The 288,358-nt window shown below is 36.2% G+C and overlaps 1 protein-coding gene across 1 annotated transcript; it reads left to right on the forward strand.

Annotated features, from left to right (window-relative positions):
- Window positions 1–10,054: 10,054 nt before the first annotated feature.
- Window positions 10,055–230,187, forward strand: LOC150081544 (solute carrier family 35 member F1-like). Its single transcript, XM_090380242.1, has 7 exons — window positions 10,055–10,112; window positions 82,812–83,005; window positions 123,367–123,526; window positions 193,526–193,682; window positions 194,599–194,654; window positions 203,143–203,297; window positions 229,540–230,187. Exons 1-7 carry the CDS (start codon window positions 10,055–10,057, stop codon window positions 229,888–229,890), a joined length of 1,131 nt encoding a protein of 376 aa, XP_090236368.1. The 3' UTR covers window positions 229,891–230,187.
- Window positions 230,188–288,358: the final 58,171 nt, after the last annotated feature.

Here is a 288,358-nt window from a genome sequence, read left to right on the forward strand (position 1 = left end):
CAAATTTATTTACTAAACTCCTAGCATTGGTGTACACACAAGTATACATGCACCTGTTCTTTTTCTTAGCTACCCTAACACAACCCATGTGTTTACTTGTACCCCAATGATTCCCAGCAGTCTCTGAATTATCCTGCATCTTATTTTCCAGGCTGCGGCTCATTCCAATAGAAGCTCATTCCAATAGAACAGGGACACCTCAATTAAAAAAATGGACATCTGGTCACACTAAGTTATCACAATAATAAAAAATAGAAAAATAAAATTTCTTATACTCCAGGAGGGCCACAAAGTTGTTTATAAAGTACACAATACATGAACTTTACTGTATTTAGGGGGAACAGTAGTACACGTATACTACTGTCCCCCCCCCCTAATTTGACCACTCAGGAATTTCTCGTTTCAAGTACTCTAGATTAATTTCCATTAATATCCATGGATTTTCAGTAATGTCCACGTAAACTATAGATAATTCTGATAACATTAACAAAATTCCTTGGGGTAAGGTTATTACAAAATCGAATCTTTTAATGTACGTTTTAGGTTTTTGTTTTTCTCTGACTACTACTGTGTTCGATAGTGGGCAATGTGACTTAAACAATCATGACTTCCAACTGTGATAATAACTGGAAAAGTTCGTAGTCCAATAATGGATTCTAAGCTGATTATAGTAGTTGACTTTCATTCTTCCTTTGGCGGTATGGTGAAAGTCGAATCTGATCTGATTACAAATCAGAGATTGCTAATACCTGCATTCGTTATTAAGAGTTATAAAACAAAGAAAATACTCGTTTGCATGGTATGCACTTAGAACTGGGAATTACAAAAGATTAAAAAAATGTCACTAGCGAAAAAAAAATATAATAGAACGTCTTTGGAATGTATATTAACAACAATTTAGAAGAATGAGCAAAAAAAAAACCCATATATATATATATATATATATATATATATATAATCGTCGACATAGTTTAAATAGTAATTACTGATAGTAAATGAAGATATAATTTAAATAATGTTTGTAGAATTCATTATAGTTAAATAAATAATGAGAAGCTTTCGCTACGATGAATAATTTGTTTTTTTTAATAAAAGTCGTTAAAAAATGAAGACGTATGTGCTTAATTAAGTAAGAAGATTATCAATTAAAATAACATTTAACTTAGCTGTAGTTCTGCCTGAACAAATACTCAGTTTGGGATGTACAACAGCATAGAACGTCGCCCAAAGTGGTGCAAACTTCAATCCGGGTTTAAGACAAGAGCAACCATAAAAGCAAATGTCCATCCGGATTTCAAGAAGGAAAAAAAAATTACGAAAAGAAAGAAAGATATTGAGAAGTACACCAACTTCCTCTTCAGGGTGGCATCAGCTGTTGTGGAGCCAGTTTTTTTTTTTTTTTCACAAGCATAAGCCTGTTCGCAGTTTGCAGCTAAAATTACCCTATGGTTAGAAAGTGTTCTCATGGTGTATGGATATGCCACTCATGTACAGCCCAGCATAAAAACGATGCGATGGCAATCATAAACTAAGCAAAATGGTCATAAAAACTGATACACGATTCTTTTAAACAAATCTGTCTTTATCTCCCGTTTCTTTATGAATGTTTATCATTTTTTCTCCATCGCCTCATCTCTTTTCGAACCTTTTCTTTCTTTCTTTCTCTCTTTTTCACTACCCAATAATCGCACCCTAGATATGTAATTCGTGACCACATTTTGATTCTCTTTGCGATTCTGTATGGAGATGGTTCGGCTAACCACATTTTACCAGCACGTTTTCCGCCATTTCACGGCGATCCACGTATTGAAGTGGAAATATTTGAGATGGCTACCGAGAAAAAGGGCAGTTTGCAGCTCTGGTGGATGGGGGGACGAAGGAGGGGAAGTCGACGTTTCTTCAGGAGATTCAATCTTTTAGTTATAGGGTGGAGGGGGGAAACGATAAGATTTGCGTCCCAACACTAGCGCCACTTTATAGAGTTACGGGCCGGGGCTATTGATTTTTTACCTCACGGGCTACACTGAAATAGATGCGCTCGGTCCTGAGCGTACTGGAATTGAAATATTTTAATGTCTGCTTTGTCGGGTGGGAAGAGGAGGTGCGGCAATGGATAGACTTGCATGTTTCAAAAGATAAGCCGAGTGTTATAAAAATACCTTGAAAAACAAGACGCGCGCGCTTATGTAATGCATTGGGTTATTGGCTGGCTTTTTCCATCGATGGTGTCTCGATGAACACACAAAGTGTGCGAAGAGGAAACGGGCACGCGGAGAAACTGGAGACAGCCGAACAACACGAATAAACATCGCGAGACATTTAAATGGGAATGCTAAAAAAGAGGATTGGGTTGTGTTTCGGCGAGCCATGAAAGTGACGGAAACATAGATCACAAATTTCCTTCGAAAGTATTGCATCTTTTGGAAGCGCCGAGGAACGACTGCAGCGCACTTTGTGATTTGGAAATTTCTAGAAAGACGTTGGTTATTTTAAATATTGTAACAATAATGTAATATTTTGGAAATATTCATAGTCGTCTTCCCCATCCTCAAAGTCTTAACATGGATGAAGGTTTGCTGCTATTGGCCGTCACCTTAACAAATAAATCCTTACCCGATGTCTTTCCTTCTTGGAGCTACAATGTGATCAATCAAATCTAATAGAACTGATTCCAATGTGTGTGTGATTTCAAACGGTAGACCGCAAATCCTAATGGTTTATTGCCTTGACAAATGCTCTTGGCGACTCTTTAACGCTGTCTTTCTATGCGAGTTGGTTATGTCAGTGGATTAAATCAAACATGCACCAGGTGTTGGTAACAGAAATGACAAATCGCCAACAGAATATCGTTGACAGTCTACTAAATTTGAATTTATTCACATATCATTCACCAAGTTTTCATATAAAAGATCTAGGCGAAATACAAGGAACATTTAAAGATTGGCAAATTCGTGATCATATTAGTTTGGTAAAACAAATAGCAACATTCTTAGGTGTTATTGTTTCAATTTTTTATATTTTTATTATTTCATGAGCTCCACTAATGGAAGACAACGAATTATATTGTCGTATCTGGATGTTGCAAGGAAAAATATTTTTTTATAGTAACCAGTTGATATTAATATATAGTTAATAATATATAGCTAACATTATATATGGTTAATTAATAATAGATCATAGATTTGCAGTCAAATCTTTGTAACTCAACAGTTTTCGTTTTGTCTTGTTTTATTTTTGATATTAAATAACGCAAAATGTGAGTGTAAGGTTTTCTTGGGTTTTTTTCTCAGCGTCTTAGGTACTTGCTAGTCTGAGTACAGATGTATACTATTTGTGTAATAACTGCGGGAAGTGTTAGTAGAACTTCAGAGGATTTAGATTAAAAGCTGGTGTAAGAAATGCACCAGTTATTTATAACTTTGACACACTTTGGTAAGCCTCACATCGACCAAGGAAATGCAAATGACCCGCACAATTTATTACTTGTATATTGTTCAATTTGGTTATCTTGTTTCGTGTTTTAGACGCCATTAAGAGGAAGCTGTAAACATCATTACAAGAATCGAGCAAAGAATGTTCCAATAATGGTTTCCTTTCATGGAAAGCATCGTTATTAGCTAAAAGGTTACAGAGATTACCTCCGTCATCAATTAATGGGGTGCCTCTGTTGGTATTAATTCTTCAAGCAGTGAACAAACTAACTGGCCTCTGTTGTTTCCAATTCTCCTCCACGATTAATGTACTGTCGGCCGACTGCGCGTGCACATAGCTCGGGAATGGGGCAGTCCGCACAGCTGCTTGATTAATTACGTCATCGGGGCAGAAAAGGAATGAAACATTCTCGTGCCGTCATTTCACTTTCGGTGACGTTGCGTATGTTCTTCTCAATACCACACTTAGCAATACCTTCTTCTTTCTCTCTGTTTTATCTATCATTCCTTTGTCCGCTGCTCGCGCGTTTGCCAGCTTACCCATCTACCTAGTTTCTGTTGATTTTTTTTTTCACACTGTTGTTACTTCTGTCCGTTTCTTTCCCTACCCCCAATAGAGGAAGCAGAGAGAAAGAAAAATGGCTTTATGCCTTTTATTGTATCTTCTCATCTCCCGTTCTTGTCTTTGGATGCTAGTTTTTATCTCCTTTGTTTTTTTCTAATTCCTCCATTTTGCACGTGCGAGCCCAACCATTACGTTCGTCAATCCGCAAGTTCTCAGACTTGTCATTAATCCGCGCAGCACTCAATCATCGATCTTCATAGTTGTCTGTGTAATTGCCTGCAAGACGAATAGTGGCCCATTGTCCGTGTGCGCGTGCTACGAGCAGGCCTTATCTTGTTGACCCTTAAAGTGCTGTGTAATGTGATCTAACTAGCCTCTCTCTGCTGGCATGGTAGCGGAAAGTTTGACGGCCATCTCTGTTCTTACTCGGATTACTCTGAAGGATTCCCACAGTAGGAAATTTGTCACTGGGGGTCGCCCAGATACCTTTTCTGAAATCCCTGACATATGATTCCTTTACTTGGATCTCAAGAGTTTAGAAGGAGGATTAAAGTAGAACTGCAGGCGTTTTTGGAGACTGTGAAAAATGACGTCACCGTTTCCAACGCAGGGAGGGAGGTCAAGAGCTTTTGACTAATGGTGGGATGTAGAATGGTGATGCATTAGGAAAGCTACGTAGCAGGAGATTTGAAACTGTTTCGGCTTTATTTTCTTGTCAGGCCAGAGAGTTGCGGTGAAAAATTGGCCCTAAGTTTCGATCGAAAATAAACGGAAAAATTCTTTGTAGCAAACTGAACACCTGTTCGACTAATGCCGCGAAAATTCTGCTTTAATATTCAATGAACATCCGTAAATAAAGCATTTACAAAACTATTTTATTGTGGACATGTTTTTTGTAAGGGACGGCTCCTAGAACGTCTGTTTATCTCTGTCTCGTATCTCTGTGAAGAACAGTACCACTCTAAAATGGTCAGATATGTGAGTAGTGTAGGTTTGTGAGCGTAGTGTATGTATTCTATTGTTATGTTCTGGCCGCTTGGCTACCCAGAAGCATCAGTCATCTGGAGAGATGATTCTGGTATTCGTCCACGCCACTGGAAATTGGGCCAGTCCTAGTAAAGCTTGTGCCCTCTGAATTGGAGACTCTGACTCACCTGATGTTGCCAAAAGGTGGGCCAGATTCCTTTGGGGGACCCATTCCAGTGGAAGAAAAAGAGAGAAAGAGAGAGAGAGAGAGAGAGAAAAATTCCGTGGTGTAAAAAAAAAAAAAAAAAAAAAAAAAAAGAAGCTACACTAATGCAGAGCGCGAAGAAAAAAAAAAGTACCCCACTGCAGAGCACGAAGAGAAAAATAAAATAAAAATACACTAGCGCAAAGGGCGAAGAGAAAAAAAAAATAGAAAAATAAATAAAATAAAAACTTAAGCTTCTGTCTGGAGATCCCTATTCGTAGCCTGTGTTATTCTGTAGCAGGTTTTCCTGCGATTGAATACCTGCGTCGAGAAGTTCTGGAAGGCAGCCAGGTTCTCTGGTGTTTGCAACAATGTCCAGTTGGTTTTCAGTGACAGGGATGGTATTAGTTAGATCTTGCCTCAGGTCCTCGTACAGAGAGCAACAACAACCCAGGAGTCTGCAGTCACGGAGCTGAAGATGTCCAGGGTATAGGTTATGTCCCGCATAATCTTGTAGGTAGGGCTAATCCCCACGGATTGGACCTACCAGGCTCTCTGAGAAAGTCAGACCAGGTCGCCTTCTTCCTCGCTACAATGGCCCTGATGTATTTAATTTTTCTTAGTGGTGTAGTCGCTGTGTAGTCATGCTACTTCTGGGGCTGGCCAGTCACGGTGTCGCTGGTAAAAACGGCGGGCTCGGTGGACGGACCGTCTAAGCAAGGTGAATTCCCGAGTCCACCAGGGGCATACAGGGGCATACAGTGGGATGGAAGACTTTTCTTCCTGGCGGATTTATATAAGAGGCCTTTACGATGACTTGATACAGGATGTTAACTAATTCGTCTGCAGTGCAGACGTTGGATCCTTGAAAGGGAAATATGAGACAATAGATCTTTCGAATGCTTCCCAGTCAACATTTCTGATGGAAAATTTGACAAAGTCCGGAATCCTAGTTTCATTGGTGTTTATGGTTGTAGTTAAGGTTACGGAGAACAGGATAAGTCTGATCGCTAATTGTCCAGTTGGGGATGACTTCCCATTTGGAGACTAAAGGGCTAAGCTTCCTTGTGGAAATGGTGGAGCTGCTGTAAGTTGTATGGTGCTGTAAGACTCCCCAGTGGAGCTGCTGTAAGTTGTATGCTGACTAGGTTGATTGTGGATCGTCAGGTTCCTGCTGATTATGAAGTCCTTAAGCAAGCAGACCCCGGGCGTCGGTAGTCGAAGTAAACCGGAATGGCGACTTTGGGTTGGCATCAGTGGCAATGAGGAGTGATTCGGGGCCGAGGAAGTCCAGGGCGTACTCTAAGAAATTAAGTGAGTCGTTAATGTCTGCTGATGGGGGGGGGGGAAGGCTGTAGAGTGACATCAGGTAGAGAGACTGTTCGGAGTACTTGACTTGTATGAACGTTGCGAACTGGTTGCTGAGCCCTGAATGAATTATTTTATTGTATATTTCCCTACAAAATATTATAGAATGTATTTTCAGGCTTTCCGTGCTACATCTATTGTGTGCACCCTACATACCGCAGGGCTCCTCTCCGATAAAAAGCACGAAAAAGAAATGGAAGGACTACATCACACATTTCTGCTACTCAGAGGATCACTGTAGCCGTTTGCAACACCAGTACAAACAGATATAGATGTTTCTCTGATCACTTTGGTTGTTTTTCCTGGATGAAAAACCAGTGTCGCTGGGTGAGAGGACTGTGAAACCATCACCATCGCCTGATACTAACTAACTCGGCAACGGTGTGAAATGCCCATTAAAATTCCTCCTGTCTTGGCACGATTCGAACTAGGAGTTTTTTACACACAGTGTGATTGAACAGCGATCGTAACTGCCGAGCCACCCTTGCAGGGAGGTCGGCAGTTACTATCCATTATCTTTTTTTTTTTTTTTTTTTTTTTTACCTTTACTCCTGGCATACATTAGCTAATATGTCTCCTGCCCCTTGCCACTAGTTTGGAGAAGTCTGGAAGAAGTTTGATTTTCGTCGACTACTCGAGGAATTTCTGCAAGGAAATTCTTCAATTTCAGTCGAGGCTGCAGTTACACGATGATTAAAGCGGAATAAATAGGATTTTCTTCCAGTTTTTCAACCTGCACAAGACGAAAATTAGCCTGTGAACACACTATTATACATATAAAATAAACAATGGAATATGGGCGACAGGCTCCAGTGCTGTTAAAATAAAAAAATTTTCCGGCAGTTTAGATTTTACGCACCGTTGCTTTTTCGATGTTTGCTTACAGCAAAGGAATAAGTTAGTCATCCTTATTCCTTTGCTGTAAGCAAAGGAATAAGGATGTAAGCAAAGGAATAAGGATTCCAATAGCGAATGTTTTTCTGTCCTGTCTTAAATTTTCTCTTGACACGTTCTGCACCGACACACACGTCACCTCCCTGCTGCCGTCCTATGGTATACCTCCACTGCAGGACAAGTGCTTCGCAAAATAGATGAAATCACCTTCTTTTCGGTAGTAAAGCACTGATTTGAACACCAGGGTTATGCAGCTCTACTTACAGGTAATCTGGTTTCTATAAATTACTTTGTGAGAAAAAGGAATTTCATTCACATTCTATAAAAGGCTTTCAGATATCTGGATACTCGACTCTAATGTTTTGTAGAGCCGTCTATTTTATTTTTTTATTTGTAATCAACATATTTTCTCCGAGAGATGGTGCTGTAGTCGCCCCGAACCTTTTCGTCCTTTGTTTCCTTATTAAGCTTAAACAGTTTAATTTTATCCTTTCAGTAGTTTCGAAATTTCAAGCTAGAAGTAAAAAATAAAACCGAGAAACCACAAAATCAGTGATGAAGAGATAAATAAACAGAGTCGTCTCTGGAATTCTTAATGAAAGTAGAAAGGACGAGTTACTGCTCACAGCTGCCCCGAAAACTGTCTCTTGTGTGTGACTATTGCATCGCGCGCTCTGCTGGAATGTATATTTCAGGTGAAGGATGCGAATGGCTTGTCCACCAGATTTCTAAAGCAGATTCCTCGTTTCCATTCTGGCAGGCTGTTCGGTGCGCGTGCTGTATTTTTATAGAGGAACACTAGAACTCCCGGTATTTTTCTCGGTGACAGGATACCCTCTGTTTCTGGAAATTATGGAAAGACATTTAGCGTTTCATTAGAGAAATGTATCTTTTATTTCTTCGAAGATCGATGGTCCCAAGAAGCGAGTTAAGTGCGTAGTGTCCGAATCGCCTGTTCACTTTAACGAACCGTAGCCGTAACTTACAGTAAATGTCGTCCAGTTGAAAGTGCCCAATTGCATTCTACTTTATAGAGCCACTGTCTTGATACGCTGTAAACAGCACCCGGTTGGACAACCATTTTCTTAGATTGACATTCAGTCTTCTTTTATTTTTAACGAAGCACGGAAATTGTTCACAACAAAATGTAATCTGGTTTATTACGCAATTCTCTGTCTGTCTGTCAGTGACTGTTTTTGTTGGTATTTTTACGTTGCTATATTTGCTTTACATATTGCCTTTGTGTACTCTGTTCTTCTCTTCTTCGTGGTTGTACTTGTGTGTTCATTAACTAGCCACGAAATTTCATCGAACTCAGCAGATTTTTCCCGAACAATGAGTGCAGTTAATCATCTGAAATACCATTAGGTATTTCAGATGATTCTGAAATACCATTTATCTTTATTGATCATTACTTAGGTAGACAAGAAATACACGACAAACAAACATTTATTCGCTAAATAATGGATATTGTTTCAGCAAATACAGTACTGTATTGTTATTACGCCCTCTCAGTCTCTTCGTTTATTTACGCAGCCTCTTGATTTCATTGTCTTAATGCTGTGTTGCCAAAAGTGCATGAAGATAATGAAAGCGTAACTGATCTGTACTAATTTTCTTCTTTTACAACGTTTTCAAATTAAGTACTTGAAAAATTGTAATCTCAGGCGGAAAATTTTGCATCTTACATAGAAATAAACAGACATTTTATACTCCTATGTTTGTCTTCTCATAACGCTGCCTTGATATAACTACTTTAACGATGTTGGAAGTATGTATGTACATATCTCTAACATTGTGTAAGATAGTCTTTAGTCATAGACAATTCTATATTTCTCTGTATACCATTCTATCCAGATGGCTGTATGGAGTGAGACCAAACTTTGCCAATAAATGAATATTGACACAGTTAACAACGTCTATTATAAATGTAGCAATTCATGCGTAATACAAGCCGCTTGTTCTCTTTAATCGATGTTACCAAGGGGTGTGTATTGCATGACCATTCGTGTCAATCACTTTTAAGTACGTGGCTGTGCTCATGGTTCGCATCAGATATAAGAATAGTTGTCACTTCACGATTGGTATCACAAAAGGATGTTGATATATCTGTACTATGATTTGTTTCCTATAACAGCCTTCCAGAAAAATCTGTGCTTTTTCTGGAAGGCTGTTTGTTTAACTTATTAAACGTAAGGATTGTGTTTATTGGATCCATTCTGTTCAGTCATTCCGTTTTAGTTAATAGGCTCCTCAGGGGCAGATACGATCGAGTTTTTCACCTCCTTTCCCTCCATGGATCTCGAATAATGTCCAGATCTGGAGCATCAGTGCTCTTAGTGATCGATAATTTCGGCGAATATTTTAGCTCACTCTCCATGGGATAAAGTTGAGGTTGGAGAACTGGACAGAACCTAGATATAGTAAATGGTTTGCCATCCTGTTCATCAGTCTTATTAGTCAATATTCCAGGCTCATGAAGTGTTGAACTTAGCTGCTCGGAGCAGATGTCCAAATAATTGATGCGTACACGGGAATCGCGACTACACAGGATTGGAGGCACCGAATATCGAGATTTGTAGTCATGGCACCGCCAAGTTCTTGCCTGATACCGCATATCGCAGCATGTACCTTCTGTTTGATATTGTCAGTATATCGTCTGAGCGTCAGTCCCTCATTCCAAGTAAGTCCTAGGATGGTACGGGTGTTTACTTGAACGATAGTTCTTCCCTGTATGTCTGTTTATTATTGTAAATAAATGCTATAAAAATATGTGGGCTATCGGACAACAGTGAGAACAACAAAGTCTCTAGAAGTTACATTGTAGTAGAGAGATGATTTCTACCCAACCTTGTCAAAGATTATTGTAAAAAAGGAAATGTAACATAATTTTATATACCTGATGCCACCGATTGTCCTCTGTAACAATCCATGATTCTTTAAATGAATCCACATGTATATGCTGTTTCTTCGGAACAGGTCGCCCTTGGTTTAATATAATTAAATCCGTAGTATCTTTCTGTAGTAATTATTTCTCCCTCTTTGCTTCATATTTGTACAAAATGAGTGCTATTTTTTAGTGTTAAAGAAACTGTGCTCCCACCTTGTTCGATGTTCCTAATAAATTTTCCAGGCACTGTTAAACTTTGCTTAATATATTACAGCATATCTCTCCGATACACTTCAACAACTTTACCCCATCGACTTTTCCTTTTATAATTACAACATAACTTTCAGACATTAATTACGGAAAATCATCACTGTTTAAAACAGGAGCGTTTTTACCGGTAATTACCGCTATTAAATAAAGCAAAAATTGTTGAAATATATTTTCTTAATAAGAGTTTTGCTGTAAAGTAGCGGAGTACAGTAAGCAAAATTACCAAAAGAAGATATGAAATACGATTAAGTCACGCAAAATAAATATCCTTGCTTATTAATACGCACCATTAAAAATCTAAATAGCAAGAAAAACTTAATGTGGGCATTACCAGAAGCGAGTGCTATCTAGTGTCAGTTCCTTGATGAGGCTTTATTTACTGTGCTAGAGAAGTATGGGCCAGTAAAATAGCAGACTAGCATTTAAAATGCTGCAATTAATAAATATTAATTTAATACTTTAATATTTTATTTAAATAATTCGAGTTTATTCTGTGAAAATTATTAAATACTTCATTTCAAATATTTAAAAACATTCTGTTCAAAATTAATATTGCTTTTGAAGAGCCAATTTATTTTTTTGTATTATTTTAATATTACTTGTTTGTAATGAAAGTACTGCATTTATGTATTTCTAACTTCTACATTGTTTGGACTACTTACTCCTGGCATACCCATTATGTAGTGCCAGTATAAAACTGAATCTAAAAATATATTTAAATATCTGCCACTTTCACCATGTACGGTAATAAATGTACACAGAAGGTTTGTTCGGATTCCCTTAGCTATCGTGTGTAAGATGAAGTTCGTTTCTGTTAGAAAATAAATACTTTCTCTGTTGCCATTCACTGTGGTGAAGCTGAAAGCTTGGGGCTCTCCGGCCGTTTATTGTTGTGTGAATGGTTGCAGAAGACAGTGTAAATTAGAACGCGGAGACAAGTATTGCCACCTTAGAGACGGAACGAACATGAGGATGCTAGAGATGACAGATATATTGGCATTATCGTGGTTGCCCTGGGAATAGGATTGTGTGTGTGTGTGTGTGGTGCACGAGCAAAACTCTTGTACTTTTCTAACTGGATTCGATGGTTGGTACTCCGTCACGATTGGTAAGTGGCCGTTGATTGCCACAAAAGGGAATTAGCACCGGGCGGAAAAATAAACTACTAATCCGTCGCTCGTTCTGATTCGAAAACGATATGGTTCTTTGAAAGAAAATTTCGCCGTTAGACGGCGCTAATGATCCTCTCGAAGTAAACTGGATCCTGAAAACCATTGGAAGTGATTTCTCTAAAGGAGAGAGAGATTAATGGCAGAGTGAGAGAGAATCTGGCAAAATGCCAACGTATTTAATAAACAAAACAAGTGTGAATAGCTCGGACACTATCTGCGGGTCTTAGCGCATTTTCGAAAGCAAATAATGACTTCATCCATCCACGTCATAAAACCAAAACTCATGCATCAAGTCTCTCCGCGATGGATTCGAATTATTGTCACTGGATAAAATCACGTTTTTCTCCGAACACCGAAAGGACTTCAAAGAGGATAAAAAGACTTAATTAGAAGATTAGTGTTGTTCCAACCAACTTCATTCCCGTCAGAGACTTAAAATCAGAAGCTTCACGATCATGTTTATTTACAGTAGCTAACATTACTTTTTTAGTAAGATATTACCTGAAATTAGAATAGTCTATATTTTTCATAGGAAATTGCAAGGATTAAGGTGCCTTTTGATTTAAGAGTGGCGGATTAGATATTTAAATATTTTATATATTAGCCTGAGAGTAAGGTTTTTATCTATGATCTTTTATTGCAACGACTTAATAATATTAATCTAGCCCAACCAATAAAATTCAAGATCCCACACACCTCTTTAGTTTTGGTTGCGTGAGGAAATAAACACTAAGACTATTACTATATATAATACCACTCATATCCACGTGAAATTAATTTCACGTGGTATGTGAGTGGTATTACATATAGTAATAATCTTAATGAATAACAACCACATAACGTCCTTCCCTAACTATATTTCTAATGTAGTTAGGGAAGATATATAGTTAATATTATTATTATTAGCCATATGGTGCAAGGAAGCCTGAGGCTTATGCTGCACCAGCCAAGTTGCTGAGAGAGAGAGAGAGAGAGGAATCACTAAGAAAGAGAAGAATGATGAAATCCAGCTCAGGACCCTGGGTGTGCTAAGCCCATACTCACCAGATATGAGCCCCTAGGGCAATAGAAGTAAAGAATATAGTTAATATAGATATATAGAAGAAATATAGTTAAAATTAGAGAAACAAAAATATAATTAACTTCCAATTAAAGTTCATTTACTAATTTTCTGTATAAAGTGTTCTTTCCCGTGTTTTAAAAAAAAACCTATTTATTTAGAAATAAATTTAAAAATTCCTTGTTAAGTTTGTAGTTTCCTAACTTTCATCACTAAGTTTACTAAATTGAATCACTTAAGTTATCGCTTGAGTAATTATTGTTGTAACTTCAGTTCATTTGATAAGTGCAATATTTCCATCAACTTTCACTTGAATGAATTTGTCTTCCTGCATCTTTGTTTTGTTGGTAAATCGAAATTTGCGAGCTTTCACGTATTTCAGCTTATAAATTTCTATTCAACCACTAGCGTGGATTGACGGCTATTACATAATAAAAAGGGCGCAATCCTTTTCCTTTCTAAATTCAACTTCTCTGTAAATTAATTTTCTGGAGGTTGTTGAAGGGAAAAAAAAAAAGTATATTCTAAGGAGTTTGAGAACAGTATACGAATCTATGCTGTGCCATTAAAGAATGGCAGCCAGAAAGTCTCGATGAAATATGGCTATTTACCTTTATTGCGATCATAAAAGGCTGTTCGATTACTCTGTCTGCTCCAGTATTGAAGGAAGACATTAGGCGTCCAACGGAATGCCGTAATTTACACAACGAAATCGCATTCTATCAGAGATAAAACAGTAGGGATGTTCAAGAAGCACGTGTTTAGAGCAATGATGACTAAGGAGTACAAGCAGATGATAGATCTCTACCCTGTGCGCTAAACGGACTTTATTAAATTTAGGGTCATCGTTACAGGTCTTTTCGAGAGCTGATACAGCAGTTTTTATGAATAAACGACTGAAATTACTGTATTCTGTAATATTCACATTCTTTTGTTCGCTTATTGCTACTTTGTTGTTGTAGTGATGCAGCAAACGAAATAAGTAAAAGATCGGTGAAAAAGAGTCCTCCATTTTGTTCTTCAGATTTTATGCAAAAGTTTGCCTTCCATTATACGGTAAATGTGATTTACATGCCCGCAGAAATTTGTCACTTCAAAAGACCTTGGTTAGGTTTAGCGAAACAGATTTTCCTTCTTTACTGAATATCCTGAAAAAGTCGTTAGAATTTCTTCAAATGGTCAGATTTAGAAACTTCGACAAAAATCGCTACAGTCGCGCCAGCTTATCAGAAAATAGTACCAAACAGGCAGAAAATAAATAAAAATCTTATCTGGTAACTGGCTTGGTGCCATCTTGGTCTATAAACATTGCCCTGAAAATCACACTTAAAGTTTTGATTTATCGAAGACCAGTCTTATTTGATGGAGTCAACGAATTTTAACAATCCATTAAACTTGTAGAGGACATTGCTGCTGTGCCATTTTGATGAACAGTGATTTCATCTCTTCCCCTCTGGAATCCTTTATCAAATAATACTTCTAAGATATCCCTTCCATTTGGTAGTGATTCCTTGTCATGGTAATTGACTGAAATAGTAAAATAAGATTTTCCTTTATCGGATCTCATTGTCGTCTTAAGATTCTCATTTCAGACCCTATAAATTCGCAGGGACAGAAAAGGGGACGGAAAAAAAGACACAATTTGTACCAGGCCAACACAAAAGATATTCCCTCGAGAAACACGGATGTAGACCTACGCACACCGCATCAGATTTGTCAATAAAATATCATCCACCTAACCAGCAAGCTGCACTTCCGCAAAACGCCCTCAGCGGAGCCACCCGGGGATATAAATGTCACACAATAAAATGGAGTCGAAATATACGTCGGCCGGTAGTAAGTGCCTGGCCGAGGTGGGTATTGTTGGAACAGCGAACAACCATCGATGCTGTTGAGTAATGTGATGCTTTGATCTGTGTTTTCTTTTCTGTGTCTGTAATATGAGAACATTGAAATTCTGTAACGGAGTTCAAAGTTTACGAAACACAGAATATGTTTGCATACATTTTGTGCATCTTAGGGTATTATTCGTTCTTGTGTGACTTGGGAGCATTCGTTACCTTAACTCTTTGATTGGTTCTAAATATTTGATTGTTAAAGATTAATTCCTGTATCGAAGGAGATTGATATAATATTTTGCTAGCTTCTTTTATTAAAGATACTCGTGCTAGTTCTTCCTCTGGGTTTTCCTTTCAAGTTGACGTGTTTGAATTATAAATGGTGTACCAAGTTCGAGTCTGAAGTCCCCGGTTGAAAATGAAGAATGCTAAAGATAGGAACATGAGAACATTCGCAGTATTTCATGTGCCGTGATGTCTTTGTGTGACAGGTTACCGAAATTGTGACAGTCAGCCAAGAGAAGTAGTAAGGTGTGTTTTCGCTTGCGTATCACTAGACGACTTTTAAAGGAAGCTCTTGCTCATCATCAATGTGACAAAATCTTGAAATGACATCATGAAACACGGAAACCTACTCTCCTCTCTCTCTCTCTCTCTCTCTCTCTCTCTCTCTCTCTCTCTCTCTCTCTCTCTCTCTCTCTCTCACACACACACACACACACACACACACACACACACACACGTACGTACGTACGTGGCCAGTCAAGACACTATTGAATTCTTCTGACACGCAGATGATTGCAAGAAAAATACTTTAGTATTATTCATGTGAGGTCGAATTTAAGTGCGAAGTATAACAGCGCAAGATATTTGTATATCACACCAGATTGGAACGTATTTGATAATTATTCAAATCTTCTGATGCTCACTGAAGTAAATGGAAGTCGATTCCATTTCGTAAATGGAATCGACTTCCATTTACGAAAATATGCAGATTTATTTCTTTTATGTTATGGATTTCAAAATTATTATTTTAAAAATAACATTATTTGGTAAACATCTCTTCTGATTACAAAACAACATAGAAAGGATTTTCTCAATACTCACATGATTTAAGCACCACTTGGTAAACGAACGAAATATTTAAAATTTTAATAATTTTTGTGTATTCTCCGAGACGCCAAAGCAAGGAAGATTTATAATACGAAAAGAGAATTCCTGGTTATTATAATTGTGGCGTCTTGCGGTCTTGTACCCTTCGCATCTACTCTACTTATATCCACTTTGATCACTTGATCATGATCGACTGTGCAACAAATTTTAAATATGTTTGTTTTCTAGAAACAGCGACTTTTAATATCGCATGACTTCGGTAAGCCTATATTTAAAATACTGTACACTCACGAAAAGATTATTTCTGTATTACAGTTTTATTTTGTTATATTGCTATACATTTTGGTGTTCATCGTCCAACGGCATCCATAATTTGAGCTCATTCTGACAATTCTTGTTGGAGACATTTTTGCCCCTTTGGATATCTTTTCCAACTGCATTAATAGTAGAAATTGACTCCAACTTTTCTGTGATATTTTCTTTTTATTTAAGTCAAAATTATGCAATTCGAAGAAATTTTTTAAAAATATTGACTAACTGACGAATACGTTTTGCATCAACAAATACTATAGTCGCTAATAACCCAAAACATGCTCGTTAAATGTTTAAGGTTACCAAACAGACCATTCCTGTATTAAGCGCAACTTATCTCAGGCCTCTCTTTTTTTTTTTCCCTTTTTCCTTTTTTGATATAAAGGAAATTCATTTTGTTGACAATGTCAAAAATAAGAAAATTAGAAAGGAGTACTCTAATCACATGCCGTGCTCTAATTAAACATTTTTCTTGTATCCCACGTGCATCTTATCGCTGCTCCCTTTCCAAAGAAAATTAGTCATATACTGCATAAAATTGTATTATTTTTTGAATTTATTTGTAGCAGTCGGTGCTGCAAATCCTCAGTCAGAAAGTCTTTGAGAATTTCGAATATAAACAGATTATGTGAGACTGACTGTGAGCTGGATTTTTGTCATTCATTTTTGAATGAAAAAAATTATTCATTTTTGTCAAGTTTTTATTTTCTCTTATAAGCGTAATGCGAACTTAAATATATGCATGTGAGCTTCAAATAAATGCTGATAAATGTTAAAGTATTTTAGTACATTTTTCAGAAATAAAAAAGCTCTTTAAAACATAACTAATAGAATGGCTGTCAATGTTGTTATATTTCTGCTTGCTAAATAAGTAAACAGAATTTCTAATTTTAGACAAACTTGCGGAGTACATCGGATCAAATAAAGGGCAGAGTTGGCTTCTTCTTTTTTTTTTTTTTTTTTTGTATTTACCAGGCTTTAAAGACTGAAACTTTATCAGTTATTCATTAATGTGCTGGCAGGACAAATGTTATTTTGTGTTTATGTCTGAAACGAGTATTCCGTAATTGCACGTTGATGTTTCTTCTCACTTAATAAGTTACAGATTACTTAATATCGAAATATTTCAAAATAGGAGGTGAAATGAGATTATTATGCCATTAACAAACTACTCTATAGTCTTCGTTTCTCATCGTTTTACAGACTTCCGTTCGATTGGCATACTTTGTTTTGCATATCAGTCAAACCGTTCCAGTCAAGTTAGATTAACATTCAAAGGGACGAATCGAGAAGTATAGGAAACACTGCCACCAATGAGCAACCTTCATTTTACTTTATATTCCTCAGTCTAAAGCATACACTTCTCCCTGATAACTTCCTGGCAGTATATGCTAGGGAGTTACCAGCATAATCATTAATTGTAAATTTTCCGCTAGTTTGTTGTTTGTTTGTTTGTTATTTGGTTTTTAGGAGCATTATCAACTAAGGCCATATTGCTCCGGGATATGCAGTGGTCATTCCCTGACCTTTCCGCATCCTCCGTATTTAGTGGGCACGGGCTCGAACCCTGGTCTAATCAAGAAGCGTGTGCTACGCATTGCTGCTCCTTCCCACATGGCTGCGGAGGCGCCTTTCCGCTAGTAATTCATTCGCAGAGAGCATACCTGTTTATGTACTACCTGCATGCACGCTGACATATTAAAGCGGATTAAAAAGTCCAGTATAATGATTATTTGTCTCCAGTTTTGTCGAAAATTCAAACTCTTGGCTCAATATTTGCCACTGATATCAGAGTGTGTAATTCATCAGTTCAGAGATTTGTTTGTTGTTATTAATGTTTGTAGTATTGTAAAGCCTTTATTCGTTGCTCTATTCCTTCTTTCTTCTTTTTTTTTCCACATCGATTTCGTAGATGGTAAGTATTTCGATAAAAAAAAGAACTGTATGGATCTCAAATTACAAGGACTACAACAAAGATTTGCCCTTTATCTCACGAATACAATCTATCATACATGCGCATCTGTTTTTATGCTTGGCAAAAATATCTAACAGAGAAAAGAATGATAAAAATTCACCTCTTTCATCATCAGTTTTTGTCTGTTTTAAAGTAATGGTTGCATTACCCAAGACACCGCAAACATGATGGGGTTTGAATGCCAAATCATACAGGAAATAGCTTTGTGATGGGGTGGCCAACCAATTCCAACGTGTCATCTATTATCAAGACGTGCATCAAGAGTTCATTGGAGAACTTGATAAGTTGATCTACTTAAGAGTTGTTTTAGTGAGGGGGATGAAATTGATGCTTCTCGTTCTAGTCTTTTCTCTTTTGAGTAACTGAATTAAAAAAAAAAAAAAAAAAAACTTAAACGGACCGATTTTTCTTTCAACCCATAACTACCGTCTAAAATATTGAATTAACCAATTAAAATTCTTCTTAAAAAAACGATGTTTGGTATGACGTAATTGTTGTTCTATTTAAAGAAAGAAGTTCACCGTATCTGCCCTTATGTGTGAACTCCCGAAAATCAATATACCGTCATCTGAAAATAGTCAGATCTAAGAATCTTTGCAAAAACTTTCTAAAGCTTCGCCCATTTGAGAGGCTGAAGGTAATTTACCCAAGCATTTGCCCTCGTGTCAGAGGGAAACTCGAAAGTTACTCGGAACGTTTTGAGAATGCTAATGGCGGTGAAGGGCGTTCGCACGATAACATTTTTAACACAGGTGTTCACAACTTGTGGCCATTTGAGACAGAAGCATGCAAGAAACACTGCATAGAAACATTTTAGACAACCCTTCTTCGGCCAGATTGGTTAACATATTTTCTGTACTGGGACATTGATCACGAGAAAGCAAACGAGTTCTTAAATGTATCTGGATATTCTTCCATCCTATGAGTAATTGGTAGAGACAAAATGGCAAGCGAAATTTCGCTAAATACATTAAACACCAACAGAATCATCGCACCAATAAAGAGAGAGACTTTAACGTCACTTCCTGTTTATGTTTTCGATGATTTCCGCGCACTTCCTGCAGTGATATCACAGCTTGTTTCCTCTGCAATTTCATTAAGAACTACTCTGATAACAGTTCCCACATGTGGAAACTCTTAGAGAATACCGTGGATGAAATCCTCTTATTCTCTGTAAGTGACATTTAAAGATCTCCAATGATTCTCCTCCAAGGGGGGGGGGGAAATGAAAGAACATTTGTTTATTAAGATAACAGCATAGCAACAAAAACAGCTTCGTCACAATATACTCACGACGTAAATAAGGAAAATAAATGGCATTTTGTACAATATTATTTATTTTTAAAACATTTTAAATAAACACATGACCACAGCTTCAACATTCTCTATCTTAACTTTAGATAGGCTTTCCTTTAGCAAAGCCACTGACATAAGTTAATTATAGTACTGTTCTCAGTTACTGTAGAATATCTTTCTAAGAAATAAAAAGGTGCCTGAATAAACTTTTGTTTAGTAGCTGTTAGAATTAAGAAATTAAACTTGCCTTCATTATTTATATTTAAAGTATTTAACCGTTCTGTCCCGTTTAGGTAAGTTTTTAAAGCGAATTATCAGTGTTTTCTTTAACGAACTGATAATAACCTAAATTATCAACACTCTCTTTGTTACAGCATGGTTATTTACAAAGCGCGTAGCACTATAGAGTACTGTTATATTACAACATAGTTGTTACAATGTCAACTATTTTTCCCTACCCGTGGCGGATGAACTCACAAATGTTTCCCCAAACAGTAGTAGTCTTTACTTTCCTTTTTCTCCTACCAATAAAGAATTCAAGTGTTCCGGGTATGCTTGGAATTCACAGCTTGAAAGATCCGGTGTTCAAATTCCTGATATAAGTTGATCAACTAAGAGATTTACTACCATGGCAACCGCGATATCCTTCCCAATAACAAAAAATATGTCATTTCTTGTTGGCTGTAAATAGATGGTGGTATACTACACTCACCAAGTGCTGTTTTAAAAAAAATAAACATATCTACAAGCCACTGTAACAATCACTCAGAAGAGGCGGCGTATATCTAGAAGGCACAGTTTACTGCTCAAAGCATCCACGGCGATGAGGCACATGCCAATATCAGAGTTCGCTGTTCTCGCAGTTTGAGCAATGTCATTGCGAAGCTATCAAAATTCACGTGTGCAGATAGTTCTAATCTTGCTAAAGTGATATATTCCGCGTGCAACAAACATTGATTAAAGTGTTCATTAGGACGATATTGGGTTCGCTCAGTTCGGTCAAATGCTAATCGGTCTCGGCTTCTGTTTACATGAGCGATTGTAATAACGTTGAGTGATGGCCAGTTTACTGTCCACGGCACGGATTGTTGTTTCACCTTCTTCCCCTTAAAGTATTTCTTAACCCTTACTTCGCTACGATGGTGCACTATGGCCATAGACGCCCATGTGCTTAAAAATTTTTGAAACAAACAACTTCGCTACGAATTATTTTTAAACAAGCCCTGGTTTTATTGTGCTAATGCAGGAGTGGCGAACCTGTAACACGCGTAAAAAAATTTTGGGCATTCAGAATTCAGTGCCCCAAAAAAAATTTCAAACTTCGAAACAACATCACTCCAGGAATCGACCTTGAGTCGTGACCTGCGCACGCCCGCTCTCTCTGCCAGGTATGTAGCGATGTCCCACCATTCAGTAAATGCAGTGACTTGTTTGAAGTCGTAGTGGTGAGAGATACTGACGAAATTGTATGATTAAATGTCTTGAATATCGCTTTCCGAGGGGCACGCTAGGATAGTTTTTTTTTTAAAAGATTTAGCCACTTTTGGCACGCACGCGAATCGAGTTAAAAAGGTTCGCCACCCCTGTTCTAACGTTTAGTTCCTTTGTTAGGGTGTTACTTGTAATAAAAATGTATGTTAATTAAGGAGAAGATCGTACAGAAAACGGAATCTATTGTAACATAATAGAATACACGCAATTTTAGAAACTGCATACTGACGCCTCATGTCCTTAGATTTCTTGGCGAAAATTCTAAACGACTCAACCACTTGGTCATTTCAAAATTAAATTATACCAAAGAATGTGAAATACAAAGACTCACCGAGTTCATTACATACTAAGATTGATGATAGGACTGGTCCTCTCTTATGTCCAGCTCACGTTGCTTTACTTTAAAAACGCCAGCTTTGATTTCTGATTTTATACCAAGCCATTGGGAGCAGCGCATTGATTTGGCTGACACTACAGCCAAATCAGTCAAGCTCTTGACTAGCAGTTCCCAGTCAGGCTCTACTGCAGACTGAAGGCAACTGATACGTAATAAATTAATAACTCAATGCCATCGTAATACATAGGGATATAAGATTAGAATGCAAGAGTTGAAAAAAGTTGCTCTTTCTCTGCTTCACACATGACGAAAGACAAATTTTAAGTCCGATTACCCGTATGTTTGCATTCATAATAAACAGGTAGTGAGACCTGGTTTACAAAGTACCTGAAAAGACTATTTTTTTAAATTAATGGTATACTATAAGCAGGATAAATCAGGAATATGACGGAGGAATATGCCCTCCAGATCAGCGAGAAAGAGACTCTTGGCTTATTATTCACACTTTTCCATACCGTAATTAGAGAAACGGTGTCGGGAGAGTTGATTCGCCTCTAGTGTCAGAAAGCTTCCATTCTGTCATCGGGGGCTTCAGTGCCTACCCAAGAGAGTAGAAATGCTTCACCTTCGAAGGTTTATCCCAGAAGAATAATTCCCTACGGTGGAAGGACGACACTTTCGCGTTGTCGGCATTCCCTTCGCTCTTTTGAGCGCTCAAGTTCCTTGTGCTGCGCGAATGCACGTTTCAGAGATGGAAATGACATTTTGCGTGAAACGCGTTAATTTATGCTTAGAATGCAAGAGTTGACACCAAAGAGTAGCCTGCCATTGGAGTCTCAGTTCGTCTCCCTTATCCATGTAAGTGAAAGGAGCGTCCATTTCCTCTCCCCTCCCCCCTGCAATTCGCAGCCGTCCCGCTTATTCTCAGGAACCGACTGCTTGTAATGGTGATAGATGACTGGGTCTCGTGTTAGTGGGCCTGCCAAACACGAGCCACAATTAGAGCACTTTGGTACATAATTGTTGAGTTGCTTGTCACGTCCTCATCACGCACCGGCGATCTCAGAGTGCATTTATAAACAAATACCGATGGCAGCGGAGCGTTCACTGTGAGCGAGTCGCCATAGCGAATGATACAGAGATAAACTTTCGGATTGCTTTACCCTTATCTTGTGATTAAACACGTGTGTGTGTGTATTGGAAATCCCCTCCCCGTGATTGAAACGTGTGACTTCCTTATATGCAGCGTAAGCTTTGAAATCCTCGAACAATCACTTGAATATCCACCTCCCCCGGGGATTTATCCTAAAAATGCAATGTTGGTTTACTACAAGAGCCTTTAAGGGACTGTATATATATTGAATATATACAGTCGTATTAAACCGGGGCTATACCTGTATATCCTTTATTGCTCCAAAAACTACTTGTAGTCCTTTTATCTTTCTTACCAACATTTTTTATGAGTTTTATTCGTGGATTGTGCAACATTATGGATGACGACAATAGAGGCCTTACACTGAAAGTTACCATGATTGATTTTTTAAAATATCTGAAATCCCTTTGGTTTTGTGGCAATAAGTTCATTACATTTTCAAAGTTTTACTTTTTGTTTCTGTTTCTTTCGGGAAGACATTTGCACTTGGGCTTATTTCCATTAACTCATGCACGCACGCACGCAGTTTTCCGTTTCTGTGTCAGCATTAATGTAAATGAGCTGGCGATATACCCTTGGTAGAAAGCAGAAACTGTCCAACAATCACTATTATTCAAGTGCTTTGTCTCCTCTCTGCGCGATGACTCGATTTATGGCTTGACATTTTCGCGTGCTGGTTTTCATTGAAAGTACACAGTCTGCCTGGGGATGATTTCACTTTATAACAAAGTGGGTGGTTATCAGATAACATATGTCTCTGAGAATAGTCTTGAATTTCCATATAAACGCCTGCACGAATCTTTATATATTTTATTTATTTTTTCCTTCTGGAATGTGTGTTTATTTTGAAGTCATTACAAAGAAAGGTGCTTAACAGGCAATTTTATTTATCATTGCAAACCTGAATATTTAATCCTGTAAAAGGGATGGAGACTTCTTAAGATAAATCAACTTCTTACAGGTTCTGTAAAAGTATATTTAAGATAACTTCCGATTTGCATAACCTATCTACTTATTCATGCATGTACGCCTAATGAGAGAATACATAATTTCAGTGTCTTTCGTTACCTTTTGAACACCTTAAAATTACAGCTTGGGATTTTCTGTTAGTCTTATCATCTCCTATTCGTATCAGATATTTATGATTGATGGATTTATTTTTATCCTTTTGGTTTATTGGTGTGAACAAAGCGATAACAGAACTATAAAAACACAAAAAAAAAAAAGTTTTTTCAATATTCGCGCCAAAGAAATTTTAAATTGAGAGTGGAAAACACAAGGATAAAACCAAGATATTCGTGTAGTTGTTATATAGACATCTTTCTCCAGTGCATGGAATTGTATCTCTCAGGACAACGAATTAATTAAAGTAGTTGGATAGCAGCTGATGTGATATATTTTTTTTCCAAAAAGGTTTTTGTGTGTGTATCCTTAACTGAAAACGAATACTTTAAGTATTTGCTCTCAAGGCTCCCTGGGATGCTGTTCCAGTATCGGTTAATATATTTGTATATTTTACTTTCATCCAATTAATTGAGAGAAAAAGAAAAATCTGTTATTTAACCATCCGATAATAAAGATCTGACATTCCGATGGCGTGATCGAATACTCCCGACCTCACCAGAATTATTAACAAGCTTTCTTTTGAAAATTGCACGGAACTCGATTGAGATAATCAATTAGGAGGAAGGCACTTAAAAATAAGGCTAATTTATATTCCTGAGCAGCCCTAGACATATTGGCAAGAGACGTACTAATGTAACAGAGTGATTTATTTCTGTGACATTTTAGCGGTCATTTAAGAAAACTCCAGGGTGGTTATTTGGTTCTTTCGCACATGCGCAGTTGGAATTATCTGGGGATTTTTCTGAGTGTAATTAATTCTTTAGCTCATCCCGATAAATTTGACGGAAAACGAACTGCTCTTCACCTCTTGAAGTCACTTGTAATTTACGATAATCCTTGGTTGTTTTTTTTTTTTTTTTTTTTTAATATCCAAAAGAAAAAAAGTGTTCTTTTTTTGCATTTATTTGTAACAATTTAAACTACTTCAATATCTGTATTATACAGTCATAATAAGCTTAACTGCATCCCTTGTTTTCATGAGCAGGATTACTCTAAAGTAAGATATTCCGAGTAAGTCATGATTTCTAAAGGCATCTCCCTTTTTTTCTTTTCTTTTTTTTTAATTGAATTCATCTTGTATTCATCCCTCTTGTTAATTATATGCCCATATCGGTATCGTCTTCCAGTAACGAGCTTAATGCGTCTAATTTGTCTTTCGGTCTGCAGCTTACTGCGATGACTTTAATACCTTTATACGAGTTTAGACAAGAGTGGATCGTTTGATCCATGACATTGTCACGAGCTTAATGCCAGTGCAGAAGCAGTGAGACATTTCTCCAACAGATTCCATAACGCTTGATTGCGTTTTTAATTTTTTTTCTTATATTTATTGTGCATGTTTTATTCCCACTTCGATTATTTTATATGCCACGCCTGGTTTCAAAATAATAAAAATAGACAAAATCACCTCCGCACGTAGCGGTGGCGTTTCTGTAGTATTTGGTGATACTGCTCGTACCATATATGATAATTCTTCCAAGAAAGGTGTGTGTGCATGGGGGACATTGAAACTTTTTCAGTAAGGAATTATTATTATTATTAGCTATATGGTGCAAGGAAGCTTATGCTGCACCAGCAAAAAAAATATTCCTGAGAGAGAGAGAGAAGTAGAAAGGAATCATCAAGAAAGATAAGAATCATGATATTCAGCTCAGGACAAGCCTATACTCAACAGATGTGAGCCCATGGAGTGATTCTCTGGTTTAAAAGTCTTTGGGCAAGACGAACGACTTGTAGATTAAAAATAATAATTTTTCAGGTTCATCCCTTCTAGTCATCAAGAAGAAAAGTATAACCTTTCGCGATTAAAAATTAACCTATCTTAATTTTGTTTATTTTTTCATTTTCGTTCCTGTGAGTCTAAGATGTTTTCATAACTCGCCACCGAATAAACAGTCTTCTTATTTTATCCGAAAGATGGCAGCACACTGTTCATTGTGTTTCTATTCAGCTGAAAATGACACTGTTTTGAGTAAAGCCAAGTTGTGTTAAGCAATCTGCAAATTTATTTACGGTTGTGTTTTATGAATGTTCAGTTGATTGTTATAAACATTTTGCTCTAAGTTATTTTATATATAAAGTTTTACAATTTAGTGATTAATTTTTAAAAACCTTTATTATGAAAACTGCATTAAACCATGTGTTCTATATGCCTAGTCAAAAAAGAGAGAGAGAGAAAAAAAAACAACTGAGTTTTCTGCAGATGAATCAAACATGTTTTGAAGCAAGTTGGCACAAGTTGCCTCAGTCTTATCCTGCAAATAAACAGTCCGGCATGATAGTGATTTCGCTAATGCCTTAATGTTTTATGAACTTAGAAAGCTTGAAATATATTAGCGTTCAAGTGCTTACATTTGAACATAGACACTTTTGGAATCTTTCCTAATATGAAAATTAATTATGATTGGGTTACTAGGTTGCTTCTGCACTGAGGAGTGCCTTGCTGTCCACCGATGAAGGGACAGTAATTTCTGAAACGGCGCACTTATTCTTAGGAGAAAATGCTGGTTATTTTTAGTGTAAAACTAAGGCAACTCGTAATGATTCGTTTCGTGATATGATAAATTTCATGCATTTAAGAAACTTTGCTTTCTTTTTAGCTATACGTGATGTCTTTACAATGTTATCTGCAAAGTATTTACATCATGGAAATTATAATAATTCACTTGAGTAGCATAATCAAATAATTTACCAGTAGTATGAATTTCACTTTTATGTTGACACTACCACTGATGCAGCCCTCGTGGGTAGTACAGTTCGTAGAATCGCCATCCACCCCACACCGGGTGCAAAAGAATTGGATTCGAGTCAATTTTTATGGGCCTTTTTCACAACGTGGCTGAGTTAGTCAGTCTTAGGCGAGTGTAGCATGATTTTTTCTCCCGGAAACTCAGGTTTTTCGTCCAGTAAACAGAAAATCGACCACGCGATTTATATACATTGTATACAGAGCAATATGGCTTTAATTGCTAATGCTCCTAAAACTCAATAACAACAACAACCATTGATGCAGTTATTCTGTTGGGTTATTCTAACTTTTTTAATGGAAATTATAATTTTCATCAAAAAGGTAAAATCTGCAAAAAGCTTTGAGCCAAGAAAATCTTCACAATAACACGTGTTCAGAATAGCGTCATTTATTTATTTTGTAATCATTTTCTGTTTTAAAAATAAATGAATATATATATATTTTAATAAACATTTTCTTTCCTATAACCAAAAATTGTCCCTTTAATACATCATTTTCCTTTTATCCGTGCTTTGAATTACGTGTACCAATTTGTTCTTTGTAATAAAGAACTGTTTAGATTGTTATTTGTTCTTTGTAAATACTGATGAGCCTAACTTAATTACAGCAGAGCCAGTAGTATTTGGCAACTATTGAAATCCAATTAAACATTTCGTTAGTTAAATAAATTAACGAATTAGTTTTATTTTTATTAAAAAAAATGAACGAAGCCTCTTATTATAAACAAACTTTGCACTTTGCATGTATGTACAGACTAATCTGCCCCGTGACAAAGCGCAAATGTTCACAAGAGAGAGATCTTTCCTAAATTTTTGGAATTAGAAAAAAACTAGATGATAGGTTGGAAATATCAGAAACTTCATGATGTATTAGGACTTTTTTTCCAGAAATGAGACCGTGTATTACGTTTAGACGAATAAAAAATGTATTGTAACACGGGATTTTTAAATAAAAGAAATATGTACATTTATGAATCCGGCTAAGCATTCAGAATACCGAGTAATGACGTCATCTCTGTCGAGGTTACCACAGTCTAATTGTTTCTTATTTCCATACTGAGATAACTTTACAATGATATTTTCTTTCCGTGAGTATGCTCGTCGTCCCCATTCTTTTTGGCGACGCCCTAGCGAAGATTAATAACATCCACAAATGTGACAAACTCCGGCATCGATTGTCGCCGGTGTGAAATGATCGGAGTCTATTTGAAGCTCATCAGACAGTCAAGAATGCGTGCAGTCTCTTGTTAAACTGTTTCCACCAAGTGCGGGTTTAAAACTTTAATGCATGTATTCTCATTTTCCTGCTTCTGTACGAAGTTTGCCTCCTTTTAAAAAGACAAGCCAACTTTTATAAAAATCAAAAGAAGCGCTTTGAATAACACCGAGTGGCTCACAGCTCGAACTATAGAGCTGTGTGAGGAATGGATGGTACTCCATTCTGCTTGGCCAGATGTATCTTCATTTGTTACACCCGACACATAGCAGGCAAACAAAGGGACCGCCATATGCACAAAGAATTTAACAAGACTTGAAAAATACTGGGAGCACTAATATAAAGGATGCTTAACATTCGTTTTGTCTTTAGTCATCTGGCAGAGGAACAACTATTGTACCAACCGGTGACGTCAATGAGCAAGCACCACTGGCGACATTTTGACAAGCGCATGCAGACAAACAGACTTTCGCGTCGTTAATAAAGAAAGATATTTAGTTCCAGGCATTCCTTTTCGCTTATACAATACGAAAATAATTGAGGTATTAAAAATATGTATGCATGATAAAATAAACTGTACGGTTAGTACAATTACTACTTCATGCGAGCGCTTTTTCGCCTCACAATTACTTTTGGAGGCAGGTGATTTTTCGCGTCCCCTTTTTTTAATGCAAAATATCGAAAGCGAAATTCCCATTTCACACCAAATGATTATTCTGTTTAATTGCTTGCGATACCGTTACAAAAAAATACATTGGCAAAATAAGCATTCGCGAACATTAGTGCCGCTTAGATTAAGAGCAAAAAAAGAGGGATGTTGAATAAGTGATTTCGGCAGTGCAGAACAACAAATCATTAATAAACAGCCCACACAAAAGTTGTGCAATTTTGCATGACTAATGATATCATTAGTCCGGGATTATTGTGAAGATATTTTGATGGAATGGTAAAATCCTTGAATTGTACAAAACCTTTACATTCTGGCTTACATTTATCTTCTGAATACTCGTATATCGTGCGAAGCACAGTATACCTTCTTGAGAGTCGCCACACCATGAAGGTAGTCATAGGACTTTGTTAATTAAGGTAATGAGAAAACATACGAGTAAAATAATACACGATATCTGGACGCTAATGCAGGCAAGCCCAAATCCAATGATGAAAAGTAAACACCTCAAATTATTCGCATCATTAACTTATCTGGGAAAATGTTTGATTTAGAAAGTTCGAACGATGAAACTCTCCAAACTATAGCAAGTCTATAATATCGTTAATACAATGGGTAAACATTTGAGCTTTCTTCTCATTCGTACGTTATGCATAATGAACGGCCTTTTGTGGCATCATGTCGCTTATCATCTGTTTGGGAAGGTCCGGTTCGAATCTTGTCAACACGCATTCAAACTTTCAGTCGAGACGATAAAACCGCCTATACGAAGTATGTGGTGTGGCTCTTCATTATGTATTCATCTATCTTTGGATCTTTCTGCCTCTCTTACTATAAAACACCTTGCTTTTATTGTTATATAATCTTACGTTGGCAAAATAAGAAGCGCTTTGTAATGCGATTATAAGGTTACAGACTTAAGTAGAGCAAATACAAATAAGATTTTTGAAAGAACATCTTTGTATTGCTAAATTAAGCAGAGGCAGTTAGTTAAAAAACTAATAATTTACTTTTAATTTCTGCTTTCGCACTCAGTTTCTTCCTGTTCGGATACACAAAATGTGCTTTGAGAATAATTACTTGGGAGCCGTGGATTGGTATGCTTAGTCGAGTATTTTTTTCTCTCCCAGAGTTCCTCTAATTCTGCCAATTTTATTCTTTAATTAACAGATTAATTCAAATTTTAAACAAAATCTAACCGTGCCCTCTAATTTTTGTTGTATTCTCATTTTTGTGTTTAAATTCCAGATTAAAGATCTTAAGCGGAATATAGTTTTTTTTTTTTTCCAGACTAATTTCTTCTGTTGATTAATTTTGTACACAATATAATAAGTAATTCCCAATGTGTATGAGAATGGTAAACGTATTGTAATACAAGTTACAATGTGAATGAAATAAGTAAAAAAATTGAACAGAAAATTTATATGAAGAAAAAGGAATCTCAGACAAATGTAATTTCTGGGAATCGATGGTAAAAGGTACAAATTTCAGGAAAGTAAATTGTTACAGAAAATGAAAATATGAAGTTGATTTTTCACTTTAATTCCTTTGATACACTGAAAATAACCAGAGCTTAAAAAATTAAAAATAACTTGAAAATAAAGATACTGTACACTTAATTATATGAAGTTAGGAGGGATAACATCCTTTTAAATGTTTTGCGGTAATCACGATTCCAACTTGAGTAATTAATGCAATGGCCTGATTACTTACAGCAGAACAAAGTTTGCTTTCGCAACGAGTTTCCCTGGTATTGCATTACCTTCGATGATGACATCGCAAAAAAGGTTAATCCGCCACTCATTTAAAAGATGAGAGAATCTACTGTGACAGCCTGTTTTAATTTATGGGTAAAAAAATTTCATCTCTAATAGAGTAGAAAATTTCTGCTCTCCAGAGAGTAGAAATTTTAACTTATAGTTTAACTTCTAGTTAAACTTCAAGTTTAACTAAATTATTAAATCCTGCTGGTCGCAGGCACACATTGAAAGGAGAAGTTAATCTTAACTTCATGCAATTTCACTTTATCTCCCAAATTTGAAGAGAAAAAAACTGAGATGGGAATGAAGAAAATGAATTTTCAAAGACATTCGTCAACCCATACCTTCATAACGTTGCAGTAAAGTTGGCACTAGAGATTCATAATATTCTTGTTTCCTCCTTCCAAATTCATGCACAACTACTTTAAACTATCGCCAAGTTGCTAGTTCGGTATCCCGTGACTTTGTTTGAAATATATCATTGAGGAGTTTTTATTTGAGGCTCAAAGAAAATTCCTTCTTTCAGTTTTACCTCTCTCGAATTGAACAACACTTCCCTTAGGTAGAAGAATCCACTTTCTTCTTTATCCAGAGCCGTAACAAACTTCTTCGTTAATCCAGGCTTTATATGCAAAGATGGAAGAAGAACCTCTTTTGGTTCAACCAGTATTTTATATTATTTCTCCCTGTTGAAATTTTTTTTCTGTTTCCAACTGCTGCTCATTATAGCCCTCGTGGGTAGCACAGTTGGTAGGATCGCCATCCTCTCACAACTGGTGGAAAAGACCCTAGTTCGAGTTCCGTCGATGATGGAAGGAATTTACCGGTCTTTTTTCACAACGTGGTTTAATTAGTCGGTCTCAGGCGAGGGTAGCATGGTTTTTCTCCCAGAAACTCAAGTTCTTCATCCAACAAAACAGAAAGCCGACCACAGAACACATGCAATTTACAGACAATATACATGAAGCAATAAGGCCTTACTTGCCGATGCTCCTAAAACTCCACTACAACAACTGCACATTATAATTTTTTTTTTGTTGCAAGACTGTCCCACAAACAAAACACAACAGTATTTTGTAAAACCTCCCCATACACAATGAGTAATCCAATCGCCTTAATATCACCACAGACATTACAAGAAAAGTCATGGTACTTTATTGCACTCTGGATCTTGCACATACTGTACTTTCACATGTTTCTTTCCAGCCAGTAGCATGTAGTAAAGGAACTGAAGAGAATGCATTTCCATCGTGCAACAGAAGTGCTTTAAATTTAATTTTGAGGCACCAGTGCCCAGTTCGTCCAGAAGACCACTAATACCTTTACCTTGAGAGAAACACATACCGTCTTCCATAGCATAATATTTTGAAAACACTTTGTGACGTGTTTGATGTACTGTAGTTTTATTTCCTGCTTCAAGTAACTTCTATTATTGTAGCCTAGAACCAAGGAGTACTGTTTGCTCTTTAGATCAGTTTAAATCACGAACTAATCTTTCATCTCTTCTTGTTTAATTAAGTGCAGTGCATTTTAATTTTCTGTTTAGTAGTCGAAATCTGTTGAAGTGGACGGTCCAGCAAAGTTCAATGATACGAACTGTAAAGTCGAAGAATTTTGAGCTCTTGGAAAACGGCTAAGTTTTTTGGAAAAAATTTGCCGTGTTTTAGACTTAACATATTGAATTGTGTTCAATAACAATTGAATTATCCTGGTCACGTTCATTAGCTTATTTTTAAATTTAATTAGGGATTTTGCAAGTTACGACTTGATATTCGTAGAGCTTTTGTATCCGTGAATATCGTATCAAGTAATTAGTGCATGGTAGTGGAATTGTAAGGTTTTAACTATGGAAAATAAGTGGCTCGAAGGTTCTAATCACGTAGGTTGGCATATTTTTGGTTTTAGATAAAAAATTTTATTTCTAATAAGGCTATAACTAATTTAAAACTCTACGAACGTAACGCATAGCCTAATATATATGGTAATGTGTCGAATGTCAGTGAAGAAGTGCTACGTACTCTTATTAGTGAAATGTGTGCTTGCCAGCATCACTGGTAATGAGCACAGTTTTCGGTGTGCAAACAGAATCATTGAGGAATGACAGACAAATTTACATTTTAGTACGTAAACTCGATGATAGCTTAATAAGTATGATTGCATTTAGGTAATTGTTTGTTTAGTGTAGTAATCTCAAATTAAATTGAATTTTAATTTAATTTAAACGGAAATTTTGCCTCAGATTAGAGCAACGGGTTCAAGGCAATCATAGCGCTGTGCCTCGGGAGAGAACTGAAGCTCTCTTCAGTTGAAGCGGTTCTCCTACAAATCACGGCCTTACAGCCTGTGCTGTTTGTGCGATGTTTACGGAATTACAACAGGACATAATACAACCAACGGCAAGGGGGATATGTCTTTGTGTGTGTGTGTGTTCAGTGCAAAGAGTATGAGGAAATTTGGCGGGAACTCAGCGTTCTGATGGGCGTTTATGAGAGTTTGAAGAATGGGGTGGATGTCCTCAAAATAATAAAATAGGGAACTATCAATCTCCCAGCTGCCCAACTATATCCCAGAGTTTACTTGTGCATCAGGAAACACAGCGGCAATCTCCAAGGCAGAATGAGTTGGTCCCAAAGGAGGTAGTTATTCTCCGTGACTCTATAGGAAACGAGAAATATATTGTGCAGAATGGATAGGTGGAATAGCACCAGGTTGTCTGCCAGGAACAAAAGTATATGACGTTGTTAGAGCAGATATCATTTTTTAAAGGCACGAAAGGTGATATTGTTGTACACGTTGGCACAAATGATATTTAAGAGTAGGAGATCTGAGGACTTACTTAACAAGTACAGGGCAGTGTTGGGAAAAAGTCGTGAATTAGGATTAAATTTGAAAGTGTCTGCAATTCTTCCCAGGCAGGATAGGAGGAAGTTTATGTTGAGGGCTTTGCCAATCAGTTCAGCCCTGGAGAGACTGTGCAGGGCTAATGGGGTAGAATTTTACTCAGTGAGTCTGTGCTTGTTAACAAGAGATACTGTTTTTACAGCAATGGGATACACTTAAATAGAACGAGTGCAAGGATATTTTCTGACGCTATTGAGGCAGCATTAGGTGGGTCGAAAAACTGCTGGCATCGGGGAATACGCAAATTAATAGATTAACTAGAGCCGTAGTCAGAGGTGAAAATGATTCTTCCACTGCTTCTCTTGGAACATGCAGCCTGGAAAGCAAGGTGTCGGAGATTTTAAGCTCTGCTCTGGGTCATTATGTAACAAATAAACACATGGGCTGTGTTAGGATAACTAAGAGTAAAAACAGGTGCATTCTATGACACACTGAGTAAAATTCTACCTAGGAGTATATAAATAAATTTTAATGAATATAAAGTGCTGATTAATTCATCAAATGCAGACAATGTGGGAATATCAGATACACGGTGGTCATACACGGGATGCAAAATTTTAATATGGAGAGTGCAAAGTGTACAGAAAGGACGTAGTGTTAGAGGCCTTGCGGCACTGGGAGTGTCTGCGTGGCTTCTTTATACACTTGGCGCCTCCGTAGCCAGGTGGGAAGGAGCAGCAGCAGTGCGTTAGCACACGCTTCTTGATTAGACCGGGGTTCGAGCCCGTCACCACCAAATACGGAGGATGCGGAAAGGTCAGGGAATTGACCACCGCATATCCCGGAGCAATATGGCCTTAGTTGCTAATGCTCCTAAAAAAAAACCAAACAAACAGCTTCTTTATATGGTATGTACATGTCTGCAGATGATACAAAAGTTGGCAGGGTGGTTAATGGCATAATCAAGGTAAGCTACTGAAACAAGATTTAAAAAAAATCAGGCAGATAATAGTTGAAGTTTAACATTGACAAAGGCATGTTACTACATGTGGGTAGCAAAAATCCCAGAGTAACGCACAAACTGTGTGATTATTACACTCAGGGTAGTGGAAAATAAAAAAGATAAAAGATCAGGGGGTAATTGTAAAGTCTGATTTGAAGTTCTCTGAGCAGTGCAAACAAACATGCTGTCATGACAGCTCATGGAGTTTTGTTAATAATATACAGGAACTTTGCTAAAAGATTATCCCTTTGTATAAAACAATGGTTAGGCCGCATCATGAGTACTGCATACAGGTCTGCGGTCTCATTTTAGGAACGATGTAGATCTGCTGGAACGGGTGCAGAGAAAGGCAACGAGATTCCCTCCTCAGCATTACTGCCATCTATAGACTGATGCAAACGTCATTATTTGCAGGTAGTCAGTGTCATATGTACTTCCCCAAATTGTAGTAAGATATAATTGTAGTAAGATATGAAATTATTATTGGTAAACACAAAAACCTGTATGCGTAGAAATTTGTAGGTGATATGAAATTTTAGAATTATTTTAAGAATCGACGCATTAATCGACTGCAAATAGCTGATATATTCGTGGAGATAAAAATCACGTTGGCCAGTGTAACCATTATCCCACGTCTGTTTTCAAATTCCACGTCAAATAAACAGATTGTATGACATTAAGATTATCTATCGACTAAGTACTAACACTTCTAAACTTCCCAACATTGCTATACAGTGTTATCTGGATGCTGGCCACATATTGAAAACATCTATAGGAGAAAATTTTAGCAAACGTTGGAATTTGGCATTCTGCAGATCTGTGACGTTACGAAATCAGAGTGATGCCCGTATGGTCTCTTGAACTTTGCCATCTCTCGCTCCCGCCTGGGTATTCATATCGTCCGTAATTGAATTCTGACGACATAACAATGGCTGCAGTCATCTCCATTTATTGTCCGGAATGCATTATTAACTGGCAGATTAAATAGTGGAGAGATGTAATGAATAGCTGATTTGCATGTTTATTGCCCGCTGGGTGTTTTGACTAATTATTAAGAAAGAATACTTTAAGTGATCGGAAACTGTTTTAAGAAACATGCCCGAGCTTTTAAAGAAAACGGTTGCATTTGAATCAGAAATCACTAAAGGACAAAAATATTCATAAAAGTCTGTTTCATTGCCCTTTTTCGGTATGTCGAGCTAATATGTGAAATAGCATTCCAAAGAGAATGCAAATAGCTGTTTCGTAACATTCATTGTAGCAATCGGCTTAATTCCTCACAAATGCTAGCCGTTACAATCGTATGGAGATTCATTTGAGCCATGCCACACTATATTATTGCGCGCTAGCCAGGCGCGTGTCAATCTGAACAAACATTTGTCTTCGAACAATGTTCATTTAAGGCAGTTAGAAGCTGAATGCCTATCAATAGTGTGTACACTACTGAACAAAAGATTAGGAACTCTATTCAGGCAATTTCCGAACGTTATGTTCTAAGTGAACAAACAGGCTTTTCTCTAAAACCGGCCTTTAGTGAGAAAGTATATTAGGCTAAAGTGGAAATGTTTACTGCGGATTATAGCGTTTCCTCCCCGGATAGAAATCACCCGTCTTTTCTTTCTTTTTTCTTTTCTTTTTTTTTTTTTTTTTTTTGAATGAGATGATTGATAGCCGAGGCTATATAACGCCTGCCGAAGCGTGCAGCGTTTCTTGACAATGGACCTCAGTCATCGTTCTTGGTTTTCTTGAAGGATGAAGCCTTGTTTTCTATAGACTTAAAATGCCATTTGTCAGGGAAAGAAGAAAGCAAAGAAGGATGGGAACGACTTTGAGATCAAACATTTCTAGGTGTTCTGCAAAGATTGAAAACAAAAAATTAGATGTTGGAGTATGGGATAACCAGCGGAAGATTTTATTTTAAAATAAAGGCTAGGAATAAAAATATTCAAGAAATTGATCTTCAACCGTTTTGGAGTTTCAACCGTTCGCCATCAGCGAACGGTTGGAACTCCAAAACGGTTGAAGATATCCTTTACTGATGGCGATCAGTAAAGGATACCTCTAGGAAAATACTAACATCTTCAATTGCATAGTAAAGTTGAATCAATGCACTTTGATAATATTCTTATATTATGGGAAAAAAACCGTAGCCACATTGATCTTGCCTGAGAAATCTAGCCAAACTATGATATAATGCTAGACATATTTGAAATCATTAAATTTTAAAAGTTTAGATATTTTAACAGGCAAAAGTTGACTAACGGGAATGCCGGCGTGTAAGAAAATTTCAGTAAAGGAGTGCTGCTTTACTCTGTTTAGTGAAATGTGTGATTGCTGACATCACTCGTAATGAGTGCAGTTGTCGGTGGGCAAACAGTAGCATTGAGGAATGGCTGATGAATTTACATTTTAGTAATCCTTAGTAATCAGAATCTTTAGTAATCATGGCCAATTCAGCAATTGGTAATGATCAGTGTTTCTAGTAAGGAAATAGTTACATGAACGAGATGATCACATTAAATTTATATCTCTGTATTGACAATGATTAATTCCTTGTGCGTAAACAGGATGTGTTGAGCAGCGGCGGCGCCAGAATTTTCTATGGAAGTAGGGCTAAAGTAATTTTTCGGGGAATCATTAAGTTTTTATCATTATGTAGCAGTAAAAAATTCATATTATTTTGATCATAATGGGAGTTATATCCCCATTAGCCTCTATCTTGGACCGCTATTGGGTGGGAAAGATCATAAATTTATGTTTTGATTTATCATAGTAATGCATCTTGAATTAAACCTACCGTATTGGGACTATTTCCCTCGTCCACCGTTTTCCAATGTGTAATAATTTTTAAATGTGTACAAAGGCTAACCTAACGTTGCACGTTAGCCTTTACTGCAGTAAACGTGCAACGGAAAACACTGCAAGTTTACTGCAGTTGTAGTTTAGCCTTATTCCAGACTTTATCTAGCCAATGATAAATCATTTCTGGTTTTTTTTAAGACCAGTGATAGCGATGTCGAATATTGGCGCTTCCAGCTGGTCTGATTTAGTTTTGGCTAGAAATCAGTTAGTCTGTTTTTTTTTTTTTTTTTTTTTTTTTTTTCCGAGCTTTATACGTTACACGTGTATAACAGATTCGTCACTGACAAAATGTTACATCTGTTGCTTTAGCAATGATAATATTAGATCAACTGCTAATATGATACTCTATTGAAAAGCCTAGAGTTAATTAACAGTTGAGGCTGTATAACTTTTTTTCGTTTTGAAAACCAGGTATCGGTCTCTTTGGACTTATAATCATAAAATATTTACATAGATGAGCTCGTAAGCATCCTTTTAAAGCAGAAATCGATATATTTTATCTAAGACAGATTAATCAGAAGACTCATAAACTTTTTTAGAAGGAACAGATGCGAAATCTTACCCGGTTCGTCAACTCCGCAGGAACTCCTTGAATATTTATAGCTCCCCTCCTCCCTCTACAACATTAAACTCTCCCGGCTGTGCACTCTCATCCTGCTACAAAGCAAGGCACGAATCCTTCTCTCCGAAAGCCTATTACAGTACGGAGAATATCGACATAAAAGGTTTGGAATGAGCCCCTTGCTAGTACTTGTTCGTTTCCTTCAGTTAGAAGAAAGAATACAAAGAAATGAAGACATTCTCTTGGCGTACAGACTTAGGTAGGCCTTCATTTTGCAGGGAATGATCGTATTATGTAAGTTACTGAGTCTCTCTGTCTGGAAAACTCCACATCTTCCACCAGATAATCTAATAAAAATAAAACGCCATCCCGATCTGACTACATCATGGGATGCCTCTATTTCTTTACGTTTCCTCTAAAGCACCCTTGTTCATTCAATCTCTCTGGAGACTCTCATTCATTCTTGGTTCTTCCCCCCCCCCCCACTAGCTTCCTTTCCGGGGAGCAGTGCTATGCATCACGCGTGATAACGCCACCCTATACAGCTTGCTGATGTAATTGTGTGTGTAAGACTTCCAGCATAAGAGAAGCCATCTACTCCTTTGCGATGCATTTCAATTTTTTTTTTCTTGGCCATTTCCTGGTTTCTCTCTCTCTCTCTCAATCTAAAGAGGTAAACTGGTAGGCGAAATCCAATTGCTCCGACCTCTCATCGTTGCTGGGTGGGCATTCGCGACTTAAGGATGTAGTCTCTTGTCCATTGTGAAAACCCCTATTTTCTGTTTTTCTCTGACTAGGTAGAGGATGTGAAAACAATGATTGTTTACACATCCTCTTTTACGTCTGCACTCCACTGGATAAGCTAACTAGACTATTATACCAGGAGATTCTTACTGCGTATGCGCTTCCGACCTCCAGTTAGTGTCAGAAAAGATTTATCTTAGCATCGAGGCAACAACAAGAAACATTGGGGAAGGGGAATCTTTTAAGTCCATAGGAAATAACTCACAATTTCAACTGCAGACGCCGGTGTGACCCGCTGCTAATTATCTGCATAGGCAAAGATCCAAGCGTATTGATTGATCATTATAGAGTTCAGCGAACGCACTCTTAAGACAGGCACAAATACCGAGCGAATTAAAAGGAACATACCTGGTCTCAAAGAAGAAATACTTACTGTCACATCTACGCACAAAATATCCCGCCTTCAGCTCGCGAGACTTCACAAACGGCATGCAATTTGTTTGGTTAATCCCAACTTCCTCGGAAACTACGTCTCTGGGTAAGAAGTACTCAAGACTACTTAATGATGCTGTCAGGCGGTGAATCTGGTGTAGAAACGGAAATATTTTCTTGCACACGTGCTGGCAAGCTGTGGAGTAGATCTGTGTACTATCAACATAGGCAACAGAGTTACTTCTTACCGTGGCCTCTCCTGTAGCCAAATTTGATACGAAACAAAGAGGTTAAGTAAGGAGAAAACGGCGAGTCCCGGACGATTATACAGTACCTATCACTGAATTAGTTTCTCGGGCAGTGTTCTTGAGACCTTCAAACCCACAAAACAGAGAAATTTACCTTTAGATCGTAGATTTAAACATTACCATGACACATTCTGGCCCGAATCTCTTTCCATCCGAATCGAAATGCTTTTAAGTAACCACTAATTATATATTATGTTTATATCTTTTCATCTTACTTTGGGATTTCGCCAAGGAAGTTTAGAATAACTGCATTAACTGTGCCTTCAAAATGAACGCACGAAGCGCAAAAAATAAAACGTTCTGATAGGATCAGAGGAGTTTACAAGTAAAGATTTACTATATTTTCGTAGCATGTTACGCTTATATAAATTTAAGATAACACAGAGAAGATTCATTAGGTTAGCTTCATTGCAATATTTCCTTCTGTTAGAGGCATAGTTCGTTTTATGTCTGCAGAACATTTTGTAATCATGCATTATCCGGAATATTTTCTTATATATTTCCCACAGTTTCTCTTAGTCAATAATTTAAGTTTCTTCGCAACTGTATTAATTGTTTTGAATAATATCCAGCGATCTTGTATTTTAAATGTGCGCTCAACCATCCATCCAGTCAGCCTTTTCAGTTTCAAGACACACCAACATAGAAATTGGTATTAGTATTAACAGTGGAAAATGATGCAATAAAACATCAAATACGTGCTCCTCTTTGTTTAAAAAGCCTCTGAAGTCGGGAATTGGATGCATATAAATTCTTCTAGTTACAGACCAATTCGAACGAGAGTGGAAAATAAAAGATTACAAAATCTTTACGATTAAAGCTCATAAAATTAAATAGAATACATTGAATAAAAGCAATTAAAATACCTGGTAAAAGGGCTATAAATGTACATGAAGAAACTAAAAACTTGTTCCTCTTCCTTACAAAGATTGATCAATTTCCGAGAGTTTACAGTATTATAGCAGCTTTCATCCGGATCATTGCTTCAAAATTGGTAGTCTGATTAATATGGCCTAATTCAATAAATAAACATCCCTCGATATGCTTGTTTAATTGGTTCCATACAGACTGGACGTTAAGTGAAAATACTTGTATCGAGGGTTATTTTTCCTCAAACGCAATACTGTACACTGAGTGGACAGTTTATAGTATTGGGATACTTACCTAGTAACGGGTAGGCCCACCTTTCGCTTGGATAAGAGCAGTCACACGACGAGACATTGAGTCCACTAGTTCACGAAAGCGTTCCACAGGTATTTCCATCCATGCCTGCTGCATCGCTGGCCATAATTCCGTCGCATTCCTGGGTGGAGGATCCAAAGCTCGAACGGACCTTTCCACAGCATCCCAAAGATGCTCCACAGGGTTCATGTTCGGTGAACAGGGATGCCATTCCATGGTGGTAAAATCTGCGGAATACTCTTCGAACCATGTTCTAGTCACCACAGCTCTGTGGGGAAGCGCATTGTTCTGTTGGAAGAGTCCATTGCCCTGTGGGTGCACGATAACCATGAAGGGATGCAGATGGTCTGCAAGAATGGAGACGTAACCTGGACCGTTCAGAGATGCGTCTAGACGTACCAGAGGTCCCAACGTGTGCCAGTTAAACACGCCCCAGACCATTACCGACCGTTTACATGACAGGTGTATATAGCTCCGTGCGGTTTCCGCCAGATACGCACCCTCCCGTCCGCTTGAAATAACTGGAAACAGGACTCATCGGACCGAGAGACCCGTCTCCAGTCATCCAAGGTCCGATGCTGATGTTCTTTCGCCTAGTTGAGGCATAGAGTCCTGTGTCGTGGTGTTAGCAATGGGACTCTGGTGGGTCGGTGGCTCCCATAACCTATTGCGGCTAATGATCGCCTGATGGTCTTGGTGGAGATGTTTCTGGAACCTCTCTCGTTGAAGTCGGCGGTGATTTGTGCTACTGCCGCTCTCGGGTTGGCTGAAACAATGCGAGACAGACGTCGACGACCATGTTCATTTACCACTTTTCTCCGTCCACAGCGCTGTCCACAATCAGATGTTATTCCGGAAATGGCATATTCTCGATACACTCTTGATACTCTCGAATGGGGATAGTGCAATTTCTGTACCACCTCCGCGATAGAGTGATCCATGCGTCGGGCACCCACTATCATTCCTCTTTCAAAGTCGGTTAACTCACGACGTTTATCCATACTGACATCGAATTACCGTCTACATGAATGCAGTGATGCAATGTACCTATATACTTGCCAATCGGTGGGTCGTCCGCTAGCGAGAGGGATGACAGCGTCGCTTTGTCCAGCAACCAGGTATCCCATGAATTCTGTCCTTTCAGTGTACATAGGTAATTTGTTCCTGAAGGTCCACAATATCGAGTCATATTTCGATATTATTCTATTTTAAGAATTTTTGGCGCCATAAATACAGTACTATCTATACCCTCATAAAGTACTTCAAAATATAGTATTTCGATCATTAGAAGAATATTTAAAATATTCCAAGAAATAATTGTTTCTTGGAATATTTTAAATTGTAATATTGTAATTACAGACTGACCATATATGTTATCAAAAGTATGTAATTCACCCGAAACATCAAGTACAGTTAAATCATAAGTTGAAATAAAATCTTCATGACATGTACTGGAATTGCATCGATCATCACTGGAATTGCAATGCCACAAGCCAGAGCTGGCAATTTCATCCCTTGTAATCAACACATTTTAGCCTGATATTCTCATAACTGAGTCTAAATAGGCAAGTGCCAAGTCAAAATCCTCATTAGGAGAACAGCAAACAGGCACCAAATAAAAAGGCCTTAAAGTTCGTATATGCACGCATGTCTTACAATCATTGTAACATTAAGATTATTGTTTAAAACTGTTATTGCTGTCTTTGGTTTATTAATCTTTTTATGTATCACCCAGCTTCCAATAGGAAAACCAGGAACTTTATATTGCCCAACTATTAACATTGAATATGGTTCCTGCAGGCAAAGAATGTCAAAATTATTTCCTTGTGTAACCACTCTAAGCTGATCAAGAACAGAGCGAGATATTTGAGCATTCAACTGTAAAACTGTTAACGCATTGCCACCCGTGGGATTATTCACATCCTCATTGTAATTTGAATGAAGTTGATTACTCATTAATTTCACACGCCCTGGCCAAATCTAACGCTCTTTTATACTCTGGACAGGTGGAGTTCCTAACCGAATGGGCAAAAGCTCACCCCCTTCTTTTACAAACACAAAAAGGAGATTTATATTTATTATTACATTCAGAATATACGTGACCACAAGACACTGATTTATGAGAACACAACTGCGAGGAATGTCCAAATCCTGAACATTTGAAACATTTTACTACTACCATTAATTTCCTGTATTTATGAGAATTATAACCTAAAAAGATCATATCACAATTTGTCAGACTACTCATCAATCTTGGAGTCATACTCACGACCCAGTTTAATGACTTCATCTTTTTACTAGTACTGATTCTGAAAGAAACACCGTCTTGAATATCTTTTTCTTCATAAATAACCATAATCCTTGAAATTTTTGTTGTACAAGTCCTTTAAGAACTCTTCCTTAGTTGTTTCCTTAGGAATATCATAAATTAGAATTGAAGGGTTATGTAGTTTCAACTTATGTTTTATGCCCTTAGTTAACAAGGCTTCAGAATTAATCTCTCAAGATCAGAATCCCTCTCTGTTTCAACCAATATGACCTTATTGCGAATAGTTCTCAAATTACGTGTTTTAATGTCACTAAATTCCCGCTTAAGAGTATCAATGACCACATCTTTAACTTCTTGGCTGGAATTTAGTTGAATTCCTTCTTCTAGCCTTAATATCACTGTATGCTGTTATCTACTCTTGATTGTTTACCCTTCCCCCTTACCAATTTTCTTGTCAACACTAGCTTCCAAGTTTATTTTTTTTATTTGCATTTTCACATTATTAACCACCAAATCTGTATTCTGTTGAGAGGACCTAATCTTATTAGCGTACGTATATTGTTCATTGCCTACAAATGTGTGTGAGTGAGTGAGAGAGAGAGAGGAGCGCCTAAGCAACTAAGGTTATGAAGTGTCAGTATATTATGTCTATAAAATGCGTTAATTCTACTTGCGGCTTGCCTATTTGTTGACAAAAATATTCCAGTTTCAATGACAATCACATTCCCGAGACCGACTAACTCGGCCATATTGTGAAAAATATAAAAACATAAAAGTTGTTTTCATCATTCGAACTCAAGCCTTTTCCACACAGTGCAGGAGGACGGTGATTGTAACCACTATGCTACCCACGAGGGCTCCTTTACAGTATGGTGTATATTTCATTATCCTGTCGTCTCCTACTGTTGCGAGCGACGCCCTCTTAGCAGCAGGTGATTCGAGGAAAACAGTTTACACTTTCAATGAAACACGAACCGGATTTATTTATAACTGGTTATGGGAAAATGAGCAAAAAGACGGAAATCGGGGAAACATAAATCGAGGGATATATATATATATATTGTTCTGTATGTTTATTGATCTGTATATTTATCCTATCTTACAGGATAAATCACGCCTTTTAACTCGCTGCCATGAAGCTGCCTGTATCACTTTCCTCGAAGAGCATGCCAATATTGCTCATACTGAGAGTAAATGAGTTTCATTTTGCTTACAAATATAATAATTTCTTATTAGAATGATCCTGTGGAAAAGGCTTGGCTTCAATTTCCGTCTTGACCAGAACAACGTTTGGTATTTTTCATACCCCAACCAAGTTAGTTGGTTTCGGGAGAGGTCTCCACCTTTTTTTCCCCCCAGAAACTTGGAATTTTCCTCACTCAAAGAAGCACACCATCCGAATAATACAGATTCGAATAAGTTTCCAGTTATCATTTCAGCATGTAAATTAAGAGTGGCTTTTCATATTACAACCAGAAGATTTCCTTGTGTTTAATGAGATGCTGGAATTCAACTCAGAAAAATCAGTTTTTTTCAATTTACTTTCAGTTTGTTCCATTGAGTAGAAGCTATGTCTAAAAGAAAACTTCTTTAGTCCTAAGAGGTGTAAATGCAGAACAGAAAGAATATTGGACTAGTTCAACTTATCTTTCTTTTGAAAAGTTATTCAAAGAACTTCCGGTGTGAGGTTTAGTTTCCAAAGGAAAGGAGGATTAAAAAAGAAAAGAAATCGAGGGATTCAATAGAGATAAGATGAAATGGTGCAGATTCATCGGCTTTTTGGCTTCTTGTGTATTTTTCTTTCGCTTTCTTCCCGTGCGACGCTGTTATTCATCGCAATATCACGGCTGAAAAATTTCCAATTGGCGGCTAACCGTGTTCATGATGACAAGCAAGTCCTCACAACGAACTTTGGGCCTAGAAGTTTTTAAAGCTTTCTTCCTAACCAGTCCAGGATTACACCCCCCCCCCCCCCCACGGTTAAAAGTAAACCAGCCGGCACAAGACTTTTCAGTAACAAGATTTTTTAATTGCTGTTAAGAACAGATAATCAACCCTTGGCGAAAAAGAATGTTGGAGCGCAGTATTTTGCTTCTTTTGCTTCTGTTTCAAAAGATCTCGCTCTCCCGGAGGAAGATGTAAGAAGGGGAGAAAAGGGGAAGGAGGATAAGACAGAGCAAAAAGAAAGCTCCATGTGTAGTCGACTCGGCACTGGATCGATCACCAGAGAAACGATGTATTTACGGCAGTTACCTTCAGCGAAGAAATATCCCGAGGGGTCTATGTTATCTGTCATCTCTGATTCCTTTGGCCCCATATGTACTCACCGATGTGTTCTGCACACACGGTTTGAGAGACTGAGGAAGAGAAGTTTTTAGTGGGCGAAGCCACTGTTGTGTACATTATCAGGGCTTGATTACGTTGTGGGGCCTTGCGGAGATGCTGCTCAATCGTGGTGGTTGCTCTATAGAGAAAACAATGAGTGGTTTCTTGCTTCGCTCGTGCTTTATATCCGATTTGAGACCAAGTTTATAGCACTGCTAATCTCCTCACCAGCGTCACTTCATAAGAGGAGGTTGTTGTGACTTTCTCTCGCCGCATGTACGAGATTTCTGCTTCCTCCCTCCTGTTTTCATTTTCTTTCTCTTTACACCTATTTCTCTCTCTCTCTTTCCACTTATGCATAATTCTTTTTCTTCGCTCTTCATTGTTTATCTATCTTTAGATTCACATTTATTTGTACTGTACTATACTGCACCCTAATATGCTAACTTTAAATACATGTAATTGCGCTTTTACAGTGTCATTAGTTCTCCCTTAATTTGCCGTAAGTAAAAATTTATTTCAAAGAACATTATCAAAATACTCAGAATGTGTGTACGAGGGTTGATCAAAAAGTAAGGAAGATATTGTACTTACAGGATTGGTAGTTGAGTCCCTTCAAAATAGGCTCCTTCTTCCTACATGCACTTGTACTGTTCCTGCCAGTGCCTGGAGCACTTGTCAAACTTAATTTTAGATTCCCCAAAAGCTGCTCAATCGTATCAAGTGAGATTATTTCCATATCTTTAGCGAAAGGTCACTAGGAATCATACATTGTGAGTGTGGAGACTGTCTCATTTGTGGATTATTTAGAAAAACCTACTTCAAAGAGCTGGGCGGAAGGGAAAAGTGCTTTGACTGCGACGCTCCTCATTCTCAAATATTTAGTTAATTTCCTGGCTTGTACCATAATAAATACCTACCTACCTCTTCATCCAACTCACGAATAGTCAACTTCTCAATTTTGATATTTTTATTTTGTTTATTTTTTTTGTCGGCTGACCGTCAAGTATTGGAGACTGCTGGTCTAAATGAATCTTCAAGCCACGCAGAATTTCGACTGTACTGTTTCTAAGCTATTTGACTTCTCATCAGTGAGCGGGTGGGGTACCCAGAGGTATAAGGGATGACAACCCAGATGTGACTTATTTACACAAAATGAGAGACTAAAAAAAGTACACCTTTTGGCGTCTCTCATATTGTTTAAATGAGTCATAACTCGGCTGTAACCCCTTATACCTCTGGGTACCTATCCATTCACTTATGAGAAGCCAAATAGTTCAAAAGAGCGCAGTCTGAGTGGTGTTACTCAACTGAAAATAAGTAACAGTAGTCTTTTCTAATGGGGAAGCATTATTTATTTGAAGTATAAGGAGGGCAACTCGTTGTGAAGGATTTCACAATATGATGTTACAATAATGATGCAAATGTGCAAACTTTTGTTTGTCTAAAAATTTTTACTATGTAGTAATGATGCAAATGCACTCTCTGCTTTTAACGTTCTTCTGTTCTAGCCATGATAAATCTTATTTAATGCCATGCATTTTTACTGTATATAGCACTGCCATTTAAAACTCTTTCCCGCAGGATTATATCTCGGTTTATTCCTTATTCCAATAAGGAATAAACCTGGATGTAATCCTACCTTCTTCTTGATTTTTAGTTCTAGTGAAGGGATGATAGCAACTAAATTCTAGGGATCGTTTATTGATGCGGTTTGTTTACATCATAGAAATAGTTTCTGCAGGTGATGTTTGTTTATTTCGTAATTAACTCGAAGTTTTGAAGGTAGGTATGCCGCTCTTTATAATTGTGGCTAGCCCAGTCATCGGCAACCCAAGTACGCGTACAAGTAGGTGACATGTGGGAAGATTTACTGCGGCACGCCAATACTTATTCGGATTTCTTGTTTTGGGTTCATACGCCTGTCCAAATGGAACGCATAAAGATTTTTAAAATTGTAATGAACCAAACATGTCACTCACAGAGATGACTGCTGACTCCTGGTCTAGCTATTTATCGTTCCATTCTCACGCTTGCCCCAAGCTTTTATTTTAATTTATTTATTTTAAATTATATATTGTTCACCAGTTTTTTCTCTGATATAGTAATTGGTGGCTTTTCTGCGTATGTTCAACATGCCATCGATAAATTTCAACAATGATAGCATTATTATTACGTTAATGTTATATTTATTATTATATAATACTTAAGATATGGTTAGATTAATATAGTAAAATCTTTTAAAACTTTTCATCCTTTTTAATAGAATGCGAAAAAATATGTTGAAAGTGCCGAAAAAAGCATGTGCAAAACTTAAGGACCAACACTATTTCTAAAGGTTACAACCACAAAATCAAACGAAACAGCCTGTGGCGATTTGAATAGCTGTTTAGTAGAAAGCTGGTGCACATGCAAAAATTTGAATCGTGATGAGAGGGCTCGCATAAACAGATAAAAGCAGCAGTTCAGCAGTTAAATGCAAATTACCGAATGGTGAGCACGATTGTTACAGACTGTAGATTAGTTTCATACAGTGCTACAGACAACGAAATGGCCAGTAGACATCTGGATGACTTTAACCGGGGTCGAATAATTGGGAAGATCGAAGTGCGAGGAGTGTGGATGCAGAGTTCGGTCGCCCATAGCATCGTCTCACGTGCGTGGTCAGCCTTCAGAACGACAGGTACATCTGTTCGAAGGACCAGTGGTGGTCGTCCACGGAAAAACGCCCAGTGATGACCGTTATATACTCCTACAGGCCAAGAGGGACCGACACCAGCCAGCGGGATCCACTGCAAACTAGCTGCACAGGAACACAGGACGCAGGATATCGCGGTTTACTGTGGCCAGGCGACTCCACAAAGTGGACTGTTTGCCCGACGGCCAGTACGCTGTGTCCCTTTAACACCTGCCCATCGGAGAAACCGTTTACAGTGGTGCATCGAACACAAAGACAGCAGCGCAATGGGGTAAGGTACTCTTTACTGATGAGAGTATATTCAGTCTCAGCAGCGATTCTGGACGTCAGCTAATCTGGCGAGAGGCTAGCACACGGTATCATCTCGCAAACATCACTGAAAGGGATCGATATGGTTGTCGAGGTGTTCTCGTCTGGGGAGGCGTTATCTTGGATGGGCCGACACAACTCCAGATACTGGAAGGCGGTACTGTAACCGGTGCACGCTACTGTACTGAGATAATCCTTCCACATGTGCGTCTGTTCCGAGGTGCCATTGGCCTGTAGTTCGTGTTTATGGATGATAACGCTTTTTCATCTTTCACACCTTATCACATTGCAGCTGTTGATATGCTTTTGGAAAGTGAGGACATTGTTCGTATGGATTAGCCTGCCCGTTCTCAACCCCCTCCCCCGCCGATCTAAATCCCATCGAAAACATATGGGACGCTCTGGGGAGACGCCTAGCAGCACGTCCACACCCACCAGAAAACGTTCACCAGCTGAAGATGGCGCTGACAGAGAAATGGACGATGTTACCGCAAGAACTTATCAACAACATTGTTCTAAGTATGGGCATGCGGTGCAAAGCCTGCATCGACATTAGGGATGGCCATATCTTCTACTGAGGACCACCTCTTCCCTTTGTTCCATCTTTGGCAGTGATGCATCTGTATCATGGCAGCCATTGCTATGTTGCCATTTTTGAATAAAGTCCCTCTGTACCGTTTTGTTTCCGTTGTTGTGTCGGTGTTGTTTCCTTCATCATTTCTGTAGCTCACGAGGTTCCTTTGGTGTGATTTTCCCATATCCAGGCCAATCCTATGAGAAGCTACAGGTGAAAACCTGACTGGTCCTTAAGTTTTGCGCACCAGTGTACATTTTAACGCTCTCTTGCTTATAGTACTCTTTGAAGTTGGTCCTCTGGAAAACGTTGAAACGAAGGTAAACTGTATAGTCTGGGAGGGGGGTAATCTGTATATTTTCAGTATCGGTCATTTATCGCCATACCAAGGCAACTGTTTAGTATAATTATTTTACATCAAATCTCTCTATTTATACAGTGTGTTTCATAATATGTGGGTTGTCGATTCAGGACCTGAAAACAATGAAAATAGTTTATGAATATGTTTGAATTTTAAGAAATGGCTATGGAGTTTTCAGTGGTAAAAAAATAATTAATAATAAATAACAATAAGCAGACACGTGCCTAGTAAAATGGTTATTCATGCTAGATGTGTGTTTCGGTTTCTTATTGTTACCATTGCAAACAATATGTCAGTTTTTAAACTTCAAATATAGTTCCGCAACCGTTCAGAATCGGACACATGTTTATACGAACGTTTTTCCTCGTTTTTTTTTTTTGCTGGTCTTGAATAGACCTTTTAAAGTATGTTCCACATGTTATGAAACATCCTGTATATAAACTTCACCCTCTGACGCTATTGTTGTTAGCATTTAGGCGTGGTTGTTTTAGGCCGCGCTAAATCTGATGGAAAACCATCCCTCTTTCGATGTAGAGAGATGTGTCCTCCGCACAGTCTACTACGACCGATAGAGCCGGGGCAATATACTTGCATGCTACTTAATTGTTCCTTGGCCCCTGTCGTGGAACAGTTAAGCTACGTATAAGCAAATTGTGGACTGTACTTTTTAGTTATTTCCCTACATCGCGATAGTACATTTACAAGGTTTGTAAAAGGCCTTGCATTGGTGCTAAAAACACCAATCTTTAAAATAACTCCAATTCAACACAAATCCGGTTGGCATTGTTAGACATCTCATTTGTTGTTTGACAAACATTCTTTGCGTATAAATATTCTTCCATATGCATACTTGTATACGTGGAAAACACATCAGGCATTGCGACCATATTACAGCCATTCTCCAAATTTCTCCTTCGCTGGGGATCTATTCTTATCGACTGCTTCATTTTTTCGTGCCGAATTCATCGCAATACGATGCGTTCCTCGTACTATGAAGACAGCGCCGCCATCGCATTGCCTCAACATTCCAACGAACCGAACGTATAAATCCTCATGAAACCCTTGGCAGTCGGGTTCCTTTGTTGTACAGTTCCGTAGCCAGTTGGACAGCTTTGGCAGCCCTCTGGGATTTCGGAGTTACACTGGTGTAAAATGTGGACGTTCGGGCCTTACAATTATTCGCAGCCGTTACAAAGTGGGGTTGTCAGGACGCTGTGTGGATGCGTAACCAGCCGATCGTTACCTGAGATGTGTTCGATGTTTCCAATCAATATATGGATCACGGGAGACACTGGATGCGAAGAGGAATGGGGGGTGGAGAAGTGGGAAGTTGATGGCAATGATTTCTTCTCGTCAATTTGTCCGGAGAATGCCGTATATGTCATAGGCATGGACACATCGGATCCAAATTACTGTTACAAACAGGTGTATTTGACGGGCGAGGACCCACCTTCAAAGTAGCATCCATTAGTGAGCTCTGAGCAGGTGTGTGTACGCACACGTACTTACACATACACAGGGATGATCTTTTTTTTTTTTTTTATCTTCCCAAAACAATTTGTTACTATCAGTTTATGTATCTGTCGGCAGGGGGAGCTAATTATGCACTTTTTTTCGTGTGTGTGTGTGTGACTTCATTTTTACTAATGATCTTCAGGCTCATTAAGTGAACAATAGGGGGAGGCATCTATGAGAGGGACATTAAGAGAAATTCTCGGCAGGTAGATAGGGAGATAGAAGCTCGAATGGCAGTGCCTCCAGTGTGGTGTGAATATTAATGAGGTCTCGTGGTACCAGTGATTACAGGGCTCATAATTATCGGGCTTAGCTAATATTCACGTAGGGAAAAAGGGAAATTCTGTGTCCATTACCGGAGGCTGTAGGTTTGTCTACTGATAGCACCACATTTTGTGGAGTTCGCTAAGAATAAGTACTCAGCGAGAGGATTTTTTAGAGCTTTAGTGAAAGGAGCTGAATTGCTGTCGTCACTTCCTTTTGAAGTAAATTAGCAGTGTCTTTAAGTTTTAAACATTCACCTACTACTGAGGGTCTCAGTGTAGAGTCATTTGGCCTTATAGCCTTCTTGCGGCGGGATAGTTTAAAAAAATATCAGCTCCACAGCGACTTTCACTCTAGCTTCCGGTAATGTAAACCGGAAGTAGATGCATTATTTTTAATGCTTCTATCAGTTAGGAATAATTACGCGTATTTTAACCCAATCAGGATTCGAATTTAAATTAGGCTTAATTGTTTATTTATTCATTTTATTTTATTTTATTTTGGTCTGAGTGTGGTCGAGACCTTAGCAGAAGACCAAGTGCTGGTTCAATTGGGCCTTTGCTGGAAAACTATGTAATTATGTAGTGGAAAAAGCACAGATTTGGAAATTCACTCATTCTAATTATGATTATTAATGCCATGCTTCTTCCACTTTCAGTACCTTGTCTTAGACAGAATGAAGTGCAGAAATTCTAATGTCGTACAGCAGAAGAAATTTCATGAGTAAATTAAAGGAAGTATCATTTCAGTGATCAATCAGAATAAACTGAGAACCATTAATAATGCATTTTACAGTGATCCACTAAAACGTTTTAGTGGGATCACTGCTTTTAGCTGGAAAAGCACGTACTTCTCTTTTTTATTTCTTTCGTTTTCAACTTTAAAGATAAACATTTAGAATCAAGTGTCGTCATAAGGTCCAGGTAGTCCAATGAAGCGCACAAGGCACTTTTTGAATATAAAATTGCCGCTGGATTCCGCTATTGCTGTGACGGGAATTTTTCGACTGGGCTTTTTCTACCCAGTCGAATCGGTCGGTCGGCTTCAGGTCATGGTAATAAAGGTCTCCTCTGGTTATCTATTTCTGAGGGATTTGTTTTATTGATTTGTGTTGAGTAAATTCTTGTGTTTCAGGGAGGAAATGGATAAAGAGTCAATCTGTCAGCAAGTTATTTTGAATAGTAACGACTTACATTTGGCAGGAATTTGGCTTTTGATATAAAATTTACATACAATTTGCTGCTATCCCCTATACAAAATATTTACCAACTTAAGCCGAGTTACAGTATCTGAATTGAAGATTTTAAATTATTTTGGAAAAAAAGTAAATATTTTAAAAAGGAAGATTTTACTTTTCCTAAAGTAGAATGCGAATGGCTTGCTGAGTGCCAGCAACAGATATACTTGATATATGGTTTTTTTTTTTTTTTTAAATTTACCTAGTATAAAATGTACACTAACGAATTGAAAGTTTTTGCTGAAGACAAGATTGTGGTATTGACGTAAGGTAAAGAGGATCACCCCAATGCCATTTGCCAAAATATTTCATGAACATTAGTAGCAGTTTTTATATTTTATAATTGTAATTTCTCTTTTTGGTTTCTCTTGGTGGGTGGGTTTGGTGGAGGAAGAGGAAAAGCGTGCTAATCCCGTTATCAATAAATATTCTAGTACTCGCTTCAGGGCACAAAATTCTAAATTGTTTGGCGTCTTCGAGTGACTTCGGTTTCCAACATCCCCCCCCCCCCGCCGCACATTAGTAGGATTTTTCCCTCTACAACAATATGAGAAGTATATTAATACACATCTTACTTTTATTTAATTGATGTTATTGAAATATTTCAATAGATATTGAATGTTTTTTTACCAACCAGCTAATAACTTTCAGGGCTTCCCTGGCCGCAGATAACGGCTTGATTATGCCCTTCGTGGATGTAACAAGATTACGAAAAACATCGTGACAAGTTCCGCCATGCTGCCTGCATTGTGTGTACACAATTACACCACAGTGGTCAGTAGTTGATCTATACATAGATATTAGATAAAAACTTCATCCACAGGTTGTTGTTGTTGGTGTCTGTGAAATTGACGAATCAAGGAATTCGGAATTCTTCCGAATGTCTGTAAACCATATCTCGATACTGTAATGGACTGTCTTGTAGAAAGTTGCCAACGCCATTGACAACAGTAAGCATTTTTTTTTGAACCTTAGCAATGTTCAGATAGTATACAGCTGTCCGACATTGCAGTCGGCGCCTCCGTATCCAGGTGGGCAGGAGCAGCAGTGCGTAGCACACGCTTCTTGATTAGCAATGTTCAGATAGTATACAGCTGTCCGACATTGCAGTCGGCGCCTCCGTAGCCAGGTGGGCAGGAGCAGCAGTGCGTAGCACACGCTTCTTGATTAGACCGGTGTTCGAGCCCGTGACCACCAAATACGGAGGATGCGGAAAGGTCAGGGAATGACCACCGCATATCCCGGAGCAATATGGCCTTAGTTGCTAATGCTCCTAAAAACCAAATAACAACAACATTGCAGTCTAATCAGTCAAGTTGAGTGTCTGCTATTTTGCCCCAAATGTTAGAAGATATGTCATGTTGAACGCAGGGAGTGCTTTTTTCAATCAATTCACTTGTAATGGCTAGTTATCTTACCCTCACATTGCCAATCCGTGTATACCCTCACAGATTAACCTTTAAGATCTGTTTCTTGGAGGAATTAAAGGGTGTCATTTACCCTCCTGGAACTAATAATAATTTTTATTCATATAATTTTAACTGAAAATGTCAATCAAAATAGTCAAACTTTGCTGTGCCTGGTATAATTACAGTTGCCGGTTTCCAGATGCTTCACACTTTAATATATAGTGAATACTGCTTATTTTAACAAAATTAGAAATCTCATACTAATCATCGGACGTACCCTTAGCCATTCTCTCTAGAATTTCGAATTTCTGTGAAAATGATTAAACTATAGTTTTTCATTTTCTGCAAAAATTAATTTTATGCTAATTTGAGATGACATTAAACTATTTAAATTCTGTGAGTAATTTTAACTTTTCGAGTTTCACTTAGATTCCAATACTAATATAAGGAAAAAACTGTTCGAAAAAAGCGAAGGCTTGATGAATGAATTTGACACGAGAGGCCGGGGGGGGGGGGGGGAACGCTGCCATAAGAGATCGTCGTATTCACTTATACTAACATTCCTCAGAGGTGCAACTCTGAATAAATGCAGAGTTAAGATCTGAATATACTTATCAAAAGGGAAAGGTTGGAGCGGTTTGATCTTTAGACCGTAAAGAGACTTCAATCTGATGTCTTCAAAAGATGCGTTACTTGCACGTGGAAAGCTGCAACATTCCATTTCCTTGTCACCTGTTTTGCTCACTAAGATTCTATTATGTTAAATCCCGGGCCGAAGAGTGTTTGTCCTTTGAAGGCGTGAATCAGAGCGGTCATAGTGTTGCAGGCAATAAATCTTATGTCAGCCCACGTAAATGATCTTCCAATGAAGCCTGAATGGAGATGGAAGAAGAAAAAATCTTTTCTTCACTGCAACGGATATTCTAATTTACAGCGCCGAGCTCAAACTCAGATTCTTCGAGGAGTCTATTTTCCCTGTCCCCACAAAGGGAAAAAGCGGTGCTTTGTAAATATGTTAAAAGAAGTAAAGTGACTATGGATGTAAAATAACCGCCTCTAAGAGTAAACACGGATTTCTTTCTTCGTTGCTTTTCAGAAAGGGAACGAGCGATATGCAAATCGATTGTAAGAAAGAAATTGGCAGGTGAAGGAAGCATTAATGACTTAAGAAAAAATGTTTTGCAAATGACAGAATTCATAACAAGGATTTACTTTGAATTTTCATTTCTTTGTCTAACTCTGCAGGTTTGTCTAACTCTGCAGTTTATTAATCTCCCTCCCTCCCTTCTTACTGAGATGGAGATCTCCTGCAGGGTCACTATTTTGTAAAAGCCGATAGTTCGGCATTCAATTTATTCGTAATTCCTTAGAGTGTTAAAGCACTCTGGTCCTGCCCTGTGTTTGATGTTCTTACACAAGTTCTTGTCATTCTATTGATCTTCCAGACTTAAGGTTACACTCCATAGAGTGGCAAGGAGATGCGTGCACTGGCCGACGATGCGGCCACCGATTCGATCCAAGTACATTCACCATACTATTAGTTGTTGTATGCACCGAAAAGCTAACTACCGCCTGGGCTTGTTTATTTAAGTGGAATGCTGCTGTAGAGACGGGGAGGGAGAGTATTTTCTTCCTTCATGGTAGTTCCGTTCTAACCTTCTCATCTTTCATTTTAACGCCTCTTCAATTGTGTTGCCACCTTTGAACTCCGGGGAATCACGTGGTCGTCACGCTCGGGCTTTTGTTCAGATCTTTTGTAAATCTTTCCATGCCCACGAGGGACGATGAATCGGTTTTTCTACAAGGAAAATGGAAACGATTTAAATTGTTTGTTATGAAAATTAGATCTTTGCTACCAGGAGGTTTAAAAGCCAATTTCTAAAGATGTCTTTATTTGCTCCTAAAATGAACTGGTTGCTTCAAAAAATGCCGGTAGATTAGCTGTGGAACACAACTGGAATCCATAGCTCAGAATTAACATTAAAATAACAAATATAGAAATTTGTTTGTTTGTGTCCTCTTCTCTATTGAGAATATCATTCATTTCTTCTCCGTAATCGAGCTCGATTTGATTTCTAGAAATTGTTAAAAGTGGCTTCAAAAAAGCGCACCTTTCCCAGACGAAACGATCGTAATTTATTTACTTTTTATTTTTTCCGGAATCGACAACAAATACCAGTAAATATGACAGTCATAAAAAATTAGGCTTATCCTGTGGGATTCCAAATCAAGATTTAAATATTTTGTGCTTTATAAAAATATTTCTATGAGATAACATTAACGGATAGATCTTCAACATGGCGAATGTGAAAAAAGCAATAATACGTTAAGAAAAGACCCAATTCTCCTGGCAAAACAATTGATTTTATTTTAATAGATTCAGAAAGACTACATACAGTGAACACAAGTCGCTCATTAGGTCGTTTTTTAAATAAGAAATGGAAGGTCACAAAGTGAACATTTGTGGTTATGTTAATGTCCATGCAATGTGTTTACAACTAAACCAATTCCTGAGGCAACAGTGATTGGCACTCGTCTATAGAGTTATTTGAAATTGAGAACACATTACAGCTGTTGTAATTTCCAATTAAAATACTATTTCGTTGAGCATTTGCGTCTTTCTTTTATAGTTAACTGAAATCAGAGATACCGAAGCGTCATTGGCTATCTCATGTCATATGACTTTCGTCTAGGCATCAATAAAAATATTGTATGCATCCTGGTAGGAGTTTTTTCTGCTTCTCTCTGTTGCGAAATTTTCAATTTGCATAAAAAATGTTCCAGACTTTCATGAAATTTAGTTTTCCCACAAGACTTTTCCGAATTTGACGATCAATAGTTTGATTCCAAAGTGCGACTTCTCTTTATTAGCAAGCAATCTAGCCGACAAATCTCCGTGATTGGCTAAAACTTCTCAATTTTCCCCAACAACAGTTCTCGACCCTACTACCATCTGGAGCTAATCATATGGCTGCGCTGAGGTTTCTCTGGCAGAGATGCATACCGCGAGCGACTCTTTTACCCCGCAATATCTTAACCAAATGCAGATGATCCCGTTAACCTGCTAACACTTTCGCATGGGGATGTCTTATCCTGGCAATCGAGACGTTTATGGCTCTTGGTGTCCTTGTCATTAAGCCATCAAGTGGCCCCAAGTTGGATAATAATCTTGATTTATGCGAGCCGCGACAAAAACATGCAGCTGTACTTTTCTCGTTACCATGACAATGCACGTTCCGGTGCAATCAGCATTGGCAGAAAAAGCGAAGTCATATAATGAATTTTTTTCCCACTAGTGTAAGTAAAAGTCTGCAAATTAGACAGCGATCGAAATTTTTACATTAAAAATGCTTAAACTATTTTTAGAAACTTAAGCGGAAAAAAAATAGGCGAGAGGAGATTAAATTTTATACATATAAGAATTTTTCTATAAAATAACGATTTGTTTTTAAATGTGAAGTATTTTTCTTCAGAGTATTGCTATTTTTAAAAATAATTGCCAAAAGGTACAAGAAAATTAACTCGTTCATTAATTAAATGCATTTAATGAAATATTCATTAAGATATTAATGACAAACTTTCGCTTAAAAGGTCTGTCATTGAATAAATTTTATAGAAAAGTTGAGAAAATGGCAAAATGCCAGAACACGAAATTTGTTTTTCAGTCGAATATCGAAACACAAACATCGAGGTCAACTTACGACATGTAATTTACTTTGCCTTTGAAGATTATCACTTGAGATAATCTTATAAAATAAAATATTTATTGACAGTATAATTTTTTTGAGTATTTTTCTTTCTTAATATTTTAAAGGGCACAAACCCTCGCAGATAATGGGAATTACGTCCCTGAAGATTATTTATATTTTGAATCGTAGAGTCTATAAATTGCTTGTAGTTGGTGGCCGGGTTACCTGCGCTTTTTCCTGCTCAGACTGGACTCAAACCCAGGAATTTTACGTTAATTTCTTTAATGCCCATCTTTCTTCTGTTCGATTCTGGAGATGAATTACGTTATCAGATTCATGGGAGTAGCTGCTGCGACTTTAAATAGTCTTAAAAAGCAAGAAGTTAGTGTATTTAAATCTCGGTGGACATACGCAACTTGCTCACGTCTACCAGTTGGCCGTACCGCAAATGGTTCTTGGTGACGACAAATTCATCCGTCTAGTGATGAACTAGCAGTGTAGGTAGCTCCAAGTTTATCAAGCTCTCATTAATTTATTTCATCACTAATTTATTTCATCACAATGTCAATGGATCCAAAACAGTCTTATCTCCTTTAAGCGCTACCATTAATTCCTGAGCTTCTTGGTTTTTGAGTCTACAGAACCAATATGGACTTTCTTTACACCAGAATCTCAGTTTCTGCTTATTCCTTCCCCCGGGAAGATGTGAATGAAACTTGTTATACTCCCTATATCATGGACAATATTTTTCGGTGCTTCACTTCTACGGCTCACTGATTTCTTAGAACTTTTGGAACTACTCCGACGTGCTAGGACCGCCCAAATTGGTGTGTGTGCCAGTTTCTTTAACTAAACTTTCCAACCCCACTACTGGTTGCTGGATCTCTTCTTGATTGAATGTTGTTAAATCTATCTGCCAGTTTTCCCTGAGTCGAACCTTATGTCCACATTGGAGAATAATTTTGACACATACTTGTAATGCCATTGTATAATGAAACGTTATCGTCGTTTCAGGCTTTTAGACATCCTATGTATTATGATACAGATTAGTCACTAATTTCTTTATTAGATTTTATCGTTGTGCCTCTAATTATTAGAAACTCGGCTTTCTGTACGACGAATTAAATGTAACTTATAGATTAATTAAATAGTAATAAATAATTTAATTATTGAAATGTAATGTAATTATACATATAATACAACTTCGGTTGGATCAACTGCTGTACACATGATGTTTAAGTAAATTAAATTAATCTTTATTGTACGTAACGATTACGATACAATATTACCCAATAATATACAATAATACAATACAGTATTACAAAGATTACGATACATGTAATATCACAGCGTTTATCACATGGATAGTAATATAAAATATAGTAAAAGGTAATAACAATGATATTATAATTATTGCAAAATAATAATGATGCTTATTAATAGCAATGATAACATCAAAAGAGCGAAATTGAATCAATAACGTACAATCCATGAACAAATACTATGTGAACCATTTTTTTTTTTTTTTTTTTTTTTGTATGTAAACCTCAAACACGGGAGGTATTAGAACCTACAGTACTTAGTACTGTGCTTGGGTTGGAGGTTGAGAAGGCGAAAGAAGATATTTGTTGACATGGGACTTAAACTTTTGTAGATTGTAATTTTAACGAAATACGTATGAAGGAAGGTTGTTCCAGAAAACGGAAGTTGAATGAATAAACGAGGAAGATGAAAGTTGATTCTGTGAGTTCGAAGTTAGACAGTAAATGGATGCTGGCTGGTGGCGGTACGTGTTCGGACTGTTTTGAAAGAGAGAGCGGGAATTATAGAAGCCAATTTAGAAGAACAGCGCCCATGGAAATATCTGTAGAATAGGCATGCAGCAGAAACAGTACGTCTATGAGACAGCGAGTAGAGAGACTCTGTTAGAGATGAATCATTAATTAACCTAACTGCCCTCTTCTGAATGGAATCAAGAAGCCTGAGAGAGGTTTTGGGGGCACCACCACCCCAGATGTGGGAACAATATTCCATGGCAGGGCGGATTTGCGATTTATACAGAGTGAGCAGCTATTTGGAAGAAAAGTAACGCCGAGAGCAAAAGAGAGAACCAAGTTTTTTAGATGCAGAAGAAGCAATATTTTAAATGTGCTTGTGCCAAGAGAGATTCGAAGTCAGGGTAATCCCCAAAAGAGAGATATCATTTTGCCTAGAAATCGGAGTGTCACTAAAGATAAGCACAGGAGCAAAAGAATCCTTTTTGCGAGATATAAGACAAGACTGAATTTTAGAAGGATTGAAATCAACTAAGTTGTCTTTGCTCCACTGGAGAATTACCTGAAGATCGGCATTTAAGGAATTGGTAGCAGATTTTCGAGAAGTTGAAGCTAATTGAGCAGGACAAGGTTTCTCAAAATGGAAAGTGGAATGCAATGTGCTATCATCGGCAAAACTATGGATACGATTTCCAGTCAATGGAAGAAGGTCATTAATATACAAGAGGAAAAGCGTGGGGGAAAGAACTGAACCTTGGGGGACACCGGCATTAGTGGAGAAGTTAAGAGGACAGAGAGCCATCTACCATCACTCTCAGTGAGCGATCAGAGAGAAAACTGGATAACCAATTACTAAAAACAGTTGGCAAACCATAAGATGGAAGCTTCTTTAGAAGACCTTTATGCCAAACACGATCGAAAGCCTTTGAGATGTCAAGAGCAACTACTTGTGTTTCACCGAACCTTTCCATTGAATTAGTCCATAAATGAGTAACATAAGCCAGAATATCACAAGTGAATCGACACTGACGGAATCCATACTGGCGATCGTTGATCAGACGGAAGTTTTCTAGGTAGTTTAAGATTTGGCGGTTAATTGATTTCTCCATTACTTTAGAAAGAGTAGAAGTAATTGCAATTGGACGATAATTGGATTGGAGGGGGATTTGTCACCCTTTTTAGGAACTGGCTGGTATGAGCAAATTTCCAAGCAGAAGGAAAAACACCTTTGGAATAAGAAAGTGAAAAAAGGCGGCAAAGAATAGGAGTAAGTTCAGGAGCACAGGTTTTGAGAACAAGTGGAGAAATACCATCGGGACGTGGAGCTTTCTTAGCATTAAGATTCGTCAAAATCCTTCTGACATCCTTTTTCCGGAATACCACAGGAGGCATTGAATGGAGCGTGTTGGGAATGGTGGGAGGTGTTTTACCAAGATCATTAATACATGAGCTCGAAGAAAAATGGGATGCTAGCAGGTCAGCTTTATCCTTGGCTGAAGTGACAACAGAATCATCTGGTTTGGACAGAGGTGGGAGCAGAGATGGGCAAAAGTTGCGGCCAATAGCTTTGGCAAGAGACCAGAATGCTCGGCTACCATTAGGGCAAGAAGCAAGTTTTCTACTCTTAGCCTGTTCAAACTCTAGTTTGGACTGATTAATAACTGCTTTACAATTGTTGCGAGCTTTGGTGTAGGCAGAAAATGAAACTGAAGAATTAAAAACAAGCCAATTATGATATGCAACATTCTTCTCTTGAACAGCCTTAGCACATTTATTGGAAAACCAAGATTTAGATAAAGGACGAGATTTTAAAGTGGAGTGTGGGATAGAGGATTCCATTCCTGCAAGAATAATTTCACTGACATGATCTGAGCAAACGTTGACATCAGAAGTTTTGAAACAGTAATCCGACCAAGGAAAAGAAGAAAAGAAGTCTCGCAGGTCATCCCATTTTGCATTCTTGTAATGCCAAAAAAAAAAAAAAACACGAGGTTGGGAATAGCCATGAGATAAAGGTTCCATTGGAGAAGAGACAATCACCAAGTTGTGATCTGAAGTGCCTAAAGGACCTCTCACTTCGACCGTGTACTTAGAATGGTTGTTTGTGAGAAAAAGATCAAGCGTATTGGCTGTATGATTAGGATTGTCCGGTATTCTTGTAGGTAAATGAACAATCAGTGCAAGGTCATTAGTAATTGCAAAAGCCTCAGCATCTCGACCAGCTGGGTCAGTGTCACTAGAAAACGAGAGCCAGCTGGAGTTGTGAACATTAAAATCATCAAGGAAAATTACCTCACTGTTAGGAAAGTTGGACTGGAGAAAGTCAAGTTGCAAAGAGAGGAAGTCAAAGAGCTCCAAGTGATTAGTGGAGTTGGGAGAACGGTAGAGACAACAGATGAATTTTACACAATGAGGTAGAGAGATTTTAAGCCAGAGAAGATGAAAGAAAGGAGATTCCAAATTGCCAAGTCTCTGACAGGGAATATCAGAACGGACATATGCACAAGTACCACCTTTGAGGCGAAAGGAATCGTACAGCGAATAATTTGGGCATCTGAGATGAGCAGTAGTTGAATCAACCGATAACTGAGATTCTGTCAGAAAAAGTACATGGGGTTTGGCAGACTGCAAGTGGAAATGGACATCGTTGAGATTAGAATTGAGACCACGTATATTTGTGAAATGAATTAGGAAATGTTTGGGAGGTTTAGATTTTTTCGCAGATAAGCTTGCTCTATTAGTTTGACAATTCATTGTGTATTCAATAGTAAGAAAAAGTGGGTGGGACATGCTGTATGAAGTAATGAAATTTTTGGATTATGGCGTACACATGGTAAGAATATACCCAGATCCTTGACATAACGTGGCCTCGACAATGCTCCCCGCATACACACTACTCGGACTCCCTCCAGTCACTATCTGACAGAGTAGAGGTAGCAAGATTATACGCTAGCTGATCCGGAAGCCTCCTAGAGAGTTACCAATAGGTTCGGTCCGGTGTACTAACTAGCGGCCGGCCTGCTAACACCGTTTTAGAGCTGTACCTTCGAAATGTAAGAAATATTGGATCTCGCCACGATGTTCATTATAACCTCAAAAGTCATCAATCATACTGCATGATGGAAGAGATAAGGAAGGGTTGACCGGAACTTAGCTCTAGAGACTAAACATAGGTTCCACCACTTCAAGCCTCCAATAAGCAAAGTGGTGGTATTGCACCGGTTGATGAGAGTCATCTACCAGCTGGTACTGTCTGGTAACATAGAGGGGCGGCGTTCCTCCATGTGGTGTGGGCACCACACCTCGACCCCTACTTACGTTGGTTCGCACCTGGGCGGTCACTCACCATGTACTTGTGCATGGAGGTTATACCCAGGATTACTACCAGTCCCACCATCATAAAGGTGCAAGCAGAGGATTTGGCTGTCACAGACCGTCCGGACGTCGCCGAAATTGGGTCCACTTGACTTGAGTGTCACCCGAATATCAGTTCCATCAGCGTTTTAGACTCCCAGGTAGCAAGTACAGCTTGTCTGGCATATCTGAGAGAATGTCTGTGACAACCTCAAGGACCATATATTTAGATTACAGGATTCGTGGTTCACAGAATAGAGTGGCACAGATCGATTTTTTTTTCACAGTTCACAGATAGATTTTTTAAAGTTCGGTTCGTCCCAGTACAGATAGATTTTTTACACTTCAGATTCGTCCCCCTACTGGGTGAGGAGCAGATCAAGTGCTTTTGTTAAGATCCTTCTCTCCCGTACTGCTTGTCACAGGCAAACCGGTAGCTACATATAAGTATTAACTTATATGTAGTTAAATTATAATAAATATGTATAATTTACAATAAAGAAACATAATAATTACTGTGCAGAAATATGTCTTCTTCCATGAATATTTCCATGTGTATTGGTCTGTGCGATCGGTAAGTTTTTAATGGCCATTCTTTGAATGGTCGATCTCCTGCTCCACGATGTACTAACTGTAGCCTCACTTTTCTTTTTTTTTTTTTTTATTTCGAATTATTGCAACACAGACAGCGCCTGGTCTATTTTTCAAATATTAAAATATCTATTTTTAAAATTTCAATCATATGTACACAATTTTTATATAGCATTTACTGAAAATTGACCAAACACATCGGGAAAAAAAAAAAATCTGTAAAATACATCTAAGCATAAAAACCATAATGCACCGCGTAATGTACACGATCCTTCCAAAAGCTTTTACAGTCGCGTTTGGAAAAACACGAGTTTTAATGAACAAATTAATAGGTATATCCCCTCACTTTGGCCCTAATGACAACATTGATCCATAACGGAACATTTTCAACTAGTGCCCTGTTACAGGCAGCAGGAATTTGTATCCCTTCCTCCTTCAGTGAAGTGGCTGGTTCAGTTGTAGAAGAGCAGCGTGTTTTAGTTCATCCCAAAAGTGTTCAGGTCTGTACTCTGGATTGACCTGGCTAATTGTTCGGCTTGGTTTTTCTGAAACTCGGTTTTAAACGTGCTCACCGTGTGGAATGGAAAATTACCGTATTGGAATACAGAGGGGGGGGGCCCATTTATCAGTATCAACAGCGCAGAGTAAGGCTCTGCTTTGTTGGTTTTTAGCACAACAGCCAACTGTAACAATCCAGACAAAGAAAAGCAACCTCACACCATGACCCTGCATCCCCCAAATTTCACTGTGGTTACAGTACAGTACAGTACACTGCCGTAAATGACGTTTCCCAGGCATTCTCCACATCCGGATGCGACCGTCTAATCTGAAGACTGTAGCGTGACTTGTAGCTGCTCCATGGGACCTTTTTCCACTGTTTAGTTATTAGTAGTCCGAGAACAGCGGGAAGGCACAACTGAAACTTGCGTCTAGAATTTGTTCTGCTGCCAAAACCTATGCCGTACGTAGTTACGGACACTCCTGTGGACATCTGGGGCTCCAACGTAACATTTTCCAAGGCCATCACTCGATTCGCTTTTATCACTTTCTTTAGGTATTGGAATTCGTATCTGTCAATTTTTTTTTCCCCCTACCTGGCTGTGTGGGCACTACATTGACTACTGTTAACTTTTCGAGGTTCAAACATGTTGCTGTTGGATCAGTGAAACTTTGGTGATTGGAATCCTGCAATTAAGCCTGTTTGAAACAAACACCGTAAGCAGCTTGCCTCGACTTATTTTGCTTGTTCATGTATCTCTGCTAATACCTGCACACTTTTAAACCTTAAAAAAGCGTTTAAACGTTTTAAACAGAAGTTTTTCTTCAGCCAGCGAGTTGTTTAATTACTGGAATAACTTAAATCTGTGAGTAGTTTGTGGCTTGGGGAAATTCAAAAGTCAGCTGATTAATTATGTGAAAAGGGAAACATATGAGTTGTTTATTTTCTTTTTATATTTTTATAAAATATGTAAACAATATTTCTTATTTATTTTTTTATTTTTATTTAGTTATTTAATTTATTATTTGTTTTGGCCTGGGCATCAAAACCAAAGGTTTTGTTGCCCTGGCTAATACTCACTGATACTAAACCTGTCACTGCTTTGCGTACATCTAGTTGGCATTATTTACTTTGTATGAGGGGGAGTCTGACTACTGCTGGTAGGGTAGTATATATAGACCTTTATATATACGATGAATTTAATCTCTACTATGAACTGGGTGCATATGGGCCTCGGTCCTGGAGGCACGCATAGGATGAAGCTGTCTACTATGAACTTAGTCATGACTTGGTCTATTGATGAATGTGTCTATGACCTTAATACCAGTTGTAATTCCTGAGGGCTCACGTAATTAAAGCAGTAAATATCTAATTAGTGTTATATATTATTCATGGCACCGAACTGGCACTTGACTATATAGGACCTAGGTTTATTTTAACAAAATTCGAATCGATGATTGAAATGGGTTGAGCTTCGAAGGGCAACTCTTATGCAAGCTAGCGAGTGAAGAATTTAGGACAATGTCAAATATTTAATAAACATAAGTGGACGAATTCCAGCCTGTTCCATATCTTGGTTCAGCTAGCTTTCTTCCGTTGGAATATTTTAAGACATTATATTTTTCATTTTGCATATCAAAATTATTATATAAGAAAATTTAGGATAAATGGACGGAGCGAATAATCCAGCTTTTGGAAAAAATATTGTAGATAGCAAATCTATCTTGAGTATACAGTTACGTCGTAGTCATTCGCACCATCATATTTTTGCTTATTTGTTCTTACTTGTGTTAGCAATATTGCTAGTGGAATATATTTTATGCATATTGGCTAAAATAATAAGTTACGTATTGTTAAATCATTCAAAGAATTCAAATAGTGTTATTTTCCTGTTTTATATCGGCCTGGCTTGTTCAGTTTTTTTATAGAGTTTTTAGTCGCATCAGCGACTAAAAATTGGCCTGTTTTCTGGACGAAAAACCCAAGTTTCCAACTGGTCTTTATTTAAATTCTTTTTAAATGCAGAAGTCCAAATGAGGTACTCTTAAAAAGAAACGAGGTTTCACTAAAAGTTATCTCTGTAACTTAGTAATACTTACACGAACGGATTGAATTAATTAATAAAGATTCATGGTTATCTCAGTCTCCCCGTTAAATTCATATGATGATAAATAATTTAACTGCATATCTTTATGAATTTTAAATCCATTTCATTCAGTATGTTGCAGTAAAGTCAGGCAATTCTATCATCTTTTAGCAGCCTTTAACAATGCAATATTTTGTTTCAAAAACGCATCGCAAGCAGAAACAGGATGAGATGGAACATCCAATTTTCACCTTGGTATTCCTGGCAGAGCATTGCAATGACACGAATACACAAAGACTTAAATAAACATAAGAAATAGAGAGAGAGATGTGGCAGTCGCTGTGTCTGGAGCGATAAGCAGCTGTCCGTAAGAAGTTGCTGTGGGCAGAAATGAGAAAGCGAAATACAACGAATGTGACTTGTCTGTCTGGAAAGACAGCAGTAGTTGAGCTCTGTCAGGCATTGAATATAAACGCTGTTTAAACTCCTTAAGGATGTTAGCGATGTATGTACTATTTGGAACACGACCAGCTCGTGAACAGAATCCTACCTCTTACACGTAGGGATTGTTAACTGTCTTGGTGTAGCAGCGTCTAACGTACTTCCAGTACATGTAGGCCACATTCTCAGATCAAATATATTGGCAAAGAATGAAATGAATTGCCTCGAGTCGTGACGCGAAAAAACAGACCTCAGCAAATGTGGACATGGTAGCTTCTTGGGAACGTTTTATTGCTTTGGTGGATTTTTTATCATCACTTAAATATTTAGTTTCTAGTGTAAGTTTTTTTGTCTGTAAATAAGGGGCCCATAGTAACATTGATAGTTAAATTAAATATTAGGGATTAATAGCGTAATTGAATACAAGTTTTTTTTATAAATTTAAATATGAAGGTCGGATATTTCGAAGTCTTAAAGATTTCTTGTCTACATCTTCTTGTCTATACTACATCTTGTCTTACATTGTGTAATCTTGATTCGTTGGGAGAGGTTTCTCGGTGGTAAAACCGAACTATCTCTTCACACGTGTCTACTAAACCACGGAAGCCGATGAGATTGCAGACACTAACACCGTAAATGCATCTCCTATACCCCTAAGCTGACTCCAAAGAAAAGCCCTTAACTCGTTTACTACTGGTTTATGTAATGTTCCAACATACAGAAAATAATTCAGCGTTTTTAATAATATTTAATGTTATATAAATTTGGGTATATACATTTTTATGGAAGAACTGGTATAATCTTTCTCTTTGACCTTGGGACCAAGTAGTAATTTCAACATTCATTGTTTTAATATTACGTTTAAAGCCAACCGATTTTATTTTCTTACCGATCAAAAATCAAATGATAACATTGATATATAATTTTTTAAATAAATATATATATATATATATATATATATATATATATATATATATATATTTGGTTAAACAAATGTTGAACCAACATTTCAAGATATAACGTAAAGGCATATAAATTGAAAAATAATAATATTTAAAGTTAATATATATATATATGTTATAATTTTGATAAATTAACATTTATATTAAAATTTTCTAATCAGACCTATTGGCCTATAATTAGGTCCATCAATTACTATGGCGCTAGCCTTGATAACATGCCATACAGTATAATCTCTTTTGATAATTAGCAATAATTTTAGTATCATTAGTTATTTTATTGTTATTATTTAGGGCTTCTCTTTTTGTTATAGCTAGCCTGTTTTCCACTTTTCTTTCTAATATGCATAGTTTTTTTTTTTTAATATCTATAATTTTCCATATTTTATTATTTATATATATTGATACATTTTTTTAAATTTATGTCTATGCTATATTGGCAAAAAAAAAAAAAAAATGATTCGCTAGGGATGGGAACAAGGTGTATTAGTCCATATGCCATTTGTTTTGCCCTTTTCAGTGGTGTTAACTTAGCTTCAAACAGAGTCTAATACCAGTTACTCTTCCCGTCTCCGTAGGAAAATACTCGTTTATTAGGCACATACCTCTGTCATTAGACGCTGACAATCCTTTGAAACCCTTTAGAAATTAATTCCCTGCATAAGCATGAGACATTCAGTCCCGTTGTAATACAGTGACCCTTTGTGTTACTGTATTGGCAGTACATTAATTGTTAAATTTGACAGGATTGAATCTCTAAGAGGAAGGAGGCCGCTTTCTCTCGCCCAGTATCTCCCGTTCTTCCTCTTACGTTTCTTCAAAGGTGGAAGCAGAAATTTCAATCTACATTGCTGACACGATCTCATTAACCTATAAACCTTAATCTTTTGACCTCCGAACGGACTCCGATAACACGTTAGGGGCGGTTCCACTACGTGGAATACTAGTGTTCATGTCTCGCTGAATTGTATTTGACACTGAATGCTACACGTGAACCTTTTCAATGTACGATATCTTTAGTGGAATTAAAATTCATTGCCTTTCCCATTTCATTTGCATCTTCAGAAAATTACTGTGGACTGTGGTCATCAAACATTTTATCATTAAATTCCACTCTAGAGAAAAGTTGCTAATACCAGTAGATGGCAGCACATGAAACATACCCAATATCGCTTCTATTATGGAGAGGGATATAATTATAGATTCAACTTTTATACGTATGTTTGTGGGTGTTGTATGATACTTTTTTCTGATAACTCGAGACGTTGGTCATAATGAAAGACATTTGAGATTTTAAATAAAACAACAAAAAGGTTCCATTTTTGAAATGACATCCAAGCGATACTGTTTTATTAGATAAATGGAAAAGAATTAATCAGGCTAATAGCACTATCAAACGATTGCATACAAATACGCGACTGGTTATTTTATCTTGAATTTCGTCTGCGAATTAAATTGGGCACGCCACCTGGTGTATGTAATATTGGTTTAAGGTATATAATTCCAGTGTTTGGCTTTCGTTTTGTTAAATCCCTTTAATTTGATGTATTTTAGCTAACATTAATATATTATATTTCATTAATTGATTTTCTCTTTAATGACAAAGGAAGACCACATCTCAGTGGCTCTCTAAGTCCCATTTCCAACTGGCTCTCTGAAAACAGCAGTAATGATGTTGAACCAAAAGTGCAGTGCATGCAAATTAATTGATTACACTTCCACCCAACGCGACAACATTCTGCATTCGGAATATCCGTAGATAACCCATGCACACGTACTCCTGTTGGGAAATGATTTGTAGTTAATATTCCACCGCTTTCACTATAACAGTTGGTTTTACAGCTGCAATCACGCAAATATAGAGGCTGTCTAGTCTTCGCACAGTAATTGTACTACCACTTTGTTGATTGCAGTACCCACTTACGTGATTTATCTTCAGCTTACTTTTACCTGGATGATGTTGTTTCTCTAATCAAGACCGTCTTACAGCAAAACAAGGAGTCCTTGGAATATACACTGTGAAAATGGCCAGTCGGAGGCAAATAAATTATATAAACACAGCAGGCTCTCTATGTTCGATAAGTTTTTTTATTTACCATGAAACCAGAGACGTATGAAGCGAAGTTAGTGTAGCGAGGAAACAGCGAAGGTGAAGGAGAAAAATAGTACTATAAAACAAAAGAAGGTGGTCACTATGGCTTGTGACTGAGGATGGAGTGAGAAAGCCGGTCATAAAGCGCACCGCGTTGGAATCAAGGTCGTAGTCATGTCTTTGTATCGATCGGGTCCTCCAGTGAATGGGGCCAAGTGTGCAGATTGAAGGACTTGGTTTCACTGTGAAACAAGAACACGAAGAGATGGCTATTACCGTAAGATACTGAAGAGGTATGGCCCTTAACAGCCTGGCTACGGGAGCAGATAGAGAGATGCGCGGAAGAATGGGCTGAACTCGACGATGTCGGAAGGGTGCATGTGTGCTACGATCCAAATTAACCAACTCGAACACTGAGTTACTCTAAGAACACGGTAGTTAAGTCTCCTCCATTGTCCTTCGTGTAACTGGACCATGAATCTTTCCTCTCTCCACTAGACATTTATGTTTCCGGTGCGAAAGAAAAAATATCTAGAAATAATGCCGAATCTAGTAAGAATGCAATCACTAAAGAAGCATGTCTAGTCTCCAGCATGGCAAAATTCACTAGTTGTAGTTATTCATACAAAATACAATAAAACGACATGAAACAGATTCAAATAATTTATTATGATTTTTTTAATATTTGGAAGTAAACTGAAAATTTTACTTCCTGTGAAAACCGGAAGTTAACCAATTGGACATAAAAATATGAATTTGGTTTATTATGTGACAGCGGTTGTTTTAGATTTATCGAAAGTAAATAAATTGCACCGTATAAATAAATATTTGCATTTCCGAAACAGAATTAACAATCGAAAACTGAAGTTTTGTTTCCGAATTGCAATTTTTAATATAGATACTCGCTTAAATCAGTTAAATTAAAACTTCTTTGAGCAACCCCTCGACTTCCTTCTTGATATAAATAATAATTCCTCGGAATAAAATGCGAATGTAAACTTACATCGAAGGCCTGGAGAATATGGTATTATTTTTTAAGCTATCCCCTTTGGTAAAATTAATTAAAATCACTACAAAAAAAAAAATACAGGCCGCTAGTAAAGGAAGGATTATTTTGCTACTTATTGAATCTTCGAACCAAGTATAATTTTATTATAGTTTTCTTTATGTACACAGAAGAGACAGTTCGCCTGCTTATAGACAGCTTCGTTCCCGAGAGATTTCCTTTCCTCTTTGACTTCTCATTCATTCTATATTCTGTCATGTTTTCTGTGTAATGAATTTTTGAACGAAGTGGAGTGACTGGATTTCTTTATCCTTTGTGTGGTTGTAATATTGAAAGCAGAAACTGCAAAAACTGAAGGTAAGAGAGAGAGAGAGAGAGAGAGAGAGAGAGAGAGAATCTTGATTTCATATATGAAGTATGTGAACTTATTACATATACATTCCTCTTAAAAATGCTCACTGAGATATGCTCAGTGAGTGACGGATTTATTCAAAATTCAAACCAAAAAGAAGTTATTTTTAAAGCAGAAGCGACATCTTACGCCCAAAATAAGAGGCATCGTTTAATGTGGTGCCTATTTTTATATAAATATTTCATGGATACAAATGAAGTATTATAAACAGTCCGCTAGATATTTAGAAGAGATGAGTTTATTGCTCTTACCATAAACAAGAAGCCATAAATGTTTCGTATTCTCTCTGTTTCTCAAGAAATTTCGGATATAATATGTGGCTACTAAATATAACAAATAAATGAACCTCATTTTTCTATCTACCTGGATGTGTTACGTGATGTCGGACCATCAGCCACTTTAATGACTTTGGCCGCACATAAACTTGTCATTTAACCTATCTGTAAGCGCCTAATTGCGGGGTAATCTTCTCTGCGTATTCCCTAGTCAATTCTCTTACCCCTAATTAATCCCAAAGAGGAACCACCTTAGTGTGTTTTACGACCAAACTCTTAGGCGGGATACAAATCCAACCAACTAATTCAAATAGCTATCACAACCCTTTTGCAAATTGCTGCAGCTCATGCATCAGGTAATTCGTTCCCCCTTTTCCAGGATTAATAAAATCTTAAAATGAAGCCGAGGAACTGAAAGCAGCACGCAATTTTTATGTGTTTCTAGGAGGATTAATGGGTGAAATTTTTATGATTATGCACTGCGCAAGCACAGCTCTAAATGAATTTAAATGTGGAAAAGAAATATTTTTAATATCGCTTTATTTTAACATTTACTGTAGATTTTATCCAGTATGCACATCCAAATAAATAAATTTGTCGTATTTATCTTTTACAGTTCCATACTGTTTTTTTTTTTTTTTTTTTAATTTTTAGTTTTTATTTTGCTTGCCAGTATGTGTACTGGCTGAGTTTTATTTTAAGGAGCATCTTACCGCTATAATTTGTGAGCGGATAATACAATGAATAAAATCAGTCCTCTACTCACTGAGTAGAAAAGGTCCCGATTGGAATCCCATCAATGACGGGGGGAAGAACTTTTTGTAATATTGAATAAACCTGGCTGAGGTAGTTTGTCTCTGGCGTGGATAGAAAGGATTCTAACCACCCCCAGAAACTCAGATTTTTCATCAAGTATAACAGGCAAATCGACTACAAAACACACGCAATTTGTGGACATAATACGCATGAATAGCGAGATCATTCTTGGGTGGCCTTAATGTAACAGTTTTTTTTTTTTTTTTTTTTATCGCTATAATAATCTTAGAAACACGCCATCTTAGAAGTTAGAACAAATACATAAATTAGTCTGTTTGGTAATCATTAAAATTAAGAAAATACTTATACTTTTCATTAGTAACAATTAAGTTAAAGAATCCAAACCATATTTTTAATGACCTTTTACGAAATAATGCAGTTTATTAAAAAAAAAAAAAAAATTATCTGGCAGTTTGTTGTTATGCACTTCCTGTTGAGTAAAGTAAAGCAATGGGATGTTCTGATGGAACTTTACTTTGAGAGCTACTGTGCTTAATTTTATTACCATTTCCCTTGCGTGAATAAATGCTGGAAATTAAGCGGATTAACACGCTAAGAATTAGTTTTGAGAAAAGTAATTTTTAGAAAATATTTAACAAGGAGAGTATTTATCTTTGGCTTTAAAAAAAAATAAAAAAGTTTGATTTGCAAATGCTTGAGATTTTTATTTTTACTTCCTAATTATGCTTAGCTGGCCGCAAATAAAATAAGTTTTTTGTTTTTTTTTTTAAGACACTTCAACATAACTTCATTTGAAATATAGATATTAATCGCTAAGGTAATTTTGCTAAATCTTAAATAAGAAAAGCATGGTCTAAGAAAACAGCAAGAAAAGATGATAAATTGATTTGAATCGTTATAAGTTGTAGATTAGATTTTGGTACACACTTCGAAACAAAAAAAATTGCAACAAAGAAAAAGTAGACTACATCAATAAAGAGTTTTTGATGTTATTTATTTTTGCTGCTAGTAATTATGCTAAGCACTTAAAATTGCGCATCAAAAATGGCAGTCTCTAGATAAAATTTTGAAGAAAGTTAGAAAAATTAATTAACCATCTTTATTTAATTACGTAATTAGCTTGGCAAACACTTTCATTAAACTGCCTTTTCTTTCTGATAATCGACGACACTTCTGACCTCTAGCGGAAAATTTTTCTCGATACTAAATCTGAGATGGGGACTTAAAGGACATCTGAAGTCTACATTACTGAATGTGGATAACATTTGATTTTATAAATTTAGGACAATTATTGAGGGATTCTAATTCTTATGAAATATTGGAACGTGCACCCTTACCAACTGTTTTCTTTCGATCACTTTTTAAGAACTCATATAAACAATAATACACGGAATAGTATTATTATTATTTAAGTATGTTTGTTGAGTAGAAAGCACAATATGAAATCACTAATAAAAAAGAAATGTTTGCCCCTTAATTTAATATTTTTTCGTTATATATTTGGTGCTCACTAGAGGGCACTCTTGCATGACAGGTGGTCCTGTGAATTATGTCGTTCGTATGTAATCTCGTCACGTAACGTTGCGGAGCCACTGTACTAGGAAAGAAGATGCAATATGTCTTGGGCTTCAATTGGATTTTGTTCTTAAGAAGTCCCGTAGAAGTGGCGCATTACGGGGCGGAACAGAGAAGTCATTAACCCGGGCTAGTGTGGAAGTTAGCGGAAAGCCTTCTTCTCGTGCATGTGTGCGTGTGTCGGTACAACAATAGCTCGGCGTTTCACCGCGAAGCGTGCATGTTTGCAGTGATTAGATGTCTGAGAGGTCGGATCGGATTGTCTTCGGTGTGTGTGCGGAAGGAAGATGTAAGAATGCCGATGTTATTTCATTTTCCTGCTTCTTATTAAATTTGCCTCCACAGGAATGATGTTAGTGATCCTCCACTAACAGTGTTTTTGGTAAACATTTCGGTGTACTTAAAGCCACGCGCTGTCACCGAACCTTAACGAGTTCTTCAAACAAACCTAAATCGTGATAACCTTTCGGAATTAAAGGGCATTTTATATATCGTTCTTGTATCCTTTTCTCTGCTATCATAACCTTTAAGCCAAAACAAAGAATATAATTTCCAGTCTGCAAATGAGTTTCGAGTACTAAGTAGCGGAATTATAAAGTCTACCCCCCCCCCCCTGAAGATTGCCGAACTGCACTTAACTTGATCTTTAACTTTCAAACCAAATCACCCGTCGGGTCTACCGATTCCTCATCCTACGTTTTCTAACTTGGCAGTATGATAGTTTCGCCACTGATTGTTTCTCTTCGTTCGATACCCTCGCAGCTGGCACAGTAATTATGATAGCACTGGTACACCGCATGGAACAGGCCTAGGTCTGAATCCAGTCTAGATAGGAACTTTTATAAATAAATAAATAATCTTTATTCCTATCACGGTAGGTTGCCAGGGGTTTATACACTAAATGGATATTTCATTCAAAAATGGTACATGGAGAAACAGTATATAAGTAATAAAGAAAAGAAACAAGAACAAAATAGCATATCCTGTAATGAAAGGAACGTACAGCGATGAATTTATTTACGGAGGGGAGACTTAAAAATCCTATGGAGCGCTGTGGCAAGTGCAAGTTGTCCATCAATAGCTGGAGGTGTTGAAACCAGACGCAAAGAGGGAGGCTGTTAATATATCAATTCACACAGTTATGATGACGAGTCAGCTTGCGGTGAGGAGCACATGACAGCTTATAAGCTGCGTTAGCGGCAAATAGATGAAGATCAGCATCGAGTTCTTGGATTCTGTCAAGCATCTGATTCAGTAGGGAACGGTCTGATAAGGTAAGCTTGTTGGAATGCATAATTAAAGTTGGCGTTGATCTTAGACGTGCGGGATGGACGCGCCATGAACGTATGTCCCATATATTGGGTTCCGATATAATTCTGGTAACCATTTTAGTAGTGCATACTAGTCTTCTGTCTTCAACCAGTTTTGATAGCCTCCTTAGCCCCAGTTTACATGCGACCTTCTATCACACCAAAACCGAGTTAGTCGATGTCGGGTGAAGGTTTCACATTTTTTCTTCCTAGAAATTCAGGATTTTCTTCCTGCTAAACAAGCAGGCAGACAGTAGAATACGCGCAATTTAAAGACACGATATACTGATCCTCCGTTAATGATCCTTATGCGCCTTATGGCCTGAGTTTCTTTGTTTCAAATTCTAAAACAACAAATAAACCCTTTGCTACAACCTTATACACCTCTTGTATAGCTTCCGATAGCTGTCCAATGGAGCACCGGGCTGGTACTAGATACATCCACCATTTCCAGATGAAGGGCACAGGAAAGAACGATCAGAATCCAATTTTAGTCGATTTTAAAATTGATGATTGAGAGGTCGAGTTTAAAATTGATGTACCATTAGATGGAGCTATTGGCTTCATCTAAGGGTACACGAAGAAATATTTATCGGACAATTAATAAAATTGAAGTACCAATCACAATCAGAAATAAAATTCCTAAGATAATTAGTGTGTCGCCCAAGGAACGGTCAGAGTCCATTATTTTTGGAAGCAGTGGATGTCATTCTTTATTCAGAATTACTATAAAGATTAGAAAATTAGAGAGCAGTTAAGCAAACCAGCAGAAGGCATCATCATTTACCGTCATCAGTTGTGTTCTTTCAATATGTCAAGAAGTGGATCAGCCATTTTAATATAAAAATGTCACATCCTTACGCTGCTAATAAAAATATGAAAAGTCATGAAGAAATGGCAATAATTTCGTCACCACTATGAATCTTATTTCTCGTAGTACCCAGAAATTGCAACACACACACACACACACACACCACATTTGTCTAAATGCGTTAAAGAGCTAAAAGATTGCATGATCTTATTTAAAGTCAGAAAAATGTAAGGTTGGTCCAGCATTTAAAACAGTTCTGCTCAAATACCCATAGATGAGAAAAATGTTAATTTAATTGAACATTCGCGGTTAACATTTTTTCTCAATGTTATTAAATTTTTTATAATTTTTTTGTGTAGTTTAAAGGAAAATTTTCTCACATATTTTTTGCCTGTTTGTTAATTTTTTTTTTCATATATGAAAAAAAATTAGAAAAATATTTTTCTAATTTTTTGTCAGTAATTTGAATTAAATAACTACTAAACTACTCCGAACAATCCTTTAATCTAACCTTACTTATCGCTTACACGATTAGTAAGATTAAAGCATAGAGGGTAACTGAGACATGATGAGATTATTGACAGGGAATTTCATTATGTCTATTATAATATGTTTAGGAGATCGATAAACAAAAATATTTCTAATGCACCTTCAAAATTTGCCTTGACGAAATGCGTATATTTAAAAAAAATAAAATTAAATTTGTATACCCTTAAAAATCTACACTTAATTCGGGTAGGCTACGTTTCAAGATTCCGCCGAACACTCTCCTCAGCCTTCTGGTGACTCAACACTAAAAGAAACAAAGTAATCCATGGTAATATAAATACTTACGTCTTGAGAAGAGAACCTGGAACAAGACATAACCATTAAGCTTTGAATTTATCCCTGTTATTTCTGTTTTCAAGTTATAGTGAAGAATGTGTAAGCAGGCTACTTTGTTTCGGGAACTTGTACTTCTACAGATAAACCACATTCAATTTAAAAAAGATTTTTTATATTGTATTGTATTTGGTTTTTAGTAACTGTGCATGTGCTGAGGTTCAGCTGACTGCTGTAGTTCATTCCATTTTAATATAATTCTAATATAAATAAATGGGCGTTTCTACGCATGCGGTTGTTTTAGTTGGGCGAATTACCTATCGATTTTGGCGGAGGGATACATTCGCTGCAATATGATAACATTTACATCGGGATTAAACTAAAATGAATTGAACTATAGGTGGCTGCTTATTTTTTGTGCTCTTAGGGCTAGGGATGAAAATTAAGTGAATATTTTGTTGGAACTATTGCCATACTTTCATTAAATCAGGAATTTATCGCCCTGCTTTTATGAAAATATAATAATTTTCACGTATCCTTCTGTCTATCTACTAGAAATAATTTATTTCAATTTAAATTTAAAAGGTCTGTAACAAAGGCAGGTGATTATTAAAAATCTTTTTGAAATTTCACGTAGAAGTGCAATCCCTCAAAACCCAATAGCCTGTTTACGATTCCTTCATTATAACTTTTCCACTTGCAAACAGGACATCACTTTCATCATACGGGATTTAACTTTTTATAAATTAGTGTAGTTATTTATTTTATTTAATCTTTTTAGTTCGATGTGTAGTGTAGGGTAATTTGAAAACCAGTGCATGTTACTTAGAGGAGCATTTAGTTTGCAAATTTTAATGTCATTAATGACGAATGGATGACACCAGGATGCCAAGTTCCTTCCGTACTAGCCGTGTCGAGGTGGTAGCATGCTTGTTTCTTATCCACAAATATTTCGCAGTTTTTACATGAAAATGAAATGGAAAAACAAATACTGGTTTTATTCTGGGGTGCATTTTTTTATCTGCTGTTTGTAAATGAAGGCATGGGTTCGGAAGGTCTTGCGAAGCGATAGCCGAGTTTTTTTTTTTTTTTTTTTTTATGAAAATCCCAAACACGAAAGGTATCAAAACCTATAGTACTTAGTACTGTGCATGGGTTGAAGGAGAAGTATGGGGAGAGGGGGATGCCGGAAACTTTGCTCTAGAGACTAAACATGGGTTTCACCACTTCAGGCCTCCAATAAGCAAAGTGGCGGTATTTCACCGGTTGATGAAAGTCATCTACCACCTCTCGCCTTTTAGGTTTCATTAATTTGCATGTTACAACGAGTGTTGACCAGATTCAATTCAATGTTTGGAATTTGCTTACACAGTATAATTAAATTACTGAAAAAACATGGTAACCTTAATTTTGTATAGAAGTGTAAATATCTTTATTGCAGGCAGTTATTGGTTACATGATTGCCTGATGCAATAATACCCACAACAGCATATAAATACCCAAGCGTGAACAAGGAGATTTTGCAATACAAGGGCATAGGAAAGTTTAGTCACATGGTACGCTTGGCAAATGGAAAATAAATGAGTTACAGGCATTCACGTCGAGCAAGATACGGGAATTAGCAGGGTGAAGTGGTAGATAAGCGCTTGGGGTCCATAGAGAGTTAGGGTGGTTGCTAGTAAATAGCTGTAGTCACTTTCTGTTTAGCTGGTGGTCAGCCGATGGAAGTGAGGAATAAAGCCGTATCAGCGATGCAGTTAACTCTGTGTTTTGTATACAAAGATTCGTTTTCCCATCAGTACTACCGTTGCTATAATTACGTCTTGTTAACTGAAAACCATGAATAAATGAATGAAATCTCCTTCCTTTCCATTCGAGATTACTTTGTATGAGGAATTTCCTTTTCCAACTAGCATTACGCTGACCAGAAGACATGATTTATACGAAAGTCTCTTCCCAAGATATATTTTCTGTAATCGGGTATCCGGTAATAGAGGCTGTTATTTAATCCAGCGCACAAAATGCGGTTGTTAATCTCTCCAATGCCACTGAAGGCAAACACTACAAATCCCATGGCTGCCGTCCCTTTTTCCTAGGTGTGAATCGAGCAAAGAATATGATAAATCGCCATCAAAAATACGCAGCAAGCGAGCGCCCGAAACAGGAACTAATCAGGAGCTGACATCTTTTGTCAGAGAATGAATTCATCACAGGGCCCATCGGAAAAATACGGGCTATTCGGGAAGCCATAAATATGGAAATTCAAAAGGAACAAGAGAAAGCTAACATTTGCCTGTCCCTAAGCCATAACACACTCACAAAGAGATATATGAAGAAATGGATACGTTGTTACTGGTCGGTATGATAAATATTGTATTTGACTGTTGTTTTGTCTCCTTCTTCAGATTATTTCATTCCGCCTTCTACCAACAGGATGTATGCACTGATAAAAATGAATATTTGTAACCCACACTCTGAAGAAGCGCTGATCGGTAGCAGAAGAATGTTGCTTATAGTTGAGACAAAATTATTTTAAATATCGAGGAAACTGTATCCACTTGTATAAAGTATTACACGCAAAACAGTGGATACAGTTTTATTAAATGGGTTCCTTTTTAAACGAAGATAAATTTAATTATGTTTTAGGCGAAGGTGCCTGAAGCCGGCTGGCACATATATCTCCATACTTCGAACGACAAACTGGCTTTGAAACACGCGTAGTGGTTTACAGATACCGAGATCTTGTGTGATATTTTAGAACAAGGCTAACGCACTTATTATTAATGAGACTGATAATTAAAATGATTACATGTCTCATCCTCCAAAAATAAAACGTTGTTTATCGTGCCCTATTACCCTTTATTTTTTTAAATATGTTTTGCATGTTTTGAAAGTCATACTAAAGCTCATGATTAATCTTGGTTTATCGAATTTTGCAGTTACCATTGGTGAGCGTTGTTGTCAGTGTCTTTGGACACATGCGCATTGTGTTTATAATTTATAAACAAGCTTTCTGTTAGAACAGAGTTATTAACAACAATTTTCTAGAATTTGTACATTATAAAACGGAATACAACTTAGCAATTCATAATAAAACTCCATATATGGAAGAAACTACAAAGGCTGATTTAGACAGAATTCTGGTTAATTAAATGTTTCTGTTATCTCAAAATTTGCATTCATGTTTAAAAGTTATTCTGAGAAACTGTTGGTATATAATGAGTTATAAATATGGAATTTTCAGAACCGATTACAAAAATGATAATTATGATAGCAGTTTAAATTTTTTGTCATGTGACCAGCGTATTAAATATATTTACAACATTTTGTTAGTTAATGCCCTAATACTTTTGGGACCATAGTGTACGTTGATTATAGGTCCATTTTCTATCATTAACAGTTTTGGGTATTTGCCAGTTATACTGTTAAAAATGAAGCCAAAGTTCACGCCTCAAAAGGATTTTATGCATTTAATTTTATAATACGCATGCGTGTTATCAAATTAATTGCATAATATCCTTTTGAGGCATGAATGTTGGTCGCATTTTTAAAATAAACTTGATGTTAAACATGCTATTCAAGACGAATTTGTTTCACTTAGAGAGATAGAAAAATATCTAACTAGACGTGTTTACAAATTCTGAATAAAAATCTAGTAATGTAAACTTAACATTTTTATATTTCGCCACATTTTAACTTTACTTGAAAATGTGGATTTCTCTCGTTATCCAAATTAAAAAAAAAAAAATGTTGTGCCGCTACTTTTGACAAGGCAGTATATATTTTAATTATATATTTAAATAACTGTCTTAATTAAATTATTCACGAGAAGATTAAGATATAAGAGAAAGAAATCCAGAAAGAGATAGACTTCACACTTGTTAGACAGACTTTTATTTTTGCTTTGTTAACGCAGCAATTTTCTTTTCTTTGTTCGTACTTGCCAAGAATGTTCTCCATCTTCCGCAGTAGGATAAAAGTGTCTCATCCATCATACTTCACTGTGTTGCCTCCGTTGACTTTTACTGCTCTGTACATTTGAAAGATCGCTTCCTCGGACCAAAAGATTCATTGACGAACTTTTGGACCACCTGTAATTTTTCTGAGTTCTCCTGTAAGTGAGCCTGTATAGTTCACGTACAGCAAAGAAAATTCGTTACAGATATTGTAGACTCTAGAATTTTTTAAATTTCAGATTCCGTAGGTAAAAAAATTACAAAAAAAAGAGAGAAAAAAACAGAATTGAAAAGGAAAGAAAAAAGAAAGGGGAAGTAATTTAAAACAATTTTCTGAAAACACTCCTAATACGCGTTTGTTATCTCCTGTATTATCTGGGCAATCGTGGTGAATATGATGCTATTAGTGTAGAATTAAGGTACTTTTACTAAGCATTGTTTAAAAGTGGCTTTTTAGAATATTCATCTTGGTTAAGTGAATTATATATCATGAAGCCAAGTAGGGAAAAAAAAAAAAAAAAAAAAAAAAAAAAAACGTAAAATCGGGTCATTTCAGATACGTTGTTGGAATTACTGGCATTCTCGTGTATAAAATCCCTTTAAGCGGAGAACTGGCAAAATCTTTATCTACAAGTCCAAATCGAATCAAGTGGTTTAAAAATGTTTTTTTTTAATATTTTTTTCTCGGTGATTTATAACACCCAATTATCTCCAGCAGTGCCTTAGGTACTTTTGTTCGATGTCTGCAGCCGAATTTTCTGGTACTTCACAAAACTATTGAGTTGGCAGGTGTTTAAGACAAGTAAATGGTTGCCTAAGACCTCCAGGGAACTTCTAAACTAATAAGGAAGGATGAAACCGATTGATGCGCCTTCCCTGGCTATCCCCGTGGATTGGGAAGAAGGAGAAACAGCATTTGCAGGTTCTCTGCTTCGAATATTAATAGGTTACAAGCCCATGTCAGTCAATTGGTTGTTTGATAAATAAATAAAGCTCTCCCACCAGGCGGCGCTGATCGAAAACTGTGGGGATTAACTTTTAGCTTCTAGGTAAATACTTGCCGTTTTGCTCATCCATAAATCATAAGAGTGATGAAGACGGACACCTTTCTATAATGTTTGTCTGCTTACTGGATCTTAACGCTAGAAGCATTCTTTTGCGCTTGCGTCTAAAGCGGGTGCAGGGTATCCTTTTCATATGAGTGCTATACAATGCGCTCCTATATGATTAGGCTGTATTGAGCGTGGATTGTAACATTGGCGGTTTTTTTTTTTCTTTTATTTGTTTTAAGATATGAGAAGCCTAGAATGCAAAAAAGGAAGAGATTTATTCCTTGTGGTCTGCAAATTTATTTGCGGTAATAATACTAGTTATAAACTGAACACTAATTTGTTCTCTGAATACTAAATTCTTGATATTGTCTTTCGCTCTTTCTCAAACTTAGGAAAACTGAAAGAGGCAGTTGGAAGAAATAACGTTTTTGAGTACTCTTACTTCAGTGCCATTGTAACATCATCCATACTTTAGTGTGGAAAAAAAGTATGGTTGCTGCAAATATTTCACTTTTTTTCCCTACACTCTTTCTTGAATCCGTGGTTTAAGAGACGGACGTTTCTTTTCCACTCTTCACAATGTGTATGGAGATATTTTTTTTATTCTCTTGCATCCATGGAATAAAGACAGTTCTCGCTTGCAAGGTAATGGCTTCTCCGTCTGCATCGTGCCGAAGGATTGCGTTTATAGCTCTCGTACTTGCGCCACTTCTCGGTTCAGTTGGTCCCCTCTTTGCCATTGGGAGGAGGGAAAAGTCTGACTTTCAAAATACCAATTTCAAAACGATAGATAGAGAGAAAGAGACAGATATGTATACGCACGAATATCCTGGTGCTCCCTTCACTGTAGCTTGTACCCAAGTCGTTCGTGTGAATTTTAAGCTACTAATAAGTTTTGAAGGTAGTATATGCGAAGTGAAATACGCCGTCTCAGAAGTTTAATGAATTCAGGTTGCACTGATTATTTCTAGAAGCCAACTAGAGTGATTGATTAGCTTTGTACTCTGTCTTCTTAATCGACTTCCTGGAAGACTTAAAAATACCGTTGCCATGGCGACGGAGAAGTCGATGGGTATTTACTGGGGAAGGTGGAAGGATAAGAATTGTATTCAAATGCTGGGATCAGACTGTAATGTTTCATGCATAATTCACTCGTGATAAATCTTTAATAAAAACAGAGGGTTTCGATTATAAATTAAAAAACATTTTTTTTTACTCGTTAAAGTACAGCTTCTGAAATATATTGAGGTTTCTTTACAAGGTATTTTCCAGCTGTCCGTTCTGTTGTTGCTAATTGGGGAAAACACGATATTTAAAATTTAAATTAAAACGGAGAAGGGTGAAAACCGTGTCGGTTCATTCTCACGATTAATGTTTTACTCATGCAAATATCTTCCTAAAATGGATAAATATGAGGATTATTTATAACAGATGGTAAGTTAATGAAGGGAATTAATTTTTTCTTTCACTCTTTAACCGCTTTAAAAAAAGCAAGAAAAGAAACCTGTTGTTTGCCTTGCCTCAAACCAATGCTGCCTTCTGCTTGCCATGTGACCTCTGTTAATGGCCGTTGTTTCTCGAATTATTTTCTCAGTCTGTCTGTTTACATTACGGTACTCATAACCAGTTCTGTAGTCGTAAAATTAGCAGAAGGTATACTCTATGAATATTACGAAAAGCAGAGTATACTGTGCATAATATATATACGGCATATTTATTTGCTTATATATACGGCATATATTTTAATAAATTTGTTTTTTAATTTTCAGTAAATATTTCAATAATATTTTTTTTCAAGTCTTTCAAAAACCAGAAGGTATACGCTATTCACCTAAAAAAAAAAAAAAAAAAAATCCAGAGGGTATACCCTCCGCTACAGCCCTGCGCATAACTACTGTCATAAACATTCATTGTCAATACTTGAACCACTACAAGTGAAGAAATAGTTACGAATATGCATATTTAAAATATTTTAACAATTGCTACTTAGATGACAAACCTGAAGGGACATAAACTTAAATTGAGAAAAGACAGTTATATAATACATGTGCCTTTATCCAGCGGGTAGTTGATTGCTGGAACAAACTTCCATCTGTCATTGTGGAAGTTGATAGCTTAAATAAATTCAAGGAAGAAGCGGACAAACTTTTGGAGCGAATGGATGGGTGAAATGGGAAGTTTAATTAATTAAAATAAGAAAAATAATTGGAAGATTTCGTAAAACTTGCCAAAATGCTTTTTTTTTTTTTTTAATATAACTAAAGTATACCTGAATCTCGTTTTCGCGCTTTGATCGGTTACGGAAAAATGCTTTCTGATCATAGCTTCCCCTCCCTCCACCCCTCATGTCTATCACTGGTCAGGATTCGATGAGCAAACTGCCAAGTCATATTTATATCTAAAATAAATATAATGATTGCCTCCTTGATTCGGAGGAGGCAATCATTATAATTATTGCATTATAATTAAACATAACAATCATTAATTATTGCCTGAATCTTATTGTAGAAAAAGTATCTGTTTACCGAAAGTTTCAATGCAATGACTTAACAGTATACTTTTTCTTTTGCATATTTCCCAAGCTCAGAGCTTCCTCAATTACGTCTTGCTGTGTACGGTTTTTACCACGTGGCTTGCGTGTCGCTCAGGAGACCAGGGCCTTATTCCAGTGTTGAGGGCGCGAGGATGGAAATATTTCCTTCTAGCAGCCGTTGACGTCGAGGCCAATTTTTTGCTTGTTAAAGCCTATCAATTTACAACGTTAACAAGTGTCCAGGTAAGTGCTTTTTGATAACAAAAACAAAAATATAAAAGTGCATTAGCCGCTATGTTTAATATCAGTGTCCATGAACGTAAAACATTATGTCAAATGCTAATAATAAAATAACATATCAGTAAGAGAATCTATACTCATTTACTTTAAGTATAAATTAATTAAATTATTTCTTGTATGCTCGTTTAATTCTAACTAGGTATAGATAAACGCTTACTATTAGAGAATGTCTTTGTTTATGCCAGAATTAGCCATTACCGGTTGTTCATTAACAGTAAAATCAAATATAATTAACAAGAATGAAAAGGGATGTACTTCTTGCAGCCAGTGTTGCCATTTTAGCGGTTTTCCCGCTAGATTTAGCGGAATTGCTTCAGGTTTAGCGGATAAAAATATGAAATAGCGGATAGCGGATTTTTTAGCGGGAAGAGTATAAATGTATTTTATGTATTTTGGCAATGTAACATTTATATTAAGAAATATTAATTTAAGAAATATTAAATTAATTGTTCAATTAATTATTTAATTAACAATAAAAATAATTCATAATTGAAATAGTAGGGATATCATATTTCATAGTTTTTTTTTTTTTATAAAGCGAAGAATCGGTTTTATATTATTCTGGATTTCCCTGAGGAGAACCCCAACAATTTTACGTAGTTACGCTCGCGGTCAAACGACCTGATCATTGGGTCATAGCTTTAAATTGTTGAATCAAATCTAAAAATGTGGAAAAAATTCTAATGACGCCTTTTTTTGAAACAGCGAAGGAATGGCATTGGATAATTTTTCTTCGTCGTATTTGTTTGGCTTCCAAGAAACGCGATCCGAATTACCGACATCTCTTTCAACGTTTCTAATAACCACAGAGCAATAAGTAATAAGAGTAATAAGTAATAATTATTTCTAATAACCACAGTGTAATAATATCTTAGTATAGTCAGTCCTCGTATAGCACGATAGTTGTATTCCTAGAAACCCTCCTGCAATGCAAAATCGTGCGTTTAGTAAATCCACCAGCCGACAAAATCAATTCAAATATTTATACAGTGCCATAAACGATTGTGCAGATCCGAAAAAGATAGTTCATTCGTGTCAAACAAGGTGGTTATCCATTGAAGTTGCTATAACAAGAATTTTAGAACAGTATATTGAATTAAAAGCTCATTTTGAAATAACTCGTTTGACTGACAAATGTTATACTGCAGAACTTCTTTATTCAATGTTCAAAGATGAAAGTAATTTAGCATATCTTTTATTTTAAAACCTATCTTATCTGAAGTACAAAGAGTAAACAAATCTTTTGAATCAAATACTGCCGATCCTACATTATCACTACATGATTCAAACATGCTATTGTCGATGATTGCCAATAAAATGTTTTTATCAAATACACATATTGAAAGGATAGAAGAGGACATTAATAATTATTTAGACCCTAAGCAATATTTAGGTTACCAATTTGAAAGAAAAATAAATGAATTAATAATGAATAAACTTATCACAACGACAACAGATGAAATGGCAATAAGAGAGAGATGCCGTAATTTCTTGATTGATTTGTATCAAAAATTAAAACAACGCCTTCCGGACAACATAAAAGAATTAGAAAAAATGTCATTAATCTCAGTTAAAAATATATTAAAGCAACAAAAAGAACCACTGATAAATTTATTACAAAATTTAAAATTGTCTGAAGTAGAAATTGAAAAAATTGAGCAACAGTATATAAACATTACTCTCGTTCAATGGGAAAACATCAACAAAACAGTGAAGTTTTGGTCAGAAGTTTCGAAATATCGAGATGCAAGCGGTAAAAATCCATTTAAAGAAATTAGCGAATTTGCATTGGGTATTTTAATTTTGCCATTATCCAATGCAGATGTGGAAAGAATATTCAGCAACTTAAATCTAGTAAAAAACAAAACACGCAACAGAATGAGTGTTGGCACGGTTAATGCAATCTTATCAGTACGATATGGGCTCAAAAGAGTTGAAAAGTGTTGTAAAAATTATGTTTTACCTGAAGAAGTGCTTCGCAAAATAGGTACACAAGAAGCATATGATGAGGAGGTATTGAATTTCGAAATTAATTTAGATTTTTAGATATTGATTTTATATTAAAAACAGAAAAATAAATAACTATTTATATATACTATTTGTTTGTTTGTTTTTATTCACTACAAAGTACAAACAAATGAAAATTCAAAAAATTTGGCGGGTCAAGTGCTAAAAATAGCGGATTTTGAGTATGCGGCTAGCGGGAAATATTATTAAGAGTTGGCAACACTGCTTGCAGCAAGAGTCGAAAGACAACAATTTATGTTGTTGGAGTACCCATCGAACGTATTCGGTAACCATGGAAACTGCACGAAAATTTACATCCTTGGAAATTATTGCAAAAAAAAAAAAAAAAGGTCGACTAACAGATCTGTTTTGTTATTTTTAATGCGAAGAACTTCTTCAAGTGCTAGTATAATTAAGTCAAGAAGCGAACTTAAGTTGAGAAACAACTCCTAACTATTAAGTTTCTCCCTTCAAACTCTTCTAGAAGATAATAATCCCTTGCTTATTTTCTTGCTGCCGAGCGTCACATGATTTTATTCATTCAGCAGTAGATATGAAGCTGGCAACTGAAATACGACAGAAAGCATGCGACCCAGCAGCATCTGCTTCGCTAGAGAAATTGAAAATTTGTTTGTTGTGAACCCAATATAGCATCATTACTCGTCGTCTCAGATCCTCTTTCCTCCCCTGCTAGTGCACCGTAAGACGGAAGGAAAAAGGAAGGCCAGATAAAAATCGAAACTGTCCTTATGGAGATGTTCATATTTGCTCTTTCATACAACCATAAATACCGACGGAATATTGATAAAAGTAAGAAAGCAAAGAAGCGAACGAAAGTAGGAGATGACGTCAGAAGGCACGATGGATTTCCAAAGAAGCTGTAGTTATCGCTGGCAAAAAGAAATGTACTTAAGCAAGGACTGCGATATTCTTTAATGATTAGTCAGATTACTTACAGTTCGAAGCTCAGTGAACCTACCCTGAGGCTGTCGGATAAAATCTGAATTTGTTTTATGATTTAAAATTCAGTAAATTGAAAACGAAGTCTAATTCGTTTTCAGTTTACTTGTTTACAGCTACAATCGCAAGGTGGCGCTTCTGGTAGCTGCAAAGGAAACCGATTCGTAAACGCAAATAACCCGAAATCTAGTCTGTTTCAGTAAACCAGCACTATAGAGCCTCTTATGGATATTCGTGATGGAAATATCGAACTTGCAGTAACTGGGCAAAGTTCATTGCCTCCATTACACCCGTTGATTAACACTAGATAGAGGGCGCTTCTCGACTGTAGTGAACGTACAGCTAGTTTCGATGCAAACTTCAACTAGACAAATGGATTGACGTTGACTTGTGCGGAGGAATTAAAGTTTCCTTCCAGACTTTGTACACATTTCCATTTTACAGTCTACGTTTTCTTCTAATGCCGTATTCAAAATCCTTGCAAAGAAGAAATTAACTGTGGAAATAAGCTTCAACGAAAGCGTTCTCTTCCAGTTAACGTGCTGGCTATACATCACGTGTCTCTAGTCGAATAATTAAAGGGGTGGAAAAAATAAATAAAATCCTTCAGTTATAGGTAATGTTCCGTAAAAGGAACCTCTTTCTTCCCTTTGGAAATGACTCAATAGAGACAGGAAGGCGTTTAATTTCTTCACTTAATGTCCCGTGAAAATCCATGCCTTATTGGAAATTCTAGACTTAAAAGAAAAGCAAAGATCATTAAATAACTTCACAGTTTTGTTGTCATTCGTGTTCTTCATGAGGGAGCTTCTTCCAGCAGTTCTTCATATTATCCTTTCTTATTGGAAATCTGTTTTTAGACAGTTGCCTGGCGAATCTTAAGAAAGAAGTGGTGTTGCAGTTCTTCTTTTGCATAATTTTAAGATTTCAGGATTTTCTAATCGAAATTGATAAACTGGACGTTGCAAGTAATGCAGACCTTCACTGAGGAAAAGAAGGGAAAGACGCCAAACTCGATAATCTTATAATTCATTCCTGAACCTGAAAAAAAACTTTCTTTCGGGGAAGGAGAGAGAGGTTAGATGTCTGGGTTTAAGCTGGCTATCTCAGAAATTTAAGGTGTTTACTCAGTTGGGTTTTATAAGAATATTGATGATTTATTGTCATTTGAAAGGAGGACAGAGATATCTTTCGGGGATCCTTCGACATAAATGGCTTTAAAAGTTTATATGTTTATGTGAACACTTAACCATATAGACTTAAATAACTTCATGAAGGGATGCATTATTTCCGTTTCTGTAGAAAATATAGACATTTGACACTTCCAAGTATTTCACAGACCACTTTCGACCACCCTTTTCTCCCCACCCCGTTGCTAAACTGCCTCCTGATATGGCGGTCGTAAAAGTAAGATTTCATCCGTATCACAATAAGTTACAAACGTACGCAGATTGAATCTCTACGGCGAATTATGAAAGTCGATTTGTGCCTGGTTTATGTGTGCCTGTTTCTCAGTAGCGACAATGCAGCTATTTGTATGCTTACGCATTTGCGTAAACCATAGAATGTGTCAAGGTACGATAGCTATCGGATCTTTGGGAAAAGGGGAAGGGATATTCTCTGCACGTTTTGAGCATTAAAATAAAGGAAAAGCATTTTCCCCTTCGTGGCCTGTACGTGAATGAAATTGCCAGCTCCGAACAGTCTGACGTATGTTAGTATGTACTAAGGCTAAAAATTCACTTTGTGTGAAATCCCCAGCGGTTATAATTTGTCTGGTATTGATGCAAAGTGGTGAAAATGAATGGATTCTCTCCATCGCTTAGTTAATTCACTTAGAGAAGTTGCAAAGAAGACGCATTCAATACGGTTGTCATTAAGTGATTCACTTGGAGAAATCCATGATCCTGTAAAAATTGAAACTGGTTCCCCCTTCCGAAGCTATTTTACACGCTATTTAACATATGAACTTCTAAAAAAAATGGCGTATATAAAAACTCATCCACACTAAGACAACATCCTCCGTTTCTGAATGCTGCGGAAGTGTAGACATCATTTGGCTTCAATAACAGAAAAAAAATATATATATATTTGCATCAGAATTCTGGTTCCTTAAATGTGCAAACTGGAAAGCTTGCCTTCTACCCCCAGGACTAGACACCAACACTGGCAAATTCAATAAGGGTCAGCGCCTACCTGCCATTATTAAAAATAAGATCACATCACCGCTTATTTGGGATTCCTTCCAAACGTTAGCCGAAGTACAGCACCATGATGCCGATCTGAATCAGTTTGCTGCAAACAAAAAGTTTTAGCCCCTTCGTTTTTTTTTTTTTTTTTTTTTGTGAGCAACGCAGTTTTGATTATATATAAATTCTTTATTGCTGATAAGTACAGAACATGTACTAGAGACAATAATACTCATCATGACGACATGGCCAGGAGTTTTACATTATAATATTGAGATTAATTGGCAAAACATTTTTTACCATTACATGGAAATTATTAGTTACACAAATTAAACATGTAAAAATGAAATTATAATAATGAAAATATGAGGACTGAACGTCATATGGAGGAAGTTATCCCAGTTCCACCGATGTAATCCACTCGAGGAGCATGTGACGGTATTTGTAGTCGGTAGCCATGTTTTGTAGGTCGACTCCAAGACGGAGCAGTGCCTGAATTTTGGGGAGTGCCTGGGCAGGTAGGAACCGACTACACAGTTTCAGCCGGTTGTATTTGAGGGTTAGTGTGGGCTCTGACCTCAAGGATGGCGGAGGATTGTGCCACTGACAGAAATCCCAGATGTTTGGGGCGTTTATCACTCCTGTGTACATTTTTACTGAGGTCATTAAACGCCTGCTGTCAGTTAACCTCGGAAGCCTGGGTACATTTAGCTGCTCAGCCATGTCAGTTGTTCTCAATTGAGGGGGTCGGCGATGCTTATTTGTGGCCCATTTCAGGGTCCAGTATTCACACGAGAACACCGGTTTTTGAAGAGAGGGCGACGCAGATGCCCAGATCTCAGCTGCATATAAAATAGCCGGATAAACAGTGGCTTGAAGATATCTGGTAGTGGTTGCGGCATCATTGGAATGAAGTAGGTGCTGTTTCGCTCTCCAGCGTAGGGTGTTAAATCGCTTCCGGAGGTATTCCGTGTGAACATTAAATTTCAGCTTCGGATCAAAATAGACACCGAGATCCTTATGGCAGGTAACTACTGGGATGAGAATACCTAAAACTGAAGGTTGAATTATTGTTGGTTGGTGTTTCAATGAGTATATTATTATTGCAGATTTTGAAGGGTTAAGGTTTAATCCAAACATCTTCAAGTAAGTTGAAAGGTCGGTCAAATTCTCTGTGATGGAAGACGTAATTGCCATTGGGTTTGCAGACGGTGGGATTAAGGTCAGAAATTTTATATCGTCGGCATATATTATAGCATCATCACGAAGACGCATGAAAGGAATCAGAATGGCTGAGAAGAGAAGGCCAGACAGGACACCACCTTGTGGGGACTCTTGCATTGATTTTTCTTGTAAAGTGGGTCTTCTTCAAAGTGAGGTGGACACTTCTATTCTTCAATAAGGCGGTGAGGAAAGCTAGTAGGTCTCCATTAATCCTGAAGAAGAATTGGAGAAGACTGAGAAGGGCTGTGACGTCTAGACTGTCAAAAGCAGCTTCAATATCGGCGTACACTATAGCTAATTCAGATTTATTTTCGAAGGCTTGAAGAATTGATATCTGTGCGGCCATGAGGTTTGTTATGGTGAATCTATTTTCGACTGCGAAATGGAACTGTTTCAGCTTCTGTGGCATCAGCTGTTTGCTTAATGCTGGAAGGAGTGCCTTTTCTAGAAGTTTCAGGAGGGTGGAAGAAGTTGAGATTGGTCTGAAATCTTTTAGGCTTGTTGGTGCTTTAACCTTAGGTAGTGGCCTCACAGAGTATTCATTCCATTGAGCAGGGAAAACTCGTGTGGAAAGAACTGAGTTGTAGATTGAGAGTAATGCATCTAGGATATAGGGACTAAGGCATTTAATTATGAAATGAGGTATCTTATCACAGCCTGCGGTACTAGATGGACGCAGGGAGTTAATTGCATATATCAGTTGCTGTCTTGTGATGGAAATTATGGAGAGGTCATCATTACTCCTCTCCTATCCTTGTTTCATCCTACTGAAAGTCCAGAATTCTTCTCCTATAAGAAAAAGATTCTAACCACTCGGAAAGATGTAACAAGCTCCGAACAATAAGGATGTTTTCAAAGTATTGCCACCCGTAAAGAATACGGTAATACTGTAGTTTAAACGTCTAATTATTCAGTGTTATAATTGCATTAAACTCTAAATATAATTACTATCATCATAGTATGATAATCTATTTACCATAGTTTTAAAGTACTGTACACTGTTTTGCATTTCTCATATTGTGGAGTTAATATATATGAGATAAAATAACATTTTATATATGTATTTTATTTTTTTGTGATAACGTAAGCAATAAAAGTCGTATTATGTCTATAATAGTAGTATGTGTGTTCACCGATTTTTATATTTTGTGATTGGCTGGCTGAAAATGCCGGAATAAACCGCAGGTAAGAGCGGCTGACTACAGCTCCAGTTGAAGAGGCCTTTAAAAATTCCCTGTCTCAGAAAAAAATTAGAAATACTTCTGATTTGAAGGGACGGGTTTTTTGTCTGAACCTCGATAAATTAACTGTTTATCGAGTTTAACAAGCAACAAAAATTTCTTCATAATGAAGATCGATGCCATGTTTTGGGCATACGTTTTATACACATCCTCCCTTTTCTTAATATGGATTTCTAAATGCGTTACAATGGCAGAAGCGGTTAATGGTTTACATTGATGAATTGCTTCATAAATCTATTGTACTTGCTCCTGACAATTTATTAATTGCTTTTGGTAATAGAAACTTAAAATGAATAATAAAAGGAAATTAGAAATAATTGGTAATTTGGAATCAATGGAGGCTTGTTATAGAGTTTTTGTACTGGAAATTATTAGATACCTTTAAGTGTCCAGGTTTGGGCAGGAGAAACTGAAGCGTAGAAATGTTTCCTTTTATATTGATTTCGTGATATTTGCTATTTCATTAATTACCGAACTCGGGGTTGTCAAGGTGACGATCATCTAAAAGATATTTCGAAGTACTGCCAGGGTGGATAATAGAATTACAGTTCCGTGACCTCTTCAAATGGTTTTCTCCAAATCGCCAAAAAAAAAAAAAAACTTGTAGCCACAAGCCAGGAACAATTGACTCGTAGTTGGAGTGGACTTGAGAATCCACCACACTCATTGACTGGCGCGTTAATGAAATGAAGAATGCTCTCTTAACTGGTTGACCATAAAACGTGTCGGCTGAGATGCTTGAGATTTTCAGTTGCCTGAACAGAGTGTCCTTCACAGTTCGTTGCATAATGCACTTCACATCGCACGTGATTCATGTGGATAAATCTTTGTCCCACTCGAAATGGTCTTAGTTTCGAAGAAAATCAGCAAAATGGTCTCTTCCTTGTTTCTCGAGAGAGAGAATATTAAGATAGAATGATAAAGTAATTATTAAGCTACTTAACCCTAAATATCATTCCCTTCAGGATTCAATGTTTGTTGCTGCTTTCCTAATATAGATGGCGCTTGTTTACAACAGTACACATAATTACAGATTAATCAAAACAGGATTAACCGAAGTTATTTCAGAGCGTAAATTAACGGCTGCTGATCACGTGATAAAATAGCCGCACAAAGCTTTCCCCGTGCGGAGTTTCGGACAATTTAATAACGCTTGCAATCAGAGATAGCTGTTCGTTTATAAACAATGCATTACGCTGGAAGCCACTGGAATTCTGGGAGGAATTTGTGCTCCTTCCGATGCTATTTACAGACTCTTAAAATCAATGGCAAATTGATCTCTCGCCGTCTCGTTCGTGATTCTTCGAACGTGCGTTTACCCCCATCGAGCGCAACCATCATCGGCTGTTTGTGGAACTTGTTCGCATCCACTTTCTACACCTGGCGAGATCTAAGATTGTTGGAGAAGAGGAATCGTGGAATTACTGTTGGGGAAGTTGGTCGTCTAGATGAAAAAAAAAAAAAAGGAAATACGTTCAACTTTTTCTGTTACCAGAAAAATAATAAAAAAAAGTCTTCCCAATTTACTTCTAACTTAATAAGTACACACAAACTTGTGACATTCGCTATCGTACTGAATCAATACAACATATTGAAGTTCAATTTTAGCCAAGTTTTGGTGTCTTATATTGTCTATAGATACAATTACCTATTGCCATATGTTGTTTGGTTTTTAGGAGCATTAGCAACTAAGGCCATATTGCTCCGGGAATATGCAGTGGTCATTCCCTGACCTTTCCGCATGAAGAAATGTTCGAGCACGGGCTCGAACCCCGGTCTAATCAAGAAGCGTGTGCTACGCACTGCTGCTCCTGCCCACCTGGCTACGGAGGCGCCTACCTATTGCCCTTCAGTCCGTATATGTGTGCTATATGTTTATCTAATGCAGATAGAAAGTACAGACATGCACACGCACTTTCTGTAAATTATATCAAAATCACAAGTACACTTTTCTAATTCCGCACTGGAGATAAAATTTGAGGGTTTGTCTTTCATATACGGTGCGGTCTTACATCTTTTGAAATATTCGCTCCATACAAAATGCCAAACCTCATTGAAGTGTGAGGTCCTATTCTAAGAGTCTAATCTGTATCCAAAGTATTAGCTGCACCAAGGAGCCCAAAACTAGGTAACTCGTGATATTGATACAAAAACCACTACCGACCAGGCAATTCTTGCCTCTGAAAAACTTCGCCATTCCGTGGTGAGCTTAAAATTTTGTATCATTCTGTAAGTTTGACAATTAACTGGATTTGGGTTCCTTAGTGCGTCGACTACTTTATATATTGTGCGATATAGTTAATTTTTTTGTTGTTATTATTATTATTATTTTGTTTGTACAGGTCTATATTGGCGGGCTTGATTTGCATGTTGTGATGGCTGAAAAACCCAGAATAATTCACGGGGGGGGGGACTTTACTCCTTCAGCTTTAAATCAGCGAACTACAATCCTGAATGAAGAGGCCTTTATGAATTCCTCCTGTCTCCCGACGGAGATTCGAACCCAGACCTCTCCAAACGAATGGCAAGTAACGAATACAGTCTATCACTGAAGATGCAATTTTTTTAGAAACAATTACCATAATGAAGGGGTTACTAGGAATCTTAATGGTAGGCCTTTCCTTAGTTTGGTTTGAAACATGCATCCTGTCACTTCACTTTCACAGGGGTTCAGCATGCAACGATTTGCTGATACTCAAATTGCAAAGGTGCTTTATTAATCTGAGGAGTTCATTTTGATGCATGCAGTCCTAATATTTTTCCCCCTATCTAGCTAAGTAATTAATATTTGTGGCAAATTTCTGCCTTCTGTGACAGTATAGTGGTTTCGGCATTTGCCACTTTTTGAAGAGGTCTCGGTTCGAATCCTGTCGGAAACTGGAGGGATTATTAAAAACTTCTTCAATCGGGTCTGCAGTTAGCCGATATCAGGCAGAAGGAGTAAGGTTCCCGCGACTTATTCCAGCAGGTTTTTCATCTTGCACAACATACAAATAATTCGCCCGTTAGGCACAATATGACCTAAGATGTTGCTGCACCGAAAACCAACAACCACCTCGTAAATTTCTGTTACTCTAGGTCTCGCTGTATCTGTATCTAAATATCTCGTAGAGGGTGGGATTTTTCTCTACTAATTGTGTACCATTTCAATTTGAACTAACGGGAGGAATGTGATACAGTATAACTATGTGTTCATCATATGTATTTATTATATACTTCATAAAAAGTAGCGAGTAAGTGATTAGCGATTAGTTTAGGGCCATTATTCGTAATGTTCTAAGAATAGGTGTTTTGGTTATCTCTTCCCATTAATGTGACACTTTTATTCTCATTTGAGATAGCGTCACCAGATCAGAAATACGAGTGTCATGCTTCAAGATAAATGGGCGTCCTTACCCAGTCTTTGAAGGGTGTTTGGATGATTCAAGAACTTAGTAAAGCCTTTCCTATTTTGAAGGCGAGTAAGCAGACCCTTCTTCTGAAACTATATATATATATATATATATATATATATATCGTGGGATTCTGCTTTGGAAATTTGACAACTGGAGTTTAGATCACTACCAAATTCTAACATCCAATGTTCTAGTAATAGGTACTTGCCTCGCGACTAGCGAACGTGGGCAGAAACGTGCGTTTCTGAATCAGACTTGCCTTTGCCGATTCCCCCACCGAAGGATTGAAAACGGTGATAGGTCAAAAAAAAAAAAAAAAAGTGAATTTGCCATCATCCACCAAAGTCCTCATTATATCTTCGAAAATCAAGTAGTAAGTCTTGCTTTCAAGGCGACTTTTGACGTTATCCTCTTAGAAAGTTTCCCCAGCCTTCTGTAATCACGACAGCAGATCACCGTCCGGGGAGATTAGACAAGGAAATGGGTAATTAGGAAGCCCTTTATCGGCAACCATCTGATGTCGTCTCCGTAGCGTTGCCGTGGGACTCCAGCGTGAAAGGCCAATACGAGGAAGCTTTAAGGCATCGCCTTTTAGATTGTCTCTTGTATCCTGGTTGTTCGCAGCCTTAGCAGGGCTCAGCGGTAAATCATATCAGGCCGAATAATGCTGTCGTAGACAGTCACTCATTACCGAAGTTAGGAACTAACCTGCACTTAGACAGACGCCAAGATTTCCCAGATCACGAGCGAATTGTTCGCACATAAACTTTAGCTAATACTTGTGTGCTTCAGGATCTTCGCAAATATTGTACGTTAATGGGATAATTGCAACTGTAAGACGGAACTTAATCTACCAGGAAGGCTAAGTACGGAAATGCAATGTAACTTCTAGAATCAAACCTCAAGAACAATAAACGCTTTATTGGATCAGTAAATAAACGGAGTAACTTCCCGATAAATTGAAAATGCTTCATTAACAACATCTGATTCTTACGTGTTTTTCTCTCTCTCCTTATCTTGTGATATTTTCCTCTTTTTTTTTTCCCCTTTCCATTTTTTCTCCTTTTCTTCCTTCTCTTCTTTTTGGTGAGCAACGCCGTTTTGATTACGTATTTTCCATCCGCTTTTAATCAGGTGCCCCTTAACCCCGTCTTAACGATACCCGTTTCGTAAATGCAGCTACATTGACCTCTATGTTTTTATGTGGGCTGACGAAACCTAATTTGACAAATTGATCTCAAAATCTCCTGGGTTGTCGTCTTAGTAATTCCTTACAGCACAAGTCAAAGAGGGGGGGAAAAGTTCGTTCGCTTTTTTTTTAACTTTAACTTTCAAAGCACGACACCAGGATAACAGATAAAAGTGCTGTTTAACCTCTTTAGGCTGCATGCGTGAATGACACAACTACTATGATAAATGACCATTTCATGACTAAAAAAAAACCCAGTAAGACGAAGAAATACAACAGCACCCCTTCCTCGACCCTACAAACACTAATTCGTAGTGTTCACACAAAAGAGCATGAAACTATAAATATTTCCGGAAGTCTAAATGTAAACTTCCAGCTATATCAAGTTTGTTAATAATTTTTCAGAGCAGAATTTTCCAATTATAATTGATTTTGTCTTTGATAACTCTTCTCACAAACCATCAGATAGCTTTCGTCCAAATGGCACAGCACTTTTACTAAACTCGTAGACTAACGGAATTGTCGTAAAATGACTCTTCGTTTCCGAACTCATAGGTGTCCCTTAACCAAACGAAGATGGATTTTCCATTATCTTGTCTTCTCTTCGTTTTATTCCCATAGCTTCTCCTTCATACCCTTCTGTGTATTTGTCACCGACGTTGCGAGGTTTGCTTTTTTAAGAACTTCCGCCGGCTTCCTGTTTTTCCATAATCTCAACGGATTTCAGCTACATTACAGACATCAATCTGTGTAGAGACCTTGTGTGCTCTACCATTGCGCTTCACTTACACAGACGTACGCCCTGGGGTAACAAAGATCTATCTTTACACCGAAGATGTTTAGTCTGACGATGCTACAAGTGTGCTTTCTATGCATCAGCAGTCTCTGTACTTCGCATATCTGCAACAAGGTCACTTGTCTCCGAAGCCCACGGGCGCCTTGAACTAGTGAAAACGGTTCTTTAAAAGTATTCTTTGCATGTCTCCTACTTAATTTCATTTTTGAAATAATGCAGCGAGATATATTGACTCTTTTGAATTGATAATTTTAATGGTATTTGATTAACAGATTCTCCTTTTGGAATCTCCTTGCTTACACTGTATTAATATTTCATTTAAGTCGCAACAGCTATTTATAAAATTAAATAAGTAATATTTATTGTGACCCATAAAAATACACGCAAATCCCTTCACTGCGAAGGAATACCAGGAATTCCCTGTTTTAGTGCAATTGGTGAAATAAAGATATTAGTGATTTTTAAATTACGATGTACAAATAAACCACGGACACACATACAACCAGTGGTAAAATTACTGCCTATTCATTTTGTCCCTGAATACTAGCTCCTTTCATCATGAAGCAGTTGTTGCATGAAGGACTAACCGAACCGAAAGTTGGGGGGTTAAGTGTATGTTAAACGCTAAATCAACTAAAGCTCTGAGGAATCAGTATATTATTTTTGTAATTCCCTGTATTTTTCGGTTGAATTTTTTTCTAAGGAAAAAAAGATGTGCAACCCTCACCGAAGGTGTGAGTTCAACGAAGGTGTGAATAAAGCCCATGAAAAAATTCCTCCTGTTACTGATGAGATTCAAACATAGCTCTTTTTCACCCATTATGAGAGGACGCGTGATTAAACCACTGTGTCACCTCATGGGCCAACTAAATTGATGCTTGTAGTTATCATGCCATTGTGACTCATAAATAACATTTTAGCATCAAAGGCTACCCCGAAGTCAATATAAATTTGGACATTCCATACGCTGGTTCCACCAAGGGGAAGATTCAATTGTGAAGGGCAGAGTTTCAATGAGAAGACTATTCGTGTGGCCTTTATTGGATTGATGTGGAGATTAAAGCCTGTCAGGTATATGCAGCCTACTTCAAGATCCTTAAAAGTTGTATTTCAGATATTAGAAATCTGTACAGGATTGTCTTCAAGGAGGTGATATTTGGTAGGAGCTTGAAGTCGTCAAAATAAACGACAACATTATATCCTTATGAAATCAGTGGTGCGATTAATGTTGTGTATACCTCAAAGTACGCCTACCTATGGAATGCTTGCTGTGATGGTGCGTAATAGGTTGCAGTTATCGGCATGTAATATAAGCGTCCTCTCATGGAGCGAGTTGTTAGAGGATGTGGTATATGATTATGTAATGTTACTGACGTTGTTGTAAGGGGTATAAGGCAGAAATGGCATAAATGTTGCTTGGATATCAAGATAGGTGATGGTTATCCTCTTTTTTTTTTTCTTTTTTTTTTTTTTTGTTTAAATTCTTGAAGAATGGACACAGTGGTTGCTGCCAAGTTTGTGATGACTGATTTTCTAGAGATTGCATAATGGATATTGACTGGCATCTGTAAGAGAATTTGATTTGTTACAAGCCATTAAGCTTGTAATAAACTTAACTTGTAATAAGGAGATCTTCTCAAATGATTAGGCAGTAATGAATATGCTACGTGGCAATAGAAGAAAAAGAAAATGCCAAAGGAGAGAAATTGAAAAGGGTATATTCAACCAATTTTGTCAAAGAAGGGGTTATCATATCAATTAAGAAACTTCATTTGAGAAGATCTCCTACATATGGAAGGAACTTCATGAGGCAATCAAATTACTAGTGTGTAAATTGGTATAAATTGCAAGAAACAGAGTATCGAAGCTGATTAAAACAATAAATAAACTGAAATTGAATTTAAACGAATGATTGCGCTTGAGAGAATTCTCTCTGCAAATACATTTGGTTTAGAAAACCACTTTAAGATAAGTTTAAAGAAAATTTAAGGAGTACAAACCGTATAGAATAGATATATACTTAAAGAAACATACAAAGTTATACAATGAAATTTGAGATACTCAAATATCCTGAATGAACATTGTGAAGATGTAACCTTGGGAAAGCGGTTATGAAATTACAACAGGGTGCTGAGGTAGACCAGATGTCAGTCTAGTCTTATCTCCGAGGTGTCAAAAAATAGTGGACACTAATTTGAAGGACTTTCAAAGGTATAAAAATATATCTAAGACTAATAATTATTATCTTGGCTAAGGAAAGAATTTACAAAATTCTTTCCTTAGCAATACTAGGATCGTAAACTATAAGCAACTTTAATGTAGAAGAAAGGAATTGGCAGTAAGCATGTCTTTTGTAACAAGTATCGAAAGAAAAAGTTGTAAACGTATTAATTTATTAGATACGTATTAATTAAACTAATAAATTAATAGAGATTTATTAGAATAAGTAGAAAATTGTATAAACAAGAAATTGTACGCATTTATGATCCATCCTTATGGCTGTGCCAGGCTGATTTGTAATAAACAGATAAAAATAAATAAATAGAATTAATGCCTCTTCCAAAATTTTAAAGAAGCTAGATGCACAGAATTGAGCCTGAATTACTCGACTTGAGAAAAAAGTTGCTTTTTGGGAATACGCTGTACCTTCTAACTATTGCATAGTGAATGAAAGAAGTGCAAAAGCCAAGAAACTTATAGTGGAGGTATTTGTAATATGAGTTATGATTTAATTGTGATTCTTATGTAAACTATGCTTGCTTTATTTATACTTCCACGTACTCAAATGATACTATTGCACTGCGTGTACGATACTCGTTAATAATTTTACTGGATAGTCCAGTAAAACTCTAAACAAATATTTTGTTATCTCTAAACAAATGCGAAGTCAAGAAGAGTGGATTGGTATTATAAAGTAACCATTGTTTCTTCGAAGGATTGCGTATGGCTTGAAGCTAAGTGGACAAAGGCGAAGCTTGTATTGTCGAATAGTATAGCCACACAAGCTCTAATTATGTGAATCTATGAGACATAAATCCATGAGACAGTACTTTGAGAATAAGAGTTTATTCGATGGAATCTAAAGTATTCCTAATTGAATTTACATTTTAAAATATCACCTTATTGATGGGTGATATTTCATTGAACCTTGGCCTTACTGGAGAAGGCCTTTGGTGGCAGAAATCGGGGGTTGTGAGCCAGCTGTCAAAAATTTTGACTGTGACTGTAGGTGGCTCACCACATATGGCGAACTGACTTGGTTTTATTTTTGTGTTTTACACCTGGGCCTTATTGTAAGTTTCTTTTGGCCTTCTAGTATTATAAAATGTGTCATTATTGTTATGTTTTTTAAATTTTTAAGAGGTCACATCACTTATATCGTATTTGATATTAGTACAAAGCAATGTTACCTTTAAAAACTGGTTCTTAAAATTTACAGTAACTATTTTAATTCTGAAACTCCTGCAATGAACAGAAAGAACGATAATAAATAACGCATGCTCTCGAAATGGCACAGAAAGAAAAAAAAAAGAAAGAAAAAAAAACGTAAAATGCATCGAAGGGAAACATTTACACAATTCCTGAAGGAGTTATAATGCAAAATTTGGAACTCCCAATTGAACAATGCTTCAAGTACCTAATAAAGAGGACCACAGAACACATTACAGAAAGAGAAACACGCAGAGCCATAAATTAACATTGGAGGAAAACAGAACACTAGGGGTATGCAAATAAGAATCCAAACATTAACCCGGAGACTACGAAGAAGATAAAAACAGACACAAACAGTTCTAAGCAATCAAAACACTACTAGGAATGCAAATTTTCCAAGAAACTTCCTAGAAAGAAATATGGTATTGTTTTTTCCCCTCGTAAAATATTTCGGTAGGAAATTTTGGAAATTTATTTACTATGTTATTAAAAGTATTGGAATACTTACGAATTGAGCACATTTTACGAAATTTGTTAAATTATACAAATGTTGTATACTTCCAGTGAAGTTATCATCTCAAATTTGCGCATAATGTTGCGTAAATCCATTAGAAGAGACTGAAGGGTAGTGCTTTAAGTCGACACTGTCATATGATTTGTAGTATTTCCGTGATGCAAATGATTACTCTTTAGACATCTGAGAACTTCTGATCTTCTTTGAACTTTGATTATGAGAATTGTGAAAATTTGAAATTGTTAGGGCGATATTTCGTAATCGTGACCGTGATTATGATCAGATTTCAGTGCATTGTAAATCAACTATAAGCCCAAAATGTAAGTAATATTATCTTGGCTTTATGATAATTTTGAAATTTATGGATTGCGGACTATTATTTAGCTAGTATAACTGATTTTAAAATAAAGCATACAGGTTACACTGAAATTACAACTGGATAGAAGGTTAGCTTTGTATTTCTGGAAGCCATAGCCCATGTCTATCAAACAAAAGCTGCTTCATTTCTATTAAGTCAGCATTTCAATAGAAGGCCTCTCTCAGCTATGATTCTATTCTAACGGATAGAAATAAGAGTTCTCGTAATCACAATATGGTGGGCCAAGGTTTTACTAACAGTTTTATACTTAATATTAGGTTGTAAAACCTTTCGTGATCTTAAAAATACAAGTATTTATATGCTTTCTAGCAGAGAGAGATTAACTAGTTTAAGGTTCTCTCTCTCAATATAACTTTCCACATGTTTAATGAAAACTGAACTGCCCGGCCCCATAAATACCCATCCTTTCTTCTGGCCTCTAATATTAAGTTTGATGTGCTCTTTCAGGAAAGTTTCAAGCACGAGCCGTAATATTAGCTCGCGCCTAGCTTGCTGATAAGTCTAAGAAAACACAGCCCTCGACTAAATGAGAAATACACCAGTAACTCACGGATGTAATGTAATTACTTGCAAATTAAATATCCAAAGGCGCTTTGTAAGCAGACCACCTGAATTTAAGTAATTCAAAGATTTATTTTGGCTCAGATGGTGTTGCAAAAATACACTAAGGCACGCGTTTTAAAATGCCTATGTTGTGTTACAATCTCGGATGTGGTTATGTTGTTTAGTTTATATCATTTCCTGCTGAATTTAATTAACGGTAACTCGAAAATTCTATTTTCCGTACACACAGAGGTCTGGAAGAGATCACGATTGTGGTTTAGCTGAGAGAAGAATTGTTCAGTAAGACAACTACTAATAATTTTAAAATACTGAATTAGGAAATTATTTGCTTTAATAAATACAAGTTCGACAGAACAGTATTTTATGACTTAGCAACAGTTGTTTGTGATATGTGATAAAGGGATGGAAGAAATCTTGTAACTTAAATCTTAATGTTTTATATTGTTTTTACACAATGTATTCGTTATTGCTTATATCGTAGAACATTATAGACATTCGACTGGAATATTAAAAAGAAAACCATGTTGCCGACGGCTGCTGGAACTTCATAACACCATTTGTATAACGTCAATAAACCACGCTTCAGGCTCATATTAGCGGTTACAGATAGATTGCTGAAATGCTCCCACAGATATCCTCTGAATGAATATGGGTATAGAAAATTAGTTAGGCGAAGAACTAAAAGATAATGAGAAATATTCGTGTTCATTTTTTCCTCTGTTAATGACTTCTGTATAAATCCATGTTCCGCTGTTATTTAAATATTGCGTTTTTCATAATAGATGTTTGGTGGACTGCTTCTTTCATGGGTTTTGGCAGCCATCAGAGTTTCAACTGCCTACGCAATGGTCTTATCGCTCACGCCAGAACAATCTTTGTCTTCACAACGAGTTTCCCTGGTATTGCACTGCTTTCAAACAAATTGTAGAGTCAAAATTGCCATTTATTTAAGTAAGGAAACTGGCAGCCTGTTTCAGGACTTACTAGTCTCTCATCAAAATGAAAAAAATAAATTAGTTATTAGCGTAACAGTAACAGACTAGTATGAAGTCTTTAAAATCACCTTCATCACGTGTTACTGGATCCTCTATTTGGGCGTGACCAAATCTTTAAAGCACGTGATAGACTGAAATAGTTCTCTAATGACCGAGAGTCTAAGCTTCGCTTTGTGAAATGGCTGAACAATAAAAAATGGTCCATTTTCTTAGCACTTCAATAACTGTGATGTTCCAGAAGTGAGTGCACTTTCGCAGCACATATTACATACACGTAGCTACTTGAAGTTAATTTTTTTCTTAATACGTTCTGCAGCGACTGTTTTTTTTAATATTCTTTTCAGCTTTCTTGTGAAAAGAATCAGCGGAAGAATATCTGAGAACTGGAAAAGTACGGGTAAAGCTTTCGTAGTAAGAGGAACCTTATTTAAAAAATATATATTCTGTTTATGAGGATTATTTGCATTTAGAGTATCAGGAAGTATAATAATTAGCAACTTATAATGGAATGTTCAAATGGGATGTAATGCAGCAAGCAATTAAAATTTTTTTAAAAAAATTGCAGAACTAGTAGTACTTTGCAAAGTGATTTGGATTTAATCTTCTGAGATTATCCACTTCTGTAAATGCAGCGTATAATCTTCATTATCCAGTATTGTAAGCTGTTAAAACGATTGCGGCTTTAGCTTTAACAAAAAACATAAGCAAAATAGAGTCATCGATATTAATTGCAAATATCAAATATAATGTATCGCGTAATCCTCTTTCCTTGAAATCACTTGCGTAGCTGTGAAAAGTAAGTTGAAAAAAAAAAAAAAGAAAAAAAATCGGTGTGAAGTAATCCTGCTCCAGGAACTTAACATGGTCCAGCTATAAATATACAACCTACATCAGCACCCGCCATCTGTAGCATACTGCTATTATAAAACGCTGTATGCCTGAAGAAAAGTATCTGAATTAATTTATGTTTAGTGATCATTAAAATTAATAATTAATAAAATAATCTTATATAACATTATTCGTAATTAACTTAAGAATTCAACCATATTTTTATAAAAATTACTTAACGGAAGCTGCTGCATACCTGTTATTAAACTTTTACACTGATTATTCTTTGCCTTATTACCAAATGAATTTATTTTTGCGATCTGCCTCTTGTATATTTATTTATTTATTTTTTTTTTTTCAAATAAAAATAATTTCCAATCATCAGCCTTTATTCGCAGTACAGTCTTCAGATGTTTAGTAGTTTCAAAGTGCTTTTTTACTCATAAACAAAATTTAATGCAGACGTTTACAGAGCAACAAACTGTCGATTTGCCATTGTATTTATGTCAATATTCTCACGCCGCATACATTTCTGCACAGTTCATTGGAGTGCTTGTGTGCAGATGACTCTTCATCGCTACAACAAACAGGACAAGAAAGCCTTAGATCACATGATCTTCCTCAGAGCATGCACTCCTTTTCAGACCAACACTGAGAAAATAGTGTTGCCGGAATCGATTACAATTTCATGCCTGTGTGTTAAAAAAAAAAAAAAAAAAAAACTCTTTTCCAACAAAGAAGTTTTAGAAGTGAAGTTAAAAGCGTTTATAGATTCAGTAAAAAAAAAAAAGATTGGCTTGATCCTAACACAGCTATAGCCAACAGGGAACAGGTGGTCTACTCTACGTGACTTCTTGACGAACGAGGGCGGTATATCAGCGCAAAGAGAAGGGGAGGGGATAAAAGAATTTATTTTCGGTGAAGAGCCTTACAGGCTTTGTTCTAAGAAATTCTTTTTTAGTCCTTTTATATATTTTTTTTTCTCCGAATTTCTTTTGCACAATTTCTCTCTCTCTCACGTAACTTTAAAGTGACTACTAGATTAAGGAGTGCCTTCACATCTACGACTCGTACTATTTCCAGACTCACACAAATCAAAAGCCACACGAAAATTAACAGCAAAGAATATATTAAAATCACTTAAAAATATGCCTTTTAGCTAACAAAAATGGTTCCGTGTTTGCTTATAAAGCCAGATCCTCTCGGCTGTTCCCTGTTTAATTCTCCTAGAGACAGCGAATTACTTAAAATGTTAAAGGTCACCTCTCTTAAAGCTACTGCAAACATGACTGAGTAAAAGGGAGAATACCTAGAATAATTCTCGTAAGACTCCGGGAGAAAACTGCTCAAGTTTTTTTTTTTTTTTTTAAATCATATGACACTTTCTAATGTAGATGAATCCAGAAACGCAAAACAAGAAAAAAAACCTCTTAGGTCTAAGTAATTGATAGTACACGTTTTTGTTACCTTTAAATTGCGACACTAGTTTACAGATAAGGCCACAGCCATTATGGTCTACTTTGCTATTAAAAATGCAATGCAGCTAGAGGAGGAAGCCCTTACAATTACACACATATAATTAAGTGTAGGGTTACAATTACGATTTTAAACAGAAATTCATAGCTGCGCCATTTTATGAGCCGAAGAGTATTTGAAAAACTAATTGAAGGATGGTGTTGAGAATTCTTACCACCGAAGTGCCATCTAGGAGCTCGAGCAAACATCTTCCTTTTGTTTTGTTTCGTTTTTTACCTTCTCTTTATCGGCGGTAAGATAAAGGAGGTGTCCAGGAGTCACCAGAGCAGTGATTACAGACCTGTAATTACAAGATATTATAGCTCGCGCACATTAGAGCAAGAATACGTATCGCATCTTCGCCAGCTCGTGGCTACGTGATATACTTAGAGTTGATTATAATTACAGAGTTCAATGGAAGTTCTATGCAAATTCCGTTCTCGTATAGGAAGTGAACTGCACCAGATGTGTGCTTTCAGTCATGAAACTTGCAGTTAGGTAACATACTTGCATTTACTGTAATATAAAGTTAGAATATTAGTTGCGTTAGACCAAAACATTTTCTTCTAACATGCAGATAGTGTGACTACATACCTAAATTAGGATGATTCAAGAAACTTCTCTCTGTTTTTTTAGCTGAAGCATTTTTAAACAAATTTTAAAATTCCGCTTGAAACCTTTGATATCGAAATATAACTCTTTCATTAAAGTGATACACGTATTTATTGTTCTATAAATAAATCTGTAAAGATTATCTTAATTTCTACTGGTTCCAAAAGAAAATCTAAAATGAATTTATGATTCTCTTTCAGAAACGAAAATAATTAAAAACAGAATTCCAAATATTTATTCGCAAAACTTCATACACAATATTTAATAAAATCACACAATTTCTGAAAAAGAAAAATAAATTTTAATATATGCAAATGAATCTTTTCATTAGCAACATCTCTAAAGACAAATTTCGCTGGGCATTCCTCAAACTAAGTTTATATCCTGATACATGAATAACAATAAAGATGTCGGAGATAAGCGTTACTTGAAAGGCTCGTCTGGGCTGAGGAATATTAAGACAATAATTTAAAATATATTTTGCTTAAATGAATGTAAGTTCTGAACATGTATACCATAAATAAATATTTCTATGTCAAAACTGTCTATTTAGCTCAGAAAAGGAAAAGAGTACTTGAGTACCAGCATTTTATTTTTCAATTTAGAAAAGCGCATCCCTTTTTAATTGTAAATATCGAAATCGTATTTCCTTAATATTTCTTAGCGCAGATAATAAGTAATGTCTGCTATTGCCGCCATCTTGATTTCATACCGATGAGTTCAAATTAAATAGAACTCGAATGATGCGATTTTTTATACAATAAACTTTAATTAATGTCTTAAACGTTAATGACTATAAATGTAATCAGATGTATTAGTACCTTCCGAATTGTGTTTTTTTTTTTTTTTTTTTTTTTTTAATCAAAAACTTTCTGTTGATTAAAGTCTAGTACTGTATTCTATTATTGTATTGCGGGTTCGTTTTCATGTATTAATTTTCCTTCTTTTTTTTTGTTTTTTTTTACCTTTTGAATATTTTTTTCTTTTACAAATAATTGTAAAACCTTTCTGAAATAAATTTAAAAGTCTTTCATTAAATTTTTGTTTAGGTAACAAAGATCTCTTTTCTGCATAAATACGTGCATAAAAAAAGATAGTCGAAGCTAGTGAGGTTTTATTGCAAATATATACCCACTTTTGTATATTGATTTTAGACGTGTAGCGAACATAAACTCGAAGAAATTCCGTTTCCCTCGAAAAAGGTGATTAAATGTAGAAACTGCTCATGCGTCAGTACTGCGTATTTCGCATTTACAGTAAAATTACCATATATAAAAGGTATCTAGAAGAGTCAACACGGGAAGAATCTCATAGAGTTTTTTTTAGTATTTGTGTGATCTGGTGTATTGCTATTCGCCAGTGTAACGTTCCGAATGGACCACCGGGAAATAGTACACGCGTTTAAGTTGACTAGTTCAAATTCACGTGACTGCTTAAATTCGGTGGTGTTCTTGTATTCTCTCCATCTTGTGAAGTCCTCTCACCTTATTGTGGTCACCCTGATGTATGAACAGAAATTTATTTATTGCTATTTTCGTTTTTTTTTTTTTTTTTTTTTTTTTTTTTGAGTAAATCATAAAGGTTTTCCAGATGCACACGGTTATCAAATATTAGTTACCCTATTTTTCTACCGTCATATATTATTTTCAAATAATGGGTTGTTTTTGAAATTTTATCTATTGTATCGCTTACTTTTTATCTGACTAAATTCTCTTTCGGCAATACATCGCGATGTCTTTCTAAGAACACCTCTTTATTTCTCATTAAGGAAGGCATTTTCTCTTGAACGTCTCTATAACTCCGCTATTTTTTCCGCCGTCTGTGAAGATAGTAATCTCATTTTAAGTTCCAACAGCTTTGTAATTGGGTTCTTTTAAAGCTACAGGTTCTGTAACGTGGAAGTCTCTGAATGAGTTTGAAACTGAACAATGCGTGGCCTCGATCGGACTTTTTGGTGTTTTAGTAATTTCGTTCAGGTACAAAAATATCTATTCTTTAAAAGTTGGTTAGATGGAATAGTTCTCTGTATTGCAGTTTGGTTTGGAGGATATTAATTTCTATAAATAAAAATAAAAGTTTCTGTGGGTTAATTTGGTGGGCAGTTCTTACACCACGTAAGTCTTAACTGGTTTAATTCATGGCAAGAAAGTAACAGAGCGGTTTTTCATGTATCAAGTCACCTAGTGAGAAGCATTAAGAGCAAACACTTCTTAATGACTAACTAATTAATTACGGTATTAATTATTGGGGCTGTAATTAATGACGAAATAATGACAGAGGGTTTTCCGCAACTTAAAAGTTTCTCTTTTCTTTATTAATGATTACTTCATTCTGAACTCTGACTTCCATTGTTTCACCCAAATGCTGTTCAGAAATTAGCAGCGCCCTCTTTTAGTAGCCATTATTTATTTTAAATTATTGTAGGGTGCAGACTCTGCCTTGCATTATACACTCATGTCGCAGCAAATACAGACTTCTTAGCTAATCAGTAAACCGGCGAGTGTTATGGCAGACAATTGCTTATGCAGATGTTTCCGAGATAGCGGGTAATAAGCGATAATTTACTGGGGTTGCAGTCATATAGACGGTATGGAGTAGAAAATATCGCCCGACAGATCTTTTCCTAGAACTTTACCTCGCCAGTCCAGCTAGCCTGGTGGGTAAAGTGCCTGCTTGGCAACCCAAAGGTCGCGGGTTCGAATCCCGCCTCGGGCTTGGATCAAAGTACTGCAAAAACCTTGGGAGGTGCATTATGGCCACAGAAGCCGATGCGCCAATAACTACCAAAAAATAAATATAAATAAATAACAGAAAAGAGAATATTCCTAATAGTATAGGACTTTTCTTCTGTACTGCTCTTGCAAGAACTAGCCATAAAATTCCCTTGAATACAGCAAGGTAAAATCTTGTAAAAATGCTTGTAAAGAAGTTGGCCCGTAGTTTAAGTTTGGATCCAATCCATAATTCAGCCTTAAACTACCGGCCAATTACAACGCTCCTTAAATCGAGTGCTATAATTGTTATAAAGATAACCGAAATAAAACAAACACAAATCTGAACATTTTTATAAATTGAGACCGAACAAAGCTGAATACCGTATTCACAAATAAGACTTGCCGAGACTTTTATCCGAAGAGGATAAGCCCTTTTAATACTTTTACTTTAGAAACTGCAAATGCAATTGTAAAATTGGTTATTTAGCAAAACACACTAGCTGTTTTGCTCAATCTCACAGGGGTAATGAGTAAAGCATGTTATGTCGGGTATACATGACTAAATCTCTATACATCCATTTTTTCCCTGATTATTTTTTGATTCTTTTGACAGAAAATTTGAACGAAATGATGTGAATAAAAAAGGGAAGGGACTTTACTGATTAAATGAGCTAATCACTTAACATTAAAATGGAACCTTATTTTTGACCTTCGCAACAAACCTCCACGGCGTTCTGTGATCCATTTGGATCGCCAGTCCAGCATACCTCCGGGTAGAGTAAAATGACTACTTTTCTTGTGTTGTAATAAATGTGTAATGATAGGACTAACTCTTTTAGCATTATAACACGTATTCTCAAATATCTTTGAAAACAGTCGATTTTTCAAAAAACATTTATTTTCATATTAAATCATCATTCACTATAGAGCTTAAAATTCCTGCTTCAGAAGTAGGAACTTTACTTCTTTCTTACCAAATTAAAGATATGAGTGAATACAAAGAGAGACTCGGACCTCTGCTTTGTATCTTCAGACTTCCCTCTTCAAGGGAAGTCTGAACTGAAAATGTTGTCCATCAAGGTGTTTTATAAAGTAATGCAGCGGTTCTCAAACTTTGCGATTCCTGGAACCCCTAAGATGATAAATGAATTTGTTCCACCCCTCAATGAATAAAACGGATCGTTCCATTTTGGCAAGAATTAAATATACCAGTTATATTTAATAAATAAATTTTTAATCTATAATTAAAATTCTAAATTGTAGAATAACTATAAAATAAAACAGTTTCATCGGAAAGTAAACAATCAAATTCAAAACTATAGGTAAAATATAAAATATTGCGGTACTAATTCAAGTTTGGATCGTTCCATATGACCCAAACTTGCTGCGTTTGCTTGGAAGAATAGAATGAGAAACGCCTGCTTTTAACTAACAAAATGCTTTCCTAAAATAAATATAGAGCCTACACTCTGTTATCGAACTTGCACAAGCGAAGTCTATTCCATCACTTCACAACGTTTTTCTTTATGCTGTGTGTGTAGTACAAATGTTAATAAAATACAATAAAAACAACTTTGTGTTATAACCAACACGGTCTAAAATCTTTTTATCAGAGTACAAGAAATTTTAATTAGCCGAACATATTCGTTAGTTAGTCAGTTTCCTTTAAACCTGCCAGAACTGAAATAAAAATTCAGTGTACTCTCATTCTAGAACTTTCACGTAAGCGCATTAGTTTCTTTCCTCAGAATGGTGAAAAATCGTATCCACAGTCAGACAAAAACGCATACAAACGATGGAATTTGGAAAAAAGAAATAAAGAAAAATACAAAATACATAACACCGAGAAACAACTCTTACAGCTAAATAATTAACAATTGAAATCTAAAATAGCATTGCCTTAATTTGATTTACTCTTGAAAATTGTGTGTACGAATTTTATCGCATTTCTTTCATTACATCTGTAGTAGCCCTCGTGGTTAGATCAGTTGGTAGAATTGCCGGCCTCCCCACACCGCGTGCAAAAATTGGAATCCCTTCGATGACGGGAGGAATTTTTATGGTTTTTTTCACAATGTGGCTGAGTTAGTCGGTCTCAGGCGAGGGTTTTTTCTCCCGGAAACTCTGGTTTTTCGTCCAGCAAACAGAAAAACACACTCAATTTACACATAATGTGTACGGAGCAATATGGCCTTAATTGTCGATGTTCCTAAAAAAGCCCCTATTACTGACATCTGTAGTAATTAACAATCTTAAAGCACTGCTGAATCCATTACGCCAATATGCCGTTATTTACAAAGGCTACGTGCTGTGTTACACAGATTAATAGGAGACTCTACACATTAATACCACGTCTTTTTTTTTTCTTAGTGTTCCATTACCTTTGGTAACTAATATACTCGTATAATAATGAAAATCCTCCTTAGATACGGTAGGCTTTATAATTCCCAAAAGGAGATACATTTTGCTACGCTAGTGCATTGATTATTTCCACCAGGAGAGGCTTGAATTGTTGGAGCTCTAATACAAACAACACGTTCGTCACAATTACTGGTGAGTGAATTCTGTTCCAGCAGTGCTTCTTTGAACTTCTCTTAATGAAATCAGTCCATGGGTATGTGGCTAAAGAAAAGCCACAACGAAATCATTGCGAGTGTGGCTAAAAGAAAAGCTCTTTATTCCGTGTCATTACAGCACTCATTAATTTAAATGTTTCCTGTGTTAGATCATTAGAATCTTGGTGACTAAGAACTATTATTATGGTTGAAACATGCCCGTGTGAACTGGATAACTGACGTTTCTTGTGATTAGAGACAAGAAAGCACCGCTTGGGGGGAGAGAAACACGCATTAAGAGTGACCTTGTTCCCAGCCTCTTGTGATGTACAGCGATTTTTGCAAGCGATTTTTCGTTCTCGTTATTTTTGTGCGTTAAAAGCATCGTTACTTACTTGCTTATGTTTTCTTTTTTTTTTTTTTAAATTGTTGTAGACAAAAGACATAGTCCTCATTTTGGGAAAGAAAGTTGTAAATACTTGACAAAGTTCTGTATATTTATCTCAGGTAATTCGAGAATCATTGTCTTTCATCGTAAGCATCCCGCCGAAAATATGCAGTTTTCCTCGTAAATCGAAAAATTGAGGGATAATACTCCTTGTGGATGTTCACGTTCTCATCACATGATTTCTCATAGTAATATCATAGTTTCGTTAAAAGTATGAGATTACTCCTCATGTATGCACTCTGTAAAATTCATTTAGAATAAGGATCACTGTCTTGTTCATTGTGTTCAGTTTTATTTTAAAAACAAAGGCTTTGGTCCTTAAAGTGAATAACAAAACACAAGAGAGGCGGGTGTCTACAAGTTTATTTCCATACTTGTTACTGAAAGTAAATTTATTCAGAAGCATTTTCTTTCTTTCTGTTTTTTTTTTTTTTTTTTTTTTTTGCCTCATATGTGATGATGTGATTATAAGTAATTAATTACTTGTTTATTTGCTACTTTCCTCCCATCAGCATCTCTTTGTGCGAAATTAGATGGTAATTTCTTAATTATTTCTGTGGACATCTTAAGTACTGTTTCTCCAGCCGAACAGTACAGTAATTCCAAGTATTGCTATATTGATGAACAGTCAAAAATTCATACCAGGCGTCTCTTTACTCTTGCAACTGATGTGTGTGGTAAATTTTATTTCATTCGAAAACCCCAATAGTAGACATATAACGAGACTTAGAACCCAGAAATGGTTTTGTGGATATTTCACACTTCAGTAGAAAGCTCTGAATGTGTCCATTGTGTAATAGAAATGGACGTTTCTTAGACTGAAAATGGTGTCGCGGGTCTATTCACGGTGTCAGTTGGTACCCTCCTTACACATGCAGTTCTTAAAGCGGGCTGAGTTCCATCTGCAGTCATATATAGTAGGATACAGTTGCCTAACTTTTGACAACTCTCTCACATTTTCATAACAAGCACAGGAGCGCTTAGCAAGCTGAAAATAGCTGCTTCACCACACATGTACGTGGTAATGCTGAAGCGTCTTTTCCCTGCTGTTTACGACCTGTGACGTAACGCTTGGCTAAACACCTTCTGATTTAGGCATAGCTGTTGGCCTCTATGATTTTTTTTTCTTTCCTTGGCGTTAACATACCTTTTGTGAAGGGTTCAAGACAGAACTAACTTTTGGCTGAAATACGCACGCGCGTAGAACCATACATGTTCCATGCACATCGATTGATAGGATGCTGTTAAGGCAGCCCATCGCTCTATCGCTTCCATTTTTTTTTTTTTTTTTTTTTTTTGTATTTGGAGTTGGGATAGAAGTCGCCAAGTGTGACGTCTTTTTATAACAACTCAAATAAGCTTATTATACCCTACACCTCTCAGAAACGTACAAAAAAAAAAAGGAATAAAGGATTAACCAGGTGGACAAGTCATTGATCTTAAATAAGAGTCTTAATATAAAGTAGAGGTCATTGATTAAAGAGACTTAGTTTGAAATGCTTTTCTGTTTCCAATATATTTTGCTGAAGGCATTGCTATAAGAACTACAGCAATGCCATCAAGATTTACAAGAGTTAAAATAGGCATGCTCAGATTTTTAATTGGTTTTATACCGAAATGATATTTCAAATGAATACAGATATCAAATTAATATTCACATCCTATAACAAATTAAGTTCTAAATTCAATTCATACAAGACAACACAGGAGTATGGGACACAAGATCATAATAACATTATATATTTGATTAGATGCCAATCAGATTGTCAAGCATGTTACATAGACAGTACAACAGCAAAATTTGGGACATCAAAAATTTCTAACACGCGCGCAAACTACCACTTTAATAGTTTCAAATCTAATTTAGCAAGTACAGAACTAACACAACAAGTCCAATCTTATAATCATAACCCACTCATCGATTCAGCGATCACAATAATTAAACTAAATTCCAGCTATAAAATCCTTCAAACCGAAGCCCTCGTCATTGAGTGGTTTAAGCGCCACACATCACTTAATGTATTAAACAAAAAAGATTCCCGGCAACTTCTCCCCTATTTGGAATTTAGCACGTATTAAGTTTCCACGTGCACTGAAATGCATTTCGGGAACTCAACCCGTATATAACACACTCGCGCGCTCTTCCCTCCCCACTATAGATAACTGAAGACGATTTCGAAAGTCGCTCGTGCGCGGCTATTAGCTTTTATCTCACTTCATTTAATTTATTTTAATTAGGCAACCATAGAATGGAAGGTGCACTTTCCTTTCTTAGAAAAATTTTTAAAGCCCATAACTTAGTTTTTAAATTTATAATGCCCATAAATTATTAGAATCTCATAACCACGATGTACGTGGTAAAACTTCCCACCAACTAAGCGGATTACTATGAGGTGAGTTCTGAAAAATTAAGCTTAGTTATACCTACGATCTAGTCATTACATCACAGCACATAAGGACTCCTTAAAATATCAACAGTCAAAAACCGAAATGATCCATAACTGTGACCTTGTTGACTTGCCGGCTGCATTCAATCTAAGTTTGATTCTACCTCCACTTGACATATTATTACTTGATATTTTTGTGCTTTTTACGTAGTGGAACGCAATATTCTTTTTCTTGCGTCTACATCTAGGAAACTTTTCAATAAAGTAGACGCGAGGGTGAGATTGTACACTGATTTTGCATGGACTCAAATAATATGACATGCTCCACTACTTAAAATGGACATTTCCAATTTTGGTTGACCATTCATTGAAAAGATTCTATTTTTTCTCTCAAGCGGATCTCGAGCCTACTTATTAATTCTATTCGTAGTTGACTACTCGGTCTCGGGAGATTGTTGCATGGGTTTTCCTCCACTGAGGTCATTTATTATAAATTAGTAAATAAACGTTTGCTATATTTTTGAAAATAGAATAAAAATTTAGAAATTATGGCATCCTCCTTAAAAGGGAAAAAATGTCTTTTTAAAGTTCCATGAAACCATAAACCTGTATTTGTACAAAGAACCAATTAAAATTCATTTCTTTATCCATGATGCATTTAGAAATACTAGATTTATAGTTTTATGGTCATAAGCTGTGTTTATTTCCAAAGATGGATGAACAGTGGTCAGCTACGAATAGAGGAAAACAGTATTCAAGTAATGTTCCAAGAATTTCCAAATTTGTAAAGCAATTTTTCAAATGTACAGTAGCCACCACAAAATTCTCTCTCTCTCTCTCTCTCATCCACTCCAGACGCGTATACTGTTGAGGAGTTTTGGCAGTTTACATGCCATTCGTTTCCCTATATAAGGAGGTTGTTTTGTGTAAAAGAACGGAAGGAAGTGCATCTTTTTTCTGTGCTTTCACTCTCAGTGGATGTGACTGAAAACACTACCATCCCCACACAGTATAGTTTCTGATATATAGCGTTGGTCGGGCCCGTTTCTCCGTATAAGGAAGTTCTTTTGTGTAGAAGAACTAAAGGAAGTGCGATACATTTTTTTCTCTGTTTTAACTGTCAGTGGATGTGATTGGAAACACTACCATCCCCTCACAGTATAGTTTCTGATGTATAGCGTTGGTCGGGCCTGCAAAGAAGAAGAAACGAGGCTGTCAAGACGAACATGCGACGCTTGGCAAGTAAGGGGAGCAAGCTGTTTCTTGGCGTCAACTGGCGATTTCTACGGGGATCTTATTTCTGAATCACCACTAGATGTTCCGTAGCCCACCGCTAGCGCACACGTGACAAGCTGTGATAAATGACACTTGTTGCTAGGTGATAGATTGCGTTCCGAGGAAGGACGAGTTGGTTGGTTGGTTGGTTAGACGTTCCTAAAGTAGGGCAGTTCAGTGTGAATTAATCACCACCAGGACTGACCTAAAAGGAGAATCCTTTGAAGTAAATTGTTGCTGCTTGGAAGATTAAAGTAAGCTTTGATACCGCCGTAGGTAATCGGTGTCTTTGCCTTCAGTATTGGCTTGTTTTCATCTAAAGCGTACCACTTTCTAAATTCTTAAACATTAAACTCCCCACCCTCCTTCTACGGGAAAAAATGGGCGTTTACAAAGTTTATTGCTTGAAGAAGTCCTTAAGGTTACAATACCATACCGTATATAATACTTGTCATAATGTGAATATAGGAATACAGTATTATTTTCACTTGGGGAAGTCACCATTGGATGGGATTGGAATGAAAACAAGAATTGCTCATAAATTTTAAACCATCGTTACGCTTATAGATACCATGTCAGACTTGTATATAACAAACAATTAGCCAAAGAAGAGGAACAAAACGTTTTTACTTAGCAGTAGAAATATTTCATCTGAACTGGCTCTGATCATATCAGCAGATGCCATTTCTTGCGCTTCGATTTTCTACGAACTGAGAATACAATTTTCTAAATTGGCGTACCAGTGAGGAAGGCAGAAGCAATCCCCTGTTTGTTTTCTGACCTCCAGTCAGCGAGGAAATATCGCCGGACCAAATATCTGTGGAAGATGTTGGGCTATTGTGACAAGTTAGTTGTGACAGCCGTCGATAGAGTCTGCATACGGTGTCCTAGCGGTAAGAGGATATTCCGTCTGCCAAAGTTACGGCATCATCTCGAGGCACGCGCCGTTGATGGCCGTCAATCGCAGATTCCGCAGCCGAAGGAAGTCTTGATGCACAAAGAACCAAACCAAAGTGTATTTTCTATTTGTTTTCTTCTCGTAACTTCATCCTATTGGCCACCAGCATTCGTCACCACTCTAAATCCTTCCATCTTCTGTCTATTATCCGAACGGCCAAGTTGCTCTGCATGTCAGAGTAACTCTGCTGCCACTCCCTTTCCGTCCCCCACCCCGAATCCCCTGAGAAACAACCGATTTATCACAAGATTTGCAAATATCCGTTCTGTGCCATATAGCATGAGAGAAATTTTATTGTGGGTCCTATCTTTTTAGCGGGTGGGAGGGGGGGTTGAAACAGACTGTTGATTTTTATACTCCAGTTCTATCCATCTACTTGTGCACTCTTGTAAAATTATTATTTCTGGGTAAGAGATTATTATATGCAATCTTTGATCAACATTCTGGTTTTGTCCTGTATCATCTAATTTATAGATCATTCGGTTCATTCAGCCGTTTTTAATGATGAGCACAATTGACTGTTAAATGGCAGAGGAAAGGCGTCTTTCACAAAGTTTCGAAATTGTTGAGTATGAAACGCCAGAAAAGTTAACGTATTCCCAAAGAAATCTTATTAACGAAGTTTCTTTATTTAAGCGGATTTTTTTTTTTTAAAACACAACACACATCACACTAACTCTTAATCGATGGGGTAGCGTGATGAATTTCTTCATCCAAATGGAGTCTTAATAAATTTTAATTAATTTCAATTTTCGGAGCTGACGCCTAAAATTAATTATGTTTTATTAATTAACCCATTTCGAATAAGTTTCAGTTATTATCGTAGCTTACCTTGTGAAAAAAAAAAAAGTTAACTTATTTGAAAAAAAAATTAAGTAAAGCATTTTGTTGGCTCGCTGTGTGAGCCGTGTTAGCCTCACAAGCAAAGCGGTAAAGGTGTGTTGATTTCTATTATTTTCGCAATTTGTTATCCCATCGGGGTCAAATTTAAATTAAAATCTGTCTAATTTAAGAAGAAAAATTGTAGTAATTGCGCTATTTATTCCTAAATTTCGTTAAACGCCGTTTTCTGTTATAGTGGCCAGTAGTACACGCGTTTGAGTGAACTATGGTTCGAACACAGGTGATTGCTAAATATGAATAATCATTGTATTCTTGTAAAAACTATTGTGAATTCCTCTCACCAATATAGTCTGCCGGAGTATGAAACAACATTTTATTTGTCTAATTAAAGACACTTCGCTTTATCGAGCTCATCAGCACTTACAAGTGGATATAAAAATTTTTCCCTCTGACCTTCTGTATATTCTATGAAAGTTATGTTTTATTACTGTATTGCTTGTTTATCTAGTAATATATGCCAGAACTTTTATTATTCTAAGTTTTCTTTTGTTACAGAGCTGAAGGTGTGGCGGAGTGTCATGATGGATAAAGTTGAATATCCGTTATCAAATTCCTGTTTTTGCAGGGCAAACAGCCAAGGACTATCCATGAAGAGATGTCTACGGTGTATGGAGATATGTGTTCATCGTATGACGTTTTAAAACATTGGTTGAGACAGTTCACGAGCTACCGGAAGAGCTTCTATGATGAAAGAAGTGGGTGGCCATCCACATCTCACACTGCTGAATTCGTAGAGATAATTGAACAGCTGATCTTCATAGACCGCCGGATAACTATTAAACAGATAGTTGTTGAGATTGGGATAAGGCATGGATCAGTGGAGAACATAAATCACAATGATTTGAATATGAATAAGATATCAGCACAGTGGATTCCTCGCTTGCTCACGTGTCTTCAGAAAAGAAGCAAAAGCAGGCTTGTTCTGCTGAATTGATCGTCAGCGATCAATTGAGCAGAGAAGCGATCTTGACCTGCTTTTTTTGTGAATATGGATGAATCGTGGATACATCACCTTGACTCAAGAACAAAATAAGTTTTAAAACTATGTAAACAACCATCATCATCAACTACCAATAAGGCCAGAGTGCAGCCATCTGCAGGAAAGGTGTTGATGTCAGTTTTCTGGGTTGAGATAGGGATTATTCTCACAGATTACCTGGAGAAGAGTACCACCACCACCAATGCACGTTACTGTAGCAACTTACATGCGCAGTTAAGAAAAGCGACGCGGAATGCTCAGCATAGGCGTGCTGTTGCTTCACGGCAATGCACCAGCCTACACTTCATGGTTTCAAGAGCAAAGTGTGAGGTCTTCTACAAAAACGCAAAAATAACATAAGAAAGTCCTTCAAAGGATGGGAGAAATGGGTTGCTTTGGGTGATGACTACGTAGAGGAGTAATATACGTTCCAAATTTCAGCCTCCTGGTACACGTAGAACTTGGTCAGGAGAAAAACTTTTTGATACCTCCTCATAAAATAGGTTATTTAGGCTACCAGTTAATTAGAATAGTTTAATCCGTTTATCGGCTGAATATTACTATACAGTTATTAGTGACTGTAACATCGTCTAGTTCATCTGATTGTTGTTTTATTTTAAATTAATTAATGGACTCAAATCTGGTTTTCGGCTCTCTAAATGTTTTTTTTTTTTTTTTTTTTTTTTGTTGCAAACAAAAAGTTACTGTGAGGTTCGAATTGTGAATTAATGTATTTCTGCTCGTGCCTTTGTAAAAAAAAAATGTTGCGTAGCAGCGCTGGAGAGAAAATAAACCTGTCTACTTATGTTTTTACTTCTTGACAGCGGAAACTTGTTGTGTGAGGGGTAGTTTGTCTAATTACACGGACTAGTTTTTTCCACAGCGAAGCGGGCTGTTATCATTAAACATCAGTGTCCCTGAGCAAGTTCAGTGTACGTTTTCATAGCTGATCAACGTATGTAAAAAGTCATTTGTAAAAGTGAATTTTTTCTCTCCCTTTTTTTTCTTATATTGTGTTAGAAAACTTTCGCTGGGACTTATAATGAATTGTTCGTTGGGTGCGTCGCCGAAGCCAGCAGCAATCTTTTTTGTTGTTTTCTGTTTTTCCTGAAGAGGATTTGTGTGTGTCTTTCATTTTACTCCTTGCCTAGACCTTTCTTTCATTCCTGAGGGTGCGTGGATAATGTCATTACCGCAGCGTCCCCATCTTCGTTCCGATTTCTATTAAATAACGAGACATCTGCTGAGCAAATCAGTGCGCACAGACCGACAACTACCGTTCCTTCCCTCCTAAACCCACCCCCAGCGTCTCTGACCCGCATGATCAGTACCCTAATTGTATCGTTACGGTTTCTCGAAATACAGCAATTTATCTGCGCCAATATGAGAGCATGTGTGAGTTAACCCGTGTTCACCCCTCATTGTTACGTTGCTAATTGTTGCTAACTAGGCTGGCGTCTGCTGGCGTTTCTGCTCGCAATGCAAAACGTGCCAAAAGACAGAAAAAGTTCATTTCACTTAATAGAATGAAATAAACAGGTAGATTTATTTCATTCTATAAATAGACAATAAATACAACGAGCGACATCTGACGTTCATTTTAGCTAAGAAATCCACTCACGAGTTGTATCTGACAACGGCCATTTAAATCCCAGTTAAAACAGTTAATCTGATTGTCTGCTATAAATCAACTCGTGTACTGTGGGATCGTTACGAAAAACTACATATAGATGTCGCTTCGATATTAGATGTTCATTCTTGCGTCATTCATTCCCTTGGGTCCATCTACTCATATGTCCAGTGTAGTACCCCACAAGACGAACAAATATTATGAGTTCTTTCAGCCTGCCTTTCTTGTGGATGGGATGTCATGTAGTCGCGTCAGCTAAAGGCCCCGTATTATCTTTAATTCATAGAAATGGATGGCGAACATGAACGGTCAGCCGACGAGGGGAATGTCTGCTAGTACATAAATTGCTAGTACTGTGGACAGAGGGAGCAACAGATGAACGAACACCAACATCAAATATTTCTGGCGACAGATAACCGAGCCCAGAATATTAGGTAGGTTAAGTGCTTCGGGACAAGCCTACTGTTCACAACGGTTGTGAAGGTGACCTTTCCATACACAAGAAAAGCACAAAGGACACTAATGTTATCGTAAATGTAATCAATAATGGACTTTCGAAAGTCAAGTCACGAGGTCTGCCATTAACCTGCCCATTTCTTGCAACAGTGTAGGAAGAAGCTAGGTTCGGTTGTTTGGTTGATCCTTTGAAACCGCCATTTTGGAAAGTAGTTGTAAAATGAAGCCTTCAGTCACCTTTCTTGTAAAGCTCGCTGTTATATAAGTAGTTTTAAGCCTGCTAAGCTTACCTTTTTATATACAGGGTCATAAGCAGTGATAGGACAGTATGAGGCACAACTGTAAAGTTATGGGCGATTTTATTATCTGAAAAGACATGTTTTGAGATGTCTCATGTGTCAGCAATATTTCATACAAGAATTGGATTTGTCGTTTTGATCGACCTTTAGAACAAAAGCATTATCAGTTTTCTTTGGGGATTAGGGATATCAGCAAGTGGCGCCTCAGATGTCAAATGGAGAAATTATAACTGGTGATATTGTTTACTGCAGAAAGAACATCTTTGGCCAGCTGAATGGATTTCTCATTAAGACAACCTTATAACAGGATTTTATGAGAGTTTCTAACAAAAAGAAGCTCTTAATCATTTATCGAATTTTCCCTGCGATTTATTTCTCTTTCCTACTCAAAACATTCTACGATTTTCTAGCATTGACATTAATGAGAATATGATTGTTGTGAAGGTTATTTCGGATGTAAATTCCGAAATATTTTTAGTGGTGGTAGCATCATTGGATAAAGTGTAAAGTTCATAAGGGCTATTTTGACCAGTTTTATTTTATCTCGTTCAGTATAGTAAAGACTATTTTGAACTGGATAAATAAAGTTCATTAATATATGCTAACTAGACTGAAAAATGCTCTGATGGAACCAGGGGGAATAAATTCAAATTAAGGGAAAAGAGTTATGCGCTGAATTGTAGGAGAAATATAAATATATTTTTGAACGTTGGGTGATTACTTGAAGAAAAAGTCAATTCTACTCACATGTTCTGTTGGTCCATGGGAAGATTTTAGGCCCAATTCAAATTCCCCAAAGTTCGAGTTCTTCCACCGCCCATTTTTTTATAAATTTGGGATGGAAGATTCATCTCTAGTTTTCACCACTTGTTTAGAAAATGTTTATAGTGTTTAAACAAATTTTATGTTGATAGATTAAGTTTTCCACAGTTAAATATGCCCTCTTTGTTTGCGGCTCCACCGGAATATTTTTCTACACTGCTCAACAAAATTAACAGAACAAGCAGAAAATACAGTGTAACTCGTGCAGCTTGGGATAAGGTCACATTACAGAAGTCGATACAAGATGCTCGAAAATATGGTCAAATTACGTCAGTACGTCGTATGATCTACTCCAACGGCTAAACAGGCTTGACAGCGGTGAACCATGCTCGATATAAGCGTATATATAAGATCCAGTGGCAACAAACCAATTCTTCCACCAGCGCAGACGTTAGCTCACCAAATGACCGAGGGGTTGGCTGTCGGCGTGCGACGCCCAAGGGCGTCCCACACATGTTCGATCGGATATAAGTCTGTTGATCATGCTGGCCACGGCGGTCGTTGGATATCCTCAGTTTCAAGATATTCCTCCACAGTTGAGCTCTATGTGCAGTGGCGTTGTCGTGCATGAAAAGAAAATCTGGGGAAACTGCATCGCTAAAAAGTCGCACATGGGGTTCTAGGATCTGTTCTCGGTACCTCTACTCGCAGTTACGGTATCCCTATCAAAAACATGGAGAGGAGTGCGGCCGTTGATCATCACCCCCTCCTCCCCGAACACGAGAACACCGTCTCCAACGTAAGGGTCCCTTACTCTAATGTTTGAAGTCTCGTACCGCATTCCTTATTGTCTCCAGATGAAATAACGTCTAGAATCTGTTTGTATGCTAAAACGAGACTTATCAGAGAACAAAACTGTACCACATTTGGTACAGTTTTGTTCTGCCACATGTTCATGGCATCAGTTTCGACGAACTCTGCGGTGGTTTGGGGTTAATGGGATTCAAACTACTGGCTTCTTTGCATAGAGTTCACTTGAATTGAGCCTTCTTAACACAGTTCAGTTGGAAATGTTTTCACTTGTGGCCGCAGCAACCTCAAAAGACAGTTGATGGCAGAAAATCGTAGGGTTCTGTGTTGCTGTTAGAGCCAAATAGCGGTCTGTTCTGGTTGACTTAGACCTCGAGCGACCTTGGCCAGCTCTTCCTGTCTCTTGAAACTGCTTCCATAGTTTCAGGAGACAGGAACTTACAGGAAGAACTTTGGCTTAATGTTTCACTGCTTGACACATTAAGCCAACGTGCCGCCTGCGACTGCCCGGCTTCAAGTCATCTAACGGCTTGTCATCTCAAAGAATCATCTAAACGTCATGACTTGCCATTTGGCTTGCTCAATGGCTAACCCGCTGAGCAAGCCAAAAAAATGGGAATGAATAGGCATGAAAAATATGATAGGCTTTTATAGGCATGAATAATTTTAATGTGCCTCTCTGTAAGGTAGTACATCAATTTCTATTGGATACTCGGAATTTGCATGCCTATTATACCAAATATTCGTCTTCGCCTGTTTACAATAAAATATTCATGAAAAACATTTTGTTCTATAATTGATATACTGTTATCAATATTTATATATTAAAAGTGAATATTAGAGTTTAGTTATAACTTCAGTTTTCATTTTTATCAAAGTGATTATTAAAAACGAAGACTTGCCCATATACAGGTGGATTTATGATTGACATCGTTTTTTGTTGAAAACCATCTATATATTGAACAGGTGCTCCTCAACTAGATATTTATTGAATTTTTGGAGCGGTATACAAAGATAAATAAAAAAATTTTCGAATTATCCTATATATACGAAAAGTACAGGTTTTTTTTTTTTTTTTTTTTTTTTTGGAGAATTAATTAAGTAGAGTACAATTATTTTGATGAAATGGTTCCTTAACGATTCCATTTTTATGTTTCTAAAATTGCTCAACATTTTATATAAATTTAATCCTTAACATTTATATAAATAAACGCTATCTGTGATAATATTCCTTTTTTATTTGATAAGAAATTATGTTTATTATAAATGTATTTTGATATTCGCAGCTTGTAAATTACATGTGTAACCTTACAAAGGTTGTATGTTCATACATAGTGAATCCTACCCCATAACTATGCTCTTTGTTCAGTCTTATTACAGCTGTTTCGCAATTCGTAACGGTCGTGATGGCAAGCCGGTTGACGATTGAATGATATTAAGTGTGTGGGTTCACGATAAAGGTATTACAGGAGAGACTTATGAAGATGTCAGAAATGAGTTTTCTGTTCGCTTTGGCAAGAAAAGCCCTTCTTGTAAAGAAAACATTTCATGGTGATCTGTGCTGGTTCAGACAAAGAAGTGGTAGACCGAAAACTCGACGTTGCGGAGTGAATGGAACGCCTGGATGAAGGATGAATCAATAACGATTTCCTCGAAAATGTGCTCGGAAAAGATCGGCCAAATCGGTAGATCCACGAAGTTCATTCCACCGCATCAGGAAAAGGCAAGGCTATAAACATTTGGAACTTATATCAATCAGTCGCGCAGTGATCAAATTATGGATAGAAGGCCAGAAGATTGTCCATTCTTACTTAAGCGCATCTCTACCGTGGTTTCGCGTAATTCTGTTTTGTTTACTGAGGGTGCAGTTTATCTGTTTTTCTTTTCATGAAAAAATTCAACCTCCACTGAATTTGACATTCGTATAGACGAAAGTAACAAGTCATCTTGCCACATTGTATCTGAAGTTTTGTTGGTAGACAAAATATTTTATTGTAAATAGCACCGTGGTAGAACAAAACGGTAGTTTATATGAAATATCTTATTTTAAACAGGCATTAAAAATCTCAAATGATGTGAATAGCTAAGCCTATTTTATGTATAGTCTGTAAAAAATCGAAACTACTCCTCATAAATATAGAAGTAGCTTTGATCTAACAATAAAATCAGATCTATGGAATAAAGCATTGGAAGATTATTACTATATAATTTATATGTTTTTGTTATTTTGTTTAAATTAACGTGTGTTTTTAACAAATAGCAATTTCTTTATTTTCCGTATTTTATAGCTGCTGGACTGCTTTACTATTCCAACTGTCTTGGCTCTTTCTTGGATATTCCTGAAAGTTCGATACAAGATCTTGCACATCTTAGGAGTGGGTGTTGCACTATTAGGTGTCGGCTGTCTCGTTTGGGCGGACACGGAGGAAGGTCGAGCGAACAGAGCCGGTATGTTTTCTTTGTCTATTAGTTGGTAGGGTTGGTAAGACCAATGAACATCAAACATGACGTCTGTTTGTTTTTTCCTCTCTCTAATAAGAAAGTACAGTAAGCAGAAAATATTAGAGAGAGAAAAAAAGAAACAAAGGGTACAGTAAGCGTAAAAGAATATTAGACAGTACACTAGTACCAGTGGCATTGTACAAGGAATAAATATACCATATTTATGATTATAGTTACTCATACTGGGTGATCGTTAAAGATCTATTTCGTCTCCTTTCCCCATAGAAATCAAGCCATGTGATCATCTTTGTACAGCATTATAAGTTCATCTTAAAATAGTATTCTTTGATTTCTTATTATGTTCCATAAATTACCATGGTGTAAATAACCTAAATCATGTTACAGATTTACAATATAAGGCTAATTCTGTTTTGATTTTTGTTTTTTATGATTTATATTGATTCATGTTTTGATCGTATTTATGTTATCATTTTTATCATATTTACCATACAATTTATATTTTCGTTAATTATTTGGCAAAATATATTGTAGATTCTAATAGTTATACTGTATAGTTAATTAACACTTCCCTAGTTCTGATTATAGAAAAATGCTACTATTACCTTAGTCAATGCAATAACCACGGAAGAACATATCATGTAGTAACCATAGTAACATAAGAAATTAAGTAACCAATAAATTGTAGACTACTGTACAGATCTAAAGCATATTGTACTTTCTGTATCACATCGCTTCAATTCTTTAGTAGCCAGTTGATTGTAAACTAATGTGCAGTTGTAAAGTACACTCTACATGTTGTTAAATCAAAGGTACACACACTAAATAGATGACAAAAATTAGCGAAACTATTCAGCTGATGGACCATATCTACAGTCAGTTAAAAACCTAAAAACGATAGACTGCGCAAGGTAAGGCATATTTTATACATTAGAAAAATAGTGAAATATAAAATAAGTCATAAAAATCAGAGAATATAAACCACAATATGAATTCTCAACATAATATCTACTTGAAACTTAAACACAATATCTTCAGTAAAACATCTACATCACTACTTCCCATACTTACCTTTAACTTGATAGTAAATGCAACAGTACGCAACTTCCTTTGTTTCTGACCAAAAGCATGTAGACAATAATAAGAGAGCAAGAATATTCAAGATGATCTTAAATCAAATACGTGGTACCTTATATACCATATGCGCAATACATCTTATACTTATCTAAACAACTATATACAGCTACTTTTTACTAGTCTATTAAACACTGTTATTATTATGTAGGGAAGTATAACAGGTATTCAAAATATTAGAACGCCATGTAAAAAATATTTTAGAATATCTAAAATTTCTAATGATTTTCAAGAAATTCATTACCTAGATCTTCAAGTTAAGGACACTGCTAGCAATATATATATATATATATATATATATATATATATATATATGTGTGTGTATTTATTTCGAACGCCCTTCCTCTGTGAGACGAAGACAGTCAGTGTAAGCATGTTCTTCTTCTCCACTCCCATTACAGATTTCCACGTGTTTGAAAGGCAACTGGAAATAAATCCTCGAAACATCTGCCCAGTAACAAGAGTAAATTGTGATTTAATTAGACAATTCTGTGCTCGCTAATCTCGCCATTTTTCTGCTACTGGACGCACAGAAAGTAACAAGAAGTGATCTCCATATTTGCTCAAGTGTAATTAGATAATCTGCGTTTCTCTTTCTCGCTCGCGTTTCTCAAGGGCCCCTTCTTTCCATTCCTCTTTCTACTCAAGACTTTAATCCCTCACTTAATTTTGACTGACAAGTGAGAAATGTATTCCCGGAAAAGCTGCAATTAAATCGGGTATTTAGCATAATGATATAATTATTATGCCTTTTCGTATCCCTCTTTTTGTATAAATTTGTGTTCTGTTTCCTACTGTTGCGCAGCATCACCCGTCGCTGAAGCGTGCTTCCACTATAGACTCTTTGGTTAATCCTAACTGCAGCACGAAATAGCATCCCATCACTTGGCATATATCGCTATACAGTCGGTCAAATGTTAATTTGTTAATTCAATCAAGCAAAAAGGTTGAATTTAGTGTGTGATCTGAAATAATTTATTATCTTAAACAGTTGACTTTGAGGAAGCTCAGAATTATAGGTGTGATTATAGTTACTTTTTGTCACTAAAACATTTTTTTAACTTGGGATTATATTGTCGCCATTGTAAAATATTCTCAGTTGCTTAGTAGTTAGTGTTGGACGATCCAAGGCAAAAGCCTTGAATCGTCTAACTTCCCTTATACTGTCCAGCTGACTTTGAATTTCAGCAGGCTGTCAGTCCCATCTACCCACTGAGGCAACCTATTCCAGCAATTGACAATAATTCGCTGGCTACTTATTTTAGATATTCTTTCAAGAAAAGGTGAAAAATAAAATGAAAAGAAGCAATTAATATATGCGCTGCATATAAAATGTAACTAATTGCATCTAATAACTAGTTTTCCATCCGAAGGTTGTTAAAAAGATAAAAATTGATTCATAGCGTTGATATTCGTTATGTTAATTAATCAAGTAACATCAAAAATTAAAGTTTAGGGCTATAGAGGCTACAGCTACGAAACATTTAACGACCTATTAGTTAGTGTATTAGTGTTATTTCTGTATATGGCTAAATTGTTTAAAGCAAAACAAAGTTTGCATCAAAAATTAATAAATTACTGTTGTAAATACCGACCTAAATTTTTTCCATTTGACATTGAAATTAAAACCACGAATTAATCTCAACATAAAATAGAACCCCGGAATTTGGAAGATTTTGTCGCTGCTTATTTTTCTTTAACAGAGCCGCTTCAGAAAGAAGAAAATGCAGTAATACTCGCTAAAACTCCTTTAGTGCATGTGTGTGATGTGAACCAGACCCTGCTATTCGTTTCATGCAAGGGAAGCAATGTTGTTATGGCTTTTGGTTGGTCAATCATCTTGATTGCTACAATCGCATAGTTTTTGCTGGGATGTTTTCCTGTACGCTGAATTTGATTGATGATATTTCCTTTTGCTCGTGCTGCATTTGATCGCTTGGTCTATTGTGTTCCAACCGAGACTAGAGTTGCTGTAATGGCGCAAAGCGATGTGACCGGAAATTTAAGTGTCACCCTGCTCTTTCTACATTCCTGATTGTCTTGCCTTTCATCCAACACCGTGTTTAGATAGACATCATTGGAAGTTCGGCGGTGTACGCATATCAGTTCACTGCTTGTTTGGGTTATTTCCTTGTTCCTTTATATTAACGTAGACTTTGACTAACGGCAGACAGAAGCGCACTCAGCAGATTTTAGTAGTTTAAATTTATTCTTGAACTCACTCAGGCTGACCAGCGAGTGATTGCTCTGTTCATCGACTTACTGAGTTATTAATTCAGATATTTAATGATATAATAATTAGTAGCAAATTGCTCTTTTTATTTCAATAGTAGATTTTCAGCCCGAAAGTGGACAAATTCGGGACATTTTCACATTGTATACCTGGTCTAGTCTACCAGGTAATTTTAATACTAATTTTGTGTTATCAATTCTGATTTTTGGTATTAGCCTCTCGCTTTTATTTATTTATTTACGTTCGGTTCGGTACATAACAGGCTTTTGCCTTAAAACAATGTGCAATATTGTATGTACATAGTACAGCAATAAAAATTAAAGATTAGTTTAAATAAAAGGGTAAAGCCATAAAATGATAAAAGTGACTGATCGCTGAACATAAATCTATACAATGCATTTTATTATAAAAGCTTAAACAAAATATATTTTTGATTAAATTGCTAAATCACAATTCTAAGTAACATGTCGATATGTTGGCCCATACTTTTAAAAATTATGTATTAAGGTAGGTTGGATGTTAGTAACAAATAATGAAGACGCTTTAAAACGTAAAGGGTGAAGGGAAGGAAAAAATATAAGAATATCGATACAATTAAATATATTTTAGTTGTTGGATTGCAGTTAATGTCCACTATGCAATCTGTTCTATTAGGCGCAACAGATTGCATAGTGGACAATGTTTATCATAACTGAGTCTTAAATTGAATTCAAACAGATGATTGTTACGAGTTATTTTATTTGGTATTCTGAAAATAATCTCTGTTAAGAGATTAAAGTTGTTACATTGACAATTTAGCGTTTTATAAATAAGTTTTAGATCTTGTATTTGTCTACGTTTTGAAAGCAGATTCATGTTATATTTAGCTAGGTAGGAATGGTGAAGTATGCACTCTTGGCGTACGATGTGTTTTAATAGTCCGGTTTGTATATTTTCAGTTTTTTCGATAATATTTGGTGAGTATGATGGGACATGAGAATTCTAAGATAGGAGGCACAAGGGAAGTGTACAACGTTAATTTTAGTTTAGAACTGTTCAAAGGAGAAAGAAATTCGTCTGATGAATCCAATTTTCTTGTAAGATTATTGAAGGAGCACTTACTTGAGAAATGATAAATAGATCTTGTATAGTGGTTACTCCGTTCAGTTTTTGTTCGTTGATAGTATAGTTCATTTTTTCTTGGATCTCTATACGCCAGAATATTGCATTTCTTAATATTCATGTGTAGGTTGTTTCTAACAGCCTAATCGTAGAACTGGGTGACAGAATCTGTTCATCTTTGCAGTGATTAGTTTTCATACATGATCGAGAAAAGTTCAATATCGTGGGCGTAAAAAAGAAGTTTAACACTCAGAGGGAATGAAATATAAATCAAATCGTTTACATATACGTTAAATAATAATGGCCCCAGAGCAGAGCCCTAGGACACACCTGTATAGAGTGAGAATATACGAGAGTATTGTTCGTTAAATTTAATATGATAAACTCTGTTGGAGATATAGTCGTAATTCCGTACGATTGCAACTTCAGTTTTAAAAGGGAATGATCAACGAATCAAAAGCCCTAGAGAGAGAGATGAAAGATCAGCGTAAACAACGTCAACCCAGTTCCTCCCCCACTGTCAATTATCTTAGAAACAAACTGCCAGAAGGAAACAAGGTTAGTTGTCCCCAGAACGAAAGTCTGTAATTCGTGAGATAAGATCGGATTTATAAACTGGGAAATTTTGTTATGTATTATCTTATCAAATATTTTTGCTTCTCTATTTAGTAATGTGATTTAGCGATAGCTTCGCTTCTAATTTAGATTATTTTTTGTGTATTGAAAATATAAAAGCAGTTTTCGGATGGATTGGGTAAATTCTTTCAATTAGTGAATTTTTTAAAGATAGAGTAGAGGTGATCAATTAAAGTATTCATGAAAAACTTTCAGAATATGAGAGGGATCGTATGCCCTGCAGAGTAATTATTTCTCAGACGATTAACGGCGGATATTTTACCTTGTTGCTTTTTATGACCTTATAATTTTTATCACATACTGTGATTTTCCAGGTTTTGATTTGTCTATTAATGTCTTTAAAATATTGAGAAAATAAGTTGGCTTATGTTCAAGGGACGTTTGCTATAATTAACGTGTTGCCAGAATATTTCGTTAGGTTATTAATTGGTAATTATGCTTAACTATTACTTAAAGAGGCAATAAGTTGTTTAACTTACATCTCAGGCTATTAAATTGTAGCTTAGAGTCATTGGCTTTTAATCGTTTAAAAGTTCTGTAAGCTCTTCTCTTAAATAATAGTGCGTTTCAATTCAGAAGGAAACGTTACAGGGTATTTATTATTTAAGGTGTGTCTGTTAGGAATATTAGCTTCAGTGATATTATTTAATGGGTTTAAAGAATATTTAAGTTACCTTCTCAAGAGGCATAACTGATCTTGGGGGTGAATAGGTGGAGTCGTCGTTAACATGACTTTTTTCATCTTCTCTTTCTGAATGCGAGGATTCCTCCTCATTCTTTTAACTTTCAATAATAAGTTGCTTTTGATTCTTTTTACTATAGTCCGGGAATTTGTTACGGTATTTAGATAATTGCGATAATGTTTTTTAAGATATCTTACGCCCGAACATAAATCACAGATAATGACATTAAACTCCGAGAAGACCAAGTAGTTATCCACGTTTTTATGGCAGATAACACAAACACTGCCTTTTTTTTGCGTTTTCGCCTAGGGACATGTTTATACAGTAGTTGATTACCAAGTTTAACGGTCTGAGTAGAATAGTCCAAGAATTAGGAAAAGTTGCAGGTAAAATGGCAGGTACTCGACAGCGAACTTAAATATGAACACAAAATCTTATCCACCCGTCCACGTGGGTAGCACAATTGGTAGGACCGTGCTCCCCACACCGTGTGAAAAAGATCTGAGTTCGCGCCCTGTCGATGAGGGGAAGAATTTTTGTGGGCCTTTTTCGCAATATGGTTGAGTTAGTCGGTCTCAGGCGAGGATAGCATGGTTTTTCTACTGGAAACTCAGGTTTTTCGTCCAGCAAACAGAAAATTGAGCACAGAAAACACAAGAAATTTACAGACAGTATATAGGAGCAATATGGCCTTAGTCGCTGATGCTCCTAAAACCACAATGACAACAACCCATCCACTCAACTTACATCGTTGGCAGTGAAAAGTGAAAACATGCTAGCCGACAGGACAAAGATATGAAATACTCTATATGCTTCCTCTGCGTGGATCAGCAACTCCCTTTTATCTCTCTCTGAACAGAATTTGATCCTATCAGTGCCTTAAATATTTGTGGGAGTGATTTTTTACCTTGCGCGTGCACAAAAAAAAAAAAAAAAAAAAAATGGGATTAGGTCTTTTACCCTGGGATTCTTTTATTTCCGATGTGCACATCTGTAGATAGTTTCTCTGCATTCTGTACGTATGAGTTTGGAGATCTCTTTTTGTCATTTTACATTTGATTATTTATTCGCCCATTTTTCATGTTTATACTGGAGAATAGTTTAGAGTGAAAGAGGTATCCTTCGTCCTTTGAATGGTATAATAGCATTAACATCTCTGAAGATGTGTAAACTCTTTTTAAGTAGCTAAGCGTGTTTTTACTAGATTGCGCTTTAGTGTATTCCCGCTAGTAATAATAAGCTTAGCTGTTTAGAGACAGAAGGGAAATTCGAAGCCAGTCAGGTATAGTGAGAATGATGGAGTCACTGAACAAAGAGCTAATCAGAGAAAGGAGGGAACTGGAGTATAAACATTGGGAACGTTTAATATATTTATGCTTCAGTTAGAAAATGTATTCCAGAGTTTTGCTGTCAGTCCTTTTAAATTACAGCTCTGGAAAGTGTAAACTTTTCCCATGAAAGTAACTCCACCGACATTATCCACATTAGCTAAACTCTGCACATCTTTCAGGTTTATATACATTTATCCAAACATTTAAATTATCGTTAAGGGGAAAACTTATTTGTAAGAGTAGAGTGCCTCATAAAGTAGGTATCTCTGTAGTAACTCAAATGATAGAAATTTTTTTCAGTAATATTGAAAATAAATACACGTGTGGTTAAACTAAATTGCATTACCTGGCACTTGATACGTTATAGTTAGTTATGTAACCTTAGTTAAGTTTCTAGCAGTGTTGGTGTCTCGATCTCCAGTCAGTAATAAAATGCCATTAAAATTTAATAACCCTTTTCTAATTGGCATACAGCGTTTTTTTTTTTTTTTTTTTGTTGTTGTTATGGTATTTTCTGGCACAAGGGCTACTTAGGCAATATTGCTCCTCCCAAATTAATTTAATTCACTTATGAGAACTGCATGGGGGAGCAGTTAGAAACGGTCATACATTTGAATTTGTTTTAAATAGAGGCATACAGCGTAATCATAATGTTAATATCCTGCTGCTTTTTTTTGAATTAAATAAATAAATAAATTAGCCTAGTTGTCTTTTCAAGTGGAATTACGAATATATTCAGTGCTTCTTTGTACGAGGCTAACCTCTTTTCTCAGCCATCCGTTCAAGGTTGGATATAGTACCTATAGAGATCCCTCAACACAAAAGCTTACTGAGCTTAGTCTCTTATGCCTAGAGTGCATGCTCGATCACTGCAGCAGTGAAACAAAGATACAAGTGTATTCAAATTCATATGGCATTTTAAAGGATGCACACTGTTCGCAGTTTGGTGTGCGCTTACTCTCAGAAGATTTTTAGAACACTGCACCAGTGATTTGAGCATGGTCTGAGTTCCATTCCTGGTTATTTGTACGCTCAGTAGGGATAGCCAAGTTGGAACATAACTGAAGTTATGAAATTCATGGTATACATCCGCCACCGATATGTCACATCACTTTGGCAGAAATTGCTGAAAAGTAGCGCCATGCTTCTTTCTTTCTCATAGTTATCTGGTGTGAGTCATGTAAAAGCATTAATTAATTAACTTAAAACTGTGGCCATCTTATGTTTATGGCCATGAGCATTCCTGAATCTACACTTATATCAAAGTATCCAGATTTCCTTACGAATTTTATTTTGTAGCATATATTTTTTGCTGTTATATACTTGGAAACATAAGTGAATTGACGGCTCCAACAGCAGAACTAGTAGCAGTTCCTGGAGACAGCTAGGAACTGTTACTTGTTCGCGTGGCTTTCTGATAATCAAACAGCAGGCATATTTATTGGTAGGCTGGGAATATTGGCGGATAAGAGTGCAGTCACAATAGGTATATATGTTCGTTTCCCTTTGAATTCACTGACGTTATCAATAGATTAGATCAAATTAATTGAGTGGCGGATCCGAGAGGGTTCCCTCGCCACATTCCATTGCCTGCGTTAAATGAAACAAATGTTGTTTTATGATATTAAGTTGTGTGGCGACTGTTTGTGTTGTATATACTTTACATAAAAACTGGCAAAAATTTCGAGATAAATTTGAGTTTACTTTGCAGTTATTGTCAATCACATATATTTTATTTATTTTTTATTTTATCAATAACAAAATGCACAACAGGTAACCTTTAACAGTGTATCTGAGAGCAGAACAATGAACAGAGTTGATAAACATAATAAGAGAAAAATCCAATAGTAAAATAAACCATTTAAATACGTTCAAAACATTAAAATCACAAGTACAAAAAGGAGTGTACGGCAAGTTTAGTTAATAATAATAATATAAATAAAATAAAAGAAAAACACAAAAAAGTTTAAAACATTAAATAAATATTTGTGGACAGAATTCATCAGAGATTGAGAATTGAAAGAAAAAAAAAAGTGATTGAGAGAGTCATTTGCTGATCTGGTAATTCTGTTTAGTGGGCTGAAATTCGTGTCTGTCTTGGTAGAGTCAAGACGAAATAACGTAATATTCCTGACTTGTCTGGGAGGAGCGTGGAAGTTGATTTTACTTAGGATATCACTTGCTTCATAGATTCCAGTAATTACTTTGACAAGAGGAGTGATATCAGAAATAATTCTTCTGGTGTTAAGAGGTGTGTGCTCTGACACTTCTTAGCACCAGAAGTCATCGTCATCGTTATATCTCGCCCTATAGAAACAGTTTGGATTCCCTCCGAGTTAAGCAATGTAACAATGCTAGCATAATCTAACTTAATTGATGTGAAAGTTAGTTTTCTTCCATTACAGTTGTTGAGAATGAACTAACCGTAGTCGCTTTGATCACCTTCGCACCTTATCAGAAGTTGAGGAGAGAGTCTGTGAAATTAGAGTGCCATACCCCAAAGCTGGTATTCTATATCTGTGCGTTCACGAACATATTTGCATGTAGTTCGAGGTGAATAAACTTCCTTCACCTGAATCACTTAACTTAGCTTTGACTAAAATACCTTTAGAAACCAATCCTCTGTTTCTGTAGCTTGCACTCTGAAAGTGCAAGCTACAGAAGTAGTCGCAGCAGGCTTTGTGCTCTTGCTTAAGTGCGTTCCAAAATATTCCTTCCAATTCAACACAGCGTAGTGTATAAAACGTACAGTTGTAATCCCAGCATATATTAACCTTTGCATACCTATTTTGTAGGTTATGTTGGTTGTTTTAGATAAGACTAAGGCCACGAAACCTCGGGATATATTGCCTGTAAATTATATATATTTTATAGTTGCATTGCCAGTTTTGTTGTACAGCGGCATAGCAGAAGACGTACCGAAGACCCCGCATTGTTGGGACCTCGTATCTAGAGTAGGAGATAGCCTGCGAACAGCTACTTACACGAATCTCTATTGCAATGCAATAATATGACCCTTCACGGCTTATAGACAGGGTTTTTACATCGAGAGAGATGAATTAAGGTTAGAGGGCTCACATCGAGAACCTGAGTTTCTAGGCTCCCTGTGTAAATTTGTCAACATTACATAAATTTAGAGATAAAAATTGTATGAAATTTAGAAAAGGTAACAGCAGATAATGACACTTCTCAACTGGACTTGCGGTAATATCATTTGGGAGAAAAGTAGTAGTAGTAGTAGTAGTGGCATGTGATGCAAGAAAGCAAGTGCATGAGCTTATGCAGCATCAGCCAAAAAAAAAAAAAAAATCACACCATTCCCTCCAAACGCCTGTCCAGTTCCTCCTTAAATTTATTCAACCTATCAACTTCCACAACGACAGATGGAAGTTTGTTCCAGCAATTAACCACCCGCTGGCTAAAGGCAAATTTCCGCACATCTATTCTACATCTAACCACCCGCTGGCTAAAGGCAAATTTCCGCACATCTATTCTACATCTGTCTTTTCTTAATTTGAATTTATGCCTCCTTAGGTTCGTAATCTGAACAAGTGGAAGGATCCCATCAGAATTCAGCGTGCTCAACCCATTCAAGGCCTTATACACCTCAATCAGATCACCGCGCAGGTGCCTAGTCTCCAGCCACTGCAATTTGCAGAACTTAAGCCTCTCTTGATAAGAGGATCCCTTCATTTCCCTCACTAATCTTGTTGCCCTTCTCTGTACACGCTCAAGTAAATCTACATCCTTCCTAAAATGAGGCCTCCAGACCTGTACGCAGTACTCAAGGCGTGGCCTGACCATTGCCTTATACAGAGCCTTAATCACCTCCTTTTCCCTGCTAGCAAAATTCCTATATATCATTGACAAAATCCCATGACCTGCCCTGGCAGCCTGTCTGCATTGCTCAGAAAACTTCATATCTGCCTGCACAATTACTCCCAGGTCTTTTTCATTTTCTACCACCTTAAGTGTAGTACCACACAGTTGGTACGTTTCTCTGGGGTTACTTCTACCCATATGCAGTACTTTGCATTTGTCAAGGTTAAACTTCAGTTGCCACTTCTTAGCCCATCTGCCCAAATTATCCAGATCCTGTTGCAGTAGTACACTGCCATTACTGTCATTAACAACCCTGCAAACCTTTGTATCATCTTCAAACTCAAACTTCGACATTAAGCCTGATATACCTTCATCAATATCATTGATAAATATACACAACAACAGTGGACCTAACACCGAACCCTGTGGGACCCCACTAATAACATTAGTCCAAGAAGAGCAGCACCCATTGATTACCACCCTCTGTCTTCTCCCACTTAACCATCCTTTTATCCATTGTAGCAACTTACCCTTAATACCATTCTGCTCCAATTTGTACAATAGTCTTCCATGCGCAACAGTGTCAAAAGCTTTCCTGAAATCCAAATATATATCAAAATTATTTTTTGCATCCAGTTCCTTTGTAACCACATCATAATATCCTATCAAATTTGTCAGACAAGACTTTCCCTTAACAAACCCATAGTGTGTCTGAATTATTGCTGCAGTCTTGTCTAGATGATCCTGCAATGCATCTTTAACCAGTGACTCCATTATTTTACCAGGAACAGAAGTTAAACTAACTGGTCTGTAATTACTCGTGTCACCCTTCGATCCCCCTTTGTGAATTGGGGATACATTTGCACATCTCCAGTCCGTGGGAACCTCCCATGAGTCCAAGGACGCTCTCATAATTATGGCTATTGGTTTGCTTAGTTGCTTTGCCGCCTCTAATATAATTGGATAGATCCCATCCACCCCAGGTGCTTTTCTTACGTTTAACTTCAACAATTTCTCTTCCACTTTGCTCTCAGTTATTACAAAATCATTAAGTATCCTGCTACAATTTGATAACCGTGCACATTTTTTTAGGCTGTGATGCGTTGGAGAATCGCCCCCCTCAGTTCTCCCCCGAGTCACAGCACTCCTGCCACTTTGTGCCCGTTGCTTTTCTGCTCTAGTTTGGGGCATGATATTTTAAATTAATAAGATCAATAAATTAAATTAAATTAAATGTCAATACTACGCTATCTAATAGAAACAGTGAAGCGTATTACTGTTTCTATAATAATACGTTAGAGCTACCTAGCTACCTCAATTAAAAATTTGAATTCCCTATCACTATATACAAAAACAATGCCTGCAGATTCGAACGAAATAACGGTTTACGTATATAAAGTATTACGTATATCTACAAAAACTGTTTATATAAATTAAAATAAAAATAACCAGCGTAATTATAGCTATAAGACTACGTATTAAGTACAATATAAAATAACAATTATGTAAATAAAAAGCAAACACATCGTTTTTTTCGGAGCCTGTAACTCGCAGCTGTATTTTCTAAAAGTGCTTGCCGAACTATCTGGAACGGAACATGATATTGCCATGGGGGATGTCTTTGTGTGTGCGCGATGTAAGGAAATCAGGCGACAACTCAGCGTTGTTATGGGCCTATATGAGATTTGAAGGACAGGGTGGATGCCCTTGAAAAATCTAAATTGAGGGGCCCATCAGGCTAAGTGGGAGCCTATTACAATTGCTATGGAGAGAAGGAAAGGCTCTGAGGGTTTGATATGGGATCCTCCAGTAGCAAATGGCCTAAAAATCAGGAGGGCTGATGTAGCTCGTAATCAGTTTAATGGTTGTAGCGAGTTTTCTTTCTTCAATTTTTGATTTTATAGTTGCGTAATTAAGGGCTGTTGTAATGGTAGTAGTGTGGATGTCATTTGTGAGGTTATATTATACTTAATTATCATACCAAAGGGGAACCTTTAAAAGGTACCACTATGATACATTTACACTTGGACACATTTGCTAAATACATTTCATTGCTTTCTATCTAATGGATTTTACCTAAATCTCAATAATCCTTTTATAAAACAAATTTATAGAAAAATATTCGAAGGAATTATCCCTAAGCATTGTAGGCATTAAAAATTCATTAAGTCGCTAGCGAAACTTTGATGTTAAGCTCAAAATTATCCTCCTATTTCAATTCGTTTTTGTGTCTTGCACACAACTGATCATCTGCCATGACACTCAGTTGCTTGTAACATTTCTCTCCTTTTGTGTACATAAATTACTTGCGATCAAGATCTACTGCTGTTGTAGTCGCATCTTTATTAATCAGATCGCGGTTACAAAGTCATCCATAACTTTCTCTTCTTGCTCATTCACATTCAAAACTGGGTTCTCTTGGGGTTCATCACCGAGCCCTCTGCTTTTCATTTCACTACAAATTATCTGTTTAATGCATTCAGTGGGACTTGTTTTAGCTTTATGCGGATGATCTGAAATTTTTCAAAATTATCAAACGCGTCAACGATACATTTATATTACTAGTCGCTCTTACTGAATTTCAAAACTTGGCCATCTGAATAACTTCGTTATTAGCATTTAAAAAAATTCTGTTTAATAACTTGTGCTGGTCTCTGCATATCAACGTAATTATTTCCTTCTTTTCACTAACTGAACACGAGTTCTGAACGTTAGTGACCTGTATGTTGCCTGTCCTTCTAATTAGAGATTTTTATCACATGCAAAGTTATTAGGAAATGTTCAAACTAAGTAAATAAAATGTACTAGCCGAATCACGTGGAACTTCAGTGTAAATCATGCTTTTTATAATAATCTTTATTATATTTTATTAGAAAAAAAGTAATGAAACGCAAAATGCCACCATGAAACTAGCTTATAATTAATACAGTCGACACAGGCCTACTGTATTAATTTTATTAACACACCCAAAACGTATTAATAAAGTTAATACGCTAGGGTGTGTACAGATAAATCTTATGCTCGGTAATCTAGTCCGCAGGATGAAATACATCCCTAGTGCTCTCTTGGCTATCAAAGTTTGTGCTCCTGCCTCTGGTTTTTCTTTATTTTCAAACTTTCTCAGAAAAAAAAAAATCAATTTTTTGAGATTTGTTATTTTTTGTGCATAGTTCGTATTATAACAGTCCTCATACCTTAGACAGGCGGCAAATAACCTTTTATCATTCACGATCCCATATTTTAGGATTCCATTTGCACGAGTCCTTCACAGTCCCACTGTGTACAGTACTTGTTATACAGAGCTGATTAAAAAGTGCCGAAACTGAATTCATTAAAACCAAGATATTGTATTTAAAGGGCTAATAGGTTTACCCCTTCACTTATTTCACTATTCCTGCCAGTGCCTGAAACTAATTTAACCTTTAATTAAACCTCTCAAACCACGTAACTTTATAAATCACCAAAAGCTGCTCCCTCATTTTTTTGTGTGATTATTTTCCCATCTTCAAATATTTTGCCTTTAAATGTTTTGTAAGCTTATGGGAACAGAAAAAGTCACAGGGAGCCGTATCAGGTGTGAGTTGGAGTGTGCTTTTTTTTTCTTTTTTTATACAAACCGCTACACTAGTGGTGAACAGATTGCTTTGCTGCGACGCTCCTCATTCCCAAATCTTCAATTAAAATGGCGTGACATATGACATATCAGTCTTCCATTTTGCACTAAATTATGCACTTCAGCAATCGATTTACATTTTTTACTGGTTCAAGGGCTTCCGGAATGTTCGTTGCTTTCGATGACATCCACTCCACTTTAAAACGATGGAAAGTCATTAAAAATTCATGCACAGTGTTGCATCATTTCATATGTTTCGGTCACTGTCTTTCCAATTTTTATGTAGAATTTAATGCGCACCCGTCGTTTTGTGATCCCTTGCCTTTAAATGCGACGCATTACAAAATCAATGACTGAAGCAGTGAAATGGACCGTAAGCACGTCTGGATATGTACTAACATGTCAGTGACGTTCATCGAAGCAGCCCCCGAAGTTTCGAGACCAAATTCATATTGAAGATCTAATGGTCTCGAAACTTTTCTTTTATCAGCCCTCTTATAACTTTTGTATAATATTTACACCACCCGGAGTTTCTCACCCTAAAATTTGAACGACTACACAGTAACACCCCAAACAACTATTCCTCTGATCTAATAGTTTGTACATTGAGTGAGCCCTCTTAAACTACCCACTTTGGTATATTAAAAAAGCGAACAGAGGTCAGCATTACATAGAAATATGGAACTATTCCATTGGATTAATTGAAGGACTCCAGGTTTGCGAGGATTATTTTTGGCAGTCAACTCGCATTTTCAAAACAAATGTAGTAACCACCAGAATCCTGTGAACGTTATGGAGAATGAACTCTCTCTTTTCTATGTTAATACAAATACTATCGGATATGTTTATCTTCTCTTTCAAACTCTAATCCTTTCTTGAGTATATTAGGTTGCCTATCATCATTCTAATTAATAGCCTCCAATAATAAAATCAGGCCTGATTTCCATTAAATTTGGAAACTGATACCTTTTCGAATCCTACCAAAAATTTTTCTCTGAAGTATTTCTTCTAGATGAGAAGTCTGTGAACGAATTATTTTTTTGCTGCGAAAAGCTCCATTTCGGATTGCAGTGATTCCAGTCTGGATTCTTCAGTCCCCTACAGACCACTGCAGTATGACTGATTTCGGGAAGGACACCTCATTGTTAAAATTCATGTTTCATTTGTAGAGACGTAAGGATGAAATGCCAGTGAAGAGAAGGGAAATAACGTTAATTACAACACACACTGAATCCACCGGAGATCATTAATTTTTTTTCTTTTTTCGTTCATTTCTTCTTTTGCTTTAATTCAAATCGAGGATCTAAAAAAGGTTGCCAAATATCAATAAATGTATAGATCTATTGGAAATCGGTACGACTAGCGGGAGAGAAAAAGTGCGAGCATCGATTCTGTGCGGTGAGCAACTTCCAACTTTGGGTGCATCTGTCGATATAAATCGCCTTTGAGTCAGTATGCAGATAGCCAGGGATATGCGCGAGGCATAAAGCGTCAAGATCATGAGTATTTTACACCATATCCACCCAGAGCCAGGAAATATATCCCGGGGAGAGGGGGAAATAGGCTCTATAGGGAGCACTATTCATTCTTTTCAAGGTTTGAGAGATCCCGAAGGGAGACAAACACCCAAATCCTCCTGTCTGAGTCCCCTGACTACACCAAAGCTTACAAATGGATTTATGTATTTTAAATAAATACGTTATTTATTCAAAATGCATGTCATATAAGAGGATCAATATATGTCTCCTTTAGGAGACGTACTTTATTTTTCCAAAGTGAATGATGAATTCCTTCACAGTATGAGATCGATGCACTAAGTAGCAAAAATACTTAAAAATTTTCAGTTTATACTCCAGGACGAACATAGGGTCAGAGGAGTTTATAGAGAATACAAGAACATTATCGTATTTATCAGTCAAGTGGACTATAATTGCGCTTTTCTTAAACGCTGCGTATGAGGCCTAATGGTAAATACGAGGGTACTACTGTACCCTCGTATTGACCACTTGTTTACGTCAGACTTGCATATACGAGTATCTGCATACCAAACTGAGGTGTTGCGCTAATCTGCACAATAATTTTCTATAGCTCTCATAGCATATAAATTCACTACAAAAATATTTTATTTTTAAATAACGAGACGTTCTTGAATTCCTTTGGTAAACCAATCTGTACAGTTGAACGAAATTTTCTTATTGCACACTGCACGGGCTAGTTTTTCATGATTTCCTTATGAAAAATGTTTAAAATGACAAGGGAAAAAAATTAATCACAAAAAATACTATCTAGTGATAATAAAGATTACTGATTTCAGTAAGCCATTCAAGTCTGTTTAAAGTTTTAATAGTTGAGCTCATTGTATAAGGAACTTGCCGATCAGACGGAAATATAACAATAAATGTAAAGGGCATGTGTTGGCTCCATCTTAGACCACGCATTCTTTTCAGCACGATTTCTCTGCTACATAATTCTGCACCAGAAACCATCTCTCATCTGAAGTCGCTCATTTTCCGCCCGTTCTGCTCCTTCAGGAAAAGCTGTATAGGAGCACACGATTTAGCACGGCGTTTTATCTCGTGCTTCACCGCCTTGCCGTAACTAGTACGAAGGATAGCTGTATTAAGGCAGCAGAAGTGAACCATGCTGGTCACGCTATAGCTGATGCTGTAGTTATCTTGTGATGTGTTTCCGCCATTTGTGACGCCTTCCACAGCAGCTAAGTTATTTCAGCCCAGCTTCAACACAAGCGTGCAAGGTTTAACAATTAGAAGAGCAGCCGTGTCATATCTTAATGGAAGCGCACTCTACATTGTTGCAACAATGTTATCATGAAAAGTTCTATAAAAAAAGTTATAGAAGTTCTAACTGTTGAATGTTTGACATTGTTTGGAGTTCATGATGGCTTTAGATTGGTTTGCGACTTTTTATTATCACAGCTTCGTTGTTTAAAACTCTCATTGCCACAATCTTATTGTTTAAAGCTGTCGTTGTTACAAACTCTCTGAAACAACTTTCATTGTTACGCCCTCAGTATTTTAAAACAATGAGGTAACAGTTTCATTGTTACGCCATTGTTTGAAATTAATTTCATTGTTGCGTGTGTTCGAAACATATTTCATTGTTACAACTTCATTGTTTGAAATGAATTTCATTATTACATGTGTTTGAAACTATCACATATTTGCAATTCTCACTGAATCTCTGGAGAATTGAAACTTTTTTTATTGTTTGTGTTTCGTTGCTTATATTTATATTGCTTGAAGCCGTATGCTGTTTACGATTTCACTCTTCGAAACTGATTTCGTACAGCTGCTACATAAGATTTCATTGTAATTTTTTTGGAAATAAGCCATTAAACAGTACTTCCTTAATATTTAATATTTCATCGTTTAAAATGCCAAACAGGATATTCAAAAACGATATTTCCAGAGTCAATTCTGACTGTAACGTTACTCTATTTACTATGCTCTGTAATCATAGACATTGCCGAGTGGGTCGACAAATATTTTATGGAAAGTAGAAACCCTTAGCATCTAATCTAGAGAATGCATCAAGCCAAAAAGCACATAATGAAGTGTCAGAAATACAATTCTGTCAAACATCCACTACTCAATGTATCTCCCATCAGTTAAGTGTAGTGTGCGCAGTATAATTTTGTCGCTGTTTCTCTTGAAGAACAATCCGTCAGCATCTAATTTTGTGCCGAAAGAATGGTGCAGCCAATAATCAGTGACCCCTGCAAATTTCAACATTGAGCAGTTAATTCTTCTGCGAACATAATTTCGCAAACAGGTAATGTTCTATCCGAAGAATAATTTTTCATCTGAGCACAAATTAGTAGAGGCCGAGATCAAATGTACTTATTATAGATGGTAATCCGTACTCAAGGCTGGCATGCTATCGGCACTACTCCGGCTTGGCGAAGTGTCGTAATCGTTGTGATTAATTGTCGTAATCGCTGCTAGGTTTACGTACGGCAAACCCATTGGGTTTATCAGTAGTTGTCGGCACACTGCCTTGTTCATGTGTTATGAATTTTTATCGGATACTTTCTTGGACAAATCACATCCAGTATAACTCAAAGGAAGAGTAACGATGTTTGGGAAACAGTTTCATCATTCTCTTTTTACCTCCCTCCCCTCCTCCACCCCTAGTTCCCTTTACAACGGCACATAAAGAGGAGATGGACGGGTTTATGTATCTTTCATGATGCTGTTGTAGCAGAGAAATGAAAAAGAGTGATCATTTAGCCTTTGGTTTTATTGTCTCTGTGCTGCACAATTGTCTATCACCATCACTCAAACACAATTGAGTTTTTCCTGCAAACCGACCTTTTCTATTCTAATGTCTTCGCAAGACAAAAGATGTTATCCTCTTCTGAAAGCGAATCCCTCTCCTCCCCCTTTAACAGTTATGTAATATATAGTCTTCGCTGAGATGATCAATTGTCCCTGTACTGGATGTCAAGAAAAATTTCAGCTGTGTGAAATCATGCAGAGACATAATTAAGCAATCCCTGATATCCGTGGAAAAGCCAAGAGCTCAATGTGTGTATTTAGCGAGCAAAATACACTGAAGGAAACGGCGCCAGAATGAAAGTAAACTCTGATGCCGTACGCGCGCCCATATGTAAACTAATGAATTCGTTTTATATTCACGAGCATAAAAAAAAAAAAAAAAAAGTTAAACCCTGGTTACTATGACAACCAACGATTTGATCACTGTTCACTATGGTAACCGTTGATGCCAGAAGAGTAAGTCGGCGCAAGATCCCCCATAGTTGACATCCTTAAGTACTTGTAATCGTTTGTCTCTTCACTAATATGCGATAATCCCCAGAAGATGCGTTTCTATAGTTACGGAAGTTCGATGTCGTTCTGTTAACTTGTGTACACTGCGAGCCATTTTTTTTTTTTTTTTTTGCCAAACACATTTTATTTCAAGTTAATCAAAAAAAAAATGTTAAGCATAATTTGCAGTTTTGTATCGTTTTGATTTTTTTTTTAATTTGTTGAATTTATTTTTATCATAGTAGTGAATATTTAGACAATGATATTACGATTACTAATGACATTGACTCAACTTCTGTCTCCATATAGTACACCCACTACATAACCTCCATCCATTTATGCCTTAAATAACAATTATATGCATTTCTGTGTTTAAAATATTTCCAATACGCGAAATAGAGTGCATAGTTAAGCATTGCACATTAGACCTACGTTTTAATTTTAATACGGCTCATAGTGAGTGTGAGAAAACTCGAGATATGACGTCATGATAACATCAGATATGTAAATCATAGTCCTTGGCTTCCTCCCATGACAGACAGGAAGTCCTTCACGGTTGGAAGCTAAGGACTGCAGAATGTAACTTTTTGTTCCTTTGTTATTATTATTCTTTAGTATATTCGATAAAGATTTTAAATAATAACCAATTTTCAAGATTTCTGAATGTAACCATGTGAGAGCACTGTGAAATTAATTTCAGCTTTTCCAGTTGCATGGGTCTTTAATTTTTAAAAATCTTTATTTATTTATTTATTCTCATTCTAATTTTATGATTGCCTTTTGAGAGTAAACTAAGTTTTCCGTTTTAATATTATAACTATAAGACTCAATACTTCAATTTTAGTATATTTTTAAATTAAAATTTAATTTACTTGCAAAATAATTATAGGGTGAAATAATCGTTAGAGCAGAACTTGCTACCGATTTCCATCATTGCTGCATCACAAATAAATAACGCTTCCTCAAAGTGAAGTGTCATTTTAATAAGAGATGTATGAGGCAAACTTAGATTATTTAAGCCATTAATATTAACACACACATATATGCAAAGTGATTTTCTGGTATTCTGTATTGTGTAAACTCCTCTGATCCTATGTGGCCGTCCCGGAGTATAAACGGAAAATTTATATTTATTTTAATGATACATATTCATAAGAGCAATACTTATGAGCATATTTTATATAAATATTAATAACTTATCTGAAAAAAAAGTATTTTTTCATGGCAGTGATTTCTGAAGTTGTTAACATGTCGCAATGATTTTCCTCAGTGCTACACCATAAATAAGCAACACTATTCCAAAGGGAAATACAGTCTAATGTCACGTGATTGAGAAAGTGCTGATTATTTGTACTACGGAATTGACCTCTCAATTCCGTAGTATAAATAATAGAGGAAAAACTATTTTCTCTAAACTTAAAAATAGAGGAAAAACATACTGCGACAGCTCTATGACATTGTAAAGCTTTTCACTTTTCTTAAAAGAAGCCTACTTATTACTAGCAGCGACTATCCTATAATGTTTCATCAGTGTTTAGGGATGCATAAACGTTCCCAAGTGACCATTAACCCACAATTAATATAAATATTTACAATTTTGAGAGTTGCAGTATGACAACCCACGTCGATATCACTTAGTATAGATAGGGGTTGCAAGGAATTCGGTTGTTTAACTTTCAACCGCCCAGAAGCGCTAATAAGAAATCCCAAGCTGACTCGCAAACGATATACGAAGATGTATTTCGCCCGTTTGGTAGATCGACTTCGATGCTAATAACCCCCCGTTATGGCCAGAGCGTTTAACGGTCGGAAGAATTCCGGAGAACGTTGCTAGGACACAGGTGCTGTTAGTGGAATCATTTCTGCTAAGTATTGCATGCAGGCTAAGCCTGTTACTCGAGTTTCCAGTAGAGAGGAAAATATCCTTCCTGGTAAATACCTGAAACCGGTATGATTAATTAGCTTTTGGCGTGTTTGGTGGAAGCCAGTAAAACCCTGGAATTTTATGCATTAATTCTGGGGATGAACCTCATTAGTCCCTTTCTTGACGACCTGTTGACTATCAGCGTAAATACTTAGTGACACCAATTCTCGAGTCTCCGTATTTACATATTCTACTCTTCATTAGATGAGAATCTGGAAATACCAAATTAGAATGACTGATAGTATATTTTTGATTAGTACTGGCGTTCGTTTCTTTCGGTATGAAACCACAGTTCTAGCGTATTTTGTTCTGCTATGTGAAATTCATTTTTAACGAGATATATATTTATCATTTTTATGTAAAAATGTTTGGATTCTTTAAGTTAATGTTCAATAAAGAAATTTAAGTTTATTTTTCTTACTATAAGAATTGCAAAACGCAGATAAATTCGCACAGCTTTTCCTGTTGTTTTACCATGTCCGTCCGTCTGCATGTGACAGAAACAGTCCCAATGGACAGATATTCATGAAATTTTGTATTTGGACTTGTTAAAAATACATTTGTCGATCCACACATGCCACTACTACTACTACTATAAAATGTTAGTAGTATGGAAAGTTAGGAAATGTAATCGTTTAAATTACAACTTTTTACTAATGGAAAAGTACGTTTCTGTAATAAGATGCTTTAGCGAAATCTGTTACAAATGAAGACTTGTTCTTCAACAACCTATAAGAACAATTGAAATCACTGGTCTCTACGATTCAGTGATTTGGATTAATCAGATAAATGACAATTATTAATTACTATTACATTGACTAATAGCAGTGAATGGCAATTTACCCATTTATTTTTTAAGCTAATAAAATGCACAAAGAGAAAATAGACTCAATGCGAGACGAACACAGTTTGGGACTTCCCATCATACCCTTAAGTTCTCTATAAAAATATCTAAGACTGTTTCCACCGACCAACTCGTTGATAATAGTTACACAGAAAGAAACTGCATTCATATCGGAATTTTTTTTTTTAAATAAGAGAACTGCAGTTTCCAAAGATATGTCCCAAGATGTATCGGTATCTGCAACTTCTACAAGATACGAAAAGAATGATCACAAAAGAACGGGACATCGATATAAGACAGCAAGAACCTTCTTCAAGAACTTCAGAATAGATGTAAACCAGACTAGACAGTTAATGTTCGGTAAGATTAATGATGGATATAATATATCACTATCGATACAGTTTGTGGGAGTACTAATAAAGAATAAAGGTATAAAAAGAAGGGACATTGACAAAAGCTTAAGGAGATTAGCGTTCATGCAATGAGTTTAAAGTATTCGCCACGGTATTTATACTCGGTTTTTTTTTTATTATTCTTTTTATTTTTTGGACATGACAGATGGCGCCATCGATAGAGTTTCCTTAAATCGAAGGCTGGGATGCGAAAAATGCATAAGGTTAATGATCTTCCCACCTCTCGTTAAAAAAAAAGAAAAGAAAAAAGAAGAAGGGTGTAGGGATGAAAATATGTTTTTAACACAAAGTTGCTTATTCTTGATTCTTCAGATCAGCTATGCTATATGATGGGAAATAGTCAAAATTTAATTACGAATTAAGTATTTAAACCTTTGTGGTAACAGTACAACTTGAAGTAGCGCATAAATATAAAATGAACAGCTGAAATCCCATGCGCATACAAGCCAGAAATAATTAAAGAATACATTTAGATGGAGAAAAATCAAGGTATTTTGAATCCCTTTTTTTTTTCTTTCAATAAACTGTGTCGAACATTATATGGATATTTTGAAGAGTTAAAGGCTCAGAATTTGCCAATTTTAACTTTTTTTTTCTCCCATAATATCTGTGATAGATATCCGGTTTTATCCGATAGTACCCAAAAACACAAACATAAAAAAAAAAAAAAAATACAAAAATTAAAAAAAAAATAAAATCTCACTCTTTTAATGATCCTTCTAGTCAGTGTACAATATATTGTTTTATGAAGCAAGCTAATTATGGAGTTCTGAGAGACGAACCACCAAGTCGATACACGATCTAACTGGTAATCATGCACCTCGCCTTATTAGAAATCACATCGCATATTCAACAAACTTTGTAATGAGATTATCCTGATTTTTGGCTCTCTTTTCCATGCTTGTTACGCGTTTTCATTATAAGATAGACGAGCTACTTTCGAATAATGGCTTTCTGCGTTATAAGTTTAAAACTCCCGGTGTCTTATTTTTTGGTGAGATTTCTGAGTTCGCAAAAGAAGGGGAAAATGAAAAAGAAGACTCAGAGAGCATAGAAGGATAATTTCTTTAACCTTTGCTTCATAACGTTCATTTTTTTATTTCTTACATAGCAGAACTGACGGTTTCAAGCAGAAACGAAAGAAGGAATCGTTTTTTACCATTGCATTCTAATACCTTAAAATCTAAAGTGAGCTGATACCGTTTAGCGGAGGGGGAGGATCTTGTGAACATCAATCCCTGTCTTCTATACTCGTATATCTGTCAATTGGGGAATTATGAATAGTTCGATTATTTTTTGTTGATTTTTATCATTTCAATTAATATTAATCTTATTAATAATCAATTTAAATTAATAAATTTAATGCACTGTATTTTCTTCATGACGATCCGAACAAAAATTTGTTTGATGGAGATCCAAATCTCCATCTAATTCTGATGATCAAATAAAACTGGATTATTGGGATGAAAGCAGAAACCCCTTTATGATGGACATGAATTTCTGAAGATTGTAATGTTCTCAAGAATTGTAGAAACTATTTTGAAAAAATGGAAGCTTTCCAGCATTTTTCATCCAGTGAGTTTTCTCCAGAAATTCCTGCTGAAATTTCTCCAGAAACTCGTGCTACTACGGATCTCTTCAGATGGAGTTCAAGTGGAGCTTTCATATTATTAGTTACGTTCTACGTATCATCAAGATCCTTGAGATATCAAAAACCATTGCACACCAAATCTACCAACAGCCATATAAGCAGATCCTATCTCATCAATCGGCGCGCATCGGTTTCCAACAAATTTAATATAGAGTTCTGTACTGATTCAGATAATTCAGCACTTCATGTATTTCCCCCCCGATCTGTATATAATAACGGCCTCAAATTATTGAACACATTCATAATTTACTGAGGTCGCAATGTATTGTTACTGAACTCGCTGTTTGCATGTTTTTCAGATAACGATTAAATGATGCAATCATTTAGCATTTATGCTACTAATATGACAAAAACAATCATACCTCTCCCTCCGCCAAAAAAGTGACCATCCAATTCCGCTTTGTATTTTATCGAACTCACCGCCTCCACTATGTCGCAGACAATTTATTCCAGTAATCTACAGCACTCTACCTGAAAATCAAACTTCATGAGATCCAACCTTCTATTACTCCCCAAAATTTTATATTTGTGACCCCCCCGCTTCTTCTCTCTTCATCCACTGAAAATATATTCCTACCTCCCATGTTCATTTTACTAATTCCCTGCAGAGCCTTGTATATAACCAAGTCTCTGCACCCTCTAAGATGTCTAGTCGTCAAGCTTTGCGGTCCTCACGTTCTGAGCCGTTCTTCATATGGGCATCAATTAGCTCCCGTCACCAATCTGGCTGCCCTTATTTGAACCCTAGCCGACCGGGCTAGTCAGGTGGGTAAAGTGCCTGCCTGGCAACCCAAAGGTCGCGGGTTTGTATCCCTCCTTGGGCTTGGATCAAAGTACTGCAAAAACCTTGGGAGGTGCACTATGGCTACAGAAGCCGATGCGCCAACAAATACCAAAAAAAATTGAACCCTTTGTCCTTTCTTTAAGTGTGGCCTCCAGACGTGAAGATAATATTACAAATGGTCACGCTAGAATAAACAGGAATTGAAAGATTAAATGAAGAGGTAGAATTAAAAATCTCCATTCACAACAACAGTGCCTATGGAAATGTCTATAGAAAAACCATATCGTAAGTGATATTGCAGGTTTTGAAAAACAAAAGAACATCTGTTTTTCAAAACCTTCGTTGTTTGCCCTTGAATTCAAAGATTCCTTACCCACATGATATCTTAGAAACCGTATATAATCACCATCACACTGTGTTCGCAAAGATTTAGTGGTTAACGAAAAAAAAAAAATACGCCAAAGCTGAGGTGCCAGGTCTCCATCAATCTGAGTTGGTATCGCAATGCGCATGCTCCATTCCGGTTTCTGAATATCTCTTATCACAGTAATTTGGGTTATGTAATTTATTAATTAATAAATATTTTAAAATAAGTTCATTTCTTTTATTCTTAATTTGTATATATATTTTTGCGTTAAAATTTAATGGTGCTTTTAATTAATGTCAATATTATTTCTAACGAAGCCCCTTTTTTGTTTCAGTTTTATTTTTCGCAACTTCTGATATATTTTTTTAAACTTTCCAATTATTTTCCTTATGGTAGGAAATGCATTTAAGGAATTGCTAAATTGTATTAATAATTATACTTCCGAAGCTGGTGGCTTTGGAAGGTATGTTGGAAGACTAATGATAGATGATAACGATCGCCCGGTATGTTCGCACTAGCATGCATGTGGGAAAACTGTCATTATGTGTAACTGAATTACGGCGCTCCTTTTACGAGAGGCAAACATCCCTTCTTGTAAGTAAGCCACTAGCTGGTGTTCATTCCTTGGTGAGCGTCTCGTTCGGATACTGTAGAATGGTTAGCGCCCAGGGATATTTAATATGAGGCGCTTCGAAAATTAAAGAAGGGTGATTGCAGCTGACGCATCAAAACAACGATATTGATGCTCCCCGATTTCCTAAATTGAGTCCGTTAGTTCGAAAAAAGTCTATAAATTCGAAAAATAGATTAAATGACCAGCAAAGTTAACGATCGTGCCTGGTTCGAAATTGTTAGCGTAAAAATTAATGGCACAAAAGCATTTCCAACAGGTCCAGTTTTGACTTCAATTTAAATTGATAAACATTTCGCACGGCCTCATTTTACTCGCTGTTGTAAGAGTTTGTAACTAAATACAGCGAGGTTTTTCCTCCTTACACTTTATTGATCCTTCACAGGAAACTTAAGGTTTCAGACGCATCTTTTTCACCTCTTCAGCTCTCCCTTGCGCATGTCTTGCAATTTGCTCGATATATACTGGACACGTTGACGCCACCAGCACGCAATGTTTTGCTCTTCCCTAGTTTCTGTAAAATGCTTACAAAAATTTCCATCCTATGGTATTTACGCATGTGAATAAATAACATTGCTTGATTGTTGGCAATGTTGCAGACCGGAATAAAAAAAAAATAATAACGGGGATTTAAATTGCATATCTTGATGGAAAGTCAGACATTCGTGCCCCTATTCAGTAGGACAAAAAAGTTGAAAAATATTTCTCTGTTTTTGTTAATATAAAACGATTTTTTTCCCTTAAGAATTTTTATTGTTAGGAAAATTTATTAGTTAAGAAACAACTGGCAGTTTTCGTATTAAAATTTATAAAAAAAAATATTTGTGGACAAAAGAACTAAAGAGAAGAGAATTTTTTTGGGAAGAATTTACGAAATGATGTAACGCGTATTTTTTTTTTTTTGGTGTATTTACTTTGGATAAAAACATAATCGCCTAGAATTTTTTTATGGAGGTGATGTTTGTGGGAGGGACGCACCTATGTTATGAATTTTAGAACTTAAGAAATTCAATAATTAAGAAAAAAAATGTACGAAGTAATAATATTTCATGCTTAAAATCCAGGAGGGCAAGTGCCCACTTGCCGTTTTTCTGTCTAGTACTGTATAGAAATTTCTCAATCGAAAAACATTACACAAAAAAAGGTACGTTGCTTATATTTATTTTTTCTTGTAGATTTTTAAGAAACTGAAAATATCTTAAATACCAATTTGTTAAAATCATGAATGAAGTTCTTCGCCGTTTAGGAAAAAGTATTTTTTAGTAAAAATTTAATAATTATAGAAATAATAAATAAATAAATATCCTGTTTATACTCCGGGACGACCACACAATCAGAAGCGTTCACAAGATAGGGAGAATACAAGAAACAGCACCGTATTTAGCAGTCACTCAAGGCACGTGTATTTATGCATCCTCGCTCTTGATCACTCGGCTACGTCTGCAAAGTAATGTTGAAAAAAAAAAAGAGCTAATGGAGTGACAGCTTTTTGCAGAAAAATTCTGCATGAAAAAATATGCAGCAGTTTTAAAAAATTTGAGTTTTGTAATTTTTATCTATTTCTTAAGAAACGATTTAAAAAAATACTTTAACTGACCAGAGTTTTGTACTTATCTACTCTTTCCTTTGTCTTTTGGAACTACTCTACTTTCTGTACCCAGTTAAAATCGATGTGAAAATTGACTTTACTGCAGTAGAATTTCCCAAGATTTGCCGTCGCATGTGTGTCTGTGTGCTTGCGATGTGTCCAAAAAAATGTAACTTACTCCTTCTTCGATGTCCATTGTCCCGCTACACCATCTTTTTGCACCGAAGACAACCGATCCATTTGTCACCTCCCTGACTGACACCATGGATTGATTCTGTCCACCTGTGATAAACGACGAATAAAAGCCAATGTCCCATCGACCAGCTCCTCGAGCTTTGGCCGACTGTTCATCACCGCTTGACAAATTTACAGTAAGGTGAATCTGTCTAGCAGTTATCATCTGAAACCTTGTCTTTATGTCCATATCTTCACATAGAGCTACCAAAGAAGGGTCGTTTGACAGGGAGGGAAAAGAAATAGTAAGCAAAAAAAAAAAACTTTCACTACTCAACTACTTCTTCCGAACCCACCATTAGAAAGCAGTTTCCTACTTCCAACACTATTGTAGTACATGTAAATATCCGATAGAAGGAATCTAACCTATCTTAAAAATTTGAAAACCTTTGCCGTTGTTTCAACTACATAATGGATAAAATAAATTTCACATTGTTTAAAACAAATTAATAGATTTAGTTAATAAACGTACTATACAAACAATGTTTTTATTTAAGAAGGAAAGGCTTCCAACTTCGGCGATTTATGCATATATATTGCAATTCTCCTTTTCTTTCTTCGTGGAGACATGTTAACTTTAGGAAAACTGCTTGAAAATAATGCTTAGGACTAATATATTATCAAAAATATATTTTAAAGATAATTCTGCTCCAGCGATGCAATTACTGAAATCCAATATCAAAGAAAGCTCCAAAAATAGCAACTCTCTTAGTGTGGAAATAGGTTGGCACAACCTCCTTTCTCCTAACCCGATTTCGGCTAGCGAACAAATGCATGGGAATTTACAGCTGGTCAACGGATAGCAGTGTTATAATCTCCCAAGTTCCGATCTTAAAAAAAAGAAAAAATTGAACGTCGAGAGTAAAAAAAAAGACAGAAAAGAAAACGAAAGGCGAGGTTTAATGCCCAAACACCGTAATTAGTATAGAGGACGCAGATGTTTGAAAGTTTTGGCCTGGATTCGACAGTAATGGTATGAACGGAAAATGAGAATGGGACAGCTTAATCTCGTCTCTTTAGTATGGAAAATCCGAAGAGCACTTGGGGAAGTACGTAATGGGGTATTCTGTGAAAGAAATAAATGAGGGTCTAGAAAAGGCAAGAAAATCAACTAAATTACTTGTAGTTGCCGATTTAATTTGTAAATGTCTTGAGTTAATGATTTGTATTTCTCCATTGGGAGGAGAAAATGAAATTGTATTTATCCGCTTGGGAAACACGAAGTTTCTTATTAACGTAGGTTCTTTTTAAGTTAAACAGCTTTTAAATTTCTATTTTTATGTACGCTATATCCACAAAAGTGATGGAAGCCACTTAAAGAAGTAACTCCGCTTTTGAAAGTGACTCCACCTCTCGACACGTTTTTGCATAATTTGTGGTAGCTTCCCCTCTCCATTGTGGTGCGTTCAAATGAGAAGAGTCTTATGAATCCTTACTTCAGTGTATTTAGTTTTCTCCGGCGCAGTTTTTCCATAAACACACAATATGTGGGGAAATTCCAATTTAGCACACAGATGTTTTGGGTTTGATTCGGAAAGAAACCGATGTTTGCACCCTTAAATTCATCTTACCTCATATGTATCGAGGCACAGAAAGATATGTATTCTCAAATTGGTTTGAAGCTGCAGCGGCGTTTTTACTTTGATCAGCTAATTTCACAAGCAAATAAACAAAGAATGACATAAACTAAGTCAAGAGAGCTGTCGCGAAAGTGGCAGATTCACTCTCGATCTCAAAGGTCTTTTCGGCATCTTTGCAACGAGTGCATTAGGGGATGCGAAGTACATTTAAATGATGTTTACTCGTGGATCCAAGCATTTATCTCTGAACAAGTGGTCATTCAGCTCTTCACCAGTAAGCCTTCTAGCAACCATTTTCAAAACCAATCGATGAATACAATGGTCAGTTTTAAAATGAAGGATTTTGTTCAGCCCACGGCAATTATGGCAGTCAGCAAATTCTTTCGAAATATTGAGTTTAAGAGGTTCTTTTACAAATGCGTATATACTGCCATCTATCGGTAGGATTTGCAACGAAAGGTCTTATGTATCTTCTACGCCAAGGAAACAGTATAGGAATTTATTTTTATTAGAATTAATGAATTGTCAGAGATGCTGTTGGAATATTAGTGCTAAAACCCATACTTCTCGAATATGCGTAGATAACAAATATTTGCTTCCTACTGATGTGCTTACTAGAGATATCTGTAAATGTTTGTCAGCCCTCTTTTAGCCAGTAAAACAAGACCACTCCAGCAATACATTTGCCAAGCAGAAGACATATTTTGTTCCCTTAAATGAACCCATTTTCCTTGTCTCGTTACTGCCAAAATCCGATGCGTAGTTCATACATATCCACCCTTGATGACGATGTACCTGTCCGCCATCCCAGTCTGATCTCTGGAAGACAAATTGGAGCCAAATGCCACCTACGAAACTGCGGAAACATTTCCCGTGAAATTAAGTGAGGCGTAAGGACGTGGTGGGAAGGGGAAGAGAGACAGATGCTGCTCTCCTCTTATACGCACTGCGAGCACACTCACACACACACACGTACAGGTACATCTCACGTACATTAGAATCGTTTCTCTGGTGTGGTGACAGTTAACTTAAAATGTTCCCCATTTAGACTTATTTCTACGTCGGTCCAGAAAGACAGGATGCAGGATCGATACATCTCGAGAACGGCGCTGTTTCTCTTTTATCCACCATGCCTGACCTTCCATCTTCCGCAGATGCCGTGACGATAGTAAGGAACCGGTACCTATTTGATACATAAAATTCTGCGCACCAGACATACACAGACACATGCACAGTCAATAATTGAATGTGTGGCTATCATTGGATTGTTTCCTGCATCTTTTTTTTATGTATTTTAATTGTCTTCTATAATAGCATCGAAGAAAACGCCGATAATATAATAAAGCTTAACCAATCTAATTTTCTCTATTGTTCGCGCAACTTCTCCTCCCTCATTATTCTTTTGGTGGTATGGCAATGTTGATTTAATTGTTGATCGTCAAGGAAATTTGTTAAAAGTGTCTCTCTTTGGCAATTTTGTTACAGTGAGGACGTTTGCTGTCATAGGATGGGTTGTAATTGGATGTTTCGACTTAGATTTGGTGGGGAAATCAATGGCACTATTCTCTCTCACTCCCCATCCTCCTCCTCCCCCATCACCACACACACACACACACACACGCGCGCACGCACACGCGCGCGCGCATGCGCGCGTACAATACGCTTATATTTAAATTGTTCACCCTTTCAGTATTTAAATAGTTAAAGGACAGAGCAATTTAAAAACGTACAAACAAAATGTACAAATCGTAAAAATTTGAATTTCGTTTATTTATATAAACGAAATTCTAATAGAATGAATTTTCCACTGGCTGTTCGATTATATCCAGTTTATTGACATTTTGTCAGATAATTACCATGGCTCAGCTAACTATATCGATTCTATACACACCAATCTCAGGCTTGAATTTGACTCTGTCTATCACACTTTGTTGCTCATGAAACCAAAATTTTATGCTGTACATGATCAGTTATCTTCGCTTCTACATCTTCATATTATCCAACGCCATCTTGCCGTTGACTTCGGTAAGATGCCATTCGCGCTGATGCTGTGAGTTGGGAAATGGTAGTAGCGGACTCAGAGCCAGAAGTCAATGCATGTTAAACAGATCTGGAAAATATGTAAGCCAATAAAGCAGGTTGACTTTATATTGGCACTGTCTGGTTACGAGCCTCATGTGGGTAAACATTGTCCTACGGGAAAATAGCTTTTAGGATGGAGCGCAGAAAGGTCAGACGCATTGGACGTCTTAGAATGATTTCAACATAATGTTAACAGCCATCTATAAGGACGGCTGTTGTAATTTATGGCTCTCCATCAGTGATTCCAAGTGTTGGCCCAGTGCTGGCTGGATTACCTCTGTCCCAACATGTGTCCAGGCGCGGCCGTCACTATATCCCAAACAAAAACTTGATTCGTCACTAAAGACGACACAATACCATTCTTGTTCTCTAGCAGCTCTCTCCGTGTACCACTGCAAACGCTGACGGTAATGGAATGGTGTCACAGGCAGACAAGGCATCGGACGGCGAAAACGCTCCACTTGTCGCAATCATCTGCTAATCGTATACCCTGACCTAGGCGCAGAGTGTTGGCATTACGAAGTTGGAAATCTGGCGTATTATTACAGATCTGTTTTCGGTGACATCAGAAGGGAGGATCCGGCAATCTTCCCTCTGATGCCACTAGATCCCTGTGATTGTGTCCGAGATATACACTGAGTGATCACTGAATTATGAATACCTACCTAATACTTCGTAGGTTCTCCTTTTGCCCTCAGTACAGCAGCTATCCGACGTGGCATTGATTCAACAAGATGTCGGTCGGAAGCGTTCGGGAGGTATGGCCAACCAAGCTGTGTGTAATGCGGTCAGCAATGCAGGTATGGAGGTGATTGGTGTAGACACCTGATATGCCTTTCCATAGTGTTCCACAAGTGCTCTATGGGATTGACATCGAGGAGAGTTCGGAGGCCAGTCGATATGCCGGAAGTCAGAACTGTATTCCTCAAACCATTCCTGCACAACAAGGCTCGGCGCATTGTCATCTTGGAAGACACCATCGGCATTCGGGAAAAAGTGTAACATAGCGGGATGTACACAGTCAGCAAGCAGTTGACGATAGCGGAGACCAGTGATACGTTGTTCCACATGCACCAGGTGTCCAAGTTCCTGCCAGTGAAACATGCTCCACACCGTAAAACCGCCTGCACTTTTGATACCATGCATAATGGATCAAGAGCCTCATGTTGTCGATGCCAAATCCGTACATGACCATCCACGGTGTGGAGTAAATGACGTGACTCACCCGACCAGCACACCTTCTTCCAGCCTTCTAACGTCCAACATGCATGCTCTTTCACCAGGCGAATCTTTTACGCCGATGAACCTTGGTTAGAAGAGGATGCCGTAGGGGTCGTCTGCTAGTATAGTCCATACGTGCGACTCATGGTCATGCCAGATATTGTTCCGGGTTGGCCCATGTTATATTGGGTAGTCAACTCTTCAACAGTGCTGCGCCTGTTCGCATGTACGAGTCGTCGGACCCGGCGCTTACCTCTAACCATCAACATTTCGCTGACCTTTGCAGTTTTGCCGTTGGTTCGTTGTTTGGCCATTTTGACGCCAGTCCTCGTACACTTTAACTACGGCGGCTTTCGAACACCCCACCAGTTCAGCTGTTTGGGAAATCGAGGCACTAGCTGGTCGAGCACCCACAATCTGTCCTTTATCAAAGTCCGATAAATCCTTCCTTTTACTCATCACGGTCGGTATTTTACTACCGACCGAACCACTGGCACCTCATCTATGCTACATAGGTCGAATAACTCCGCACTCTCGTACCTCACGTGATCAATGGGTCGCATTCAGTTTTCATAGGGGTGGTCATAATTCAGTGATCACGCACTGTATGAACATAGTATTTTGCTATGAGGTTTTTTTAAAAACCCCATTTATTACGAAACTTTTAAGAAAACCTCATAGTAGATACATCTGATGAATCAGCACTATTAAATATGAGAGACATTGTCGACGTCTGGGCGTGCCAAGTTAACGGCGGATTAAAAATTTCATCTTTGATTAATTCAAACTGTTATTCAAATTGCTAACAACAGAACACGTCATAACACACACATAGGCGCCTCCGTAGCCAGGTGGGAAGGAGCAGCAGTGCGTAGCACACGCTTCTTGACTAGACCGGGGTTCGAGTCCGTCACCACCAAATACGGAGGATGCGGAAAGGTCGGGAGTGACCACCGCATATCCCGGAGCAATATGGCCCTAGTTGCTAATGCTCCTAAAAACCAAATAACAAACAACAACAAACAAACGTCATAACACTCACACACCTATCACACTACATACAAATGGCCGGTTTTGGCGTAAGCTTCAACACAAGAAGTACAATAGCGACTAATGGGGGGACCCCTGGGTTCCGCCACAACAACACACGAATATCCCTGTTATTCAAATTGTCTGCGCGGATAGCGCAGCGTCCTCCCCACACCGGGTGGAAAAGGCCCGGGTTCGAATCTCGTCGATGACGCGAGGAACTTTAATGGGTTTTTCACACCGTGGCTGAGTTAGTCGGTCTCAGGCGCAGATAGCAAGGTCCCCCTAGAAACTTGGCAGATTTTGTCCATCAAACAGGCAGATCGACCAGAGAACACACCAATTTACAGACACATTCCATAAATGGGTACATAGAAGAAATTCTAGGTGACTCTAATAAAATAATTTGAATTTGTTATTCAACCTATTCTGCTTGCTGCAGTCGAGACAAAAACATTGAGTAAAACTATTTATTTATTATTATTATTTTTTTTTTTTTTCATTGTAGAGTGAACAGAAAAGTAATCTGACTGAAACTGAATTTGTTTTTTCACTAACAGGCAGATATAAATGGGCTCCAGCACAAGAAAAAATACAAGTCTGTGCGGAATGTCTGTGAAAGCACATATTCCCTGGTCAGGTTTCTTGTTTGCGGAACGAAAAATTCGGAATATCTCTTGGGGACGGATGGGGCAACCCTTCATTTCCACTTAAGGCAGGTTAACTACATCCTGCAGGGAAAACACTTTAAAAAATTCCTGCCATCGTTGTATGGATTCAAACCCAAAACTTTTCAGAAAGTAACAAAACCACGTCATGAATCCCGTCAGGTTGAGCAATCGCAATTGACAAACCGTTTTTCTTAATTTCTTTTTTTCTCCACAACTAAATCAAGGGAGAAAAAAATTTATAGATAATTGCCCCATCTAACTGCCCTAATTTTTAAACATCGAATAACTAGTAAGATTCAGGAACGGCTTCACGAAGCCAAGATTCGAAAGTTGTAATAACTGAAGATTATCTCTGAAATGATTTTTTTTTCGCTGATCAGAACCTCTAAACCGCTAAGCATTTTTGATAATGTACAAAAATCACTTCCTCCTTCTGTTATTCTTGAAATTCATAAAATACATTTAATACCATCTGCCTTTTTTAATACCATCTGCATTCATTTTATGTGCTTCGGTCAGTATTTAGTAATAAAGTTATAGAAGAAATTTAATCAGTAATCTGTTCATTTTTCTGTCATGAAGCTATATGATTCTATCAAAGGAGTCTGTACGAAAACTGCCAACATTTGTATTCTTCCTCTTTTTCGTAGGATTCATTTTCTTGGAATGAGTCAACTTTATTATAAGAAAAATATAGAGTTCTATGTTTATAGTACAATGGGGGCTTTAATAAAAAAAAATCGAATCCCAAGCACGAGTGAAAACAACGGAAAAGGCATTTTAAATAAATGGACTCTTGAACATTATTATTAATATCAATTTATTTTCGAAGAAATATCCCTTTACAGTGCAGCTAGATGACATGAGTTACATACAGAGATAAAACATAAAAGACAGACAAATGCATTGTATACAGAGCCCAGATACAATATACGGCCTTAAACAGCCACTGGTGAAGATACAAAAACATAAAGATACAACAAATAAAAGTGCATACGGATACATCGGAGCGTGGATAGTGCGGCATCACAGAGAGTCCACCTAGAGCATACATGTGTGCAAGAATGGAAGGTCTGTAGGTTCTGTCCTTGCAGAGCTTCTCAATGTTTATGGCTAATCTATTCAATATTTGGAAGTAGTTATGTGGAAACATGTTGTCCAGGGAGGACATGCTACGCAGCTTCGATCTGTATGGGGAGGTGTTGGACTGGCATCTTCTCCTTTCTGACTGTCTGGCGATGATATCCCATATATCAGGTGAGCTCAGTTTTCCGGATAGAAGCTGAGAGAGGGTAAGAAGGTTCCTAGAGATGATGTGATACCTCCAAGGAAGCGTATTAAGATTGGTGATCAGAACAGATTTTGAGATTGTAGGTGTTAGCCCGGCAACCCTATTTAGCCATTTGAAAATCCAGAATTCCAGGGAGAGGAACCTGGCTTGGTATGATGAGGGTGCTGAGGACCATATAGTCGAGGCATATAATGGAATTGGGAAAATGCAACGAAGAATGTATTTGATGATAAGGTCCGGGTTATGGAAGTTGGAGATCTTGTTTTACTGCCCAAAAAGCCGAATATGTTTTCGTTCGAGTGGCATTAAAGTGAGGCAACATGACGTGATTTAAAAGAGTTACATCATAGGAGTACACGAAATACTTTACAAATAATTGGATGGCTTCATTCTTTCTGTTGTTTTTACCATTTCTTGTGATGACATCACCTGACTCTTCCCCATTATTTGACAATGTCCGTAAACTGTAATCTATGCTAGGCGGGCAAGGCGAATGTTTAACCTTTTTTTTTTTTATTTTATTTTTTTTTTTTTTTTTACACTGCACCGCTTCCTTAGGTATGTTATTTAATCAATAAGAAATTGATTTTTTTACAAGACAGTGCAACGCGCCAGGCGGTTTTTAATTAACGATACGGTCGATCTAGCTTGTAGCAAGGAGGGGGGAAAATAAAAAAAGATGTTTATAATCAGTCGATAAAAATTAGCTGGATAAAGATGAGACAGCTCGTCTACCTGGAACGAGAGTGTGCTCTAGTGAACGCGATATTTTAAGTTTATAAAAGGAGTACAAAGCAATTATTGGAGATGAGGTAGAAAACACATTAATGCTAAACAGAACACTGTTTCAATAAAGCTCGTTCACGCGGTGTCGATGCACCGGTAGATGAGCGGACCTTAATTTAATTTAGGCTAAACTCGTGAATTATTTACTCTACTCCATTGAAGAGTCAGTGGGAAATTTTTATGGCTTCATAAAGTCGCTGGAAATGGGAGGACATTTTTGGTGATTTGCTTTTAAGCGTTTTTACAGCTTTGTGCGTTGCTCGTTCGTATTAGATAATAGAGTTTTGATAGGAATTTGAATACTGAACGGATTTAACGACCATCATCGGAGTCCGTGTTTGTTTGAGTAATCTCTGTGCGGTGAGTTAAATAACACCATCCACTTCATCAAGGTAAACGAAATCTTAGACTCTCTCTTTTCCCCATCTTACCCCCTCTGAGTGCAGTTTTGGTAGATTGTAGTATGAACCCTTCGAGTGGCAATCGGTGTTCTTGGAAAAACGGAGTGAACTGGCAATGATCGTCTTACGGTATTCGTCGAGAAAGCGGGACTCTTGTATTTATCAGCAAGCGGTTGGAACCCACACTGGCTTCTCGCCAGTAATCTCCTTATCAGTGGATGCCGTTGGGTGGCAGTAGCTGAGGCGTCAGCGAACCCATGAACACGCACGCATGAAAGTGATGCATGGAACGATTGGATCATAAAATTCTCTGTAAACCTCCGAGTGAAAAGCTTGCTATAAAAGGTCACATCCAATGTGCTGGGCCATTTTAAGACTCTAATCAAGCTAACAAAGACTAGACCCGAGGAAAGACCTATTTCCTTTTCACCGTTGATGTGGTCTGCGCCGGGGAGGGTTGTATGTTCTGGCGTCGCTCGTTTCGAACAAGAGAGTGCAAAAGATGACGCTGTGTTCATGGTCCATTTGTTTGATGGGTGCAACTAATGAGATGTCAGAAGATTACTCTTTATTAGATCTATAAGGCAGCGAGGAAACGTTTGATATTGAAGTGGATTTCTCGCTCTCCCTTTAACATATAACTTAACTTAACATAACTTAACATAATATAACTTAACATAACTTTTTTTTTCGTTTGTGCTGTCTCTTTTTCTTTCTCTCCCTCTATCTATCTTCCAATTTAAACAGATAAAATATATACAGTTGTACAAATGTGTTAGGCTGCTAATACGAATATATTGCTTTATATCAGTGACTTCCATGTAAAGAATTCTGAACAGTGACGTCTGCATTATTTATTTATGTTTTTCCTTCTCCGTTAAATCCTTTTCGTTAGTGAAAATTCTGCATTGTGGAAGTGACTGAGTGAGCAAGACATATTTTTTATATGGTATGGATAAATTTTACACTGGTCTATTGTTTTGTTACTGAGATGTTAACTTCTCGTGTATCCCTGTCATACAGCGATAAGCTAATAATGAAAGTGCAATCCCCAAAATTGCACGTAGTGGTCTCCACTTCATCCCTTAAAACTAAATAATCGATCAGAAATATGCGATCTAACAACCAGATCCTTCAGTTATTTTCGGTAACTTCTTCCTGAAACTAAGATACGCGCTGCACTCTTTGGAGTGTCAGCTCTCGAGGGATTGAAGGACTGCAAATTACTTCGAACTCACATAAGTAGAAGACTAAACTAATACGCAATGCGTAGTTTAAAATTGTACACCATAATAGGTATAATTATGGGGTATAAAATGGACAAGAAAGAGAGAATTAAAATTAATGGTGTACTCATATTTTTCAATATACTTTCAAATTATTGAAATAAACAGGAATACTTCTGTTTTTCATTCTCCTTTTTGTCATTTGTGATTATTTCTTACTGAAATTATTCTATATTCCTATGCTCTAGAGAACGCTACATTTATATGAATATGCATTGCTCACTACTGTCCGGTCTCTAATGGGTGCAATCTCTCAAGAGTTGATACTCAAAAGATTGGTGCATCTTATTCTTTGGGATATTGGCAGGAAAAATGTATGTTTAGACTACTCCCTATTTTTATGTTGTAAATGAGAGAGAGAGAATAAATCCCAAAAGATTGGTTCACTTTATAGTACTATCTTCATGGACTTTAGCTCATGAGACTAATAAAGCTATCAAGTGCATGATTAGAGTATCGCAGGTAATAATAAAGTAGATCAGTGTGCGGAGAGATACAAAGCTAAACGTCTGCTTAAAAATTTCCTGTTGTCTATCAGTAGAACGAATTTGAATATTCTTCAACTATGTAGAAAACATTGGAGAGATTTCTGCTGCTCCTTTACAATTTCTGTTTTCGTATTTTCTTGCTGGCCCACTTCTGGATCACCTCCAGCATAAACTTAATCCATCCTGCTTCCTTTTTTGTTGGCATCATTATCCCCTTCGCCTCAGAAACCACAATGGCACGTATTAAATGAGAGATAAAAGCGTCTGCGCACGCCTTAATGGGAAAGAGAGACAGGGTGCAAGAAACTTTTCCATGAAATCACAATCTGTGTATAAACAACGGACTTACTTTCTTAACGATTTGTAAACAACTCCTACCGGTATTGCGTCAAAGCTACGTACAGGTAATGTCAGACCTCGCATAGAAAGAGAAATGCGTCGAATAAACAAGCGCAATAAATTATAACCGAATTTAATCCATAGAATTGAATTTCAAATTATCTTTATCATATAGCACGATAATTGCTACCCTTACAAATGGGAATTCTGGTGATGCTGAAACCAGTATTTCTCCATGTCATTAAAAATTAGATTAATGAGATTTTATTTATTTAGATATGTATCCCTCTCTTCGTAAAGTTAATGAGATTGAAGAACATGATTACCAGTATGTATAACAGCAAATCAATGCGGAAGAGCAATCTTTACAGGGGAGTAGTTAGAATGAAGACCACAGTGGACACTACGTTATCAAAACCGCTCTTGAATATAAGTTTGTTTACGATATTGGCCTGGAACAGGAATCAAGTTCATTATATTAATCAGAATTTAATGATTAATTTTAAATGCGAAATTAAGTAATTGATGCGTTTGCGGCGCAAATGGCTAATTGACATTGTAAATTGATATTTTTTACACACAGAAAAATGTTTCTTTAAACACAGAGATAAGAAAACTGTTTCTTATGTATTTTTGTTACTTTGGTATTTGGTATATCAAATTCGGACTTGGCTTTCCCCCTCAGAAATGTTCCTTGATTATTTTTATTAAAGTACATTTTTTCTTTTCTTTTTTTTATATTCAAGATTTAACAGTAACAAACTGTTAAATGAAAAGTTTTAGAATAAGTATTATTTTAATTGGAATAGCCTTAGTAAGAAACAATATTTTTCAATGTGGACCATAGTAATTCTGTGGTGTTTATCGTCCAAAACCATTTTAAAAGCAGAGAATGAGTTTTTTACTTCGACGGAATTCAGTGTGCTGAACTTAGAAATAGGTCTTTGAAGCCTCTACTTGAAATTTAAGTTCCTGCTCGTTTTACTGCTAAAAAAAAAAAAAAAAAAAAAAAAAAGCAGCTATGCGTCAAGTCCGATTATAGAATTAGATAACCAAGCAAAATGAATCTCAGTGAACAGCAAATGTATATTAATCAGAAAGAAATGCCTCAGCAACGCCAATGGCTCCAGTATCCAAAGAATCGACAAACTTTTTTTTATAGAATCAAAGGTTTTGGCATAAAACAATTCTACACGTAACTATGTTCCCCGACTTGTCAAAATAGACTCTGGTAGATTAAGGCCAGGTTGCATGTCTCTGTAAATAGCTATGTGTGTGTGTGTATGGTCTTTTACAACGATTTTTCTTACAAATAAATAACTTTATTAACTTCGCCAAAATTGTCCCGAATTGTCCTGCAAGTCGATGTAAGACATGGGCTAAGTTTGGATAGAGATCTTGTAATGCAGAAACTACTTTTATCATATACGGAGTGGCTTCACTAAGAAAACTGCAGACTTTTTCGCCATGGGTCGATTTTGGTCTGTCTATTAATAACTGCAAAAAATCGTCACACTTTTTGCAATTATGGAATAATTTACGTTTTCAAGAACTTTACAAGCACGCAAAGGCAGACGAGAAGACTTGCCGTATTATTTCCCTCATAGCAAATTGGCAATAGGCAGGCAGCTGCCATTTCATCGGCGGGCATCCAGATGCAATTTAATCCAATATCTTGACGAATTTCACGAATATCATCATAAAAATCATTAAGATAATTCTTCTTCAAGGCAGATTCCGGAATGTTTTGGTTCAGCCAGTATTTTCCAGAAATCATTTGAAAACTAAATTGCTTAACTTATGGAAAGGAATACGAGTATTGTTGCTTACCAAGGCGAGACAGACAGGGATACTCTGAAAAGTCACTTTTCCCTTTTTTATTTATTTGTAAGGTGCAGAGATACACGCAGGTACCCAGACATTACAATACCCTTCAAATCACCAAGCCAGGGGGTTTTTGTTCTTTTGAGGTATTCGGCTTGATTAAAAGCGACTGGTCTGGAAATTTTCCTTGCTTTTTAGGCGGGTTAGCATATATGTATAATGCGCCTATTATCTACAAGTCCGTTTATCTGCATGTAACAACTTGGACCCCCAATGGTCGAATTTTCATGAAATTTTATATTTTGGTCTTTTAAAAATATTTGTTCATCCATTCAGATCTGATTAATATCGCACCAGTTCGCATCTGGCAATTATTATTTCATTTTTTTTCGTTCTCAAATTTTATATTTCTCTCAGAATTTTTTTATTTTTTTATTTTTTATGAAGCATTTCCAAATTTCATTGAAATCGGACCAGTAGAAAGCCGGCAATTAGTATTATTTGTTTCCATACGTATCACATAGGCTATTCATATACCGTATATTATAGCTGAGTCACATACTGGACATTGTTTGTTGCCATGCCCTGGTTGGAAGAATAATGAATGAGCAATGTGGCGGATGCCCAAAACCGAAATTTCTTCGGTTCGCACGTAAGTCATTTTTTTTGCCCTTTTTTGTTATAAATCATGAATTATTGCTATTTGCTAACGGGCCAATAATATTTTGGCGGATGCCCGTGTGAAGAACTGCTGTGAATTCAGCCAATAAAGGATCAACCAACCAGACAGTACGAATGAGAAACCAATAAAATAGTGAAATAAATCAAATTCTTTTTTATTTGGCTTGCTTATACATTCGGTGGATATAAACAATCAAAACTATTATCTATGTTGTGTGATAGTCGTCGTGGAATTATCTTTTTTTTTTTTTTTTTTTGCTTGATGGAAAATCCGAAATGTGGTCAGAAACGTATCCCTCAAGTCATTTTATTGAATTAAATATGCTGTACAAGGTGGAGAGGAAACAATTAGCGTTTCAGTGAAGCCAATTATGGTTTTAGATTAATTAATTAATTAATTAATACGTAGAAAAGAATGTTTATTTATTTACCCAATTTTTTTTGTTAATGTAAACCACCATTTACCCATTTTTCGTCACGAAGTAAGACATTACAGATCCAGTGACAACCACTGACTGATAATATAATGTAATGCCGGGCGAAAAAAATGCAACCTTCGCTGAGACCGACTAAATCAACCACACTTTGGAAAAAAAATCCATAAAAATTCCTCGCGCCATTGACGGAATTCGAACCCGGTCTTTTTTCACCCTATGGGGAGAGAACGATTCTTATATACATTGCGCTACCCGCCGGGACATTAGTGACGTACAGGTAGACCATTCAAATTAGACGTATCGATTTAGAGGTCTTTTTCACAATGTGGCTGAGTTAGTCGGTCTCAGGCGAGAGTAGCCTGGTTTTTTCTCCAGGAAACTCGGGCTTTTCTTCCATAAAACAGAAAATCGACCTTAGAACACATTAAATTTACAGACACAGAGCAATATGGCCTTAGTCGCGATGCTCCTAAAACCGTATTACAACAACATCGAGACATATTGATGTATAATGAGATGAGAAACCTTTGAAAAATACTCTACTACCAGAGAATACTATTTAGTAGTTATATTGTTGGAGAGAAGCTCGAATTTATGCGTAATTTCCACCGGGCGTAAACAGTAATCTAATGAACAGCGAGGTCTGTGATTAGAGAATTGACGATCTCTCCTTTGTGAAATGAATTAACTTAGGGGTAGATACAGTTCTACTTGCAAAGAAATATTTTATTTAAAACTTGAAGTTGAATAAATCATCATAATTAGAAATATTAAATGGGTTATTCGATAACGTGATTAACAATAATTGCTTAAACTCATTTTTAAAATTTTAGACGTTGCCCAACATTTAAAAGTTTTCTCATCGTTGCCGTAGAACAACCTTTGAAAAGGAACAAAAAACGCTTCGCCGTTGATATCTTCGAGTTCCAGGCGCATTAATTTATAGTATTTACATCGTAGTAATGATTGTGCAATGAAACAAAGCAAAAAAATGTCTCACATGAAGACAGCCATTTGACAGGCATATGTTATTACTGAAAACGCCTATAAGTGTATAAACAACAATTATGATGCGAATTGCAAATAGTTGAAAAATAAATCGTATGGGTTTAAAAATAAGTAGTTGCGTAAAAGATAATGTGATAAACCTTACAGCAAAATCAAACTTGGTACTTTAATGAAATGCGGGAAATAAATCACTCAAGTATTTAAAGAACAACACATTAGAAGAGTAGACTTTTATTGACGCAATCTTGTGATTCAAAAGCATTTCCATGAAAAATAAATACGGACGAGCAGCAAAAAAATGGAAACATTAAGAAAAATAATTGGCAATTGGAAACAAGTAGAAAGAATAATGAAGAAAATTGAGAATGAGAACGAACGTTTGGAAAATGTATGGTACCTTAACCAATAAATTTCTGCATTGGAAACAGATGTAGGAAATGAAGGGAGCTATCGAATGAATGCCAAGGAGGCAGCGAAAGATTGGAAATCCAAGGAAAGAGATCGATAGAAAGAAATGTATTTAAATAAATCTTTTCAAATTGCAACAAACAAATATGTTTATGCATGGAAGAATAACGCTTTTTGCTGTTTGATTCCTCTCATTTCAAACTTTCCCGTGTTCTTAGCAAGGACAGTATCAAAGACATAACGAGATGTAAAAGAAATTGTTGGCATCGGCAGTCCGTATTGCCTTTCCTCACATGAGAAAACGAGTGCAGGTTTAAAAATAAATGACCTATAAATATGTAATATGAAGTTCCAAATGTAAAAGTAATAAAATTCTCCATTCTGTAAGTGCAACTCGCAATCTGTATTTTGCATGGGATAGATAGCTTTCGATCTGGTGTCAATTTACCAGAATATCGTGTTATTTTTATTGACTGCTTGGCAATGGCTAGAGTAGAGAAACAGTATAAAAACAAGAATTTCTGTCTTCTCTTATGAAATTTTCCTTGGCGGCTATCATATTTTATGTCGCATAATACTCGAATACATTACCGGATCTACGCATGCAGAGATAAGGAGAATAGGACTATTGCATTCATTCGTTTTTCCATTTTGTCATCTGTTTAATAAGAGCATCGTTCTTTGTGGCACCTGAAAAAAAAAAAAAAAAAGAAACAGCTTTTATACTTACAAGTAGTGCATATCCAATAAACATATTGACTAATATCAAGGCAATACGCTCTGGAATTCATTTTATTCGGGGTTATTTGGCACAAAAATCCACTGTGTAATTTCATTTGAATCTTGCATCTGTTCCGTTAATTTTATACCATTAAAGCTTTTTTTTAATGCTATAAAATTTTCTAAATTTCTTTGTTTTTGTCTCGTTGAGAAGCTATACATGAAGTTAATCTCTTCTGCCATGATTGGAATCATTTCTGTAACTTGTTTACGATATAGATTTTGGTGCTCTCGACGTATACTGCTCGACTTCCTTCAGAGACCAAAATTTTTGAGAAATTTTTGACCTCGAAAAATTGGACAAACACTGTTTATCCATTCCCAACTGTTCTGCTCTTATTTTGTTAGTCATTCTTCGATCGGTACGAACAAGTTTTCACACTTTATCAACATTTTCACAGTCATCGGATGGTCAGATCGATAATTCCCATGAATCTTTTTTGTGCCACTCGAAAACCTGTCCCTTTGATATCGCAGACTACCCATGAACCTGTTCATGTCTTTCGGTGGGCGTGTTCTCATTTAACGAAAAATTTCATTTTGAAATCAAAGCGGTTTTTTCTTCAAAAACCTCTTTGATTTAATTTAATAATGTAATAAACTCACAAAAAATTACGTCCGTTGTTATGAACTAGATGAAGAAACAATTCAGCGTGTACTGGAAACTTTATGGTTGGTCACAACTTCTGTCGTGACAACCACAAAGGCGCTTTACTGTGGCCATTCCTGGAACGTTTTAACCGAGCTCTTATAACAGCACATTGAAATGACATTGAATCTAAGGAAGTAGACAGCAGATTATGCAACGTCCAGACCTGCAAACAAAAGTTGTGAAATTAATTTTTCTCCTGACATTTCAGTTGTCAGAATTGACAGCATGCCAAGCTGCAGCTTAAAATTCTCAGGCTGTTTTATAATTGATGTGATTGGCCAAATCCTGCAAATGATTTTTGAGCAATGAGTAATTTCTATACAAATCTTCAGTTGATATCGATATCTTTGTTTATACTGTGGTACGACCACATCGGTCAGAGGAGTTTGCCGTATTTACAAAATACAACTATTAATCGTATTTATAAGTCACGTTGAGTTCGAATCACGGTCGACTCAAACTCATTCACCAATTAGGTAAAAACTAAGTACTCATGCTTTTCTGAATCAGTTAAAATTAGTCAAAAATTTGATCAAACTCTTTGGTACATCAATGAAAAAAACAGGAAATCCATAAATGTCCTTGGACAACTTGTAGGTAATTAATGTTTTCTCATAGATTCTTTTAGTATTTTTTGCTGTTTTATTATCATTTAATTTCATACTACAGACGAGAAGATACTTCATTCTGTTTCATAAATTCATTAAAATGAGTTTATTTTAATGAATTTATGAAACAGAATGCCCATTAATAAAATATCTTATTTTTAATAATCAAGTGTGATTCGGTCCATTACAAGCTCTGCTTAATCTTAATAGTTACTAAACACAAAGTCCCTTAATTAAATTAGACTGAATTAGGGGAATTGTGCTTGCATAGGTTGGTATTTATAAAAAGGACAGCAGTAGCAAATTAAGCAGATGAAACTTTGAAAATATAAAGGTTTGACTACATTTAATTTGATATTTCAAATCTACCGGGAAAATACATAATATATTGCTTTTATAGATTAATAAAGAGGAATTTATTAAAAAACTTTTTAAATAAAAAATGCTTAAATTGAATTTAATGATAATTTTTGCTCTTATAAAATAACATTTGAAATAAAAGTCGTAAAAATTCCTTCCGTCTCAACGGGATTTGATCCAAGCCCCTTCCCCTCCTGCAAAATGTGGTTTTTCATCCAGCAAAAGAAGCAAACTAACCAGATAACACACGCCATTACAGACTAAAGTTATTAGTTTCAGCTTGGGAACCCTTAACATTTTTTTTTTATATATTTAAGAATCTGTTTAAGAAAGGTTAAGAGTTTCTTCAAGACTTGTACGGTGAGAGTCAAATACATGTGAAAGGGAGAGGAAAGCTATTTATTGTTCTTTAAAATATAGTCGATAGGCAATAATTAGATGCTATAAGTTGATACCAGCAATTATGACACTATGGAATTAGGACATCTTTTCTGGTAAGTAAGGAAAAAGAGTTAAGATAGTGTATCCAATACAAATTTTCGTAAGGGTAAAGTCATCCTTCCTGTTCGTTTTTAAGCATGTTGTCCGTTGTTCTAGTTTAGATTTTATACGAAACAGATTATTCAATTATTTTTATCGTGCCAAAGTTTCTCTATAGATTCATTTAATAGTAGGTTTCAGTTTAGATATGGCGCCTCTGTAGCCAGGTGGGCAGTAGCAGCAATGCGTAGCACACGCTTCTTGATTAGACCGGGGTTAGAGCCCGTGATCCACCAAATACGGAGGATGCAGAAAGGTCAGGGAATGACCACCGCATATCCCCGGAGCAATATGGCCTTAGTTGCTAATGCTCCTAAAAACCAAATAACAACAACAAGTTTAGATATGGTGTTTGAAAGGGGGGGGGGGGGAGTTGGGCTTGTTGCATTTCTAAGCAGCATGAATGCCATATTCATTTCCTTGAGAGTATGTCACGAGATCCTGCAAAACCTGATTTCTTGTTATTTATCATTGAGATGTAATAACCACTACTATGCGGGAAAAGTGTTGCGTCTAGTTTATGACAATAGTATATACTCTTGTTCTTTAGATGGGAAAGGCAGAGGACTTAAGCGAGTTTGATAAAGGCCAAATTGTAATGGCTACACGACTGGGTCAGAGCATATCGGAAACGGCACAGCTGGTGGGGTGCTCCGAGGAGAGGAAACCCATGAACCGCCGGCTAGGAGTTGGACGACCACGGCTCCGCGATGCTCGATGTGCGAAGGCTCTCCCGGATGGTACGTGGCAACTGAAGGGCGACTGTGGCGCAACTAGCCGGTAATTGGAATGCTGGTGACGGGAGTAATGTGTCACAACACACACTACATCGAATCCTGCTGAAAATGCGGCTGCGTAGCCGCAGGCCGCTCCGAGTTCCCATGCTAACCACGGTTCACCGGCGACAGCGCCTACAATGGGCACGCGAGCATCGAAACTGGTCCTTGATTGGAAGAAGGTCGTCTGGTCTGATGAATCATGTTTCCTGTTGCGCCATGTGGACGGCCGGGTACGTGTGCGTCGTTTTCCTGGGGAAGTGATGGCGCCTGGATGCACCTTATGACGAAAACAAGCCTGTGGCGGCGGGCGGTGTCATGTTTTGGGCGGTGTTCTGCTGGGATACCCCGGGTCCAGTCCTGCTGATGTGCCGGGCACTCTGACGTCTACCACCTACTGAAATCTCAGGAAAGTAGGTGGCAGGACCTGCCAGAGTAGATTTGTCTTAATGGTACACCCGGTCGGTCTCCCCGTGGCTGGGTATGGTAACGTCGGGTCCAACCAGGGCCCGGCGGTAACATATCGGATGGACAATGGGCACAACACACTACATATCACATGATCCATACACTTTTAAAATCTCTGGCTTTGACAGGTACTGTCACTCGATACATAGAACATACGCGGAGATGGGAGAAATCCCAGGAGCTGTTAGATCCTCAACATACCTATACCTAAACATCATTGCTGACTAGGTACACCCTTTCATGGCAACAATCGTCCCCTCTGGCGCTGCCGTCTTTCAGCAGGCTAATGCGCCATGCCACACCGCCTGGATTGTTCCAGACTGGTCCGCGGAACATGAGGAAGATTTCCAGGTATTGCCCTAGCCTCCAAATTCCCCAGACATCAATCCCATCGCGCATCTGTGGTTTGTGTCGGAACAGCAACTCCGATCTGCGGCGTCTCAAGCACGGACCTTACGGATCTGCTGGTTACGTGTTGGTACCAGATACCACAAGACACATTTAGAAATCTTGTAGCCACGTGCAGCCAAAACAGCTCGCCAGGTACGAGCTGTTTTGGCTGCACATGGAAGACCAACATCATATTAAGTAAGTGGTCATACTGTTTTGGTTCATCGGCGTATGATTAAGCACGAATTTTCAAGCCAAAAAAATAAAAGTCGACTTATACACCAGAACATACGGTAAATTTAACTATTAAAAAATTATATTAAAGAATCAAAGCCTTTTATACGTAAAACTCACATAACGAAAGCGGTAGCAATACCCCCGTATTAAAAAAAAAATTACACATTACATGCACAAGCAGTAATCGATCGTTTTAATTTTGTAATGATGTGTTAACTTTTGCATTTTGTGATTGCCCATAACTGGGAATTACAACTGATAGAGAAATATACTGGACTTCATCCGTTATTAGCAATTTCGCATCCCATTTGTGCGATTATTTCTTATATCTAAAAGAAAACAAGAAAGTAATCTGGACATATGCAGACAAGTAAATACTATTTTTTCTTTATTTTTCTTAAGCTGTCAGTAAAGTTAGACGCCGGAGCCACTGTACAAATAGATTTTTGCATTTCTGTTTCCCTTCTTGTTTATTAATGGTTAAGAATAAATATAAAAATAAATAAAATAAGAACTGCCGACATAATAAAAAAAAGGAAAGAAAGGCAAGTTAAATAGTTCCCTAGGGTGCCACTGCAATACAAAATTGAACTGGAAAAAAAAGACCCTGAAAACCTGAATTATTAAAATAGTGACGTTTCACGCACACAAAAAACGAGTGAAAATATTACAAGGGAAACGAGGAGCTAAGGAAAGGATGAAGAAACAATGCCACTGTCATCTCCACCTGTCGCAAGCCAAAAAAACCCGGCAAACTTGTGAACGCTATCAAAGAGGCAACTGTTCGGATTGCCTGAACAAATAAGAGCTGTGGTCCCGCATATCTGGACGGAACCCGCAATATCGGTGTGCTGTAATATACAGGCTTCAGAGATTCTTTGACATGTACGTAGCAAAGGGTAAAGAAAAGAAAGCAGCTCACAAATCCTAACTTTTTGAAGACAGCAAGACAAGAATGACATGGCCTTGGACCAAAGATTAATTTCTTTAGTTTGTGCCAAGTCAGATGAAGAAGTGAAAGAAAAATGAGAAAAATAGCGCGAGAGAGAGAAACAGTGTATGCGGACCTCGCAGTCATAAATAAATATTATTAGAAAGCTTTATTAGTATTCTGCATAACTCCTACTTGCCTTTCTCAGTTTCCATCTATTTCAAAGCAGATTATAACAGCACAAGACTTTAATAACCGTGAAAAAAGGCATTGCTCCTTGACTTCAGTCAACTCACTCAGTTTACGGGTGGCTTTGTTCCCAAAATTAGTGAATGTGTACCGGAAAGCATCTAATTATATTGCCTCCCCCCCGCATCATCCCTTCGAAGAGGCAAGCGACGAGTTTGTGAAGACCGATGATGAATTGGCTATCCCACGAATGGCAGAAATTGTATCTCGTTGTGTACAATTGTATAGCAAAGTAATTAGTCACACCCTTCCGACTGTGTAGTCAAACCTTTAATTACAAACGTAAAATGACCCCTTATTACTGGTTTGCGCAACACCCCGAAGTAATTTAGGGTAGGCTTTGTTATAAAGTATCACATTTCTAGATAACAACTCCAATTGTTCGCTGTGAACAATTAGACAAGCAATACCCCCTTTTGGAATAATGGTGTCGATTAAACACGCAGTGATTCTTGCAGACCTCGATGAGCCACTGCAAGTGAAGATCAACAAGGAACTTTCCAACTTATATTTTTTTACAGAAGGAAAATAATTCGCTGTTATTCCGTATTGCTGGGTTCTGTAATCCTTCCTGGGTTGCTGTCCACTAAATAAAACAAACTGCCAGCGTTGCATTAAGATAGAGTAGACATTTTGGTCTCTTTGATCATCAGTTAGACAACATTATCTGATTGCTTACCGATTGCAGGATATGAAATCAATTCGTCTTGCCGTTAGTACACCCAGTTGAACACCCCCAACACCCACTACCTCGTTGGTCTGATGGATAAAGGCAAACCCAATTACCACATCACCGAAACCGTCCCGGCGTGAGAGTACAGTTCCAAGGCTACACACACACACACACACACACACACACAGGCAGCTGTCATTATTGCTCTGGTTTGATAGGAAGGCACTGACGTCATCATTTCGACGACCCCGCGTATTTCACTTGGCGCCTGACGTTAACAGAAGGGCATCATCCGTCCCCTTTCTTTTAACCCCCCCCCCCTCTTTCTTCGAGGCGGCGAGCCGAAAGATTTTTCCGAAAAGAAAACTGTCAGCGTCGCACCTCTCCCGTCTGTGCTATGCTCGCGAGCCAGCTGGCCTTGTCTTCTCGTCATCGACCGACCCATTACAGCGGAAGCAGAAGACCATCGAGAATCGAGAGACTGACGACCTTTCTCCCAATTCAGCTAAGATGGGATAATGCCTTGTAGCGGTTATTCGTCTAAAGTCTCAGTCATAAGTCTCTTAAATTTGTCCGCCCGGAGTTAAAGAAAATGTTTTGTCCTTTCTAAGTGACATCCCGTCAGCTGGTACAGAGCACAGGATCTATTTGTTCAATGTCCCCATTTTCTTCTTCTAACAGAAAGATTTGCAAAGTCCTATGGAGAAAAAACTGTATTGAAGCGAAGCACAGATGGAGACAAATCTATCGGACGGCAGATGGCAACATAATAGATGTTGGCTCTTGTAAGTGTCCGTGTTCAGCTATATACTGTTAGTGACCAATTAGATGAGCCTACTTCAGTGAGGAGACGAAATTGGGAAAAAAATCAAAGTGGCTGTAGTGTGTTTTTAAGAATTTTTACTGTTCCCCCTTTCATCAAAGTACTACAATTTAGGGCTATGGTTATGTTTCTGTGATGTGTTTGCTAAGTTCTCAAATCTTAACAGAATTCCTTTCTGCCTTTTAGATAAGACCTACTACTCATCTTTCGTGGAAATAGCTTTTATATGTCGCTGTTTCAGACTTATGGGCTTCGCACATATGGGAAATGTGCTTTAATATTTCATTGTTCATGACGGTTAAGATGTTATTTATCCATCTTTATGGATAAATACTTAAAAAAAAATCAGATCATGAGAGAGAGAGAGAGAGAGAGAAAGAGAGGGGAAAAAAAGAAATCGCGAAAAATAATGACATTAATGCAACAAAAAAGAAAGAAAGAAAGATGATAGGAAATAAAATGGAAGAAGATAAAGCCACCTTTTCTTTCACTGTCTTTATATATTGTAAAGTATTATTCAGCGTAAAGGTGATTCTTTGGCTTTCTAAGACTTCTTGTAACATGCACCTACAAAGTGGCTAAAACGTCAAGCCCTACCTCTGGTTATCTTCTTTTTCATCATGGTCAGCCAGCACAACAATGACGTCATTCAGACTGTTATTTTAACGGCACCGAAGCTCGTAACGTCTAAGAATAATATAGGTACAGGCGCAGAATAACAGAACAATCACCTTCCATACTGAATGACACTGCTCACGGGTCATAACCCCCACCAGACCTCATCTATCATCATCATGGTAGAGATCCCTGTGTGGCTGAGGTGTGATTCCCATGAACTATCTTGACGAGCAAAATTACTCCTTTTTATGTACATGCATGTGCCGGTTAATGAAAAATGTATAAGAATTATGTCAAGTTAAGCTTTAATTTTATATACTCTCCAACTGTAAGACCCCCCTAGCTTTGCCATACTGTATTCTCTCGTAAACAATAAAGATTCTTTATTTATTTATTTTTATTTTTATTTATTTATTTTTTTTTTTTTTGCGTGTGTGTAGAAGTGCGTGTTTGCGGGCTGATTCCGGAGTAGTCTAAAATTCCGGAGTGCATTAACTCACCCGGAAAAATCCTAACGAACTTACGTGGATCCTACTCCCTATGCCTGAAATCAGCTAATTACAGACTCAATTAAAAAAAGACTAGAATCCCTCCAGTCATCGAAGGAATCGAACCCATCCTTCTTCACTAAGCTGCGACGGTGGCTGTTGTTGTTGTTATTTGGTTTTTAGGAGCATTAGCAACTAAGGCCATATTGCTCCGAGAATATGCGATGGTCATTCCCTGACATTTCCGCAAAAGGGGAAGAAGAGAGACAGAATAAAATCAAGGGGCAGGTCACTGAATCACATTCCCAGTGCCCATGCCTCAGACATCTCACCCTGCAAGCAGTTAAGTGCCAATGAGAACAAAGCAGGTTGACTGCAACACTGACATCACAAATTACACCAAGGGCCAAAAACTTTGTACCTCACATCAACAGTACCAGGCACAATAAGGCCAGTTAACCCTAACATTGCCAAAGCCAAAGGCACATCAAGTGAGCAGAGGTAATGGGGTGAAATTCCCAGGTCACAATAGTATGACATGAACAACAACAAAGAAGAAGGGAAGGAGAAGAGAAGGAGAAAAGAGGAAGAAGGGAAGAGAAGGAAGAAGGGGAAAGGAGGGAAAGGGAAAGAAGAAGAACAAGAGGAAAAGGGAAAGAAAAGACTAATACCAAGGGGCATAACACTGAACAACATACCCAGTGCCCATGCTTAAGACTTCATAGTATACTCACCCTACAAGCAATTAAGAGTCATTGGGAACAAAGCAGGTAGACTACAGTGCAGTTATCACAGATAATCATACCAAAGGCCATAACTTTTGCATGTGCCATAAATTAACAGCCTTGGGCACAATAAGACCAACTAACCCTGACATTGCCTAAGCCTAAGGCACAACAAGTGAGTACAGGTAATGGTGTGTACCTATTAGATCACAACAGTAAAACATGAACCAGAAATATTGATCGTGATATGGAAGACAACAAAAATAAAATCAGGGGGCATGGTATTGAACCACACTCCCAGTGTACGTGTTCCAGGCAACACAGTGCTTTTACTATAAGTAGTTAAGTAATATAAAGACACACAAAGGCCAGTTAACCCGGTCTTTACTAAGCCTAAGGCACAACAAGAAAGTATAGGTAATGGTGAGTACCTATCCTAGATCATAATAATATTGCTTAAACAAAAGGAATGATAGTAACATCAAAAATAATAAAAATGAAATGAAGTCAAGGGGCATGGTACTGAGCTAAACTCTCAGTGCCCATGTTACAGACATCACAGTACTCTCACCATACAAGAAGTTAAGTGTCATTAAAGAACTACATGTTGACCTCAGCCTAATCCTCTCAGAGTACCACTCCAATGGGCATAAACCATGGATGTACTATTATTTAACAGTGCCGGGCCCACCAAGAACAATTACCCTGTCATTGCCTAAGCCCAAGACACATCTAGTAGATATAGGTAGTGGTAAGTAACTATCCTGGACCATAGTAGTTCTGAATGAACAAAAGGAATGATGTGACAATGAAACAACAAAGATAATACTGAGGGACAAGATACAGACCCAAACTCTCAATGACCAGATCCCAGACATCACAGTATGCATACCTTGCAAACAATATGAGCCATAAGAAGAAGATGAAGAAGGAGAGGAAGAGAAAGCGAAGTGAGCAGAAGAAGGAAGAAAGAGGAGGAAAACCACCGATGAACGTGGCCAAACTACTGCACCTGTGCCAGCACACTACGGCAAAACAATGGGTGTTGGATCACACAAGATTATGCCCAAGAGGAAGGAAGAGAAGAGAAAGATGGAACATGGAAGAGTGGGGAGAAGGAAGTAAAGAAGAAATGGACAATGCCGTATCCTGATAGAACAATACCGTCCAGACTCCAGCCTTCCCACTCTTGGACAGGATTAAGCCCTGCAGGAGCTGGGGTACCACATCACATCCCCCACTCTTGGACAGGATTAAGCCCTGTGAGAGTGTTTTCTTTCCTAAAAAAAAAAAAAAAAAAATGCTAATGTGTGGCCTGGTGATTCCCGGGGAATTGCCCGGCAACAACAGAGTCTACCAATAGGACTGACAGGCCTAGTCCGCGTCCTCATAAGTTTATAAATAGAAAGTAGATCCTGGCTGCCTCCACGTGGCTAGGGATGGGAGTGGGGGGGCTGGGACACAACTCTGCCCGCAGCCCCTTACTGCTAAATGCCAGGTGCCGGCTAACACACAACGCAAACACAACACTACTGCACACCTAACTCAAAATTTCATCTATTAGATGCAAAATTTTTCTTTTTTTTTTTTTTTTTCTTCAAAAATTTAAAATTAAAATTTTTTTTTTTTTTTTCCCCAAAATTCAAATTTGAACCGACTTTTTTTTTTTTTTTTTTTTTTTCAGCCGGCAATTGGCGAAAAAGCCTAACAAACGGCGGATATAGGGGACACCCTGGAAGCCGCCATTAACTTACAAATACATTTTGAAACTTTGACCTTTCCGCATCCTCCGTATTTGGTGGTGACGGGCTTAAACCCCGGTCTAATCAAGAAGCGTGTGCTACGCACTGCTGCTCTTTCCCACCTGGCTACGGAGGCGCCTACGACGGTGGCATGTCCGGATTCAGGCGCAAGTCAAATAAGCCATTGCTTGGACTTCGCCATGTGAGAGGTCTTTCCGTTTCCTTTTGTAAAGATAAAAATTTATAATTATGTATTTTGTGGCTTCTTCACATGCTTTGGCCTCAGGCCTAACCGTGTCTCCTGTGTCTGGATATGGCGAATGAAAAGAAAATAAATATTCTTTTCTGCGCATACGAAAGCCATTGAGTTTTGAAGAGCTGGTTAGGCGCGTTAGCATATATGCATAAGCGCCTATTGCTTTCACCATGTCCGTCCGTCTGTGCCTGTCAGTCCACATGTAACAGAGAGACTCCCAGTGGACGGATTTTCATGAAATTTTATATTTGAGCCTTTAAAAAATATTTGTCGAGCCATTCCAAATTTCATTAAAATCGGACCATAGAAATCTGCCAATTATTATTTCTTTTTTACGTACATTTTTTTTCGTCCTACGATCTGAGGTACGTGTCCCATTTGATTTTTTTCCTAAAAATCCAGGAGGATAAAGTAAGGTATTACAAAACTTGGAATGAATATTACGTTGAGGTTTGCTGTGAAGTGAAAACAGTTACTTAGTAATTGATCGATAATCCAAAACAACATTTTCTTCTTTGGCAACTGTGTGAAATTGTCCTGCAATATGGTCATCCTCCAGAATTTTTCTTCTTTCGCAGAAATAATTTTTCTTGCTTAACCTTGGCAGCCTTTCATTTCGTACGTGGGCGTGTGATAGTGTCGTCGAAGTACGTCGTTTCCACACGTAGTTGTGTATTTCTGCTGGAGAGAGGCCCCGCTGTAAAAAACGGAATCACATTGATGGGTGGAGTATTTTTGAAGCACTCGTCCGTGTGGGTACCATGCTGTCTGTTGCTACGCATCGAGCATACTTGGGCAACCAACGTTATTTTTCAGTAGAATCATTGTTAAATGTGGAGAATTATAATCATGGCAGAATGACAATCGAAATCCCGTTTTCTTTTGATTCATATATAAACTTTCTCAAGTATATGAAGGGAATCGAACCCATTCAGCACCATCTATTCCAGATTCTTTTTTAACCCGATTTCCTCTTTAGTAACACATCCACTTATACCACGGAGTGTAAAAGTCAAATTATTCGTTAATGCCGGAAGTAAAGACAGAACCACTTCCATTTACAGGTTTTTATTCTCTACAGAAGATTTAATAGAAAGTTTCACTTAATAAAACATTCTTTTAGAAAACAGTGCGGATAAATAGAATAATCTTTTTTTAATAGGTTTCCCTTTGATCATGAAACTGGTTTTCATATTGGGTTTACGAAAGTTTCGGTGTTCGCTACTAAATAAAACGGCTTATTTTTAAAAAATAATCAGCCTTAAAATTAATTCTGCAATGTTTAGAATTTCAGAGATGTTTCACAAAGAGATAGCCTTAAAAATACTAAGAGAGTTTGTAATGATGCCTAACAAAGGAGAAATGTACTTGGCTTGATCATCTTTATCATAGACATCAAAAGGTTGCTATTCAAAGGATCTTTTGTTTGGTTCCTTTCTGGAAAAATCCAGTCTCTTTACACTGAGAACCACAAAATCCTTCGTAAAGAATAAAAACCTGTAAACGGAAGTGGCTTCGTCTTTACTTCCGGCATTAACGATTTCTTTCTTTTTTTGTGGTTCCTAAGAGTTGAAGCTACTCGAAGAACTCATCCTTCTGCCGATACACGTAGCTTGAGAGAAACAATTTAATTATCAGTCTGTAAAATAGCATTATGTCTTTCCTGCTCTGCAGAACACACCGAGGTAACAACCCCTTAGCGTGTGTATTAACCGAATTACTGAAACACGTAAGCTCAATATCGACTGCTTGTAGCGCCTCCTATGGGGAATTTTCATTGGTGTGTGTGGAAGCCCATGTAAATTAAAAGGGAGAAACATCTTGCTGAACTATTTCTTCTAAATGGGTCTCCGTGGCAGATCTATAGCTATTGGTGATCACTGAGGCGACATAAGACCCATTTAAACAAGGTCGTTTGAGTATTTTATGTTCGTAATTAATTTGGATGTAACATCTCAAGTGTAATCAGAGTAAAAAGATGTCTGTTGCCTCCATCCACATCCATCCTTTGTTTCCCCCACTTTTTTTTTTTTTTACTTCACAGCGAATAGTAGTTTGACTTCCAGTATCAAAGGGCTGTTTAAAAAAGAATCGTCGTAAATTTTTTTAAATCATTTTACCTTAATGTAGATTCATATTTTGAAGGCCTTTTCGAAATAGTCTCGATCTGATTATAATGAACCTATTCAATTTTGACGTGTCTTTCAAAATTACCTCCTTCGCGTTGACAACTGCTTCTGAAAAGTTGAAATTGTGTTCCCCCCTCCAATGTGTTTACGCATCGGAAGGGGGGAACAAACATACACGCAAGATAGGCCACTGGGGTTTGAATTATACGGAGGATGTGGTGCACATCTGACACTGATGGAAGCCAAGAACTCCATGGCAACTAGGGAAACACGAAGACGCATTGTCATAATGGAATGTCCAACCACCGGTATGAAGACAGGGATGTTTTTAGTGATCGTGTTCTTAAGCACAGAAACACGAGCTAGTAAATGTCATGGCTTGGTACAATACTCTATTCTTTAATGTTGGAGACTTGAGGCCGATTGTAGCCGAGTAATAGTGAACACAGGAGCAGGAGTGGATTCAGACTGTTTCCGTTTGTAGGGGCAATATAACAGCGATGATAGATATAATTAATAGTAAGTGAAAGTTAATCTTGAATTTTTAACCAGTTTTTATATATAATAAAAGAAGAAGAAAATCTTTATTACATGGGGGTGTACCAATGCAAATGTCATCCATACAACACTGATAAAAATTCGAATAATACATACATGAAATAATGTGATAATTTAAATAAATATAGTTGGGAATGTATACAAGTTCTGAGATAGACAGGACACACTAGTATACAAACATGCATTAGAACAAAATATTTGCACACACACATGTTCACAAATATACGCTCGTTGGTCAGCATATTTCTTTGGTCCCACAGGTTGCAGGCGTGCCGCAATTTGTTCTGAATGCAGTTGCCCATCGGTTCGTGTGCAAGAGAGTTGATCAGTGCACAGGAGAAGAGAGGTGCCGTTATCAGCCTCAGATGTAAAACACTCAGCATTTGATTAACGGAAATACAGTAGTTAGAGTTTACCGTGTTGATAATATGTCAAATAACTAATTACATGCATTAGAGGAGAGTATTTAACATTCTCCTTAATTTTTACTGTATTTTTGTGATCGTCTCCACTGACGTTCTAGGGTATCCAAGGTCCAACTGATTTGCAGGCGTTTCATTTTTCCCAACATCGCTTGATTACGTCAATCTTTTTATCCATTGTTACGGTTTGTTACTTTTCTTAGAACTAGAAACATCTCCAGCATTTGGTTTTCTCTTATCAGCCATTTTTAACTGGCAGATGAATCAAAAAAAAAAAAGAAAGAAAGAAAACAATTTGAGACTCTCCACGATCAAACCGCTTTGTAACATAGACTATAAGTCGAGAACTTAAGAGTTAGACTCTGAGTTGGGACCAGATAAGTTTCCAATATTTATTTTAAAGATATGCAGTTAAATAAACAAAAAATAAAAATAAAATAATAATAATAAATAAATAAATAATTGTCTACGGAACGCCATAGCATTAGGGATTTTAGCTTTCCTGCTTTGCTCCCCAGCGATGCAAGAAAGTCTTATTAGGCAGTCCACCTTGTCGGTAGAGCACGAAATCGCTCAAAATCATTGGCTTGGAGAAATTACTTTTTTAAGCCTTGTTAAACTGAAAACACTGCAAGTAAATTTATAAGTTCTAATTTGCATATTCTGTGAAAGCTGTAGAACAGATTAAACATAGTGTATAGCATTTACTATCTTGCAGCTTCGGGAGTCTCCTTAAACTCCGCATAGTATACTCTGTGTTGCAGTACAAACTCCGTGAAGGTCAGAGTGTAAGTTATTGTGTAGTCTGCATAGTGTAATGTTGGAGCGTGTTGGTTTGTTGTTCCTCTGGCCACTTAACCGCGGTGCCCTTAGAGAACCAAGGTCTCCGGCTACCCGTCCATCACCACGTGGAGGTGGTAAGGTTTAGGTTCGGTGGCTGAAGCAAACCATGGCTTTGCCTGAGCTTGCCAGGGAGGAGTCCTAAAAAAAAAAAAAAAAAATCAGAAGTTTTTATTGGAATGGAGCACCGGGGAGATAATATGAGATAACGAAAGACAGATGAAGGTAGAGAAAGCGGATAATAGGGAGACTTCCACCTGGAGTGCAGAAGTGAAAGATAGAAGGGCACCCTGTGGAGGCCTATCCTCTACGGAGGGGGGGGGGGAAGAACGGTTAAGAGCAGAAAAAGATTTAGGGTGGTAGAGCCTACCAGACGAAATGTTTTAATTGAAAGGTATGGGATTTCAGAGGAGAGTAAAGCCATAGTGTGTCTTGTGTGTGTGTGGTGGAGATAGCGCTGTGGGCGCTGCATGCAATGTAATAAGTCCCACACTGGTCAGACCACCTGGATCCTGTATCGGCAAATGCCATATACTCTTTGTAGGCGCGTTCGCATATATTGTATGCATATGTTCCTATTGTCTTCACCATGCCCGTCCGTCCATCCTTCCACATATAGCAGGAGGACTCCCAATGGACGGATTTTCTTGAAATTTTATAGTTGGCCTTTTTAAGAGGGAAAGGAGACTTAAAAGTGTATGGGAGAAGTGTAATAACTATTATACAGTTGTAATTAAATTGAACGGCGAAGTTTAGAGAACGAAAAACTATAGAGCTTAATTAAGTGTTCTTTTAAGTTATAATCTTAGTAATTAATTGATAAGGAGATAACTATATTTACTTTTCACTTCCATTAATCACAGAAAATGAACAAAAATTCAGTTAATTTAAGAAAAAACAAACGTGCCTGAAATGTAACGCACTGTGTACATTGACTAACTTGATTTTTTTGTCTCTTTTCTCTCTGTATATTATTATTATTGTTATTATTACTAGCCATATAGTGCAAGAAAGCCTGAGGCTTATGCTGCACCAGCAAAAAAAAAAAAAAAAAAAAAAAAAAAATTTCCAAGTTACCCTGAGAGAGAGAGAGAGAGAGAGAGAGAGAGAGAGGTAGAAGGGAATCATTAAGAAAGAGAAGAACGATGATATCCAGCTCAGGACTCTGGGTGTACCAAGGCCATACTCACCAGATGTGAGCCCCTGGGGTTATATGTATAGTTTCACAAGCGACAGCACGTTCATGAGGCTTACACAACGATACACTCGAAGCGTGTATGGACTTTATAAAGCTAATAGTTATTGCATTAAAACTACGTTTAATCTATGAATTACATTTTTTTTCTCACACAGTTTGTATGGAAAAAATAAATATTAATTGCTGAATTTCTAGAAAGTTAGTCTGATTTTAATTAAAATTTGGAATGGCTAGGCAAATATTTTTAAAACGCCAAATATAAAATTTCATAAAAACTGTCCGATGGGATGTTCTCTGTTACATGCGGACGGACAAGCTTGGTGAAGTCAATAGGCACGTATGCATATATACAGTATGTATAATTTGCACATTCCATTCTTATGCAGATTCGCGATAAAAGCATTATTGCGTTTCTAAAACCGAGTTACATTTTTCTTATATTATTTGTGTTTAAATTCTCTTATAAATTCATCAAATAACAATTTGTTATTCTGAGTAAAATTCCAATGTACTTTATCTGCGAGGTCCCCCTTATAAAATTTTCAGAGAGACCGGATTCTTTCGTGAAGTTCCTCAATAAAGTTTTCTAGAAGTTTTATTCTTTTAAGGGAATTTTCCAATTTAAATGTTGTTTAAATTCTTTAGCTAATTGTTCAGATAAAGTATAATTTCAGGAAAGTTCATCCCACCTAACTGAACTTGGTCCAGAAAGCAATCTTCAGGTTTCTCCATTTAATATACTTTTGACGTCTCTACTTTTTTTTTATTATATCATCCTTATTTGATGATAAAAATAGTCTTTGCTTTGTCTACTTCTATTAATTTATCATCGAAATTTTGTTCTCCAATAGTTAATATAAATCTTATTGGCCTAATAGTTCTCACCAGCTGTTCTGGCGATGACTCAGATTTTTTAAATGTATAGTGTATTCACCTATTCATTAATGCTGTGCATAGTGTTTGTGGTTACCCACAATTGCGCTGTCAGTACTCTTGTGAAGTAAACAGAACTCTGTAAATGCCAGAAGTGTATGTAGTATGTAGTATGTGTAAAGAATTGTGTTTTATTGTTCTTCTGGCTACTTGGCTGCAAGAGCCCCTAGTGGGACTCTAAGTTGCCTGCCACCACAACAGAGAGGTGAGCCGGGCAATCCATAATTCTGTGGCTAGTCTCCACCAGGGCCGCCTGAACTTCCTGGATGGAGATCAAGTGAAAAAGATATTTTTTTTTTAGAAAAGAGCACGAGGATATAATAGAGAAGAAAGGTGGGTCAGAATTTGAGTTAAAAGGCAAGAGGCCACAGAGAAGGGGCCCATTAGAGAAAGACAAAAAAGAGGGGTAGGGAGGGGCTAGCTCATGGGAGATAGGTACTCCCATGTGATCGCTATTTGTGGTCCACAAGGCGGGAATAATCCAACACTATACAGGGTGATTCACTACCAGTGCGACAAACTTGCAGGAGGTGTAGGGGGCACAAAGACGAATCGGAATCACATAGCATTGCAGGGTCCGAAATGCCTTCGTCATGCGGTAGAGGACGTTGAACGGGAGGTCGCGTGAACAGCGATCCCGCTGGAAGTCAGCATTTGCGAACCGTTTCTCTTGAAGAAACCAAGTAGCAAAAGTCCTCCGGAGTGGATAATCTGCAGGCTATAATGATTGGACGCGTTGCAGATGGTATGAACTCATTTGGTTTGTTGACAGTATCCTCCATACAGTGGATTGGGAAATACCCAATCGTTGGCCTATCGCTCGAGTACTCGTACTCGGATTGCCTTCTGCAAGACGTAGGACATTCTCCTCATTGTCTGGCGTCCTCGTCGTTCGCTCTCGATTCATGGTACCTCTCGTGAAACAACCAGTCTCACGTAACCTTCTGTGCACATGTGCGAAAATCACGCCTGTGCGGGAAACGTTCCTGGTACAAGCGCAGAGCGGCGCGCCCGTTACAGTGCGCAGCTCCATACGCGAGGTGCATGTCGGCCAGTTGGACGTTTGAATACTCGTCCATCCTACTGCCTCGGGAGCCGGTTCGCAAATGCTGACTTCCAGCGGGATCGCTGTTCACGCGACCTCCCGTTCAATGTCTACCGCATGACGAAGGCATTTCGGACCCTGCAATGCTATGTGATTCCGATTCGTCTTTGTGCCCCCTACACCTCCTGCAAGTTTGTCGCACTGGTAGTGAATCACCCTGTATAGTAGTACTGGAATTAATCCAATCCCGGAAAGGGTTTTCAGTACATGTGTATACTACTGTTAAACTGTTGCTGGGAATTTCTTGTCTGCTTTGTTCATCTGAATTGTTGAATGTTGATTGTAAAAACTCAGTAAGGGCAAGGTAATGAAGCTCATCTTGGAGAAAAAGATGTTCCTTCCTTCCTGTATTGTGGTGATCAGTCTTATTCTAAAATCCTCATAATGCGGACAATTGTACATTATATGCCCCCAACTCTCTGGTTCTCCGCACGCGCAGAAAAGGTTTTGCTCGATGCCTAGATCAGATAATTTTTGTCCGAACCAGTTGGTAAGACTTACTTGTAGGCCCGGTGAATACCAGGGAGGTGGCTTTGAGTGTTTTTGAACGACAGAGGGTAGGAATAGTTTGGTGATAGTTCCTCGGCTGGTTGTTATTGTTATTATTGTTTGAATCTTGCCAGATTTCGACGAGTTGGTCTGCTATACCTTTTCTCTCTCCTTTGGGATCATTGGCCAGATCAAGGTGGATGTCAAGGATCTCAGAGGGACTTCCTTTCTTTAACCTTTGAAATACGCCTCTCTTGATCATTCAGGTCTTGATCCATCCAAAACCTGAGGTGCTAGCATACTAATGGTGCGGCAGGATCTAGTAACTGTGAGGAGTATAGCTTTCTGGATAGAATCGAACTAAAGTCTATTTTGCTGTATGGTGTCTCTGGTACACCACACTGCCCACTCGCGGCAAGCAGATGGTTTTATATATTAATGCTAGTGCCCTTCGTTTAAGGCCCCACTGTGTTGTACTAACTCTGGCAGTCAGTACCGTGTATTTCCTTATTTTCGTTGCGACATAAACGAGATGTGGGTAGAACGTCAACTTCATATCAAGGATAATGCCTTAGTATTTTATTTCTGGGAACAGTTTAATGAATAAGTCAATAATTTTTATGATCGGTGGGCTGGAAGAAGGGTCCAAAGACGGAACCCATTTTTTTAATGAAAACCCCAAGCACGAGAGGTATTAGAACCTGTAGTACTTAGTGCCGTGCATGGGATGAAGGTTGAGAAATGAAAGAAGATATTTGTTGACATTAGACTTGAATTTCTGTAGATTATAATTTTCAGGAAATATGAAGGAAGGTTATTCCAGAAAATGGAAGTTGGATGAATAAATGAGGAATAAGAAAAGTTGGTTCTGTGAGTTTGAATTTGGACAGTTGACCTCCTCCCAAAGTAAAACCAAAACTATCGGTTTCACATTTCTGTATCTTCCGGTTCCGTTCATCCTCAGCTTCCGGTTTCGTCCATTGCTTCACTTACTTTAAAGTAGATAACTTTGTTGAATAGTTTAAATAAAAATGCTAGATAGACATACGCGACAAGGAAACAAAAATAAAAAACCTCACCGTGGAAGCGGGTAGATATAGTAAGAAATACTAATTGAAATATAATGGAACTAAATTTAAAATTTATTCAAAAATAATTTACAACTTATAATTTAAATTTGATTTTACAACTTTTATCGGGCAACATCTTTCACATATAAATTGAGAAGATATAATTAAACACACACAGTTACTTGAGAGATATAACTAAACACACGCAGTTACATCAGAGATATACTGTATAGTTAAACACAGGCAGTTACTTCAGAGATATATAGTTAAACACACACACAGTTACTTGAGAGATATATAGTTAAGCACACACAGTTACTTGAGAGATATGGTTAAGCACACAATTACTTGAGAAAGAGAGAGAGAGAGAGAGAGAGAGAGAGAGAGAGATATGATTAAGCCCACAGTTACTTGAGAGAGAGAGAGAGAGAGAGAGAGAGAGAGAGTGTTAAGCACACATACACAGTTGAGAGAGATATAGTTAAGCACATACACACAGTTGAGAGAGAGATAGTTAAGTACATATGTTACGAGCGGTATGAATCCCACCTTTCTCTTTCGAATAAATTAAATATTCGGTAAAGGATGAAGTAATTATTAAGTCTGATTTCCCTGGTTGCTGATGTATATTTGGATTGTGTTGAAACTCATAGAAATTGTAATACCATCAGCAAGGACGGAAATCAGTAAAGTCAAGTAAACATTATTCGAAATTAGAAATAGAATATTAAACATCCTCTAAAGGCCCAGCCCACTCGTAACCTTGCCTTGGGAGAAAGTATATACAGTACAGTTTCGGCCGTATAAACTTCCGTTGGAGGGTCAAGATGTCAAGGGAAAAGTGTCTTCTCCTATAAACACATGAGCATTCTACAACGATGGGAAGATGCTATAACAGGGGAAGGACAGTTCCTCCCCGCATAAACAACAAAATACCTTGAGTTCTTTCCGAATGATGGTGATATTGAATAACATCTCGCTTGTCCAAAAATGGTCAGAAAAGTAACACCAGCGTAAGTAGCCATGACGTGCTTAGGTTGGCTGCTTGTTTAAGTGGTCTAGAAGAAGAGTCAACAGATGCTTTGACCATGACATAGCAACTGAGATTACCTAAAATTCTGGCCTTGGAATTAGACCATCCAATGAGAGCGATGGAAAGATACCCAAAGGATGTGACCCTCAATATAAAATCAAAGGAGAGAAAATAGAGAGGGAGAGAAGAAGTGCGTATGAAAGAGAAACAGATAGTATAGTATTAGTGAGAAGAATTAGAAAATAGTTCATCTTAGAAGATTCAAACCGTCGCGACTCTTTTGTCTGTCGTGTAAACCTTACCTAGCAGAATTGTGCGTGAAAGTCATCGTGGAAAAGTCAAGCAATTTCCAGCGGCAGAATCAAGCAGAGGGAAACATCCTGAGAAGGAGGAAATCTCAATCGAAAGAGGGAAGATACAGAAAAACGGTAAGCTAAAATGTTTCATCATGTATGTGTGAGAACGAGAGATAGTTTAAATGGAATATTACGGTGACGCAGCTTTTAAAAGATGATTCCTTTCTAAATTGATTTCTTCCTATGTTTTATATATGTTACTCATGAAATATATACATGCCGCGGTACAACAGTTAGGTACCATGAATATTAACTGGTTAACATAAAGATCTGATATCCTAATGTATGTACTTAAAATAATAAATGTTTTAAATGTTGAAACGTTCACAAATACTAAAGGTCTTAAATATTAAACAGAAGAGAAAGGGGAGAAAAGACGATGGTACCCAGTTGATATTCAACAAAGGTCAATAGAAATATAAATATATATATATGTTTATGGATCGTATAAATTGTTGTATTAATGGTATGGCTCTTGTAAGAGAAATATAATTATAAGGAATCATGGTATAATCTAAAACGGTTTAAATCAAATGATAATAATTTCCTAATCTTTAATAAGAGGATGAAATGTTATAAAAGTGTGAATGAGTTATATATATATATATGTGTATTTTCTTTTTGTAATGTGTTTTATATATATTCTATTAAATGATTGTTTTGTTACAAATACTGCCTCGTTGCTGACTTCAGATCACATCAGTATTCACCTGGGGTTGATTAAGTTCAATTAAAAATATTGCGCTAGGAAGGAAATATATATGTATATATATATATATATATATATAATTAATTAAATTATTAATTAAATTCTTTCTTAGTTACACAACGCAAGAAACAGATTCAAATCGCATGCATAGTAGAGGAAATAGATTATTCATTTCATCTATTATGTATTAGGATATACGAAATCTGGTCCTAAACAAAGCCACCAGACACACAGATTAAGCCATAACTATGTTGGGGGGAAGTTTACTGATTAAGGAGAAAATTTAATCATACAAACACCTCTTAATGACAGCCTTTATAACAATTATAGAATATTCTAACAATTCACTCCCCCCCACAATCTGTTGCCGTGATCTTATAGCAATTCAATTCCCCCCCCAACACATACACAGTTACTTGAGAGATATAGTTAAGCGCACACACACACAATTGAGAGATATAGTTAAGCACACACACAGTTATTTTGTACGTACAGATTCAACGCAAGAAATGTTAATGTTTACCGTAGAAATTTAAATTTCATTGAACCTTTATTATTCTACTTTTCTGAAAATAATGAAGATTAAATATGTTCGTTACCTGCAGAACATGTAGCCGAGTTGTCGTGATCACTGTTCACCCCTCCCCTCAGGTGGAAAAGGCGTGGGTTCGAATGACGTAAGGATTTTTTTTTTTTTTTTTTTTTGTTGTTGGTCTGTTGGAGAAGAGTAAGGAGATTAGTAAGAGGAACAAAAGAATACTCTTACCAAAAAAGATTTCAGTTCTACAAATTGCAGCGTCTAGAAACTAAGCATTTGCGAAGATGTTGTGGTGGCTGTCATAGGGTTTTAGGTCATAAGCATCGTACGTAATTTGTTTGTAAATTGTGTGTTTTTTGGTCGATTTGCTGTTTTCTGGACGAAAAACCTGAGTTTCCTGGAGAAAATAACCATGCTACCCTCGCCTGCGATCGACTAACAAAGCATGTTGTGACCAAGACTCATAAAAATTCCTCATGTCATTGACAGGATCTGAACTCCGGTCTTTTCCATCCGGTGCGGAGAGGACGGTGCTTATACCAATGTGCTACCCACGAGGATATACCTGCGAAGAGATCTGATTGAAATCTTTAAGGCTTTGAATGGATTGAATAAACTAAATGCTGATGACATTCTTATTCTTTCTCGGACAAGCCACATAAGGGTACAAACAAATTGGAAAAAGTATAGTTGCTAGATAGATGTGCTAAAATTTGCTTTCAGCCAGAGAGTAATTGATTGTTGGAAGAAACTTCCATCTGGTTTTGTAGAAGTGGGTAGTTTGAATAATTTAAAGGATTTCAACAATTATTAGGAGGGATGAACAAATGATGTGGACACCAGCTTTCTACTACTATTCTGCACCTCGCAAACTGGAGATTTAGGGAACCCAGTTTCTTCTGAAAGGAAGATACTAAATACGTCACTTGAAGTCGTGACTTATCCTGTCCAGCTAACTGACGTGAACAGCTGTGGCTGTCGTTGTTTACATATTTCTTTTTATGTTACCTTCATATCTTTCACATTATGTTACTCTAATTATAAATTTTTTTCTGTATAGAATCTTATACAGAATAAAAATATAAAGATTCTATATAGAATCTTTTTGCCTTTAGCCAGAAAATGTTTGATTGCTGGAACAAACGGCGTGGAAGTTGATAGCTTAAATAGATTCAAGGAAGAACTGGACAAACGTTTGGAGAGAATGGACAGGTGAAATAACAATTTTTTTTTTTTTTTTTTTTTGGCTGATGCTGTATAAGCTTGCTTTCTTGCATCACATGCCACTACTAATGCTAATTATACAATGATCCTGACTTACTCTGCCGTGCTTGGCGACTCTATAATAAAGATTATTTATTTAGCGTGTTTTTGGCCTGATTCCTTGCATCATTTGCCACTACTAATACTCTTTGTTAATGATAATTTTGCCCATTCTTTACATACTTTATATCTATCTTTATTACACACCTTCATTCCCTTTCTTTCATGTAAATCTGAATTTCTCTTTAAATGAATTGTTTGTACTTTTCTTCCTCATTCACATAAAACACTTTTTCTATCTTCGTCTAACTTTTTCCATCTGTATTCTTTATTACAATGTTTATAATGTTGATGCGATAGATTAAATTCAGTTTCATCATTTTCTTGCTTATATTTGTTGCGGGTTGTTGTTATTTAATAAATTAAAGATTTTTTTTTAAAATATCTAAAATGAATAGCACAGTTTTGATGCATCTTTAAATAAATTATTTATGCTTTCTAATCATTCATAATGATAGTTCTTTTAACTTTTTTGATTATTAACCATTAAAAAGTTATTGATAAAAGTACTTCTTAACAAATAAAAATCCGAAATCCTTTATTGATTAATTTACCTCTTTTAATATTGCAAATACTGTTGCAGTTTTTGATTTGTTTAATTTATTTTTTGTTTCACAAATGATAAACTTGCTATGCTGTCCTTAAATTTATTTCATGTTACAGCAATAGAATATTATTTATGTACAGAACATTCAGTTACTTTACCTCCTTTATTATAATTAGAGATAAAATTTTCCTTTGGATAAATAAAAATGTATTATAACATTATCTGAAAATCAATTTATGTATTACAGTTGTAAATTGATATAATGGCATGGGAAGATTAAATAAAATTTTATCTTATTCTAAAGAATTGAAAAATAGATCTATTTTTAAGAAATTTATATAATTTTTATACTTTTTACAAGTTACATCTCTTTTAGAAAACAATGTGTAAAAACAGTCTATAGGTAGCAAATTTTTCATTTAAATGTAAATAAATTTAATAGACGTTTTACAGAGAAGAGTGCTTTTCTCCCGTTTAATTTTTATTTTCTCCAATCACTTGAAAGTTCATGCGTATGAACTCTTGAAAAAAAAAAAAAAAAAAAAAAAAAAAAACATTATTAAAAATAAAATAATTTATTTTTTGGGAGAAATGATTCATGAGTCGTTTTTAGGTCATTTGTGCCTAAACCTACATTGTTTTGCTTTTCAGTGTGGCCAACCGTGGCAAGCTGTTGCAAATCAACAAAATCATGCATGCATATGGAACACCACGCAGATTTATACATTACTGTTGTGGTGTTCGTACACATGTATGGTTTACTGCTTTGCCACACTGAAATATTTATGTACGAGTTTAATAAATACTGATGTTTTGTTTGCTATTCGCCTTTCTTGTAGAATTTTTTTCTCCTTACTCTGCTGTCACATCTCTCTTTTGTTGTCGTGCCAAAGGACATTTTTTGCTGTTGGTACACCAAGAGGTCAATGCCATAGTGCTCTTAATAGGTAAAAAAAAAAAAAAAAAAAAACACGTCAGATTGGAAACCCGTGGTCTAATAACTTTTCCTTTTTTCGCTTTTGGATATTTTGTGAAATAACCAAGGCTCGAAACGGAATACTAGCCAGGGTAATACATGCAAAATGGAGTTAACACATATGCACGACATTATCGATGCGTATAACGAACTGGAATAGCGTTCCGGTGTCCATTCTGAGTGCTGCTAAAACCGACTTCTATGGAAGCAGACTTATGTGATTCCATATGCATATACGCTTAAGTTATGCTACGTATATAATTAACCGAAGCTATAAGCTGGAATGAATTTGAAAAGCATGACGTTGGAATTAACGTTTAATATTGTAATAAATTAAATAACATTTAATTTAATGAATAATCGTCGAGTTAAGTGTTAGTAATTTGGAATAGTTTTATCAAGGATTCGCCTCTCTGTAATTAAATTTAGAGAAATAAAATTTTTATGGCTGGCTTGTAACCAGATGCTTCATCTCAGTGGCGATACTACGATTGCACTTGCAGGATGACGAATTATTAAACATTAAAACAAATTAAATAACAATAATGTAGTTAACTGTAAAACTGCTTTCTGTAAAATTTGAGTTCCAGAAATCCGTTGAAAATGGGGACAGTGTCCCAAAATGGTTGTCATTTTTGTAGTGAACTTCGGAAGCGTTCCTCCCTGCCTTTAGACGCCTATCAGTTCTGTGGAATTAGTCATCACGTATTATCTCTTTCACTCAGCATGCGCTTTGGATGTAAACCGCAGACATGTCAGTTCCAGCGTCTTCCCGTCGTTTTCCGCGACGTGTGTCGTCCCCACACCCCAGTGTTGGTATGTAAATGCCAGGACTACGATGATAACTCCAAACCGTCTATTCTTTCGTGTGAGGGGAGCCGTCAGTTTAATGAGACGGGTACGAAAACAGCGCCAAAAACAACTGCTAACGGTCTATAATTATTCCGAAGTTCCACTGTTTTCCATGATGTAAATAAAAGTTGTACTGGTATTTAGTTTGCTTAATTTGTTCATTCAGCTTAAACTATTGATACGTGATGGAGCCTCCTTACTAACGTTAATTACTTATTTACAGAAACCAAGTTAAAACTGTTTCCACATTTCCAACTTAATAAGATATTCACTTATTTGCAGCTAGCAACCGTCTCCTTGGTGATATGTTATGTCTGTCAGGTGCTGCCCTCTACGGAATCTCCAACGTTGCTGAAGAGTTCGTTGTTAAAAGCTACAGCATGGTGGAATTCCTAGGAATGTTAGGACTGTTTGGAAGTGTCGTAAATGGAATACAGCTGTAAGTTTATTTCTACTTCATTTTGATTAATTACGAAATGAAGCAGAAATTTTAATCATGGCAAATTAAGACATCATGCTAATTTTACCTTTTTGTTAATTGTGTTCATTTTTGGTAGTAGCACTTCTGGGATTGCCACAGAGCAAGCCTTTGCATGGAATATTGTTCTCAGCCTGTTTTTTTTTTTTTTTTTTTAAATTGCCTGAGAACAAAATATAATCAATTAAAAAAAAAAAGGAACTTTGTGTGCCCCCTGTTCATTAAACTTGCTTCTTACATTCTCTGTTTAATTATATGTTGTGATTGCAAATCATTTTTATTATGAAATCAATTATGTAATACATTCAGATTGTTTAAAGAACACTAATTAGCACCTTTTACTTGTGATATTTTAATAGAATGGTTGTCAAATCCAGAATTTGACAAGACTTTTTTATTTTATTTTGTGTGTATATAATATACTTAATGGATAAAGAATATTCTAGTATCGGCAAATTAAAGGGAATTATCTTATTCATCTGCCACTATTTCTCTGCCTCTTTAAAATTTTAATTACACTTGAGTGCGATTATTTATTCATCAGTTAGTTGATTTGCTCCTTTCTAATGAAACAAAATCTCTATTCCAATTAAGTTTAAATGTTTGATTATAATTAATTACAATTAGAGTTAATCAATTTTCGATCAGAGGACTGGTACAAGCCCAGTTGGCCAATTGTAAATAAATTATTTTCAGTTAATAGAATACTTAAACAGTTTACAGTTGTGGGCAACACTGTTAAGCTAAACAACTTTTAGTCAGTAAGGGGATTTGCAATATTAATGGTCTGTACGTGTGGTTAGTGATAATGCCAACTGATGTAAATGACCTGTGCATATCAGCATATCTGTTTACGTAGTATTTTAATTTCTTTCAGAGCAGTATTAGAAAGACAAGAAGTGGCTGTTATAGACTGGGATCAGTGGGAAGAAGGTAAGTATTAAAGTTTTCATAGGGGAAAGCATTGAACTACATCTCTTCTAGCATGCATGAAGAGATCCAATTCAATGTACAGTTCTCCAGAATGGAATAAACACAGTTTCAGCAATTTAAGTATAATTTAAGACATTTTATTTAATTTAAGTCCATCTAATTACATGTGCCTTAATAAATGGAACCTCTGTTCAAGTGAACATCTGTTAGGAAAAACATGCACAATATTTTGTTTGTGCAGAAGCTGTTCAGAGTATCCAGTAATGCAGTTCTGAATGGAAGGTAGGTGGGGAACTATCAGCCATTCATACACATATATTTTTATATAGTACATCTGTAAAAAAATTAAAATTAAAGTTGTTGTTCATTGTTTATGTTTATATGTGCTGAATTCAGCTTTACAAACATAAACAATGATGTTTTAAGATTCTTTTTTGCTTCCAAAAGTTCATAAGTTTTGTGCGGTAAAAAAAAAAACTGTAGCCATTATCAACCCACTGCAGGATGGAAGCCTCCTCAACAATTCATGCTGAGGGAAATGGACCATAATCTGCCACGCTGGTCCAATGCGGGTTGGCAGATCAACCGTATTTAGCAGTCAGGGGCTTGAACCACAGTCTACTCAAAGAGCGTATGTTATTGCACCCACGCTTCTAACCACTCAGCTACGGAGGCCTTTGTGTGTGGTATCTTATTGTGTGTGGTATCTTATTTTAAATTGAATATTACTATGAAGAATAGTCCAATTGAAAAAAAAAATTCTTGTGCCTGAAGAAAATTTACATATTCCACAAGTGGAAGTATGGTAGGAGCAGAGAATACTGCTGGTTCATGATTTGTATGCACATATCGTGATGATCAGTAGGGGCAAGGGGATTTTCAGGTTAGCAAAAGTGTCCAGTAGATCTGTATCTTTGCAGCATGATGCAGTTTCATTTTGCAGAAGGTGGGCCATTAGACACATTCTACGAGAAATTACAGTACTGGCTGCTGGACATGAATTGGATATATCCAGTTATCTTGACAATAATCAGAAACAGCTGCAAATGGATAAGCTGTGATATGATATGAGTGCAAATGCAGTATGACCCAGGATAAAACATAGTACAGGTACTCTGAGCTAAAAAAGTAATGCAGTTACACAATAGAACCATACCTATCATTTTTAAGGATAATAGGATAAAAAATATACACTGTTATACTGTGTGAAATTGATTTTAGATAGTTATTTAAATGTTTCCACCTCAATATGCACATTAAACAGTTTGGTGACATTTCCTGGTTATGCTGAATCTCCTCTTCAGGCCTAATGCAACAAGGAACAGTTAGAATTAGTTCCATGTTGGATTAGGCCTGATGATAAGGTTCAGCAGGGATAGTCAGAACATCTTCAGGTTTTAAGTGTGTATTGAGGTTGAAACATTCAATAAATACCTTAAATCAATTTCACATGGTACAATACTTGTTATTATTTTAAGTTCTCCTCCCATTCCCAAGCATACACTTTATACATCTGTTTATACACACACACACACATATATATATATACAGTGAAATTTCTCCTAACGGACACCTCTCGTTAACGGACATCTCTCTACAACGGACATTTTCAAATTCCCCAACTCACCTCTATTGGTTTTAACGTGTTTGCAGCTTCTGTCTTCTGCCTAACGGACATTCTCTGTAATGGACGCGGACAGGCAATCTGCACTGTTTCGTTTAGATTAGCACTTAATCTGATCTCCCCATAACGGACAGCGGGCGAGCTTACGGCCCTTTTTCTAGGAACTTTTCTTCCATGTATTGCCTCAATCGTGTGTTTATTTTCTATTTCCGACTCTCTGAATTTTATCAAGGTTTACGTCGTGGTTCTAAACCCTTTTTCAAGAATTTTAAGACACGTGTAAAACTTCTGATGAATTTGGTGTGTGCAGGGGGGGGGGGATATGGTCGGCCTTTCGTCTTTTCAGTTTCAGTTTTCAGATTTTTTCAATGTCGTGTGAAGTGCACAATGTCTTCTCGTAAACATTTAACTTTAAAAGATAAAGTCAAACTCATTAATGCGTATGATCGGCAAAAAAATAGTGTTCGCAATCTCGCTGCAAAATTCAAAATCGGGAAGATGCAGGTAAGCGACATCCTAAAGAAAAAAAATGAACTGCTCAAACAATTTTGGCAACACGGAAATGATCAGGTTCAAAAATCATTCCCGAAAACTGTTGGACTTCAAATTGACAATGTTACGTATGAGTGGTTTTGTCGTGAACGTGCTAAAAAAATTCCCATTAATGGGCCTATTATTAGGGAAAAGGCTTTGGAGGTTGCAAAATCTATGGGGAGTAAATGAGTTCAAAGCTTCTGTGGGATGGCTAGACAAGTTCAAAACTCGGCATAAAATTTCTTGGAAAACCGTAAGTGGTGAAGGTGGATCTGTTGATACTGGGGTTGTAACAGAGTGGACCGTCAAATTGGAAGATTTATGTCATGATTTTGAAGCTAAGGATATTTCCAACTGTGACGAAACAGGGTTGTTTTTTAAAGCTCTTCATGAAAAAACAGTGAGTCTAAAAAACAAAAAGTGCCATGGCGGAAAAATTTCTAAGGAACACTTGACTGTACTATTGTGTACAAATATGCTGGGAGACTTTGAACAACCTCTTGTTATAGGAAAACCACAAAATCCTAGTTGTTTCAAGGGCATAAAGTTGAATCTTTTGAATGTTGACTGGAAGTCTAATAAAAAAGCGTGGATGACACGAGATATCATGAGCGAATGGATAAGTCACTTTAACCAAAACATGATTCGTCAAAACAGAAAAATTATTCTTTTCATGGATAATGCTGCATCTCACCCGCACATTGAATTGTCCAACATTCAAATCGTTTTTCTGCCACCAAACACATCTGCAGTGTCAGCCCTTGGATCAAGGGATAATAAAAAATTTTAAACTTCACTACAGGAAACGTGTTTTAAGACATCTCATTGCAAACATGAACGATGTAACATGTGCAAGTGACCTTGCAAAGAAAATCACCATCCTAGATGCGATTCAGTGGATTTCCTCTTCGGTAAATGCAATTAGAAAACAAACTGTCGTGAATTGTTTTGTAAAGTCTGGCTTCTCAATCGCAAAAATTGAAGTTGTGAACAGCAATGTGGAGCACCAAGCAGAACAAGAACTTTAACATCTATTGATAATGTATGATACATCAGCTACAAGTGACCCTGGCTACAAAGATATAGACTCGAACCTCACTACAGAAGATGGTGCTATAGATATCAACGACATTATCATCGATATTTTTCAAGAAGTTCCTCACGAGGATGAAGAAATGGAAAGAGGTCATTCTGTCGAAGAACATATTAACGACGAACCACTGATGAAAATAGAAGAAGCGCTTATACAAATCAATCGTTTAAAAATGTTTTTCGCTGCTGAAGAAGATACTGAAGGACTTTCGATGGTTTCTTTACTCCAAACAAACGTTGAAAACAAAATTATCAGTTGGAAGGAGGTGCAGAAGAAAGTAAGTGATTACTGTATGTATTTTTCTTATGATAAAGTCATAATATGCATAGCACAATTGTATGTATATTATTTACAAAAATATTGTGCAAAATCTGTATATGATTTAATTTAATTTTACATTAAATGTTTGACGATTTTTCTTTCTTTCTTTTTTTTTTTCTCCCTCAGACTTCTTGTTAGCGGACACTTCTCTCTAATGGACACATTTTCGTTCCCCATGGCTGTCCGTTAAAGGGAAGTTTCACTGTATATATATATATATATGCTTTGTCTATAGAAGCATGTGTTCACAGGCCAATTTGCATGTTGTGCAGGCTGAAAAACTAAGAATAACTCATGATGGGACTCTACTCCTCCACCTGAGATCAGCTAACTACAGTCCTAAATGAAGAAGTATAACAGTATATATTTATGAAATTTATTATCTATTAAGATGGCAAACTATATAGTATACCTCATCTCAGATAATTATGCTTATTATCATACAGCCAAAAAACTGATGTAGTTGAGCGGTCAGGAGCGAGAGTGCAGTAACATGCGCTCTTTCAGTGGACCTGGGTTCAAGCCTGTGACTGCTAAATACGATTAATATTTGTATTGATGATTTACTGTAAACTCCACTGACCTGGTGGTCATGCCGGTGTATAAACAAGAACATTAAAATCTTTTGGACATGCTGTATACACAGAATCTGTGACTATTCATGTGTACATAGATACTGAATGACCAATTTATGAAGAACATCCCATGCCATCCAAGGAGTAGATCACCCTGTCAGAAACGGTGCCACATCATACCAGGTTATATAAAACAGGTAGAATACTGAGAGATTGTATGTGTAGTTCAGCAGAAAATGAACCAGCAGTGTCACTTAAGTGATTTTGAGCATAGTATGATAATCAGCACCATACATATTTGTGCATGTAGGATGGATACTTGTGCCCTGCTCAGGCATTCATGCACAAAAATATAAAGAATATACCAAGGCTAGTCCAACAACCAGAAAACATTGAAGCAACAGCAGTCTCGTGACCAAGGATGGCATCTTAATGCAAAAGACTGACAGAGGGTGAAAAGAATTGTGCAGTGGGCAAATGGGTATAGTGTGCATGAAGAGATGCAGTTTAAAGTAGTATATTTATAGTATAGTGGAATGGACAGTACTTTGGGCCATGTCACACATTCGATATAGCAACAGACAATTCACCAAGTTCCATTTTTGTCAGGTAAAACAAAAGCAGTGTTTTTGTGTGCACACAGCAGATACAGAAACACTGCTGGTTTAAGTCCTGCATTTTGTGGAGTGTATCATTGTTTTGCTCCCTTCTAAAAACATTAGCATGGCAAGCAGCATGTATATTAGTGATTACATATTTCTTATGTTAAGTTTTTCTTCAGAATGGCATTTAAACAATGCAAAAAAAACTCATTCCATGTGTAATGTTTCAAAATTTGAACAAAAAAAAACAGATTTACTGAAATGAAGGAAGCACTTCAGTGAAAGGACTTTGCAAAGAATATAGCAGTAGTAGCTCTGCTATATATCATATAAAAAAGCAAAAAATAAATAAAATACTTGGGTGAATGATGTTGATAGGATATTGTTTGAGAAATTTTGGCAACACAGATGTAAGCAGTTGTATACTTCTAGACACTGCAAAAGATTTTTTCTGCATGGAATCAGCATTGATCAGCAAGCTGCCACTCAAACAGCATGAAATATTTAATTTATTCTCTTATAGAAGACTGAGTTGTATATAAATATTTACAAGTAAAGAACAGAATATTTTTGTCATGTTTGTTACAAACCTATTGTCTGTTATGAAATGGTAGGAAAATAGGAATGGAACTCAATCCCCATTTCATGAAATATCTTCAGTTCATATCTAAAATGTCTACACCAGTATTTTTTTTTTCAATCTTTTTTTGAGTAAAACATTTTGGAATGGGTGGGGCATTGGCAGAACACCAAATCATTCACTTTTTTTAGTGCAAAAAACTTTTGTCTTCATGACTAGAAATAAAATAAAAATGTGTCAGTAATAGTTTGTTTTTATTTTAAAGTGCATCAGAATATTGAAATAATAAAGAAATGTTTTCTGTTTATACACTGGAGTTACCAGAGGGATTCACAAGAGATAACAAAATACACTAACAGCATGGTATTTAGCAGTAAAATGTAGGCGCCTCCATAGCCAGGTGGGAAGGAGCAGCAGTGCATAGCATATGCTTCTTGATTAGACCGGGGTTCGAGCCCGTCACCACCAAATACGGAGGCTGCGGAAAGGTCAGGGAATGACCACCGCATATTCCAGGAGCAATATGGCCTTAGTTGCTAATGCTCCTAAAAACCAAATAACAACAACAACAGCAGTAAAATGTACATAAGTGCTAATTATAGTTGGAATATTTTGCAGATGCTCACAGAACACCAGAGTTCCATGAAACATTGGTTTTAGGCTACACTAGTAGATGTTTCCTTTTGTGATTAACATGCATTCTAAGTGAACCTTAATAATGCTACATGCTGTTTGAATATCAGTTTAGCCACGAAATGTGCAATTATATTTCTCAAGGAAAAAATGTTCTTGTAGTGTAGAAAATTATATGTAATTTCCATATAGTAATCTGACTGCCACGTAACATTTTTGTAGTGGACTGCATGAAAGATGAAGAAAAATGACACATACATAAATGAGAAAAATTCACTCAACCAAATGAAAACTTAAAAAAGGAAATAATTATTGCTTGCATAACATGACTTAACTATTGTGATTTCAGCCATGGAATTTGCTGTCAGGTAAAACAAAACAATGTTTTACCTGACAAAAGTGTAAAATAACAATGTTATTGTTAGTAATGTTAAGAATGCTTTTTGTTGAAAATATATTATCTTTTAAAAATTATCAGTATTGTCATATGATGAAAGGAAGCAAGCTAATATAGCATCAGCCAAAATTAATTAAAAAAAAAAAAAAACTTCCCAAGTCACCTGCCCACAACCCCTAATAATTTGCCTAAAGAACTTGTTTATTTGTTTGTTATTTGGTTTTTAGGAGCATTAGCAACTAAGGCCATATTGCTCCGGGGATATGGGGTAGTCATTCCCTGACCTTTCCGCATCCTCCGTATTTGGTGGTCAAGGGCTCGAACCCCAGTCTAATCAAGAAACGTGTGCTATGCACTGCTGCTCCTGCCCACCTGGCTACGGAGGCACCCCGAAAGCACTTAATTTGTCCTTAAATTTTGCTCAGACTACCCACTTCTACAACACATTTGTCCTACAACCATCCTCTTTCCTCATTTTAAATTTATGCTCCTTCATCTCTGTTGTCTGAGAAAGAGGAAGGATGCCATTAGCATTTAGCTTACTCAGTCCATTCATACCCCTAAACACCTCAATCAGATTCCCCCTCCCCACAGGTACCTAGTTTCCAGATGCTGCAATTTGTAAAACTGGAGTTTTTCTTAGTAAGAATACCCTTCTGTTTTCCTCACTAACCTTGTTGCTCTTCTCTGCACCAGTTCCAACAGATCTGCATTCTACCTAAAATGAGGTTTCCAGGCCTGTATGCAGTATTCAAGATGTGGTCTAACGATTGCCTTATTGGGATACTTACCTCCTTATCCCTGCTGGTATCATTCCTGTATATCATTAAAACCCTATGAGCTGCCTTAGCAGCCTATCTTCACTGCTAAGAGAATTTCATGTCTGACTGCACAATTACTCCCAAGTTTTTTGTTCTCTGCTCCCTTGAGTGTGGTACCACACAGTTGATATGTTATTCTGGGATTACCACTACCTATATGCAATACCTTGCATTTGTCAATGCTAAATTTCAGTTGCCACTTCTCGTTGCAGCATCCTGATTACTGTCATTAACCACCCTGCCAACCTTTGTATCATCTGCAAACATAGACATTAAGCCTGATATGCTTTCATTAGTATTAGTAACAAATATTGAAAACACTAATGGGCCCAGGATCAAACCTTGGGAGATTCCAGGCATAACATTAGCGGAGTCCTCCAGGGTTCCCCCACTCATTCATCCCTTTATCCATAGCAGTAGCCTTTGCCCAATGCTACCTGTTCCAGTTTGTATAGTAGTCTTTCATGTGGAACAGTATCAGAAGCTTTTCTGAAATTGAAGTATATGATGTCAAAATTATTTTTGGCCTCTATTTCCTTTGTTACTACATCATAGTATCCAATCAGTTTGGTCAGACAAGGTCACTCCTTAAAACAAATCCATGTTGAAAACTGTCCTGAATTGCTTTTTTTAACCAGTGACTTCATTATATTTTTCTCTGGAACAGAAATCAAGCTTATAGGTCTGTAATTACCCACTTTGCCCTTTGATCCATCTTCCTTTGTGAACTGGGCAGACATTTGCACATTGCCAATCTATAGGGACCACCACTGAATCCAAGGTTGTACTCATAATTATGGCTAAACGTCTGCTTACCTCTTTTGCTGCTTCTTTTCATATAACACTTTTTTTTCCCTTTGTCTTAAAATTTCCATCATCTTTCCTTCATCTTTTTGTGCCAGTTAATGATGTTGTTAATACAGTTGATGATCTGTTTTTTACTATTAGTAGTTATGTGCAGTATTAGAAGTAGTTATGTACATAATGCTACATGCTGTTTGAATATCATTTTAGCCACTAAATACGCAATCACCCTTTGATCCATCCTTCAGTGCTGCCAAATATATGAGATTCTACTGTAAATTATATGTAAATTTTGGTATGGTTCTAAGGAATATTTTTGTTTGTTTTTTTGCTATAAATAAATAGTTGAATTTATAAAATTATAAAAATACAACTTTGTTAAAGTGTAGTGATTTATGAACCTTCTTTTAATATTATACACTTTTTTTTAATTAAGCGTAACCCATTGATGAGTGAAATATTAAAAAATATAAAGCTAAAATTTTAATTATTCTCTTCATTTAGTGACCTTGTTGGTAGGATTTGCAGTCTGCCTCTTCCTGCTGTATGTAATAATGCCTATTGTCATGAAACTCAGCAGTGCTACTGCAGTAAACCTGTCCATTCTTTCAGCAGACTTTTACTCCCTCCTTCTAGGTCTTCAACTTTTTGATTTTAAGGTATGTTTCAAATTATATCATTTATACTCTTAAAGAAACAATTTATCTTTCAGTAAATGCAAAATAAACTTTAAAGGTTAAACTTTAAACTTTATAAATGAGTATTTATGCTATAATTTGCATTTTTGAATGATATTATCCAAACTTCTGATTAAGATGGTATGAATAAATAAATCAACTTTATTACATGCTTATTTGAGGGAGGGGATAAAGTACAAGGTACAATAATACTCACAGCAGCAACATCCCAGGGATTTAATAAAGCAAAACAATAAAAGATTAGTCTGTATTAGAAATTTGGTCAAGATGCTGAGCACCTGGCTGCATGAGGAATAAGTATATGTTTGTGTATGTGTTTATGGCTAAAAAACACGTACACAGCCCTTCAGACAAGTTTGGGCTGTTTACAGATATGTACTTAAATAAAATATAAATGCTCAAGACATAATATATTATGAGTTTAAAATACACTATAAAATATCGGTGTAAATACACCTTAGTGAACTCATAATTAAAAACTACATAAGTAGTGTAAAGGCATTGATTTGATTGTATCTCGTATTGTGACTACCTTCACGAGTTAGCATGCATTGCACTGCCTCGAATAAGTAATGCTTCACTAATATAGAAGACTGTTGTTACTTATTCTCAGTGGGCACTACCACCCAGACGGCATCATTTCAAGGCTTGTTGGCCTAACATCAGTGGGTGGGCAGGTACCCCGGTGTTGCAGTCATGCCAACCCAGTTGTGAAGTTATTTCCACAATATGAGAGATGCCAAAAGTAGTCATAATATGAGATACAATCAAATCGCTGCCTTTGCACTACTTATTTAGTTTTTCATTATGAGTTCACTATGGTGTATTTACACTGATATTTTATATTATAGTAATACAGATTTCTACATATCAAGCAAAGGCACAATTTCAAATACATAACAGAAAAGTTAAAATATACAAAACCAACTAGTATATTGTTAAATATTCTATAAAAAAATTTGAAATATTGATAAGAAAGCACTTTACTGCAGGATTTCTGTGTTCAGTTTCTTAAGAACTTCCCAGTGATAAGTCTCACCTGTTGAAAACTTTCTAAGAAATCTGCATCTACACAAAGCACAATATTAAGCTGTTGATAGGAAATGAACTGAACAAAGTGATGGTGAAGATCTCTGCATTTGTTCAGATATCCCACACACTAGGAAAAGGATTATGCTAGATAGCATCTCAGTGGTTGTGGTCAACTGGATTTCACTAATTGTAGATGGATGTCTGTAAAGATTAAGGGTGTTTGCCAGAACATTTCTGCTGCAAACTGTGGGAGGTTGTTTTTATACACAGCCCAGCATATTAGTATTAGTAGCGGGCAGATTCTGCATTGAAGCAAGTTTATACAACATCAGCCAAACAAATAAATAAAATAAAAAAAGTCATGTGATTTGTTCTTCTCCTGTAATAATTCTTTCTTACCCACCTCCACAACACCAGATGGAAGTTTATTGCAACAATCAGTTAATCTCTGGCTGAAAGTAAATGTTTGCACATCTGTCCTGTGACCATCCTTTTTCAGTTAATATTTTTGTCACCTTATGTGTCATCCAAGAAAGATTAAGGATGCCAACAGCATTTAGTTTATTTAATCCATTTAAAACCTTAAACACTTCAGTAACTACATAACAGAAAATTGTAGTATACATCGAAGTACCTCACAGGTACCTAGTTTCTAGATGCTGCACCTTTCAAAACTCGGGTCTTTCTTGGTAAGGATTTTTGTTTCCCTGACTAATTTTGTTGTTCTTTGCACACATTACAACAGATCTATATCCTTCCCAAAATAAGGCTTCTTCTAAATCCACAGAAGACTTGTATGCAGTACTCGTGATGGAACCTAACCATTTTCTTATATATATAGATGATATATATAGCTTTGACTTTCAAAATAACTGGAGATCAGGCAATTGTAAGCACAAAGAAAACAAGAAAAAAACAGGGTTTTTTTGCAAAAATCAGGTTCTTGTTAGGAAACCAGGAAGTTTTTACAAAGTCTACACTGCAGAAATTCAATTTCGCTGACAAACATACACATTTTATATTACGAGGGGTGATCATTTAATTCGCGGAGTGATGCAAGATTTTATGGTTACCACGCAAACTTTCCATAACTGCCACTAGAGGTGCTCTCCCTGATCGCTACTGAGCAGATTCTGTGTGTGCATCAGTACTTGTCAAGCTAGTGTTGCGTGAAGAGAGTTTTTCAGCCACATGTCACTGATGATCATTTTGAAGCAAGTATCATGTCGGACATACAGATTGAACAGCAATATGTGATTTGTTATTTTGTCAGACGGAGCTTAAATGCATCAGAAACAGTGAAAGAGATGAATGAAGTGTTTGGTATTGAGTGTCTTTATAGGATGGGCCATATTTAAATGGCACAAGCGATTCAGTGAAGGCCGTGAGTCTGTTGCAGATGACCGAAGACCTGGTCAGCCTTCCTCCTCAACAACTCCTGAGCAAATTGCAAAAGCCCAGGAAATCTAAAACAGGTGAATTACACTTTGTGAATTAGCTGTTAGAATGTCCATTTCATGTGGTTGTGCTCACAACATTGTGGACTGCTCGATTCCACACAATTTGACACCAGAACAAAAATAGCAGAGAGTAGACTTGTGCAAAGAAATGCTTGATCGTTTTGAAACACAGGGTCAAAACGTCTTAAATCAAATGTGGCTTGTGATGAAACTTGGATTTTTCACTATGATCCAGAGACAAAACAACAGTCAAGTGAGTGGAAGCATTCTGATTCATCAAGACCTAAGAAATTTTGAGCTTCTTGTTCGGAAATGGTTCTTGTGTTTTATGACATAAAGGGCATTCTCATTACACATTTTGTGGCTTGTCGAACAACTATGAATAAGGAAGCATACTGTGAGGTTCTCAAGGTCAAACACTTTGGCCTGCCATTCATGAGAAACATCAAGAACTTTCTGGTGCGAAGTGGTTTCTCCATCAAGACAATGCCAGGCCCCATACGGCTAATATTGTGCAGCTAGTGATCACTGCCATAGGTGTCGAGGCTCTGCCACATTCCCCTTATTCACCAGACTTAGCACAATGTGATTTCTTCCTATTTCCACATCTGAAGAAATCTCTGAAAGGCAAGAGTTTCACATCTGACAATGATGCTCGCAGAGTCACAGTGGAAGCACTTTGAAGTCTTTCGAAAAATGGTTTTCGAGGCGCATTTAATGCGTAGGTAGTGGGTATGACAGTGGCGAAAGTGTGTAAAGTTCAAGAGAGAGTATTTTGAGGAGAAATCCACAGAAGATTCAGATGAATTAAGATAATTAAGATAAGATCTTGCGCGAATTAAATTATCACTGCTCGTAAAATATACACACTGGATTTTTTTACTATTAGTATGTTTTCAAACATTAATTTATCTAAGATTTTTTTTGTTTGTGAATTTCTATTAAAGATGAACTGGTTATGACTGCTTCCAGAAAGATATTGTTGTAGGCTTTGTCCTCTTGAGAAATGTTGAGTCAAAGTTTTTTTCATAACAATAACCCTGTTATCTAGACTTAGTTGTTAAGGGCATTTCCAAAGCTTCACCAGAAAGAGATCTGAACTCAGTTTTGTTTAACTTGGCCGAATATTTTCTTACACTCAGCGTTGCTGATGAATTGTTAAAATGCCAAACATGACTTGGGATAATTTCTTATACTGCAGGCTTCTTTGTGGTGCACTTGTCAGCTCCCAACCAAAAGACCACTGCACATCAATTCTTTCTTCTTTCATAATAGCATCTAGTAGATTCTCACAATGACAGCAGTGATACTGAAAACGTCTGTTGCTTCCTCATTTCTTTATCTTAAATGGCACTAAGAAGTACTGGAAACTTGTCCACAAATAATTTCAAATTTGAAAATGATACACTGCCAAATTATGAAATTGTGCACTTATGAGAGCATAATTTTTCAGTGGGAACTTGTGCATCCTCATGTTGCATACTGCAACATGAGGATGCACAAGTTGCATACTGCAGTGACGGTTTCCTCGCTGAGCAGATTCTTTTCCTCTTGTTTCTCCATGACCTTGGAAAATGCCTATGACTTAGTCAGAATCATTCTTCTGATTTAGTCTGCTGTGTAATAAGCTTCCACAATGTATGTGAAAGATTTAAAAAATTTTGGTAAAATAAATTTTCATATAACATTTGGCATATCTAGGAGTAATAACCTCAGTATATGGAAATGAGGTGCATTGGACTGAAGAGCTATGTTCAAATGTTGACATGGCATTTAAAAGAAATGAGCATTGCTTTATTAAAACAAGAAGGGAAAAACACGAGCAGACTTTCTACATGATTGAGGATAACATGCCAAGAATTATCAGCTTGCTTGGCCTGTTTATGGTTTTGTTTTCAGGTTTTGTTTCATGAGGAGTTCCTTGATTTGTCTTCTTTCAAAAATTATTTTGGATCATGAACTGGATTTGGATATATCACTGGCATTCACTAGTGATCGCTTGTTGTACTTTTCAATTTGGCAATTGTAAAATGCTTAGATGGCTTTTCTAACCTCTTCCTTAAATAGATGTGTCAAAGTTTGCTACTGTTTTATCAGTCTAGTTACACATTTAATCAAACAGCCAAGTGTGTACACACACACATTCTTCAGATTTTTTTTTTTTTTTTTTTTTTACTTCAGTGGCATGCACCAATTGAAACTATTTACATTTACCTTTCTTTCAAGATAGTAGTAAATGTCTACTAAGGTATTCATCTGCTTTGAAAACCAATTTTCAGCACAAAAATTTATAAGATGACAAGGACAGTTTATTACCACGAAGCACTTAGTATTCCCTTTTAATACCCTTGCTACTCCAGTTTTTAGGCTTACCACAACATGTGCATTTTTTTTTTTTTTTTTTTTTATGTGAATCCCAAACACGAGAGGTATTAGAACCTATAGTACTTAGTACCGTGCTTGGGTTGGAGGTTGAGAAGACGAAAGAAGATATTTGTTGACGTTGGACTTGAACTTCTGTAGACTGTAATTTTCAGGAAATACGTATGAAGGAAGGTTGTTCCAGAAAACGGCAGTTGAATGAATAAATGAGGAAGATGAAAAGTTGGTTCTGTGGGTTTGAAGTTGGACAGTAAATGGATGTTGGCTGGTGGCGTCACGTGTTCGGACTGTTTTGAAAGAGAGAGTGGGAATTATAGAAGCCAATTCAGAAGAACAGTGTCCATGGAAGTATCTGTAGAAGAGGCATGCAGCAGAAACAGTACGTCTATAAGAAAGCGAGTGGAGAGACTCTGTTAGAGATGAATCATTAATTAACCTAACTGCCCTCTTCTGAATGGAATCAAGAAGCCTGAGAGAGGTTTTGGGGGCACCACCCCAGATGTGGGAACAATATTCCATGGCAGGGCGGATTTGCGATTTGTACAGAGTGAGCAGCTGTTTCGAAGAAAAGTAACGCCGAGAGCGAAAGAGAAAACCAAGCTTTTTAGATGCAGAAGAAGCAATATTTGTAATGTGCTTGTGCCAAGAGAGATTAGAAGTCAGGGTAATCCCCAAAAGAGATATATCATTTTGCCTAGAAATCAGAGTGTCACTAAAGATAAGCATAGGAGCAGAAGAATCCTTTTTGCGATATATAAGACAAGACTGAGTTTTAGAAGGGTTTAAATCAACTAAGTTGTCTTTGCCCCACTGGAGAATTACCTGAAGATTGGCATTTAAGGAATTGGTAGCAGATTTTCGAGAAGTTGAAGCTGATTGAGCAGGACACGGTTTCTCAAAATGGAAAGTGGAATGCAATGTGCTATCATCGGCAAAACTATGGATAGGATTTCCAGTCAATGGAAGACGGTCATTAATATACAAGAGGAAAAGAGTGGGGGAAAGAACTGAACCTTGGGGGACACCGGCATTAGTGGAGAATTTAGAAGACAGAGAGCCATCTACCATCACCTCAGTGAGCGATCAGAGAGAAAACTGGATAACCAATTACTCAAAACAGTTGGCAAACCATAAGATGGAAGCTTGTTTAGAAGACCTTTATGCCAAACAAGATCAAAAGCCTTTGAGATGTCAAGAGCAACTACTTGTGTTTCACCGAACCTTTCCATTGAATTAGTCCATAAATGGGTAACATAAGCCAGAATATCACCAGTGGATCGACACTGACGGAATCAATACTGGTGATCATTGATCAGACAGAAGGTTTCAAGGTAGTTTAAGATTTGGCGGTTAATTGATTTCTCCATTACTTTAGAAAGAGTAGAAGTAAATGCAATGGGACGATAATTAGATGGGAGGGATTTGTCACCCTTTTTAGGAACTGGCTGGATATGAGCAAATTTCCAAGCAGAAGGAAAAACACCTTTGGAATAAGAAAGTGAAAAAAGGCGGCAAAGAATAGGAGTAAGTTCAGGAGCACAGGTTTTGAGACCAAGTGGAGAAATACCATCAGGACCTGGAGCTTTCTTAGCATCAAGATTCATCAAAATCCTTCTGATATCCTTTTGACGGAAGACCACAGGAGGCATTGAATGGACCGTGTTGGGAATGGTAGGAGGTGTTTTACCAAGATCATTAATACATGAGCTGGAAGAAAAATGGGATGCTAGAAGGTCAGCTTTATCCTTGGCTGAAGTGACAACAGAACCATCTGGTTTGGACAGAGGTGGGAGCAGAGATGGGCAAAAGTTGCAGCCAATAGCTTTGGCAAGAGACCAGAATGCTCGGCTACCATTAGGGCAAGAAGCAAGTTTTCTACTCTTAGCCTGTTCAAACTCTAGTTTGGACTGATTAATGACTGCTTTACAATTGTTGGGAGCTTTGGTGTAGGCAGAAAATGAAACTGAAGAATTAGAAACAAGCCAATTACGATATGCAACATTCTTCTCATGAACAGCCTTAGTACATTTATTGGAAAACCAAGGTTTAGATAAAGGACGAGATTTTAAAGTGGAGTGTGGGATAAAGGATTCCATTCCTGCAAGAATAATTTCACTGACACAATCTGAGCAAACGTTGACATCAGAAGTTTGGAAACAGTAATCCGACCAAGGAAAAGAAGTCTCGCAGGTCATCCCATTTTGCATTCTTGTAATGCCAAACAACACGAGGTTGGGAATAGCCATGAGATAGAGGTTCCATTGGAGAAGAGACAATCACCAAGTTGTGATCTGAAGTGCCTAAAGGACCTCTCACTTCGACCGTGTACTTAGGATTGTTTGTGAGAAAAAGATCAAGCGTATTGGCTATATGATTAGGATTGTCCGGTATTCTTGTAGGTAAATGAAAAATCTGTGCTAGGTCATTAGTAATTGCAAAAGCCTCAGCATCTCGACCTGCTGGGTCGCTGTGACTAGAAAACGGAAGCCAGCTGCTGTTGTGAACATTAAAATCACCAAGGAAAATTACCTCACTGTTAGGAAAGTTGGACTGGAGAAAGTCAAGTTGCAAAGAGAGGAAGTCAAAGAGCTCCAAGTAATTAGTGGAGTTGGAAGAACGGTAGAGACAACAGATGAATTTGCCACAATGAGGTAGAGAGATTTTAAGCCAGAGAAGATGAAAGAAAGGAGATTCCAAATTGCCAAGTCTCTGACAGGTAATATCTGAACGGACATATGCACTAGTACCACCTTTGAGGTGAAAGGAATCATACAGCGAATAATTTGGGCATCTGAGATGAGCAGTAGTTGAATCAACCGATAACTGAGATTCTGTCAGAAAAAGTACATGGGGTTTGGCAGACTGCAAGTGGAAATGGACATTGTTGAGATTAGAATTGAGACCCCGTATATTTGTGAAATGAATTAGGAAGTCCTTGGGAGGTTTAGATCTTTTCGCAGATAAGCTTGCTCTATTAGTTTGACAATTCATGGTGTATTCAATAGTAAGAAAAAGTGGGTGGGACATGCTGTATGAAGTAATGAAATTTTTGGATAAGGCATACATGTGGTAAGAATATACCCAGATCCTTGACATAACGTGGCCTCGACAATGCTCCCCACATACACACTACTCGGACTCCCTCCAGTCACTATCTGGCAGAGTAGAGGTAGCAAGATTATACACTAGCTGATCTGGAAGCCTCCTAGAGAGTTACCAATAGGTTCGGTCCGTTGTACTAACTAGTGGCTGGCCTGCGAATACCGTTTTAGAGCTGTACCCTCGAAATGTAAGGAATATTCGATCTCACCACAGCATTCATCATAACCTCAAAAGTCATCAATCATACTGCATGATGGAAGAGATAGGGAAGGGTTGACCGGAACTTAGCTCTAGAGACTAAACATGGGTTCCAACACTTCAAGTCTCCAATAAGCAAAATGGTGGTATTGCACCAGTTGATGCGAGTCATCTACCACCTAGTAACATAGAGGGGCGACGTTCCTCCATGTGGTGTGGGCGCCACACCTCGACCCCTGCTTATGTTGGTTCACACTTGGGTGGTCACCCACCATCTACTTGTGCATGGAGGTTATACCCAGGATTACTAACAGTCCCACCATCGTGAAGGTGCAAGCAGAGGATTTGGCTGTCACAGACCGTCCAGACTTCGCCAAAATTGGGTCCACTTGACTTGAGTGTTCCCCGAATATCAGTTCCATCAGCGTTTTAGACTCCCAGGCTTCCATCAGTGTTTTAGACTCCCTTAGCATTACCAATGCTAAGTGCCAGACAGTTTTTAGAAGAAATCCCACTTGCTTTCAGGTTGTTCAAAAGGTGACCAATGTTGTATGCTGTAGAGTTAATCAACTTCTAGTGCTGGCACTGAGCGCAAGCTGCTCTCGATTTTATGGATTTTTTTTTTTTATTATTACAAGTATGAGCATTCTAGCTTCCAACATTTGTGGCAGCTTCTGGTGAATTTTAAAACATAATTTCTGATGAATAAATGTTGCATAGTAGTCTCCGCTTACTGCTCTTCCAAGTGGCAGTAATGCCCTCATAATCATAGGCTGTGATGATCATTTGTTTCACCTTTGATTATTGCTAGTGAACTAACTGTAACTATGGTTCAGATTCAAAGTTACATGTCCATGTATCATCAAAGCCAACAATGCATTTTAAAAACTCTTCACCTTCTTGTTGGTAACATACAAGTAACTGTATTGCAGTTTCTTTATGCTTTGCACGGTGACAGCAAATGCAACAGATTTGTTCATCTGACAGCAAATGTATGACCCACCAGGTGGCAGCCTTTTGTTTTTGTAACACTTCAGTTAAAATTTGATGAACAGATTATTTTGGTATTCCATATTTGTTAGCTATTTCTCCACAGGCCATATATCTGTCTTCCTCCAAAATGGTGGTAATAATGACTACTGATGTGTTGTCTGTAGGTGTTGCTTGTCTTCAACACTGATCTGTCCACGATGAAACCATTGAGACCAAGGTGAAATCTTGCCATGATCTACTATTGGCTCAGCATATACTTCCGGAAACAATTCATAAATTTGTGTTGGCATCTGACTTTGTAAAGTTTCAATTTTGATAAAAGGTCTTTAATCTGAAACTGTAATCTGTCCTGAAGTAATATCCCCATCCATATTTTAAAGCTTCTACACAACTTTCAATTACAGGAACTCTGTTTCAGGCACACTGATATTTAGGTTAAACTTCAAAGTATTATCCTGTCAAATGTTAGTTATGCAGGCATGTGGAACGAGGAACATGTGCACAGTTTGCATTACTTTTTGGATAACCCTCGTACATTACTTCTTGTGGGTGATGTTGAATCTAATATATGGAATGTGTTTATTTAAAAAAAAAAAATCTTGTTATAGCATGCTTTGTCATTGTAAAGGTTTTTGATACCACCCACTGCTATGGCATTCTTAAAAAAGTATATGCAATATGAGTATTCTTAAAAAAAAAAAAGTAAAGGTAGTATCATCAGAAACTCCCTTTGTAGGGAGTTTTTGATGATTATATGAAGTTTTCTTCAGAAAAAAGCAGCTTTCAAGTAATACTGCAATGCCCTTTTTTTTTTTTTTTCTTGAGCAAGAATAAAATACAAGTCTACAATAGATATTAATGAAATGCTTTGGCTTAGGACAGGTAGCGAACCTATGGCATGCATAGAAATATTTTGGGAACTGAATTTGGAGCATAGCAAAAAAAAATTTTAATTTTGAAACAACATCACTCCAGGAATTCATCTTGAGTCGTGACCTGCACACGCCCATTCTCTCTGCTAGGCATGTAGTGATGTCACACCATTCAGTAAATAGCTGTATTCGTGCAGTGGTTTGTTTGAAGTCAGAGTGGTGAGATATACTAACAAAATTGTGTCATTATTCAAGTGTCCCTTTCAAGGGGCACTTGAAAAATTCTGTGGGGGGCATGCAAGGGTAGTTTTTTAAAAGATTTAGCCAATTTTGGCACACACCCTTAAAAAGGTTAGCCACTCCTGGTTTAGAAGGAATATGCTACTTCTTACTTATATGGCCAAAACAGAGTCTTCCTTCTCATCCTACCCGGAAATCCTATCTCTACCTTTTTGATCTTCAGTTGGCAAACATCTATAGAAACAAACCCAGAGAAAAATAAACCCAAAGAAGTCAGGTTATAGGAATCAATATAGCAATAGAATGTATATCATGATAACATCTACTAAAATTCATAACCAGTACAACCTCTAGGACATGCATCTATGTATGTGCAACTTATGTTGGGTGGCTCCTTAATATCTGCCAGGTGTAATTCTGTAGCTTCGTAATGGTAACAGAATTCTGTCTAGTTATACCTGCTATTTTGAGATCACCAAAAGGTTCAAAAGGAGGGCAACTAAAAAAATAAACAAGATAAACATTCTGCCCGGACCATGTAACATACAGGTAATTCGGGATCAGCACATCTAGAGCCACCAAGGTCCCATCACTGAATAGCTTTGTGGTCAGCCACACTCAGGCTTACATATTTTTCCATTTATTTTGCATTCAGAGAGAGAAAGAAAAGAAATAAAAATAAAATTACACATTAAAAGGATTAATACAAAGTAGCAGAATCTGACAAAAGTGAATGGTCTCATCTGATAGTGAAATTTGCAATCATAATTTTCTTGTTTAATACTGTAGTACATATTGTAAATAAGATTATACTATATCGTATTAGTAGAATTACATTAAATGTTCAAGCTTTTACTTGTTTTGTTGCTGATTTTATGAACAATCGATATAATATCCTTCTGATGTAATGACATTTTTCTCATTCCTCTAGAAAGTTGTTATATAGATCTTCGACTGAACAATGAAAACTTTATTTTCATTTAAAATTTTTAATTTAGTTGAGCAAATCATACTTAATAGATCACTGTTTTCAATACATTAGAAAAGCTAAAATTATTTTTTATAATTAAAACAAAAAGGGATGTCACAAAAATGCCACAAGCAATTTTGTTAAATTGAGTGCATGAATTATGGTAGGTTAATGATGCTGTCACCCAAGTTACCTCACTTATTGACAGTGAAGCTTTGTGGCAAAAACCTATAGTGTAGTCCAAGGGTGGGCAATCTTTATTAATGGTGGGCCAAATAAATGTCTTTGAGGTAAATACGGGCAAAAATTTTGTTTAGCTTCCCACGATTTTTAGGATTATTAAAATGGTGTATAATGAAAAAGTTGTCATAAACATTTATTTATGTTATTTATTGTAATATTTATACATATGCGTACATATAATTAACTTTATTAATAAAAAAAATGAAATACAAATTCAAGATAAAATTACAAAAATACAATTATAGTAACAAAATACAAATACATTTCCAGTAACAAAAATTGCAATATTTTATTTTTATAATATTTAATGAGAGATTTTATAATGTTGATTTTTATCAGTGAATCTATATCTGGATTGATATTTGTCATAGCAATGCGCAGAATATTTTCTAAATTTACATCAGAGATTCCATTAATTCAAAAATATATATATAATAAACGGCGGGCCATTTATTATATATATTTTTCCACTATAAGACACATTAACAGGTGTATTTAACTGTTCCACTATAAGACACATTAACAGGTGCAATTTGGCTGCAATTGCCCTTGTGACATTAAATCCCGACATTGACAACAGCAGCCAGAATGGAGTTTTCTGTAGATATTAGTGTAGCACTTGATTTTTCTCCGTGTGTACCAACAACTTGTGGTAATGCTGACAGAATTAAAGAAGAGGTGAAGCTTTTGCTTGCAACTGCAGACCTGCATATCACAAGGCTGATAGAAATGGATATTATGTTAGTCATACAGATTGATGATCAAAACCAAAAGAATGTTCTGTCAGTGGCCTAGTTCTTCAGGAGAAGGCCAGACTTTTGTACACCTTAATCTGAGTACAGAAAAGAAACCGTTTTTGGCAACAACTAACTAGTTGGAGTACTTCAAAAAAAAAAAAATCCCAACCATATGGCTTTTTACATCAAGGTGACTAGTACAGCTGCAAGGGCAGAGAGGCATTTACAGTCAGAGTGAAAGCCACTGCTGAAGAGGATGGTATTTCCTTTTAACAAATTTTGAGTGATGATGGGACTAGCCTGAGAGTTTATACCACTTCTGAACAGGAGAAAATAATGCCTGGAATTAAATTTTGCCAAAGTTTTCTCCTTGGTTGAAATGCAGAGGGTAATTACAAATTGAAGCCCTTACTGGTGTACTATTCAGAAAACTCAAAAACTCAGTATGGGTACTCAAAAGCTCACCTTCCCATTACATACCATAATAACAGAAGGGCTTGGGTTATGAGGGTCTTACAAAATTGTGTCACCTATAGCAATAAAAGAACACTGTGCAAGAGTAGCTCTTACATTCAAAACATGTGTGATTTTAGATAATTCTCCCAGCCATCTGTTAATCTAGATGATTCCATCACTGTGCCAGGGCATGAGCAAATAGGCCAGTCACCCTGGGTGCATTTCTGTTATAGGTTAAAAACTGAAATAAAATTTATTCTATTGAACTGCTTGTCCATGGCACTAAAGCAGCTTGTCAAAGCCCTGATGATTGCTGCCAGAATGTAAAGTTTATTCTGCCTATAACAACTTCTTTACCCTAACCAATGGACCAGGGAATGACTGCTATATTTAAGAGCTTGCTGTTTGCAATGAATTATCTCAATTAATTAGAGCAACAGACAGGCCAAACCAGACTGCCATCCAGCAGTTTTGAAAGATGTACATCTCTAATGCAATAACATTGTAACATTGCGGTAGAAGCAATGCTGAATTGCATGAATGTTGTGTGACAAAAAGTGTGGCCAAAATATGTTCACAACTAATTTGAGGCCAGTATGCCACAGAAAGGAATATAATCATTGAAGCAGCAGTAATTGAAAAGGTGGATTCATATACTTATCTGGGACAAGTCATTAGCTGTAATAATGATAAATGGCTTGAAGTCAGGAGAAGAATAAATTTTGGATGGCTAACATTCAGGAAATATAGTTATATATTGAGGAGCAATATCCCAATTTGTCTGAAACATAAGATAATGAACCAAAAGAATGGAAGAGAAGCTGAGAACTACACAGCAAAGAATGGAACGAATTATATTTGGAATCAGACTGTTAGATAAGAAAAGAAACACATGGATTAGGCAGCAAACTCAAGTAAAGGACATTCTTATCAAAACTAAAGAACTAAAATGGTTTTGGGCAGGACACATAGCTCGAAGACATGATGACAGATGGACTAAGAAAATAACAGAATGGTACCAAGAGGAGCTAGAAGAAAACCTGGAAGACAACAACGGAGATGGACAGATGAAATTCACAAGTTCATGAGTAGTAAATGGATGGCCTTTGCACAAAACAGAAGGAACTGGAAAGCTGCTAGAGAGGCCTTCATCCTGCAATGGATTGGAAATGGCTGATGATGATGATGATTTACTGCATGCTTGCAGTCATTTCTGAGGTTGCAACAGTAGCCATTGATTGAGGAAGGTATGGAAATGAAAATCTGGGTAAATTACTCCAATCTCACAGTGAAGAATTGTTCCAGTGATGACTTAGTTGAAGTGAAAGAGCACAGAATGTGAAACATAAGAACCCCGCCAAAGATTCATGTGGCAAAGCTTTTGTTTAAATTCAGATTCCTTCAGACAGTGGAAGTGGGACTACTCTGACTTCCATGTATGAAGTAATGAAATTTTTGGATATGGTATATACACATGGCAAGAATATACCAAGCTCCATGATATAATGTGGCCACGACAAAGTCCTCCCCACATACACACTACTCAGACTCCTTCCAGTCACTGCCTGGCAGAGTGGAGGTAGCGAGATTATATACCAGCTGATCTGGAAGCCTCCTAGAGAGTTACCAATAGGTTCGGGTCAGTGGACTATCTAGCAGCTGGCTTGCAAACACCGTTTTAGAGCTGCAGAACCCAATATGATTCTGGAAAATGAAGCAATGCAAACATAATAAAGCACAATATTTCAAAATTATAAGGAGTCATGTAATAAAGTTAAAATTATAAAATTTATAAAAAATATGCTCATGACCAAAATACTCAAGTATGGTTGTATTCATGTGTGTTCTTACATTAAAAATTTTAAAAAATATAAATGGTATTATCCCAGGCAGTCCTTGTAAAAACGTTTGTCCACATATTACAACTTTTTTGTTTTTATCACAGAAACAAAACATTTCACATGCTGTTCGCCACTTTGTACTCTGAACACTGTTTACTGCTCTCATTTTGCATTATATCATATGGACATTTAAAGTAGGAGGCCGTGGGAGCTCAAATATTATCTCACACTCCATAAGTTAACATAATCACAATGTATACTACCATGCAAGTTACAGATTCATGTCAACTGGGCCCCAAGTGCCAAGTGATCTCTATTGTGATTGATTTTTTAGTGTTTTTCCTAGGGCAAGTGCTAGTTCATTCATAAATCCTCCGCCACTTGCAACATTACTGCTACCTCCGCTAGCAACATACTGCTCTCTTGGTCACTTGTCGGCACCACTCCTGCCTCCATGTGGCAGGGCTGATAACCTGGGAAAAGAAAGTCCCTCTCCCAGGGCTAAAAAGGAGCAACCATGGACAAATAATTTTCCAAATTTAGAGCCATCAAGCTCAAGGACATAAATATCCAATGAAAATGATGCCAACCAACCTAAAACGCTTTAAAGAGGAAGCAGTGTCCTAACATACCTAACTTTCTGGTGATGTACACTCAACCTGTGGACAAGTTATCACCATTTATGATCCAAAAATATTTGGAATCTATTGCTGGATCACCAAAAATGGTGAAGTGACTACGGTCTGGAGACCTCCTAGTTGAAACAGCCACCTCCAAACGTTCTGAGTGGCTATTAAAGATGACATTTGATGGGTTGCCAGTATAAATTTTTTCTGTTTATACTCTGGCACGACAACCAAGTCAGTAGAGTTTACAATAAAATCGTCAATAGAAATATTTATCATATTTAGTAGTCACGGGCTTGAACCCCAGTCCACTCAAGGAACGCGTGCTAAGCACTCTCGCTCCTGACCACTGGACTCCCAACAATACCTTAAATTGATCAAAAGGCATCATCACAGAGTGGGACCTAATTGCAGTGTCTGAGGAGGAATTAGTTTAGGAACTCTTCTTAGTAATCAGAAATGAATAATGATTAAAAAAAGATGGAAATCTCATTCCAACTTGATCCATCATTTTAACTTTCAACACTCCTGATTTGCCATCCACAGTAAAAGCTGTGGATGGCAAATCAGGAATTCAGTTGTACATCCTGAATCCTCTTCATTGTTTTAAATGCCAGAAATATGGCAACTCTCAGCAGATATGCAGAGGTGACAGCATCTGTCCAATATGTGAATCAAAGGATCACACACAAGCAGATTGCTCGGCCTCAACTCCCGTTTGTCCCAAATGCAAAGGAAGCCACCCTGCCTTTTCTAAATCATGTGAAATGTGGAAAACTGGAAAGAAATTAAAAAATACAAATAGAACATAAAGTCACATCCTGAGGCATGCAGACAAAATTATGTTGACCGTGCCTAGTCTATCCTATGGGTCTCGCATCCAAAACTATCTTTCAACTGCAGTTCAAACAGATGTGTCAATACCACTCGGTGTCTCTCTAGCGAATTGGGTTAAAGCAACCTTATCAGCCTCCGGAAAAGATACTCCTAAAACTAAAACCAGCTAAACAAGTAGCACTCTAATTAGTATCCTAACTGATACTCCAACAGCCCGCATGACAGTGAAAAATTGAAAACTACTAAAGGCAGCAAGAAAACCAAATCACCCACAGCAGTATGGATGTAGACACTCAGATTATGAGGAACTCATAGTAGAGCTTCATGCAAATGACACTATGGATACTGGACACCCCATCTTTCCAAAAAAAAAAAAAAAAACCCAGAAAAAATGCCCTGCATACAAAAAGCAGTCAGATGAATCATCCTCAGCTAAACCTTAATAATGCAAAACATCATACAGTGGAATTGCAGAGAACTACGCAGTCTTTCTGATGACTTAAAGGAGTTACTAGCTCAATTCAGTCCCATAGGTGTATACCTACAGGAAATATTCTTGTCGCTGCACGTTTTGCCAAAATTCTAAAATTACATAATGTACAGACAAAGTAGGAGTTCAATCTCCTGCCTGTGGAGGAGTAGCTATTCTTATTAATTCTAACACACCATCCAGGCCCATCCAATTACGACCCACCCTAGAAGCTGTGGCAATTCAAATTGCAGTGGGTATTTCAGTTACCCTTGAAACAAGGGTAACATTACATTCCACCATCTCTACCATTTCCCTATTCAGAACTTGACATTACCCAATTTCATTACCCAACTCCCAACTCTAATTTGTCTTTTTGGTGATTTTAATGGACACTACAATGGGCACATTGCTTGAATAATTTACTAAACTGTGGATCTCCCGCCTATATCCCCCTACCTACAGTATCTAATTCTCTGATTGATTTGTCAATTTGTTCACCATCTATCTTTCCAACCATGACGTGGTCAGTATTAACCGATCCCTTTAACAGCCGGGGTTCGAGCCTGTGAGCCACCAAATACGGAGGATGCGGAAAGGTCAGGGAATGACCACCGCATATTCCCGGAGCAATATGGCCTTAGTTGCTAATGCTCCTAAAAACTAAATAACAACAACAACAACAGCCCTTTAGCAGTGATCACTTTCCAATTATTTTCTCATTACAAATGGGTAACTCCAAATCCTGATCAACAATCCACTTGGAAGTTTAAAAAGGCAAACTGGGATGGCTATTCTGCCCAAATATTTCTAGACAGCCTTTATGTTCAAAAACAACCTATTGATGATGTAACTACTTACCTAGCCAATCAGACTGCAGCTGATGCTTCTATTCCAAAATCCACGACATATCACATTCACCAAAATCACTGGTGGATACTGATTGCTTTAATGTCAAATAGGAGCAAAACCGTGCTTGGAATAATTTCTGCAAGTATTCTACCACTAGTAACTTAATTGCTTTATAAACAACTTAAAGCTAAAGCAAGACAAATTAGATGGAAAGTGACACGCAATTCGTGGATTGCTTTTGCCTAAACCATCACAAAAGACACTAACACGTGGGTCATCTGGAGAAGGATATAGGCCCTAAATGGCACATTTGTTCAGCTGCCCTCTCCAATACTTCACTGGAAAGGGAAAGACGTGTCTACTCTCAAAGAAGTTGCTAACATACTAGCAGAATCATTTGCCACAATCTTTGCTTCTGCCTCCTGCGCATTCTCCTTCCAGAACATCAAAGTATATGCAGAACAGTATAAAATCAACTTCTTCATTCACCGCTCCTTCCCGTACAACCAACCCTTTATTAATAGAACTTAAAGAATCATTAAATAGATCTTGCAGGCCCAGATGGTGTTCATTACATTATTCTGAAGTATTTACTTGAAGAGGACTTGTGTACCCTGTTAATTTTCTACAATTGGATCTTCTCTGAAAATGCCTATCCTTCTTCCTGGCACGATCCTTACCAAAATTAGGCAAAGATCCTTCCCTGATCCAAAATTATAGGCCAATATCTCTCACAAGCTGCGTGGGTAAAATTTTTGATAGGATGATTCATACAAGGTTCACCTGAATCCTGGCATCACAGAATTTCCTGCCTGATCATCAGTATGGCTTTCAGAAAAAACACATTAACCCTAGATGTGCTCATCAAAGCCGAATCTCATATCTGCAGTGCCTTTGCTGTGAAACAACATTTAGTCATGGTCAACACAGATCTTGAAAAGGCATTTATTTGACACTACTTGGTGTCACGGTATTATAATGAATCTCTACCATGTAAGACTAAGGGGACAGTTGCCTGAAATAATTCAAGATTTATTGCACCTGAATTTTTTCAGGTCTGATATAAAAACCTATTCTCTACATCTCACATTTAGGAGGAAGGTGTACCACAGGGTTAGATACTTAGTTCAACACTATTCATAATTCAAGTTAGCAACATGACATGGGATATCCTAAAAACTGTTAAATTATGAATGGTTTTAGGTTTCAGTCTCAAAGTATGAACACCATCAAATGGCAGCTCCAACTTGCCATAACCAAAATAGAATCCTGGACTTCACGGAATGGTTATTGACTATCAGAAAAGAAAAGAAATGCACTGCTACTCACTTCTGCTGGCAACGGGCTCTCCATCCTGATCTACAAGTAAACAAAATTCCAAGCTCACATCACTCATTTACTTTGATCACTCTCTTCCATGTCACGGGGAGCTGATCAGTATACCTTACTACACCTCTACAAGTCTAATCCATGCCTAGATTACTGTTCTTCAGTATATGACTCTGCTAGGACAAGCACATTAGAATAGCTAAATGTCATCCAGCACAGTACTCTGAAAACAGCCCTGGGAGCTTTCAAGACTTCTCCAGTCAAAGTCTTGACATTGAAGCACCTGATCTGCCATTACAACTTCACAAAAAAAAAAACATTGCTGTCTCACTATGCTGCTAAGAAATTACAACACACAGGAAAAAATCATTTAAAATGTTTGCTGTGTAGTTTTATATGTTAGCTCATTTATACATGACAATAAATACATTTTAACAGCAAATTGTGTGTGTTTTTTTTTTTTTTTTTTTTTTTTTTTACAACTAGATGACATGGGGAAGACAGCAGAAATAATGCTGGACTGCAAAGGATGAGATTTAGAATATATCCAGCAAGATATATTGCTATTTGTATTCTCTATAATCGCATTCTGAGAAGTTCATCTGTGACATTTTACTGGACTACAAAGCCCTAAGTGCCAAATGATAGTGCCCAAGCGATTTTTCTGTGTAATTTTTAGAGTGCTTTTTCTAAGTGACTATGTTTCTATTTCATTTCATTTCAGTTTTCTCTTTTTCCTTATTTGAAATGCCTTTCTTTTCTTAGTATTTTATTAACTATACTAACTCAACTAACTCAATGAACCACTTGATCACCTGGTGCTGCTTCAAACTCCATGTGGAAGGTAATTAAACCCACATAAAGTAGCAAAATGTGCACTCTGCTAACATGGCATCTCATGTTACAGTATATGTTCTTCCATCTATACAGTATATAGATGGAAGAACATAACTGTTCCGGTGCCAAAAAGACGGATGCAAGTCTCCAACAAAAATCCCTCTGATTCTGCATTCTCTGACAGATAAGGCCACTAGACAAACTCTCTCTTTCTGATTTAACAACCCATTTGCAGTAATCTTTTCTTTTCTTTTTTTTTTAAGCTGGACCACATGATGAAGACAGTAGAAATAATGCTGGACTTTAAAGGGTTAAGTGAGATTTAAGTATTGCCATGAGAGCTTTTTCTAATGGCATTATACTGCTAACTCTATCAACCACTTGGTTCCCTGGCGGCAGCGCTGGAAACCTTGGTGGTAATGATAACACTGCTAAAAAGGAGAAAAATATGAATTACATTAACATGCCATCTCATGACTTATTAGTGCAGTTAGGTTCTTCAATTGGAAGAACATAAATGCAATGCCAAACAACAAAAGATGGATGCAAGCCCAACAAAAAAACCCTCTGTCATTCTACATTCTCTGACAGATAAACCTATAAACAATATCTCTCAATCTCTTTCTCTTTCTAAGAAATGCACTGAAAACAGAAAATTTATTTATAATAATCCACATTCTTAACACTCAGAAACAACTAATGACTTTTGAAACCCTAATCAATAAATTAGATTCATTTGAAAACTATGAAGCATATGTATACTTAAAAAACACATAATAAACTTCACTGAAGTCTGGAAGAAAAGTAAACTTTTCTCAAAACCTAAAAGAAATTTTCCAGGTAATTATGGAAGAAGTTGGCCAGTATGAATATGTTTATCTGAAATGCACATTTGGATTTCATTGGATATCATTGCTGGGATATTTAATCTCAGTATCTAATGGCATGATTATGTTACTACCACACACTACTTTTTTTTATGAAATTATAAAACTGTTTTTAAAAATTCTCTTGCTAAAAGTTCAGTTCTGAATATATCTCACCATATGCCATCATCTCACAAAAGAAGACCCTACACAGTGACAAAATTGTAAACCCAATTCACAGTCTATTATTTAATAATAGACTGCCCAATCTATCAAAGGGAATGAAGGTCTACCTTTACCTTTCTCTCAAATCTTCATGACTCTTTAACTGGAAAACATGTACTAGGGGATAGGCACAACATTGCAGACTCTTTTACCTTCTCAGAAGCAATCAATAAATAACATATTATTTTCATCAAAAATTAGTTTTTCCTTTGCATCCTCTTCTGGGTGCCTCCGTAGCCAGGTGGGAAGGAGCAGTAGTGCGTATCACATGCTTCTTGATTAGACCGGGGTTTGAGCCCGTCACCACCAAATACGGAAGATGTGGAAAGGTCAAGGAATGACCACCACATATCCTAGACATATCCCAGAGCAATATGGCTTAGTTGCTAATGCTCCTAAAAACCAAAACAACAGCAACAACAGCATCCTCTTCTGCACGACTAGAAATGATGTTATATTAGCATTAGCAAGGGCACATGATGCAAAAAAAGCAAGCTTATATAGCATCAGCCAAAAAAAAAAAAAAAAAAAAACTTATTCACCCATCCCCTCGCTCCAAATGTTTGTCAAGTTCTGCCTTGAATCTATTTAAGCTATCAACTTCTACAACGACAGAGGGAAGTTTGTTCCAGCAATCAACCACCCGCTGGCTAAAGGCAAACTTCCATACATCTATCCTACAATCGTCTTTCCTCAATTTGAATTTATGCCCTCTCAGGCGATTATTCTGAGCAAGAGGAAGAATCCCAGCAGCATTGAGACCATTCAAGGCTTTATAGACCTCAATCAGATCACTTTGCTGGTGCCTAGTCTCCAGACACTGTAATTTGCAAAACTTAAGCCTTTCTTCGTAAGAGCAACCCTTTGTTCTGTTCACTAATCTTATTTCCCTTCTCTGTACCATTTCAACAGCTCTACATCCTTCTTAAAATGAGGCCTCCAGACTTGTATACAGTACTCAAGGTGTGGCCTGACCATTGCCTTATACAAGGGGATAATCACCACCTTATCCCTGCTAGAAAAATTCCTGTATATATCATTGACAAGACACCATGAGCTATTCTTGCAGACTGTCTGCACTGCTCAGAACACTTCATATCTGCCTGCACAATTACCCCCAGGTCCTTTTCATTCTCTACCACTGTCAGTGTGGTACCACAGAGTTGATACGTTACTCTGGGATTACTGGTTCCCGTATGTAGTACTTTACATTTGTCAATGTTAAACTTCATTTTCCACCTCTCAGCCCATCTGCTCAACTTTTCTAGATCATGTTGCAGCAGTGTACTGTCATTAGTAACCCTGCCAACCTTCGTATCGTCTGAAAACTTGGACATTAAACCTGATATATCATCATCAATATCATTTATAAATACAGAAAACAACAATGGACCCAACACTGAACCCTGAGGGACTCCACTAATAACATTAGTCCACGAAGAGCAGTGTCCATTGATTACCACTCTCTGTCTTCTCCCACTCAACCATCCCTTTATCCATAGCAGCAATTTGCCTCCAATGCCACACTGCTCCAATTTCTGCAGGAGTCTTCCATGTGCAACAGTATCAAAGGCCTTTGTGAGATCCAAATATATGATATCAAAGTTATTCTTTGCATCCAATTCCTTTGTGACTACATCATAGTATCCAATCAGATTAGTCAGACAAGACTTCCCCTTAACAAACCCAGGCTGTGTCCAAGCTATAACTGAAGTCTTGTCTAGATGATCCTGCAATGCTTCTTTAACCAGTGCCTCCATTAATTTCCCTAGAACAGAAGTTAAACTAACAGGTCTGTAATTACCTGTCTCCCTTTGATCCTCCTTTGTTTGTTTGTTATTTGGATTTTAAGAGCATTAGCAACTAAGACCATATTGCTCCAGGGATATGCAGTGGTCATTCTCTGACCTTTCCACATCCTCCGTATTTAGTGGTCACAGGCTCGAACCCCGGTCTAATCAAGAAGTGTGTGCTACACTTCTGCTCCTGCCCACGGAGGCGCCTTCTCCTTTGTGGATTGGGGTCACATTTGCACATCTCTAGTCCATGGGTACCTCCCATGAGGCCAGGGAAGCTCTCATAATTATGGCTAAGGGTTTGCTTACTTCCTTTGCCGCCTCCTTTAATATAACTGGATAGATTCCATCCATCCCAGGTACCTTTCTTATATTTATCTTCAAAAATTTCTCCTCCACTTTACTCTCAGTTATTAAAAGATTATCTAGCTTACTGCCAGAGTTGAATACACCTCTTGCATTCTCTCCTCCCTGAATAATTCCTCATGTGTGAATGTAGATGCAAAATATTCATTTAGTTTGTTAGCTACCTGAGCAGGATCATCAACTGTTGAACCATCGATATCAATTGGACTAATCTGATTCATCCCCTTCCATCTAGAGTTTACAAAAGTAAAGAACTCTTTGCTGTTTTTCTTTGCATCCTTTTCCAAATATTTCTCGTAATCTGCCTTCAATTGCCTAATCTCCTTCGTAACTTGGTTACAGACCAACTTCTATCTATCATAGGCTTCTGTGTCACATGTTAATTTATATGTATCCCATGCATTTTTCTTCTCTGTCACATGTCTAATTAGTTCATCTGACATCCACTTAGACCTAAATCTTGAAGAATATTTCTTTGTTGGTATGAAAAGCCTAGTAGCTTCCTAGATTAATTCTTTGAATGCTTCCCATTTCGAATTTGTTGTTGGTAACATCATCAGTTGGTCCCACCATATAGAATTTAAATACTGTCTCAGACCACCGTAGTCACCTTTATGAAAGCAAAAACCCTTCCCTTTACCCTTGATGGTAGTTACCCCTCTTTGAGTAAATCCCACTTCAGCACACCATGATCACTGCCACTTAGTGGTTCCTTTATCTGCAGATTCTTGATGCATGAAGAATCACTACTGATAATCAGATCAAGAGTATTACTCCCTCTAGTTGCCTCCCAAACATGCTTGCATATAGCAAGAGTTTCTTTCAATCAGAAACATCACAAGTAGAAAAATAATACAGCACACATAACCGTAATTGTGCCATTCATTACTATCCATTGATATATATATATATATATATATATATATATATGTATATATAATCTAGATGGAGGGAATAGGAGTAGCAACAGTGTATGATGGCTGCCTATCCATTATGCTCTTTATAGTTTATTCTTAAAACATTTTTGAAGACAAATAAAATTTTGTTTAAATTATTACAGTAATGTAATTTTATTTATAAAATACAAAAACATACTGTCAAAAAACTTCTTATCTGAGACAAAGACACTACATAATTTAAATTGGATTTTATTTTTATTTATTTATCAACTTGGAACCAATATTGGTTCTGTCCATGACCAGCGTGAGACTAATGATATATATATTATATTTGCTGTGTGCCAGTGTTTTTCTACCAGTGCTCTACAAGTACTTGTCACTTGCAGTTCCATGCTGACGAATAAATTTTTTATGTAATTTATTTACAATTATTCACAAGTATTGTCTGTATAAATATGAGTGATATCGTCTTTAGTTCCATTTCTGGATAATAAACTAAACAAGATCCTGATCATATTTTCATTAATTTTCAATTTCATTTATATACAGTAATATATAAAAAACGTTTATATCTACATACTTGTTCTGATGCTCCACCTAAATTAGGAAATGCTTTGAGGTGCTTCATGATCTACTAAATGTTGAGAGGCGCTCTGCTACACTAGGATGGACAGATGCTCAGCGTTTTGTTTGAAGATAATAAAGCACTTAACGTTAGTATTATTATGTTTATTTCCAAATTGGAAATATGTACATAATTTTCTTACCACTTCTTCAGTGACAGCTGTCTTTGCAATATCACCATCACAAAAGATCACTTTGGTCAAAAGAGTTATACTTTATTATCTTCAAACAACACAGTTTACTTACACATCATGCTGCTTGAGGAATACCTTAGTCCTGCATTCTGTTTAGAGATAACATGAAAATTTTATGTTAAACATGCATTTTGTAAGCATAATCGGTACTTTATTTTTTCAATTGCATTAGGTATTGATCAAGTTGACTGCACAACAGAATATACCCTTTGGCACTTTTGAGACTAAATCAATTATAATTAGCTTTATAAGACCTATTATATGGAAAATCTTTTGAGTTAAAAATATTTCAAGGGAAAAAAAACAGTCGTAATAAATTTTATCACAATTGTTTTATTATTTTGTAGTCACCAATGATAGACACTGTCTCTACAACAACTTTTATAAAATACTACTGTTCTAAAATCACTGTTTTCTAAAATAACTTATATAGCAGTTGCATGTTCTCATAATTGTATAAAAACCAATAAAAATATGTCCCTTTTTATTATTATTAATTTTCAATTTTTGAAAATCTGGTCAAATTGGTTTAAAGCCATTTAAATTAATTTCAGTGCTACGGACAAAAATTGTTGTCTGGCTCCACACACAAGGTCCATGGAATCAATTAATAACAATATGTTTGCTTATATATTTTTTAAGCGTTGTCTCCCAGCATGTTCTGTATATCACAGCAATCAATTTCCATTTTTCTCATATAATTTTCATCTTTTTTTTTTTTCCCCCCTTCACTAATTGTAATGAACTCTTTTAAACTTAGGACTGGTGCACTAGTGTATAAAGTAAGCCAAAGAAAAAAAAAAAAAAAATTAACGCTCACTGTGAATTGTAGTATTTCTTTAATATGATTTTAATTGTTTGTCTACATCCAGGGTTCAAACTTGATGCTGGAACCCCATTTAATTTTGTCATATACACTGGCAATGTCATGCACATGCATTAACTGCCTCTATGTGTATTATCCCAGTGAGCATTCCATTTCCCATTTCCCATTTTGAGTGCTGTCTGTATCACTGATTAGAAAAATATGAGTGTAAAAAACTAATGATGATCTCTTGCTAATTGGGCATACAGTGTAGGGTGCATGCCTGTTCATCTAAAGGAGGGTGCTTTCCTTTATTAAAATTTATTTTTTAATTAAAATAGCAAAAGAATAATGGAAAGCATTACAAAGTACACAGATGCATGCATTTCAAAAAACTATGTTATTTGGCTTGAAAGTATGCTATGCACCTGCTCATACAACTTTCTAGGTGCACTTTTGTGATTATTTTTTTAATGTTTTTTATTATTCACATATATATTTCACTTATATTCATTATGGTCTTTGATGCTTCCTGTCTGCTAGTGGCCCTTGTCCATAAATATCCCTTCCTTTTTTCATTTTCACTTTCTTCCTATTCCTCTTATTTAATATTTTGTTTGTATACATATATATGTTATCAGAATTTTATCCCTTATAATGTTCATTAATGGATTACAGTACAAAATGTATCATTTTAAACAATTTCTAATCAATTAAATACTGGGAGGAAACAATTTAAAATTAACTTGTTTTAGATTATCACAGTTGACTTCTGTATAAAAATTTTCACACTATACCAAATTCAGATTATGTGATATTATTCTAGTATTAAACTTCCTGAATATCATATATTGGATTGATATGTATAAAGATAAATGAAATATAGAATGCAGATTATTTAAAGTGATAGAAATACTTGATTAAAGAATATTTGTTTCTTATTTTATTTTAGTTCCACTGGCTTTACTTCCTGTCATTCGTTCTCGTCATGGTTGGAGTGTTTCTATATTCACTGAAGCCCACACCTATAGCTACAGTCTTCTATCATGAAATGTCAGCAACTGAAGTACAAGGTGATGTAGAACTGGCTAATCAAACTCCTTGCAGCACAGTAACATATAATTCTGTTGGCAGCACTCGTGGTGACACTGAACTTAGTGGTACTGATGTGCGGACAAAAGGGCTAACAGTTATTTCAGTTTCACACTCAGTGAGTGTTCATGCTAGAGAGAATGAGGAAGCTGGATTTCCGCTGGATAGGAGAAACGGGTCAGCAGGATTTATTCAGGGGAATGGGTGCTGACAGAAGAGAATATGGCCACATTCTTGTGTTCTCTTTTTGAGCTGTGTCTCTGGAGACACAAACATTTGGTGCTCAAGCAAAAACTGCCTGTATAGTCTTCGGATGTACGGGATAGTATAACCTTGTGTATAGTAGGAAGCAAATTGTTGGACAATGCTCATCTTTTTATCGACAGACCCAAATGTTATTTAAACAGAGTACAAGTTACAAATCTTCTATCCGAGGTCCTTGTTTAACCAGCTATTATTGTACTCTCCAAAACACACACAAAAAAAAGATTAAATGCCACTGCTTTCACCTAACCAGTCACAAGCACAATTAACAATTGAGAAATGAACCATTTTAATAGCATTTCACATTAATTCCATTGCAAGGCACCAAATACCAACAGACTAACTTGTTGAACTCTGTGACTCATCTTATCTAGAAAAATACAAATGCTCAAATGTTCATTGATACTGGTATTTTTTATTGGAAAAATAACCGGATCAAAGCAATACTGGAGTGTCAGTGTTCTATAATGGCAGTAAAGGAAGATAAAAAATTTATGTACTTCCGAAATGTGACAAATTTCGTAAATAGAAATGTAACTGGAACTCTAGTCACACTCTGTCCATTTATGCCACAAACTCCAATGTAAACTTTGAGCAAAACTGTTGGCAGTAAAAAAATAGCTAGTTTTTGGCTTTATTTTACCCTTAGATGAAATAATGGGAGGGAGAGAATTCACTTTCTTTATGAATCAAAAAAAAGCATCATTTCACCCTAAAATTGCTTCTGTAGTGACAGAAGCTTGGCATTTCCAAGTGTTCAAAATGTAGTGTCTCATAATGAGATGCTTAATGCTACTATACAATTAGATAAAAAGGCATTTTTAAGAAACTTAAGTATAAAAATAACTTGTTTGATTTCATAAAGCCAGAATGCTATTAAGAATACAATACATCTTAACAGTATATTATATAATAATATGTGAATTATTGTTTAACTGGAAAATTGCATTTATGAATATCCTAGGACTATTAATCACATTCTTAATTTTATTTATACTGTAATTACCAGTGATAAGTACACATTTTTAAAAAATAGTTTCACATACGATTCAGTATTAAAAATATCTTGCAGTTTATCCAAAAGCTTATTACTGTAAAGATTTTAATAGCAGAGGAATTCTGTTTACATCCCTCAGACCCTTTTAGGAGTAAACGTGTTGATTTACATTTCTGATGGTCATTTCAAATAATCTACAAATTAATTCTCTGAAAGTTGTATTCAAGAGATATTAAGAGACACACAAAGAGATGTCGCTGATATTATTACTTCAAAAAAAAATTATTCTGGTCTCATTTTTCACAATCATATTACATTAATGTCGAGGCAATCAAGTGAAAAGAAGAAATTACCATTAAGAAGCATTTACAAACAAGGCTTTTAATTTTTACAAAAATTCCATAAAGAAACTCATTCCACAGACCCTACCCCTATCAAACTCAATATGGGAAGCCAGTCCACAATTCCAGGAACCCACTTGTGAAAAGGTTAAAGCCTAATATGTATTTAGATGAGATAGTACCTTAAAAAAAAAAAACTTGAACTATGAATGCAAAAATTTGTGAATAATAAATGCAGTATTTCTTATAATAGCATTAAATTTTTATGATGCTAAATTCTTTATTCCAAAGCATCCAATGTATCTAATTGTTTAGAGATTAAGTATAAAGTGATAGATGTCTGGTACCAACATTTCAACTTGCTATACAAGTGTCTCTTTTAAACTGCCATTTTCATTGCCTGTTTGGCTGATGTTAAATATCAGTTATGACAAGCAACTGTCACGTCAGAATTCTTAAAATTGATCTGAAAATCTTTACTTCTCTTGTTTACTTACCTTTCTTGTCTAAGCCGAAATAGCCAATCTTAAAATCTAGAGGAGAGCAAAGTAAAAAGAAAAGTGCTGGAAGACAGCTAACCATTCACAATTTCATCCAGTTAATGAGACACATTGCATTTCTGCTATTCCTATGTAGAAGATTACAGAATTGAAGAAGTAACTGAAATGTGTACAAAAACTTTTCAGGTTACAATTTGAGCATAAGTATACTGTAAGTATAAGTATTACTGCAAAATGACAATTTTTATTGTTGATAAAGACAGTATATGTCTATTTAAAGCTTCAGTGTGTTTTCATATTATATTTTTTATTAATTACTGTAATCAGCATTTTATTTTTAATTATATCAGTTACTTTAGTGCATTCGAAAACTACATGGACCGATTTAAACAGTCTTCTTCTGATAGTCTTTCTGATAACAAAAATTTGTTAAACCTTAAAAAGAATGATGAAGCTAATGGCATAAATGAAAATAAAGTGCCCATAGAGGTAGGTGTTGGTACTGTACACAAATTCCACACTTGATGTTTATCTCATTTTAAAATTCAAAGTCCATTAAAAAAAACTAACTAGATGGGGTAATGGTTCAAACAATGTAGGCATATTCAAGGTGAATAAGCAATTGCCATCTAAATTTTATTGAAAGTTCAGAAATACAGCCTCTTCTGAATGACATTGTGTGGGTTATATACTCAAAAAAATAATTTTTTAATATTGGATTTTTTTTTTTATTACTGCTAATTGCTAATTATAATTGGAGAAGAATTCTCATTTGTAAGTTGTTTTTATTTATAATTGCATTTACATTTATGACTATTTACAGCCATTACTGTATTAACTGTGCAGGTAGTGAATTTTAAAAATTCCCTTTTAAGAATACTATAAATTGTGCTTGTGGTGTGTGTGTGTGTGTGTGTGTGTGTGTGTGTGTGTGTGTGTGTGTGTGTGTGTGTGTGTGTGTGTGTGTGTGTGTGTGCACGTGCTTACTTGTACAAAGAAAGAAAGAATATAAACTTTGGTTCTAGACCTATTCTTATAAAAATAGCATTCTGGCATTATGAGAAAAAGGTAATTTTATAATAGTGACAGTGTGATACAGTAAATGACAGTGTGATACACTTAAAAAGTTAATCAGTGTGCAATTCAAAAAAAGAAAAAAAAAAATCATTTTTTATTTTTTTATTTTCAGCTTTATATTTAGATTCAGATTCATACATTATATTAATTTTGTTTGCTCCCAAGCATTTTTATAATTAAGATTACATTGACATTTACATTAAGCTGAGAGAATGAGAAGAGAGAATGAGAAAGATATATAACTTGTTTTGCAAAACTGAGATAATGCATACAGAGCCATGCAAGAAAGTACCCAGATCTGAACAGTAAAATGTTGCCACTCCCCACTACATGAGTGTAGTGGGAGTGCCCACTACACTCCCCAGTCATACCATATTCAGTTTACCCCCATCCCCCCACAGAATTCCTGCAATATGGTCACTTCCAGGCTTTCATCTTAACATGGCCCTAAATGCATAATTAAAATTATTAAATTAATTCAGAATATCCTGAGCATGTTATCATAACCAAGGTATCTAAAATATTATTTGTATCATGCATGATTCTTTATCAATATGTGAATATTATCAAGTACATAATGTTATTACTATAATATGGTTACAATATGAACCACTATCTTCAACTCTTCCAGATCTGAGAGATGCAATTTGTCAGGAAGTAATGAACATTTCATCAAAACTTTTGTGGAGAATACAATGTCCCACATTGATTATTAGAAAATAATGGTGTACACGTGGAGATTTGATTTGTTAATTAAGAATGGTGAAAAATTTACCTCTGTGTTATTTTTCTAAGTTTCTCACTTTGCATGACAAAACATGGTATTAAATTCATTGAACTTGTATAAAAACAAAGGGTGGAAAGGTCAATTTCTTTTGCATTGTTTTCTTGGTTTTGAATAGATTTTGGAAAAGACATTAACAGACACTGTATGCTTGCTGAGACTAACTCATCTCTCTGGGCGAATTGCATTCAATTTATTTTACAAATTGTTGCACAAGCAAAAATTTTTAAGTTAAATAAAAAAAAAAAAAACCTAACAGCATGTTCTGATTAACCTGCCAAGATATATAATATTCTAAAACCTGACCAAAAACTTAAATGTAAAAGGCACACATGAATTCCTCAAAAATATAAAGCAGAATTTCGTCTACTGTGATCCCACCTTCTCAGAAACCAGCCTTGGTAAACAAATAGGACAGAAAAAAAAAAAAAAAAAAACATTTAAATAAATCCTACCCAACTCAATGGTAGGGTTGAAGGGTAATTGAAATGGTATATAGTTTCCTTTGACAACTTATTTCTGCCATACGCATGAGTGCCATTGAGGTCCTACAGAGAAAAGTCAATAGGGTTATAACATCTGGTATTTGAGGTGGCCATGCAACTGGACTGTTTTGTGTTATCATCAAGAATACCCAAATGTCCAAAAACTATAATGGCATTACTGAAGTGTAATGGCACCTCACTGTGCACAAACCAAGTGCAAATGGCATATCAAGCAGAACTGTTAGATAGCCTGAGCTTCAAATGTAATGCTCTTACAGGTTGGCAGGAAGATATGTACCAAAGAGATGGTTACTCATTGTTTCATAACACTTGCTTGCTGACTGAGTTTTTATGGTGCTGTACAGTTTTGTGTTCAATGTGGATTCTTCTCTGCTAAAGTGTGCATATTATGAATATTCAAAATTCCATTTCTTGTGCACAAAGCAGCTTCATTTGTCAGTTGCTAAGAATAGCAACTGACTTCTGATGCATGGTCACTTTAAGATTCCATGACCTTATCTATCACATAAATCCAACTCACCAGTCTGTAGTTTTCCATCATGTATTCAGCTCCTTACTTATGGCATAGCTCCAAACTTTTGACTTTCAAAAAGCTGGAGATCAGGCAGTTGTAAGCAGAAAGAAAATAGGAGATTTTGTGATGCCCACACTACTCGAAATTAAATTTCACTGACAAAATACACCAATAGGACTGTTTATTAGTATAGCATGCGTGCAAATATTAGCTTACCTAAGAAATATGTGTTTTTTTTATAATGTAGACTGACTTCTGTTTGGATTGCCTGTTCAAAATCAACTGATTATGACTGTTTTGAGAAAGATCTGTGCTGCTAGCTGTAGTATTCTGTATCTCCAGAATTCATGCTCCTTCTTGATAGTGTCAGTCCACCTAGTTCTTGGGCATCCTGGTTTTCTCTTCTGGCAACTATTGCCACCTTAGGACCTCCCTTGTTATCCTTTCTAGGTTGTGTTCCTTGTGCCCATTCCATTATAGCTGCCTTCTTGTGATTGTCCAACGCAGTCTCCCTGATATTATGACTTTCCGGGATTCTTTGTGCTTCATGTTTCAGCATTTTCAGGATGCACTGGACGCAAACCTTGTTGTAGCCTAGTTTGTGAGTGGATTTTGATAGGTGTAACTTCTTTCTTGGTACAAAATTCAGTCACCACTCTTTGTTTGATACATATATGTAACTTCCACCAATTTGAATTAACCGCACGCTGCACTCACAAGACACACAGCGCTCAGTATGGTGAAACTAGAGATCTCTAGTGAACACTCAGTGACATGTGAAATGACCTACGGTGCCACATTTGAGCAAAAAATTAGGAGGCATTACTTTCATATTGGTCCTCGTATTTCGATCATTTTCTGGCAGTTGCTATTCATAAAATAGCCACATTTCAATATGGGTTACAGGAAATGGGTGTGTCTTCCATGACTGGAGGGAAAAAAAGTCAGGAGGGAAGTACATCATTTTACTTTCCTTGTATGGGTGCCTTGATGTAACAAACTAGAACATTTAAAAATTATTTTTCCATTTACAAAATTAACATTATTTTGTCTGTCAAACAAAACATATCACTTTATTATATTTATTAAACTCTTCAAAATATGAGAATGACAATGCTTTTCTAAAATTATACATGGCAAATCATGCAAAAAAAAAAAAAAAAGCAGCAAGATTTTTGCAAACGAAAACTTTGGAAAAGATAACATCCTCAAGATATTTAACATTAATACAAACCTTATTTAGCCCATTTGCTGTTTCTGTGGTAAAATTTTTGAAAATAAGTAAAATCTTGATATCTATCAAAAATTTATAAAAACTAGCTTTGGTTACTGATTACCATGCTCAAAGTGACAACTTTTACTTGACCTTGAGCCTTTCCCAGGTGTTATAATGCAGTGTACTAAATTAGTATTGTTACTGGTGAAATTAAGACATTGTTATTCTGAATAAATAAGTCCACCATTATAACTGCAGCATTTTGAGAATTCTATGAAAAGCAAAATATTTAAATGAACAAATATATGTAAATACAAATATCATAGTATTAATAATATACCTTGCAACTTAGCCTGAAAAGCATCAAATCACATTTTTATAAATGGAAAGCTATATGTAGGATTTTTTAGTACTTAATGCAGAAAAATGCAATATAATAGATTCTTCATCCTGTATCACATAACTTTCCATGAAAGAAGAATGATGGTTCAGTGTTTCCATTTTTAAAACTGTTTTTATTTTTAATTTGCATATTTGTGATCTATTACTAACTTCCCACATCTCATTCAAAACATTTATGCCTTCAGAAAATAAATTTAAATAACCAGTTAGAATGATAAAATGGTGATTAACTTTAAATTATATATATATATATATATATATATATATTTGGTAAGCTTCCATTAATAATTCATTCTTAATTCTGAATTTTTGGAACTCAACATCAGACCATATTTTAAAAAAGAATTGAAATACTGTTGTTCTTTAAAAAATTTCAATAAAGTTGTTGATAGGTTCAAAAAGTTTTATCATTTGAAAAAATTGTGTTTAATATTTTATAAGTGATTTGTTTAACAAAATGTAACTTACAAAAGAAAAGCCAATCGCATAAAGATTTCAGAAAGAATAAATATATTTTTTGAAATATATAGGTTTATAAATCTGGTTATAATTACTTTACTATTGTAAAGAAAAAATTAACAAGAGCATGTATTGGAATTGTTTGCAGGGCATTCAAATTTGCTACAACCTGCAAATATATCACATTAAAATTAAATAATAAATGCTCTATATAAATCAGGTAAAAATACATTAAATAAGATAGTCACCATTTTCTTACATTATAAGGAAGTGATGAACAAACTCTTTTAATATTCAATTATAATTAAAATAGCAGGCAAATCACCAAAGACTTTATAATAAACACACTACCATGTTCCACACATCACATCAAATTATGATGGATACATATGTAGAGTTGATACAAATATTTTGCATATTTTTTAAGAATAATTCAGTAAGTTAGATTATAAGATGTCCAGTATATTCATCAAGAGTCCTATTTGAATTTTGTTACAGTGAAAGAATTTCATTAAAAAATTACTTTCCAAAAAAAAAAAAAAAAAAAGGTAAAAAAGTTTAGCCTTTAGCATTGTTTTGCTACAAAAAAAAAAAGAAATAATTTCATCTCTCCAAGAGATAAATAAGTTTAATTTAGCACTTAAATACTTAAATATATATCTGTCACATAAATTTTTTTATTTAATTGTTTACATTACACACCCATTACAGTCAAAATTAAATAATGTACATTCATTCGTTTACCTATTAGTATTAGCAACAAATTAGTATTAGTGCAAGGAAGCAATGCACCAGCAAAAAAGATTCATATATTATCAGTTAAAAATTAAAATTTAACTCAACATCAAATCATATCCTTTCATAACTGATGAATATTTCCCTTTTATTTATGAAAAAATAAATTTAGTTATAAGGGCACATTTTGAATACAGGTAATCAATTGAAAAGGACATTCCATTGTGTTTAACTGGTTTACTTTGGAAAACTTAACTGAATATTGGCATCAAAGGTAAATCATGCATCTCAGTATCTATACTTTCATTATTGATTAAGAAAAGATTATTTAACAATTGAAGATGTCAGCATTGCAGCTAGTCCTACTTTTGCTGGAATCATGATCCTATAAAACAAAAGAAGTACATAAAATGTTAATTCCTTATTTTTTGTAGACATCTGTAGTCATTAAATAATTTTTTTTTGTTAATCACTGATGATTACATGTAGAGTCATACTGAAATATATGATTTACCTTTAATATTAATGTTCAGTTATCTAAAATAAACCAACTAAACATTATTTTAGCAGGTTTAGGACACAGAAAAGTGTCCTTTATACTAGAAAAATAAATCATTCAGTATGATAAAAATTGAATCCACTCATCTGCCTGTAACACTTGCATTTTACACATTGATTTCTATTGCATGTATATAGTGCAAACCCTACATACTACTCTGGACTGCCTTCTTTTTTTATGTACAATAGTACCAGTTGTCTGGAATGATGAATATCATGTCCTTTCCAGATAAACAATTTTTTTCAGTTAATAGAACAATAAAATTATATCTTAAAAATTGCGCATTTATTTTTTCACTTTCTATTTTTCATCTAGTCACACTCTTTTTTTTTTTAACAGGTGTATTGTACTGATGTTGATTATTTTATAATTTATGTATATATGTACAATTTTTTTTATATATAGAATAATTCACATTTAAAAATTCAGTTACACAAGACATGTTTATGAGTGACTGTGACTATATGCAAAGTAGTTATAAAGTCCTTTCCCACTTTTAAAAATTAATAACTCAAATTATAGGTCCTATCAAAAAAAAATATTTTTTTTTTATACTGTAATAAGTATATGTGAGTTTTTTTAAACAATAAAGAAATTAGTTAAAAATCTGATGATCAGGGGCTAAGCAATTTATTCACTCCAGTAAACAAATTAGTTTTTACATTCATTATAAAATGGAATGACTCTGGTATTGGAGAATTCAAATATTTGCTCATCGTAGTCTTTTTCTTTATTGTCAAGATAAAAAGCTTGAAACTGCAGCCCTAACTAAAGTAACTGAGCTTGGTGAAGTTCATTTTATGTCTAAATGATGTCTAACAGTAAAGCACTTTAACTAAACTTTATTACAAGGGAAATAGTGTTGTTTTAGCCCTTAGTGCATATCAAAGAGAGAAAAATTCTCAAATCCTCCTCCTTTGAGAATAACTGTATTAAATATTGTAAGGCATTTTAAAGAAGGCTACCTAAATCCTAAACCTACAAGTAGTTATCTGTCAGCATCATAAGAAATGATGCTGACAGATAACTACAAGATTATGAGGTGCAACAACAACAAGAAGCTCAATTGAATTCTCTGAGATTATTTGGTGCTCACTATAGATCTAAAATGACTGGTATTCCTCAAAGTAGAGTAGGTAAAAATTCAAAGCCAGTGTGATTTTGAATAGTGGATGATTGACAAGGTTACACAAGGTCCAGAATTCAACATCCTGTGAATGGAAGAAGAGTGCATTTTGATGGATTTGTGATAAAAGAAAACCCTTCACATGCATGTTGAGGAATCAGCCCACTCATTAAAGGTTACAGTATCGTGGGAATTTATGGTGCACACTGTCCATTTTTCTTTGACACCATTAACAATTGAGGTATTTTGAGGCATGCACAGTTAACAAGTCATAGCCAATGTGGACCAAAATTATCCCAGAGGTTAATGAAAGTGGTTTACATGGAAGCATTATTTTTATGCAGAATGATGCTTGTGCCCTATACTGACAGTATTGTCAAACAGCTCCTACAAGAAACCTTCACAGAATAGCAAATTATCAGTAGCCATTTCCCAATACCTGGCCTGCAAGATCACTGGATGTAGCTTCAGCAGAATTTTGGTTGTGTACATATATGAAACATCATGTCTACAGAGATTTCTCTTCAACTCTTCCAGATCTGAGAGATGCAATTTGTCAGGAAGTAATGAACATTTCATCAAAACTTTTGTGGAGAATACAATGTCCCACATTGATTATTAGAAAATAATGGTGTACACATGGAGATTTGATTTGTTAATTAAGAATGGTGAAAAATTTACCTCTGTGTTATTTTTCTAAGTTTCTCACTTTGCATGTCCTCTTGGTTGTCAAATTGTTAACCTTTTTTTACTGTTTGAAAAAAAAAATCACATGTACTGATTATAAGACCTAGGATTATATGCATATTGTAATCATTAGTGTGTATAACAGGAATATTGGTAGCATATTTTATTAATTTGATCAGTTTTTTTTATATGTTAAACTCAGAAAATACATTCTCCGAATGTGTAACATAACAATTTCAGTTCTGCTATAAAAAAAGTTGTAAATAGGCTGCTAAACTTATGGTATTATGGATTGCCAATTACAGAAAAGATTTCACTGCAAATGGCAGTATTGTTTTTTTTTTTTTTGTGAAAACAATGTTCTGTGTAAAAAAAAAAAAAAAAAAAAAAAAAAAAAATACCAGATTGATCAACATATGAAAATAACATTGCACACTGTGGCCAAAAAACAGAAGCAAGAAAAATGTGCCAGATCAGTCATTTTTAACCAGACCATGTACCTCAAGAGAAAAGTGACTTTTCAATGGATCTGTCTTGCCTTGGTAAGCAGCAACATCCTTTTCAATAAGTTAAACAATCCAGTTTTCAAATGATTTTTGAAATAAATCAAAACATTCCAGATGAATCTACCTTGAAACAATTATCTTAATGCTGTTTATGATGATATTCTTCATGAAATTTGTGAAGATATTGGGAAAAAATGCATCTGGATGTCTGCCAATGAAATAGCAGATATTTGTGACCATCTGTTGCACATTTGGTATGTGGGAAATTAGATGGAGAACCTTCTTGTCTGTATTTGCCTACATATAAAGTTCTCGAAAATGTGAATCACTCCACAGTTGCAAGACTTGTGAATGATTCTTTGCAGGCCTCCGTAGCCGAATGATCAGGAGCGGGAGTGCAGTAGCACACACTCCTTGAGTAGACCAGGGTTCAAGCCCTGACTGCTGAATATGATCAATCTGCCAACTTGCACTGGATCAGCATGACAGATTCTCAACATAAATTGGTGAGGAGGCTTCCATCCTACAGTGGATTGATAATGGCTGCAGATTACCTTTTTTTTTACCTTTGCAGTTATTATGGCCAGACTGAGAAAAAGTCTGCAAAAAAAGAGTACAACTCTGTATATGATATAAGCAGCTTCTGCATTATAGGTTTTCTTTTTCGAAACCTGATCCACATTATTTGCTTGACCCATGATGAATTGAAGAATTTTGGTCAAGTTAATGAAGTAAATTCTTGTGTAAAAAAGATCTTTATAAAATCGCCTACACACACACACACACAGCTGTTTATTGGGTTATGCAATCTGGCTTTCCTCCTCCACCAAGGCCTTTTTTGACAATGTGAGGAACGTGATATGTGCAACATTGTTTTATACCAAACCTTCTATAAAAATTATGGCAATTATACTATTCTATAAAAAAAAAGTTGTCAACAGTAGATACTGTGGATGCTGCAATTGTTGGCACTGTTAAGGTAATTCTTTCTGGTTCACTGAATGGTCAGAAAACATTTGTTGTTTATCAAAGCTTATTAAGACTGATTTTGCTTGGTTATCCAATTCTATAAACAAACTTGAAACATGGGGACATTCTTTGAGCAGTGCAATTGAAGAGAAATGAAATCAAAAATTTCAACCAACCTTGGAAATAAAAAATTTTGATAATGTTTTTAAAAATAACTTCAGATTTCACATTTTAATAAAGAAAATAGATAACTATGTTAATGATAATTAACAGGAATTTCCATTTCAAGTAGAAACTTCAAAGGCTTAATGTTTAAATTAAGCTGTGTCACTTCCACCAATGTTGTGCATGCGTATCTACAATTGTGTGTATTCTTTGGTGCACCATTTGTTGAATGAAAAACCTGAATTTCTGGGAGAAGAAAGCATGCATCCCTCACCTGTGAACTCATCCACATTATGAAAAAAAAAAGTCCATAAAAATTCCTTGCACCAATAACAGGCTTCACTCAGGCCTGTTTCACCCAGTGTAGAATATGGTGATTAAAACCACTGGACTGCCCATGCCCCCCCCCATCAATCTGTAAAGATTGTTCTCTACTAATGATTTTGGACAATAAATGCCGCAGGTTTACAATGAACCACATTGAAAATTATACTGTTGTTGTTTACTGTGACAAATGTTATTCCACTTGTGACTTGTAAAATGACTCTTATTCTAAAAGTTTTCATTAAGCAACTTTCAAATACTTAATATAACAAAATTATAATTAAATTAATTAGACTAACATTTTTAATAAATGTAAAAATGTTACTGCATATAATATATTTTTGTGTATTTCATTGCATATAATCTGATGGTAGACATGAATGATTACAATGCAAAAACCATTTTTCAACACAACCTATAGTTTTTAATTTTTAAAAGTCAAAAAGTACCTTATAACCTCCCTATACATTATATATTTACTGATACCCAATTATGTAGTACCTGTTGTAAGTCCATAATATATAGAAGCACATATAGTTTTATGAGAAACATTTAACAAATAATAGTATATATAATTTCTATTACATAAAATGTTAATTGATATTTCTTCATTTAGAGCTACCTAACCTTTTCTTAGTGTTTAAATCATGAAGGACTCTTAACAACAGAACTTTAGTTGAATCACACACTCTTGCATTTCCAACCATGTCGTTCTGTTTCAAAAACTAAAAATGCTTCACTGTGTTTAGGACTAGTTTCTTCCTCACCCAACTACCTTTGTTTTTTGTTCTCATTTCTCTTCAGTAATGTGTAACAATATCATCTTCAGTCAGAACTTGATAAACTGGCTCTTAGACATCAGAAGAAACCAGTCATTCACATTCATCCATATCATAGCCTTCACATCTAGAAACCATTCCAAGAATTTCCATAATCTGTGTTGAAGAAATGGCTGATTCTTCATATTTTGTTTGCTGTAACTTAGGTAATAATTTTCTTGAGGATCAGCTAAGCGTAACATTTGCAGAAACTGACCACATGTCTGCACACATATAGGAAGAATTTTGCAAATTTAAATGTGTATAGAAGGAAATTATGCCCTCTTCATCTCCCTTACTGAGAAGTAAATGCCGTAAAAGTTCATTTCTATACAGCCATTTGAATGTCTTACTCTTTGATTCAAAGGTTAAAGGAAACATTAGCTGTTAGAGGTAAAAACACAACACACATTTGTCCATCTCATTTAAAATATCTTTGCACAGATGATATGGAGTATTGTCTAATATCAACAATTTTTCTTCCTTACTAGGAAGAAATTCTTTAAGATATTTTTTAACTTTGAGTATAAAAATGGTTGCACACAATTCCTTGAAAACTTCCACATCAATCCAAGAATTTCATTTTGTTGATTTTTGTGTATAACTGGAAGTTGTACCACTCCTTTGATGCATTCTAGTTTTTGATTTTCTGATTATTAGTAACAGCAATCTATTGGAAAACATTAGCATATGGCATGATTGTTATACTTTCTTTTCTCATTTTGTGCCCATGTGCTGTTGATTTTTCTTAATGCCAAGCCTTTTTAGGTAAAGATTTCCAGAGTAACTCCATTTTATTGGCATTATACACATTTTATTTTTCATATCCTTCAATTAATGCTACTTTGTGATTAAAAATTTTTAAGTCGCCCTAATGCTTGCTTTAAATTCTACAGGACAATTTAATCTTTTGTTGAAATCTAAGTCCTTTTCACACAATATATTACCTCAGATTGGTTGGTCTGGACTTTGTTTATGTAGGAACCACATAAAGACAGCATTGTCCAGCTTTGTATCTTCTACATTCTTCATTGTTTTCCTGATTCCTCTGCCACTGTCAAGTGTTCAGACAAAATTTGTAACTGAAGAAACATTCTTTTTCAGTTGCAAACAATCCTATATTAAATTCTTTAGCAAGTTTTACCATAGCTATCCCCTTTATAATTCTTTTTGTGATTGTGATTTTATCTTTAAATTGAAGAACAACATGCTTACATTTTGCAGCCATCATGAATACGACAAAATTTTAACCACATGATTGGTTAATAAACTTCAGTTAATAAATAAACTCATGGGGTGTTGAAGCATGATTATTTTAATTTCCCCACTCATAAAATACAAGTGGTAGTAGGGTCTTTAATAGCATTTAATTTCAGTTGTGGAATAATACATTGGATTACAATTAGTGGCTAATTGTTATTGCTATAATGTTAATAATAAGTAACATCCTCACAGTCTGTTAGTTTTATTGCTTCATTTAAAAGCAAACATCAAAAACATAGCTGAAGTTTGTGATTGAAAATTTTTGTATAGAAAACTTTGCTTACATTGCTGCTCTCTGTTGAGAGTAGCAATGTTGAGAGTAGTAACATATAAAGATCATGCAGTTGCATAAATCTTAAATTCATCAAGTAATGAAAATTAAAAAAAAAAAAAAAAAAAGAGAGAGAGAGAGAGAGAGAGAGAGAGAGAGAGAAATCAAGCATGGATAATCTGCAATCAGATAATACTACATGGACAGTTAGGAGTCTATTATAATTTAATAGTTGTAAAATATTGAAAAATAAACTGGAAAATGCAGTCCAAAAGGTGCTAGAATATGAGAACCTATTTAAAAAAAAAAAAAAAAAGTAGTAGATTTTCATTCCAATTAATTGATATTCTGAATAATTTTAAACATTCTGCTGTATCTAATTTTTTTATCCAGAATATGGATATATCCTAAACCAGGATTTGATGAAAATTCTGAACTTGCTTTAGAATGGTTTCACAATTCATTCAAAAGAAATAAAAAATGAAATGCAGAGACACCATTATGACATGTTTATATTAGTTAAATATCCCTGCATCTTCCCAATGAGATTTTATTAAGTGAACAAGGGCAATATCAAGGTCCCTTTTCTTACCACCCAGTACTAACCTCATGATCAGAAAGTCGTACTCAGCTGTGATCATTTGTAGTGAAGAAGAAACAACTGAATAGTGCTTTTTTTTTACCTTTTATGACAATAATTCTGACAAGAGAAAAGAACAGTCTCCAGTATTAAAGAAGAAAAAGTTAAATAACACGGAGGCAGAAGATGTCTTGAAACTCTTATTAAATTTGCTAATTCCAATGAGAAATTGAAAATATATTTTTATGCTTTAAGAGAAATGAATAACAATGCTATAAAATGTAATACAACCTGACCTTTACTAACAGAACATTTCCAGTTTCTTTAAGAAAGGCATTATGATTGAGGAGAGCTATTATGTGTCTGATTGAATTTATATTTATTAACAATTAACATTAATTATAGTTTATTGCTTAAAAATTGTAAGACCAAATGATGCCAAGCAGTAGACTTTTTTCTACATCAGCCAAAAAATAAATAATAAAACAAAACAGTATTCATAGTATTCATACTATTCTCATTCCCACAAGGTATGAGAATTCTGCTTTGAACTTACCGAGACTCACTGCCTCTGTTCAACAACCTTCTGCCTATAGGTGAACTTCACAAGATCCAGTCTTCTGTCACTTCCTGAGATTTTATATTTGTGTTCCCTAGTTCTAGTCTCACCTACAAAGAACACACTTCCTCGTTCATTTTACTCAACCTCTGACACCTCATACCTTAATCAAATCTCTCCTTAGATGTTTGTCAAACTTTTCAGTCCATACTATCTAAGCCATTCTCTATATGTGCATCAATTTGTGCTCATCACTCTTCTTTGACCCCTCTCCACAGGTTTTGTCCTTTTTTTTCAGTTGCAGTTTCCAGACCTGAATACAATATTCATTATGTGGTCTAACCATTATCTTGTATAGAGGAATAATGACATTTTTCTTCCTTCTAGCAAAGGTCTTATAAATCATGTACATAACACCGTCTTCTTGGCTGCATACTTACACTGTATGGAAAATTTCATATTAGAAATTGTAACACCTGTCTTTTCATCTTGAATCAATTTGGCTCCTTTCCCCCCTAGCTTATAAGGTACTCCAGGATTTTTGTTCCTCAAATGTGTAACCTTATAATTAGAAGCATTGAACTTATTTGTAGAAGTATTATTTGTGTTCTATTTGATTTGAACTCTTTATAATCCTTTTGTTTTAAATACAGGTAGTTCTCGACTTTACAAGTTAATTCGTTCCGAGCGCATGCTCGTAAAGCGAAAACTCGTAAAGCTGGAATTAAATCCCATAGACATAATGTTAAAAATAGGAGTTACGTTCTCAACAATGAAATTAGTTTATATTTAAACAATGATTGATTTATCCAAAGAAATTAAAACATAGCCTGTAAAATCAAGCAAATTATAATAATAAAGAAATTATTTGTGACTTACAAATTTTAAAGAATGTTTATTCGTCATCATCGACTAAATGCACACTTGTTGATCACTTATTATTGGCTCGGCACTCATTGTTTTGTTGCACAAGGAGTCATCTTCTTCAGAAATGCTTCAAGAGGCATTTGTTTCCAAGATAATCTTATATTTTCTTTATAAATTTCAATAGATGCATAAGCATTTTTGAACGGGATGCACAAATTTGCAACTAACACTATTTTCGCGGAGTAGCAAGTTTACGAAGCTTTAAAAAAAAAAAGGAATGAAGAGAAGATTCTGAAAATTTATTGGTTTTTTATACGATTGAAGATTTAAGTAAAGGAGAAACATTTCACCATAATAACACAAAAAACCACACAATTCCAGCTTTCGGTATTTTCGCAAATGCAATAACATCGAGTTTACTACCCATTTATAACTGCTTGCAGTAACAGAAAAGCCCAATAAACCAGAAAGTGCAAATTGCTTTTATTGTTTTATGGTCATGACCTCCAGAAATGTGCTTTAGAAAAATGTCACAAAGGCATTCAAAACTGGTTCTTATAACAGAACATATGATAATGATGGAAGTATAGTGCATTTTAGTGATTTGAATTGGTAACTAATACAATTTGCACTATAAAAACAACCTTTTAAAGAGCTATACAGGGTGTTTAAAAAAGGTCAATTATACGATTTATACAATTGACGATTTCAGTAAAGGGAAAACACATTTCACCATAATAATGCAAAAAACCACACAATTCCAGCTATCGGTATTTTCATGTGTATCAGTATAAAGATGAAAAGTACAAACTAAAATAAGCAAAAAAGTCCCAGTGAAGATCGGACTGCAAATGAACCATTTTTGAGGTAATGCACATTTTCTGTCAAGATCCGCCACTGACTATGGGAGCACTAGTTTAGCAAAAAGCTGTGAGTCCTTTGCTAAGGGTGGTTTTATTAAACATAAGATAATACATTTTTAATTTTTGGTTTCAACATCACAGGATTTTACAGATTTACATGTTATAGGATGTTACAAAAGGTGTTCAAAATGCTGTCCTTGCATCCGTATGCAGCTTTGTAATCTTCTCTGCATTGAGTTGCGAATCCTCTCAGGCATTCCTGGGTCATTTCTGATTTGCTGAAAGGCTCCTTCAACCTGACGCTGCAATTCCTCAACTGTGTTAATGTCAGAAGTGTACACCAAGCTTTTTACATGACCCCAGATACAAAAATCCATAGGATTTAAGTCTGGCGATCTGGGAGGCACATTAGGCCCACCTCAACCTATCCACTATTGACCATACCTTCTAGTTAGATACCGAGTCACAACTCGAGCAAAATGTGCCGGTGAACCATCATGCATAAACCACATTATTATTATTATTATTATTATTATTATTAACCATATGGTGCAAGGAAGTCTGAGGCTTATGCTGCACTAGCCAAAAAAAAAAAAAAAATTCTGAGTTACCCTGAGAGAGAGAGAGAGAGAGAGAGAGAGAGAGAAAGAAATCACCAAGAAAGAGAAGAATGATGATATCTGGCTCAGGACCCTGGGTGTGCAAAACCCATACTCACCAGATGTGAGCCCCTGGGGTTAATGTTCTGGCATTGCTGAAGTGGAACATTATCATCATCAAGGAGATTTGAAAGAACATTCTGCAGGAACCGTAAGTACAGCTCTCCTGTCAACCTGTTTGGCAGAAAGTGTGGTCCAATTAGATGGTCTCCCAGTAGTCCTGCCCAGACATTCAACAAGAAACGTTGCTGATGTCATGATTCGTGAATTGCATTAGGATTTTTGTCAGACCTTCCTTGACAGTTATGAAAATTAAAAAATACCATCACGAGTAAACCCAGCTTTGTCAGTGAACAAAATGTTGTTTAAAAATTGGGGGTTCAGGACACACTTGTTGCATCCACTGGCAGAAGTTCACTCTGGGAGGGTAGTCTGTATTGCTGAGACATCAGTGTTATGCTTCTTGGCTTACCTGCTCATGCTCCATGTGCGAATCTTCTATGTTCTCTAAGGCATTGATGTACCCTGATGAATGTGTGCCTGTTCGGCGAGGAAATGCTTCTTGGTACAAACGTGTAGCCTCAAGTGCACTGCTGTTGGCTTTACCATACATGAAGTGCATGTCCGCATACTCTTCGTTGCTGTAATCTCTTTCCATATTGACTATCCTTTGACAAATACTAGTATGCCTGCTACGTCTCAGAACATTGAGAGAGGGGGAAAGGGAGAGAATGAGCATAACCTAACCTAAATAAACAAGTCAGTGGTGGATCCCAACTCTGTACAGTTCACTCTGTCAGTGGTGGATACCAACTAGAAATGTGCAATATCTTGAAAATTATTCACTTAAGGACCCATGTTTACTACGCTTTTTTTGCATATTGTAGTCTGCGCAGTTCACCTTTAAATTATTGACCATCACTTTTGAAACACACTGTATGGCGAAAATTTCAACTGACCATCACTTTTGAAACACCCTGTATAGCAGGCGCCTCCGTAGCCAGGTGGGAAGGAGCAACAGTGCGTAGCACATGCTTCTTGATTAGACCGGGTTCGAGCCCGTCACCACCAAATACGGAGGATGTGGAAAGGTCAGGGAATGACCACCGCATATCCCGGAGCAATATGGCCTTAGTTGCTAATGCTCCTAAAAACCAAATAACAACAACAACAACCCTGTATAGCAAAAATTTCAACTTTCGAGGTCATGGAACGAATTACCAAAAAACAATGCGTTATTGGGTTCACATTACAATATTTTCACGATATGATGGTGTCTCTGGAATGGATTAATATCGTAAAGCTGGGTACACTGATTGTATAGCTACGCGCATGGTTTGAAATACGGTATTTATGAACGTTTAACCCTAGATTTATCCCATCCCCCAGTAACCCCAATTTTAAGCCTAACTTGAAAATTGCCCCCTGAAAAAAGACTAATAATTTCCATAATTCTACTCAATATACATAAACAGAAGTATATTCTTTGATTTCCTACCTTTAAATTACAATTAATATTCATATTTTTGATTTTATTGATACTTTAAAAAAAAAAAAAAAAACTCGTAAACCCGGGAACTCATAAAGTGAGAACTGCCTGTATAAGCATTTTTCATAAAATTTTATTTTTTCAGTTTCTCATATGTCCTGGTACCATATAAACTGGCATATGATGCTGGATTGTGAATAAATTTGCTTCTTTTTATAAACTACAAATTGAAAATATTTACATTTAATTATATTCTGTAATCTGAACTACCCTTTTCTCTCTCTAATCCAAATTGGTGAGGATCTATTGTAAATAGCCTCAAAAAATTTCTGATTTCAGATATAAGAAACCATGATACTTTTTTTGTCACTATATGGGAATAATTATGAGAAGTTCATAATAATATATTAATATAATTGTGAATTATGAAATATGCAGTCTTTTGTACATAATCAATCGTATACATTTTTTTCTTGACTATGTATAAATATAGTGCAAATGCATCAGAAATACATAGCTATATCTGAATAAATCAGAATATTGGTAAAACGGCATCGTTTTAAGTTATATCTCATATTGTGAATACCTTCACAACGAGTTGCCATGATATTGCACTACTTCGAATAAGTAACGCTTCACCTAAGGAGAAGACTAATGTTACTTATTCTCAGATGGATACCACCACCCAGACGGCACCGTTTCAGAGCTATTTGGCCCTTCTTCGGTGGGTGGGTAGGTACCCGAGTGATGCAACGATGGCAAAACAGTTATGAAGTATAACTCCACAATATGAGAGATGCCTGATGGTGTATCATGTATTTAGACTCAAGCGTTTAGGGCATAAGCCTCAAGCTATGAAGGAGTCTAGACTATGTATAAATATAGTGCAAATGCATCAGAAATACATAGCTATATCTGAATAAATCAGAATATTGGTAAAACGGCATCGTTTTAAGTTATATCTCATATTGTGAATACCTTCACAACGAGTTGCCATGATATTGCACTACTTCGAATAAGTAACGCTTCACCTAAGGAGAAGACTAATGTTACTTATTCTCAGATGGATACCACCACCCAGACGGCACCGTTTCAGAGCTATTTGGCCCTTCTTCGGTGGGTGGGTAGGTACCCGAGTGATGCAATATTTCTGATGCATTTGCACTATATTTATACATAGTCTAGACTCCTTCATAGCTTGAGGCTTATGCCCTAAACGCTTGAGTCTAAATACATGATACACCATCAGGCATCTCTCATATTGTGGAGTTATACTTCATAACTGTTTTGCCATCGTTGCATCACTCGGGTACCTACCCACCCACCGAAGAAGGGCCAAATAGCTCTGAAACGGTGCCGTCTGGGTGGTGGTATCCATCTGAGAATAAGTAACATTAGTCTTCTCCTTAGGTGAAGCGTTACTTATTCGAAGTAGTGCAATATCATGGCAACTCGTTGTGAAGGTATTCACAATATGAGATATAACTTAAAACGATGCCGTTTTACCAATATTCTGATTTATTCAGATATAGCTATGTATTTCTGATGCATTTGCACTATATTTATACATAGTCTAGACTCCTTCATAGCTTGAGGCTTATGCCCTAAATGCTTGAGTCTAAATACATGATACACCATCAGGCATCTCTCATATTGTGGAGTTATACTTCATAACTGTTTTGCCATCGTTGCATCACTCGGGTACCTACCCACCCACCGAAGAAGGGCCAAATAGCTCTGAAACGGTGCCGTCTGGGTGGTGGTATCCATCTGAGAATAAGTAACATTAGTCTTCTCCTTAGGTGAAGCGTTACTTATTCGAAGTAGTGCAATATCATGGCAACTCGTTGTGAAGGTATTCACAACATGAGATATAACTTAAAACGATGCCGTTTTACCAATATTCTGATTTATTCAGATATAGCTATGTATTTCTGATGCATTTGCACTATATTTATACATAGTCTAGACTCCTTCATAGCTTGAGGCTTATGCCCTAAACGCTTGAGTCTAAACATTTTTTTCTTTTAAATTATTTTAAAACATATTTCATATGCCGCTATTTCTCTTTTCCTATTCCAGTCACTCATTACCTGTTTGGAAAAGGTTTGCAGCTCGATTCCCATTGAAAATAGGAAAGCTAGTGTCAGGTGGAAGTTTAGAGTTTTTCCTCTCTCAAAAACTTAAACCATCAATACATATATGCAAACTCTAGTCTATATAATCACAGAAATGATGATGCCTCAGGGCCTTAATTTCCTCTGCAGTTAGTTTAAACAACCTAATTCTCCCTTCCCAGCAACATATCCAAGTCTGTAAATATGAGTCAAATCATAATACTGTATTGTATTTTTTCTGTCTCTGATCGCGTACTAAATTTATCACACATACCATATTTATTCATATGATAAATGCTTAAACCTTCATTACACTTTCCGTAGTGTTTCTTTCGGTAACAGTAATTCTCACAGCAAGAACCTTGAATAAAATGTCTTATGAGATACAAACCACTGAAAAATCAATCCATTAAAATAACATGGTGTACATTTCTTATGGTTTTGAATTTCGACTCAAGCATTTAGGGCATAAGCCTCAAGCTATGAAGGAGTCTAGACTATGTATAAATATAGTGCAAATGCATCAAGAATACATAGCTATATCTGAATAAATCAGATTATTAATAAAACGGCATCGTTTTAAGTTATATCTCATATTGTGAATACCTTCACAACGAGTTGCCATGATATTGCACTACTTCGAATAAGTAACGCTTCACCTAAGGAGAAGACTAATGTTACTTATTCTCAGATGGATACCACCACCCAGACGGCACCGTTTCAGGGCTATTTGGCCCTTCTTCGGTGGGTGGGTAGGTACCCGAGTGATGCAATGATGGCAAAACAGTTATGAAGTATAACTCCACAATATGAGAGATGCCTGATGGTGTATCATGTATTTAGACTCAAGCATTTAGGGCATAAGCCTCAAGCTATGAAGGAGTCTAGACTATGTATAAATATAGTGCAAATGCATCAAGAATACATAGCTATATCTGAATAAATCAGATTATTAATAAAACGGCATCGTTTTAAGTTATATCTCATATTGTGAATACCTTCACAACGAGTTGCCATGATATTGCACTACTTCGAATAAGTAACGCTTCACCTAAGGAGAAGACTAATGTTACTTATTCTCAGATGGATACCACCACCCAGACGGCACTCCTTAGGTGAAGCGTTACTTATTCGAAGTAGTGCAATATCATGGCAACTCGTTGTGAAGGTATTCACAATATGAGATATAACTTAAAACGATGCCGTTTTATTAATAATCTGATTTATTCAGATATAGCTATGTATTCTTGATGCATTTGCACTATATTTATACATAGTCTAGACTCCTTCATAGCTTGAGGCTTATGCCCTAAATGCTTGAGTCTAAATACATGATACACCATCAGGCATCTCTCATATTGTGGAGTTATACTTCATAACTGTTTTGCCATCATTGCATCACTCGGGTACCTACCCACCCACCGAAGAAGGGCCAAATAGCCCTGAAACGGTGCCGTCTGGGTGGTGGTATCCATCTGAGAATAAGTAACATTAGTCTTCTCCTTAGGTGAAGCGTTACTTATTTATTCGAAGTAGTGCAATATCATGGCAACTCGTTGTGAAGGTATTCACAATATGAGATATAACTTAAAACGATGCCGTTTTATTAATAATCTGATTTATTCAGATATAGCTATGTATTCTTGATGCATTTGCACTATATTTATACATAGGTTTTGAATTTCTTGAATTAAAAAAAAAAAAAAAGTAGCTAATACTGAATTTGATTTGAAACAAGAATCATGTCATGACAATTATCAAGAAGGAAAATTTGCTGTGAAATGCATAAGTAAAGGAATAAGAATGAATAATGGTGCCATACCAGAGTATCACTTATGGATTCATTCACTGAAAGGGGGCTACAATACAGTTCAGTATACACTACAGATATAAACAAGCGAAGTAATATACACAGTGTGTTGCTTTTCAGGTGCATTAGATTTTTTTTTTGAATTAATTGCTCTTTTTCTGTGATTAATAGATAGGAAAATTAAATAACTAATTATCATTTGATTTAACTAATAATTTAATTAGTTATAAATAAAAAAAATATATAATAATATATAAAAGTAATTGTTTTCACACTGCTGCACATATCTCAAAACATAATATTCACTCAAGGTTTTATAATACTCTACTTATTTCCCCCTAGATTTTTAATAAAAACTGAAATGCAACACATATTTCATGGATCTGCTATGATTTAATAAAATAAACAAATGGTAACACATACCTCATATTGTGGTATACAGTCGACATTTTTGTAATATAGCCTTACTTATTTTCTCCTGGATTGGGATAACATTTGAAAGATAACAAATATTTCACATTTCTCCTGCGATTAATATAATAAACAGTAATAATTCACGAATTATCTATATAGTAAACTGATAAAAATAAAGCTCATCAAAAATAGTGCAAACTGAAAACAACTCTTTTCTGCACACCTACAATACTGCCCATTCATTCCTTCAGTCAGCATGCTGAGCACCAAAGAAAACATATCCAGTGCTTCAATTATAATATCAGTAGATGGATAGTCTATGTGATATGTATGAAAAAAAGAACTTGCTGAATTTTTATTTGTCTGATATTAATGAAATTAATGAAATTTGAGATGGCTTGATAGATGTTTCTAAAATAGTGAAATATAAAACTTCATGAAAATACATGGGGGTTGAGTTGTTTGATATGGATGGATGGATATACAAGATGAAACCAATAGGTGCTTTATGCCATGTGAATGGACCTAAAAAAATGAATATAAGCAGATTAATGCAATAGATTTTTACTGCCATGATTGATAGTAGGACAAATATTTTGTCTAGTGGATATGTATAATGAGCCAAACATGGGGTTAACTGTCAGTAAGGAAAAGAAAAGAAAATAAGTTTCAAAATATGATTACATTTGAGTACAAGATAATTTTAATATTATTAGTAAAGGTTCTGCTAAAAAAAAAAAAAAAAAAAACAACAAAAAAAACACTATCTATACAAACCTTATCCCTCTTCATCATATTCTTCACAAGAAGGTACCAATTCAGTCTTCCCTGAAATTTATCAATTAAAATAAATGCATTTAAGCATCTGTGTCCATATCCTATATCAGTGTGAAAATTCTTCTGTTTGTTTGTTTTTTTGTCCCTATTGGTGCCTTATACACCTCAATCAGATCCTCCCCTCCCCAAGATGCCTAGTTTTCAAGGTCTGTAATCCACGCCTTTGTATTCTCTCTTCACGTGGATGTTTATTCCATCATTTTACACTTTCAGGAAGCTTGATATTTTTCCTTAAATGCAGTCTCCAAACCTGAACACAGTATTCCAAATGTAGTCTCACCACTGACTTGTATAAATTGTACTGTAACCTCCTCCTTAAATACAAAGGTATGGTAAATCAGTGATAAGACACTGCAACTTCTGGCCACCTGCTTAACTTCATGTGTGATTGCATTGAAACATCCAAGTCCCTTTTTACATTTTTAAGCTCCACTTCCCCACCTAGTGTATTAATTATTCTCTGGTTATTATTTCCCAAATGTAGAACTTTACATTTGGCAGAATTAAAATGTAACTACCATTTTTGTTTCTGTATTCATTTTTATAAATATGTTTACCTAAAGACTACTGATCACTACAGTGTTTCTGACTGTAACTTCCTTTATAATTACTCAAAATATGCAGTATTTTTTAATCCACAGACTAGGGTCATGTGTTAGTACTGTTGCTACACCAAAATATGTGACTTATTTTTAAATGGGTAGTGTGTGGCTTCTTATAACAATTTAGATGATAAGTCTTCTTCCAGTTATTTCTTTTCTTTCTTCATCAAAGTGAATACTTTAATAATCAATGATAATTGAAGTAACTCTAAACCAGTGATGCAATGCTCACACATTGCCTGTGGATGCCCAGTCACCTCCAAAAAGTATGGAGCTTCCCACAGGAGGCAAGCTTAAAATTCTTCCATGTTTCAGTGAAGAATGGATATCTAGCATATCTTAGTATGATAGCATTAAGGAACATGAAAAAAGTCTTGGCATACTTTCTCTAAATATTCAGTAAACAGCCAAGACGTAATGAAGATATATATAAAAAAAATGCTGAGTAATTAATAATTAGGCCAAATCACAAAATGCATTTCTATTTATTAAATAATCCAATGTCGGACAAATTAACATCACTAATCCATGAACATTATTCATGAATAAGAGTGGTGATCTGTGATAAACCACAAGGTGAGCTGTAATCCATATAAACTTTATTCATAGATTATAACTCATATTATAATAATTATATCATCATTATTATTATTATTATTATTATTATTATTAGCTATATGGTGCAAGGAAGCCCGAGGCTTATGCTGCACCAGCCAAAAAAAAATTCCCAAGTTACCCTGGGAGAGAGAGAGTCAAAAGTAAAAGGGAATCACCAGGAAAGAGAAGAATGATATAAATATGTACGGGCACTACCTTATTTTTAACCCAACTATTTTTTGTTCATATTTAACCACTCCTAAGCACACCTTTATATATTAGTTGTGGGTTATCTTCGTAGTCACTAAACTAAATTCCTCCTGTTAGGATTACACGGTTCTTTCCAAACAGTTGATGTGTGACAAATCCATTATAATACGAAGGTTTATGATCTATCAAAGTAAACAATTGATGGATATTTTATTTTAAGTAATAAACTTTAATTCCCCATATTAGCATGAATAGCTAAACAATTAAAAATCCAAATTTTTTAAACTACCTGGAAACACTTAATACATCTATTGATACTGCTTTGACTCAGTAAGAAAATTAGATAGGTGGGTGGTGAGTATTTGATTTCTCACTTTCTCATATGACAAATAAGTTGATTAAATCTATTAATAGTGTCTGCATATATTAGCACAAAATTAATTTAACTTTTTAAAAATTTGTTTGTAAATTGACTTTTACACAGAATTTAAAAAAATAATAATTTTATTTATTTTTTATATGATTTTCCTGACACAAAATACTGAATGAGCATTAAAAGCTAAGGTTGCAATTTCCAGTTTGTTCATCACTGCCATTAATATCATATATGTATATAGTATATCAGCCAGTTAAGAATATGAAAAACTGGAACACATACTTAATGACAATCAAGGATGTAGTACTTGTTGGCACTCTTAATGTTTACTCAGAGAGGATATTTCAAAGGCTTAGGAAAGGGATACTAAATTCTATATTTAACAAATATTCAGTTATAACTGTCAGAGTTATGTCAATTTATTTTGCTATTTCAATTGCCATATTTTCATGATTCTAAGACAACTTTTGTTTCCCCATTTTGGTCTTTTAAAAAATAGATGTATAATTATTATAGGTAATGTTTATAATTGTAGGCAAACTTTTCTGTTTTTAATTAATATTTTATATGTGGACACAATGGGAGGGTGTTGGTGGGAGGGGGGGATCTAACAGCCATCTAGCAACAGGTAGTTGGTTCAATAAAAATTACTGCAAATCAAAATTCTCATTAATCATGTGTTTGAAATATGTGTTAAAGGCTTAATCCATTCCAAGACCATCAAAAGTGAAACTTTTTCACAGAAAAACTGAACTTTATAATACAGAAATGTACCATATTTTAACATTTCATGTTAGTAAATAAATATTTATGTAATTAATACAGTAAATTGAGAAATATATTTTTAGCTTTAGCTAAAAAGACTTGCTAAAGAAGTTGATGGAGAAGTTTGGGTTAGAGAAATTAGATTTTTGGAAGCAGCATCTTCCATAATAAAAGTGTAAAGGTTCAGATATAGTTGAGGGTGAAGTTATACAGTATTTGTTTTTAATTCCATTCTTGGCCTCTTTCTGGCAAAAAGTTACCCAGCCTTGTTTGTGTTACAGCTTTTCTCCTACTCATTAAACTTCTGCTGTTAGTATGGTGTCAGACTGATTGCATGTTTTTTAAACATTTCTGATATTTCTTTAAATTTTTAAATGAAATCAAATCCTCCTTTCCCACCAATACTCTCTAAGCTGTGATCAGAGTGTACTGATGTGGGATTTACTTAGGCATCTAACTACTGTCAAAGGTAAAGGGAAGGGCTTTTGTAAAGGTAACTGCATCAGTCCCAGATGGATTTCAAATCCTGTGCAGTGGGACCAACTGATGATGTTATTAACACTAAATTCTAAATGGGCAGCATTCAGGGAAGTAATTGTAGAAGTTACTAGGCTTAGTAGCTTTATACCAGCTGAGCAATACTGTTCAAGACTTAGAGCTAAATGGGTGTCAGAAGAAGAATCAAGTCACTTCATCTGACATCAATCTTTAATCAAGTCACAGAAGGTGATTAGGCAGATTACAAGAAGTCTCTAGCAAAGAAAAGCTGCAAAGACTTCTTTACATTAGACAGGAAAGAATTAATCATATATTGGCCTGCAAGATATGAATTATTTAACTGTTGATGATCCTGTTCAGATTATTGACAAACTAAACAGGTATATTCTGCTTATACATTCACATGTGGGGAATTTTTTTAGGGATGGAAACACCAGAAGTGTATCAAATTGAAGGTAAATGATTTTTTTTATAACTGAGAAGAAAGTAGAAAAGAAACTGTTGAAGATAAACATAAAAAAGGCACGAATTCAATGAGATCTATCAAGTTATATTAAGAGAGGCAGCAAAAGAGGTAAGCACACCTTTAGCCATAATTATGAGAGCATCTTTGGATTCATGGAGGTCCCTGTGTACTGGAGATGTGTGAATGTATTCCCAATTCACTAGGGTGAAATTTCACCCTAGTGAATTGGGAATACAGCTTGACTTCTGTTCCAGGAAAAATAATGGAGTCACTGGTTAAAGAAGTAATGCAATCTAGACAGAAATGCAGTTATATCGTAATCACAGCATGGATTTGTTAAGGAGTGGTCTTGTTTGACCAATTGGGAATACAGCTTGACTGCTGTTCCAGGAAAAATAATGGAGTCACTGGTTATAGAAGTAATGCAATCTAGACAGAAATGCAGTTATATTGAAATCACAGCATGGATTTGTTAAGGAGTGGTCTTGTTTGACCAATCTGATTGGATACTATGAAAAAGTAACAAAGGAACTGGATGCAAACAATAATTTTGACGTCATATACTCAGATTTAAGAAAAGCTTTTGATACTGTTACACATAAAAAATTGCTGCACAAATTGGAGCAGTGTGGCATTATGGGAAAGCTAATGCTCTGCATAAAGGGATGGTTGAGTGTGAGAAAACAGAGAGTGGTTATTCTTGAACTAACATTATTAGTGGAGCCCCACTGGGTTCAGTACTAGGCTCATTGTTGTTTTCTATATTTATTAATGATACTGATCAGGATGAATCAGGCTTAATGTCTAAGTTTGCAGATGATGCAAAAGTTGGCAGGCAGGGTAGTTAATGACAGTAATCAGGGGTATGCTAATGCAACAACATCTAGAAAAATTAGTGGGATTACTGGTGACCAGACTACAAAAATTACTGGGATTACTGCTACCTAAATGCAAGGTACTGCATTAGCATTTAGCATTAGTAGAGCCATATGATGCAAGAAAGCAAGCTTACGCAGCATCAGCCAAAAAAAAAAAAAAAAAAAACTCCCATTTCACCCCTCCATTCGTTCCAAATGCCTGTCCAGCTCAGCCTTAAATTTATTTAAGGCTGAGCTGGATCCCGTCAACCCCAGGTGCCTTTTTTATGTTTAACTTCAACAATTTTTCCTCCACTTTGCTCTCAGTTATTACAAAATCACTTAGCTCCCTGTTAGAGTTTGAGAAACTTCTGGCACTCTTCTCATTGAATAACTCCTCATGTGTGAATGTAAATGCAAAATACTCATTCAGTTTATCAGCTACCTGAGCATCATCATCAATAGTCAACTCATCTATGTTAAGTGGTCCATTGTAATTCATCACTTTCCTTCTAGAGTTAATATGATGAATAGCAGTAATCCTAGATTAACATATCAACTGTGTGTTATCACACTTAGGGGAGTGGAAAATGAAAAATACCTGTTGTTTTTTTTTTTTTTTTTTTGTTAGTTGTTGGCGCATAGGCTTCTGTGGCCATAATGTACCTCACAAAGTTTTTGCATTTTACACTGATCCAAGCCACCTCCCAGCAGGATTCAAACTCACAACCTTTGGGTTGCCAGGCAGGCACTTTACCCACCTAGCTAGCCTGGTCGGCAAGACCTGGGTTAATGGTGCAGTCAGATATTAAGTTCTTTGAGCAGTGCAGATATGTTGCCAGGAAATTTCATGGGATTTTGTCAATGGCATACAGGAATTTTAAAGCAGGGGTAAGGGATGATTATCCCATTATATAAGGCAGCGATTTCCAAACTGGGAGGCACAAAAAGTTTAACAGAAATGAAATTTTCATAACATAACATATATAAATAAAAAAATATATACAAGAGTTTAATAAACAAAAGCAAACCTTCAAAAAATAGTTTGTTCCATCAAATGCATTGCTAGCGTCGTACCAAGTTTCTTACAGAATCGCGAAATGTAAAAAACCACACACAATAGGAGAAACTCTAGGTTTGCCGAAGAACTAGAAATTGCATAATTATGGATGTTTTACTTCAAGGGAGGCGCTGGGAAAATTTTACAGGTCAAGGGAGGCGTGGGCTCAGAAAGTTTGGGAAACGCTGATATAAGGCAATGATTAGGCCACAACTTGAGCAGTGCATACAGGTCTGGAACTAGCATTTTAGAAGGATGTGGATATGTTGGAATGGGCATAGAAAAAATAATGAAATTAGTGAGGGAAATAAAAGGGTACTCTTGCCAAGAGAGAGTTCAGTTCTTTTTGCTCTGTGGAGAGATGTAACTTACAGCCAATCTCTTTGCTTGGTTTTGATGATATAGTATTTCCTTAACCTCTGCTGTTATCATATGATCATCCTGCCTCTTTCCTCTTCCTCACTGTTATGTTTAATCATAAATCCTAATTGTTGCAGGTCTTAAGTGGCGAGCTCCCTTTCACAAGTGTGAACTAGGTCTTCAGCATCCTCTTCATCCACTTAAGTCCTAGATTGAACAAAAGAGAGAATTTCTTGATCAATACCAACCTGATCTTCAGAGCCTTGCTGGATGGTTGGCCATAGAGGTTTATCAGCATTCAGGCAGGAAATTCAGATGTCTTACCATGCTGCAATAATGTTTCTTACACCCTCCAGGACATTGAACTTTTCTTACAAAATTCCTTCAGTGTCATGAATGTTCTTTCATGGCATTTCTACACTACTTCTTCATGGTTGGAAGAAGCATCTGGAAATTGGTTAGCAGGAACTTCACCGTGATGAGATAAAATTTTCATTCCAAAGCAGTAGCAAGTTCGGGATCATAACAAGGTGCACTCTCAAAAAGCAGCAGTCTTCAATACCAGCTTGTTGTATCAAGTACACTAAAGACAGTACGCTGCTGCAACAGGATATAGAAAAGTTGAGCAGATGGGCTGAGAGGTGGCAAATGAAGTTTAATATTGACAAATGTAAAGTACTACATATAGGAAGCAGTAACCCCAGAGTAACGTATCAACTCAGTGGTAGAGAATGAAAAGGACCTGGAGGTAATTGTAGGCAGATATGAAGTTTTCTGAGCAGTGCAGACAGTCTGCAAGAGTAGCTCATGGTGTCTTGTCAATGATATACAGTAATTTTTCTAGCAGGGATAAGGAGGTGATTATCCCCTTGTATAAGGCAATGGTCAGGCCTCACCTTGAGTACTGTATACAGGTCTGGAGGCCTCATTTCAAGAAGGATGTAGAGCTGTTGGAACGAGTACAAAGAAGGGCAACAAGATTAGTGAATGTGACAAAGGTTGCTCTTACGAAGAAAAGCTTAAGTTTTGCAAATTAGTGTCTGGAGACTAGACACCTGCGAGGTAATCTGATTTTTCCTCTTGCTCAGAATAATCACCTGAGAGGGCATAAATTCAAATTGAGGAAAGAGAGATGTAGGATAGATGTGCGGAAGTTTGCCTTTAGCCAGCGGGTAGTTGGTTGGTGGAACAGACTTCCATCCTTTGTTGTGGAAGTTGATAGCCTAAATAAATTTAAGGCTGAGCTGGACAGGTATGTGGAACAAACGGAGGGGTGAAATGGGAGTTTTTTTTTTTTTTTTTTTTGGCTGATGCTGCATAAGCTTGCTTTCTTGCATCATATGCCTCTACTAATGCAAGTAGGTTATTAATAGCAGGAACAAAAATTTCAATTCAGTAAACAGCTGTCTGGTGATCCCTGCCTTACACTTGGACTTCTAGTAGATTTTTGGAACGAAACACGATCATGAGCTTTAATTCAAAACCACCTGAAGCAATAGTACCAAGCAATAAGGTTTAACCCCTCCTTCATAGACGCATTAGCATTAGTAGAGGCAGATGATGCAAGAAATCAAGCTTATATAGCATCAGCCTGGTAAAGTAGTTTCATCCTTAATTATGTAAGTTCTGTGGATGAGTATGATATATATGATACTTTCTCTTCATTAACTCACAGTAATCAGCCTTAAATTCATCTGTTGCCTCTATCGGCATATGCAACTTCACCATGCCTGGTTACACTTTTACTTTAATATCTTTTTCTCTTTTTTTTTTTTTATATAGTTATTCCATTTTCTAAAATTAATTCCCTCCTTCCCTTTGAAAACTGGTTGAAGCATCCTTCAACCCAGTTTTCCTTCACTTTCACTGTTTTAAATACTGCTTTTGTGTTTTAAAATAATTTCTTATTTAATTTGCACATAAAATAATTTCTTGCTTTTCTTTTGTCTTAAACTTACTTTTTGGGCCTTGACTATTGATTTAATTTAATAAAACTGTAATATTTGATATTTGTAAATTTAATAAAATTTACAAATATCAGAGAAAGATGTTTGTGCAATCAAAACAAAATTACAAAAATCATAAAGAAATGTTTGCATTGGAAAGGCAGAATACACAGAGATCATCTCAACATTCTGATAAATGCAACAATGTGACTTTAAAGCAATGTAACTGGCCGACAATGAACTTTACAGTGCTTTGAATGGTCAAAAATGATGACTGTGTGGCTTACAAGTTCTTTCCTTGGCCAAAATTAACAACCAAATGTTATTATTAATTAAGACTTTCACCATTAATCAAAAGTATGGGTTCCTACAAGAGGGGCATCATAAACCAAACACCTCGTCATTCGAGGGACCACTGCAATTAAAAGTGAGATACACCTGCACTGCATAAGAAGGCTATGGAAAAGTACAGGTGTCCATAAATTATTATATAACAGGAACTGCAAGAAATATCAGTAAACGGTTTTTTTTAATGGAAAGGACAACTCAAAAAGTTAATGTTTCCACATGGGCACCATTTGTAGCATGTAGGATGTCCAAACAGTTTACAATTTCGTGCCACTTGTTTTCTAACATTTGAGGTGTCACAGAAGCAATTGCATCAGTGATTTGCTTGCAAAGTTCAGGGAAAATAACAGAATTTTGTGTGAGGGAAAATAACAGAATCAGCAGTTAAAGGAGTAATACAGGAAAAATTGATAGGAATGCTGTTATACAGAAATCATAGCATGGGCATAAGGCTTTGAGAAGGATTAGTAAAATGAATGAAGATGGAATTCTCACTGTTATAAAGAATTCCAGAACTAGGGGTCATAAATTCCAATTACATTGGTTGAGGTTCAGATTAGATTGTAGGAAGTTTTCTTTTAGCCAGCAAATCGTTGATTGCTGGAACAAGTTTCCCTTGCAGGTAGTTGAAGCTGACAATTTTAATAAATTTAAAGGGTAACTGGATAGTTACCTGTGTGAGGAGGGAAGCATGTAATTTGCTTTGAAGGCTTTGCCAGTGCAGCAAAAGCCACAGGCTTTTGCTGCACTGGCAAAAAAATGGCTTCCCTGCACTATATGGCAAATACTTTTACTATTTGTTAAGGGGACATCTTGACTGACTGATAGTGACAAACTAATGAAAATGTTAAAATGAATCTTATCAAGTTAGCAACTGTTTGATGCAACAATTGCCATAAATGTTATCACAGCATTTAAGATACACTACATGCATTCTTTGCCTCTGTATTATTGCTAACTTAAATACAGCTTTGCAAGATTCACCTGAATTATCTTTATACAGTCAAATAATCAGTAAGCATGACACACTGTGGAAAGCTGCAGAAGTTCTGGAAAGTGTGTTAGGTCATACACTTAGCAGGGCTGGAAAGGCAAGATGGAATTCATTGTATCAAACCTTAAACAAATGTTAGGGATTCGAGAAAAATGCCCTCAGTTATTTAACCCTCCACTGTGTACTTTTTTTTTTTTTTTTATTATTAAATTTTCATTATTTTTCTAAATTTGAAAATAAAATGAAATACTCCCATATACTTTTCCCCACCAATATTCTCTAAATGGTTATTACAGTATTTTCTGTTTTCATTTCAATATATTATAAATTATGAGAAATCAATTTTTTTTGTTTTACATTCAACAGATGCCACACAAGCGACAGCATCTATGTTTCTTGTACTCAACTCTCATACGATACTCACATGGTGTCTGTGAGATGCCAGTGAGAGCTGCCTAATCTTGATGTAGAGCTTTGGTTTTTCTGGCTTCAGAGAAACCAAACACAAACAGTTGACAAAAATACAGACATTCACACTGCATCTACTAGATGGCACATGAATGTCTGTTTCAATTCAGTGGATAAGCAACCTTGAAAATTCTAAGAAATATGATTTATCATATATTATTTATTATTATTATTGGTTTCTCATTTATTTTTGTTTATATTTTGTAACTGAGTTTAGCAAGCCAAGTTAATAGAACAATTTCAATTCAGTAAAAAGGCTAAAAATTAAAACAAAGATGTGAGAATGTATTTGTTCCATTTAGGGTGTGATCAATTACAGTTAAATTATAAAAATGCAATGAAAGATTATGAGTTTACATACATTGAAGAGCATTTGGCTTGAAAAACTGGTGGCTGAAGCTTCGGACTATTACAAGGGGGAAAAAATACCTATTATGGTATCCTAATACCTTGTTTGTTGGCATTATGATTAAATGCTCTACATCCTTGCAGAATACAAATGGAGCAACTATAAACTCTTTGCAGAATCCTTACTTGATAGCATTAACATCCAGTTGATTTTTTAATTTTAGCTAAAAATGCTGCATTTTTAGATTCTAGAAATATGTATGCAAGATTTAAGAAGAATAAATGATTACCCTGCACCAAACCCTTATACCATGAATGGCTGCCATCCCTATTCAAACAAGCCATGGCAGCAGAATATTCAAGGAGACCACCACTGTCATGCACAAGGATGATTTTTTTCGACTCTAAATGAATGCAAAAGAAGTGCTTCTTTCATCATCATCATCATCAGGAAGAGAGCTTGATAAATCTGCATTAAGAAAGTCAGGAATTAACTACTCTTGATTCTGGAAATAAAAAATGTTTTTGTTAAGTACAATACAACAATAAAAGTCTTTCAACAGCAGCAAAAGATGTTAACATCTTTTGCTGCTGTTGAAAGACTTTTTCTAATTTGCTACCATGACCAATCATCCACCTAAATCACATAAAATTACTGATGAAATTTCTAGGAAAAGGGTTGTGCTGGAAGTAAACTTACAGAAGATGGACTAGATGCTTCAACATACTTGTGTTATTTATGTACTAAAAAAAGTAGGTACAGCATCAATCAAGGATTTTGGCCATGAAAGCTATATATTTTTAAGCCTTTACGAAGAAAGGCTTAAGTTTTGCAAATCACAGTGTCTGGAGACTAGGCACCGGCGAGGTGATCTGATAGAGGTGTATTAGTATTAGTAACGGCCGAATGGTGCAAGAAAGCCTATGGCTTATGCTGCACCAGCCAAAAAAAAAAAAAAAAAAAAAAATCCGAACAAAACAATGATAAAAACAAAAAATAAATAAATAAATAAAATAACTAAATAATAATAATTAATAAATAAAAAAATATATAAATAAAAAGGAAATTAAACCTATCATCCTATGCGCTTCCCTTACCCGAAAGTACTATCCAGATGACCTTTGAATTTACCCAAACTGTCGGCCTCTACCACCCATGAAGGCAACTTATTCCAGTAATTTATAACTCGCTGGCTAAAATAAAACTTCCTGCAGTCCAATCTAAACATTTCCCCCCGTAACTTGAATTTATGTCCCCTAGTTCTAGCATCATTTATAATCTTGAAAATTTCATCCTCATTCATTTTACTGATGCCGCTCAGAGCCTTAAACAAACCTCAATCAAATCTCCTCTAAGGTGTCTAGTTTACAAACTCTGCAACCCACATATTCAAAGTCTTTCTTCATAAGGACGCCCTTTTGCCGATCTCACCAGGCGAGTTACCCTTCTTTGCACCCTTTCAAGAAGCTCGATGTCTTTCTTTAGGTGCGGTCTCCATACTTGAACACAGTATTCCAAGTGTGGTCTAACATAAGCCTTATATAATGGGATTATCACGTCCCTATCTCTACTTGCAAAAGTTCAATAGATCATGGATAGGAAAATAATCGATGATCGATAGTGTAAAAATAATCGATCATCAATAGTGTATAAAGCCTTGAATGGTTTGAGCATGCTCAATGCTGATGGGATTCTGCCTCTTGCTCAGAATAATCACCTGAGAGGGCATAAATTCAAATTGAGGAAAGACAGATGTGCAGAAATTTGCCTTTAGCTAGCGGGTGGTTGGTTGGTGGAAAAGACTTCCAACCCTTGTTGTGGAAGTTGATAGCCTAAATAAATTTAGGGCTCAGCTGGACAGGTATTTCGAAAGAACGGAGGGGCGAAGTAAAATGAATGAGTTTTTTTTTTGGCTGATGGTAGTAGAGGCATATGATGCCTCTACTGCTAATGCTAATATGAATGTTTGGGGTTCATAACACAAAAAAAAATGCCTCTTCTCAAATTGTAACTGACAACTGTGTCTTTTCTTTTAAATGCCATACCCAATAGGCAATTATTTTGAATAACACTGAAAATAAAACCGTAGTAGCCAACTTTTGTTTTAATTTTTGGAAAAAAAGGGATTTTTTTTGCCTTCTACTTCAACAATACTAATATTTCATCTATCCTTAATGACTGCAATACTAATTGTAACTTTTTATTTTTTTAATTTAAAAAAATCTGTGCTTTTGTACCTCTTATTTTCAAAAAATAAAAAAATTAATTCTGCGAAGATTACAAAAAAAAAAAAAAAGAATGTTTTAGACAAAATATTAGTCTCTTCCATTTTTCAGTTTTAAAACAATTTTAAGTGGTAAAAAATTTCAAACATTTTCCTGCTTATTACATATATAATAAATATTGATAAAAAAATTAAAACACAGACATACCCATATATATTCAATATTATTAGTCACTTCTTTTTTCAGATTATTTCAAATTTGGTGTGCTGTGAAGCAAGCAAAATTTGAAAATTACACACATAACTACCCATAGAGCAGTAGACACCTTGAGTGAATATCATACTTCATGTTCTTGTTTTTATTACATGAAAACAATTAACAATTACAAATCTTTCTTAAACAACTTGCTTAAGTCTGTAAATATTTATAGAATAGTGGGAGAGTAAAAGCAAATATCCTTGGAACTATAAACAAAGATATAATTCGAACTCCATTAGAAACTGCCAAGTCAAAAGCCACTCTTCAAGCGAAATAGTTGCAACTACAATGGTAATTCATCTTACAGGTCCTTAATTCTGTGAAAACCACTTCAGAAACTATTGCAATAAAAGTTTATCTATGTTTAGGAAGCTAAAAATAATTTTGGATTTTTAATCTAATTAACAGTTAAAGTGGGATCATAATTTTTGAGAGCTACCTGCCAGGTGACCCACTTCTAGTTTAATAGATTAAGTTTTGTTTTGCATAACAATGAATAGCCGGGTGGATAAAGTGCCTGCCTAGCGACCCAAAGGTCGTGGGTTTGATTCCCGCCTCAGGCTTGGATCAAAGTAGTACAAAAACCTTGGGAGGTGTATTATGGCCACAGAAGCTTATGCGCCAACAACTACCAAAAAAAAAATAAATAAATAACAATGAATAAAAGAACAGTTCCTTATTCATTATTGAATTATTGATTCATTCACTTATTCATTATTGAATAAAATTTGTCCAAAACTGCTTGGCATGTTCAGTAAGTAAATATTTGGGCAATTTTCAGGCCATTCAAATATTGAATTGTCTGAAAATCACCTAATAGAGGTCGTAATTTACATTCATCAGACATTCAAAAGGACGAAATTTTAACTCAACACAATGTTTAAAATTGTCTGAAATTGTTTCATTTCAGAAACTCAGTTTCCTGTCTTTAGGCCTGTTAATGTGATCCAGGCCCACCTGGATCACAATAACAGGAAACAGGGAGTTCCCAAAACACAGCCATGAATAGTTTAAGTGTTTAGCTGTTTGTTGTTTGTTATTTGGTTTTTAGGAGCATTAGCAACTAAGGCCATATTGCTTCGGGATATGCGTTGGTCATTCCCTGACCTTTCTGCATCCTCCGTATTTGGTGGTGACGGGCTCGAACCCTGGTCTAATCAAGAAGCGTGTACTATGCACTGCTGCTCTTTCCCACCTGGCTACGGAGGCGCCCATGTGTTTAGCATTGAGGCAGTTCAGTTCCTTTAAAATTCTATCATTTAAATAATAAATTATTTAATGCACTAAATGATATAATAGTGTAGTGTCTATCAATTCATTAACATAAAATGAACAATCACATAGACACTTCCCCCTTCCAAGTAATAAATTTTAAATAATGGAAATGTTGAATGAATATTTTAACAAATGTTCAGGTTATAAAATAATCATATTTAGGATTAGGACAAGGCAAGAAGTTCAAAAAAATTTGCAAAACAAAATTCACTGAATAAAATATAGACTAATTGAGAACCCTTTGGTTCCTGATAAAACTGTTTTATTGAGCTTAATTATTTCTCAAATATATTATTTTTTGATATATAATATTAAATAATCCTTTGTCCTCTATAAATAATTTTTTTGATTTTGAGAATAAATATTACCTAAACATGGCAAAGTTACATTGTCTCATTTTTTTTTATTATTCTATCTATTTTATTATTATTTGGATTTTAGGTGTTAAAATCCAAACAATTATCCTGGTTATGGCCATCGGTTTTAGGTCAGCCTGTCTTAGACTCATGCAAATATGTTATAAATGAAGTATCATTAAGTTTTCAATAGCAAGCATCATTTAAGCCTTTCAAGTGCAATTTATATTACATCTGTTTCCTTTAGTACAAAGTTTTAGCTTTATCTGTTATCATAATTATTTCTTAAAATATAATTTCTTCAAATTATGTCTTAAAATATATTATGCATAAATATATGCTCTTAATGTAATTAAAATTTTATTTAGTATATATCTAACTTTTATACACCTTCAAATATTCATACAAAAAGTTAAGTATAACTTTTTTTCTATAGTGCTCTACATTTTTAACATCAAAAGTATTTCATATTAGATAGACTACAGCTTCAAAAAAAAAAAAAAAAAAAAAAAAATTTACTAAATAATGATAGTCATTACCGAAATATACTTATCTTCGCAAGTCACCAATTGGATGTGATTGTTCAGAATTATAATTTAGTGATCTCAGATGCAGTAAAGAAAGAATGCTAATGCAGACATCTTTGTACAACTAGAAGCTAAGCTCAATGTCACATGCAAAGCTTTCAGCTTTACTTGATGATTTCTATGTGTGCTTGTACAGAAATGACCTAGAAAGATAAATCCTCCCACTGTGACATGTTATGTACTCTGAATGTATAGGTTTTGCATATGTTGGTACAATTTACTAGAAAGAGGAGTTCCCAAGTTCCTGGTATTGTAAGCACAACTACTACAGAGAACATGACTATTGTAATGTGGATTTCTAATTTGTTTCAGGGAAGATCTAATTCTTTTTTAAATTTCTGTATATTTTTCTTTAAAATTCTTTCTCTCTTTCTCAAATCTTTTGTATACCACAGAAACCAGACAAATCTTGGCACTTAAAACTGTTTTATAGAAATGTTGTATGAAACAAAAACTAAGTTATGATAATAAAAAAGTAACAAGCATAACCTCTATCTTGTTAGATGTTTTTTCAGTTACAAAATCTGAATGGTTAATAATGCAAAACAAATATAGACACACACAACCAGATTTATAAAAAAGCATAGGAAATTTGCTTACACTATCATTTGCAAAAATAAAGCATGCTATAATTTCAAATCTTCAAAGAAAGGACTTTAAAAATTACTGTTTCTAAAACTTAATGTAATTATTCCAACACATAATAACTAAGATATTTTAGATATTAATTTCACTTATAGCTAAAACATTATGTGATCATGCTGGAAACAGCTCTACTGCAATTAATGAAATATCGGTGTTATAGTATGAGATGAGCACGGCAAAGAATACTGACCTAAATTATAGGTATAAAATGGATTTTTATAAGAGATATGGAGGAAGTAATAAAAAAATTATAATTTCTGTTTTTTTTTTTTTTTTTTCAATTATGAATTTAAATAAAAAAAGAACAATTTTTTAATTCCTTTAAATTTTGGTTGATGTGTGGAAAGTCATTATTTTGTAGAATGCTGCAACAAGTACTAAATTATTACATTAAGTTTCTCACATGTTACAATATTATCAGTAATTATTGTTTTGATAATGCACTCTAATAAACAGCATTTCTCAAAATAGACATTTGGTTGTTCATTAGTACTATGGTCCTGCCATTCAAATAGCTAATGTTTTCTATGGTTGTTGCCATATCCTTTATAGATGGACAGATAAACAGTACTGCACTTACACTCTAGTAAAAAACTTTAACTGAAATGTATTGAATTGCCTATGCAGAATGAAAGTCTTATGCTTGCTTTTAGTATATTCATTAATCACTTTTCTCCTCACCTTTTCTACTACTTGAACAATAGAACAACTAAATAACATTGGAATATGGGAACTCCATTAGTATATGCTGAACTCTAATGGTGCCAATAATCTATAAGCCATGCTCATCCCATACCATAATCTTTTGGCAACACTAAACACTGATGCCAGTATGTGAACACCCCTTCCCAAAATATTCAGTACGATAAATTAATTACAGTATTACTTTCACAAATCATATTTCTTAAACATGCATCCTCTCTTTAGATAAACAACACAAAATAATAGCTTTAGAAAAATGATACTTTATTGCCATATGCAATTTAAAAAAACATAATTGCATCACAAATCCTAAAATCAATATGCTAGGCATTTTTTCAGAGAAAATGTGCCAACAAGATTACTGTTTTGTGTAAACTTTTGATAATGTCACTCTTTATACTTTAACAGGAATTTTTAATTCATCAAACACGTCAATACATTTGTTAAAAGAGAAATCACATGTGAACTCCTACAATTCTTCAGTTTAAATCTCAGTGTAATTATATGTTCTGGAAATCGTGAAACAAAATAAAAGCTAAGTAATGTATAATATACATCTTTGTTAATATTATTTTTTAAGAATTGTGCATTTTTAAAAAAATAAATATCAGATTAAAAACTGTGTTGTTGTAACTTTTTCAACAAATTTGGTTATTGCAATTAATGATATGGACAGGCCTTATATAAAAGAATAGCATGTTTTACAACAAACTTTAAAATTTTCTCATCTTCCAGAAAATTACAACTAAAATTTGTATTTATCTAGAAACTTGCAGCTGAAATAAACAGTTAAGACTATTTGAAGTCCACAGAAATTTGGAAATGATTTAGCATTCAGCCACATTTCAATAATAAATTGTGTCACAAAAAATGCAGATTTTCCAACTAATCACTATAAAATCCAATTGATGCATTAAATGAACCAGTGTTCTTAAACCTTCAATTAAGCATGCTGTTGTATGAGGTATAAAAATAAAATATTATAGTAGCTTAGACTGAAAAGGGGGTAACTGTACAGTCTGATATTAATTTCTCGTAGTAGAGTAGTTCACAGTGTAGATAGGCTATTAAGAAAGCTTATGGGGTTCTGCCAGTGATATACAGGAATTTTTCTGGCAGTGACAAGGAGATAATTATCCCACTGTATAAGATAGCAGTTGGGCTGCATATTGGTCTGGAAACCCTGTTATAGGAAGAATGAGGCACAATATGGCCTTAGCAGCCCTTGTGCCATTAAACAACATATCAACCAACCAACCATAGGAAGAGTGTGGATCTGTTGGAATGGGTGCAAAGAGGAGCAACATTATTAATGTAAAAATTAATTAGTTAACAATTAGTTTTAACATCCATCTGTCAAGAAGACCATGGGAGGCATCGAGTGCAGCATACTGGCAGGAAGTGGTTTAAAAAGATTGTCGCTACAAAACTTAGAAGAAAAAAAATCTTTAGCTGAGGATGCAGTAGAACCATCAGATTGTATCAAAGGCTGAAGTTGTAGCCAATAGCTTTTTCAAGGGACCAGAATGCCCTACTACCATTTGAATAAGATACAAGTTTTCTATTCTTAGCCTGTTCAAAATTGAGTTTAGATTGATTAATAACTGTTCTGCAGTTGTTGCACGCTTTAGTGTAGCAAAATAATTAAGCTGGGGATGTGGATATAAGCCAATTGCAATATTCTATGCTCTTAGCTTGAACAGCCTTAGCACATTTATCTATACAAAGTTTAAATATGGGACAAGATTATAGGACAGAATGCAGAACAAAGGATTTAATCCCTACATCAGAAGATTTAAAACGGTAATCCGACCAAGGAAGAAAAGAATATAAATCATGCAGTTCATCCCATTTCACATACATGTAATATCAAACAATACAAGGCTGAGAATGGCCATAACAGAGAGACTCCACTGGAAAAGACACCATAACCAAGTTGTGATCTGAAGTGTCTAGAGGATCACTAACATAAACCAAGTACTTTGAAAAGTTGTTAGTGAGAAAAAGATCAACAGTATTATTGAGTATGTATTTGGGACTGTCTGGTATTCTATAAGGTAAATGAACAAGCTGTGTGAGATCATTGGTAATTGCAAAAGCCTCATCACCTTGACCTGCAGGATCTGTGTAACCAGAAAACTGAAAACAACTGGAATTATGAACATTAAAATCATCAAGGAAAATTACCTCACTGTTTGGAAAATTCTACTGGATTTTTGTTGTTGTAAGGTTTTAGATGCACAGCAACTTAGACCATATAGCACCATGTGTATAATGTCTGTACAACGGGTGTTCACAAGCTGATTTGCATGTTGAATGGGCTGAAAAGCCCAGAATAACTCACAGGGAGGTAGGAGGTACTGGACTCCACCTGCCTGAAATCAGCTTACTACATCCCCAATTGAAGAAGTTTTGAGAAATTCCTGCAGACTGAACATTCTACAGATGGTATGGTTTGGATTTTATTGGCACATTAGCAACTAAGGCTATAATGCGCCAACACATTCTACAGACATTCTATGATGAGACTCAAAGTCATACCTCTTCAAACAAGTGAGAAAACCACTACATGTAACGGAGGACATTAGACTGGAAAAAACTGAGTTTCAAAGAAAGTCAAAGAGTTCCATGTGATTAGTGAATCTGGGAGAGTAATAGAGGCAACAGATTATTATTATTATTATTATTATTATTATTATAGCTATATGGTGCAAGGAAGCCTGAGGCTTATGCTGCACCAGCCAAAAAAAAAAAAAAAAAAAAATTTTCCCAAGTTACCTTGAGAGAGAGAGAGAGAGAGAGAGAGCAGTAGAAAGGAATCACCAAGAAAGAGAAGAATGATGACATCCAGCTCAGGACCCTGGGTGTGCCAAGCCCATACTCACCAGATGTGAGCCCTTGGAGTTGAATCTGAAAAATAAAGCAAAGAGAGATTTTAAATGAGCAGAGATCAAAAAGAGGAGGTTCCAAATTAGAAAGTCTTGGACATGGGATATCAGAATGAATATATGCACAAGTACCACCTTTGAGGCAAAATAAATTATAGAATGAATAGTTAAGGCAACTAAGATAGTAGTGATTGAAGCAACCAATATTAGAGACTATCAGAAAAAAGTAAGTGGGGCTTGGTAGACTAAGTAGAAATGTGCATATTGATATTAGAATTGAAACGTATATTTCTGAAATTAATGAAGAAATTTTTGGGAGATTTAGATGTTTTACAGATATGTTGCAATGACTGTTTTTGTTGGAGAATGAAAAAAAGTTTGTTCTATTAGTTTGAATATTTGTGATGCATTCAGTAGATAAAGTAAAATTAGAGGTGAATGTGTGTAAATTAATGAAATGTTTTGAGGTGACACAAACAGCAAGAATATACCCAGCTGCTTGACATAAAGTGACCTCCAAATGTCTCCTGCATATGCACTACTGGACTCCCTCCAATTAGTAGCTGGCAGAGTAGAGACATCTTTCTGCTGGCCTGTGAATACCGTTTTGGTATTCACAGGCCAGCAGAAATGTAGTGCTATACCCTTGAAATGTAAGAAATGTTAGACCCTGCTATGATACCCATTCATAACTCCAAAAAAGACAGCATTCATACTACATGATGGAAGAGATCAGATGCAGCAAGTAGAAACAGAGCATCTGTATCGAGATTTGGGTAAAACATTTCATGCTTAAATAGCTTGAGCAAACAAAATGCTTATGGCATCTTTACTCTTTTTTTGATGACAAATAAGGGCACATAAACTGAAAAAAGGATGGCTTCAATATGGATGTCCAAAAGTTTTCTTTCAACCAGAAAGTGCCAGTTTAAGAAAACTTCCATCTGGTGTTATGGATGTGGGTAATTTCAATAAATTTAAGGAAGGATTAGACAAATTATTAGATGAGATGAACATATATAATGTGGGAAGTTTTTTTTTTTTTTTTGGCTATTGTAATAAGCTTGCTTACCTGCACCATTTGCCACTATTAATACTAATAACAGATAATATTACAACGTGCATAATTTAAAACTACAGTGGTGGACAAAAAAACTGCATCACCTTAAAAAAAGTAACATTTGTAGTGCAATGTACAGGTGACCCCCGCTTAACGCTGATCATTCGTTCCGGAAAAACAGAGCGCTAAGTGAACCCGTGCTAAGTGAGCACCGCTTTCCCATAAGGTAACATATGTATTTGTGAGCTGCGGTCGGTGCCATAGGATATTTCCTAATCAATAATAAACGGTAATGAAAAGATGCACAAATGTCGGTCAAAATATTTAATATTCAAATATTTGTACACATAAAATATTCTGCATTACATACGTATATAATTATGTGGTAACTACTTACGTATCAAAATTAAACTTAAAATTCCAATTAAAATCATTAATTTAATCGATTTAATTTAATGGATGAATTTAATCATGAAAAATATGTGGATTTTGAGTTGAACTTTGGCCCTCTTCCAAATAAACTAAAAGGGATATTAATTTTAAATGGCCCGCAGCGTTACCACCCAACAATAAAGTCAACTGATCCTTCGCCCCTTTGAAACTTGTTTTTTCTTCTTTCAATATGAAACTTCTTTTAGGCATTCGTTTCCACAAAAGCCCTGCTTCATCTATGTTAAAAACTTGTTGAGAAGTATAACACATAATACCCCTCTTCAATAATTTTAACATGTTCTTTTTTGAAAGTTTCGGCTCCTTGATCTGCACTAGCGGCTTCTCCCTGGATTTTAAATCTATTCTACCAGCCCTTACCAGTTTTAAATGGTTCCACATTTTTTTTTTTTTTTTTAGGCGAGTTTTCTTCAGATCATCATATTGGCTAATCTCTTTCTCTCTCTTTTTTTTTTTTTTTAATATTTAACTTAACTGAATTCTGCATTGGAATATTATCTTCAATAACATTAAAGTCTTTCCATTTCAATCCTAATAGCCGGCCTAGTCCTAGTTGCTTGCAGTGGAACAGCTATCTTTCCCACTGCTAAAATAAATTCTGTATTTTTTTATAATTGTTCTTACAGTTAAAATTGCAAATCCTAAATTATGGCACACATCCGCTAGTCGTTGACCGGAATCGATTCGCTTCAAAACGTCTAATTTAATTTTCACATTCAGTCTTTTTCTTACATTTATGGTCTTCGTACTGCGCCCAGACGTTGTTGCTTTTTCATTCCTATCGGTCGTTATTAGCTCTTCGAAAATATAACTGCGTTGGTTGCATTAATTATGATACAATGTTCAAGTAAACTTTCCGTTACACACGATGTCTAATACGGTACTGAGTGATGACTAGACTTCGGATAAATGCATATAACGCAAATATTACAAGCAATATATTTGATCATTTTTTAAAATGTTGATCTCGGAACTACCTAACAAGTCACTGTACTGCAATTAAATTAGCGTGCGAGAAAATTTCACTGAGCGTGGGAAACGTTTTAATGCTGTTTTGCTATTCATTTTCAAGCTATCGACTCCATCAAATGAAACGATTTCGTTAAATATGTCAAAAATGCAATCTGTAAAAGAGCGTTACAGTGATCTGTGACAGCGTTATAGTCAGATACGGGTTATAATATAAGAACAGCGTTATAGCGAATCAGCGTAAAGTGAACCGCGTTATAACGGGGGCCTGCTGTATAAGATATTGTTTGATTACAGTCATTTTGTTTGTCACAAAGCAAAGGTAATGCTCCTATTGCATCAGACAGTGATCGTTTCTATAAATACGGTATTGGAAGGGTATACATGCTCATTAGTATCCTGTTTTGTGGAGGTGTAAGCATGACTCCATATGTTCAGCTGACACCAAAAAAAAAAAAAAAAGTGTTGCTGTTGCTCTGTCCCAGGAAGGACTTTCTACGCGTTCGCTGATAAAATAGGCTGCCACCAGTCAACAGTATCCAGCCGCTAAAATTAAAGCATGAAACTGGTGATGTAAAGAGGAGATCTGGATCAGGCCGTAAGAGAGTGACTATGCCTTCCCAAGATCGATATTTGAAACAGCTATGCCTTCGTAATTGCCATGCTAGTGTTTCTAATCTAAAACTGGACTTTGAGATGGCCTCTGGTGTTGAAACAAGTGCACAAACTATCCAAAGATGGCTTTCAGAATGTGGTCTGCATGCCTATCGGCCCAAGAAGAAGCCTTTATTGACCCAACAAATGAGGAAGAAGTGACTTTCTTGGGCTAAAATGCATGTTTCATGGACAAAAGAGCAATGGGACACCGTCATCTTTTCTGAAGAATCGAAATTCAGCCTGCATGGCTCGGATGGGAAGCGATATGTGAAAAGATGAAAATCGGAGGCATACCATCCTGACTGCATAACACCGACTGTAAAGTTCCCCACTGGTCAGATGGTCTGGGGATGCATAACAAGCAAAGGGATGGGGTGAATTAAGTTTATTAACGGAACGGTGAATGCAGAAACCTACACTGCTATCTTGGAGGAGTGCCTGAAACCCATTATTAGGGATCACCACACAGACGTCCAAAACTGCATTTTTCAACAGGACTCAGCACCTTGCCACACAGCAAAATTGGTAAGTTTTATGCTATTTAGAATTAATGGTGAGTATGTCTTCTTGTCTCACAATGCTTAAAACATACTTACACCAATGTTTTCCCTCGTGCAGTCATACCTCAGAAATGCTGGCATTACAGTGTTGGACTGGCCCGGCAACAGTCCAGAGGTGAACCCTATTGAAAATTGCTGGTACATAATGTCGTCTAAAAAGACGCCAACAAGTAAGATTCAGCTGCAGGAGAGCATTGTAAGGGAGTGGTATACCACGAAATTGGGCAACCAAATATACAGAAGTTGATTAACTCTATGCCAGATCGTTGCAAGGCTGTAATTGCGGCTCGAGGAGGAAGTGTGTGTGTGTGTGTGTGTGTGTGTGTGAGAGAGAAGTAGATCACAAGAAAGAGAAGAATAATGATGATATCCAGCTGAGGACCCTGGGTGTGCCACACCCATACTCACCAGATGTGAGCCCCTGGGGTTAAGCATATACCATTCTCCCGCAAAAGGATAGGCTTTTCTATGTAAATATATTCGTTTATTACAAAATTCGGTTAATATGTATTACAAAGTTCTTTTTCACCCCGTGAGAAATAAATATTGTCATTTTGTATGTTTAATACAAATCTTGCAGAGTGATCCGATTATTGTCCCCCGGCCACCTGGCTCCCTACTTCCCAAAGGATGGCACTGACTTATTAGAAATTAATTTTGTGTAAACAAAAGCAGTTTATGGTAGCTACAACATCAAGTGCACTCTGAAAAACATCTTTCTGAAGGACGAGTTGTTAAATTAACAAAAGAATAAAAAGTTTTTATAAGTTTTTTACATTCACTCCCTCGCTCTCCATGGGAATAAGGTTAGTTGCAATTGTTACCCCACTTCAAAGAGTCTTTTGCTATCGTATACAGTAATGTATTTTTTGTGCCATTTTATCTGAGCTGATGTCTTTTTCTGAACTTGTGTCTTTAAATTAATTTAAAATTTGTTTATATTAAATCTTATCTAGCAGTGTTATGGCGACAAAACGTAGACGGACAGAATTAAGGCTGGAAATTAAACTAAAAATTATACAAGAGGCTGATAGGATGGAAAGAAGCAAAATGGATATTGCAAAGGAATACAACATCCCTTTATCTACAATACTGAAAAACCGAAAAAGACTTGAAGAAGTGCGTGACACTGGAGCAGTGATGAAAAACGGGAAATAAATTTGTGGTGCAAAACACAAGGAGCTTGAAACAAAACTTTTTGAGTCGTACCAACAAATGCGTGCATCTAATTTGCCAATATCAGGTCCAATTTTGCAAGAAATGGCAAATTATTTAGCTCAGCAACATGGGATTAGCGACTTCAAATGCAGCAGTGGTTGGCTCCAAAGAGTTAAAGACAGGAATAACTTGGTTTCGTGAAATGTTTGCAGTGAGTCTCGATTAGTCAACAAAGAAAAGGCTACAGACTGGTTGTGTACAAAGTAAACAAAGACTCACTGTTCTGTTATGCTGCAATTCAGGTGGCAGTACAAAACTGTGCCCACTTGTGATTGGTAAGTTTTCCAAGCCAAGATGTTTTAAAGCAGTTAACCAACATCCCTGTGATTATGAGGCCAACAGAAGTGCTTGGCTTGCAGTCAAAATTTTTCAGTCTTGGTTATCAAAATTGGACAGAAGAATGGCTTCAGAAAAAAGGAACATTTTGATGATTCTAGACCGTTGTACAGCACATTCTGCTGTACTTAAGTTGACAAATATATGGCTGTTGTTTCTACCCCCCCAATACCACCAGTTTAATGCAATCACTGGATCAAGGCATTATTTATAACCTCAAGAGAGCATATAGAGCCCGCTTGATAAGATACTTGATCAGCAACATCGAAGGGGGGAACAATTTGCAGCCAAACTGGAATGTCTTGGATGCTATCTGTAATCTTGTTATTGCTTGGGAAAGTATTACATAAAGTGTAATAATCAACTGCTTCAGAAAGAGTGGTTTTGGAGAGAACATCATCAAAAAACATGGTCTAGCAGAAGAATATGATAGCAACAAATGGAGGAATTTGAAGGAGCATATGGATTTTGTTGGTGAATTTAAAGAGTTTGTGAAGGTGTATGAAGTTGCTACCACTGCAATGCCAACACCAGAAGAGCTGCTGGGTACCAAACAAAACAATGATATTTTTTTTACCAACGACAGCGAAAGTGAAGCACACATACTGCCATCTAAAAAAGATGCCCAAAATGCATTGAACATAATAGAGAATGTGTTGGCCTGTAGTAACGTTGATAAAAAAACAACTATTGCATTTGATAACATCTGTGCTGTAGTTAAAAATGCATATAGGACAAAAACTGTGCAAACAACATTGGATTCTTTCTTTAAATTAGATTAATTTATTAAAAAGTAAATGGTTTGTGTGTCTCCTTTTATATTAATATTGTAATTCTTTTTACTGTGATACTAAAATATTGTATATATCAAAATATATACTATACAATATTTTCATTTCTGTTACGAAACTTAAAAATTTAGGTCCCTTGAACTTTGTATTAATGAGATTCCACTGTATTAATATCTTGTAAATTTGTGCAAAGACTAAATGCTTCTACAACAAAGACCTGCTATATTCAAAAATTACTTCCATAATATTGGATATTTTTTTACAAATGTATTACCAGGCTTGCATTTGTCATTTGGCCATTTCTGTGCTAAGTGGCACTTCATCAATAAGAAACTAAGCATTTTGATAGGGAGAGTTGAAGTGTTACCTTCATCATGTATTCAACTCTCAAACAGGGCCACCACAAGTGGGTAGGCGAGGTAAGCATCACTTACGGGCAGCAGTTCAAGAGGGCGCCAAAAAAACTTTTGACATACAAGTGGGACCTATGTTTAATTAACGAACTTCTTTATAGCGAAATTTTCTATTTAGCGATACACGCAATATCACACGTTCTTTCATTTTGCTCAAAGCGTTTCATAATTTCATTTTTTTCCTCTATCAATAAAGGTGGACTGGCCATAAGCCTTACTGGGGATGTTTGTTTGTTATTTGGTTTTTTGGAGCATTAGCAACTAAGGCCATATTGCTCTGTGAATATGCGGTGGTCATTCCCTGACCTTTCCGCATCCTCCGTATTTGGTGGTGACGGACTCAAACCCCGGTCTAATCAAGAAGCGTGTGCTATGCACTGCTGCTCCTTACTGGGGAAACCCCAGTGGGCCGGTGTGATTTTGGCCATAAACACTTGTATGAGGCTGCTACAAGTTTTCCCTGGTAAGAATTTTTGACAGTGTATCAATAAAGCTTTTCTTTTCTTTCTGAATCTGTAGTATGAGCACGCTTCCTTTTCACACTTTTCTCAAGTATTTTACTCGTTTTTAGAGAATAAAACACAATTATAGTATAAAAAGGACAAAAATGAGAAGGCATGTTTGATACACATAATGCTGCCCACTTGTAGCAACTGAATAAACAAAGCAGTAAAGACAGAAACACACTACTATCACCTCGCTAGCTTACATTTTACTAAAACACATTTCTGGAGGTCACTACCATAAAACAATAAAAACAATTTCCAGTTGCATTCCTGCTAGTGGAATCTGTTATAAACGGGTAGTAAACTCAATCTAATTGCATTTGCGATAATACTGGCAGCTGGAATTTTGGATTTTTATGTTATTATGGTGAAATGTGTTTCCCCTTCACTGAAATCTTCAATCATATGAAAAACATAAATACAGTTTCAGAAACTTCTCCTCATTCAGTTCGGGTGATTCTAGAGTTTGACTGCCATTTCTTGTAAACACAAAGGCAAATCGTGCATAAACGAATTCGGTTTGTGTTATATACGACATCGTTCCCCTATTTATAAATCGTGTATGATCGAATTTGTGTAGTATAAACACGTGTTATACGAGGACTGACCATACTATATACTGTACTTTAATTTTTTTGTGTTACCATGTGCAACTTATTTGTTAGCATATGCTTATAGCTTCGATTCTTTATACAATTTCAATTTTTTAGCATTGCTTATAAATATCATAAAACTTACCTCCTGATCTGTATTTATTTGGTTTTTTTTTTTTTTTTTTTTAGGAGCATTGGCAACTAAGGCCATATTGCTCCGGGAATATGCGGTGGTCATTCCCTTGACCTTTCCGCATCCTCCGTATTTGGTGGTGACGGGATCGAACCCCGGTCTAATCAAGAAGCGTGTGCTACGCACTGCTGCTCCTTCCCACCTGGCTACGGAGGCGCCCCTGATCTGTATGGTTAAAATATAATGAAGAAATTAAAATGGGAAATTAAAAAAAATATAAAAAATTCCCTGAAAGGAAAAAGTGTACTCTTTTCCGCTTCGATCGTCATACATAAAAATTAACGATTATGAAACTAAGACTAATGGTGGAGTTTTGCAGTTCCGTCATAAGTTGGTTCATATAATCGGGAAAGAAATTCTGCGTTTTATAAAGGCATTAGCTCCCACGGTGCATGGTTAGCATGCAAGCGCCCAAACTTTTACATTTTAAGTATGTTATCCTGCGAGGTTCAGTCGGAAAATCATTCAATGGCTAAAGATTCGTGTGTTAATAATAGTTTATAACTGGAATTCAGTTTTGTTAATATAATTGCAACAATCTGAGTGTTATTATTATGTGAATGTGAATGGTGACTGAGTTCTGTGGCTGAATAATTAGCATGAAGGCTGGTTTGGTGATATAAGCTCTGTTATTTGCAGTTTTAGTGGATTAAAATTTGGTGGTAATACTACCAATGTCGTATGCATAAGGATACTTACAGATGCTCGGCTTGCCTGCACAGGCCAAGTTTGTGCAGTCAAATTGGAGAGTGTGTATGTAAGCGCAGGCCACCTGAATGGCTGTCTGGCCCGGTCTGTGTAAATTTTGGTGACAACAGATATTGCTATGCACAGACCTATAGGTCTGTGCATGTAGATGTGGTTTTCCCAAATATGGCACACACAAAGAATCTTGTGAAGGTGCACTCAATGCCATAAACAAATTCCGTACTTGGTAAAATTGTTCTATAATTATTAGCTTCACAAGTTCTGATTGTAATTGAGCCTCTGACATCGGTAATTTCCAGATTCTGGGTTATGAGAGTGAGCAAACAGCAGGTTAGACAAACATAGTGAACGAAACAAATAATTCATATTTAATGTATCTTAAATTCTTCTTCACTACCCTTAAGCTGTATGAAGAAATTCTCTTTGCTACCCTTAAAGATAATATTACTCCATTTTAATTGTTACAATATATTTTTAAAAACGATTTTACAGATACATTTTCCAAATGTAGCAGTTGCACTAAGAATTTTTCTAACTTTACCAGTTTCGGCTGCCTTGGATGAACGGAGTTTTTCAAAATTAATCTTTTGATTAATTTTAATTATTTACGATCGACAATTTCTCAACGACTTTCTAATTTGGCAATAATTTCAATAGAAAATGACCTTTTGGAAAAAATAAACATAAATTAAATAAATTCACATTTCTTAAAGCAAGGAAACATAAATTTGTATAATTTTTTTAACATATTTTCCTTTTATTTTATTATTTTGATAGAATACGATTACTGTGATTTAGAATTTAAAGTTTATTTCCAGGATTTCAGAATGATTTTGTTATTTTTGCTTGTTGTTTCATTATATTATATGTGAGATATTTTGTAATTCTTTTCTTTTTCAATAAATGAATGCTATTTTATTTACACCTTATTTTATTTTTTAATCCAAATATTTTGAGGCGGAAAAATTTGATTTCACTTACTGGCAGCACATAGGGTCATAGCGGCCCTGCTCTCAAACCATAGTTATTTCGTAAAAAGGACCACACTATTGACATTCTTGAGTAAGACAATCCAAAAACTTTACACGCTCAGCCATTCTGGAATCTTAAAACCCATCTATACTAGTTAAGGGCTAAGAGTAACTAAACAGTAATACATATTTACATACTTTCCATATTTATACACTCAATTTAAGCAAGTTACAAATTTATACAGTTGATATCCATATTTATACACTCAATCTCCATATTTATACACTCAATTTAAGCAAGTTACAAATTTATACACTTGATATCCATATTTATACACTCAATTTAAGCAAGTTACAAATTTTCCACTGTTTGAGAAAAAATGTATATCTGATAAAAAGCAATATGACAAATTTTCACATGCACTTTCAGGAAATGTTATAAAATTTGCATAAAAGGGCTAAAGCATGCAAATTTCCAACCCTTTTTAGAAATAAGCTCAAATAATATTTTTCTCTTTTATTCTTGCTGGGCACGAGAATGTATCTGAGGATTTCTTTTAAAGGACTACATAAGGTGGCAAGGAGATCTGCATGACTGTCAGTGATGAGGAACTGACAGGTTCTCCAATGATCTAAAAGTGTCATCTCAAGACTGTGGAAGCAATTCCAAAAATACATGTACACAACAGAAAAGGTGACAGCCACCCATGCCTAAATACATTAAAAGATAGCAATATTTGGCCATTACAGCCAGTTGAAATAAAGAAATGTCTACACATCAACTTATACTGGAACTCTTCAGGTGAAGGTAGCAAGTTATGCAGTGTCTTCCAGGACTAAGTAGAGGTGGAACAGGTTTCCTAGCATAAAGGGAACTTTATGCTAGGAAACCTGTAATTCTCTATTTCAATCTGGTAGAAGATCCTGTCTATCATAGAGTACAGAGTGTCACAATGGACCACCAAGCAATGGATGGAGTTAAGTTTTTTTCTGAGTAAAAATTAAGTTTGAATATCAATTCTCAACAGTGTTACAACTTTTATTTTATTTATTTATTTATTTTTTTGCTGATACTATTCTATGCCATGCAATCCCAGCTAGCTTTCCCAGCAACCCCTCAATCTATTTACAATGCTGTACCACTAACAGTGTTGATGGACAATTATCTCAGTGTTACAACTAGAGAAGAATGATGTAAAATATCCACTCTCTAACATTAGGAAGTGGGGACAAGTGTCATCATAAATAGCCACGTACCCCTCCATGTCTTTTGGGGCAGAACCAGGGCTCAGAGTGCATTGGAACATTGTTTCAGTTTGTTACACACATCAATAATGGAATGTAAATGCTTAATTATTAAAAATAGGATATTTTATTAACAAGCATTCCAGGTTGTAAAATTTTCTATTTGAACCTCAGGGTAGAACACTGACTGCACAAAAATATGGAGGTGAAATCATAGTCCTATGCAAAGCTGTTCTTGTGTGCATTTGCTCCTCAAATCACCTTTTCATGGATGATAAATATGCTTTCCTATAGAGCTCAGCTGATGAATTTTTGGAAAGTAAAGATATCCAGAGAACAGAATGGATCACTTCACAGAGAGATGCTATTTGTTCTAAGTAAAACAGTGAGGCAACTTCACTTATTTGTTTCAAAACATGATTTCTGTGTTTTTTTTTTTTTTTTTGGCAAAATTAGTTTTGCCATTATATCTAGGTACATAAATAATGCTTTACAGTACTTTTTTTATACCATTGGTTGTATAATTTCTGCAGCTTGAAGCCTTTCTGCTTTAAATTTATATGGATTATATTATTTATATGGATTATATTATATTATATTGGTAATTAAATTTAAAATAAAGAATTTATCTTTAATTTGGTTTTTGTGATAGGTATTTATAATATGCCTTAAAGTCTTATATGTATTATTCAAATGAGATCTCAGGCAATCAAATGAGCCAAATTATGAAGAAAATAAGTGAAAACTTAATTCTTTTTTTCATTTATTTTAAATGGAAGACAAGTATATAAAAAAATAAACAGAATTCACTAAAAAAACAAATTAACTTTTTTTTTTTTTTTTTTTTTGCTTTACAGACTCGCATGAAGAAAGAAATTAGGTTATATAAAGAAATGGAAGTTTTCGAGTGTCACAATCCTACTTTTTTTTTTTTTTTTTGCTTTATTTAATTATGCTTGTTTCATTAATTCCAATGACTACTTAATTTTTCATTTGATTTTTTTTTACAACTTAGTTTATCTTAATTTATTGTTAAAAGATAAAATTTTCATTTGTACATTTTTATATATATCTCTTAAATTATGAAATATAGGTACCATATTAAAATGGCATACAGTCATCAATGATTAACAAATGATTGAAAAAAAGAACTATAAAAATTACTTTATGAAAATGTTTATGCCTACAGCTTCATGATTGTAGAGTGAAGCTGTAACTTAGTCAGTCTCAGGCAAGGATAGCATGGTTTTTTCACGTGGAAACTGAGAAAATCGACCTCAGAACACACGCAATTTACAGACAATATACGAGGAGCAAGATGGGCAAGTTGCCCATGCTCCCAAAAACCCAATAACAACTGTAACTTACAATAAAAGGTAGTACATCCTGTTTACCTCACAACAGTTATAAAATGAGAAGTAAATTAGTACATTTTAAATATTGCATCACCATTATTATACCTAATGATGGAATTCAAAAGACTGCTCATTAAACAGTTTTGAACTTAGATTATCTTATGCTATTACTATTAGTATTGGTAACATGGCAGGTGCTTTTTAAGCAAAGCTTAAAAAGCACCTGCCAAAAAAACAACAAACCCCCCCTTAATTTCCCCCTATTCTTTCCAATAATTTGCACAAACCTTCCTTAAATTCGTTTAAACTATCTACCTCCACAGTGTTAGGTGGAAGTTTATTCCAATGATTGATTATTCTTTGGTTGAATGCAAATCCACACATCCATTCTACAACCATCTTTTTTACAATTTAAATTTATGCTCCCTTGATATTTAAATCTGAGAAAGGGTAAAGATGACATCAGTATTTAGTTTATCTAACCCTTTTAAAGCTACAAACACTTCATTTAGGTCACCATGTAGATAACTAGTTTCTAAAGAACTTTCTCTGCACCCTTTCCAACAGATCAATGTCCCACCTAAAATGAGGTTTCCAATCCTATGCAGTATTCCAGATGTAGCTTAACCACTGCTTTATACAATGGGATAATTGTCTCTTTCTCCCTCCTGTAAAAATTCCTGTATATCATTGAAAAAACCCCGTGGGTTGTACTGGCGCCTGTTTGCACTGCTCAGAGAATTTCATGTCAAACTATATAATTAACTCTAGATCTTTTTTCATAATCCAATACTTTTGGTTTGGCACCACCCAGAAGGTTTGTAGCCCACCTGTGAGTTTATCTAGACCCTCTTGGAGTAGCATATCCTGATTCTGTTATTAACCACTGCGACCATCTTTGTATCATCAGCAAACTTACACAGCAGACTGAAAATACTTACATTAGTATCATTAATAAATATTAAAATCAGTAAGGGATCCAATACTGGCCCCTGTGGAACACTACTCATCACATTAGTAAGTAGCTTGAAGAGCAGTGGCCATTTACAACCACTCTTTATCTCCTACCACTTAACCATCACTTAACTTGCCCCTAATACCATATTGTTCCGATTTATACAACACTCATACACCCAGTGGACAGAAATCATAGTATACCTACCTTTCACCAGATTAGGACAGTCGCATAGTGAGGCATTGAATCCACCAGTTCCTGAAAGTGTTTTCCATCCATGTTTGCTGCACCGCTGTCCATGGCACCTCCGTAGCCAGGTGGGAAGGAGCAGCAGTGCGTAGCACACGCTTCTTGATTAGACGGGGGTTCGAGGCCGTCACCACCAAATACGGAGGATGCAGAAAGGTCAGGGAATGACCACCGCACCGGAGCAATATGGCCTTAGTTGCTAATGCTCCAAGTAACTACTACTACTACTACCACTGTCCATAATTCCGTCGCATTCCTGGTGGAGGATACAAAGCTCGAATGGATCTTTCTACAGCATCCCAAAGATGCTCCACAGGTTCATGTCTGGTGAACAGGGAGGCCATTCCATGGTGGTAACATCTGCGGAATGCTCTTCAAACCATGTTCTAGTCACCATGGCTCTGTGGGGAGGTGTATTATCGTACTCGAAGAGTCCATTGCCCTGTAGGTGCACGATGACCACGAAGGGATGCAGATGGTCTGCAAGGATGGACATGTAATCTAGACCATTCAGAGATGCATCTAGACGTACAAGAGGTCCCAACGTGTGCCAGTTCAACATGTCCCAGACCATTACCATCCACCTGCCTGAACAGTTCCTTGTTGACATGATGGTTGCATAACTTCATGCTGTTTCTGCCATATATGCACCCTCCCGTCTGCTCAAAATAACTGGAAACAGGACTCAGTGGATCAGGAGACCCATCTCTAATCATCCAAGGTCCAATGCTAATGTTCTTTCATCCTGATGTCCTGTGTTATAGTGTTAGCAATGGGACTGGTGAGTCGGCGGCTAATGATCACCTGATGGTCTTGGTGGAGACTTTTCTGGCACCTCCCTTGTTGAAGTTGGTGGTGATTTGTGCCACTGTCACTCTCTGGTTGGCTGAAACAATGCGAGATGGGCATCAAAAGCCACATTCATCCACCACCTTTCTCTGCCCACAGCGGCTGTCCACGATGAGATGTTATTTCGGAAATGGTATTTCCCTGATACACTCTTGATACTGTCAAACTGGGATAGTGCAATATCTGGACCACTTCCGTGATAAGAGTGACCCGTGCATAGGGCACCCACTATCATCCCTGTTTCAAAGTCGGTTAACTCACAATGTTTATCCATACTGATACTGAATTACCATCTACATGAATGCAGTGTACCTATATACCTGCCAAGTGGTGGATTCGTCAACTAGTGAGAGGGGTGACAGTATCAGGAACCAGGTATCCCATGAATTCTGTCCTTTCAGTATCAAAGGTTTTACTGAAATCTAAGTATATGAGGTCAAAACTATTCGTTGCTCTACCAAAATAATCTTGCATTACTTCTTCGACTACTAATTTCATTATTTTCTCTGGCACAGATGTTAAACTTACATGTCTGTAGTTACCCGCTTCAACCTTTAAACATCTCTTGTGAAAATGAGATACATTTGTACATATCCAATAAGTACATTATGCTACTAATAAATATGATCAAAACTTTCAGAATTATTAATTTAGTTCATTAAGGGAAGTATCACTTATAATGAAAACAGTATGAGACTTTTCCACATATGGAAAATTAGTTTATTAGATCAAAAGTTTAGAATTTTGCAAAAAAGTAAAGCTTAAACCAGGCCAATAACAAAGTCAATAGGATATATGATATCGACAAGCTTAAGAGCAATTTCTAACCTAATTTGGTGTACAATGTCTATACAAATCTGGTGAGGAGTTACTTACATGCTGTATGTTACACTGTTCAAAACAGATTTTTGCATTTTTTTTTTTAAATCACATATAGTTAGTTTTGAACGGGATAACATCTAAGCAGGTCCTCATCAGATTTGTATCAATATTTTTGTATCACAAATTATTGATTATGCTTAAGCCTGAAGGTGGAATTCAAAAGAATTCCAAAATGTAGCCAACTGACTTAGTATTTGAACTGGCTTAGG

The sequence above is a fragment of the Mastigoproctus giganteus genome, chromosome 8 (assembly GCF_048544385.1).
Source record: "Mastigoproctus giganteus isolate SK-2022 chromosome 8, ASM4854438v1, whole genome shotgun sequence".
Taxonomy (NCBI): domain Eukaryota; kingdom Metazoa; phylum Arthropoda; class Arachnida; order Uropygi; family Thelyphonidae; genus Mastigoproctus; species Mastigoproctus giganteus.

Coding starts and splice junctions, on each gene's coding strand:
- LOC150081544 (XM_090380242.1), top strand. CDS start 10,055: ATGTACCTTCTGTTTGATATTGTCAGTATATCGTCTGAGCGTCAGTCC. Junction 193,683..194,598: donor GTCGTAAATGGAATACAGCT/GTAAGTTTATTT, acceptor AATTTCTTTCAG/AGCAGTATTAGAAAGACAAG. Junction 203,298..229,539: donor TTCAACTTTTTGATTTTAAG/GTATGTTTCAAA, acceptor ATTTTATTTTAG/TTCCACTGGCTTTACTTCCT.